The 229571-nt window shown below is 45.7% G+C and overlaps 2 protein-coding genes and 1 long non-coding RNA gene across 8 annotated transcripts; 2 read left to right on the top strand and 1 right to left on the bottom strand.

Moving 5' to 3' along the window:
- The first annotated feature begins 4270 nt into the window (after positions 1 to 4270).
- LOC143659818 (uncharacterized) lies at positions 4271 to 113620 on the top strand. Of its 5 annotated transcripts, XR_013163760.1 has the most exons (6): positions 4271 to 4349; positions 5012 to 5231; positions 5638 to 5706; positions 81268 to 81342; positions 85303 to 85399; positions 85653 to 89102. It is a non-coding gene; the product is annotated as an uncharacterized LOC143659818 (long non-coding RNA). The 5 variants fall into 5 exon arrangements; XR_013163762.1 differs by lacking the exons at positions 4271 to 4349; positions 85653 to 89102 and adding an exon at positions 113277 to 113620 and having other exon boundaries at positions 4955 to 5231; XR_013163761.1 differs by lacking the exons at positions 4271 to 4349; positions 85653 to 89102 and adding an exon at positions 104255 to 104972 and having other exon boundaries at positions 4955 to 5231.
- On the bottom strand, positions 56304 to 229015 carry PLCG2 (phospholipase C gamma 2). 2 transcript variants are annotated; one of them, XM_077133130.1, is made up of 34 exons: positions 228976 to 229015; positions 222355 to 222579; positions 159360 to 159503; positions 156280 to 156373; positions 155476 to 155523; positions 148115 to 148199; positions 146926 to 147009; positions 132122 to 132165; positions 130471 to 130543; positions 125476 to 125577; positions 123530 to 123648; positions 122201 to 122286; positions 120837 to 120957; positions 117230 to 117398; positions 113897 to 114001; positions 112720 to 112809; positions 111927 to 112102; positions 110379 to 110579; positions 109092 to 109211; positions 105398 to 105578; positions 104306 to 104377; positions 100534 to 100643; positions 97149 to 97245; positions 95819 to 95885; positions 93287 to 93444; positions 88822 to 88924; positions 87185 to 87394; positions 85609 to 85754; positions 84590 to 84704; positions 82455 to 82622; positions 76375 to 76463; positions 61948 to 62132; positions 61100 to 61150; positions 56304 to 61000 (listed from the first exon to the last, which is right to left on the bottom strand). In XM_077133130.1, exons 2-33 carry the CDS (start codon positions 222536 to 222538, stop codon positions 61108 to 61110), a joined length of 3789 nt encoding a protein of 1262 aa, XP_076989245.1. In that variant the 5' UTR covers positions 222539 to 222579; positions 228976 to 229015; the 3' UTR covers positions 56304 to 61000; positions 61100 to 61107. The 2 variants fall into 2 exon arrangements, with proteins under 2 accessions (XP_076989245.1, XP_076989244.1); XM_077133129.1 differs by lacking the exon at positions 228976 to 229015 and having other exon boundaries at positions 93287 to 93468; positions 222355 to 222876.
- LOC143660004 (suppressor of cytokine signaling 6-like) lies at positions 137108 to 138843 on the top strand. Its single transcript, XM_077133363.1, has one exon. It carries the CDS (start codon positions 137239 to 137241, stop codon positions 138841 to 138843), a length of 1605 nt encoding a protein of 534 aa, XP_076989478.1. The 5' UTR covers positions 137108 to 137238.
- Positions 229016 to 229571: the final 556 nt, after the last annotated feature.

Below are 229571 nucleotides of genomic sequence, written 5' to 3'. Positions count from 1 at the left end.
TCCCTGAGACCCGTCTAGACCTGAGTTTCCTCTTTGGGAAATGGGAATAACTGTTTTTACCCTTTTTAGTCAACCTATCCACCTCACAGCGTTTGTTGTGAGCATAAAATAAGATGTGGTAAAAGTACTTGCAATGCAAAAAAATGCAACACAAATATGAGGTGGTGGTGGCAATTGTTTCTAGGAAAATATTTCTGGAGTCTTTTATGTCACAAGGAAGCTTTTGCTTTAGTCTGGGGTTGACTTGTATGAGCCCCTACAGCACATCTAACAGTCGGGGTGCTAGAGGGCACAGGGGCCTTCTACTGATTTGCGGTCCAGTGACGGCATGGCATGTCCACATGAGAAGGTCACTGATGCCCTCCATGAGTACAGTCAGTCACGTATCCACAGTAAGAGATAGCAAGGCTTTTTACGTATAGTTTTAGTGAAGTCCTCAAAAGAATAATATATACTACTCAGTGTTCTTAAAGGAGTATACCAAGCATAGTTTGGTTCGCTTATTTTTTTCATAATCAAGATATGAAAATGAAATTCAGGATCAATATGTAGACTTTATTGTCATCCTGGTCTAAGACATATTTGTCAGTTCCACAATGTCTGACACAGTTGTCCACTCCCTCCCTGAAACAGTTTATTTACCTGTCACGAACTCTAGATTCTTCTGGTCTTTGTCCTTATATTAGTTACCTATTGCTAAGTAACACATTACCCCAAAAACACCTCAGCTTAAAACAGCAAGCAATACTTCACAGTTTCAGTGGATCAGGCTGCATGGGGGCAGCCTGGCTGAATGATTCTTGTATAGGTCTCTTGTGAGGGTCAACTCCTGGTGTCAGCCAGGGCTGCAGTCATCTGAAAGCTTGACCGAAGCTTCCAGGATGTTTCCCCCACGTGGCTGTTGGCAGAAGACCTCAGTTCCTCACCACGTGGTTTTCTTGATAGGGATGCTTGAGTGTCCTTAGGATATGGCAACTGGCTTCTTCCAGAGCAAGGGATCCAAGAGAGCAAGATGGCAGCAGCAATGTCTGTTATGACTTGGTCTCAGAAGTCACACAGCCCCAAGCCTCAGTGTCATACGTTATGCAGGCCAGCCCGACTCAGTGCAGAAATAAGGCATGTGTGCCAGAAGTGGGGATTGCTGGGCTCCAGTGACTGAGCATCTTAGCCAGCCCTCTGGGCTCTTGACTCCACCCTCTGAGCCATCCTTTTCTATGAAAGTTAGCCCAGGTTTGCAGCTACATGGTTTTCTCAGCCTGTTTCCTACCAGTACAATTTTGGGAGTCCAAAGTTCTCTTTGCATTTTGTGCTGGATCCCTTTCAGTCCAAGCTGACAGAGTTACTGCAAATATAATCGTTTTTAAAACTTTGTGTCTCCCATGAATCTTGTTGCAGCTCACACCATTATACAAAAGCCACACTCACACATCTCTTTGAGAGAGCCCCTTGCTACCTTGGGCATCTACTGAGATTGCTGAGGGACAAGACCCTGAAGGTTCTTGGAAGCCTTATCTGGACAGTTCTCTGAGGCACTGCCTTAGGTCTTTCTGAGGTCATAGGAGATGTCAGAGCTCTAGTGTTGTTTATACACCATCATTTTCCCAATGCCTTATTGGTGGCACAGATTAGCTTTATTCAGCATGGGAGGAGACAACACAAGCATGTGAGTACCAGGAGGTGACTGTTGGGGGCCCTGCCAGAAGCTGGCTACCACACTCCCTACTCCCATGGCTCATCAATTTTCTTCTATCTTTGCCCCACCACAGTTTTATTTATTTATTTATTTATTTATTTATTTATTTATTTATTTATATTTTTTGTATGGGCAGGCTCCGGGAATCGAACGCAGGTCTTCGGCATGGCAGGCGAGAATTCTGCCACAGAGCCACCACTGCACTGCCCTTATTTTTTTATTTTAATTTTATTATTATTATTATTATTATTATTATTTGGCATGAGCAGGCTCTGGAAATTGAACCCAGGCTCTGGCACGGCAGGCGAGAATTCTGCCACTGAGCCAACGTTGCACCACCCCTGCCGCTGCAGTTTTAAATGGTAGGTTTCCTCAGTGTTCAGTACTAGGCCCTCTTCTCTCCTAATACCATACTTTCTTGCTAAGTTATTCAACTATTCTCATGGCTTCAATGTCTACCTATATTCCAAATATATCCTGCTAAATTTACAGTTCCAGCCCAGACTATTTTTCTGGGCTCCAGATTCACTTATCCAACTACCTCTGCATATCTACCAGTATGCCTCACAGGTACCTCCCAATCACAGGTACTGCCCCAACAGACTTCACAGTCCCCTCTAAACTCTTAGAGTCCCTTCCTTTAGTGTCTCCACTGACTACTGAATTGTTCTCGCCAAAACTCTGCCGTTATCTTTGATCCCTGCCTCCCCTTAACTTCACACACCTGACCCACCTTTAAGCCCATGGAATTTATCTTCTGACCAGGCTTCAGATCTGTGCAGTGTATTTCCTCTGTCCAGGTCTCCATTCTCTCTCCCCTAGAGTCCAAGACTAGCTGATTTGCTCTTCCTCCTGTGTCCACTCCTCCCTGCCTTCAGTCTGTTCTCCATATGCTAAGTGATCTGATCCTATACAAATGTGAATCTGGTTGTGCCACTTTCCTGCTCAAAACTCACCTTACGTTTAAGGTGAGAATCCATAATATGACCCAAAAGACCTTGCCAAATCTGGCCCCAGCCTGCTGCTCCACTCTCATCTCACATCGTTCTGCTTTCTCTGCCCAGACTACCCTGACTGTGCGTGTGTCCCCCGGTTCCAAGATTCTCATGCCCACCCCCACCCCTTTTTGGGTACCTATATAATGCCTATTTCATGTCTCAGCTTAAGTCTTCTTCCAGAAGTCTTCCCTGAGCTCTCTGATTTGGGTGGCAAATAATTGGTACCAGTAATTAATTCTTTAATTCTTCCACCTTACAGTAGAATAGTGGATGTCATGAAAAACAAGTGGAAAAAAGCCTGACTATTGATCAACAATAGTTAACAAGAAAGCACACCTTATATCTGGGAGGCAGGGGGCGGGGTTCATACAGGTCACGCTAAACACTAGCATTTGAATCTGCAGTGGCTTCTGCATAAATAAGTTCAGGATTGGTGGTAGAGATTTCAAGGTCCTCATCACTGGAAATGTTCAAAGGGAAGAGAAATCTTAGGTAAACACATCCCCCCACCCCAATTCTACTCAGCAAAATAAAATGGCCTGACCTAGAAGTTTCTCTGGAATCCCTTTCTACCCTGTCTGGGCATGGTCCACAACGTGCCCAGACAGTGTGAAACATTAGGCTGCCCCTTTGGTTAAGACAGCCACACCTTGCAGATGGCTGCACTGCCCCATGGCAGGTGTTCTCAGCAGCCAACACTGCATTATGGAAAGAATGAAGGCCTCAGAATCAGGCAAGCTGGGGTCAAATTTCAGCTGGACATAAGACCATTGAGTGAGCCCTTTGTCTTTTGAGCCTCCATTGTATCATCTGTGAATTGAGACAAATGGAGCACATGATGTTTATGACTGGTGTAGTTCTGAGAGTTTATGATTTTCCGACAGCTTGTCAGGGAGAGGTCTTTGATGCACATATAGGAAAAGTGGCCTAGGTAAGAAGGAAAGTTGGGGTGAGGGGAGCAGTGAAAATTCTCTGTGGGCACAGGCATTGGTATGTCCCAAATGCTTCCTCTCTCACTGTCTCAAGTCCTAAGTCTTCCACCACATGCTCTGAGGTTAAGGCATGGCCTCCAGAGGCAAGGATGGTTCTAGAAGAACTTCCAAATCTCACTGTGTCCCAGTGTTCTGGGTTTCCATAATTCTATCTCCCTGAGGATGAGACCACAAGGGCTATTTTTTCTAGCAACCCAGGGGATAAGAAAAAATAATAGTAAGTACAATAAAAGCAATTTTTATACAGAAATGTATTTTGAAGATACAGTATAAAGGCCCTTTAGCAGGAGCCACAATTTCTTAAATAATCATTGAATCACCCAAACAGATCTAAGGCAATAAAATGATGCTCAAACGTGTGCATATGGAGGCCTCGCTAGAAGCCTGGGTATAAACCAATCACCCAGCGCTGCTACTTTAACCATTGTTTCCAAAGAGTACACTGGAGCTTATCTGTAAGTCTGCCAGAGAATCATAAAGAAGGAAGGACAGTGTATGCTGTGTGAGCAACAAAGAGCCTTGTTGTGGGACCCAAAGGTAATGTCAAAACTGTCCATTTCTGGCAGGTCTGTTGTCACATTTGTGGGATTTCCCTAGTGCTGCTTTTCCTGGGCTGGGCAGCAGAATGATGGCAGAGGATGCCAGGTAATGTTCAAACAGGACCAGGTAATGAAGGGGCAAATGACTAATTCTGGCTGCAAACTGCCTGACACCTCAGGATTTATCAAGCCTATTGAGTAGGACTGGAGATTCTTTTGACTTAGAAAAGGTTTTCTTTTCTTAAATCATCTAACTCGGTGATTTTGTGAAGGTTTTTATTGCTTTGCTCTAGATTTCATTGTTTTATTAACCATCTCTGGGGGATCTACTATCTCACTTTCCTTTCTGAACTCCCAGCAGTTCCTGAAGCCTTACAGACAGGGTGGAAGCAGCAAAATTTACGTCCTAGCCCCCAACCCAGGTGTGCTCCATGTGCCTAAATGGCACCCCGATGACTGACCTTGGCTGAAAACACCAGCACTTCGAATCTTAATTATTAAAATTCTCACTGTTGGGTGGTGCGAGGGTGGCTCAGTGGCAGAATTCTCACCTGCCATGCCAGAGACCTGGGTTCGATCCCCAGTTCCTGCCCAGATGGGAAAAAAAAATTCTCACTGTTAGTATCCCTTTCTTTGGAGAATGACACCTGATTTTTTTTTTTAATGGGGCTGACGTCATAAACAAGGTCCAGCCAATCAGAGTACTGGCATCTTTCTGGCCACAGTCATTGGGCCAAGGTGGGCCAATCAGTGTCCTTTTCTCAACTTTTCCCTGGGGTCTGTGGGCAGAAACTGCTGGGGACTGCTTCTTCGAGAGGACCGGCGTTTGCTCGCTGGCACGCTGAAGGAGAGAGAGAGACCAAGCTCTGAAAGTGTTTGGGCTCCTGGATCCAGCTGTGAGTTAAGTAAAGCAGAGACGAGAAATGGAAGGGGAGAAGGTCCTTGATGACACGGGAGCTCTGGGACCCAGCCATGCCAAAGCTGACTTCACCCTAGATCATTCTGATCTGTGAGTCTGGGTACATTTTCTTCTCTGATCAACCTCCTTTGAGTTGGGTTTTCCCTCCATGAACTCGAAAAGGCCCTGGCTTACAGGTCACACCTGCACACAGGTGGACATAGCCCATGGTTTCCAAAGGCAATCAGTTTATACTCACTTGTGTGCCTCCCTCTTAGAAAGAGGGTCCTCTTTTGGCCCCTGAATAACTAAATATTTGCTGGAGTCTTTCTTCCAGAATAGATTGATTTCCTTTTCTAGAATTGTGAAGTGGTAGAATATAAGGGTTGGAATCGTTTTAAGCAATTTAGTTCAAACTCTCTTGTTTTGTAAGAAACTTGGATTTATTCCCCATAATATAGACTCCCACCTATATTACACAGGGACCATGTCTGTTTTTCTACTTCTCTATCCACAGAACCCAGAACAGTTCCTCCATTTGCCCAATAAATGCATGTTGACTGACTGAACCCATTTACTCAACCAGGTGAGTAATCTCTTATCTGAGATTACTGCTGTGATTTTCAGCCATCCCCTCCTTTAAACCTGTGATTGCCAGTGCTGTCTGACTTCAGTCTCCTCCCCTGCCGTTCAGATTCAGATGTGTGTGAACTGGGAATCTGCTCTCCAGGTGTTTCTTATCTTCCAACACGTATGCAGGTGAAAACGCTGCTAGAAAGATTTCCCACTAGGTCGGAGGCTCCTGATTTCTCCAAGGCCTCTTCCCTTTAGAGTGCTCTTTGTAGCAAGCGCTCCGCACATCTTGCCAAATGGATGAGGAGGAAGACAAGACTTAGGCTAGGACCTTAGATGTAGGTAAGCTGCCGTATCCTCTGTTTTGCAGGGCTCACTCATTCCTTCTTGACTGGTAAGCACTGCCCTATCACAGGTGGATTTTTCCAGCCCATTCAGAAGCCCCTTCCTTCAGCTAGACAGCTTCTTTTATGACCCATCTGGTTGGGTTAGGTTACCTTATCCTTGGGCACAAACAGCCACTTGCTGTTGAAAATCTAATCAGAAATCATAATATGACCTATTTAAATGGAGCCAACCAGTTATGACATCTCTAAGCTGTGCGGATGCCTAAGATATCAATCGCCCTTCTGTAGTTTAGAAGCTGCGTACTCCAGGAAAGAAACCTCAGCTGCTGAACTCAGGTAATTATGACAGATGCCAAATCTAGCTCACAAAGAAATTATGTAGAACAATATGATCTGGGCAAGTGTCTGTAAGCTAGCACTGGATTTATTGTATCTGCAGTAATTTATGATGTTTATTTGTAACAGCTGATTGAAACATGCAAGTAATTTTTTAAATTCCTCATTACTAGTGGGTAGGATCTTAATCTTGGCAAGTAGCTAGATCCTTTTCCTCCAGTCTTGCAGTAGAGCCTTATTACTGATCTGAAGCAAAATAGTTTCTTATCAATATATATATATTTTAAATATTGTTATGAGGAATGAGTCTTCTTTTAGCCAATATGGATCTGAAATGTTGCCCAGCTTTGAAGAGGAATTACTTGCCATGTCACCCAAACAATCAGTCTGTCCCCCGCTACCCCCTCCCCTGAGTTACAGTCTGTTTCTGAGTACGTTCAACATGGGAATAACAGTGGATAGTAACCTGCCACCCTACTTAACTAAATTCCTCAAAGATGATCATTTTTAATAGTTAGTATTATTGTACTTGGTGAGAGTTTGCCGTGTGAAAGGCTCTCTACGTGTCTTAAGCTCATTTAATCCTCTCGTGACTTTAGGAAGTTGATGCATTTATTATGTACAGTTTCCATGTGCAGAAACGGAGGCTTAGAATGCTGAAAGCTCTTGTCCAAGGTTATTCAAAGTCACTTAGCTAGGAAGTGGCAAAGCTTAGATTTGAGCCACGTTTATTTGAATCCAGAGACCAAAATCTTGACTCCCATGTTTGAGATGACTTTATTGATTTAGCATGGCCCTATTCAACACCAGATGTGCATTTGCACTGGGTAAAAATTATTTTAAGTGTAGCAAACGTGCTTAGCTGTAAATTGCGCCTTCTGCTGCACTAACTCACAACAAGTTATCATCAACAGTTTGCTTGCATTCTTTTACTATGTGAATGAGGTGGGGGCATGGGGTGTTACCCTCCCGGAACCCTATTTATTCTGTGAGGAGCATGGCATAGTTGAGCCCTAATAGCTCAGAGGACATCTCCAGGAATAGCTGATTTATTTTTGCACCTAGCTATGTACTGACACTTGCCATACTGCACATGTCCCATTCTCATCTCCCCGAGTTACATTATAAATCAGTATCATGAGAGCAGAGCCCAAGTAGTATTTACTGCTGACTGCTTTCTACCTTCCCTGCAGTATCTTACATCACTCATGGACCACAGACCTCATACAGCTCTGCCAAAGGAGTGAAAATGCAAAGTCCAATTTGTAGAGATGCCCTACCGATTTCACACAGAACTTTTCAAAGCATGGCAGAGTGGAAGTTTCTCTACACACCAGAAGATGTTACATCTGGCCCAGTGGGAAAGAATTCTTTGGTGGTAGGAGATCATGCTACTCCATGGTTCTTCAATGCTCAAGGGACTCACTTGTTTTCTTGCACTTTCTTAGGCCCGTCCTATTTGAGTGTAGACTGAACAAGTTACTAATTCCATTCCTCATCTTTAAAATGGAGATTGCGAATTCCCTATTCATCTCACAGCAGGGGGACTTGTGTGGATGCAATGGCAGGGAAGCCCTTTGTAAACTGCGAAACGATGCATATAGATCTTTTATTTTTTCACCTTTTTATTGTGTAGTGAAATAAATATACAAAGCAAAGAAATAAAAAAGCAGTAGTTTTCAAAGCACTCTTCAAAAAGTGGTTACAGGATAGATCCCAGAATTTGTCATGAACTACCATACTATCTTCTCATATTTTTCCTTCTAGCTGCTCCAGAATATAGGAGGTTGGGGAGTTAAATACTTTTTTACCATCACGATTGACTTTTTTCCCTTCTTTGTTTTGTGAACAATAATATGTATACAAAAAAAGCTACAAAATTCAAAGCATGGCAATGCAATTAGTTGTAGAACATATTTCAGACTTTGACATGGGTTACAATTTTTCAATTTTAGGTTTTTACTTCTAGCTGCTCTAAAAATATTGGAGACTAAAAGATATCAATCAAACTAAAAGACATTCAGCATTCATATTCATTTGTTAAGTCCTATCTTCTATGTATAATTCCACCATAATCTTTGATCTTTCCATACCTCTCTTTGGGGTTGTTTGGGCTATGGCAATTCTGAATTTTTGCTATTGGAAGGGTCTGTCACTAAAATGGGGTAGGGAGATGGAACTATCTGATGTTCTGGGGAGGCTTGGGTAGGTTTTAGGACTTGCCTGGACCAGTGATCCATCTGGAGGTTGTAGGTTTCTGGAAAGTTACTCGAGTGCCTGGAACCCTTGCAGACTCTTATATATTGCCCTAGGTGTTCTTTAGAATTGGCTGGAATGGTCCTGGTTGGGGCTTGGCAGATTATGACAGGTAGCAAGGTCTACCTGAAGCTTGCGTAAGCGCACCCTCCAGAGTAGCCTCTGGACTCTATTTGGACTCTCTGCCACTGATACTTTATTAATTGCTATTCTTAAAACCCCCTTTGGTCAGGATGGAATTGTTGATCCCATGGTGCCAGGTCTGGATTCATCCCTGGGAGTCCTCTCTTACGTTGCCAGGGAGACTTTCACCCCTGGATGTCATGTCCCCCATAGTGGGGAGGGCAATGGTTTCATTTGCAGAGTTGGGCTTAGGGAGACAGAGGCCACATCTGAGCAACAACAGAGGTCCTCCATAAGTAACTCTTAGGCATGCCTATAGGTAGTCTAAGCTTCTCCACTCCCTACATAAGCTTCACAAGAGTGAGCCTCATGATCGATCACATGGCCTATTGATTTGGGTATCCCTAAGATTTGACACAGTATCAGGGGATTCCCTGATGGTAAGATTTAATATTCCATAGTCTTTCTCCCCTCCTTCAGGGAACTTTGCCAATACCTTTTGATTATCTGCTTGATATACTTTAGGATGTATTCAGGTATTACAATAATCTTTACAGGATTAAAGGGCTTCGTTCTCATCCAGACCAAAGAAGCCTTTCTTCCATTGGTCTCAAAGAGTATATGTGGTTCTAAAATATAGACGCTGTGTTTTACCCCTGTGTTCTGAATTAATTTAACCCCAACCTGTTCAGCTTCATTCTTATCTCTAAATATCAGGTTATATATAAAAAACAGCCTCTCAAAATCCAGAAATAATAATCACCACTCTGGACTTAATGTGTCTGTTCTAAAAGCTTACAATCTAGGCCCCTGTTTTCTTATAAGCATTTTCTAAAGATGACCACACCATTGTTGTTTTTCTGTTCCCTGGACTTAAATGTTCTTTATACAAGAATCGTATCTTTGAAGTGATTCTTATGAGAATTCATTCATATTTTGTCTTTATGCTGGTCATAAAAGTGGAATCACACAGTATCTGTCCTGGGTCTGGCTAATTTCATCAGCATTATGTCCTCAAGGTTCATACATCTTGTCATGTGCCTCAGGACATCATTTTGTCTCTGCTGCAAAATATTCCATCGCATGTACAAACTACATTTTGTTGATTCACTCCTCTGTTGATGGGCATTTAGTTTGTTTCCATCTTTTGGTGATTGTAAATAATGCTGCTATGAACATCGGTGTGCAAATGTCTGTTTGTGTCGATGCTCTCAGCTCTTCTGGGTATAAACCAAGTAGTGCTATTGCTGGGTCGTAGGACAACTCGATATTTAGTTTCCTAAGGAACCACTAAGCAGTCTTCCATAGTGGCTGCACCATTATACATTCCCACCACCATAAGGGTCCCAGTTGCTCCACATCCTCTCCAACATTTATAGTTTCCTGTTTGTTTAATAGCAGCCATTCTTATAGATGTGAGGTGGTATCTCGTTGTAGTCTTGAGCTGCATTTTCCTTATAGCCAGTGGAAATGAGCATCTCTTCATGTGCTTTTGAGCCATCTGTATTTGCTCTTCAGAAAAAATGCCTATTCATATCTTTAGCCCATTTTATAACTGGATTGTTTGTTCTTTTGTTGTTTGTTGTATGATTTCTTTGTATATACAGGAAATCAAACCTTTGTCTGATATGTGATTTCCAAATATTTTCTGCCATTGAGTTGGCTGCCTCTTCACCTTTTTGATAAAGTCTTTTGAGGTGCAGAAGCATTTGATTTTGAGGAGTTCCCATTTATCTATTTTTTTCTTTTGTTGCTTGTGCTTTAGGTGTAAAGTTTAGGAAGCTACCTCCTATTACTAGGTTTGAAAATGTTTCCCTATATTTTCTTCTAGAAGCTTTATTGTGGGCTAGTTCTTATATTTAATTTTTTTATCCACTTTGAGTTAATTTTTGTTTAGGGTGAAAGATGGGGGTCCTCTTTCTTTCTCTTGGCTATTGATATCCAGTTCTTCCATGCCCTATTATTGAAAAGACTATTTTGTCCCAGTTCAGAGGATTTGGGGGACTTGTCAAAAATCAGTTGACCATAGATTTGGTGGTCTATTTCTGCACTCTCAATTCGATTCCATTCGTCAGTGCTGCTGTCTTTGTGACAATACCATGCTGTTTTGACCACGTAGCTTTATAATTGGTTTTAAAGTCAGGGAGTTTTAATCTTCCTACTTCATTCTTCTTTTTTAGGATGCTTTTAGATATTTGGGTTCTCTTTCTTTTCCACATGAGTTTGGTAGTTAGCTTTTCCAAATCTTCAAAGTAGGTTGTTGGATTTTGATTGGTACTGTGTTGAATCTGTAGATCAATTTGGGGAAAACTGACATCTTAACTATATTTAGCCTTCCTATTCATGAGCAGGGAATGTCTTTCCACCTGTTTAGGTCTCCTTTGATTTCTTTCACAGTGTAGTTTTCTGTGAACAAGTCCTTTATGTCCCTAGTTAACTTCATGACTAACTATTTGGTTCTTTTAGTTGCTATTTTGAATGGAAGTTTTTCCTTAACTGACTCCTCAGCTAGGTCATTGCTTGTGTATAGAAATATTACTGATTTTTGCACATTAATTTTATATCCCACCACCTTGCTGAATGTATTGATTAGCTCAAGTAACTTTGCTGTAGGTTTCTCAGGATCTTTCAAATACAGTATCATATCATCTGCAAATAATGAGAGTTTTCCTTCTTCCTTTCCAATTTGGATGCCTTTTATTTTTTTGTCCTGCCCGATTGCTCTAGCTAGAACTTCTAGCACAATGTTGAATAATAGTGGTGATAGTGGGCATCCTTGTCTTGTACCTGATCTTAGGGGGAAGGCTTTCAATCTCTGCCATTGAGTATGATGCTGGCTATCAGTTTTTTGTATATTCCCTTTATCATATTGAGGTAGTTACCTTGGATTCCTATCTTTTGGAGTGCTTTTTAATCAGAAAAGGATGCTGAATTTTTTCAAATGCTTTTTCAGCATCAATGGAGATAATCATGTGATTTTTCCCTTTTGATTTGTTAATGTGCTGTATTACATTAGTTGATTTTCTTGTGTTGAACCATCCTTGCATTCCTGGTATAAACCCCAATTGGTCATGGTGTATAATTCTTTTAATGTGCTGTTGAATTCAATTTGCTAATATTTTATTGAGAATTTTTGCATATGTGTTCATTAGGGAGATTGGCCTGTAGTTTTCCTTTCTTATAGCATCTTTACCCAGTTTTGGTATTAAAATGATATTAGCTTCATAATGAGTTAGGTAGAGCTCCTTTTTCCTCAATTTTTGGGAAAAGTTTGAGCAGGATTGGTGTTAGTTCTTTCCAGAATGTTTGCTAAAATTCCCCTGGGAAGTCATCTGGCCCTGGGCTTTTCTTTGTAGGAAGATTTTTGATGACTAATTGAACCTCTTTACTTGGGATTGGTTTGTTGAAATCTTCTATCTCTTCCTGAGTCAGTGTACCTTGTCTGTGTGTCTCCAGGAATTTGTCCATTTCATCTAAGTTGTCTAGTTTGTTGGCATATAGTTGTTCATAGTATCTGCTTATGATTTCTTTTATTTCTTCAGGTTCTGTGGTAACACACCCTTTCTCATTTCTGATTTTGTTTATTTGCATCCTCTCTTTTTCTTTGTCAGTCTTGCTAGTGGCCCATCAAGTTTATTGATTTTTCTCAAAGAACCAAATTTTGGTTTTAGTGATTCTTTCTATTCTTCTTTTATTCCCACATTCATTTATCTCTGCTTTAGTCTTTGTTATTTCTCTTCTCCTATTTGCTCTGGTGTTAGTTTGTTGTTCTTTCTCCAGTTCCTCCTTGTGTGCTAAGTCCTCAATTTTTTGCTCTTTCTTGTTTTTTAATATAGGCACTTAAGGCAATATATTTCCCTTTCAGCACAGCCTTTGCCACATCCCATAAGTTCTGATAAGTTGTATTCTCATTTTCATTGATCTTAGGATAGCCACTGATTTCTCTAGCAATTTCTTCTTTGACCCACTGGTTGTTTAAGAGTGTGTTATTTAATCACCATATATTTGTGAATGTTCTTGCTCTTTTGGTGGTTATTTACGGAGATCCATCTTCATCCCATTGTGATCAGAGAAAGTGCTTTGAATAATTTACATATTTTTAAGTTTATAAAGACCTGTTTTGTGCCACAGCATATGACTATCCTGGAGAACGTTCCATGAGCACTAGAGAAGAATATATAACCTTGTGCTTTGGGGTGCAATGACTTATATATGTCTGTTACATCTAATTCATTTATCAAATTATTTAACTTTTCTATTTCCTTGTTGATCTTCTGCCTGGTTGCTCTATGCATAGAGGAGAGTGGTGTATTGAAGTCTCCTACTATTATTGTTGGAACCTCTATTGCTCCCTTCAGTTTTCCCAATGTCTGTCTCATGTGCTTTGGAGCTCTTTGATTGGGAGCATAAACATTTATGAGTGTTATATCTTCTTGGTGAATTGACCCTGTAATTTATATATAGTGTCCTTCTTTGTCTCTTATGATGTCTTTACATTTAAAGTCTATTTTATCCAATATTAGTATAGCTGTTCCTACTTTCTTTTGGTTACAATTTGCATGGTAAATATTTTTCCATCCTTTCAATTTTAATCTATTTGTATCCATGTGTCTAAGATAAATCTCTTGCAAGCAGCACATAGCTGGATTGTGTTTTTAATCCATTCTGCCAATCCGTATCTTTTAATTGGTAAGTTTACTCCATTAACAGTCAAGGTTATTACTGAAAAGGCACTTCTTGATTCCACCATCTTATCTTTTTTATTTTATTTGTCAGATATGTATATTCTTTTCCCTATTTCTCTTTGCATTATTTAAATTACCCTTAGTGGCATTCCTCAATTCTGTGCCTTCCTTCAGACGTCCCTCTCCTGTCTTTTTTTTCTTTTTTATTTTCAGCTGACAGAACTCCCTTTAGTATTTTTTGTAGGGTTGGTCTGTTATTGACAAATTCTTTCAGGACTTCTTTGACTGTGAAAACTTTAATCTGTCCCTCAATTTTGAAGGACAATTTGGTTACAGAATTCTTGGCTGGAAGTCTTTCTCTTTTAGGATCTTGAATATATCATACCACTGCCTTCTTGCCTCCAGGGTGCTAATTGAGTAGTCTGAGCTCAGTTTTATTTGATTTCCCCTGTATGTAGTGGTTTTTTTTTTCCTTGCCACTTTCAGGATTTTCTGCTTCTCTTTAACATTTGACAGACTGATTAGTATGTGCCTTGGGGAAGGCCTATTTGGATTTATTCTGTTTGGAGTTCTTTGGGCTTCTGTGACTTGTATATTTATGTCCTTTATGAGGGTTGGGAAGTTTTCCCCATTATACCCTCAATTACTTCCTAGCCCTTTACTCCTGTCTTCTCCTTCTAGGAAACCAGTGATTCTTATATTTATGTGCTTTGTTTTCCCTGAGTTACCACTCAGTTTTTTACATCTTTTTTTACCATTTGGTGTTTTGAGTCTTCAAAGTCAATTATCCTGTGCTCTGTATCACTTATTCTTTCTTCTGTCTCTTCAAATCTGATGTTGTGTGCCTCTAGTATGTTTTTTATTTGGTCAACAGAGTCTTTAATCTCTGTGATTTCTGCTATTTTTCTATTTATTCTTTCAAATTCCTCCTTATGCTCTTCTACTGTCTTCTTGATCTCCTTTATGTCATTTGCTATCCCACTTATTTTACTAAGTAGAGTTGTAGGAACATCTTTGATTAGTTGTTCCAATGTCTGTGTCTCCTCTGGTGTTTTAATTTGGTCATTAGGCAGGGCTGTATCTGTCTGCATTGTGATATGCTTAGTGATCTTCTGCTGTCTTTGTGGCATGTAAATATCTTGATTGATTTACTTTGGCAGTTGATTTCTTTCAGTCGTCTAAGGCCTTGTGTTTGCGGAATGTTTGTACAGCTGGGAGTAGGGCACGGGGTGGAGCCCTCAGTGAGGTGATTTCTTTCAGGGCAAGTAGGGGTGCAGGTTGGGGATGTTAGGCTGATGCTTGTGAATGTCGGTACCCAGAGGCCAGGGAAGATGTAGCTGTGTGGGTGCACCAGTCTGGGGGGTGTAACCCTCGTATGTGCTGGTCTAAGTCATGGGGCCCTTTGTGCGCATGTGTAGAGCAGTGGCCGCAGATTGGCATTATGCTTTCATGGATTGGGGCAGTTTCTTTCTCAGAGCTGGAAAGTGAGGCTGAGGGCTGTGCACATGCCCAGTTCTAGGACTGCTGTAAAGTGCAGGTCCCAGAGCTGAATGACGTGATTGGGGGCCCGTGCGCATGTGTGGGCCTGGGAGTTCTGTAAATGGATGCACTGAGCTCAGGGAGGGCACGGTGAGGCTGTGCGACACTATGGGTAGGGGGGCAGGGGTAGCCTAGGTATGGAGGTTAGTGCCCGCAACCTTTATGTGCTGGCAGCAGCCTGCAGGGAATGGGGAGGGGGAGGCAGTGCTCAGGAGGGGTGCAGGAGAGGTGGGTTGGGCTGCACTTGGGGTGGGGGTAGGGGGCAGGTATATGCACTGGGGGCTGGTGTGGTGGGGGCGCCTGGAGTGCAGGGAATGGGAACAGGTGATGGAGTTCGGGTGTGTGGGATATGGGGTGAGTCGCCAGTCACAGGGCTGGTGAGGGTAGTATGCCCAAGGAACGCAGCCTGGCTTATATCCTAGTCCCGTGTTCCCACCTGTGCACTCCCGCGGGCTCCACACCAGTCTCCAGCTTTCGGCCTCTCAGTTCCTCAGCCTCTGCAACCAGGGCTGCCACATGTGGTGCAGAAGGCTCTCCCAGGTCAGCCACCCTCCCGAATCGCCACCTCGGTCGCCCTCCTGTCCCTTCTCTACCTTTTCCATGGAGCAGGGCTAATCTCAAGCTACTCTAGTTGGCCTTCTTCCCAGAAGTCCCATATAGATCCTTAATAGCAGTTCCACTGGCAAGGCAGAGGGGTTTGGAGAGGAATCTGGGGGACGGCTACAGGAATCGATGTGAGACTTGTTAATTGACTTTGAGACATTCAAGTGTAATGTTTAATAAGCAGTTATTGACCTAGGCCTGGAGTTTGAATGAGGAGATAAACTAGACACAGATTATGATCCGCTGCTGTAGCACAAGTGCTAGTTTGTTTGCTGTGATTTTAAAGACTTCAATTCTATGATGTTTCAAGCTCTTAACTAAAAACTGGAGGGTTGTGGGGCTCTTTTTTATTTGGTTTTTACATTGTAGTGTAGAGTACACCATGCTGGGGGAAATTAGTAATGTATGACTCTCTGCTCTAAATTGCATTGTATTTAGGCACCCACCATGACATATCTTGGTTTTACATCACACTGGGCTGAAAAGTCGGTACGAAATGATGTATTTGTCAAGCTCTTAAACCTATACCCTCAAAACATTTCTTTCAAGTTTTTTTTAATATAGATTCAAAAATATCTATATAAATAATGCATGAGTACATTTCCTTGTAAAAAGTTGAAACACTGAAAATAAAGCCCCATACCCCCTTTGCCAACATCCTCCAAATGCTGTATATATATATTTGTATCTATAGAAAATAACGTTGTAGGGTACAATCTTTCTCTATGATAGTGTCTCCTACCCTACTTTCCCTTCTACTACTTGTTTCTCACTCAATAATATGTCTTGATAATCTAGCTATATTGATATATATTCCTCATTTGCTGACATGGAGGGCATGCTGGAATATAAATATGTAACCATATGTCCCAGTTTCACCTGAAAAGTTCTAATTTACGTCTGAAGTCCACTCCTAACTTTTTAGTGCTCCCTTTCACTCTCATATAACTCCCATTTTGGATGCTGAATTTTATGGTCACCTTGTTTGTACGATATTACAATTATATAAAGAAGTAAATTTTTTCCTGCATTTGAAGTTACTGTGAAATAGTTTCAGGAGGGAAAATATCATTTGTACATGTACATATGGTATACTGTATGCTAAAATCTATTGGAAATCAAATTCTGGCTATGCAGCAATATTCTACTAACAGTGAAATTTAAGTATAAAATAACCAAGCTAAAGAGAATTTTATATATGTGTGTTCGACAGTAATACTTTAACGTAACAGGCAACAAAATGCATTTACTGGTAGAAGAAGTAAATAATCTGTCATGTGGTAGTATAAAAGCAAAGACTGGCCCTATATTTCATTGAATGCAGATAACTAAAAATGAAAACCACAAAATAAAATATATTTGAAGGAATTCCTCTACAGTACATGCAAATCAAGCTAATGTCAGTAAAAGCTGTAGAGCCACATAGCAAACTATAGCAGATTTGAATAAATTCCTCTGCAAGTAGTCATTCTGCATGTAGGAAATATCTCAGTAAATATTGGTACAAATTTCGCAGCACAAATGACACACTTGAAAGAATTCCAATTATTAAGTTGTGAAGGTGGTAAAATAAACTTTTTTCACAGCATACTATAGAATTCAACAAGCAACAGGGAAAACATTGCAATGAATTCAAATGAAACTTGATATTCCCATAAATATAGCAGTCTAAGTCCAAAAGTGTTTGTAAAATGCATCATAAATGTTTTACTCTTCATCTTCTGAAAACCCTAAAAAGCCATCTGTATTGCCTGAGTAAGGTAATTCTTGTTCTAATTGGCCATCGTTGCATTACTAGTAGAGTGGAAAACAGCTTCAGTACACATTGTCCTTTCCATTGTGACTATTGCTCTAGAAATTCCAGTGCCTTATGCTTGGGAAGCAAATAACAGATCCTGCCCAAACCAACCCCTTTAGAAGCAGAGGTGTTCAGAGCAGATGGCACACCTGTCCCCACCCCACCCCAGGATGCTCAAGAAGCCTGCAGCTTCCCAGGTGGGGAAGAGCTCTTTGTTCTATGTGCCACATGAGAACTTTCCTAACTCACAGCACGCCCTTGCCTCTGGTTGTGCTGCCTCTACCTCCACCATCCTTCTGCCAGTGTCCCAAAGTCATATGTCGTCTCATCCAGCGCCAGGGGATAGTCTGTGAGCTGGACTCCCAGACTGCCTTTCTGGTCCCCACTCTAGACCCACAGGCAGGGCCAAGACCTAGCTCCAAGGCAGGAGGGTACGCAGGTGAGCTTGGTGACCCCTGCCCAGATCCTGCCCTAATAATACAGGACCATTGGATGTGTGATATTTCTTGATACAATGATGCTATGGATGTGTCATAAATAAAACCACCTAAGAAAGTAGGTATGCCTAATTTTTAACAGCTGCATAGTATTCCATAGTGAAAATATACCACAGTTAATTTTGCCACTTCCCTACTGATATTTATTGTCTGTTTCTAGTTTGTTACTTTATCAAACAGCACAGCCACAAATGCTCTTATGTAAGGCTTCTTTGCATGCTGATGAATCTTTCAGGTAGATACTCAGGAGTAGAATGGAATTTTTAGTAGATACTACTATATCATTTATACATGCATTCCCCTGCATAATAACATATATAATATATATATGAGTAACATATATAAACAGTTCTTTAAGGAAACATGGAGTTGGTTTTTCTCACATAAAATAATGATAGTTAATTAAAATGAACATCTCTTCATGCGCCATTTAGCCATCAGTATTTACTTTTCAGAAAAATGTCTATTGATATCTTTAACCCATTTTATAATTGGGTTGATTCTTTTGCTGTTGAGTTGTACAATTTTTTTATGTATGCAGGATATCAAACTTTTATCTGATATGTGATTTCCAAATATTTTCTCCCATTGAGTTGGCTGCCTCTTTACCTTTTTGACAAAGTCCTCTGAGGAATTCTCATTTATCTATTTTTTCTTTCATTGCTTGTGCTTTGGTCGTAACGTTTAGGAAGCTACCTCCTATTACTAGGTCTTCAAAATGTTTCCCTCTATTTTCTTCTAGCAGTCTTATGGTACTGACTCGTATATGTAGGTGCTTGATCCACTTTGAGTTAATTTTTATATGGGGTATAAGGTAAGGGTCTTCTCTCATTCTTTTTGCTATCGATATTCAGTTGTCCCATGCCCATTTATTGAAAAGACTATTTCTGTCCCAGTTAAGTAGATTTGGGGGACTTGTTGAAGATCAATTGACCATAGATTTAGTGGTCTATCTCTGCACTCTCAGTTTTATTCCAAAGGTCAATGCTTCTATCTTTGTGCCAGTACCATATTGTTTTGACCACTGTGGCTTTGTAATAAGCTTTAAAATCAGGAAGTGTTAGTTCTACCACTGCATTCTTCATTTTTAAGATATTTTAACTATTTGAGGTCTCTATTTGAGGCCTCTTCCAAATAAATTTTCTCAAAGGAAATTGTTGGAATTTTGATTGGTATCACATTGAGTCTATAGATCAATTGGGTAGAATTGACATCTTAACTGCATTTAATTACATGTCTTTCTGCCTATTTAGATTTTCTTTTATTTCTTTTAGTAATGTATTGTAGTTTTCTGTGTACAGGTCCTTTATATCCCTGGTTGTTTATTCCAAGATATTTGATTCTTTTAGTTCCTAGTTTGAAGAAAATTTTTTCCTTAATTGTCTTCTCAGTTAGGTCATTGCCTGTGTATAGAAACGTCACTGATTTTTGCACATTAACCTTTATCCCACTACTTTTCTGAATTTGTTTATTAGCTTTGTCATAGGTTTCTTGGGATTTTCCAAATATAGGATCTTGCCATCTGCAAATCATGAAAGTTTTACTTCTTCCTTTCTGATTTGGATGCCTTTTAGTTCTTTTTCCTGCTTGATTGCTCTAGCGAGAATTTTAGTACGTTTAATAATAGGGGTGACAGAGCATCCTTTTCTCATTCCTGATCTTAGGGAGAAGGCTTTCAGTCTCCCACTATTGAGTACAATGCTGGCTATGGGTTGTTCATACACACCCTTTGTCATATTGAGGAAGTTTCCATTGATTCCTACCTTTTGAAGTGTTTTTGTCAGAAAAGGATTTGAATTTTATCAAATGCTTTTTCAGCGTCAATCAAAATGATCATGTGGTTTTTGTCCCTTTGATTTGTAATGTTCTGTGTTATACTGATTGACTTTCTTTGTTGAACCACCCTTGCATTCCTGGTATGAACCCCAATTGGTTATGATGAAAAATTCTTTTAATGTGTCATGGATTTGATATGCTAGGATCTTGTTGAGAATTTTTCTATTCATTAGAGACATTGGCCTGTAGTTTTCCTTTCTCATAGTATCTCTACCCAGTTTTGGTATTAGAGTGATATTAGCTTTATAAACTGAGTTAGGTAGAGTTCCTTTTTCCTCAGATTTTTGGAAGAATTTTAGCAGGATTCGTGCTAGTTCTTCTTGAAATGTTTAATAAAACTCCCTTGTGAAGCGCTGGGCTTTTCTTTTCAGAAATATTTTTGATGATAGAACAAACTATTAGTTGAGTTTTTCAATTTCTTCTCAAGTCAGTGTAGGTTGTTTGTGTGTTTCTAGGAATTTGTTCATTTCATCTAAGTTGTCTAATTGGTATTTAGCTGTTCATGGTATCCTCTTATGATCTTTTCTTTTTCTTCCAGTGCCATAACAACAACCCCCCTCTTATTTCTGATTTTGTTTATTCCATCCTCTCTCCTTTGTCAGCCTAGCTAAGGATCCATCAATTTTTATTTATTTTCTCAAAGTACCACCTTTTGGTTTTATCAATTCTATTTGTTATTGGTGGTGGTATTGTTCTCCAGTTCATTTATTTCTGCTTTAATCTTGTTACTTTTCTTCTTGTGTCTGCTTTGGGGTTAGTTTGCTGTTCTTTCTCAAGTTCCTCCAGGTGAGCAGTTAACGCCTTGATTTTTGTCCTTTTTTTTAACACAGGCATTTAGAGCAATAAATTTCCCTCTCAGCACTGCCTTTGCCATGTCCCATAAGTTCTGATATGTTCTATACTCATTTTAATTTGTCTCCAGATACTTAACTGATTTATTTAGCAAGTTCTGGTTCTTTGGTGGTTATTGATTTCCAGCTTCATTCCATTGAGATCAGAGAAAGTGCTTTGAATAATTTAAATCTTTTTAAATTTATAAAGACCTGTTTTGTGCCCCCAGTGTATGATCTACCCTGGAGAATGTTCCATGAGCACAAGAGAAGAATGTATTTCCTGGTGTTTTGGAGTGTAACAATCTATATATATCTGTTAGGTCTAATTCATTTATCAAATTGTTCTCTTTCCTTGTTTTTCCTCTAATTGTTCTCTCTATAGAGAAGAGTGGTATATTGAACTTACCCACTATTATTGTTGAAATGTCTATTGCTCCCTTCAGTTTTGCCAGTGTTTGCCTCATGAACTTTGGAGCTCCTTGATTGGGAGCATAAACATTTATGATTGTTATTTCTTTTTGGTGAATTGTCCCTTTTATGTAGTGCCCTTCCCTATCTCTTATAATGTCTTTACATTTAAAGTCTATTAGGGTAGTCTGATATTAGTGTAGCTACTCTTGCTTTCTTTTGGTTATAACTTGCATGTAACATCTTTTTCCACACTTTCACTTTCAATCTGTTTGTATCATGAGATCTAAGATGAATCTCTTGTAAGTAGCATATGGATGGCTCATATTTCTTAATCCATTCTGCCAATCTTTATCTTTTAATTGGTGAATTTAGCCCTTTACTTTAAATATCTTTTAATTAGTGAGTTTAGTTTGTTAAATTCAAAGTTACTACTGTAAAGGCATTTCCTGAGTCTACCATCTTATCCTTTGGTTTTTATTTGTCAGATCTATATAATCTTTTCCCTCTTTCTCTTTTTATCCTTTAAGTTACCCTTAATGGTACTCTTAAATTCTGTGTCCTCCTCCAGACCTCCCTCTCCTGTCTTTTTTTTTTCCAGCTGACAAAACTCCCTTTAATATTTCTTGTAGGGCTGGTCTCTTATTGACAAATTCTCTCAACCTTTGTCTGTCTGTGAAAATTTTAATCTCTCCCTCACTTATGAAGGACACCTTGGCTGAATAAAGAATTCTTGGCTGGGAGTCTTTCTCTTTCAAGATCTTAAATATAGCAAACCACTGCCTTCTTGCCTCGGTGATGCCTGTTGAGTAGTCCAAACTCAGTCGTAGGTGTTTTCCCTTGTATGTGGTGAGTCACTTTTCTCTTGCTACTTTCAGGACTTACTGCTTCTATTCATCATTTGACAGGTTGATGAGTATGTATCTTCGAGTAGGCCTATTGGGATTTATTCTTTTTGGGGTTTTTTGGTCTTCTTTAATTTGCATGTTTGTCTTTTGTAAGGGTTGGAAAGTTTGCCCCATTATCTCCTCATCTAATCTTCCTAGCCCTTAATTCTTTTTTTTTCCTCCTGGGATACCGATAATGCTTGTATTTGTGCACTTCATGTTGTCCATCATTTCCTTGAGACCCAATTCAAATTTTTCTATCTTTTTTGCCATTGGTTCTTTTATGCATTCAAATCCAATTGCCCTTCCTTCTAGTACACTTATTCTTTCTTCTGCCTCTTCAATTCTGTTGTGTGTGTCTAGTATATTTTTCATTTGGCTTCAGTATATTTCATCTCTGAAATCTACTCTTTTTTTACTACTCTTTCAAATTCTTCTTTTTACTCTTCTAGTGTCTTCTTAGTATCCTTTATGTCATTAGTCAACCCATTGAATTTATTTAGGTGAGTTGTATGAACATCTTTGACTAGTCCAAAGTCTGTGTCTCCTCCAGTGTTTTAATTTGGTCATTTGGCTGGCCTGTTTCTGCCGGCATCTTCCTATGCTTTGTGATATTCTGTTGGTTTAGGGCATTTGATTATCTTGATCAGGTTATTTTGAAAATTGATTTTCTTCAGTCTAAGGTTTTATATTTGCTTGGGCTTGGTTTGAAGGTCTCCTTTTGCACTTGGTTTGTCATAATTCCCCACCAAACCAAGGCCCAGATTTCATGCAGGGGATGCAACTCTACTTGAGAATCTGTCTGAAGCTAGACAGAGGCAGTTTGACAGACAGCACTTTCTGTTTCTTCCCAGAAGATGGCACTCTTGGGCCTCCTCTTCTCAACTGCTGTAGCCCAATGAGCCGGATGAAAACCCGGTACAATTCCAGCCAGGTCTGCAGATCCCAGTGCTCAGTGAAAGCCACTGCCCTCAAGGCTGGGGCATGGGCATTGTGTACCTCTGTGGAGATTCCCCTCGTGGGCCTGTTGGGAATGTTGGCCCCCAAGTTCCCACTTGGAATGACCTTGGGCTGCTCCCACTGCTTTCTTGCTCCATAGTTTTTGATGAGAAATTGATACTTAATCTTCTTGGGACTCCCTTTTAGATAGCATGTGGATTTACTCTTGCAGCTCTCAGAACTTTCCCTGTGTTTCTGGGTACAGTTCTTTTCAGATTTATCCTTTTGGAGTTTGTTGGGCTTCTTGAATGTATGTATTTATGTGTTTCATTCAACTTGGGAAGTTTTCTGCCATTATTTCTTTGAATATTCCTTCTGCCCCTTTCTCCTCCTTGGGAATTCTATAATAGCACTATTGATGCTGTCCCACAGGTCTCTTAGGCTCTGATGACTTTTTATTTTAATGCAGTTTTTTTAGATATAGTCACACAACATACAATCCATCCAAAGTATACAATCAGTGGGCCACAGTATAATCACTTAGTTGTACATTCATCACCAAAATCAGTTTTAGAACATTATTATTACCCCCCCAAAAAAAGGAAACCCAAAACATCCCATATCCCCTATCCATCCCCCCCCATTATTGACCCCAAGTATCAGTGTGATACATTTGTTGTTGATGAAAGACTATTAAAATATTACTGTTCATATAGTCCATAGTTTGCAATAGTTGCATTTTTCCCAAATATCCCTCTATTATTAACTCCTTGTAATAGTGACATACATTTGTTCTAGTGCATGAAAGAACTATTTTATATTGTACCGTTAATCAGTTATTGCCTGCCACAAGATTCACTGTTATAAAGAACCATGTTTTAACTACTAGCTTTCCTTCTAATCACATACGTGAGTTTAAACTTCCCCTTCCAACCATATTCACACTCAATTCAGCACTGTTAACTATACTCACAATCATGTGTTACTATCACCTCTATCCATTTCCAGACATTTAAATTCAACCTAATTTAAAATGCTGCACATATTACACTACAGTTCCCCATTTTCTAGCCTAATTCTATTTCCTGGTAGCCTATATTCTTGATTTTGTGTCTATGAATTTATACATTATACTTAGTTCATGTTGGTGAGATCATACAATATTTTTCCTTTTGTGTCTGACTTATTTCACTCGAAATCATGCCCTCAAGGTTTATCTTCCATGTTGCTGTATGCTTCAGGACTTCATTCCTTCTTCCTGCCAAATAATATTTCATCATATGTATATAACACATTTTATCTCTCCGTTCATCAGTTAATAGACATGTGGGTTGTTTACATTTTTAATCATGAATAATGCCACTGCAAACATTGATGTGCAAATGTCTGGTCATGTCCCTGCTTTCAGTTCTTCTGGTTATATATCGAGTAGCAGGATTGCTGGATTGTAAAGTAGGTACTCTATACTTAGGTTTCTGAGGAATTGCCAAACTATCTTCTCTAGCGGCTGTGCCATTTTACATTGCCACCTGCAATGAATAAGTGTTCCTGTTTTTTCTTTGGAAAAATATCTATTAATGTCATTTGCCCATTTTTAAATTGGGTTGTCTTTATTGTTGAGTTATAGGATTTCTTTATATATTCTGGATATTAAACCCTTATCAAATATGTGGTTTCCAGATATTTTCTCCCATTGAGTCAGATGCCTTTCCACCCTATGACATAGTCCTTTGACATGCAAAAGTGTTTAATTTTGAGGAGAGACCATTCATGTATTTTTTTTTCTTTCATTGCTTATGCTTTGACTGTAAGGTCTAGGAAATTACTGCCTATCATTAGATCTTAAAGATGCTTCCCTACATTTTTTTCTAGGAATTTTGTGGTACTGACTCTTAAATAGGTCTTTGATCCATTTTGTGCTGTATTTTTGTATAGAGTGTGAGACAGCCATCCTTTTTCATTCTTTTGGATATGGCTATCCAGTTCTCCCAGCACCATTTATTGAAGATACTGTTCTGTTCCAGTTGAATGGATTGGGAGCCTTGAGGAAAATTAACTCACCATAGAGCTGAGGGTCCATTTCTGAATTCTCAGATTCCATCGATCAATATGTCTACCTTTACACCATGCTGTATTATAAAGCTATAGCTTTATAATATGCTTTGAAGTCAGGAAACATGACTGTTGCTTTATAATATGCTTTACAGTCAGGAAGCTTGAGTCCTCCCACTTCATTTCAAGATGTATTTGGCTATTGGAGGCTTCTTATCCTTCTAAATAAATTTGATAAACTAGCTTTACCACTTCTGTGAGGTAGGCTGTTGGAATTTAGATTGGTATTGAATGAATCTGTAGACCAATTCAGGTAAGACTGACATCTTTATGACATTTAGCCTTCTAATCCATGAACACTGAATGTCCTTCCATTTGTTTAGGTCTTGTGTCTCTTTTAGCCATGTTTTATAATTTTCTGTGTACAGGTCCTTTACATCCTTGTTTAAGTTTATTCCTAGATCTTTGATTCATTTAGTTGTTATTATTATCATTTATTATTATAAATGGATTTTTTTCTTGATTACCTCCTCAGATATCCCATTATTAGTGCATAGAAACACTACTGATTTTTGCGTGTTAATCTTGTATCCTACCACTTTGCTGAACTCATTTGTTAGCTCTAGTACCTTTGTCGTATTTTGGGGGGTACTTTCTAAATATAGGATCATGTCATCTGAAAATAGTGAAAGTTTTACTACTTCATTTCCAATTTGAATGCCTTTTATTTCTTTTTCTTGCCTACTTGCTCTAGGTAGAACTCCTAGCACAGTTTTGAATTGTATCCTTGTCTTGTTCCCAATATTAGAGGGAAAGTTTCCAGTCTCTCACCATTGAATACAATGTTACCTGTGGATTTTCATGTTTGCCCTTTATTACATTGAGGGAGTTTCCTTCTATTTCTACCTTTTGAAGTGTTTTTATCAGGAAAGGATGCTGGATTTTGTCAAATGCCTTTTCTGCATCAATTCAGATGACCATGTGCTTTTTTTCCCCCCATTTACTTTGTTAATGTGGTGAATTACACTAATTCATTTTTGTGTGTGTTGAACTGTTCTTGCATACATGGAATAAAACCCACTTGATCATGGTGTGTAATTCATTTAATGTACTGTTGCATTCGATATGCGAATATTTTGGAATTTTTACATTTATATTCACTAGGGAGATTGATATCTAGTTTTATTTTCTTGTATTATCTTTATGAAGCTTTGGATATTAGGGTGATGTTGGCTTTACCAACATAAGAATGAGATAGTATCTCCTCTTCAACTTTTTTTTTTTTTATTTTTTTTATTTTTTTATTTTTTTATTTTTTTAAATTTTTTTATTAATCAAAAAAAAGAAATTAACACAACATTTAGAAATCATTCCATTCTACAAATGCACTCAGTAATTCTTAGTATCATCACATAGATGTATGATCATCATTTCTTAGTACATTTGCATCGATTTAGGAAAAGAACTGGCAAAACAGCAGAAAAAGATATAGAATGTTAATATAGAGAAGAGAATTAAAATAATAATACTAATAATATATATATATATAAAGGAAAAAGAAAAAAACAAAAACAAAAGATACAAACACACAAACAAACAGACAAAAAACCATATTTCAGGTGCAGCTTCATTCAGTGTTCCAACCTAGTTACATTACACTTAGGTATTATTGTGCTGTCCATTTTTGAGTTTTTGTATCTAGTCCTGTTGTACAGTCTGTATCCCTTCAGCTCCAATTACCCATTATCTTACCCTGTTTCTAACTCCTGCTGGTCTCTGTTACCAATGATATATTCCAAGCTGATTCTCGAATGTCGGTTCACATCAGTGGGACCTTACAGTATTTGTCCTTTAGTTTTGGGCTAGACTCACTCAGCAAAATGTTCTCTAGGTCCATCCATGTTATTACATGCTTCATAAGTTTAGTCTGTCTTAAAGCTGCATAATATTCCATCGTAGGTATACGCCACAGTTTGTTTAGCCACTCGTCTGTTGATGAACATTTTGGCTGTTTCCATCTCTTTGCAATTGTAGATAATGCTGCTATAAACACTGGTGTGCAAATGTCCATCTGTGTCTTTGCCCTTAAGTCCCTTGAGTAGATACCTAGCAGTGGTATTGCTGGGTCGTAATCCATTCTGCCATTCTATGTCTTTTGATTGGGAAATTCAGTCCATTAACTTTTAGTATTATTACTGTTTGGATAATATTTTCCTCTACCATTTTGGCTTTTGTATTATATATATCATATCTGATTTTCCTTCTTTCTACACTTTACTCCATACCACTCTCTTCTGTCTTTTCGTATCTGACTCTAGTGCTCCCTTTAGTATTTCTTTCAGAGCTGGTCTCTTGGTCACAAATTCTCTCAGTGACTTTTTGTCTATAAATGTTTTAATTTCTCCTTCATTTTTGAAGGACAATTTTGCTGGATATAGGAGTCTTGGTTGGCAGTTTTTCTCTTTTAGTAATTTAAATATATCATCCCACTGTCTTCTAGCTTCCATGGTTTCTGCTGAGAAATCTACACATAGTCTTATTGGGTTTCCCTTGTATGTGACAGATTGTTTTTCTCTTGCTGCTTTCAAGATCCTCTCTTTCTCTTTGACCTCTGACATTCTAACTAGTAAGTGTCTTGGAGAACACCTATTTGGGTCTATTCTCTTTGGGGTGCGCTGCACTTCTTGGATCTGCAAATTTAGGTCTTTCATAAGAGTTGGGAAATTTTCAGTGATAATTTCTTCCATTAGTTTTTCTCCTCCTCTTCCCTTCTCTTCTCCTTCTGGGACACCCACAACACGTATATTTGTGCGCTTCATATTGTCATTCAGTTCCCTGATCCCCTGCTCAAGTTTTTCCATTCTTTTCCCTATAGTTTCTGTTTCTTTTTGGAATTCAGATATTCCATCCTCCAGTTCACTAATTGTAGCTTCTGTCTCTTTAGATCTACCATTGTAGGTATCCATTGTTTTTTCCATTTTTTCTTCTTTGTCCTTCACTCCCATAAGTTCTGTGATTTGTTTTTTCAGATTTTCTATTTCTTCTTTTTGTTCAGCCCATGTCTTCTTCATGTCCTCCCTCAATTTATTGATTTGGTTTTTGAAGAGTTTTTCCATTTCTGTTCGTATATTCAGCATTAGTTGTCTCAGCTCCTGTATCTCATTTGAACTATTGGTTTGTTCCTTTGACTGGGCCATATCTTCAATTTTCCGAGCGTCATCCATTATTTTCTGCTGGTGTCTGGGCATTTGATCAGATTTCCCTGGGTGTGGGACCCAGCTGGTTGAAAGGTTTTTCTGTGAAATCTCTGGGCTCTGTTTTTCTTTTCCTGCCCAGTAGGTGGCGCTCGTGGCGCTCGTCTGTCTGCACGGCAGTCGCCCGGGAAACCGCGCGTGGAGGCTGGGGTCGCTGGCCGCCGCGGCTTGGGAGAGTGCCGGTCCTAATTGCCCAGCTGGCCCGAAACGCCAAGCGTGACGGGAGGGCCCCGCTATCCAACGTTCCCAGTCAGACCGGGGAGCCACGTGCGTGGAGGGGACCCCAGTCGCCAGCCGCCCCGGCCGGGAAAACGCGCGCCCCTCGGGTATCTCACCGCAGCAGATTGTCCCTGCCCGTTCAGCCATTCCAGAATGGGGTACGCTGTCTTTTTGGTCTCTGTCGTGACTCCGGGAGCTGTTTCGTATGGTTTCTGTTTCTTTAGTTGCTTTTCTGGAGGAGGAACTAAGACCCGCGCGTCTTACTAAGCCGCCATCTTCTCCGGAAGTCTCTTCAACTTTTTTTATTGTGAAAAATAGCATATATGCCAAAAAAAGAAAACAGCATATGTCAAAGCATACTGCAACAATTCATTATAGAACAGATTTCAGAGTTTATGGATTTTACAGTTCCACGATTTTAGATTTTTCTTTCTCACTGCTCCAAGATCAGAGACTAAAAGAAATATCAATATAATGAATCAGCAGTCATACTCCTTTGTTAAATCCTATCTTCTCTGTCATAACTCCTTCTCCTTTGATCTTTCTTCTAATCTTTAGGGGTATTGGGGCTATGCCCATTCTAACTTTTTCATGATGCAAAGGGCTGTCAATAATATGGGATGGGGGCTGGAACAAGTTGATGTCCTAGAGAGACTGGCCCCTCTAGGTTTCAGAACTTCTCTGGCCTAGGAACCCATCTGGATGCAGTAGGTTTCTGGAAAGTAATCACAGTGCGCGGAACCTTTGTAGACTCTCAGTTAAAGCCCTAGTTGTTCTTGAGGGTTGGCAGGAATGGTTTGGTTGGGGGTTGGCAAACCATGGTAAGCAGCAATTCTAGCTGAAGTGTGCATGAGAGTAGCCTCCAGAGTAGCCTCTTGACTCTATTTGGACTCTCTTAGCCACTGATACCTTATTTGTTAGCAATTCTTTCCCCCATTTTGGTCATTCTTCAATTTTTTTGGAAGAGTGTGAGCAGGACTGATATATTCTTGGAATGATTGGTAAAATTCACCTGTGAAGCCATCTGTTCCTGAGCTTTTGACAGCTCTCTTTACTTCTGATTACTTTGTTGAGGTCTTCTGTTTCCTCACAAGGCAGTGTAGGTTGTTTCTAGGAAGTTGTCCATTTATTTCATCTAAGTTGTCTAGTTTGTTGGCATACAGTTGTTCGAAGTATCCTCTTAGAATCTTTTTTAAATTTCTACCGAGTCCATGGTAATGATCTCCCTCACTTCTGATTTTATTTGCATCTTCTCTGTCAGTCTAGATAAGGGTCTGTTAAATTTATCTTCTCAAAGAACCAACTTTTGCTTTTATTGGTTCTCTCTGGTTTTTTTGTTGTTGTTCTCAGTTTTATTTGTTTCTGCTCTAATATTTATTTCTTTGCCTCTGCTTGCTTTGGGATTAGTTTGCTGTTCTTTCTTAAGTTCCTCCAGGTGTTCAGTTAGGTCTTTGATTTTAGCTCTTTCTTCCTTTTTAATTTGGCATTTAGGGCTATAAATTTTCCTCTCAGTACTGCCTTTGCTGCATTGTATATCTTTTGTTATATTGTGTTCTCATTTTTCACTCATCTCAAGATATTTACTGATTTCTCTTGCAATTTCTTCTTTGACCTCAAATTTGTGAATTTTCCAGATCTCTGGCTATTATTGATTTACAGCCTTATCCAATTATGATCAGAGAAAGTGCTTTGTATAATTTCAATTTTTAAAAAAATTAATAAGACCTGTTTTGTGTCCCAGCATGTAGTCTATCCTAAAGAATGTTCTATGAGTGCTTGAGAAGAATGTATTTCCTGCTGTTTGTGGGTGCAATGTTCTATATATGTCTGTTAGGTCTAGCTCATTTACCATTTCATTTAGGTGCTGTTTCCTTATTTATCCTGTTTAGATGCTCTATTGACAAGAGTAGTTTGAAATCTTCCACTGTTATTGTAGATACATCTATTACTCCCTTCAGTTCTGCTAGTATTTGCCTCTGTACTTTGGGGCACCTTGATTAGGTGCAGATATTTATGATGGTTATTTCTTCTTGGGGAATTACCCCTTTTCTTAATATATAGTGTCCTTCTTTGTCTCATGTATTTTTGTATTTAAAGTCCATTTTGTCTGATATTAGTATAGCTACCCATACTTTTTTTTTGCTGTTTGTGTGGAATATCCTTTTCCATCCTTTCACTTTCAACCTATTAGTATTTTGGGGTCTAAAATGAGTCTCTTGCAAACAGCATATAGATGGCTAATAATTTTTTAATCCATTGTGTCAATCTGTCTTTTGATTGGAGAATTTAATCCATTAACATTAAATGTTATTACTGTAAAAAAAAACAGTACTTAATTCAATCATTTTATCCTTTGGCTTTTATTTGTCAAATCTATTTTTTTCTATTTTTATCCTTTTAGTTAACCTTACTGATAATCCTCATTTCTATATTGTCCTCCAATCTTCTGTCTCCTGTCTTTTTTAGTCATCAGAACTCCCTTTAGTATTTCTTGCAGGACAGTTCTCTTTTTAATGAACTCTCTCAGTTTCTGCTTATCTCTGAATATTTTAAACACTCCCTCACTTTTGAAGGATAGATTTGCTGGATAAAGAATTCTTGTCTGGCAATTGTTCTCTTTCAGTATCTTAAATACACTGTACCATGCCTTCTTGCTGCCATGGTATCTGATGAGAAATCAGCACTTGGTCTTATTTGGCTTTCCTTGTTTGTGATGAATCACTTTGTCTTGCTACTTTCAGAATTCTTTCTTTCTCTTTAGTATTTGACAGTCAGATTAGTATGTGTCTCAGAATAGGCCTGTTTAGATTGATTGTTTGCAGTCCATTTGGGCTTCTTAGATTTGCGTATTTATGTCTTTGTGAAGGTTGGGAAATTTTCAGTCATCATTTCCTCAAATATTCTTTCCTGGCTGTTTTTCCATCTCTTCTCCTTCTGGGACACCCATGAAATGTATGTTTCTACACTTCATTTGACACTGCTCAAACTTTTCCATTTTTTTTCTCCATTTTTTCTTTTGTCAGTTTGAATTTAGATACTCTGTCTTCTAGCTTACTGATCCTTTCTTCTGCCTCTTCATATCTGTTGTTGTCTCTGGTGTAGTCTTAATTCCATCTATAGTGTGTTTCATTACTATGTTATTCTTCAATGTATTCTTTCAAATTCTTTGTGCTCACCCAGTGTCTCCTTAATATCCTTTATCTCTTTTAGTGATCTCATTGAATTTGTTTAGGAGATCTGCTGAAAATCTTTGATTAGTGTTCCAAATTCTATCTCCTCTTTTTAATTTGTTCCTTTGACTGGGCCGTATCTTCCTGCATTTTAGTATGCCTGGTGATTTTTTTGCTGATGTCTGGTCATCTGATTATCTTGAGGGATTTATTCTGATGGTTGGTTTCCCAGTCTTGTCTATGATTTTGTTGTTGAGTGGTTTGTATTAAGACTCTTCTTTGACAGTTGGATCATATTTCCCAACCAAAGCAGGCTCAAGTAACCATGCAGAGGGAGTAGATCTGATCTAATGAGACCTGGGATAGACTGGAAAGTATCCAAAAAGCTTTTTTTAAGTTTTTTTTTAATTGTATCGTATAATATATATACAAAGCAAAGAAACAAAAAATCAGTACTCTTCAACAAGTGGTTACAGGGTAGATCCCAGAGTCTGTCACGGGCTACCATATGATCCTCTCATATTTTTCCTTCTAGCTGCTCCAGAATATAGGAGGCTAGAGGGCTTAAATACTTTTTATCATCAGAATCAAATTTTCCTTCTTTTTTGTGAAAAATAACATATATACAAAAAAGCTATAAATTTCAAAGCACAACACCACAATTAGTTGTAGAACATAGTTCAGACTTTGACAAGGGTTACAATTTCACAATTTTAGGTTTTTACTTCTAAAAGTTTGCTGCTCTAAAATACTGGAGACTAAAAGATATATCAATTTAATGATTCAGCATTCATATTACTTTTTAAGTCCTATCTTCTATGTATAATTCCATCACCTTTGATCTTTCCATACCTCTCTTTCGGGTTGTTTGGGCTATGGCAATTCTAAAATTTTGCTATTGGAAGAGTCTGTCACTAATATGATGTCCTGGAGAGGCTGGGCTAGGTTTCAGGACTTATCTGGACCAGGAACCCATCTGGAGGTTGTAGGTTTCTGGAAAGTTACTCGAGTGCCTGGAACCCTTGTGGACTCTTATATATTGCCCTAGGTGTTCTTTAGGATTAGCTGGAATGGTCCTGGTTGGGGGTTGGCAGGTTATGATAGGTAGCAAGGTCTACCTGAAGCTTGCATAAGAGCAACCTCCAGAGTAGCCTCTGGACTCTATTTGAACTCTCTCTGCCACTGATACTTTATTAATTGCAATTCTTTTCCCCCTCTTTGGTCAGGACAGAATTGTTGATCCCATGGTGCCAGGCCTGGATTCATCATGGGGAGTCATCTCCCACATCGCCAGGGAGACTTTCACCCATGGATGTCATGTCCCACGTAGTGGGGAGGGCAATGGTTTCACTTGCAGAGTTGGGCACTGAGGCCACAGCTGAGCAACAACAGGGGTCCTCCAGAAGTAATTCTTAGGCATGCCTATAGATGGTCTAAGCATCTCTGCTACCTACCTAAGCTTCACAAGAGTAAGCCTCATGATCAAGGGCATGGCCTATTGATTTGGATGTCCATAAAGTTTGACAAAGTATTAGGGAATTCCCTGATCATAAGGTTTAACAGTTCCATATTCTTTCTCCCCTCCTCAGGGAACTTTGCCAGTATTTTTTGATTATCTACTTGCTATACTCTAGGATGTTTCCAGGCATTACAATAATCTATACAGAATTAAAGAACCTCTTTCTTATTCTGTACTTCCTGTGTTTCAGTTGTTCAAATGAACTATACAGATAGGTTGAATTAGATTATGCACTACAGAAAATTTCAGTTCCAAATCAAATAAACCTTTCTTTCATTAATCTCAAGGAGTTTGTGTGGTTCTAAAATATAGGCACTGTCTTCTTTACCCCTATGTTCTGAATTAATTTAACCCCAAACTGCCCAGCTTCTTTCTTATCTCTAAATATCAGGTTACATTATAAAACAGCCTCTCAAAATCCAGAAATAATATTCACCACTCTGGACTTAAGGTGTCTGCCTTAAAAGCTTACAATCTAAGCCCCTGTTTTCTTATAAGAATTTTCTAAAGGTGACCATACCATTGTTGTTCTTTTTGTTTCTGACTTATTTTGTCTCACCAGATGTCCCACATGTTCACTCACATCATTGAATGCCTCATGACATTGTTCCTTTTGTAGCAGCACAACCTTCGTTCCTAAGTATACACTCTGTCATGGTCAGGTTTGTGTGTCAACTCGGCCAAGTGGTGGTACCTGTTTGTCTGGTTGGGCAAATGCTGGCCTGTCTTTTGCTGTGAGGACATTTCATAGAAATAAATCATGATCATGTTGGCTACATCCACACCTGATTCCATTATAATCAGCCAAGGGGTGTGTCTTCTTTAATGAGTGATGCTCAATCTAATCACTGGAAGCCTTTTAAAGAGGATTCAGAAGAGACAGGTTCTCTTCCTGCTTCAGCTGGCGAGCCTCTCCTGTGGACTTTGTCCAGACCCTCCATCGGAATCATCAGCTTCACAGCCTGCCCTATAGATTTTGGACTCTTGATGTTCCCATGGTTACATGAGACACTTTTATAAAATTTATATTTATGAATATTGCCTGTTGATGCTGTTTCTCTAGGGAACCCTAACTAACACACCATCATTCACCAATCAGCTTCGCCATCAGTGCATCCTTCAGCACCTGCATTCATCGGGCATCGTGTAGAAGGTCTGAAGTCCACAGTCCATCAACATTCTCAATTTTAGATACTTTCATTATTCCCAAAAGAAAGAAAACCAATCAACATACCCTCACCAAATAAGAAATCTAAACCTCCTCTTAACTCTTGTCCCTCACCCCATTATTTGCCTCTGCTGTTGCTGTGGTAGTGCTGATGGTTTCCTTTTGATGATGGCTCATAGCATGCACTAGCAGTTTTCCCCCTTAACCCTGGACTTAAACACTCTCATACAAGAATCATATCTCTGAAGTAATTATTGTGAGAACTCATTCATATTTCTAGCATGAGTCAGTGGGACATGTAGGTCTATACAATCCCTTTTAATCTTGTTCATCTTCAATACGGTAACAGTACTTCTAGACCCGCTAGAGAATCACCTTCACTACTATCTATTCCCTTACATTGGAATGCAACCTCTTACCTAACGGTTCACCCATCTCTAGCTTCTATGTATTTCTAAGCCCCTATATTCTGTATTATAAGCCTCTGATTGTACCTTTCTTCTGGTCATAAAAGTGGAGTCATACAGTATCTATCCTTTTGTGTCTGGCTTACTTCACTCAGCATTATGTCCTCAAGGCTTATCCATCTTGTCATGTGATTCAAGACATCATTTTGTCTTTCTGCTGCACAATATTCCATTGTATGTATATACCACGTTTTGTTGATCCACTCATCCATTGACGGGCATTTGGTTTGTTTCCATCTTTTGGCGATTGTGAATAATGCTGCTATGAACATCAGTGTGCAAATGTCTGTTTGTGTCGATACTCTCAGCTCTTTGGGGTATAAACCAAGTAGTGCTATTGCTGGGTCATAGGACAACTCGATAGTTAGTTTCTTAAGGAACCGCCAAACATTCTTCCATAGTGGCTGCACCATTATACATTCCCACCAGCAGTGCATAAGTATCCCAGTTTCTCCACATCCTCTTCAACATTTATAGTTTCCGGTTTGTTTGCTAGCAGCCATTCTTATACGTGTGAGGCGGTATCTCATTGTAATCTTTATCTGTATTTCCCTTATAGCCAGTGGAAATGAACTTCATGTGCTTGTGAGCCATCTGTATTTGCTCTTCAGAAAAATGTCTATTTATATCTTTAGCCCATTTTATAACTGGATTGTTCTTTTGTTGTTGCATTGTATGATTTCTTTGTATATACAGGAAATCAAACCTTTCTCTGATATGTGATTTCCAGATATTTTCTCCCATTGAGTTGGCTGCCTCTTCACCTTTTTCTTTTTTTAATTTTTTTATTAATTAATGGAAAAAAAGAAATTAACCCAACATTTAGAAATCATACCATTCTACATATGCAATCAGTAATTCTTTTTTTTTAATTTTTTTTATTAATTAAAAAAAATAACTAACACAACAATAGAAATCAATCCATTCTACATATGCAATCAGTAATTCTTAATATCATCATATAGGTGTATGGTCATCATTTCTCAGTACATATGCATCGATTTAGAGAAAGAAATAGCACTACAACAGAAAAAGAAATAAAGTGATAACACAGAGAGAAAACACAAATAAAAATAAAAAGTACAAAAATATATGAGAAAAAAAAAAAAACAAACAAAAAAAAACTATAGATCAGATGCAGCTTCATTCAGCGTTCCAAGATAATTACATTACAATTAGGCAGTATTGTGTTGACCATTTTTTTTTTTTTTAGACATCATACCATTCTACATATGCAATCAGTAATTCTTAACATCATCACATAGATGCATGATCATCGTTTCTTAGTACATTTGCATCGGTTTAGAAGAACTAGCAGTATAACAGAAAAAGATATAGAATGTTAATATAGAGAAAAAAAATAAAAGTAATAATAAGAACAAAACAAACAAAACAAAACAAAACAAAAACCTATAGCTCGGATGCAGCTTCGTTCAGTATTTTAACATGATTACTTTACAATTAGGTATTATTGTACTGTCCATTTTTGAGTTTTTGTATCTAGTCCTATTGCACCGTCTGTATTCCATCAGCTCCGATTACCCATTATCTTACCCTGTTTCTAACTCCTGCTGAACTCTGTTACCAATGACATATTCCAAGTTTATTCTCGAGTGTCGATTCACATCATTGGGACCATACAGTATTTGTCTTTTAGCTTTTGGCTAGACTCACTCAGCATAATGTTTTCTAGGTCCATCCATGTTATTACATGCTTCATAAGTTTATCCTGTCTTAACGCTGCATAATATTCCATCGTATGTATATACCACAGTTTGTTTAGCCACTCGTCTGTTGATGGACATTTTGGCTGTTTCCATCTCTTTGCAATTGTAAATAACGCTGCTATAAACATTGGTGTGCAAATGTCTGTTTGAGTTTTTGCCCTTAATTCCTTTGAGTAGATTCCCAGCAATGGTATTGCTGGATCGTATGGCAATTCTATATTCAGCTTTTTGAGGAACCGCCAAACTGCCTTCCACAGTGGTTGCACCATTTGACATTCCCACCAACAGTGGATAAGTGTGCCTCTTTCTCCGCATCCTCTCCAGCACTTGTCATTTTCTGTTTTGTTGATAATGGCCATTCTGGTGGGTGTGAGATGATATCTCATTGTGGTTTTGATTTGCATTTCTCTAATGGCCAGGGACATTGAGCATCTCTTCATGTGTCTTTTGGCCATTTGTATTTCCTCCTCTGAGAGGTGTCTATTCAAGTCTTTTTCCCATTTTGTAATTGGGTTGGCTATCTTTTTGTTGTTGAGTTGAACAATCTCATTATAAATTCTGGATACTAGACCTTTATCTGATATGTCGTTTCCAAATATTGATTCCCATTGTGTAGGCTGTCTTTCTACTTTCTTGATGAAGTTCTTTGATGCACAAAAGTGTTTAATTTTGAGGAGTTCCCATTTATTTATTTCCTTCTTCAGTGCTCTTGCTTTAGGTGTAAGGTCCATAAACCGCCTCCAATTGTAAGATTCATAAGATATCTCCCTATATTTTCCTCTAACTGTTCTATGGTCTTAGACCTAATGTTTAGATCTTTGATCCATTTTGAGTTAACTTTTGTATAGGGTGTGAGATATGGGTCTTCTTTCATTCTTTTGCATATGGATATCCAGTTCTCTAGGCACCATTTATTGAAGAGACTGTTCTGTCCCAGGTGAGTTGGCTTGACTCCCTTATCAAAGATCAAATGACCATAGATGAGAGGGTCTATATCTGAGTACTCTATTCGATTCCATTGGTCGATATATCTATCTTTATGCCAATACCATGCTGTTTTGACCACTGTGGCTTCATAATATGCCTTAAAGTCTGGCAGCGCAAGACCTCCAGCTTCGTTTTTTTTCCTCAAGATGTTTTTAGCAATTCGGGGCACCCTGCCCTTCCAGATAAATTTGCTTATTGGTTTTTCTATTTCTGAAAAATAAGTTGTTGGGATTTTGATTGGTATTGCATTGAATCTGTAAATCAATTTAGGTAGATTTGACATCTTAACTATATTTAGTCTTCCAATCCATGAACACGGTATGACCTTCCACCTGTTTAGGTCTTCTTTGATTTCTTTTAGCAGTTTTTTGTAGTTTTCTTTGTATAGGTCTTTTGTCTCTTTAGTTAAATTTATTCCTAGGTATTTTATTTTTTTAGTTGCAATTGTAAATGGGATTCGTTTCTTGATTTCCCCCTCCGCTTGTTCATTGCTAGTGTATAGAAATGCTACAGATTTTTGAATGTTGATCTTGTAACCTGCTACTTTGCTGTACTCATTTATTAGCTCTAGTAGTTTTGTTGTGGATTTTTCCGGGTTTTCGACGTATATTATCATATCGTCTGCAAACAGTGATAGTTTTACTTCTTCCTTTCCAATTTTGATGCCTTGTATTTCTTTTTCTTGTCTAATTGCTCTGGCTAGAACCTCCAACACAATGTTGAATAATAGTGGTGATAGTGGACATCCTTGTCTTGTTCCTGATCTTAGGGGGAACGTTTTCAATTTTTCCCCATTAAGGATGATATTAGCTGTGGGTTTTTCATATATTCCCTCTATCATTTTAAGGAAGTTCCCTTGTATTCCTATCCTTTGAAGTGTTTTCAACAGGAAAGGATGTTGAATCTTGTCAAATGCCTTCTCTGCATCAATTGAGATGATCATGTGATTTTTCTGCTTTAATTTGTTGATATGGTGTATTACATTAATTGATTTTCTTATGTTGAACCATCCTTGCATACCTGGGATGAATCCTACTTGGTCATGATGAATAATTCTTTTAATGTGTTGTTGGATACGATTTGCTAGAATTTTATTGAGGATTTTTGCATCAATATTCATTAGAGAGATCGGCCTGTAGTTTTCTTTTCTTGTAATATCTTTGCCTGGTTTTGGTATGAGGGTAATGTTGGCTTCATAGAATGAGTTAGGTAGTTTTCCCTCCACTTCGATTTTTTTGAAGAGTTTGAGAAGAGTTGGTACTAATTCTTTCTGGAATGTTTGATAGAATTCACATGTGAAGCCGTCTGGTCCTGGACTTTTCTTTTTAGGAAGCTTTTGAATGACTGCTTCGATTTCTTTACTTGTGATTGGTTTGTTGAGATCATCTATCTCTTCTTGAGTCAAAGTTGGTTGTTCATGTCTTTCCCAGGAACCCGTCCATTTCCTCTAAATTGTTGTATTTATTAGCGTAAAGTTGTTCGTAGTATCCTGTTATTACCTCCTTTATTTCTGTGAGGTCAGTAGTTATGTCTCCTCTTCCATTTCTGATCTTATTTATTTGCATCCTCTCTCTTCTTCTTTTTGTCAATCTTGCTAAGGGCCCATCAATCTTATTGATTTTCTCATAGAACCAACTTCTGGCCTTATTGATTTTCTCTATTGTTTTCATGTTTTCAATTTCATTTATTTGTGCTCTAATCTTTGTTATTTCTTTCCTTTTGCTTGCTTTGGGGTTAGCTTGCTGTTCTTTCTCCAGTTCTTCCAAATGGATAGTTAATTCCTGAATTTTTGCCTTTTCTTCTTTTCTGATATAGGCATTTAGAGCAATAAATTTCCCTCTTAGCACTGCCTTTGCTGCGTCCCATAAGTTTTGATATGTTGTGTTTTCATTTTCATTCGCCTCTAGGTATTTGCTAATTTCTCTAGCAATTTCTTCTTTGACCCACTCGTTGTTTAGGAGTGTGTTGTTGAGCCTCCACGTATTTGTGAATTTTCTGGCACTCTGCCTATTATTGATTTCCAACATCATTCCTTTATGGTACGAGAAAGTGTTGTGTAAGATTTCAATCTTTTTAAATTTGTTAAGACTTGCTTTGTGACCCAGCATATGGTCTATTTTTGAGAATGATCCATGAGCACTTGAGAAAAAGGTGTATCCTGCTGTTGTGGGATGTAATGTCCTATAAATGTCTATTAAGTCTAGTTCATTTATAGTAATATTCAGATTCTCTATTTCTTTGTTGATCTTCTGTCTAGATGTTCTGTCCCTTGATGAGAGTGGTGAGTTGAAGTCTCCAACTATTATAGTATATGAGTCTATTTCCCTTTTCAGTGTTTGCAGTGTATTCCTCACGTATTTTGGGGCATTCTGGTTCGGTGCGTAAATATTTATGATTGTTATGTCTTCTTGTTTAATTGTTCCTTTTATTAGTATATAGTGTCCTTCTTTGTCTCTTTTAACTGCTTTACATTTGAAGTCTAATTTGTTGGATATTAGTATAGCCACTCCTGCTCTTTTCTGGTTGTTATTTGCATGAAATATCTTTTCCCAACCTTTCACTTTCAACCTATGTTTATCTTTGGGTCTAAGATGTGTTTCCTGTAGACAGCATATAGAAGGATCCTGTTTTTTAATCCATTCTGCCAATCTATGTCTTTTGATTGGGGAATTCAGTCCATTGACATTTAGTGTTATTACTGTTTGGATAATATTTTCCTCTAACATTTTGCCTTTTGTATTATATATATCATATCTGATTTTCCTTCTTTCTACACTCTTTTCCATATCTCTCTCTTCTGTCGTTTTGTATCTGACTCTAGTGCTCCCTTTAGTATTTCTTGCAGAGCTGGTCTCTTGGTCACGAATTCTTTCAGTGACTTTTTGTCTGAGAATGTTTTAATTTCTCCCTCATTTTTGAAGGATAATTTTGCTGGATATAGGAGTCTTGGTTGGCAGTTTTTCTCTTTTAGTATTTTAAATATATCATCCCACTGTCTTCTAGCTTCCATGGTTTCTGCTGAGAAATCTACACATAGTCTTATTGGGTTTCCCTTGTATGTGATGGATTGTTTTTCTCTTGCTGCTTTCAAGATCCTCTCTTTCTCATTGACCTCTGACATTCTAACTAGTAAGTGTCTTGGAGAACGCCTATTTGGGTCTAATCTCTTTGGGGTGCGCTGCACTTCTTGGATCTGTAATTTTAGGTCTTTCATAAGAGTTGGGAAAGTTTCAGTGATAATTTCTTCCATTAGTTTTTCTCCTCCTTTTCCCTTCTCTTCTCCTTCTGGGACACCCACAACACGTATATTTGTGCGGTTCATATTGTCCTTGAGTTCCCTGATACCCTGTTCAAATTTCTCCATTCTTTTCCCTATAGTTTCTGTTTCTTTTTGGAATTCAGATGTTCCATCCTCCAAATCACTAATTCTATCTTCTGTCTCTTTAAATCTATCATTGTAACTATCCATTATTTTTTCTATGTTTGCTACTTTATCCTTCACTTCCATAAGTTCTGCGATTTGTTTTTTCAGTTTTTCTATTTCTTCTTTATGTTCAGCCCATGTCCTCTTCATGTCCTCCCTCAATTTATCGATTTCATTTTTGAAGAGGTTTTCCATTTCTGTTCGTATATTCAGGATTAGTTGTCTCAGCTCTTGTGTCTCATTTGAGCTATTGGTTTGTTCCTTTGACTGGGCCATATTCTCAATCTTTTGAGCGTGGACAGTTATCTTCTGCTGCTGGCGTCTGGGCATTTATTCAGATTTCTCTGGGTGTTGAACCCAGCAAGGTTTTAAGATTTTTCTGTGAAATCTCTGGGATCTGTTTTTCTTATCTTGCCCAGTACGTGGCGCACGTGGCACACGTTTGTCTCAAGTGTTTGGAATGGGTCTCCCCCAGTCACCGATCTCCGTGGCCTGGGGATTTCGGATCCAAATCTCTCCGTTGGTTCAGGGGCCGTGCGTGGTGGGGGCGTCAGCTGCCGTGGCTTGAGGGGACCCTGTGGCTGGTTGCGGGCCGCAGCGGGCCTGGGGGATTCCCCACCAGACCAGGAAGCCTCCCGTGGCGGGGGGGCTTCCGCGGCTTGGATAGCCCTCCTATCTGAGACTCGTATCCGCGGACTCGAAGCAGAGACTCAAAGCCGCCCGCAAAAGAGGGGTGCCACCTGCCTCGGCTTGGGAAACTTGCTTCTCCAATACTCTCAGCCGGCCCGGAAAGGGGGGAGGGAGTAGCTCGGACCACCGCAGCTGCCGCTGATCGGGAAATCGCACGCCGCTCGGGGGTCTCACTGCAGCCGAGTCTCGCAGTCAGTCTAGCCAGCCCAGACTTTGGATAGCCCTCTGATCCGGGACTCGTAGCTGCGGACTTAAAGCCGAGACTCGAAGCCGCCCGCAAAAGAAGGGCGCCGCCTGCCTCGGCTTGGGGAACTTACTTCTCCGATACTCTCAGCCGGCCCGGGAAGGAGGGAGGGATTAGCTCGGACCGCCGCAGCTGCGGCCGCTCGGGGGTCTCGCCGCAGCCAAGTTTCGCAATCAGACTTGCCAGCCCAGACTTTGGATAGCCCTCTGATCCGAGACTTGTAGTCGCGGACTCGAAGCCGAGACTCGAAGCCGCCTGCAAAAGTGTGGCGCCGGCCGCCTTGGCTGGGAAGCTTGTCTCTCCGAGTCTCTCAGCCAGCCCGGGAAGGAGGGAGGGATTAGCTCGGACTGCCGCAGTTGCGGCCGCTCGGGGGTCTCGCCGCACCCAAGTCTCGCAATCAGACTTGCCAGCCCAGACTTTGGATAGCCCTATGATCCGAGACTTGTAGTCGCGGACTCGAAGCCGCCCGCAAAAGTGTGGCGCCGGCCGCCTTGGCTGGGAAGCTTGTCTCCTGCAATCAGTAATTCTTAACATCATCACATAGATGCATGATCATCGTTTCTTAGTACATTTGCATCGGTTTAGAAGAAGTAGCAACACAACAGAAAAAGATATAGAATGTTAATATAGAGAAAAAAATAAAAGTAATAATAATAGTAAAAAAAAAAAAACCTATAGCTCAGATGCAGCTTCATTCAGTGTTTTAACATGATTACTTTACAATTAGGGATTATTGTGCTGTCCATTTTTGAGTTTTTGTATCTAGTCCTGTTGCACAGTCTGTATCCCTTCAGCTCCAATTACCCATTATCTTACCCTGTTTCTAACTCCTGCTGGACTCTGTTACCAATGACATATTCCAAGTTTATTCTCGAATGTCGGTTCACATCAGTGGGACCATACAGTATTTGTCCTTTAGTTTTTGGCTAGACTCACTCAGCATAATGTTCTCTAGGTCCATCCATGTTATTATATGCTTCATAACTTTATCCTGTCTTAAAGCTGCATAATATTCCATTGTATGTATATACCACAGTTTGTTTAGCCATTCTTCTATTGATGGACATTTTGGCTGTTTCCATCTCTTTGCAATTGTAAATAACGCTGCTATAAACATTGGTGTGCAAATGTCCGTTTGTGTCTTTGCCCTTAAGTCCTTTGAGTAGATACCCAGCAATGGTATTGCTGGGTCGTATGGCAATTCTATATTCAGCTTTTTGAGGAACCGCCAAACTGCCTTCCACCGTGGTTGTACCACTTGACATTCTAACCAACAGTGGATAAGTGTGCCTCTTTCTCCGCATCCTCTCCAGCACTTGTCATTTTCTGTTTTGTTGATAATGGCCATTCTGGTGGGTGTGAGATGCTATCTCATTGTGGTTTTGATTTGCATTTCTCTAATGGCCAGGGACATTGAGCATCTCTTCATGTGCCTTTTGGCCATTTGTATTTCCTCTTCTGATAGGTGTCTGTTCAAGTCTTTTTCCCATTTTGTAATTGGGTTGGCTGTCTTTTGGTTGTTGAGTTGAACAATCTCTTTATAAATTCTGAATGCTAGACCTTTGTCTGATATGTCATTTCCAAATATTGTCTCCCATTGTGTAGGCTGTCTTTCTACTTTCTTGATGAAGTTCTTTGATGCACAAAAGTGTTTAATTTTGAGGAGCTCCCATTTATTTATTTCCTTCTTCAGTGCTCTTGCTTTAGGTTTAAGGTCCATAAAACTGCCTCCAATTGTAAGTTTCATAAGATATCTCCCAATATTTTCCTCTAACTGTTTCATGGTCTTAGACCTAATGTTTAGATCTTTGATCCATTTTGAGTTAACTTTTGTATAGGGTGTGAGATATGGGTCTTCTTTCATTCTTTTGCATATGGATATCCAGTTCTCTAGGCACCATTTATTGAAGAGATTGTTCTGTCCCAGGTGAGTTGGCTTGACTGCCTTATCAAAGATCACATGTCCATAGATGAGAGGGTCTATATCTGAGCACTCTATTCAATTCCATTGGTCGATATATCTATCTTTATGCCAATACCATGCTGTTTTGACCACTGTGGCTTCATAATATGTCTTAGAGTCAGGCAGCGGGAGACCTCCAGCTTCGTTTTTTTTCCTCAAGAAGTTTTTAGCAATTCGGGGCACCCTGCCCTTCCAGCTAAATTTGCTTATTGGTTTTTCTGTTTCTGAAAAATAAGTTGTTGGGATTTTGATTGGTATTGCATTGAATCTGTAAATCAATTTAGGTAGGATTGACATCTTAACTATATTTAGTCTTCCAATCCATGAACACGGTATGCCCTTCCATCTATTTAGGTCTTCTGTGATTTCTTTTAACAGTTTTTTGTAGTTTTCTTTATATAGCTTTTTTGTCTCTTTAGTTAAATTTATTCCTAGGTATTTTATTCTTTTACTTGCAATTGTAAATGGGATTCGTTTCTTGATTTCGCCCTCAGCTTGTTCATTACTAGTGTATAGAAATGCGACACATTTTTGAATGTTGATCTTGTAACCTGCTACTTTGCTGTACTCATTTATTAGCTCTAGTAGTTTTGCTGTGGATTTTTCCGGTTTTCGACGTATAGTATCATATCGTCTGCAAACAGTGATAGTTTTACTTCTTCCTTTCCAATTTTGATGCCTTGTATTTCTTTTTCTTGTCTAATTGCTCTGGCTAGAACCTCCAACACAATGTTGAATAATAGTGGTGATAGTGGACATCCTTGTCTTGTTCCTGATCTTAAGGGGAAAGTTTTCAATTTTTCCCCATTGAGGATGATATTAGCTGTGGGTTTTTCATATATTCCCTCTATCATTTTAAGGAAGTTCCCTTGTATTCCTGTCTTTTTAAGTGTTTTCAACAGGAAAGGATGTTGAATCTTGTCAAATGCCTTCTCTGCATCAATTGAGATGATCATGTGATTTTTCTGCTTTGATTTGTTGATGTGGTGTATTACATTAATTGATTTTCTTATGTTGAACCATCCTTGCATACCTGGGATGAATCCTACTTGGTCATGATGTATAATTCTTTTAATGTGTTGTTGGATACGATTTGCTAGAATTTTATTGAGGATTTTTGCATCTATATTCATTAGAGAGATAGGTCTGTAGTTTTCTTTTTTTGTAATATCTTTGCCTGGTTTTGGTGTGAGGGTGATGTTGGCTTCATAGAATGAATTAGGTAGTTTTCCCTCCACTTCGATTTTTTTGAAGAGTTTGAGGAGAGTTGGTACTAATTCTTTCTGGAATGTTTGATAGAATTCACATGTGAAGCCGTCTGGTCCTGGACTTTTCTTTTTAGGAAGCTTTTGAATAACTGATTCAATTTCTTTACTTGTGATTGGTTTGTTGAGGTCATCTATTTCTTCTTGAGTCAAAGTTGGTTGTTCATGTCTTTCCAGGAACCCATCCATTTCATCTAAATTGTTGTATTTGTTAGCGTAAAGTTGTTCATAGTATCCTGTCATTACCTCCTTTATTTCTGTGAGGTCAGTAGTTATGTCTCCTCTTCCATTTCTGATCTTATTTATTTGCATCCTCTCTCTTCTTCTTTTTGTCAATCTTGCTAAGGGCCCATCAATCTTATTGATTTTCTCATAGAACCAACTTCTGGTCTTATTGATTTTCTCTATTGTTTTCATGTTTTCAATTTCATTTATTTCTGCTCTAATCTTTGTTATTTCTTTCCTTTTGCTTGCTTTGGGATTAGTTTGCTGTTCTTTCTCCAGTTCTTCCAAGTGGACAGTTAATTCCTGCATTTTTGCCTTTTCTTCTTTTCTGATAAAGGCATTTAGGGCAATAAATTTCCCTCTTAGCACTGCCTTTGCTGCGTCCCATAAGTTTTGATATGTTGTGTTTTCATTTTCATTCGCCTCTAGGTATTTACTAATTTCTCTTGCAATTTCTTCTTTGACCCACTTGTTGTTTAAGAGTGTGTTCTTGAGCCTCCACATATTTGTGAATTTTCTGGCACTCTGCCCATTACTGATTTCCAACTTCATTCCTTTATGATCCGAGAAAGTGTTGTGTATGATTTCAATCTTTTTAAATTTGTTAAGACTTGCTTTGTGACCCAGCATATGGTCTATCTTTGAGAATGATCCATGAGCACTTGAGAAAAAGGTGTATCCTGCTGTTGTGGGCTGTAATGTCCTATAAATGTCTGTTAAGTCTAGCTCATTTATAGTAATATTCAGTTTCTCTATTTCTTTATTGATCCTCTGTCTAGATGTTCTGTCCATTGATGAGAGTGGTGAATTGAAGTCTCCAACTATTCTGGTATATGTGTCTATTTCCCTTTTCAGTGTTTGCAGTGTATTCCTCACGTATTTTGGGGCATTCTGGTTCGGTGCGTAAATATTTATGATTGTTATGTCTTCTTGTTTAATTGTTCCTTTCATTAGTATATAGTGTCCTTCTTTGTCTCTTTTAACTGTTTTACATTTGAAGTCTAATTTGTTGGATATTAGTATAGCCACTCCTGCTCTTTTCTGGTTGTTATTTGCATGAAATATCTTTTCCCAACCTTTCACTTTCAACCTATGTTTATCTTTGGGTCTAAGATGTGTTTCCTGTAGACAGCATATAGAAGGATCCTGTTTTTTAATCTATTCTGCCAGTCTATTTCTCTTGATTGGAGAATTCAGTCCATTAACATTTAGTGTTATTAGTATTTGGGTAATACTTTCCTCTACCGTTTTGCCTTTTGTATTATATATATCATATATAATTTTCCTTCTTTCTACACTCTTCTCCACACTTCTCTCTTCTGTCTTTTCGTATCTGACTCTAGTGCTCTCTTTATTATTTCTTGAGAGCTGGTCTCTTGGTCACAAATTCTCTCAGTGGCTTTTTGTCTGAGAATCTTTTAATTTCTCCATCATTTTTGAAGGACATTTTGCTGGATATAGGAGTCTTGGTTGGCAGTTTTTCTCTTTTAGTAACTTAAATATATCATCCCACTGTCTTCTAGCTTCCATGGTTTCTGCTGAGAAATCTACACATAGTCTTATTGGGTTTCCCTTGTATGTGATGGATTGTTTTTCTCTTGCTGCTTTCAAGATCCTCTCTCTTTGACCTCTGACATTCTAACTAGTAAGTGTCTTGGAGAATGCCTATTTGGGTCTATTCTCTTTGGGGTGCGCTGCACTTCTTGGATCTGTAATTTTAGGTCTTTCATAAGAGTTGGGAAATTTTCAGTGATAATTTCTTCCATTAGTTTTTCTCCTCCTTTTCCCTTCTCTTCTCCTTCTGGGACACCCACAACACGTATATTTGTGCGGTTCATATTATCCTTGAGTTCCCTGATACCCCGTTCAAATTTTTCCATTCTTTCCCCAGTAGTTTCTGTTTCTTTTTGGAATTCAGATGTGCCATCCTCCAAATCACTAATTCTATCTTCTGTCTCTTTAAATCTATCATTGTAGGTATCCATTGTTTTTTCCCATCTTTTCTACTTTATCCTTCACTTCCATAAGTTCTGTGATTTGTTTTTTCAGTTTTTCTATTTCTTCTTTTTGTTCAGCCCATGTCTTCTTCATGTCCTCCCTCAATTTATCGATTTCGTTTTTGAAGAGGTTTTCCATTTCTGTTCGTATATTCAGCATTAGTTGTCTCAGCTCCTGTATCTCATTTGAACTATTGGTTTGTTCCTTTGACTGGGCCATACTTTCAATTTTCTGAGCGTGATCTGTTATCTTCTGCTGGCGTCTGGGCATTTAGTCAGATTTCCCTGGGTGTTGGACCCAACAGGTTGAAAGATTTTTATGTGAAATCTCTGGGTTCTGTTTTTCTTATCCTGCCCAGTAGGTGGTGCTCGTGGCACACGTTTGTCTGCGGGTCCGACCAGTAAAAGGTGCTGTGGGTCCTTTAACTTTGGAAAACTCTCGCCGTGGGGGAGGTTCGCCAGCCGAAGCGGCTTGGAAGAGTGCCAGCCGGCCCGGGGTTCCGAACACGGGGAGGGTCGCCGGCCGCCGGAGCCCGGGAGAGCGCCCGTCCGAATTTCCTAGTCGGCCCAGGGCGCCAAGTGTGGCGGGAGGGCACCAGTTGCCACGGCCCGGGAGAGTGCACCATTCCCAGCCGGACCGGGGAGTCACGTGTTTGGAAGGGACCCCCCCCCCCGGTCACCGTTCTCCGTGGCCTGGGGATCTCCGATCCAATTCTCTCAGTTAGTCCGGGGGGCTGCGCATGGTGGGGGCGCCAGCCGCCACGGCCTGAGGGGACCACCTGCCCAATTCTGCCAGCTGGCCCGGGAAGGAGGAGGGGAGGGACTCCGGCCGCTTGCCGCCCCGCCCGGGGAAGCCCACGCCCCTCGGCGATCTCACCGGAGCGAGTTCTCCCAGCCAGTCAGCCGTTCCAGGATGGGGTACGCTGTCATCCTGATCTCTGTCGTGGCTCCGGGAGCTGCTCTGCACCGTTTCTACTCCCCTAGTAGCTGTTCTTAGTTCAAGAAGGCTGATGAAGTTCAGGGTTTCTCTCTCAAGTTGAAGGGCACATGGTGAACACAGTCAGAGTTTCTCTCTCATCTGGAAAGGCACATGGTGAACACGGTGAGGGTTCCTCTCTCATCCCTGAGCTGTCATGTGACCTTGGGAAAGTTACTTCACTTCTGCGCCTCGATTGTTCTGTAACATGGGGATCATTGTTCAGAGGCAGGTGCGGGCAGGGAGCTCTGGACGTGATTGGTTTTTCATAACCAGGTCTTCACCTTTTTGACAAAGTTTTTTGAGGTGCAGAAGCATTTGATTTTGAGGAGTTCCCATTTATCTATTTTTTCTTTTGTTGTTTGTGCTTTGGGTGTAAAGTTTAGGAAGCTACCTCCTATTACTAGGTCTTGAAGATGTTCCCCTATATTTTCTTCTAGAAGCTTTATGGTGCTAGTTCTTATCTTTAGGTGTTTGATCCACTTTGAGTTATTTTTTGGGTAGGGTGTAAGATAGGGGTCCTCTTTCATTCTCTTGACTATTGATATCCAGGTCTTCCATGCCCAATTATTGAAAAGACTATTTTGTCCCAGTTCAGAGGATTTTGGGGACTTGTCAGAAATCAGTTGACCATAGATTTGGTGGTCTATTTCTGCACTCTTGATTCAATTCCATTGGTCAGTGCGTCTGTCTTTGTGCCAGAACCATGCTGTTTTGACCACTGTGGCTTTATAATTGGTTTTAAAGTCAGGGAGTGCTAATCCTCCCACTTCGTTCTTCTTTTTTAGAATGCTTTTAGGTATGTGGGGTCTCTTTCTCTTCCAGATAAATTTGGTAGTTAGCTTTCCAAATCTTCAAAGTAGGTTGTTGGATTTTGATTGGTACTATGTTGAATCTGTAGATCAACTGGGGAGAATTGGCATCTTAACTATATTTAGCCTTCCTATCCATGAGCAGGGAATGTCTTTCCACCTATTTAGACTTCCTTTGATTTCTTTTAGCAATGTTATGTAGTTTTCTATGTATAAGTCCTTTACGTCCCTAGTTCAGTTCATTCTTAAGTATTTGATTCTTTTAGTTGCTATTTTGAAGGGAATTTTTTCCTTAACTGACTCCTCAGCTAGCTCATGGCTTCTGTATAGAAATGTTACTGATTTTTGCACATTAATTTTATATCCCATTACCTTGCTGAATTTATTTATTAGCTCAAATAACTTTGCTGTAAATTTCTCAGGATCTTCCAAGTATAAGAACATATCATCTGCAAATAAGGAGAGTTTTCCTTCTACCTTTCCAATTTGGGTGCCTTTTATTTCTTTGTCCTGCCTGATTGCTCTAGCTAGAACTTCTAGCACAATGTTGAATAATAGTGGTGACAGTGGGCATCCTTGTCTCATACCTGATCTTTGGGGGAAGGCTTTCAGTCTCTGTCCATTGAGTACAATGCTGGCTATCAGTTTTTCATATATTCCTTTATCATATTGTGGTAGTTACCTTTGATTCCAATTTTGGGGGAGTATTTTTTTTTTTAACAAAAAAGGATGCTGAGTTTTGTTGAATGCTTTTTCAGCATCAATTGAGATGATCATGTCATTTTTCCCTTTTGATTTGTTAATGTGCTGTATTACATTAATTGATTTTCTTGTGTTGCACTGTCCTTGCATTCCTGGTATAAAGTCCACTTGGTCAGGGTGTATAATTCTTTTAAAGTGCTGTTGGATTAAATTTGCTAATATTTCATTGAGAATTTTTGCATCTGTGTTCATTAGGGAAATTGGCCTGTAGTTTTCCTTTCTTATAGCATCTTTACCCGGTTTGGGTATTAAAATGATATTAGCTTCATAATGAGTTAGGTCGAGTTCCTTTTTCCTCAATTTTTTGGAAAAGTTTGAGCAGGAGTGGTGTTAGTTCTTTCTAGAATGTTTGCTAAAATTCCCCTGGGAAGTCATCTGGCCCTGGGCTTTTCTTTGTAGGAAGATTTTTGATGACTAATTGAATCTCTTTACTTGTGATTGGTTTGTTGGGATCTTCTATTTCTTCCTGAGCCAGTGTACCTAGTCTGTGTGTCTCCAGGAATTTGTCCATTTCATCTAAGTTGTCTAGTTTGTTGGTATACAGTTTTTCATGGTATCCTCTTATGATTTCTTTTATTTCTTCAGGGTCTGTGGTAATGCACCCCTTCTCATTTCTGACTATTTGTATCCTCTCTCTTTTGTTCTTTTTCAATCTTGCTAGTGACCCATCATTTTCTCAAAGAACCAACTTTTGGTTTTATTGATTCTTTCTATTGTTCTTTTGTTCTACCATTCCTTTATCTCTGCTTTAGTCTTTGTTATTTCCTTCTATTTGCTTTGTGGTTAGTTTGCTGTTTTTTCTGAAGTTCCTCCAGGTTTACTGTTAAGTCCTCGATTTTTACTTTCTTGTTTCTTGAATTTCTCTAGCAATTTCTTCTTTGACCCACTGGTTGTTTAAGAGTGTGTTATTTAACCTGTATATATTTGTGAATGTTCCCTCTCTTTGGTGGTTATTGAGATCCATCTTCATCCCATTGTGATCTGAATAAGTACTTTGAATAATTTCCATATTTCTACATTTATAAAGACCTGTTTTGTGCTTCAGCATATGACTATCCTGCCTGGAGAATGTTCCATGAGCACTAGAGAAAAATGTATAACCTTGTTCTTTGGGGTGCAATGACCTATATATGTCTATTAGGTCTAATTCATTTATCAAGTTATTTAACTTCTCTATTTCCTTGTTGATCTTCTGTCTGGTTGCTCTGTCTATAGAGGAGAGTTGTGTATTACTACTATTATTGTTGAAACATCTATTGCTCCCTTCAGTTTTGCCAATGTCTGTCTCGTGTACTTTGGATCTCCTTAATTGGGAGCAGAAATATTTATGATTGTTATATCTTGATGGTAAATTGACCCTTTTATTAGTATATAGTGTCCCTCTTTGTCTATTATGATGTCTTTACATTTAAAGTCTATCTTGTCTGATTTTTAGCTACTCCTGCTTTCTTCTGGTTGCAACTTACATGGAAAATCTTTTTCCATCCTTTCACTTTCAATCTCTTTGTATCCTTTTGTCTAAGATGAGTCTCTTGTAAGCAGCACATAGCTGGATTATGTTTCTTAATCCATTCTGCCAATCTGTATCTTTTAATTGGTAAATTTACTCCATTAACATTCAAAGTTATCACTGAAAAGGCACTTCTTGATTCCACCATCTTATCTTTTTTATCTTATTCGTCAGATCTATATATTCTTTTCCCTCTTTCTCTTTGTATTCTTTAAATTATCCCTACTGGTTCTCTTCAATTCTGTGCCCTCCTCCGGACCTCCCTCTCCTTTTTTTTTTTTTTTTTTTTTCAGCTGGCAGAACTCCTTTTAGTATTTCTTGTAGGGCCAGTTTCTTGTTGACAAATTCTTCCAGGACTTCTTTGACTATGAAAACTTTAATCTCTCCCTCAATTTTGAAGGACAATTTGGCTGGGTACAGATTTCTTGGCTGGAAGTCTTTCTCTTTCAGGATCTTGAATATATGCCTTCTCACCTTCAGGGTGCTAGTTGAGTAGTCTGAACTCAGTCTTATTTGATTCCCCTTGTATATAGTAGATTGTTTTTCCTCTTGCTGCTTTCAGGATTTTCTGCTTCTCTTCAACATCTGACAGAAGGATTAGTATGTGCTTTGGAGAAGGCCTATTTGCATTTATTCTGTTTAGAGTGCTTTGGGCCTCTTTGACTTGAATATTTATGTCTTTTATGAGGGTTGAGTAGTTTTCCCCATTATATCCTCAACTACTCTTCCTAGCCCTTTACTCCTCTCTTCTCCTTCCGAGACACCAATGACTCTTATATTTGTGTGCTTTGTTTAGTCTGTCATTTCCCTGAGTCCCCATTCAATTTTTTCCATCTTTTTTGCCATTTGCTGTTTTGAGTCTTTGAAGTCAACTATCCTGTCCTCTATTTCATGTATTCTTTCTTCCATCTCTTCAAGTCTGGTGTTGTGTGCCCCTAGTATGGTTTTTATTTGGTCAACAGAGTCTTTAGTCTCTGTGATTTCTGCTACTTTTGTATTTATTCTTTCAAATTCCTCTTTGTGCTCTTCTACTGTCTTCTTGATCTCCTTTATGTCATTTGTTATCCCACTTATTTTATTAGGTAGAGTTGTATGAACATCTTTTTTTTTTTTTTGTATGAACTTCTTTGATTAGTTCCAATGTCTGTGTCTCCTCTGGTGTTTTAATTTGGTCATTAGGCAGGGCTATATCTGTCTGCATTGTGATATGCTTAATGATCTTCTGCTGTCTTCGTGGCATGTAAATATCTTGATTGATTTACTTTGGGAGTTGATTTCTTTCAGTAGTCTAAGGCTTGTGTTTGTGGGATGGTTGTACAGCAGGGAGCAGGGCATGGGGTGGAGCACTCAGTACAGTGATTACTTTCAGGGTAGGTATGGGCGCAGATTGGGGATGTTACACTGATGCTTGTGAACGTGAGTGCCCAGCGGCCAGGGAGGATGTAGCTGTGTGGGTGCACCAGTCTGGGGGGTGTAACCCTGGCATGTGCTAGTCTAAGGCATGGGCCCCTTTGTGCACATGTGTAGAGCTGTGACAGCAGGTTGGCATTATGCCTTCATGGACTGGGGGTAGATGTGACCCGGCTGTGCAGGTCGGCACCTCCTGAGAGCTGGGAAGTGTGGCTGAGGGCCATCAGCATGCATGGTTCTAGGACTGCTGTAAAGTGCGGTTCCCAGAGCTAAATGACGTGACTGGGGGTCCACGTGCATGCATGGACCTGGGAATGCTATAAACGGACAGGCTGAGCTGGGGGGGTAGGCTGTGCAACACTGTGGGGGGGGGCGGGGATAGCCTAGGTATGGAGGTTAGTGGCCACAGTCTTTATGTGCTGGCAACAGCCTTCAGGGAACAGGGAGGGGAGGCAGTGCTTGGCAAGGGTGCGAGAGAGGTGGGTTGGGCTGCACTTGGGGTGGGGGTAGGGGCAGGTACATGGATTGGGGGCTGGTGGTGTGGGGGGCACCTGGAAAGTATGGGGAATGGGAGCGGGTGATGGAGTTCAGGTGCATGGGGTGTGGGGTGAGTCACCGGGCTGCACCGGTGAGGGTAGCATGCCCAAGGAACAAGGCCTGGCTTACTTCCTAGTCTCCTGTTCCCATCTGTGCACTTCTGCGGGCTCCACGCCTCCGCACCAGTCTCCAGCTTTCTGCCTCTCAGTTCCTCGGCCTCTGCAACCAGGGCTGCCGCATGTGGTGCAGAAGGCTCTCCCAGGTCAGCCACCCTCCCAAATCACTGCCTCAGTCACCCTCTTGTCCCTTCTCTAACTTTCCCATGGAGTGAGGGTAATCTCGAGTTACTCTAATGGCCATCTTCCCGGAAGTCCAGTTTATTGCTTTTTGCCAAACTATTTCTGAAGTTGTTGAAACAGTGGCACCTGACAGCATCTGATCAGGAGGGGCTGAAACTGCAGGGATCCAGTGTTTCTACTTCATCAGCCAATATCTGGCTCAGTGTGGGCTGTGTCTCCCTCTGTACTTGGGGCAGAGGATTTCTGCAGCCATCCCAGCCCCCAGACATTCCCCACGCAGTGGGCATCAGGAGCCATGGATGAAATTACAGTCTCTGTCCATGGTTTCTCAGTATCTTTATCCTGCATTTCCCTGGATCCCCCAGTCCCTGGGTCCCCAATCAGTTGATTTGGACAATTTCTGCTTGTCTACTTTGCAAGAGAGAAGTAAGTTCTGCCATTCCCTCCCTAATCTTCCTCTTGGAGGCTCCTCCTTGAGGCACTTTTGTATTTAGTACTTAACAGCTTGTGTTCTGTCCTGGGTCTCTGTCGACTTGGGTCCCTGTATCTGGATATGGTTGGGATTCTAACTCACTCTGAATGCCTTTATAGGCTGTGTTCCCGGTGGGAGGGGAAGGATCTGGGCTGCTGCCTCTGAGCACTTCTCAAGCCGCATGGGACTGAGGGAGGGGGAGGGAAGAGGATGGCCAGTCTGGGATGGAACTTTCCTACCTGATATTTTTCTTTCTTTGCTTCATCATTTGCGGAGTCCAGTCTCTACCTTCCTCTAGAGTCTAAGCAAGTCTCTGATCACTTTTTTCAATCTTTTTTTCTTTCAGCTCCTCAACCTGAATGTCTATTAAAATCTTTTTCACATTTTTAAATTCAACTGTTAGCCTTTTATTGTTGAGTTGTAAGACTTCTTTATATATTCTGGTTACTACATCCTTATTAGACAGATGACTTGAACTCTTTTCTACCATTCTATAGGCTTTTTTCACTTTCTTGATAATGTTCTTAAACAAGTTTTAAATATTAACTGAATGCAAATTATTTATTATAAATAAAATTCATTTTTTTTCAGGGTTTTTGCCTTTCATTTGGTGAGAGTTTTGTTCTTCCCTCCCTTTTTGACCATCCCTTCCCCTCCCACCCAACCCCCACATTGACCCTTATTCTACTTGCGTGATAACTTTTTTACTTTGGGTATTAGGATTTTGTCAGGCTCTTAGATGAGTTGTATGGGTTCTATTTTTTTCTCTGTTATCCAATAATTTTTATTCTATGAAAATATATTCTCTTTACTTGCATGTTTGGTACAGGTTGCAAAAAACATCTGGTGTTGACACCATCTGGCATTAATGCTATCTAGGGGGCAGAGCTTTGGCTACTGTTTGTGTTTCTCTGATGGTAATTGTTAGCCAGCCAGATAATGATTCTTAGATGTACTTTGGTCACTCGTAACAGAATACTGACCATTTAGTGTAGCTGTCCAAATGTCTTAATATAAATTTGGGGATTAATTTTTAATCTTGTCTATGTCTGTAGTTATGACCACTAATCTTTTTCCCTCCTGGTGTTCATTTGTGCTTTCCTTCTTTTTTTTCTTAATTTATCCATTTTATTCATTTTTGAAAGAACCGTCTATTTCCTTTATTAACTTCTATTAACTGTCTATTAACTCTGCTTCATGTGTTTCTCTTGTATTTTTTTTGTACTTTTGAGTTTTTCTCCCCCTAGCTTCTAAGTAAAACCATAGTTCTTATATTTTTGCTTTTCTTGTTTTACAGTAAGCACATTTTAAACACTAACTTTTTTCCAGAACAGAAAAAGCTTTGTCCATTCCTTTCAATGGGAAAACATCTTAGAAGTAGAATTTTCAAGTATAAGGCTTTTCAAGTATACTTAAAATTTTCAAGTATAGGATTTGGGGGCCTCATTTTTAACTTCTATCTTTATAAGTTTTTGCATTTAGGCTTGCATTAGAAGAATTAAGTGTCTTTCTCTATGACTTGTCATACAGGCAGTATTTGTAAATGTGCTGTGCTTGAGCAAAATGTCTGTTCTCTGAGTATAAAGCTCAGTGTGTCTTTCTGTTAGTCTATGTGTGTATTTGATAAGCTTCTTACTTGTGCTTTTCAGGTTCTCTGGATCTTTGTTTTGTGTCTTCTTAATCTGGAGTTTTCAGCAAGAACACTGTTAGGTTAGTCTGTTGTGAGAAGCATAAAAGTCGGTCTGTTGCAGTTTGTTGGTGTGGCATTATTATATCTATCTTGAATTATAATTTGATCTTAATGCTTTGCCACCTTTATTTTGTTAGAATTTTCCTGAATTATCTTTTTATGTAACCTTTTCCTTTTCAAAAATATAGGAAAATGAAAAGAATGCTTGGAATGCTACCATTTTCTACTATTTGTTTTGCTCACAGTCTCTTTCTCTCTCATTTACTTTCCACTATTACTTATTTTTCTGTCTAAGTGTATCAGGTATGAACCAGAAAGCTTGAATATGCCTGTATGCTCTTGTGATAGTGCAAGTGTGCTTTACTATCTGTGCCAAGCACACCTGTACTTCCAATCTTTTAAAAAGAAATAAAACACATGAGAGGTAAAACTACCCCCATCGCCGCTTAATCCCTGCCGTGACTTTGAGACTTTCCTTTTAGTGCATTTGTATTTATTTATCCATCTATCTTGTAGGTGGGTCTGCCATAAACAATGTAGAGTATTGTTTGGTGGGTTTTAAAAATGTGTGTAAATGGTATTGCTGGATATGTATTGATCTGTGTTTTGCTGTTTTTATATATATTGATTTTTTTGTTGTTGTTTACATTGAGGTGAACAAATTAACTTTAAAGTGAACAAAAGAACAATTGTGGCATTTAATACATTCACAATGTTGTGCAGCCAACTCTAATTCCAAAACACTGTCATCACCCCTAAAATAAACCCTGCCCCCATGAAGCAGTTTTTCCCCATTGTCCTCTCCACCCAGCCACTGCCAGTTGTTTTCTGTCTCTATAGATTTAACTATTCTGGATATTTCACACAGATAGAATCAAACAACATGTGACCTTTTGTGTGTCCTCCTTCACTTAGCATATTTGTAAGGTTCATCGAACCGACATTGTAACATGTATCAGTACTTCATTCCTTTTTATGGTTGAACAGTGTTTCTGTGTGTGTGTGTGTGTGTGTGTGTGTCTGTGTCCCATCATCTGCTTATCCATTCATCTGTTGATGGAAAGCAGAGTTGTTTCCACTTTTGCCTCTTTTGAATACTGCTATGAACATATGTGTACATGTATTTGTTTGAGTACCTTTTTTCAATTATTTTGGATATTATACCAAATGGCATTGCTGGGTGACATATCAATTCTATGATTAGCTTTTTGAGAAACTACCAAATTATTTCCACAACAGCAGAACATTTTATATTCCCACCAGCAATGTACAAGGACTCCAGTTTCTCCACATAATCCCCAACATGTTACTTTCCAGGATTTTTGATGATATTCATCCTAGTGAGTGTCGTATCTCATTGTGGTTTTGATTTGCTTTTCCCTACTGACTAATGATGTTGAATAACTTTTCATGTCTTGTTGGCCATTTGTATATCCTTTTAACTTTCTGTTGCAGTAATTACATTTATAATATTGTGATACTATCCCCAATACCCATTACACTAAATTTTTTAACACCTCAAACAAACTCTGCACCCATTTTAAGCAATAACTACCTCATTTTTCTTTTTATTCCTTGAAATTGCATTTCACTTCCCTCTCAATTTTAACCTAAAAATGTCTGCTTGTACATTAATTCATCTGTCATACAATTATATAAGATTATATCGTATCCTTTAAACATAAAAAATCTTTCTGGATTGAGCTTTAGTACACACTCAACATTTGTACTACAAATACAGAACAAATTGCAATAAATTACTAAACATAAGAGTTCATTGGAAATATATCAGCTATGAAATGAAGAAGGTTTTTCTTCCCAATTGGTTCATGTATGTATAGGTTAACATTATCATTGTTAAACTTAAGCCAAGATAGAGCATTACTTCCCTCTGTCCTTTTCTACTTTAGGTATGGAAGTACTGATAATCCCCATTCACAAAAATATGGAGATGGGAGTGAAAGGGATTTTGTGATAGCAGTATCTCTGAATTCTTCAAATGCCTTCTTAGTTATATGCTAAGAAAGTAGAACCATCTGGATCTGCCTTTGATATTGTTGAAAGCAAAGAAATGGATACCCCAGCCTTGCATATTATAAAGAATCTCTCACCTTCTGAGCACCCATATTTTTGAATTGGTGCCCCCAGATTTTACATGTTGGGTTTTAGTCTACAGTAAGATTGAGGATGTTTTCTTTTGTATTTTCTCAGAAGACAATTCTTGAGAGAATACTACGGGAAGGTACGATCCAAAACTTGATGTCTTAAAATTCTAGCCTGCATACTCCTTGGAGAGTCAGGCACACCCCCTAGGGTGAGGCTGCCCTTGAAGGCTTAAGTTTAGGTTCTTTAACCAGGCCATAAAGTATATACATTATAAGGTTATGCTGCCAGGCTTACTTCTTAATATGAGCAGCAGGTCTGCCAACATGTTTCCCCATATCCGAGACCCTTGCAGGAGTTCTTGGCAAAAGGATTTGATATCAAATTTTGGAAATGTGGTTGTGCATGCCCCTCCTCACTCCCATTCCACGGTAGGAAAATTATTCAACTTTGTGAATTTCCCAAACTCAAACTACCTAACCATACCCTTCCCCTTTCATTTTTCCATGTGATAACTGATATTCAAAATAATGTACCTAGGAAAATAGAGAATAGAAGTAATTCAACACATACATGGTTGTGGTTGGAAGCTTCCACAATGCTCCCATCACTATATTCCTTTACTTGAATCAATCATGGTTTAACCTTTATATACTGAGCATACCTAAACCAGATTGTTTGTACTTAGATTATGTCGCTTGTGGAGCAGACTCTGGGAAAAGCAATGATGCATCTGTATACCTCACTGTCCCTCTGTGTGTCTTTCCTGGAGGTAATCAGATAAGTTCCCAACATCCCCAAGCATCAGATTAATGTGTTATCCTATTAAAGGTGAAATGGAGGAACCAAAGCAAATACTCTCTAAGTGTGAAGGTCAAGCCATGGTAGCACCTAGGAGAAGAGACAGTTTTAGATAGAGGGTTCTTCCCAGCACCATTTGTATTATAACCTAGATTTTTACACAGGGGTGGCTGAAGAAAGGATCTGCTTTTGTCTGCTATCCCGCTGTTTCTCAACTTCTTTGATAAAATAGCAAGAAATCTATTTTAAGCAAAAAGGGGATCCAGGCCTTAGTATCTGGCTTTACAACAGAGTCTAAGGGGGAGCTGTAGCTCATACTCACCCGTAAACTGAACATGAGGATAATGACGGCAACCCCTGAGCTCTACTGTGCAGGCTGATGGTAGAGCCGCAAGGGGGGCAGGTTCTGTGTGCAAGAATCACACAGATGTCTACTTGGCCAGATGGCAGTGGGGCACGGGTGACAGGGTCTGAAAACTCCTTCCCTGCAACCTTCAGCTCAGTACGTTTTGCCTCCACCCTTTCCTGAAAGTTGCTTTGAGCATCTGCTACCATTGGGCACATTCTTCCCATTGGCTGCTCACTGACAATTTAAAAATAACTCCCGATCTTGGGAGTAACCAAATTAAAGTCACAAAATAATAGTCCCACCTTGGACTGACTGCTTGGACCTAGACTCTCAGCTTTAGAGAAGGTGAAATGTGTTTCTTTTAGGAGCTCATGGACGTGTATATTCCATGAGAGTTTGGTTTTTAATACTCTACCCCCAGACCTGGCATGAAACTATCATGTACTCCAAAAAAGCCATGTTTTAATCCTCAGCCAGTCCTGTGGGACCAGCCGTATAGTTTAGGGTGGGAAACTTTGGATTGTTTCCATGGAGATGTGACACACCCAACTGTGGGTGTGGACTTTTGATTAGCTTGAGATGTGATTCTCCCCATTTCAAGATGGGTCTTGATTAGTTTACTGGAGTCCTTTAAAAGGGGAAGCATTGTGGAGAAACCTCAGATGCAGACGCTTGGAGAAGAGTTGCTTCAGAGCTGACAGAGACAAGGATACGTGGAGACACTTGGAGTGCTGACGACAGAGTAGATGCCCAGACATGGGCAGAGCCCAGCAGATGCTGTCTTTGTCTTCCCATGAGATTTAAGCAAGCCAGAACCTGGAAAGAGCCCAGGGAAGCCAAGAGATGAAACCCAGCCCTGGAGAAGCCAAGTGAGGAACCCTCACAGAAACAGAGGCTGAAAGCAACGGAGCGAGCCCAGGAGCAAGGGACCAGCAGATGCCAGCCATGTGCCTTCCCAGCTGACAGAGCTGTTCCGAAGGCAACAGCCTTTCTTGAGTGAAACTGATGCCTTAATTTGGACATTTTTATGACCTTAGAACTGTAAACTTGCAACTTAATAAATTCCTGTTTTAAAAGCTGTTCTAGTTCTAGTATATTGTTTTCCAGCAACTTTACAAACCAAAACAGTTCTTGACATAGGAGGAATCTAAAAAATTTTTGTGGAATGAAGAAATGGGATCTTCTGATCAGCCAGAGCCCATTTTGTTGTTGTTGTTGTTGTTTAATCTTTTAGCTTAGCTTGTTGCTGCAGAAAGCTGGACAACCCGGAGAACTTCCCCAAAGCCTGATTTTCCTCTACCCCCTTAAAGCAGCAAAGTACTGATGGTCTGTGCAGGGGGCAGACAAAGCGCCTTCACCATGGTCTCGCAGTCAGCTCAGTGTGACAAGAGGCACGGGGGTGACAAGAGGGGCTGGAGCCTCTGAGCAGCAGGCAGAGTGGGGGGTAATAAGTTGGTTGAGCCTTCGGCTGGTCTCTGGTCTCTCTGAACGGCATTTAAAAACAGAGAGGCCCAAAGATTTCCACTCTCCACCCCCAATAATCCCAGTGAAGAAGGAAGTCTCTATCATTCATTGATCTTGTGCAGAGGGTATTTAGGCATCTTTGTAAGGAACAGAGATTCCATCAGCCAACCATCTCGGTCCATGCAGGTGGCCAGTCTAGCCGTCCAGCCTGCCAGTGGCAGTTCAGTGCATGGAGCTGAGCTGTTGACCAGGGGCACTAGTGAGTATGGGGAGCAGTGTTGGGCAGGGGCGGGACCCCCCATACCCTGGGCCCTCGTGGAATCCTGAACTGTGGAGTCATCAGCCTTTTTGTACAAATCCTTCTCAGAATCTATTGCATTAGTTCCTTACATTTCAGGTTCCTCTTCTGTGGAAGTCAATCAGAGGCAGAATCTTGCTTGCCAGAAAAGTAATCCTGTCCAGCAGAGAGGAAACTTATCGTGACTTCCACTGCTTTTATTTAATGAGGTTTGGAACATGAGAGGCCAAAGATGAGATGCACGTTTTCAGGACACTCTACAGAGAGTGTAAGTTAAGAAAGTTGTCCAAGGTGAAAAGGAGAGCAGGAAATCACCCCAACTCATGGCAGTGGGGTCTTCTTGGGAAATGTCATGGTGCTGACAGGCTTGTAAAAGAAGACATCACAGGTTAGCATCTTCCCATGGGCTGAACCATGCATATTCTCTTACACACAAACACGCACAGGCCACCCTTAGTTACCTACCCCCGCATCTATGAGTAAAACTTGCTGTTGCTGACTCGCTTCTCCCTTAACCTGAAATAAAACAGATTTCACAATCACCAATCGGGTGTGAGAAACAGGCTCTGTGCTGAGCTCTGTAATGTTCCTTGATGCCTATAGTTGCAAGGCTTTCCTAGCTGCGGGGTCCTAGCAGGCTGTGTCTCCTCTCTGAATCCCAATTTCCTCACTGATATTATGGGTTAATATCTACCCTATAGGTCAAAGTAAAGAACCAGTGCAAATAACATGGGTAAGGAGCTCAACACGGTGTTTCTCATTGGTTGGGGCGATGACATTCTTATGGAGCTAATTCTCATTGCAAGACCCAAGGAGTCTCCTCACATGCCTGTAGCACAACCAGAAGCACCCCTGATGGGGGTGATTCTGCACTGGACAAGCACATTCTCAGGAACTCAGCTGCGACTTGTTAAAAGGCAATGGTCGGGTGAGCCATGATGGCTCAGCAGGCAGAGTTCTTGCCTGCCATGCCAGCAACCAGGGTTCATTTCCCAGTGCCTGCCCATGCAAAAAAAAAAAAGGCAATAGTCATCATTTATTTTCTTATTATTGAAGTATCCTTCTAGAGATTGCAGTTGTGCTTGGAGAAGCTGCAGCTGCTTAAACTATTGCCATAAGTATATTTATAGAGAAAAGGAAAACTAGAGTCAAGGGTACCAGTCAAAAGATTTCCAAAGAAAGCAACTGTGGGGGCTTTCCCAGAGGCTGGCCCCGGAGGCCAAGGTCATTGTGCCTGATGTGCTTTCAAGGAGTGAGATCTGCCACCACCTCGCCCCCCCCAGGCGCCTGCGGGCGGAGCGGGGCTGGCCCACCTCCGGTTGCACTTCTCCTGGCACAGCTGCAGCTGGTTCTCGTTGACGTTGAACTCCTTCACAAGAGCGTCGCGGTTGGCACTGCGCAGGTTCTGGTGTGTGTCGTAGAGGAAGAGCTGGTTGTTCAGTTCTTCTTGTCGTCTCCGCAGCTGGCGGCAAGAGGAGTAAAGTTCCTCTTCGCTCTCCTGGGGAGGAGAGGAGAGAACAGTGTGGTGACTGCGTCCGCCAAACCAGATGTGGCCGAGACCTCTCAGCCATGTGCTTGAAGAGCAGACCCTCACCCCAGGGTGACCATCGACTGTGACTGGGGGAGGTTGGTGGAGGGGGCAGGGAGGGAAGGAGTCAAGGAATAAAAACACAATAGATTTTGCACAGGGAATGGAGATAAAGTGGACAGTCCTTGGTGGCTGACTGAATGCATGGAGGGAAGCACTGGGAAGAGTCAATAATGATTTTAATTAATTAATTTATGCCCTTCCTCAAGGAAATCAGCTTTCCTCCCTATAAAAAACAAAGCAAAAGGAAACCCCCATTCAAGTCTTAACACTGTAGCATTCCCTTTTTACTTCTCCTGCTGATTTTATATATGTAGTTTAGTGGTGAATTCATCTTCAGGTTCCAGTTCAAAATCTACCTTTTCCATTAATGCTTCAATAATTACAGGGCTTTTCCTCCTTTTCTGAACCCCAAAGTATTTACGGGCTATATTATTTAGTCTTTAATAGTCTGTATATATGAGATGCACATTCAGGAAGATACATAAAATAAATTTACAATTTAATGAATAACTTATAAAGCAAACAGCTATGGAATTGCCACCCAAGTCAAAAAATAGAGCTTTGCCAGTGCACCCCCTTCCCAAGCAAGCCCCCTTTCTTCCCACTTAGAAGTCTGTGACAGTCACTTCCTGCATTCTTCTAAGTCTGAGTTTTCATGCAAAAATTTAAATTGTTTTTCTTTCCCAAGCCTCTAGTTATTTCTGTTTTCTAATACATCTTACTTATTTCCTTGCTCACCATTGCTTCTGGCACTGCATGCCTTCTTGTTTACATAAATACTTTTGCAGTTCTCTTAGCAAAGGTCTATGAGTACTAAATTATCTGTCTTTGTATGTTAGAAAAATAACTTCCTTTTGCCCTCATTCTTGAATTATGGTTTATTAGGTATAGAATTTCTAGACTTAGAGCTGTTTGTATTAAGCATTTTGAAGATATTGTCTCTTGGTCTTGAAGCGGCTACTTCTGTAGATGTTATACGGTCTGCTCTGTGGTCTGTCAGTTCTTTGGAAGGAATCTGTCTTTTCTCTTTTCTTTATTTTTTTCTTTATCCTAAGATTCTGCCTATTCAACCTGATATATCTACGTATGGATTTATACATCTTTTTTTTTTTTTTACATGGACAGGCACCAGGTCCTCTGGCATGGCAGGCAAGCGTCCTTGCCTGCTGAGCCACCGTGGCCCGCCCGGATTTATACATCTTTATACAGCTATGCTTATCCTCTGAGGACTCCTGTCTCTTCACTGCTCATTTAAAATGTTTTATGTTGAAATGTTTATCATGTCATACACATTCGCCAGCACACTTCAACTTTACTAATTCTTTCTTGGTATCCATTCTAGAATTGCCTACTAAGCTTTAAAAATTATTTTCTAAAAAATTTTCAAATTTTACTTCCAGGATTTCTAATTGGTCCTTTTGGTCTTCATTAATAGCAAGTGTGCTGGTTTGAAAGGATGTATGTCCCCTAGAAAAGCCATGTTTTACTCTAAATCCCATTTCATAAAGGCAGAACAATCCTTATTCAATACTGTATGTTTGAAACTGTAATCAGGTCATCTCCCTGGAGATGTGATTTAATCAAGAGTGGTTGTTAAGCTGGATTAGGTGACTACGTGTCTCCACCCAATTGGGTGGGTCTTGATAAGTTTCTGGAGTCCTACAAAAGAGGAAACATTCTGGAGAATGAGAGATTCAGAGAGAGCAGAGAATGCTACAGCACCATGAAGCAGAGAGTCCATCAGCCAGCGCTTTGGAGATGAAGAAGGAAAACATCTCCCAGGGAGCTTCATGAAACAGGAAGCCAGGAGAAGAAGCTAGCAGATGATGCCATGTTCGCCATGTGCCCTTCCAGATGAGAGAGGAACCCTGACCGTGTTCGCCATGTGCCCTTCCAGATGAGAGAGGAACCCTGACCGTGTTCACCATGTGCCTTTCCAGATGAAAGAGAAACTGTGTTCGCCATGTGCCTTTCCACTTGAGAGAGAAACCCTGAATTTCACTGGCCTTCTTGAACCAAGGTATCTTTCCCTGGGTGCCTCAGATTGGACATTTCTATAGACTTGTTTTAATTGGTACATTTTCTCGGCCTTAGAACTGTAAACTACCAACTTACTAAATTCCCCCTTTTAAAAGCTATTCTGTTTCTGGTTATTGCCTTCCAGCAGCTAGCAAACTAGAACAGCAAGGTAAATTCTTTTTTCAAATACATGTTATTTTTTCAATTCTCTATTACAATTTTCAGATTCATTGGAGTGAATTCTCTTACATTTGTTAGCTATCGTAACATTATTTTCCTCCTGTGCTTTAAGTTTTTAATTTGCAGGCTTATCTTGAATGGGCAGCGTTCCCCTCCCTGTAGCTCTGTGTTTGGTTTTCAGAATGTCTAACAGGGGGCAGCTCTCAAGGGAAGGGCCAGCAAAGTGCCACACAGACAGCTCAGGGCTCTGTGCTTGTTCTGGCCGCAGTGCTGGGGCAGCTTTGTCCTGAAGCAAGGAGGTGCCCACTGGCCTGGGTTCCTGGGAACCTACCACATCTGTCCCCTCCCGTCCACCCCCACCCCCCTTCAGAAAGGTGACAGCCGCCCTGGCCCCAAATCTGCACCCACCCTTCAGTCCCCAGCAGTAGCAACCAAAAATGAAACGAAATACACAAATTAAGCATTCAAACATAAGGAGTTATATAAAGAACAGCAGTACCCTAGGGAAAGCAGATTGATTCAGTTCAGATAAATGTAGAAATGAAGAAAGTAGAAAACAGCCAAAAAATAAAATACAAAATAAATGTAATAAGAGCTGGGTTTTATGGGAAAAACTCAAACATATGCACAGGAACAATTAAGTACATAATCCCTATCTACCTTAATCAAGAAAAGCATGGAGGCACAAATAGCCTTGCAAATAAGACATGATAGAAGAAGAAATTAAAAGGACTATTGCTTTGCTAAACCCTGCAAAATAAATAAAAGCCAAGGTGATACTGAAAAAACGAATACATGTACGTACATTATATAGGGATATTGTATCATATATATCTCAAATCCATCTCTCTCAAATCTGTCTCCTATATCTCATTCGCATACATATATCTTTCTCACATGCTATATATATAATATATACACACACACTTATATCACCCACACACATATTTCTTATAGGAAATGACCCCAAAGAGAGAAAAAAATTGGAGACTAATTTTATCCTTGAAGAAAATGGGAAACTTTTTACAATAATGCCCCAAAAGTTTCACAAATGCTGTCTAACATCAGTTAGATACAGGAAGCAGGTAACACCAATTCTGTGCAATAGCCCTAAAAAGGAAGGCAGGCTTCCAAATAACTTTAATGCAGCCAAGCCTAACAAACCCTGACCAAAACCTCCCCCAACTACAGACCAAACTCCTAACGAACACCAGTGGAAAAATCCTGAATTAAATATTAATGCAGATTATAGAAGCATATTAAAGAACACTATTCTATCTTTCTCTCAGAAATTTTTTCTGTTCTCTAAAGATGACAGTTTCTTTTAAACCTCCTTATTCATAGCTGATGATTTTGCTTCCTGTTTCAAGTGGAAACAGAAGCAGTTAGATGAGACATATTTATTAATAAGATAAAGTTCATCTTTCCACCACCAACTCTGCCAGTCTGAGCACCTGTACCACATCTCACACCATCTTTCCAGCCTGCCCACCATCTCCCTCCTGCTCATGTTTTAATCTTGTACATGTTCCTTTTCTCCCCCGCATTATCCCTCTCTCCCCTCTACTGGGTCCTCCCCAGCAGCAGCCTGCAGCCCGTCTTATAACACCTCTCCCTTCACCCCACAGCCCCTTCTGGCTACTGAACCATTTCCTTTCTCGATTTCATAGCAAATGCCCTTGAACAGATCATTTGCTTCCCAGCACTGCATCATCTACTCCTAACACCATTTTAGAACTTATTTATTGAGAAACCATTCGCATGCCATACAATTCATTCAGTCAATGTTTTTTAGTATATTTGCAGAATTGTGCCATGATTGCTGTTAGGCAAGACTCCTCCCCCCATGATGTGACTGGCCATTAACGGATATTCCCACACAGCAGTTCCATAACTGATCCCACACTGGCCCTCCAGCAGCTGTATTCACCCTCTGGCAGTTACAGCCCTGCATGACTGCAGGGGCGTTTAACTTTTCACCCAGCCCAGACCCTCACGTGTAAAGATCCTTTAATTGCTCTCTTTGGCAGATGAAGTCTGACTTCAGACTCCCACCATGCTGGTATCTGAATAAATTCCTTCACCTGTGATCAGTCTGCTTCCACCTTCTTCAAATCTAACAATTGCCACCGTCCATTTTGGAACACTTTCATCACTTCAAAAAGAAACCCTGTGCTGGGTGGTGCAACAGTGGTTCAGTGGCAGAATTCTTGTGTGCCGTGCTGGAAACCCAGGATCAATTCCCAGAGCCTGACCATGTTTTTCCAAAAAGAAAGAAACCCTGTGCCCTCTAGCTGTCTACCACTGCTTCCTCCCCCTCTTTCCCCATTTATTTCCCCACCTCTCTTCCCAGCAACCATTAACCTACTTTCTGTGTCTTTGGTTTGCCTATTCTGAACATGTCATATGAATAGCATTCCATATGTGGTCTTTTGTGTCTGCCTTCTTTCACTTAGCATCATATTTTCAAGGTTCATCCATGTTGCCGCATCTGTCAGTACCTCACTCCTTTCAATGACTCAAAAAGAGTCTGTTGTATGCATATACCATGTTGGGTTTTTCCACTCTCCACTTGATGGATATTTGGGTTGGTTCCACTTTTGGGTTATTATGAGTAATGCTATTATAAATGTTTATATATTTGTATTTATGTGGACATATTTTTTCATGTCTTACCTTTCAGTTTTTATTAATTATATATGCATAGAGTTTAAAGACTCAATAAATATATAAGAGATTATTACAGAACAATCCCCTCATTCACCATCCCCCACCCATTTTCCTGCTGCCTCAAGTCAATAGCTGTTTTAGTAATTAATCACATAACTCTAGATAACTGCTTACACTGCAAGTTCTTGATTTTTCAGTCTTAGGTTTTATCTTCAGGAAATAGTACCTTGGATATTTCTCACACATACTTTATCTTCCCTACAAAGACTTATCAATTTGCTTTTATATTATGATTATATACCTATTCCCCATTTCAACCCTTATACCTTCTTTAATCCCTTGCTTAGAAGATTTTTTTTAAGATACTTGGAATGGTGGGATAAATTTTTAGTTATGAGCTTTTCGTGGTCTGTAACAAAATCTTCACGAAGTTTTCCACCTCTCGTTTTTTGTTTATTTTTCCCTACAGATGCTTTTTACTGAATTTAGTTTTAAACTTGTCAGAGAAGTTGCAGTGATAGGACAGAGTCCCATATAGTCTTCACCACCAGATTCCCCCATGTTAATATCTTGCCCGACCATCGCACCATTATCAAAATGAAGATTAATACTGGTGCAGGTGTGTTAACTACTTGGATTCCACCAGTTTTTCCACTAATGTCCTTTTTACTGTTCCGAGATCCAATCCAAGATTTAGCTGTCAGTCTCCTAAGATTCCTCTGGCCTATGACATTTCCCCAGTCTTCCCTAGACCCTCGCAAAGAACATAAGGGTTCACTGTTATGCACCGTGTCCCTCAAATCAAGTTTGGTATTGTCTCGTGACTCCTCTGAGGGTATGTGCTTGGGCAAGAATGCCCAAGAGGCTACCTGATCTCACCGTGCCTTATCACTGCTGATGCAGTCTTGACTGGGTTAGGATGGCATCTGCCTGGCTTATGCACAGTGAAGTTACTGTGTTGCTCTCTGAAATTAATACATTTCTTAGAGGAAGATACTTTGATACTATCTAAGTGTCCTAATTTTAGCATTCATTGATAAATCTTGCCTTCAGCGATTATTATTGTGTTTTTCAATGTTGGTTTTCTAATTCCCTCATTCCTTCTACATATATTAATTGGAATTCTCCTGTAAGGAAGAGCTGTCTCTTTTCCTTGTTTGCTTCATTCATAGACACCTGGATACTTATTTTATTCCCTGGGTTTTAATTCAGCATTGTCAGCATTTGCTTTGTTGCTCAGGTTTTCCCAGTTATGGCCCTGGGAATTCTTTCAGGCTGATGCCTGGGTTCGTGGGATGTGCCCCACCCTGTTCTCAGCCCTTCTACCTGGATAAGATGTTTCATCATCTTTCACATTTTTTCTAGAAGGCTTTGCCTTGAAAAATATTAACAGGTTCTCTCCAAGCACTGGGGTGAAGACTCCAGCATCTCCAAGCATTGGGGTGACAGCCGTGCTCATGGCTACACCCTCTTCAAACATCAAGGCAGCTGGACTCCAGATCTCATCCTTCTCAAGCATTGGGGTGGCAACCAGACCAGACTCTGTCACTGTTCAGGACAAGGCTCACCCTCCTCAGAACAGTGGGGTGGCAGCCAGGCTCTCCCCAGTCACCGGGGAACGTGCTCCACCCTCTCTGAAGACTGGGGTGCTAACACTTTTCCTGAACAATGGGGTGGAAGGCCCATCCTCTACAAGCTGCAAAGCAGACTCACCCTTTCCACATACATGGGTGGGTCTACTCTCCTGGCATGAGGTGTCTTTGCTCCAGGCCTCAGCTTCCATGGTTCTGCCTTTTAAGTCATTTTTCCCTCAGTCTGTCCCTTTTAGCTGGGCTGGCAGTGGTTCCCATTCATGCAGATCTTGCAAAAAAAAAAAAAAAGTGTTGGTTTTGCATGCAGTACACAAGGGTCCAAAACCTCAGCCAGTAGGACCATCCACAGAGTCTTTCTGGATAGCTGCATTTCCAGTCCTAACTTTCACTGAAATGGCTGGCTGGGTTCATGCAAAATTAAATGCTCACATGGGGCACTATTCTATGGGGGTTCAATTTCTGGAATCTCAGAATTTTCCAAACCATCTATTTCTAGTTTCTTTGTACTTAAGAGTTCAGTTCTCAGCTTATCCCTTCCCTCTCACATTTTACAATAAGCTGCAAGGAGGAACCAGGCTGTACTTTCCACACTTAGTTTAGAAGTCTCCTCATTTAAATATCCAAGCTTGTCACTTTCAATTCTTCCTTTCATCTGACATCAGGACTCAATTTTGCCAAGTTCTCCGCCACTTTAACACGAGGATTGCCTTTCCTCCAGTTTGCAATGACACATTCCTATTTCTAACTAAAGACTCATTGGAAGGCGTCATATTTCTATCAAAAATCTCTTCAAAGTGATCTAGGTCTTTTCTCAAACACCTCACACAATTCTTCCAGAATCTTCCATTTATCCATTTATAAAACCATTCTAGCATTTTTGGTATTTGCAATTTCAGCACCATACTCTTCTGGTGCCAAAATCCGTTTTACTTTGCTAAAGCTGCCAAAATATATCAGAAATGGGCTGGCTTTTAACAATTGGGACTTATTAGTTTCCAAGTTTATAGTTCTGAGGCTGTGAAAATGTCCTAGTCACAGTATCAATAGGTGAGCTGGAGATCCTGGATGCCTCTGCCACATGCCAGGGCACACAGCGGCATCTGCTGACTCTGCTCGCCATGCTGTCGGTGGTCTTCTCTCTCAAGTTTTGTGTCTTTTTCTCTGTCTTCTGCGTCCTTCTCTCTCAGACTCCATGGGCTTTTTTTCTCTGTTTCTCTGAATTTCTTCCTCTTATAAAAGACTCCAGTAAGAGAAGACCAACCTGGGGTGTGCTTCTGCTGAAACAGCCTAGTCAACACCCACAACAGGCCTGCATCCACACAAATGGATTAGCTTTAAGAGCATGATCTTTTCAGGGGGCCATAAAACCTCCAGACCATCCAGCCTCCTTTTCCATGTTTACGATTGTATAGTTTTGCTCTTAGTTCGTTCCTTTACTAAGTATGCAAAAAATTCATTTAATTGGTATTTCAGTTAACCAGCATTTGTTTTATTTTTTCCTATTTTTGTTTGTTTTATGTTTTGTTTGATTGACTTTTATCTCTATTTTGTTCCTCACTTGTTAGTTTATTTTATTGGTCTTTAAACATTTTCTTAAGATGAATATGTAGTGCGTGTTTTCAGTATTTGTTGTGAAACTATTTAAAGACAAATGATTTCTTCTTCTAACTACAGTAATGACCTAAAGGTTTTACTATTCTTTAGGAATTTACTTGTTTTATTTTCAAATTTTATCAGGTCATATAGTCAAATAGTGACTTATATGCACTAGTTATTTTTTAAAATGGATTAAGATTTTCTTTGTAGTCAAGTATTTAATAAACTTCTTAAAAATTCTGAGGAACAGGCAGAAGAAAACAGGATATAATCTATTTGTAGGACAAAAAGTTGTGTATCTCTTAAATTCACTTTGTCATTCATATTATTTTGATCTTCTGTCCTTGTTGGGTTTTTTGTATACTTGATCTTCCAAATTCTGAAAGATTTTTTTTTTATCAAGTTGCCTCTGCATTGACAGCTTTTGTCTTATATATTTGGGTACTATATGTTTCATTTTTTAAATACCTATGATTCATATCCCTCCTGAAAACCAAACATTTTATCATTACACGTTGTTGTTCTTAATTCCTTTCAGTACTGAGGATCTTAAATTCCACTTTTGTTCACTTCTCCCCTTTCTGATTTTCCCCAGTAACTCTTCCACTCCTGTTAATTATCTTTCTTCAGTGTTAAGTAAAATAAAATGGCCACTTGCATTGGGTGGGTTGCCAAGAGGGACTCCTTCCCGGAAATGGAAAACAAAAACAGTTGACCTGCAGGGGCTCCACGAAAATGGAAAAGGACATACCTTTCAGAACAGCAGATAAATACCTGGTCCAGGAAAGCTAGCTTTATCCCAAGGTACAAGCATACCCTGCTAATCAATGTATCTCTGCACTCCACTTTGTGTAAGACACCCCAATGGAAAAAGGAAACTTGTCAGCCAGTCCAGTCAGGACATTTGCTAGCCTGCTTCCACATTTGCCCCTGTAAGCCCCAACCTCCTCAGAGACGCTCCCTTCTACTTTCTGATGGTATGCTGTCTGGTCTGTGAGATCCTCAAGTACCTGGAGTCTTTCTTTTAGCAGTAGTCTGCTTTCTGGTTTATTTCTTATAAACATTGTACCATTGGATTCCTTATCTTCTTTTCTTAAAAAAGAATGCAAACCAATCACCAAATAATATACTATTCATTCCAGTGTGATTACCAGACACTGTATTTTAATTTCCGCTTCTATCCTTTTCCTTATATTTTCTCTCTTGGTCAAGTTTCCGTTTATCTCTCCCTTTGCTTCCTTATTTCTGCACTGCTTTTCAATCCTTATAGTGGTTATCCTCAGCTTTTTAACAATCCTAATTAAAATTACATTTTCTTTTTCCATCAAAATATCAGAATTAACTCTCCCCTTGCAGGATGCCTTGTTTGTCTACTGATCCCCCAGCCATCGAAGTTGCAACTTTCAGGACACTTTTTACTCCCTTTCAACTCCTGAGTTTTTGCTGACATTTTGTTAGCACCAGAAGACTGTAATGAAACATTTTCAGTGTATTTCTTCTGTTTCAAGAACTCTTATTTAACAGAATCACAGTCTCATCACCCCATAAGAAGTAACAGCACTGCCTATTGAACCAAGCACTGGGTTCTACCCCTTCAGTGGTAAAGTCAAATTATGGGGCCTTGGGTGCTAGGCATAGGACCTTCTGTTCTTTGTAAACAGTACTGAACAAACTGGAAAATCTTCATCCAGTTATGAAGACACAGGGAGGTCTTTTTTCTGTGCCTCCAGGTCCACAGGTGTCAAGAAATCTTCCATCTCAACAACCAAGACCAGCTTGGCTGGAGTGTGGTTTGCCCTCCCAATCCCCAGGATTCTAGAACGGGTGTTGTAGCCCATCTACAAAGGGATCTGCCCATCTGCTGTGGCTGAGCCCTTGCCCAGAACCACAGCCTCCTGGTCCTTCCTTCTAGGCCTTTCCATTCTTATACCTTAGCACCCACCCAGCACAAAGCATCCATCTCAGGATCGGTTCTCAAGAGATCCTGAGCAACCAGTTTTCTTAAATGCACCAACCAGTTTTCTCAAATGCACCACCTCCAGCTGGCCCACGTGGTGACAAGGATGATATTACAGCTGCCAGATTTTCCTCAATCCCCCTTGCTCATCTTTCACGCACAAAATTCTTAAAAATCTCATCAGTGTGGATCATCTGAGTGGAGGCCCCTTGCAATTAATGGCAAGACTGGATATAATACATCAATTTAAAAGAAACTATTTACTTGCAGAGAACAATTTTGATATGTATAAAAAAAATGGTCTTCTTTTTCTTTGATCTATTATTCCATTACTAAATATCTAGCCTCGGGAAGTAGCATTTAATCAAATGACATTACTTACAAGAAGACCTGCATTATTTATAAAGCAAAATACTGCGAACATAACTGTCCCTCTGTGGGAAACGGCTGAGTGAATTAAGGTACCTCTGCCATGATGGAATAGTCTGCTTTAACAATCACATTACATGTGGACAAATGCTTCAAGTCATGTATGAAATAGGAAAAGAGCACACATTCATGTGTATTATAGGAATATAACAGCAGAACTATCATATGCAAATATATATATACATGAGGCAAAGAAAATAGACCAGAATACTAATGTGGTTTCACTGCATGACTTATGGGGACTCCTCATAACAAAATGTAATAGGTGATAAAATGGCATTAAAAAATACTCTTTACAAACCATTATACAGCTAAGAAAACAAAGGCTTAAAGTACTTACTGACAGTTTTCGGGGGCTTTAAACACTAGCTCAGCAATTGTTTTTTGAGTCAACTCCATCTCAGTCATGGACTGGATCAATCACTTGCTCAGACAACCCTTCCTTGAGGCTGCTCATCCGTGTCATTCCTTGGTACCCCAGAGGATACAGTGAAAAATAAGCCCAGTCTGACCCTCAGCATCAAGGAAGGAAGCTCAGGTCTCCCCAACATAACCCAGCCCAGCTCCCAGAGAGAAGCTTCACCTCCAGTGTGCGGTGGGCACGCTGAGGAGCACCTGTGTTGCTCAGAACCAGATGACACATGAGGAATTTAAAATCTCAAGAACCAGCAACTGCAAGGAAATTCACCCACACTCAACTTTTCCTTTAAAACTCTTTCAGAAAACAGATTTGTGTGAGTTGACTTGCCATTTGGAACTCCATGCAACCACCCCTGCCCCCAACCCACGTACATGCACACACTCTCTCTTCTCTCTGGCTCCAGTGGCATCACCAGTAGCAGCCAAAGCATTAGACTTCCCTCGTCAAGCAAGTCAAATCTGGATGAATGTAATTTTCTTTTAAATCAACTAATCTTCTCTGCTGCCAGTGATACCTAATCATTTAAATTATTTATAATGTTTCTGGGTTGTTTACAACAGTTTTGCCGAGCAGTGTCTAGATAAATGCTGTCCTACCAGCATCTGAAACCACTTTTATCACTTCGCTTTTCTGTGAAATGTCTGCAGATGGGCTTTATGTATACAGAGAGGAAGTGCTGTTTCCCTTTCCCCAGGCAACAGATGGATGAATCCCAGATTCTCTGTTCAGCTAGAGAAGAGGTGAACTTGATTGAGCAAAGGGGTCTTCAAGCTTACATATTCAGGGCTTTTGCTGAAAGCTCAGGTTCTAGAATTTTATCAGCTATCCTGCTGAATTAATCCTACTAATTCCATTTCTGGGAATGGATCCTAAGTAAGCAGTTCTGAATTAGAGGAGGAAAAGGGTAACCATGAAGATGCTGATGACTGCTTCTTTGGAAGCAGATTCCATCTAACTGCTCAACATTAGGAATGGTTAATCTGTTGATCCATGTGATGTGAGTCTCCACGGTCATTTAAATGTCAACAAAGATTATGCAATAGTCTGAAAAGTGCTTCTAAACTCACTTGAAAGCAGTGCTTTTCAACTGAGAACAATCTGGCCACCCAGGGGACACTGGGCCATGTTTGGAGAGTTTTGGTTGTCATGACGAGAGGATGCTACTAATGTCTAGTGAGTAGAGACCAGAGATGCTGCTAAACATCCTTCAGTGCACAGGACAGCCCCACAGAAAGAATTATCCAGTCCAATATGTCAATAGTGCCAAAGTTGGGGGAAGAAGGGAACCAGCTTTAAAGAAAAATTATACATGTAATTTTGCATTGTAACAATTATAACTCTATCAAGAGTAAATATGCGTAGGAAACAATAGATCAAAATGCTAATTTTATTTACTCCCTTTCTCCCAAATTATAAAACCATACTTTGAGCAGAATCTGGCTATGGTTTTTTAACTGCTAACCATTTATACAAAATAATATATGCTGGCTTCAGTCTTTTAATGGACTTATTAAAGGCCTCAGACCATATTATTAATGACAAATTGACAAATGCATAATTCACCCTAAACAAGAAGAAATTTAAAACTTGGACATTCTCAACAAGGATTTGTTGGCTGACTTAGTCACCTGGTAAAGGGAGGAATTTATGTAAACTTCCATGAAAGAGCATTTCTAACACAAGGAAAATTATGAAAGATGATTTCTTTTTTAATCTATAATTAAAGTTCAAGTGAAAAACATAATTTTCCTATGAACATTACATTTCTTTTTATGGAGTCAAAAGCACTAGCATTTAAATGGAAAACTTTCCATTATCCATCCTTGTAAGCCAGAATTTAGTCACCATGAGCTTATTTTACATTAACAAAGCAATGCCTTTGGCCTGCATCGAGGCCATATTTGTCCTTGGTCCCCAGCCCCTGTGCCTTTTCAGTCTCTGCATACTTTTTACCGCATTTCTTTTTTTTTCTTTCTTATTTTTGCATCCCCTTCCATTCTGATGGTCCTAAAATGCTTTGAGGTGGAACACTACCAAGTTTGCTAAAACTGAACACAGAGGAAATGGCTATGCAGAAAAACCTAACATGCCTTCCTCTGAGTCAAGTTTATGAATTTTTAGTGCAGGACCACTGCCATGGCTGTTAAAAAGCTGGCCCCACCCCTGCCATCTCCATCCCCATTTGAAGGTTCTTGGCCGTTTTCTCCAAGTTGCCACATAAGCAGCTTCCAAATCACTGTTTAGTTCTTATGGCCAGAGCAACAGCACTGCAGGCCCCGGAACAGCCAGAAGAAGAAAAGGTGTGTATCCACGGGTGCCAACCAAGGCCAGCTCTGCCCCCTGGGGTCCAAGTCACAGTGTTTCTAGACTAGGAGAAGCTGGGTTGCTGTAGAACTCATCCCACCCAAGCTGAGCTCGGTGGTTTTGTAGTGGGAAGAGGGAATGGAAAACTACTGGAAAAGTTTACTTTGGCCATACATGAGACATTGCAGAAAGTTCACCAAGGGACTTGCTTCTATGGGAGAAGCCTTTGTGAAGATTCTCAAGCTCCAGATTCACAATAAATACTCAAGACATTCTTCTACCATCACACACAAGACCCTGACCACCTTTCAGCTTGGTGCTGCCTTCTTAATCCTTTGCCCTGAGAAATCTTGTCTCATCCTTTAATAGTCCAGTGAGCCCAAGATTCCCCCCAAGTCTACCTAAACTGGTTAGCCGGAGAAGAGACTAGGTGTCTTCTGGGCCTTGAAAACCAAAAGGACCAAGAAGGAAGTTTCCTCCAGGCACAGAGAACCACAAAAGGAAGGCTACCTACTATGGGAAGCAGGGATCACTGAACTCCCTTCCCAGGGACAGGCCGAGAGAAACCCTCTCTGGGTGCTGTCAGGCCCTCTGCCGGAATTACCACAGACCACTGGGCAGGAAGAAGCACCCAAGAAGGATGAGTTTTATTCAGGAAAGCATCAGTAGGCTGACTCTTGCTGAAATGAAACTAGGAGGAACTTCCTAGGAGCTTCACCCTTTCCATCTCTATTGCCTACTTGCAGAATTATAAAGCATTTTTCCAAGAAAGAAGAATGCTGGGGGGCAAAAACTAGGCCCTCTGGGAAAATCTGTAGTTGAAAGGTATCTTCTTTTAGATTGTCTCCTTGGTTTGAATAATTCTCACATGGATCAAGTCTATCAGCCTACTTATAGGCCATCTCCCGCCAGCACCACCACCAGCAGCAGCAGCAGCAGACAGAGCTCAGGGAACTCCAAATGGCATTTCACCACACTTACCAGGACTGGCCGCATCTCACAGAAAACCAGGAGGGAAGCCAGCTCGATGTCTTCACTGTACCCATTCTTGAGAGGAACACATCTAAATCCTGTAGCAAGAGTAGAAAAAGACAGAGGCAATATGTAAGGTCAGACCTCAGCATCCTTGGCCTACCTAGGGATCATATGTCTGGTTCAAGAAGCAGAGGTCAATGCCTTGTGCCCTGGCTGAGCTTATAGAAGACAGTTCCCATCCCAGTGGCTCAGGAGAGGGGCTAGAGAATGTGGCCTTGAACTAACAGATCCATACTGGGGGAGGGCAAAGTGAAAATATCTGACATCTAGAAACAATAGTAATTCATTCAAAAGAGAAGAAATGAAGATCCACAGAACATTCCACACTGAACTTAGAGGGATGGCAGATGTGGTTCAATTCCTTAAATACTCCAGAGGTCAAAAGACTTAAAGGAGTACAGAATCTTCACATCTATTTCCTCCACTTGGGCCAGCTGAGTGTGTTTTATCTTTAAAGATTTCCAATGGGAGGAGATCCTACTGTCCCCTGGCAGTTCATAGTGTTACTGACCATCCACCATGGAAAGCCATCACCAGTGACAGCCAGGACCTGTGTTGGGAGGTCAGCATAAATGTTTCTTTTTATTGAGGGGGTGAAGTAGTACCGAATCTTTTTCCCACATTTCATAATGTTTAAGGCAGCACATCTCAAAGGTTGGTTCATTTGCTTGTTTTAATTAAATAGCATAAAATACGAATTAAAAATGGAGGTCTCCCCAATGCCACCTGAATCGCGTCTCTATTCCAGTAGGACACAGGAGCTCTCCAGAGACAGTCTGTGCATATGCTTGAATTTCTTTCAAATCACAAATGATGATAAACCATCGAAGCAATCCTGAACCTTAACAGTTTCCTTTTAACACAGTATCCTGGAAATTCACTATATGGCCCTAGGTTGTCTTAAAAGCTTTTTATTTATACCATATCTGCTGATCATCTACCATGAACAGTGCCCAAACTCCCACAGTTTCCTGTTGCCCCCTGACATTCGATTATTATTCTTAGTTCTCCTGGAGAACTTTCTACACTATTAGTAGATTTACTGCCTTGAAATATCTTCTGAAATTCTTGCTCTCCACTGCTTATGATGAGGAAATTGGCATGCTTAGGTAACCCTGCACCTTTTCTCCCTTTTCTTCTCCTAATCTGGGTAAGCTGTATTATTTCTGCATCGACATGGTGTGTAGTAATTGCATTTTTTTGTAACCATAATTCTCCCATGAAATGAGGCTTAGTTCTATATTTTCCTCACACTTTCTTATGAAAAGTTTCAAGCATACCGCAAAGCTAAAAGTTTATCACAGTAAGTATTTGTACACCCATCACCTACATTCTACCATTAACCTTTTGCTATACTTGTTTGATCAGCTGTCCGTTGCTCTATCAATATATCTTTTTCATATATATTTCAAAGTGAGATGAGGACATCAGTATACTTGCCCTTGAATATTTATGTCAGCATGTATCTCATTAACTAGAGCTCAATATTTGTTCCTCTTTTGATAGAAAATTTGCATAAAAATGCACAAATTCACATTTTCTAATGACCCATTGCTTACCATCCTGTTACTGAACTTCTCCATCCATGTCTTGGTTGGCCACACTTGTTCTCTTTTGTTTTCTTCAAAATCCCTGAATTGTGTATGTTGGAAAACATCTGTCCTTTGATTTTATACTTGAATAACAGTTTGGGTATAAAACTCTAAGGTCACACTCTTTTCCATGGAAGATTTTGGGGATATTGCTCCCACTGAATGCTGATGAAGAAGTCTTCTGGTCTGTTTCCTTCTTTTAGGTGATGGGATATTTTGTTCGTTGCCTGGATACCCATGGAATTTCTTACACGGTGCCTTTTCAACTTTAATGTACATGTGAATCATCTGGACCTTGTTAAACTGCTGATTCTGACTTGAAGCTCTGGGAGGGATCTGAGATTCTCTATCTCTAGCAAGCTGGCCTGTGGCCCACACTTTGAGTTGGTGCTGATGGACTGTCAGTATACTGGGATGCTCGGTGCTCGGTGGTGTCTGCAGAGGCTGTCAGGGAGACTGCACTCCAGGCATGTGGTTCCAAGCACGGTGGTACTGATAACTGCATGAGCCTCCTAATGTGGAGAACTAAGCTCTGTACTCTACAATGTCTCTAGCTCCACGTACCTGCTTTTACTGACCACCCAAGCCTCATTTTCTTTTTTTTTTTGAACAGGACAGCCAGTCCTTCAGGTGTACTAGGATGAGAGGCTGTTTTAGTTTCCTCATTGCTAAAGCATGTACCAAGCATTGGGTAGGCTTAACCCATGGGAATGTGTTGACTTGTGATTTTGAAGCTAGAAGTCCAAATCAGGGCATCCTCAGGGCAATGCTTTCCTCTTGAAGCCTGACTGGCATTCTGGGGCTGGCTGCTGGGGACCCTTGGTCCTGGGCTCCTGTGCCACACGGCAATGCATTTGGCGGCCGCTCCTGGCCTCTTCAGCCTTTTTTCTGAGTTCCACTGACTGTCAGCTTCTGGCTGCCCCCTCTGCGGCTTTCTCTGCCTGAATTGCATTCTGCTTATAAAGGACTCTAGTAACAGGATTAAGACCCATCCTACTGCTGGGCCACAGCTTAACTGAAGTAACCTCCTCAAAGGATCCTCCTTACCATGGGTTCACAGCCACGGGCACAGATTAAGTTTAAAAACATGTCTTCCTGGAAGACATAAAGCTCTAAACCATCACAGGGTAGCGAAAGGTGTTTCCCAATTTCCCTAAAAACAAAACTTGATCTTTTATTTATTCTTGTCATTTTTTGGTTGTTTCAAAAGGGAAAAGGAAATAGAAACTTTTTAAAGTTGGAGCAGCATTTTGACTTAGAGCATCTGGCGGGATGCGGCGGCCCCACTGGAGGTGGCCTACAGCATGGGGGCGGGGTGGGGGACGTGGGGTTTGAGGTCGGACACTCCAGGGTGTGAACCAAGCTCTGGTCTCACCAGGGTGTGACCACCTGAGCCAAGTAACTAGCACCTCTATGCCTGAAAGTGCTGCTATTTTAAAGTGAAGATGATAAAATCTCTTCCACAGGATTGTGGTGGAGATTAAGAGGAAGTGTGGAAGGCACCTAACAGCAAAGGCTGTTGCCCTCCTTCCCTGAGCTCCAGCTGGCTTGAAAGCTTACATGCAACCCTAATGACAATGGGCCAAGTTTCTTTTGGCATTCAGAGGGCCCGGGTACCTTCTGCACAAAAGAATTGTTCATTTTATTCCATTTCTCCCATGAATGTGTATGTGCCAGGCCTTGCTAAGAACAGGAAAAGGAGGCAGATAAGGCCCCACTGAGAGTATCTCACGGTCTAGGGGTGGGGGGGCAGGGAGGGAAAGAGGTCCCATTTTTAGCCATCCTTGAGGTATTGCTGTAAGTTTCCTAATGTTCCAAGTAAATCATGGGATTTTCTCAGTGAATCAGTATCATTTGATGATGGGGAATGGGGGTTCCCCAACACTGATCCTTCTCCAAGGCCCTGGGAGGGGCAGCAGCCCAGCGCCCTCGTCTGTGCAGGGGGTATCCCCGGGGGGGTGGGGTGGGCAGCTGACACAGTCACCCCACAGAGGAACCACTCTGTGGGGGCACAGGTGCTTAACCAAAAAACTACATTCTTGCATTAGAAAAAGTGGTGTCTTAAATAAGCCCTATTTATTTGGTGAATTTAAAAGAAGCAAATTATGAATTTAAGAGCTCCAGCTCATTTCCTGGCTAAAAGTAATTTATACTGGGGCGAACAGGTACACCAAGAGGGGACACCAGAGACCAATCCGCTGTGACTTGTAAACGGACACCCTTTACTAACACAATAAATTATGAAAAGGGATATTTCTGAGATGCTAACAAATCAGATGGTTTAAACATTTTCCCAAATTCTCATTTAATCCACTCTTAGGAATTCATTTCCTCGACAGTAAGTGGGTGGCCCCCGTCTAGCTGGGGTTTCTCAGCGGGTGGACCAGGAGCTGCCTGAGAAGCTGGGCAGCCATGCAGATTCCTGGGCCCGTCCTGGACTGGGTGAATCTGAGTACCCCATGGCAGGCCCAGGAACCTGCATTTTCTAACACAAGCCCCAGGAGTTGGGTGTGGGAGCTTACCAAACACCTCTACAACTTCAAACAGCTTCTGGCACCAACTGTATTGGTATCAAAACCTTCAATCAGCAACTGCAAATAGCTGCCAAATCACTCGGTCCACTTAAATTCAGACTTGACCCAGGGTTAGGCCAGGCTCCACAGAGTAGGGGCGATCCTCTACAAAATTGTCCTTCAGGCATCCGTCTCAAGTTCTGGGGTCCAGGCCAACCCATACCTCTGACCAACTGGCTACAGTTTCGGAGTTCCCACCCCACTTCGGGTTCAGTAATTCCCTAGAACGGCTCACAGAACACTCTGATAGCATAATACTTGATGATTATACTTATGTTATAGGAAAAGGATAAGACGCCAAGAGAAAAGAAGTGTAGGGTGAGGAACGGGAGGGTCTCGAACCCAAGCTTCTGTGGCCACTCCACGGGGAGCAGGACCACGCCCCCTTCTAGCACAGAGACTTTCTGGATCACAGAAGCCCCTCCAGAGCACCAAGCCCCTGAGTCCATGGAAGGTCTCACTCCGCAGGTGGGCCTGGTGGAACCCAGACCCAGGAGACTGGGCTCAGGCTGCAGGCCCCTCCCTCCCGGAGGCTGGGGAGGCGAGCAGGCAGTAAATGACTGGGAGCCCCAACCCTAGAACCACCTGGTCACTCTTTCTGAAGGACCCCCCTCCCCTCCCTGTCCCCCCCTCCTTGTCCTGGGCACACCATGAAGAAGGCACTCCCTCCCCAGGAGTTCCAGAGGTTCAGAGGTTGCTGCCCCGGGAACCGAGGACCAAGACCAGCCCAGATTCCCTCATACTGCACAGTAAGTGCCCCGTGGTGGGAAGGTCAGATTTACGGTTCTGAGAAAGCTAGAAACTCTGGAAATGAGTATCTAACTCATTCCAGGTTTAGAAGAACAATGAAAACAGCACCCAGTTCATTTCCCCTCTAGATCCAAGGTTTCCAAACAATGTCAAGAGAACAGACTGTATTTGTAAATAAATAACTAAAATAGTTCATTTGTCTTAAAGCTAAATAAAATATGAGCTGAGAAAAACAAGGAAACGGTGACCTCGTGAGGAATCCAGAAGGATCTAGGACGTTAGGTCTCATGCACTGGAAATGCTAAGGAAGGGGGAAGAAGGGAATTCAATATCTAGCAAGGACCCATCTGTCAAACATTACACATAAAATCCAGCAGATTGTATTATACTAAAATCCAGGGGGAGAGTAAACTGTAGAAATCATATATAACATAGGGATAACCATGTTTGCAAAGCAGCAACCTTGATAAATGGTCCTAGAAGTAGCACTGTGCTAGGGGTCCCGAATTCCCCTAGCGAGAGCAGGAGCAGGGAGAGGCTCCCAGGTTCACCTGGGATTTATCGGGTCAGGGTGGGTATCCTCGTTCTTAAGAGCTGGTCCCAAACCACGCAGGCATTGTGCTTTGTTTAGCATGGAAGAAACTACAACATTTCAAAGAGATAAACCTGACCATCCCCAGTTTCGGTAACTTGCCCAAGGCCTTTCCTTACTGCTGTATAATGTATCACCCAGGGAGGTACAAGGTACAAAACCAGACTCAGCCCTCAGCCCTGGCTAAGGAGAGGTGAGCAGCAAATCACAATCCAGACGGGATGCAAAGCGCCGTGTTGCAGTTCCAGGCTGACAACCAGACTACGGATTCACCATGGCATGACGCCATCCTGACTTTGCAGCGCACAGCCGCCACCTCACCATCTCCCTCCCATCCTGTGCTAAATGACAGGCTGGCAGTTTCTCAGCTCACAGCACCCTCCAAGCAACCCAATCGGTTTTGACTTAATGAAACTCAGGGAAAAAAAAAAAAGTTTCTCTGTTCTTTTTAAAACCAGCAGCACACACCAAAGCATGATGCTAACCCAAACTGAGCACTGAAATGAGACAGCCTCTTACCTGACTTGATTCCTTTAATGGGATAAGTGGCATGAGCCAGAAAGTTGGGATCACTGAACATATCTTCTTCGTAAACCACAAAGCGCAGAAATGCGAGGTTTGGGTCGTAAATCTCAAATGTCACCTTCTCTTGGGTTGCAGCCCAGACAGGGCTTAAGCCATTGTCATCTGGGAAGAGATCAGAGCTCATTAGAGGCCCCGTGTCACCTGCCCGTCCTGGTACAACTCTTTCTGCATACTGTCAGCAACCTTGTTAATAAACATGTATCTATGCCAAGAAAATCTGAATAATTACTGTTCCCCCCGCCAGGAAGCAATGCCAGTAAAGTTGCGTGGCAGGTCTAGCCCTCCTGACAAGGGTGAGGAGAGCACCTGCCCTTCGTACACCTCCCCTCTCAACTCCCTGGGAAGGGAGGGGAAGTGGGTGGCAGAGCAGGAACAGATGAATTTTGGACAAGCTAAAAGGAGAAGAGGTTCTCAAGAATGAGAGCCTGGGAGGTACATCCCTTAGTATGAGACAAGAGGAGTAGGTGGAGGCTTTTTGAAGAGACAGAAACAGCAGCATCTTCTGGAATTGTCAGGGAAGAACCCGAGGGAGACGTAAGCTGCCACACTCCCTAAATGCCAAAGCAGACAAGGAGACCTGATGCATCAGAGCAGGAGAGCTCCCTGCTCCCAGGGCAGCATGCAGCAGCAGCAACAGAATCATGCCAATTCCCATCCTCCTGGGGTGACAGTGGGTTCTGCCACATCTGGGGGCCCCAGGACCCAGCAAAAACGCCAGTCCCCTCCCCAGGGTGAGCAGTTCATGGGAGTCACCCTGGGGCCCCCCTGACTTCCTGAGCAGCCTGTGTGATTTGCTGCAGGAGCTGCTCAGCACCCGGACATGGATAAGCGTTGCAGAATGAACCACTCTGCAAGACGTGCAGGGCCACTGCCATAATGGAGAGCAGGCTTTGGGCACCCCTGGAGGGAGTGCCCCTTGGAAAGGCCAAGGCTGACTGCTGGGGCACATTCAGTGCCCACAAGTACCGCTGGCTTTCTTGTCAGCCAAGACCCTTTCAGTCCCACGATCCCACCCTCCTCCTGGGACTCAATGTGGCAAATGTCTCAGTCTCTGTCCCCAAATAGCACTACCCTATAGGACATCACTGACCAAAGACCACCAAGTTTCCATGTTATGCCAAAGCAACAGTGAAATCACAGTTTCTTAGGACCACTTGGCCAGCCTCTGAATTATCCAGAATGGCTGACTTCCCCTGTTACCTTCTGCTAACTATTCCATTCCCCAAGAAGGCACAGGGGAAAGGAACTGAACCCACATCAAGCTATTTTGTTTCAGTTTAGATGTCCTGACAACGCTTTGGGACTAAACTATAGACTAAGAGATCATATGAATTAGTAGTGGCTTCCTTCTTAGCTTGATAATCTGTACATGACATAAGTGAATTACAACTATACTAAGAGCCCAGCAAATCTAAATAATTTTCTTTTCCAGTAAGCAACTACTACAGCTGCTGCAGCAGCCTTGACTCTCAGTGAGTAAGGAGAGAAGACCACTTGCCCCTTGACACCACCCCTACCTCCACTCTCCTGCAGAGACCCAGCTTGCTAATTTAATTGGTCAATGCTGGTGGCAGTCATCCGGCTACCTTCTACTAAGGTGCTGAGCCTCGAAAGGCCTACAGTTCAGGTCTCCTCCTGGCTTCACCTAGAACAGTAGGCATTTCTCTCATCCTTCCTGCCCTCTGTGGGGTAAGATCTCCCAGGCCAGGCTGAATGTCTTGGTCTGGCCCCCCCACTTCCCCCTTGCTTCTTTGCCTTTGACTCAGCAGATAAACCAGGCTGGGGTCATTGCACAGAGCTGACCAACCCTACGTCATAGCGACTTGGGGAGGCAGACTCACCTAGGATGCCCCACCTGGGCTGTGTGCAGAGACACTGCATTGGGCACTAACCCCACCCTGTAACAAAGTGGTCCTGTGTTCCCCTGAAGGAAAGCATAGCAGGCAGAGAGAGAAATGAAAGGACCCAGACAGCTACGCTGCATTACAAAATCCCCAATGAAAAGCATCCCCAACACACGATATGACTGCTTTAGGATTGAAAAGAAGAAAGAATCACGGGCAACTTACTCACAACTGTCGTCTTAAACTTGTTGTTGTCACACTCAGCACCACATATTTCCACCTCTACAAATGGACAAGCAATGCTCCGGCCAAGCTTGGGGAGATGGCGAGCGCCAAGAACCTAGGAGAACAAAGGTCAGTATCCGAGTCCCCCGGAAACATCCTACAGAGAGCTGAATATGCCAGGTATCTGGTGGTCTAGCATGGAAATTAGCTTGCGTTTCGGAGTCAGTCTGTACGGGCCTTAATTACCAAGAGGATTAATTCACTGGAGAAATCACAGCTCCTGAAGCAAATACTCTCCTGCTTTCCCTTCCATGGAGGTGGAGAGTCAAGTTGGATTACCCAGGAGACTGCCTGGGTTGAGAAGCTATTAAGCTGGGATCTGAGCTCCTCAGACCATCTCACCCAACAGGTGATCCCTGCTGAGCACAGGAATGAGGACGCTTAGCCCAGGTGGGTAAATACACCGTGGGGGGAGCCAATGTGGGGGCCTCTGGTAACTGGTCTTCATTTAAAGACTTTGGTTATGTATGTTTCCTTCTCTTCCTCCCACAGTTTTCAAGAGAGCTTGAAAAAGCAAAAACACTTACAATGTTGGATGAACTAAAAAAAGCTTTGACCCCTGAAACCCGCCAATAAGGGGCAAACTCTGTCCTTCAGGAAAGGACCAAATGGCCAACTCCCCTGCTTTACTTTTTCTGCCTTTTCCTGGCCAGAGGCTGACCCTGCTGGGACCCCACAGAGACCCTGCTGAATCCTAAAGGGGCTCGGAGCCAGTGGGAAGTGGATTCAGACCGCACCCCGTAAAACAAGGTAAAGACCTACGTGGGTATGGGGACACCTCTCTCCCTTCTCTCTTCCCCCAGAATGATCCTATACTGCCTGAAACAGGGATCCTTAAACACTCCCTGGTGTCGGTGGTTTAACTAAGAGGGTGGCATCACTAGCCCACAGGGGACCCCTTGAGAAAATTGGCGAGGGCGAGCCCCAGTGCTGGGGAGGGGGTTGGGGTGGGGCTTCACCTTGACCGTCAGGGTCATCCGGATCTTTCTCTGCGACTCGGGAGGTGTCGGGTCATACTTCTCCGACCTCATGCTCTCCGGCTGCAGCACGAAGCCCGTCCGCCCATTGAGGGAAAACAAGGCATGATTCATCTGCATGTACTTATCTAGGAAGGAAGGTGAACTGCTGGAGTTAGGCACAAGCGCGCTGGCTTCCCGGGCCAGGACTTGCTAGGTGAGAAATGATCTATATTTTCTTCCGAAAATAATTTGAGGCTATTGTTAAAATAGATATCTGACTGGAAGAAAATACGGGATTAAAAAAAAAAAAATCTCAGGCTGGGGAAAATCTTTCCCAAATGCAGAACCATAAAAGAAAAGAGTATTCAAAAACTGCTAGAAGCTAAACATCTCTACCTAGAAGAAAAATCCCATTCAAGTTTAAGACACACTGTAGAAAGAAAAGTCATTTCTACTCAAATGATCAGTAACCATTTAAACATAAATTTTTGAACTTATTGAGAACTTAGATAAGTTTATGTTACAAATATCTACACCCCATTAGTTCACAAAAGAAAATACAGATGTTGCACTGCTCAATGTTACTCCTAAGAAGAAACATATCAATCAGACATTCAAAAGTTCAATAAATGCCTGCCATGCCTGAAACCCGGGTTCAATTCCCAGAGCCTGCCCATGTCAAAAAAAAAAAAACCTCAATAAAACGAACTTGGTAAAGGTACACCGAAACTGGTATATTTCACCTATGGTGTTTCACCCATTTACAGTCGAACACCTCATCTCCAGTTTGGCAAAGCATCTCAACTCAGACACAGCTGGGTGCTGGTGCTCAGGGTCTTTCTCCAGAGCAAAGCAGATCGAAATGTTTAAATGCATGTGCTGTTTGACCCACCCTGCAGTTCTGACAATCTCACCCCACAAACATGCTCCTATGCCTGTGAACAATGCTCAGGTAAGGTCACAGAAGACAGTGCTGTCTGCAGTGATAAACGTTGGGGAATAACTGATGTGGGTGTCGACAGCAGACTTGTGAGATAAATTATGGTCCCATTCACGGGAATATTCTGTAGCTAAGTAAAGAAGGTAAAAGGAGTTACAGATGGTAGATCCCTAAGAGAAGAACAAATGTGCAAAGCACCAGCCTCTATGCTGCTGTTCGTATGAAAAGCTCTGCATGCTTGTTTTCCCCTGCATATGGATACCTCTGGAAGACGGCCCGAACATGACGCCCTCAAAGAAGAGGGAAGGGCCAAGAGGAGGGAGCCTGAAGACTGACACTGATCAAGTCCAGCTCACCCTGATGCTCAGCAACAACTCCTGGACTTTCTAATTCTGTGAGCTGAAGCCCTTCCTTTTCTTCCTAAGCCAGACGGACTGAGCTTCAGTACCCTTCCTCATTCCATTCAACTGATGGGTCTCTTTTTGGCTGGACACTGGACATTTGGTTGATATTTGCACCTAAGACAAATTCCTTGTTCTGGGACACCAGCATCAGCCTAGTGGCTCCAGCTAGTCCTGCCTGGAATGACCCCAAGGCCTCTTCTGGACATACTGGCCATACTCAGTCCTCCTTTACCTGCAGTCTGGAAATTGAGCGCCACCATTTGTGAGCCACACAGCCAGAGACGGAAGGGATCGTAGTTTGATGAGTCAACCCTTTGTCCCTTTGGGTAGATACGGGTTAGGCCCTTTTGGTTGTACTTCAGGAGATCAATGGGCTTCTGTCTGACGATACTGTCAGCCTTGGTCTCTACAAAGGAGCGGATTTCTCGGAAGTCGGGGTTTTCTGTGTACACAGGGAAGGAAGTCACCATTTATTTTGTGTTGCATCCATGCATTTTCTCAATGCTCAGCTAGTAAAATAAAACGAGTTATTTCCAAACTCTATGACAAGACATTCAAGTGGTTATGATGATATCGCCCTGTGACGATTATGGATTTTTGCCCTCCCAGATTTCCCAGATATTAGAATGGGTCCCAGCTTTCCTACAGCTTTTAGACCACAATTATTGCAATATAATTTTTGTTTGAAAGTCTTGATCATGAAAACACAAAAACACAAAAGGGTAGTTTGGAGAAGAAGGAAGGTATGAGTGGTCTTAGAAATAGAAGATGCAGCCCGGAGATCAGGCATCGTCATCCTGGATGTTACAGACCCAAGATGAGTGACCGAAGCATCTAGTAAGGGTCCAAATCAACTGCCACTGCCCAGAGGAAGGATGTGACGGGAAAGGGGGCAACTAGTGGGTAAGGGAGAAGGAATAGGAGGGGCAGTCCAGGGTCATGCGAGCAGTGCTTTGGTGGGACAAAGCCAGGCATGAGCTTGGCTGAGCTCAGTCTGGACTTCGGCTTTCTCCTCTGGCTGGTGGAGGTGCCTGGGGACAAGCCTGCCACTGACAGTTAACTCTGGGGTTCACCACTACCTCTCCGGTCCTCTGTCCTGGAATTACCAATTACTGAGATCAAAGATGCAAAGCGATTCAAAAGGGGAAATAAAATATGAGCAGTGTCATTCATTATGAGATCATGAGAGAACTTGCCACTTGGAATTCAGAAGATTGCTTCTGAATTCCTCTGTGGGAAGCTGAATAAAGACCCTCCACCCCTACCCCATGGATATCCAGGCCCAATCCCTGGAATCTGTGACTGTTTCCTTACAGCAAAGGGGTCTGTGATAATGTGACTAGATTAATGCCCTTGGGAGGGGGAGAATATTCTAGATTATCTGAGTGGGCCATAAATGTAATCACAAGTACCCCTATGAGCGTGAGGCAGAGGGGGATCTGACACAGGCAGAAGGGGAGGCCCTGGGACCCGAGAGGCAGAGGTTGCAGTGCAGTAACCACAGCCAAGGAACACGAGAAGCCACCAAAAGTCGGAAGAGGCAACGAATGAAACCTCTCCGAGAGGCTCCAAAAGGAATGCGGCCCTTGCACCTTGATTTCAATCCAGGCAAAATAATTTTGCACTTCTGGCCACCAAAACCGTGAGATAACAAGGGTGTGTTGTTTTAACCCACAAAGTTTGTGTTAATTTGTTACAACAGTAATATGAAACTAATATACACCGTACAAGACTTCCTGCTGAAGACACCAAAAGGGAAGGATGAGGACAAACTCCAGGAGAGGCTCCTGCTTAGAGCAGCTAAGAATGAGCAAGAAAACACATGCACTTTCACACCAGAGGAAGAGAGAGTCATGGGGAAGACATTACCTAAGTTATCCTTGGTTTTGCTTGTGGGTTTGCAGTAAACAACCAGGTCAGAGAGTTCAATGGCAATTGATTGGTTCTTCTCCCAGTACTTCATGTTGTTCTCCTGTTTTGAATCAATCATCTTTTGTTTCCACCCCCAAGCCGGCACCTGTGAAACCCAGCCCCCTACCTCTTCTGGTCTGCACACATTTTCCTCCACCATCCACTGCTGCCTCCTGCCACTTAAGCATCCCCCCCTCACTTTCTCTCCTCTCTCTCTTTTTCCTCTATTCCTTCTACCTCTCCCAGCCTCTTTCCTTCCTACAGGCTCAGATCTTTAATCCTTTACTTAAGCCAACCCCTGCCCCTCCCCTCTTGTTCCCTCCTGCTGCTGCCCAAAAACAATCCAAGTTGTTCGCACCCAGTTTTGTGCCTGGCTCAGCCCCTGGCCACAGCTCTCAAAAATAGATGGCAGTGAGGCCCAAGTCCTCCCCTTCGTCACCATTCCTCTCTCTGCCACTTGCCCTGTCCCCTCCCATGAAAACACAGTAATAATTTGACAATTCCAGTTCCCAAAGCCCATGGCATCATGTCCACGGCATCCAGGTCATCACCCTGTCCTCTACACCCCTCTGTCCTGAAATGTACTCAACGTCCTCCTGGCCTCTGCCTTTGCCTGTCCCTGCTATGTCCAAAGGGTTTCCCAGGGACCGGATCCACGCGCTCCGGCCATAGGAGGCTTTTCTACTCCAAGGACCCGCTGTCCATTCTAGCTCCTCCTGTGTAAGATGAGCTCCTCACTTCACCCCAAAGCAGGAAATTCCCTCAGGCCTCCCACATCCGACCGTTATGTTCCCCTTCACCAAGAGGGACCCTGGGAGACTTCCATACATGATAACAGTCATCATTCGGGGGTTGCGTCTTCGTAGGTGCTATACACTAAGGGCTTTATGGATACTATCTCAGGAGTCCACACATCCCCTGCATGGAAGAGTTTATCTCCATTTTATAAAGAAATTGCAGCATGCAGAGAGGTTAAGCAGTTTCCCCCAGGCTGCAGAGCAGTGACAGAGCCACGTGCTTCAGCAGGCAGCGTGACCCAAAGCCCTGGCCCCCACCCCACCCCATGCTTCAACGCTCCGTTGCCCTTCCACCCTATCACCCACCAGTGGTGATTTCTCTAGAATGCCTCCTGTGTCCAGCCCCGCAGTTCACGCCATGGGTCACTCTGGACCACGGCCCTAACCTCCAGACTCCTCACCCTGCTGGCAGCGTCTCCTCCTCTAGACCTGCCCAAACCATTCCTTCTCTGTGATCACTGCAGCCAACACCACAGAAAAGACATTGCCTTCCTCAAACCTTCTAGAATGCTCGCCATCTCACCCCTTTCCACCTTGCTCAGGCTTGCACCAGGCCTCGCCCGACTGTCTTTACGTCAGTGCCATTCAATATTAGTTCCCAGGTCTCATTTCCCACTGAGACACATCTCTCACAAGTGGGTCTCTGCAGGTGTCAAGTGCTCAGGTGACAAGTGGTGGTTAGTGAGAGAAGTGACACAGCACAGTGGTTAAAAAAGGAGGAAGTAGAGCAGAGACCTGGGTTCAAATCCTGGCCCTGCTCTTTCTCAGTTGTGTCATTTGGCCAAATCCTATAACCTCTCTGTGCCTTAGTTTCCTGAATTGAAAAAGGAAGCTAATGTGAGTGCCCACCTTGTGGGGGTATAGTGAGAACTAAATGAGGAGTGCTTAGCACCCTACCTGGTATGTGGCAAACACTCAACAGATGTGACTACTCAGACTGCCCTGGGAGATGCCTTCCCTCTGCAAAGGCTGGGAAAGCCCACTCCTGGGAAACAAGCAGGTGTGGCCACCTTATTTCTTCCATAAGATTGCCTTCACCCAAGAGTGCCAGCATATTCCCAGGCCAGGCAAATGCATCTTGGCAATGACCAGCAAAACCAGCCCTGTGGGTGAGTTCCAGCAGGGGTGCATCACCAAGACAGCTGTAAATGTGGCCAGGAGCCTCCAAAATTTATCCTCAGCCCATCTACCCACCCCCACGTTTCACCACTACTACACTTCCTGGTCAGCAGCTAGGCTAGAAGGGATTGTTGGGATAGAATGGGGCTGGAGCAAGGCAATGATAATGTCATCTAAATCGTCAAGAGTAAAATACTTGTTTCCCTAAAGCCAGATTTCTTTTCAATTGTTGGGATTTTCTCCTGCTCCCTTGTATCAACTTGGCTTTGACTCTTGGCACAGTTTTCATCATAGACTTGTTTTGGGAGAGGAAGCCCCAGCAACAATACAGCTCACCTCTCAGGACAACAGAACTGATTAAAATATGAGTGGGGAGGAGTAGGGTATGCCGCATTGGGTTCTAATTATGGAACTTTGGCCTCACTCACAAACACAGAGCTACAGCAAGTGAGTGGAGCTTCACTTTTCCTCCCTTATCACTGCAAAGGGCAACAGCAGTTCAAGAGGAAATGTGAGTAGCTTCTTCAAAATTGATAAGAATCACCGTCCAGGCTGACAAGAGCTGGCCCATCAGGCCATTTGAAAGCAAAGCCCCAACATACCTTGGGCTTCAGATGAATCATAGTCTACTGTTTGCCACCAACAAAAGAAAGAAAAAGACTAGATAAAAATAAAGATGAGCAGGCTCTTGGGGCAGGCCCAATTGTAAGGCCTTGAGGAGGGACTCTGGGCAGCGAGCTTAGAGCTCATCTCAGGTTGGCTTCCCAGAGGTAGGACGGGGTCTTCTCCCTTGTTCCCCCACCAGCTCCTGGAACAGGGTGGTTGTTCCCAGAGTGAAATGGTGACTCTTGGTTTTTAACCCTCAGATGCTTTAAAAATTATTTCTTGTGAAATCTGAGCAAATATAAAATACAAAGGGGGATGTAGATTAAAGGCAGAGAACAGTAGCCTTGAAGACCTAGGCTTAGTTTCAGAAAAATATTATACAGTAGAGACAGGGAGAGGGTGGGAAGTTGAGCATGAATGAGAGAGAAAGTAAGGGGCTAAAAGAACCTTTAAGTGAACTCACATTTTTCTCCATTAAGGGAAGTGAAGACAGCCAGGGTGTACCAGGCAGTATAAAGGGGCTAAGGATTGGCTCACTTCTGTTTGTCTCACTTTCAGCTAGAGAAGCCTGGAAGCACTAAATGATAGGGAAGAGATGATGGAGGGACAGGGAAGCACACTGGGACAGGGAAGAGATGATGGAGGGACAGGGAAGCACACTGGGACAGGGAAGAGATGATGGAGGGACAGGGAAGCACACTGGGACAGGGAAGAGATGATGGAGGGACAGGGAAGCACACTGGGACAGGGAAGAGATGATGGCCCCTGCCGGGGAGGGCACCCAGCTGACCATCCCACCACTGAGAGTCTTCTAAAGAAAAGGACATCACTCCAGGGGAGCTGAAAGGAAGGCAAGTCAAGGGGCCTCTGCTGATCAGATACAGGCCAAGGTTGAGGCCCCAGACTAAAGGGAAGACAGGCTTGACCACTCTAAGGACCCTGGAAGAGAAAAACTCAATGACTACAGCCAGAAGACCAAGGAACCCAGGAGATTCTGGGAAAATTGTGAATTCCACACTTTGAGTTAAGATCTACCTTAGAGGCTAGTGGGAACAGTGGAAACCCAAAACTTTCAGTTCTGAGACCACAAGTAAGGGCAGCTGGCACCTTACTCCATTATCCTACACATGGCAACACTCCCCCATGTCACCTTTATGTGAAGTGATGATTAAATACCACTGTGGACTGATAAATACCATTGTAGACTGAGCCCTTGCAGTGTATCATGCACCGAGCCTAGCATTTTCCATGCACCATCTCGTTCCATCTTCACTTGATCTTTCGAGCTAGGTATTTGGCTCCTCTTGTTGCAGACGAAAGAAACTAAGGCTCAGAGAACTTTGGTTCCTTGCCCTGATAGGATTCAACCCCCCTTGTCTGATGCAGAACTTCAAACCTTCTCAAAACACTTGTAGCCAAACACTACCATTCCAGTTAGAGTAACTGTACAGGGTTCATTCTGGTCCAGAGTAGAAGTTCCTATACAAGAATACTTACTTCTGGAGGGAAAGAACTGGGCCTTATTTACTCTATTCAGACCCCATCCAATGTTTCTGTGGATAGGATGCAGGATGTGTTGTAAGATGTTCAGAAACAAGACATCCAAAACAAGAGTGGCGATGCTTGCTTGTTAAGAAGGGCCAGCCTGGCCCTAAACGACAAATGTCACTGCTGAGCCTTCTGACCATTCACACTAGACTCAGCTTCCCCAGCGGACCTCCAGTGTCCCTTCCCTCTCCCTGAGTGATGCCCCTGCTCTCTGAACCCACCTCATCTCCCCACATTCCATGTGGCCCCTGAGGCTGCTCTTCCTGCTGCCTGGACCTGCCCAGCGCTCAGCAGAGGGTGTGAGGACTGAGCACACCGGGCCCACCTGAGCAGCAGGTGAGCAAGGTGCCCACCTTGGCGCTGATCTTCCAGGTGATCTCCCGGATGCTCTGAAACCACTCAAACAGCTCCTCCACCCTGTCGGTGGCGAACTCCACCGGAGGGTCGCCCTGCTTCTTGGGCTCCAGGACGAAGACGAAAGCCTTCTGGTTTTTCCCTTGTGGGGCTTTCACTGTGGGAGGGACAAACAAAAGGCCTGGTTGGCCTAGTAGAAGACCATGAGACCAGGCTTCCTGCTGCCTGACTCCTTTCTGTCCAGAGCCCATGGGGTCAGCTTAGGACCAACTGGGCATCTGCTTCATATCAGCAAGTGTCTGGACGCTTGGCACGTGGTGGATGAAGACCAAGGCGAGTGGAGCAGTGCCCCATCCCCAAGACAGCTCCTGTTCTCACCTCCAGAACCTGCATGTGACCTTATTTGGAAATAGGGTCTTGGCAGATGGAATTCTGCAGCAGATCTTGGGACGAGATCACCCTGGATTCCGGCTGGACCCTAAATCCAATTGGCTGGTTTCCTTATGAGAATCACGTGTCCTTATGAGACACGGAGGAAGCGGCCATATGAAGACAGAGGCTGAGCTTAGAGTGAAGCAGATACAACCAAAGACCACCAAGGATGGCCGGCAGCCCCCAGGAGAGAGGAGAGAGGCACCGGGCGGTCTCTCCCTCAGAGCTTCCAGAAGGACCAGCCCTGCCCACACCCTGAGTTTGGACTTCGAGCCTCCAGAACTGCAAGAGGGAAAAAATTCTGTTGTCTTAAGCGATTAAGTTCTCGGTGGTTTGTTGTAGCAGCCCCAGAAAACCAATACCGGGTGCAAAAGTCTTTTATCTATTCAAGAATGAAGGCCACGAGGCAGGGGTGGGGAACTGCCTGCTGGGCAATGTTAGCACCTAGAATTTCCCAGCTCTTACATGCCAGGCAATGTTCTAAGCAGCTTATAGGTACTGTATCTTGTTTAATCCTTAAAACAGCCTCATGGGATGTTGCTCTTAATATTCTCATTTTACAGGCAAGACCACTGAAGCTTAATAAGGCAAAAGAACATGTGGGGGCCACACAGCCAGCAGTGGCAAAACTGAGGCTCAGATCAAACCCAGCCTCAAATCCCTACTCACAAGCCCAGAGCCATGTGCCTCTGCTCTGCAAAGGAGCCAGAAATGATGCACAGAGCATCTTCATGGAGGCAAGAGTCCCAAATCCCCCAAGCCCCATCACCCACCAACTCCCCGCAGGACTCAGGCAGGCCCTGTGGTCACTTAGGGGCTTGGCTTTCTCATCTGTTCACTGCAGCAAAGAATCCCTCTCCCACTAACCCGACTGAATTGTCATAAGGAACAAAAAGGGCAATAAATGAAGAAAGCAAAGCACTGGTAATAGAAGCAAGAAGTTCCGGGACTGCTGTTATCTGAGGCCCAGACACATGCATGGGCCCCCCCAGGGAAGGTCCTGGAGGAAACAGACTCAGGACAAGGTAAGGGAGGCTGCCATGGATGATGGGGGCCGCTTGGAGAAAAAGCTGCTTTGGTCCATTTAAAACGGGTGCTCCAAGTCCAGGACTCCCAGCGCAAAGTCCCTCCCCACCCCACATATCTACCTGTGCTTGAGCCATGTCCTCAAGTCTGCATTGCCACAGCTCCAGCCTGGAGGCTGAGCTTCTGAGGAGGGACGCAGTGCGGCCGTGGTCTCAGCCGGCTCAGCAATCGGGACTCCCTCCTGCTACCTCCTCAGCCCTCTGAGAAAAGCACGGGAAGCACAGGCCAGTCCCAGCAGTGAGGACGAGGCTGGTGGTAACAGCTGAAACTCTTCCCTCTCTCCTGCCAGCGTCTGTTCTGGCACTTTACAGACATTAATGCCAGGCGGAACGTGGCGATCGATGACCACCTCAGCCCAAGTGCTCGTCCCTCGGCCAGGGGACCAAGCAGGTGTCACAGTCCACCTGGACAGGACTGCTGATAGGACCTGCTGCCTCCCTGCTCGGGCAGCTCCGTGGCATGAGTTGGGGGGTGTGGGTGGGAATCCAGGCTAAGACTGTGTGTGCCCACCCCAAAGAACTGAGTGCAGGGCTCAGACGCATGCTCATATGCCAGTGTTCACACCAGCCAAAAGGAGGAAACAGAGGAAAGTGGAAACAGAACGTGGTTTGTCCATACAATGCAGTATTATCCGGCTGTAAAAAGGAATTAACCTCTGGTTCCTGCTTCCATGTGCGAAACCCTGAAGACATCAAGTCGAGTGAAATAAGCCAACTGCCAAGGGACAAATATATTATTTTGCTTATATGCTGTACCTTGAATAAGCAAATTCATGGAGAGAGAAAGATGACAAGTTACCAGCGGCTGGGGGGAGATGGGCTTGTGGAGGTACTGCTTAAGGAGCAATGAGAGAATTTTGGTAATGGCTGGTGGCAATGGTGTCACAGCAGGGTGAACGTGATGACTCCCGCTGACTTGCACACTTGAAAGTAGTTCAATGGGAAATTGAGTTGTGTGTGTCTTACCACAATAAAAAGTTAAAAAAAAAAAAAAAGGGGGCTGTGCGCACATACCAACGTTATAGGTATTGAGGTCCAATATTCCTCTGCAAAGAGACCCTAAGGGGTTGTCTTCAATAATCTGTAAAGAAACAAGACATAACTCACATTGGTTTTACCGGGAATAATAAAAAGACAACTGGTTTCCAAAGCATGCCGCCGAGCGGAGACACTGCCTGTGGAACTGTTTAAAATGCATTTTCATTACGGGATCCACCCATGGGGAGAGAGCTAAATAATGAAGCATAGAGCTGCCGGAGACCAAGCAGTGAGCAGGTGCCGGCAGGTTCTGCATTCCATTTGCCATTTTTCTGCATAAAAACGTGTCCTTCAAAACCTTCCCTCCTCTCCGGTTTCAGCAAACACACTGGACCCGTCATCGGACACGATGGTGACTGAGTGGGACTCTGACCCTACCAAAAGCCCGGCTCGAAAGCCTTCGGTGGCCCCAGTGTCACACGGAGGACAGGGTTGTGCTCTGTAATCTGGCCTTCAATGCTTTCCTGCCCAAATGGCCTGCCCAGCTGCACCATCGCTGGGTCCAGTGGGGATGGAGAGCCCCGGTCTCAGTAGAGCTGGCAGGACTGTGCATCTGCCTGTCCCCTGTGCTCCCCCTCCCCTCTGCTAGGAGGAAGCGGGGGGTCTGTCTCTGCCAAGCATTTGAACACATCCACATTCCCCCCACCCCATACCTTTGCTTAGGCCATACCTTGCACTGGGGATTCCCTCCTGCCAGTCTTCTAAGTTGATATTTAAAAGCTCAAAAGCCCCCTCCTCCTTGATGCCTTCCCGGATGCCGCTTCTCTCTTGGAAGACGCCCAGAACTCTAAAAGGACCTCACAGTCCTCCTAGCAAAGATTTCACCCTAGGGCAGTGCTGTCACACAGAGGGCAGCCACTCTTCAAAGGCAGGTGGACAGAAATCAGGTTTCCAAAGTCACCAGGAAGGCCGGTTCCCCTTCCACTGCAGCTCGCCTGCTTATGCACACCAAGCACACTCCAAACGTCTGGATGTCCAAACTAAACGTGTTTCATTTGCAAGCTGCTTCAAGCAGAGGACAAATTCCCCGTTTGGCTATTTTCCCTCCAGAGGGAATTCTCCTGCATATTCAAAGTTGTTCAGCCCAGCACAGCCTGATTAAAACATGATGGGCTTGTCGCAGTGACTTTCACCCACAGCATCTCGGGGGACAATCCCAATCTCCATGTCACATGTTTTCCATGTTTGGCATGCTGGCAGGACCACCCAGCAGCCCAAGGCAAACTTCATCCACTGAGATGGCCCAGCAAACTCCCCCAAAATAACAGGATTGGCAGGGTTCCCTGTTCAGATGGCCCAAACTCACCTGCTTCTCCAGCTCCTCAACATCAACTGTTGAAATGTCCTCAACATAATTTGACGGGAAGTACTGCTGAATTCGGGCCCCATAGTCTCCTTTCCACCTAGACAGAAAGAGGCGGTTTTGTAACCCATTACATCTCCAGCTATGCTGGGGGATGGCGGCAGGTGGCTGGGTGGCTGAGCATGTGGCCACCTGGGACACAGGAGCATTTGAAAGGGATCTGCTCTTTTACCAACGATGAGGGATTTGGGGTCCTTGCCTTCCCCTTAATGTGATCCTAGTATTGGGTCTGAAACCCCAAAAGTCAAAAGCTTCCGGTGGAAGTCAGAGGCCAAGAAAGGCAAAAGCTCAACCAACCCCGAGACCCACCCCCATCCTGACCTCAGGAAGGAGACAAGGGCATCTGAAAAAGATCCTGGAGCCAGGCAGCTTGGACTCCAACTCCAACTCCATCACCACCTCCATGGACCCGCGCCTCGGCTTCTCCATCTATAAAGTTCCTCAGGGGAACTGATAGGGACTTAGGAGTGGGCACTGCTGAGCGCTTTCGACATGCCTCGTGCTCAGGAACTGCTCAACAGCCAAAAGCTGTTCCCCAACTGTGTAGCAGCACCAAGCAAACAGCACCCACTAGACTGCACCCCTCAAAGGTGCTACCCCAGCAGAGGCCAGCGCTGGGGTGTGGTGGCATGCAGGGCTCCTCCCTCCAGCCTAGCCCCCTGGTGGACCTTGTTCCACCTGTAACCATGGGGGTCTTTCCCAAATACACCTGTGGCCAGGTCACACTGATGTATCCCCAGGACCTTCCGAATCAAGCCTGGTCCCTTCAGCCTGCTGACCAGAACCAAGCATTGTCCTGCCCCAGGACCTCTCCGTCCTCACCTCCTGCCTCTCTGTAACTCAGAGCTGACATTAGCTCAGGTGACCTGTAGACCCTTTCCTACACTTACACACCTTGGCCCATGCCCTTCGGGTCCAGCGTGCTTCTACAAACCGCTTAAGAGGCAGCTCAGGCATTTCCTCTTCCAGGGAGGGTTCCCTGACTGCCACCTCGACCAAGGGCTCTTCCCTGGTGCTCCCGGGGCCTCTTGGCCCTGTGGCCATCTCAATAGCCTGCGCTTAGATTCAGCTTATAATTATACAGCTGCCTCCCTACCACATAAGTCCTTTCTCAATCTTAAGCACATCTGTATTCCAGGGTGGTGGGAAGCACACAACAAATATTTGTTGCTCAAAATAAACAGAAAAGGGACTGATAGTCTTTGGACTGGTACTACAGAACTGCCATATGTTAACCCTTCATCTTCCATTCTTCTAGACCCATCTCAGGTGAAGGCCTGAGACTCAGGATCCCCATAGGCTCTGCCCACCTGGGACTGAGCAGCCTGCACCTGTTGTCCAGGTGCCACAGTTAAAATTCCCTTCATTTTCCAAAGTGCCCCAGATTGGATGGCAAATGACTCCATCCCCAATTATACTGGAATCAGTTTGGGAGGATGCAAAAGAAGGTATTCTGTTGCAGACACCCACAGAGGTGATTTAGCCACAGCTCTTGGCCAAAGGAACTCAAGCCAGTCTCTGGATCCATGGCCTGATGGGAGCCCCAGAAACAAGGAGAACTCGGTAACAGAGATATGGAAAGACATGAGGTTGTTTCACACACAGTGTGATCCTACAATTTGGAATAATCACTTCCATGTGTCCTGACTAAAACAACACAATGGAGGCCACAAGCTGGGGCTCAGGGGTCAGGCACCCTGGGTGCCAGTCCCAGGCTGCTGTGCAACCTTGGAAGAGCTGCTGCACTTCTCGGTGCCTCAGGAGCCTTGTCTGTAAACTGCAGGCAACCTCACAGGGCCATCATGAGGATTGAATGGGCTATTTTAAATCGAGGGCTTAAAACAGCACCTGACACGTGCTTAATACACATGCACAGCGGTTCATATTCCTAAGTCAAATTTGGCTATTTATGGGAGGAAGAGAGGCTGATCTTGTGCCAAAACTCGGCTGGTATTCATGCTTTTAATCAAGTTCTTACTGCTCTAAGGTAGACCTCATATCCTAAAAGACCAGCCCTGGGACCTATCGATGGGCAGTGAATTTTTCTTCCCCAGGTGAGAGATGGACAGGGTTAAATTAATCAAACCCTAGCACACCTAGGTAACTTTGGCTTTAAAATGTTCCCTCATTGATCCAGGATGGGCCATTTCATAGAGCATAGGACTAAGCAATAGCATAAGAATTTGCATTTGAAATAATGCACTGGCTTGTATAACAGGAAGAACCTGAGATATTTAGCAACTGTGCGACTTTGGAAAGCCTCGTTCCCCAAAACGAGGGGAGAGAACCACAGTCACACCTTTGTGGGTAGGATTTGATGAGATGATATATGAAAGCAATTAGCAGTGCTTGGTAAACAGTCAGACCTCAGTAAAAGCTAGCTGCTGCTATAATAGTATACGATAATACATGACATAATAATATTATAATAATTCAACATAGTACAGTAATGTAATATGATCACCATTTGTGCCAGTTTGAAGCTATTATGTACCCCAGAAAAGCCAGGCTTTAGGCTTTTTAGCCCCCTTGTGGGGGCAGACATTTCTTTTAATTCTGACTCAATACTGAAGGGCAGAAACTTTCAATTAGATTATCTCCACAGAGATGTGACTCACCCAATTGTGGGTGGGACCTTTTGATTAGATGGAGATGCAACTCTGCCCATTCAAGGTGGGTCTTGATTAGTTTGCTGGAGTCCTTTAAAAGGGGAAACATTTTGAGGAAACCTCACAGCAGATGGAGACACTTGAAGAACAGTTGCTTCAGAGCTGACAGAGCCAAAATGAGACCCAGATGTGTGGAGATGCAGAGCCCAGCAGATGCCGCCATGTGCCTTCCCATGAGATGCTAAGCAAGCCAGAACCCAGAGTTGTGTCCTGGAGGAGCTAAGTGAAGGCCCACAGATGCCAAGTGAGGGACCCCCACAGAGTCTGAAATCAACAGAACCCAGGAGCAAGGGACCAGCAGAAGCCAGCCACACGCCTTCCCAGCTGACAGAGGTGTTCCAGACAGCATCAGCCTCTCTCGACTGAAGGTAACCTCTTGCTGGTAATTACTTTGGACATTTTCTCAGCCTTAGAACTGTAAACTTGTAACATAGTAAATCCCCACTTTAAAAGCCGTTCCATTTCTGGTATATTGTATTCCAGCAGCTTAATAAACTAATACATGTTGTTCATCCACTCTTCAGAGTAAAACCTTGCCAGGGATTGTTCAAGAGCAGCAGAGCCAGCAGGCAATGGCAAGTAAAGGGAGAGCAAAGCCAAGCCAGCATCTGGGCCTCCCGGCCAAGAAGCTACAAGACAAGCCGAGTTCTTAGCCTTACCAGCCCCCCGGCTCCTTGGAGACGTTGTGGATGAGGGCACCACGGCAGAAGCTCAGCTCGTCGCTTTGCTTGGCTTTGTAGTCATACAGCGCTTTCACGGTTCTCTGAGGCTTTCAGGGAAAACAAGAAGGAAACGGTCAGGCCAGACGACAGGGGCAGGGAGCCATGTGCCATCACAGGCACCAGCGGGTTCCTCCGTCAGGGGTGGGCAGCTGCAGCCCGAGGTTACAGCGCCACCTGCCGGTGAGGGGCTGCCACTGTGACAGGGCTTGGTCTGAGACAAGGGCACCTGGGGGTGACCCAATATTGCCTGATTTCCTCAACAAAGGGTATGCCTTTTGGATTACATCATGACCACCACCTCCCACGTCCTTTCCACCTGTGCTCAATGACCTCCCAGAAGCCAGTATCACACCATGTTGCCGGGAACCTCGCCAATATTCTCTCTAGGCCAGTGGTCCCCTAACTGGGCTTTTGCAGGACATTTTTCAACAGAAACAAGTAAGACAGAATGTACTCAGTGTCAAGTGTTCAACAGATGTGTCTTAATACCTGCCACCTGGCAAGCGTAAATCTGGGAGGGAACAGACCCCCCCTCCACCCTACCCCCATCCTTTCAGAGCAAGCAAACGGGAATGGGGGAGCCCTTGAGATGGTCAAACCTGCTTAGATAACAGCTCCTTTCCTCCCTGAGAAAACAGGGATATTTTATAAGCAATCCAGTAAAACTGCTCCCACAGCCTGCACTGTAGACTCAAGCACAGGTTCAAACCATTGCTGACCCTTACAAGATATACAAAGTGGAGGCTCACTGAGCCTCAGTTTCCCCATCTGTTAAAGAAGAATTAAAATGTTACAACTGCACAGATCGTTGAGTCTATCAAATGAGATAGAGCATGTGATGATAAAAATGGTGACAACTGTCATTTCTTACGTGCTCGCTAGAGTAAAGTACGGTTCTCAGCATTTTACCTGTCATCTTTCATTTCATCCTCACAACAGCCCCAATAAGTGGGTATTATCACCCTCCCCATTTTAGAGATGAGCAAACTGAGGCACAGAGTTCAGGACATTGCCCAAAGTCAAGCAGCTGGTAGGTGGCTGAGCCCAGAACCGAATCAGTAAATGTAAGCTGTAGTGGCAGTTCATGACATCCCATAAAAAGCAAGCATGGGTTCTAGAAACTCCACCCGAGGCTGACCAGAGCTCCTGCCCTCCTCTCCCCCACCTGTATGTAAATGGAGCCGGCTCCTCCTGTGCACCCCACTTCAAGGTTGACAGGAGGATCTGGGGGCTCCGGGGCCTAGGGGGAAGAAGGGGGGCCACACAGCTGCTTCCCCAGGGGGCAAATCTCCAGCCAGACAAACAAATCTCAGGTTCCCCCAAATGGCAGGAAAATGAGTCATACATCAGAGTGACGGGGAAGGTGTGTAAGATAGCAAAGTGGCTGAGCGCACACACCTCAGGGCCAGGTGCCTGGGTCATGGTCCAGCTCCAGGCCTGACCAGCTGTGTGACCTCGGCAGGTTATTCCTCTATTCAACTCTTCGTACCTCAGTTTCCTCATCTGTAAAATGGGGACAAAAACAGGACCTACCTCCCAGGGCCACTGCAAGAATTAATGAGCTAACCACTGTCAGGTGCTCAGAACAAAGCCTGATAAGCATTACCTATAATTATCAATCTAGTCATTCCAGTTGAAAGAACTAATCCAAAAGAAATAATGCAAAAGATGCCCAAAGCCTCACACACAAAGAAGCTCATTTTAGTATTAACCAGAAGAGCAAAAACTGCAAGCAACCTAGATGGCCACTAATGGGGAAAAATCTAAGTAAACTAGGATGCAGTCACCGAGAATATTCTGCATCATTAAAAACCATTTTCCTTTTTTTAAAAAGTTAGAATTCCAAGCTATATATTCTCATAAATTACTGGGCTCACCATATGCAACAAAAATGGTCATTAAGAATATCAGGAATGGAGAAATCCACATGTGACCGAGCAGCACAGGAACAAAGCAGGTAGCAGCCACAGGGACAGTAAGATACATCTCCAGGGACCAAAGAGCAGGAGGGAAGTCACACCCAAACAGACAGATGGCTACTGCGGCAGGATGGTGAGATGAGGCTGATTATTTTTCTCATTTTTCAAAATCTTCTTGTTGCATCTTTTTTCAATCATAATAACAGTAATAATTTCGTCTCAAAGCTCTCATCATAGACTGACAACTTGAGATCAAACTCAGCATTCAGTCGTATTTTACTTGTCTCATTTAGTTATAGGATGATTTTCCCAAAACCTTGCCAAGATCTAAAAACTGGGATATTTCACAGAGAATATACAGAGTTCTGGCTCGCTTGAAAAACTTGAAGACCCAGCCTGCTCTCTCAAAAGGCAGCCACTGACAGCTTCTGAGAAGTGGCTGCCCTTTCGGCTGCCCTCAGCTTGCCACATCTTCCACCCGCCCCCGTCACCTCCTAGACATGAGGCCAAGTGCCAGGTGTCACTTATCACCAGGCCTGCACTACTCCGATGACACTGTGGAGTGAAGAGAGATTCTCAAATCTTTTTTATGCCTGACCAGCAACCTTCATTCATTTATCTGTCTGGTTTTTAAGAACACTTGAATTTGCAGCCTCTGTTTTTTTTTTAATTCTGCTGATTTTTTTTTTTCCGCATGGGCAGGCACCAGGAATCGAACCCAGGTCTCTGGCATGGCAGGGGAGAATTCTGCCACGAAGCCACCAACACACTGTTCACAAAATAATTAGCATGTATTCCTTTTTTTTTTAAACACGGGCAGGCACTGGGAATCAAACCCGGGTCTCGGGCATGGCAGGCGAGAACTCTGCCTGCTGAGCCACCACGGCCCGCCCTCGCAGCCTCCGTTTTAAGAAATTATTTTTGAAAGAGAGAAACTCAAGTCCTTCAAAATAAACTCTAAGTGAACCATCCCATCAAGGGGTTAGAGATGCTCAGGAAGTTGCTCAGGAAGCCAGTTAAATTTGCAAAACATACCTGGGGAGAAAGGCAATTATTCTCGTTTCCAAAGCACCCTTCACTTCTAATAAAAGTTTTCGCTACTCACTAAGTCTCCTAATGTGTTTCACACACAGCTCAATTTTGCCCACAGCTTTTCGAGACTTCATTTCATTCCTTGCCAAAAGGGTTTTGCATTGGCTGGAGATGATAAGTGAGAAAAGAAATTCGTCTCTGGATTTCTACCAAGCTCACGAGCAGGGCCCCACCATAAGCAGGATTTGCACGCTCATCACGTGCCAGAAGGTCCCCCAAAGAGAAGACGCGCCATCGTTCTTCCTCTACAGGCTCAAAGTAAATTTCAGATGAAACCAGAGCAAGGAGGAGCTAGAGGCTAAAACTAAATTCCATCTCCACCTGCCTGAAATTACCCAGCAGAGGCAGTGGGAACACGAGATAGCGTTTGCACTGAGAGGAGGTCAGAGAACCAAATGGAACATACAGACACCCCCGGCTCAGCACGTGAGAGACCTCTGAAAGACTGGTAATTAGAAGGCATTTGGCCCAGAGGTGGTTTTCATCACACCACAGAATTTCAGCAAAACAGGGTCGCATTTGGATGTAATTCCATTAGCCTATTCCCTGAAACAAGATGTCATCTTGTCAATCATTTCCTCTCCAAACAAACAAAACACTTTTGGTCTAGTTTTCTAACACATCCCCTCGCCCTGTTCTAACTGCAGGTCAGCTCTAGTGGCGAGAAAATGGGGTGCACTGGAGGGTCAGTGCCGTACCATGGAAGGATTGATTTCACTCGGATCCACGTACATCCGGCTGACGTCATAGAGGGAGTTTATGTCTCTCTCCTGAAAGAAGAACAAAGAAAAATAAATAGATCACTCCATGCTCCTGCATAGCACCTTTACCCATAACGAAGGTTTGCGGTCTCAGCACCCAGTCTTTGGTAGAAGGGTTGAGACCTCACAGCATTTAGTCACAGGAAGTGGGTAGGGATGAAAAGTTACAAAATGTTTCCCCCAAATTTGGAAACTTTACCCAAAATGATAGAAGCCCCTCTCCTGGCCTACTGTGTGCCAGGAACTGCCCTCCTTTGTGAAAATACTCAATCCTAAGAGCCAGTGCAGTGCTGGAGCTAGCTCACTGCTCACAAGAGCCTGTTGAGGCCATCTCTCTGGCCCCACAATCCATGATGCCATGTTGGTCATTTGCGATTGGCCCTATGGAAGTTATTACACCAAGGGTACCAGCAGGAGCTGCAGACAGGGCTGCTTTCCCCAAGAGAGCTGGTTCACCATTTACCAACACACCACTGGCACGCTCTGCCCCTTTTCCCTTGGCTCTGGCCACGCTGGACAACTTTCTCCTGGCCCTGCCTCACTCAGCTCCAGCCACACTGGCTTCTCTAGGTCTCCAGGCTCTACCCTGGGACCTTTGCATGTGCTGGTCTCTCTCCCTTCAGGTATCTGCACGGCTCAGCCCTTCACCGCCATCAGGGTCAACTCAAAGGTCTCCTTCTCGGAGAGGACTTTCCAGATCACCCTTCATAAACTGCAGCCCCTTCCTCATCACTCTGTATCCATTATCCACCTTCCAAGGTTTTTCTCCAAAGCACTTATCACATCTGGCCCTGCTATGCATGTGTTTTTAATAATCTTATTTATCGTGTTTCCCCGGGCTAGACAGCAAGCAGCACGAGGGCACGGGCTTTGTCATGTTCAGTTTTGTACTCACAGGACCTAGTGCCGTGCCAAGAAGTAAGCACGGGCTCAATGAAGGATGGTGGACTGAATGCCAGATGAATGCAAACCTCCGGGAAGGCTTTTCCTTGGTTACCGCAGACCACATCACATGAGTCTACCACCTACCACACTGTAGCGCTCCAGGAGCTCGGGTGTCACAGGGTAGCGCAGCCTCATCTTCCGGTAGAGCGCGTGCTTCTCGTAGTAGCTGACCAGCTCCACCAGGCTCTCGAAGTAGGCAGAGGTCCCCAGCACAAAGTGCCGGCCGTCCCGGTTGATACGGCAGTGCTTTACCTTACCCCTGGCCCTGGAGAAGAAAGATGATGTGGGTTAGACACCCCAACATCCTGGCAGCCCAGCTGCTGCTCGGCCAACCCACAGGGCGGAGTAGCCCAGGTATCCGCCTTAGGGGAGCAGCTGCATCAGTTGGCAGCAGACCTCCTGTGGAGTACAAGACAGCATTAGGAACAACGCGCATCTTTACCCACATACAGAGACAAGTCGTCAAGGAATGCTGCAGAGAGGTTCAACAGCTCCTCCTGTCCTTCCCGTCCTCCCCACCTATGTCAACTTGATGTGGCTGAACATTCTAGGTGTCCAGATCAGGGGCCGGCAAACAATGGCCCACAGGCAAAATCCAACCCACCAGCTGCTTTTGTATATTCAGTTTTATTGACGCCCAGCCACGCGGCTGTAGAATACTACAACAGCAGCTGCATCACTATGTCAGAGACCACACGGCCCTCCAAGTTCACCAGCCTGTGCTCTACAACTCTAGAATTTGAATTCCAAATCCTTAAATCTTGTCTTCAGCGGCCCAACTGGTGCAATAATGGAATTTTTTTTTTTTTGTAAAAAGGAAGCAAACTCTTTATTTCTTCATCATTTGAAACAAAAGGCAAAAGAAAAAATCCAAACAGAACAAGCTCTTCAGCCTTACTCGCTTTTAATCAGCAAGAATAGAAACATTTGGGAAATTAAGCTTTGCCCCTAATTTGTAGCCAAAGGGTCTTTAAAAATGTCTAAACCTGCAGTTCCTATGGGTATACTCCTCATCTTTTAAATTTTTTGCACTGTAAAGTTTCACTTATTGTTTTAAAAAGCACATCCTGTTAAACCTTCCTTCCAGAAGTCCTGTAAAAAAATGCTAGATGACTTCTGCTTCAGCAGTTTACTTACAGTGATATTTTATTAAATTAAGGGTTTTTTTTTATAAAAGAGACAAAAAATACTGCTGAGTGGGAAAACAATTTGCAGAATGTAACTACAGTATGGCCCCATTTGTATTTTTTTTAATGGAAGAAAATATCCACACGCAAAATGGAACTATCTATTTCCCGTGGGTCCAGATATATACATGCGTAAATACATTTAAGAAGGGGGTAGCAGTGACCAGATGGAGACTTCAATTAGAAAACTGCTTTCAACCAGGACAAGGACTGAGATGAGAAGGGCCAAAAAAGATTTTAGCCTCATCTAAAATGTCTTAACTTTATAGGGAGGATGTATTTATGTAATCATGGAATTAAAAATTAATTTTAAAACTAACTCCTGCAGAGAGTTCTCTAGGGCAGGAGGTAAGAGCATGGAATGGGTTCTGACTCCTTCCTTACAGAACTGTGGGCAAGCAAGTTGACCTCTCTGACCCTCAGTTTCCTCATCCATAGCCTTGGGTATCTGCACCTGTTGTCTTAGAGGATTAAGATAGGTAGCTGTTAGGCATTCCAGATTAAGCACTTAGTACTGTGTCTGGTATGCAGTGGGTGCTCAATAATGAATGGCTTAGGCAGTACAAGCAAGGTCATACCAAAACCAGCTTCCCAGAGATAAAGAGGAATGAAAAGGGAAGATGGAGAGGAGCCAAAATAGAAGTTTCTCTTTCCTGCCTCCTGGACTGTGTTGCTACCAGCCAGTGGATATCAGGGATTGAGGTCTTAGCTTCATCAAGAAGCCCCCCACCCTGCTGCCACCCCCCCATTGATCCCACCCCAACAACTTCATCTCTCTGCATGGATCTGAAAGCAGAACATTCTTTGCTCCTGTGGAAATCTACCCAGAAGTTCAGTCTAAGTTCCCAGAGCCTAGAACTGGGAGGAGGGAAGAGAGGAAAGGAGGAAGGGAGGGGAGAGAAGAGAAGTTCCTCCAAGCCTGGACCCATGTTCCCTTCCGTTGGAGGGCTCTGCCCCACCCCATCACTCTGGAGAACCCCTAATCACTCTGTATGACCCCATCTGACCACTCTCTCGTACACCCCTTACCCAAAGAGCAATGTGCCAACATGCCCAACCCTCCTGGCAGAGGCAGCACTTCTCAGCAAATGGCACCGTTACCCCACACCCCAACAGGGGAGAGTGGTGGCTATTTTTGGTTGTCACAATAATGGGGCACCCCAGCCTGCAGTGGGCAGAGGCACAGGACACTCTCTAACCCTCCCTCCTCTCAGAGAAACACTGGGCTGGATGAAGCTTCCCTGGCAGTGGAGACTGTCCTCATCATTGATTGGCTCATGCGTTTACTAGCCACCTACTGTTTTCCAGACAATGCTAAGTAAGAACAGATCAAAAGCAAGAAACACCTGTGAGTAATGTGACACCATCTCCCAAACCCGTTAGACTGTTGGCTTCAGGAGGGCAAGGACCAGGGTTACTTTTCATTGCTGCTGTTTGTGGAGCCCAGCATAGGGCCTGGCACATAGTAACTGCTCAATGATCATCTATCAATTCCTAAAAAAAAATAAACACTCTAGTTCTCAAGATGCTCCCTACCTCATTGAGTGGACAGAAACGCACACAGAATGGCAGACATACAGAAGTCAAGCATCTCCAGGGGTACTGCCCTCCCTCAGGCTTCATCCCTGTGGTTCTGGTGACCCCAACCCCATCGCCAGCTCCCAGGTGACCATTGAGAATCATGGCACCTTGGTCAAGGATGGACCAGAGAGAGTACATCTCAGGACTTGTGCTTTCTGCTGGCAACCGCCCTGGTACCCCACCTTCAAGCCTCCTGAGAATGAAGCCAACGGAGTAGCGCCAAGATGGAGACAGAGGTGGTAGCACGCCAAGTATGTCCAGGGGAGACCCTGGGTCCAGGAGTGCTGGAAGCCGGTTTTGCCTCTTGAACATCACCTTTGTTTGTTTCAGCCAGTTGGGTCAGGTTTTCGTTACCTGCACCCAACAGCACCCTAACAGACTGACAGACGGCCCCTCTGGAGGACGCAACCCCAGCCCAAGGCCTGGTACACAGCAGTCGTTCAATTACTGCTCAGTGCCTGGGACACACCAGGTCCCATCAAGCCTGAGCAGGCACCACCAAGACATTTTGGGAAAAGGGCGAAGGGCAGACGTGCCAATGTGAACGAAGCCCAGGGTCCCCTTGCCAGCAGCATGAAGCCCCAAAAGGCCAGGCTGAGTGGAGACTTCTTTCTGGCAGGAGCTGGCATACAGTTGGCACTCAATATAGAGAATGACAGTCATCACCAACAGCAGTAACACCTACACCAAGGAGGCAGCCCAGGGATAGGCAGCAGGGCCGGGAAGGGGCATTACTGGTTAAACATGTCGCCCAAAAGATATGTTCCAGTCATCACGCCCAGGCCCAGGAACGTGATCTTATTTGGAAAAAGGGTCTTTGAAGACGTGATACTTAAAATGAGGCGAACTGGATGTTGGTGGGTCCTGGCCCACTATGGCTGGTTTCTTTCTAAGAAGAGGAGGATGTGGACGCAAACACACAAACATGGAGGGAAGGCCCCGTGCAGAGGAGGCAGAGGCACTGGGGGCCCCCACCCGGCCCCATCCCTTCCTGTCCCCGCGCAGCTCACCTGAAGGTGATGGCGTAGGAGTCGCTGCCTTCCCGCCTCCGCACCAGGAAGGCCCCGTCGCGGGGGACGCGCATGAGCATGTCCTCGGCCTCGCCACGGCTCAGCCGGTCGTAGTACCACCTGCGCGGGGAGGGCGCGGCCAGGTGAGGGGCCCCGGGCCGGAGGCGCCGCTGTCACCACCTTGGGGGCGCCCGCCGCCACCCACTCCCCGGGAAAAGGGCGTTTTTAAAAAGAACCCCAAGACACAGCTTGGGAGGAACATTTATGTGGGGGGCTGCATGGGGTACAAGGGAATAGAAGGACTGTGGTTACGACCCCCCGGCCCGGGGCAGGAGTCAGGGGGCGGGGGGCGGCCCGCACAGAGCAAGGCCGCTGCATCTCAGGCTCTGGAAGTCCAAGGCGGAGATTGGGCCCTCGAGTTTTAGAGGGTTTCTGTGTTTCGGTTGGGGCTGCTTCTTAAGATGTGAAACAGCACATTTTCAAAGGCAACCCACACAGAAATAGCAACGTGGAAAAAGTAAAGTTGCTGTAAGTTAATACTGGTTCCTCGGAAATGTGAATTTTAGCAGTCTTCTGCCTAAAAAAATCTTTTTTTAAACTTCCAGTCCTTCCTAAGGCATAATTGATACCTTAATGGCTGGGTGAAAAATTCAAGGGGAAACCTTTACAGTTACTTCTTCCTTGTTTGAAAACAAATGGGAAGGGGCTTTGACATGCGGGAAGACACAATCGGGTCAACATTAATCGCTGGAAAGCACAGCCCAAGCCCTTGAGGCCATGGAAGAAGGGGAGCAAGAGAAAAAGCAAGGAAGGGAGGAAAGAGGGAAAAGAAAGAGGGAGGGGGAAAAGAAGGGAAACAAGACAAAGGGGGGTAGGAAGGGAGTGAAGGGAAGGAACAAAGGGGAGAGGAGGGAGGAAAAAGAAGGGAAGGGAGAAAGAAAAGAGAAGAAAGAGGAATGGGGGAGAGAGGGAAAAGAAGAGGGAGAAGGGAAGGGAGGGAAGGAGGGGGGGAGGGGAGGAAAGAACGGAAGAGGAGCGGGGAAGAGAGGAAAGAAGGGAAGGGGAGAGGGCAAGGAGAGAAAATGCAGAAGTGATGGTGGGTCTTTGGCAACTGTGGCTGCCTGTGGGAGTTTTAAAAGACCGAGTGGCCCGGGTGAGAAGTGGCCGGGAACCGGAGCCCCTGCCCGCCCAGGAGCATGGCTCTTCCGCCTCGGGACGAAGACGCAGCCCGGGCGCCCCCATGCCTCCCGCAGGGCCTGAGGAGCCGCGGGAAACCCGCGGACGTACGGCTGGGACTCGTGCGGGTTGGGGTTGGGGACTGGGTCGGTGAGCCGGAGCTCGAACTCGGCGCAGCGCAGGTGGCTCTCGCGGTAGTGCTGGATGAGAGCGTAGATGCTGCTGAACAAGAGGTTGTCAGTCAGGTAGTACTTGAGGGTCCCGCCCTCCGTGGTGGAGCAGATGTGGCAGTGCTGGACGCGGCCCGACCGCCTGCGGGGAGAGGGGCAGTCAGTGCGGGGTGCCCCCATGTCGAGGCCTTCCCTCCTGCACCGAGAACCGGCCCGCAGCTGCAGCCCAAGCTGCTCCTTTGGCCTGATTCCACATCTTCCCTCCCTCCCCCACCCGCTGCCTTCTTGGACCTGCGGAATTCCTGCTCTGGAGCCAGACCGCCTGGGTTCAAATCCCCACCCTGCCACTTAGGAGCCAAATGACCCTGAGCAAGTTACCTGACCTCACCGAGCTTCCATTTTTTATCCTTGTGATACAATGTGGACAATAACACAAGAATAGTAATAGTATCTACCTCATAGAGTCCTCCTGAGGATTAAAGGAGGGTGCACACAAAATGAGCCTCCTGTGCTGCCTGGCAGGTGGTAAAGTTTACATAGGTGTTAGAGATGACTCGTTTTATGTTGTTGCTATTAATGCTTATCCTTTGGGTCTCATCTTAAACATCACCTCTTTCAGGAAGCCCTCCCTGACCATTCCTCCCCCACCCTCCACACACACATTGCTTTAAGTCCCTCTGTTAACAATTTTCGTAACACCTTGCATTTTTTTTCTTTGCACTTACCACAACTATGATTATACATCATTTGCATGATTAGTAATTTATTGTCCATATCCCCCACCAGAATGTATTCTCAATAAGGTCAGGGATGCCATCTGTTTGTTCACTGCTAAATTATTGTGCCTAGCACATGTCTACCACTGAGGATGGATGGATGGATGGAAGGATGGATGGATGGATGGATGGATGGATGGATGGATGGATGGATGGACGGATGGACAGACGGACGGATGGACAGATGGACAGATGTGTGAGTGGGTAGGTGGGGAGGGGAGTAGATGGGTAGGTGGAGGGATGGATGGATGGGGGATGAATGAATGAGTAAGTGCATTACATCCATACGACACCTCCATAAGGCCACCTTTAGACTCCCCACTCTACGGATGAGAAGAGGGAGACTCCAGTTGGTGAACTGGACTGCCCCGGGTCACACCGTCCACTCTAAGGGCCAGGACTCGAGAGAGATGAGCGAGGCTGCACTATGCACATATAGGGGGAGGATCCTGCCTTTCTTTTTTTAATACTGGTATTTTTGATCATGGATCTTTTTTACATTTTGATTTTTATAAATAGTGCATTGAAGTACCATTTATCTCAATGACTGAGTTTATTCAAATTCTGCAGAGGTGAGTGCATTCCCCACCTCCCCCTAGCCCTGGCCCTGCACAACTCACTAAATGCACTCTGGGATTCTAAGCCCCATACTGACGCCCTCCCGACCAGCCATGCGGGAACGCTGGGGTGCCCCAGGCAGAGGGGCTAGTTACCAGAAGGATAGGGTGTAGTCACTGGGGTACGTCTCACTCTCCCGCACCAGGAAGGTTCCGTCCTTGCCCCCCGTCTCGGCACAGTATTCCTGCAGCAGCTTCTCGGCACTAGTTCTCTTCTCTAGCTTTTTATGGAACCACTTCTCCCCAAAATGCAGCTCTGTGGGGGGTATATCCTGGGCAAAAAAAGAGAGGAGAGGTTTCTGCAGGCAACCCAGACACCTGGATGGGACCCCCGGTGCCACCAGACTGTCCCTCTGGCCCATGCTGACCAAGGGGTTGCGACTCCCTGCATGATGGAGAGCAGTCACCAGGGAGAGGCTGGCCTCAGGGAGCCCAAAAGGTCTGGGAAGGCAGCTTCCACTTGCCTCTGCCATCCGCCACCCACCCCTGACTATTTTTGGTGGCTATCTGGAGTCCTGAGAGAGAACATAGGTAGAGCCCTTTCTGATATTCTACTAGGAAACCTGAGGCCATAATATTAAGGGTCTGCACTCAAGAAATAGTACTAGTGATAGAAAACAGCCAAGGGGAGAGGGAAGGAAAGGCTGGGACCAGACAGGGTGATGGAGCCAGAGAGAGCACTCAAATGGGCTAGTGAGGCCCTCTGGAGGGCAGGAAGGAGCCTTGAACCATACAGGCTAATAAGCATGTGGGCCCGCCCGCCCTGCCTGGGTACCCAAAGAGGAACTCGCTCCAGCCTGGCCAAAAATGCAGAGAAGCGACACAGGAGGTCTCCTAGGACCCACAGGGCCAGCCCCGGCTCAGGAGAAGAGCCCTGGGCCCCACCCACCTGGGGTGAATCCTCTTCTGCAGTCTGTTCGATGTCGTCGCTGAAGGACAGCTTGGCGTCAGCGATGGCGCAGTAGTGCCGAGTCCATTTCTAAGAAGCCAGACCAGCGTCAGCCTCCTCCCCCAGACTTCAGGCCATACTGGGACGCAGGGCTGCCCTGTGGCCTGGCCGAGAGTCACCCGGCCTTCCCTGGGGAGTCACGTGTCCCAAGGATTTTTTTTTTTTTTTGGACATCTGTGGTAATTTCCCCAAACCTGTTAACTCTTGAGACATCTATTTGGTTTTGGTTTATTTTGACATTTTAGGGATGTTTTAGTCAACATGTCTAAGGGTAGATATGCCTTAAGAGTCCATTTCTATTACATATTTATTTAATTTACAGCCTTTTAAGAACTATGGGATTGTTCTGTCTGTCCTCACGACCGTCTTCTATTTCATCTACTGTTCATATTTTTAGGGCTTTTCAGCCAACTTATCTAGAAGCTCTCTCTATGACCTTTAACTCTGAATTAATTTTTTAATTTAAATTTCAACCATCTTTTATGTTTATTTCCAAGATAGAAGAACAGATGCGTGAAAGTATCCTCAAATGGGTCGGGACATGAGGGGAAGGAGTGTGAGAAGGAGCATCAGGGGGATGGAAGGATTAGCTCTCAAAACACCTTACTCTCATCCAAAAATAAGACTTCAGGTACAACTGTGCCAGATCAGAGAAGACGAAAGAGTCTGGCTAACTAAACACATTACAGGGACCTGGACTGAATCCTGGACCAGAAAAAGGACATTAGTGGACAAACAGGTGAACCTGGAACAAGGCTGACAATTGTCCTGTGACTATGTCGGATGTTACTATCCGGGAAAGCTGGGTGGGGCTTATAAGGGAACTGTCTGCACTTTTTTTTGCAACACTTTTATAAATACAAAATTATTTCAAAATAAACATTAAAATTTATATATATATATATATATTATATATATATATATATATATATATATATATATATATATATATATATAAAGCTTCATTATGAAGATAAATCTACTTGGCAAAAAATTCACTGGGGTCAAAAGGGAGTAAGACAGGACTATCCCCCAGAGTTCTCGAGCAGGCCATGGAAGGGGCTGGGAGGTGAGTGCCAGGGTGGCCTCCCGGGGTACAGAGAATCCCAGGCCCCACCTGATCAATGGAGTCCCACATGTACAGCTCGCCCTGTTGCTTCTGCTCCTCTTTCTTGTCTTCCATGTTGATGTCCACATCACCTCGGGGGCCCAGCTTCTTGTGCTGAAGGAAAAAGACACCGAGTCTTCCTCATGGCCCACACCTGGGATCTGTGAGCCTACAGGCCCCACCCCAGGGCCTTTGCACCTCCCGTTCTCGGCACCTGGCTTGTCTCTCACTACATGCAGGTCTGTGCCCAGGGTCACCTCCTATAAGAAGCCTTCTTGGAATACGTGATCTGAAAATAGCCTGCCTTCCCCTTCCTATGCTTGTCACTCGCTAGCCCTGCTTAATGTTTCTCACCTTTTAGCCCTACATGATGTATATATCTATTTGCTTATTTGTCTTCTGTCTGTGTTTCCTACTAGAATATAAGCCCCATGAAAGCAGGGGCTTTGTTTTACTTCCTGATGAGTCTCTTGTGCCCCAGAACAGTGTTCCTCATAGAGGAAGTACTCGATAAATGTATGGTGCATACACAGCCCCATCTGGGAGCCCAGTACTGAGAGGGAAAGGTGGGACCCCAGCCAGCCCAGGGCAGCAGAGGCACACCGGGAACTCAGAGCAAAGGGTCGAGTGCAGAGAGCACTGCTGCCGTGGGACGCAGTGTGCCCCTGGGCAAGGCTTCACAGTCCGCACCTGCAGGAGGAAGGCAGGTGCTCAGGACAGCGGTCCCGCAGGCAGGACCCCCTGCCCGGGGGACAGCAGTTATGAGCCACAGGTAGCAGCGACATGGGGGAGAGAGCTCAGGATTTGGAGTCAGATCCGACTTTGACTTTGGTCCTCTCACTTAACTAGCTGTGTGACCCTGGCCTGGTGATGTGGTCTCCCGGAGTCTTGTATCCCTCCCCCCACCCCCATAAAATGCAGATTATGACTGGCCTGCAGGATCACACATGCCAGTGGAGGTGAAGAAGACTTGTAAACAGGGAAGACATAAGCACCCCCTTTTCAACGGCAGTTGGGTACAGGCAGGGAAGGTGGGCTTTGGAGGCAAACCTGGCCTTGAATTAGTTCCTTGGCAGGAACAACCGATGGGACCCTGGCTGGGTCAGTTCACCTCTACATCCCAGCATCCATATAGGTAAGGAACATGCGGGGTTCCTTACCATATAGGTAAGGAACATGGGGTCAGGATTCCCCATTCTGTAGGTCTGCAGTGAGACTGAATAACAAAATATTTCCAAGCCCAGCCTGCAGTGATTATGTAATACATGCATTTCCACCCCCTTCCCCTGAAATAGAAAGGGGCGCACTTCAGGGTGTCACAGAAGAAGCAGCGGACACCCACAAAGGGCCTTCACTACTTCACACCCTAAAGCAAGAGCCAGAACCCCCCTGGGAATACCCAGAGATCCGTCCAAAGTGGGAAACTGAGGGAAGCGATAGATGTGCCCGTAAACGAAAGACAAATGCGACAAGAACCCCTAAAGACTTGGCGAGCACACGCCCGAGGAGCCACGGCCCCCGCTCGCCTTGCCCAGTTGGGAAGCCTCTTCTGGGGACTCCATAAGACCTGCCCCAGGAGCTGACCGGACACACACACTCCCAAGGCGCTGACTCGCTCACCCCTGCGGGCCTCGACAGCCCCTCGTCCAGCCGGCCTCAGCCAAGGCCCCCAGCCCGCCGTTGGTGTCTCCCCGTAGACGGGCCTTCACCCCCCTTCCCCCCGGGGCGTAGGGACTGCGTCCAGTGCATCCTGGACGCCCAGCGGGAGCTCTGAGGGGGCGTGCCCCGGGTTCCACACCACCCTGTCTCTGCACAAGGTGTTCCCGCAGCCTGGAAGCTCACTCCCCCTTGCTCTGCCAGGAAACGCTGCTCATCCCTCCCCGCGAGCCTGCAGGGGCCCACCCCACCCCCTATGCTGCCCTTCCATTAATGGCTGCCCAGAGCCGTCATGTCCCAGCATTCCCTGCGGGGGATGTGGTCATGTGACTACATTCCCCGCCCCAGAGCAGAGAGGGCGTGATCGGCGCACGTGGCATCCCACTTGCCTGCCAGCCAGCCCCTGTATGCCTGGCACAGCCTTCGTCCCCCTGGCTATGAGCAGGACCTCAGGTGTTCCTGCCACCAGCTTCTGCCTCACAAATAAGGACGAACCCTAAGAAAGCAGCCCTCGCCTTGTCTGTGCCATTGCCCCTTTGCAGTCTGGGGAAGCCCACAGTGCCCTTTTCAGAATAGTGTTTGTAATGCATAAAATTACAAAGGAAACCAAGGATATTGAAATACAATGATTAAAATATTAACTAAAAAACAAATTTGCAATGCGCTAAGAAATGTGCTTCATTAACATATTCAATAACGAGATCTGGAGGCAGATCTAATAAGCACCATAATTTCAAAGTAGTGATGAGTATAAACATTATTTTGCGATATCTGCAACAACTATAAAAAGCAAGATGGAAATATCTGTGATTTCTGCTGGAAACAAAGCCCCAACAGGCTTGTCAACAACATTCAGACTGGAGTTCTGAATATTAAATTTAACTGACAGGCTAATAAAAACAAAGATGCAATGCTTTCTCCCATCAAAGTCAAAGACCCCCACTGGATTCTATCCATAGGTTTTGGGGGTAGTTTGTGCAATCCCAGTTGAAAACCCCTGCTCTGGGAGATTATAGAACACGATGAGAAGATCCTGGGTCCCTGGAAAACCTTGTGGACTGAGCTCAAAGCTTCTAGAGCATTCTCCCTCATATGAAGAAGAATTAAACTCTCATATGCTTCAAGCCACCTTATCTGTTCTCTCTATTCTAATAACACAAATACCCGAATACTACCACCTCCATCTGGCATCCCAGGCTCTCCTCATGCACTGCTCCCCAGAGGACTTGGTCCACATTTTCCCATCACCTCACTGCCACCCATGACCCTTCATTTGGCAACTGTCCACCTTCGGTCTGTCTTCCATGTAAGAGGGGAGCTTCTGAGGGCAAGGATGGTGTCTGGGTTCCGGGAACCTCCAAGACCTTCCACAGAGCAGGGGTGTGGCAAGGTTCACTCACAGAATGAACAAATGCTAGTAAGCAAGTACTTACATAACACCTACAATAGGCCAGGAGTGGTTCTTGGCACCTTGCCCACACCCATTCATGTCATGCTCACAGCAAGCTAAGGCAGGTTCTGCTCTTAATCCCGGGACCAGCAAGGACAAAGAAGCACCCAGAGCTCAAAGGACCTTGCCCAAGGTCACAGAGTTAGTAAGCAGAGCCAGGGCTGGAATCTCAGCTGTGGGATGAGCCACCAGGCTGTGATCAATGGGTGTCAGTGGCATGCCCACAGCGGACCCACCTTGATGATGATCTTCTCCCGCAGCTGGCTGGGCGAGGGCAGCTGGTCAGCACTGGCCTCAGTGGGCTTCATGAGCAGCTGGTCACCAAACACCTCCTTGAACACCTTGGCCATGTAGCGCTGCTGCTCCACGCTGCAGTGCTCCTCGATGGACAGGATCACAGGGAAGCTGCGGGCGGCAGGGGGGTGGGGGTCTGCTGGGCCCCGGGAAGTGGGGGCTGGGCCCTGCTCAGGCCACATGTCCATGTCCACCTGCCCGGAAGGGGCAGACCGTGTCCAGGGGAGGTACGGACCCTCAAGGCCCAGGACTCAAAAGTAGCATCTATTTGGGGTTTCTCAAACTCAAGAGCAGTGATTTTTTTTCCCAATATCTTTCTTTCCATCTACTCACTTCTTTAGACTTAAAATAAGAAGTCCTTAATTTTTTATTTCAAATCCACAGAAAAGGTGAAAAAGACAGTACAAGGAGCACTCATTTAGGCTTCACCTAAAATTGTCAAAGTTCAGCTTTTTCTACATGTTTCTATTTGAGTGTTTTAATATATTTCTTTATTTTATATATTGATGCAATATTGGTTTTAGATATTTGGATATTATTTTTATATATTTACAAATTATTTGTATGTGTGTACATATATATTTATGCATCATTTGTATGTATATATTTATATATATGTGTGTGCCTGTATTTATATATCACTTGTATGTATATATGTATATTTACATATCATGTTTATATATATTTACATACCATTTGTTGTGTATATATAAATTCATGTATCATTTATATGCATGTATATATATTTATATAGTTTGTATATGCATGCATATATTTACATATATCATTTGTACATGTGTGTATACATACATGTTTATGTATCACTTGTGTGTATGTAGATACACTTTGTCCTAAACCATCTGAAAGATGTAGACATCCTAATTCTTCACCCCACCATGCTTTACATGCATCTGCTAAGAACATTCTCCTGCACGCCAGCAGTGGTTAGGCTCAGGTGTCAACCTGGCCAGGTGATGGTGCCCAGCTGTTCTGGTGTGTGGATTAAAACATCAGCATGTGAAACTCATCTATGGCTCATGACATCTGCAATCAGCTAAGGGGTGTGCCTTCCACCGCGAGTGATGTTTAATTTATTAGCTGCAGGCTTAAAAGAGAGAAGAATTTAGAAGAGAGCCCAACACCTCAGCAGCCCGGCACACCTCAGCTCAGAGCCAGCTCAGACCCAGATGCTTGGAGATGCAGAAAAGAAGTGCCTGAAGAAAGACGCTTGAACCCAGAAGCCAGGAGAGAAGCCCAGGAGATGTGGCCCTCTGCCTTCCCAAATTAGTACATTTGTAACTAAATAAATCCCCTTTATAACAGCCACTTCATTTCTGGTGTACTGCATTCCGGCAGTTTTAGCAAACTAAAACCATGGCCAACCTCCCACCACCGCTACCATCACCCCTCAGAAAATTACCATTAACTCAATATAATCCTATATAGAGTCCATGCTCACGTTTCCCCACTAGCCAAAGAAATGTAACTTGGAGCTGTTTTTTAAGATCTAGAATCCATTTCAGGTTTGTGCAGTGCATTCGTTATGAAACATAATTATTTTAAGGCAGCCCACATCACTACTGTAAATGGGAACCCACATCACTTGATGGAAATGAAAATAAATGTGAAAATAAATGCATGATGTTTAAAATAAAGTCATCTGGGGCGGGCCACGGTGGCTCAGCAGGTAAGAGTGCTTGCCTGCCATGCCCGAGGACCCAGGTTTGATTCCCGGTGCCTGCCCATGTATAAAAAAAATAAATAAATAAATAAAAAAGAAAAAATAAAGTCATCTGCCCCCGAATCACCTCAAGCCCATCGTGGCCTGCAAGTCCCAGGACAGGTCACCACCAGGGTCACAAACCCTTACTGAAAACGTCTTGAAAAGCTTAAAAACAAAGTGGTTTTTTATCATTTTGATGTCAAAATTCAATTGGCAGCAACATCCGTTCTGAACTGATGCTATCTACAGTCTCGTTTAAAAATCCTCTTACTATGAATAGTCATACATTTTGCCTCAAAAATAGTAATGGGTTTGATGACAGGATTCAAGCCTCATAAGCATCAGATACGAGATTCTGGGCCTATTTTAACCAGAAACAAATTCTTCTGGCTGTGACGAAGACCATGTTCAAATCACAACCACGACTGCCTACAGTCCTGGAAATCGAAGCAAATTCTCAAAATGGCCCGAGAGCAGTTCCACCATCTCAGCTCACACGGATATTTCATTCTTCAGTCTAAAAGGGCTAGGGCTCCCTGGGGGAATCTTAAATGCAGACACTGTGTGCAGTGACTTAACAGGTTTCTGCCAAGTGGGAAAACACATGCGTGATTTCCTTTTCTCAGGGTCGCACCCCCAGCCAAAGGTCTGAAGTAACTGGAATAAAATTAACCGACCATATTTCCTGAATGCTGAGCACGGGCCAGGCAGGCCGCTGCGCACTCGGCGGGCATCATTTCATTTAATCATCACAACTATTCTTCACCCCCAATTTTAAAATGTGGAAACCAAAGCACAGAATGGCGAGTGGTTTGCCCAAGGTGGTCACTGCTGGTTGGGCTTTGACCCAAACACAGTGATTCCGGAATCCCCCACACCACCTGGAAGAGAAGCAGCGCCGTCATTCCCGCTCGCCACAGGACACCTCTGTGAGATGCCAGGAGCCTAGACCATGGTCAGCATGAAGGTCCACAGGCCAAATCCCTCCTGCCAACTATTTCTATAAATCAAATTGTTCTGGAATGCAGCCATGCCCATCCTTTGCACATGACCTGTGGCTGCTCCTGCCCTATCACGGCAGAGTTGCAACAGAAGTTATACAGCTCCGGGGCTGAAAATATTCCTATCCAGTCCTTTATAGAGTAGTTTGCAAACCCCTGGCCTAACCTGAGATCCACTGGTGCAATAGAAAAGGTCTAGACATGGAGTCAGAAGTCCTAGGAACCAGACTAATTGTTGGCACTTGCACAGTTAACCTCTCTGTGCCTCAGTTTACTCATCTGTTCAATGGGGAACACAAGGGGCCAAGAAGACCACACGAACAAAGAAGCCAGCACAGAGCCTGGTCCCAGGGGCGTTCGAGAATACATATCCCCGCCCTCCCCGTTACTGTATGCCCTAGAGAGGCAGGTCTACAGGCGGGGGCCAACAGAAAAGAGGGTGTGGGGATAGGAAGGGAACTTTCATGGTTTTCACTCTTGATGGGTTTTGAAAGTGGGGCCAGGTTGAGAATGGGGAAGGTAGGCTGGGAAGATGTCACCAAGCAGCAAAAGGGTCCCCCGGCCAGAGCCTCCTTCAGGCTAGTGCAGCAGGCATGATGTGCCCCCTGGGCCTTCGGGGACCCCATTCCCACCCCCACCACCCCCCTACTCACTGCTGGTGACTTTGGTCAGGATGGAACCCAGACTTCGTGTGTGTGTGTGTGTGTGTGTGTGTGTGTGTGTGTGTGTGAGTGTGTGCGCGCGCGCATCTAACCCAGGAGGCACCTACCAAACCCCACCTGCCCTCCCCTCAGAGGCGCACCGCCTGGAAACCAGCCCACCCACCTGGAAGCGACAAAGGCGTGGTCTTTGATGGCCTGCACGACATCATCGAACTTGATCTTGGTGGTCCGTGTCCAGCCGTGGTAGATGATGGGCTTCCCGTCGGGTCCGTCCCAGCAGTCCACTGAGGGGAGCAACGCGGCACGCTGAGCCCCTCCAGCCTGCTGTCCCTCCCCACCAGCCGCTAGAGGGGACGCCATCGTCCTGCGTGGCCGACCACAGGCGGCGGCGGCTGGGACACCCGCAACCAGCTCAGGCCCCAGGACACGGGGCCTGAGACTCAGTAACGGCACTGCGGGGCCTCAGACACGGGGCCACGCCCTGACCTGTGCCCCGGTGTCCAACTGGGGAGTTTTAGGATAATTCATGGTAGGCCCTTCTGTCGGGCAGCAGATTTGTCCAGGAGGAGCAGGCTAAGTGTTTCTTTTACATTTGATGTGTTTTATTTTCTGACTTCACCTGTTTAAACCTTGCCTTGCTTTCCTGCTACTGGAAATAATACAAGCAATGAGAAGTGTTTTTAATAAAAGGTTCATGGTCAAATATTCAAAGGGAAATAGTTTGTAGAAAGTCCCTTACGTTCTCCACCACCGGAGGTAATGACAGCTGCCAGTTTTAAACTTTTATTTTTTCACATTTGCTTGTTCCTCAGGGTGAAAAAGAATTAAAGAATATTCTGGAGGAATAATCATTAATAGAGTATGATACTGTGATGAATATTTTCAATAAAACTGGAGCCCAATAAAACTTTTCTCAACTATACACCTCTGAGCTGTTGGGGTTAGAGGCACGTCCAGGTAGCAGAATTAAAGGGGATAAAAGAAGGAAGGAAGGAAGCAAGGCCTCCACCGTCTGCAGACACCCCCAGACCATCCTTTCCTTGGCTGCTCCTGAGCCCCCCAACACAGGTGATACAGTACACCTGTGCACACCCAAGGGTCACCTGCTAGAACAGGGGGTGTTCATTTGCCTTCTTCTAAAAGCAGCCCAGAAGGAAGCAGAGGGAGGACAGAAAGCTCACAAAGCAACCTTAGCTGCTGGCTAGCCACAGAGACAAGACAAGCTCCGAATGCCCCAAATCATCACCCGCCAGGGAAAGGGTTTGTACCATGGGCTGTGGTGCAACCTGAAGTCTCAACACCACTCCTTGCCTCGGGGACGGTTCTCCTCTGGGAAAAGGTCTTTGGCTCTCGGCCACGTCCCTCACTGTAGAGGCGACGGGCACCCAGGTTCTCCCTCTGCCTGTCCCACCATCCCCGCCCCTCGGGCCTTTAAGATGAAAAACCTTCGCGCCTCCACCCGGTCAGCCTCACTCCCCTGCGGTGTCACCTCCGTCCCGCACGCAGGCCCAGGAAGAAGCTACTCACGCTCAATGCAGCGGCAGCCCATCCGCAGGCAGCGGATGTACGCCTCTGGGGACGACTCGCTCCGCAGCTGGTCCCCCGTGAGGTACCTGAGGGAGAGGAGCTGGGTGGTCAGACAGACCTCAGGACTTCCCTGGGAAACACTGCCGTCTCAGTCCCAAGAGTCCTGAGCAACTCTGGCCTGGAAAGACCCAGGACCGGGTGTGGGCAAGAAGCACACATTAACGCGGCCACGGGCCACCACTGCGGACGTGAAGGTGAACAAGCGCAGGGGCTTGAGGTTGGGTCCCAGGAGAGGTGGGCCCAAGGCTGGTGGGAGCGGGACAAGCGGCAGACGCACGCTCCTTCTCACCCTATCCCATTTTATGAGCGTTTATGTTCCATAACTGGCATCTGGGTCTGGTAGAACCCACCACTCTAAGACACAGACTCTCAGAACAGTGGGAATTGATGGGGTCGAGTAAGGACCATGAAATCAATTTGTCCCCACAGTGACTTTGCCTTCTGAATGGCCTGGGGATGCACTCCAGGGCCTTCTCTCAGAACCCCCCACCTGGAAGATGCTTGGGAAAATACCAGCCCAGTGCTCATGGATGCTGTGATCCGAGGACGTCACACCCCTACCTCGCTAGGCACAAATATTGGAGCTTGAGCGCAACATCCATTCCTCCCTTCCAACCTCCTATTTTGCAGTGAGGGTAAACACCCAAAGAAGTAAATTTGAGCATCTGACTCTCCAGCTTAGAGGCCATCCGTGGCTCCCCACTGCCCTCGCAATACCAGATCTGCTGAAACTGACCCTGCCAGCCCCCTCTCCTGTCACTCGCCCACTTGGATTCTAGACTTAAGCCTTAACAGACATTGTGCAATTCCTCCTGCCCCCGGGCCTTTGCACATGCCATTTCTCTGCCTGAAACACTTCTCCCTGCCTCGCCTTCCCATTCCTCTCACCAACCCCTGTTCCTCCTTAAGACTGAATCAAGACCGTCTCTCTAGGCACGCTGAGGACAAGGGCTTCTCTGCCTTGATAACTAGTACCCAGCATCCTGGCACAGGGTAGAGGTCAATAAATATTAGTTCAATGACCACTCAGATTGCCTTGATGTCACTATGAGTTGTCCCAATGATGAAACCAGGTTTGCTGACTTGCTTTTTATGACCACACTGCAAGGACTACAGGGAAACGAGTTGCATTCCCCCCAGCCCAGAAGCTCTGACTATTTCAGTGTGAGAAGCCCGGCCCACACCCTCTGCCAGCCTCAGGCCCCCTGGAACACCCACCACCCTGCCCTCTGCCCGGCCGGACCCACCCCAGGCTCATCAGACGCTTACGTGTTGTGTGACGAGGAGATCCAGTAATGAGACAAGGGGTTATTCATGTCCTGCATGTCGACCACATCGTACTTCTCATCCCAAATGCTGTTTTCCCGTGAAAACAGGTACGTGAGGAACTGAAAAGCATCACAAACACAAAGACCAAATTACCCCACTGCTGAGAGCAGCTGGGTCCAGTTCCTTCTGGAGCGACGGCAGTTCCAACACAGGGAATCAGATGATGCCCAGACCTCAAAGCAGAAGGGAGACCACCAGACCCATCCGAGCCCAGAGACGCTGTTGTGAGTCAAACTGACGTGCCCAGGTCCCAGCCCTGGGTGAGTGCAGCCCTACCTGAAAACGGGGTCTCTGAAGAGGCAATCACCTAGGAGGAGGCCAGACTGGACTAAGGGTGGGCCCTGATCCAAGGCGACCGATGTCCTTATTTGTAAAGGACATATGGACACAGACAGACAGAGAGGAGAAGGCCCAGTGCAGACAGAGGAGGCAGAGAGTGGACGATGTATCTGCAAGCCAAGGGGTACCAAGGAGGGTCAGAGCCAGCAGCAGCTGAGCCGGCCGGGGGCCAGCAAGGCGCCTCCCGCACAGGCTCCAGGGGTGCGTGGCCACCCCGACACCTCGCGTTCAGACCTGCAGCCTCCAGAACCACGAGACACAAGCCATGGTCCTTCGATACAGCAGCCCTAGGGAACTAAGGAACATATGCCCCGCTGACCTGTGCAGTATTTTCCTTTTGATGTGTTACCAATATTATAACATCTAGAAGACAGGAAATGTCATTAACTATCCTAATTCCTGGCTCCTTGCTCCATAAAAAAAAAAGAGCAGAAAATTGAATATTTACTGACCTACACTCCGCTGTCTGGGGTTATTCTTAGGGCAGATGCCTCCCTCTCCCTCCTCCTGCCCCACCTCCCCCGCTGTCCCATGTGGGCCCATCTCCCCAGCTCACATGCACCCAGTCCACTTGTGAATTTTGTTGTTAGGCTCATTAAGGCTTGGCCGCTCCTGGGTAGCAGTCTCCCTCTAGTGGCCAAAACAGTGAATTCACGCTGACAACATCAGCAACAGAAGGATGGGGAAAAGGAAAAGCCACCACTGGAATAAAAAGCCAGCTGCTGGCTAACAGCCGGTCCTGGACGTCTAATAGAAAAAAGCCCTCCAATAGTACAGAACCATACAAAAACCTCAGAGGAAGCAGAAATGAATCAGAAAGTCAGGACAAGAGCTGGTGAGGCTGGAGTAAACTGGCCCAGGTCATGCATTGTTGATGAGTGTCTAATGGTGCAGCCACTGTGGAAAACAATTTGGCAGTTACTCAAATAGTTCACATAGAACTACATTATGACCAGGCAATCCCATTCCCAGGCACATACCCAAAAAGAATTGCAAACAGGAACGCAAACAGGTATTTGCACACCAATGCTCATAGAGGCATTATTCACAATTTCCAAAAGGTGGGAATGGTCCAAGTGCCCATCAACAGAGAAACAGATAAAGAAAGCGTGGTATAGCTACACGATGGAATATTACTTAGCCATAAAAAAGGAATGGAGTGTTGATACTTGAGGAAACATGGGTAAACCTTGAAATCATTACGCTGACGTGAAATAAGACAGACATAAAGAACAAATACTATATATAATTTCACCTATATGAACTATCTAGAATACGCAAATCCATAGAGACAGAAGGTCAATGAGAGGTTACCAGGAGCAGGGGGAGAGAGAAGGGGAGAGGAGAGTTATTGCTTAAGGGGTACAGAGTCTCTGGGGTAATGAAAGGTTTTGGTAACTGATGGTGGTGATGGTAGCACAACACTGCAGAAGTAATTAATGCCACTTAAAAATGGTTAGAATGGGAAATTTTATGTTATGCACATGCCACCACAATAATTTTTTTTTAAAAAAGTAATGACAGCATGACAAGCTCAGTTCACTCACCTCATCAACGAACAAGAAGGGCTCAGCCGTCTCCCTCATCGTGTCATCAATAAACTTTGTCATCCGCTCCCGGACTTTATTCAGATCCTGAGCCCAAAGCTCCTTAAAGTTACAAAGAGAAGCAACAAATCACCCCAGAGAAGACTGACAAAACAGCCTTTCAGGGTCCAGTTGAAATCAAAGATGGAACTTCAGCCAAGTGTGAATTCACACGTGATCAAACACCATATATCGAAACCCCACTCTGAGAAAGGCCCTTTGCCAGAGGTCAGCAAATGTTTCTGTAAAGGATCAGAGAGGAAACATTTTAGGCCTCCACTCTGCTGCTGTCAGACAAAAGCAGCCCAAATGACGCACACACAAATGGATGTGGATGTATTCCAATAAAGCGTTACTTATAAAAACAGGCGGTAGGCCGGACTTGCCAGCTCATGCCCTATGCTGGTTCTTTGCACTCACTGACACGAGGCAGCTGCAGTGTGTGATAGTTTTGTCACACAGCTGGGGTTACTTACCTGGCTCAGCCTCTCACTCCACCTGGGTGACCCTGGGCAAGTTACATGACCTCTCTGTGCCTCCTCCTCACCCATTAAAGGGGGATAACTTCTGCTGCACAGGCATTCTGTGAGCAGCTACAGAAAATGAGGTCATGTGCTCAACACAGCACCTGCATTATAGAACGTGCCAGACTCTCAGAGGTGTGTGCAAACTCTTGCCATCTTTACAATCATTTCACTAGTCTATGTAGCTCTGCAGGTCGTTGTTTTGGAGACAAAAGAACAGAGGCTCAGGAAAGTTCATGTGATGTGCCCAAGGTCACATAGCTCATCAGTGGCAGAGCTGAGGTTCCAACTAATCTAACTTTGGGAAACGGACAGAAAATCTGCCAGTATGCACTTTTCTCAAGCAATCAACCAAGCAATGCTGCTCAGATATGGAAAATTTCTGAAAAACACATGACAAGTTCAAAAATGGCTTTTACCCAGTCTTAGAAATTCAGAAGCTCTTTAGAAAAAAAATGCATTAAATGAAGTAACATTAACATTTTCCTCTTCCAACCCTGAAATCCCAAATGCTCACAGAGGCCAAAGGGATGATTGAAATTTAACTAACGCGTCTTGAATTTTGATGATTCTAAAATCCCCACCTTTATGATTAAAATAAACCAATGTGCTCCCCTAGGTGTATATCATTGGATGGGATGGGTCAGATGAGGGCATTTCAGAGAAAGAAAAGCAGAAGAGCAGATGCAAATGAGGTATGAAGAAATGGCCTCACTGGCACAAAACACAATGAGGCTTGCTGATGACTCTTTGCAAATCTATCCGGATATAGGAAGCAAAAGATGAGGTCATTTGAATGCAGAGGCGTTAAACAATTTGAATCCTGGAACATGAGACTAGAATTGTAGGACACTTAAGGAACATATTGGGACTGGCCTGGGATGTACCAAAGAGGCTGCAAATCTTCTGTCCTTCCCCTGCAAAGCTTCTGCATTTACTAAAAGAGATTGGGAGCTTAGCTAACACAAACTGGAATTGTACTGCCTCTGAATAAAAAAAATATCTGCTGCCTAAAGAAGTTTGAATGCACCTATTAGGTAGGGTGTCTTGAACTAGGCACCTATGATAAGGAAAACATCGATGAGAGTAATTCTGAAAACAAAAATCCTTGCTCACACTCGCAACCTTGGGCACTTCCTGGACACCAGGCCCTGTGCTGGACCCTCTTCATCTAATGTCTCTTTGTGAACTCACCTCAACTTCATGTGGTGCATATGATTCCCCACATTTTATAGAAGGGGAAACTGAGACTTCAAGTCGTTAAGCAACTTAATCCAATGACAGAGCCTGAGATGTGCTCCCAGGTGCACATAGTGCTGGAACCTTGCTCTCCACCCTCTTTCTGCTGTGCCGTCCCATCCTGTCCACCCCAGGGCTGCATGGGGACGTTGAAACCTCATGGAAATTTAGATTACTTCCAACTTTCATCTATAGTTTTTAAAAGAATGCTGCCATTACTTCTTTACAAGACGTCCCTGGGAGGGCAGTATACAAACATTTTTTTAAGGTTTTTATTTTAATTACATAGCGCCAATGTGCCTTCTAGAAAAGTAGCATTAGTTGGCGACACCAAATGCTGCTGGTAGTTATTCCACATTTAAACAACCATCAGCCCAAACAGACATTCCTGATGGCTCTGCTTCGCCCCAGCATCCCGCAGAGAGTGTAGCACGTGCGATATTTAAGGTCAGAGAAATTGACAGCCTACATTTCCTGTCCTCAACATCCAATCTGGTCTGTCATCTCTGTTGTGCACGCTCATATAGATGTTCACGGGCTGGCAGTGTCCTAATTCCAGTGGCAGATGTTGGGAGAATGCCTGCATTTTGCCCCTGGTCCCAAATCCCGGCACCCCAAACCCACCTGCATCCCCCACCCCACCCTGGGCAGTCCCTGCTAAGGGGCCAGTTTGGGGCAGGCTGCGACTCTCCCCTGTTTTACAATTAACTGCCACCAGGTGGCACTGAAGAGGGACGCCCAAGTCGACTACCAGACTTCGGTGAATTCTAAAATTCTAGGAGGTAAGGCTACAGGCCCCCAGGAATTCAGTCAACTTCACTTGACTGGTCCCCTACGAAACAGGATACTTCAGCACAAGAAAGAGCTTGGCAATAGAGGGGGAAAGTGCACTTGTCTTTCTGCTGCTCTCCCACCAGCCCTGTGCATAGAATTGTGCCCAGGAGAGTCAACTCCTCTCCTTCACTTCACCTCCCTTGCGTGGGCCTGGTGGTGTAAATACGCCTCCTCGCCATGGCTGAGGCCCGGCCCCGAGTGGGCAAGGCACGATGCCCCAACAGCCTCATTTCTGGCATTAATCGCTCACCATGAAGCTACATCCTGGGCCTGTGCCCACCCCATGGGGACGGCCAGCATCCTGGGCACTGCTTCTCCCCAGTCAGTGAAAACCAAACACAGGTGGGTGCTGCCCAAGATGAAACAAGGGGCGGCAGTACTGTGGCTAGGTTTTATAGAAAGATAGGCTTCACTGTGAGAGGGACACAGTGCAGCGTGCACAAATGAAATGATAAGATGTCCACGGTGGACTTTAACATTTTCCAGCAAAGAAATAAAGGGGAGGGGAGAGCGGGACAGGGGAGGGGGATGTGAGTATGGAGATGGAAGGGAAATGAAATGACAGGGGCAAATGTTCATCATATTTTAATCCGAGGGATGGGTCATATTGGTTCTTTGTTCTAATCTCTACTTTTGCACATGTTTGAGTTTTTTTTGCATAACAAAGTTGTTTTAAAAAGATGAGGCTTTTTAACATAATACAATTATGTTAAAACACTGAATGAAGCTGCATGTGAGAATGATAGAGGGAGGAGGGCTGGGGACATAAATGAAATCAGAAAGAAAGATAGATGTTAAAGATTGAGATGGTATAATCTAAGAATGCATAGAGTGTATAATAATAGTGACTAAATGTACAATGTACAAATTTTTTAAATGTTTTTGCATGAGGAAGAACAAAGGAATGCCATTATTGCAGGGTGCTGAAAATAGATGGCAATTAATATTTTAAAATGTCACCTTATGTGTGAGACTAAAGCAAAAAATGTTTATTTGTTACAAAATTTAGATTTTGACTAGAGCATTTCCTAATATAACTTATGTAGATAGTTTGATTGAACGCCATAAGTACTTGGAATCTCAGGTAGGACATGAGATTTTGCTGGTTTGTCCAGAGTGATGCCCCGATGAATCCCAGAGTGATTTGATCAGTGAGTGGAAAAGTATTTGCAAAGCCCCCTTCGGGGAATGGTGAGAACGGGGAGAAATTCAACTTCCCCAAGTTGAATTCTTGATTTAAAAAAAAAAAAAAGATGAGGCTCCAGTATATATAAAACTTTAAATATATATGTATATATTTACATAACACATGCATATATACACATCTTCATAATCTTCTCTGATCCTCAAAGTTCCGAGGGTTGGGGCCCTCGTGCCCATTTATAGAGGATGACGCTGGGGCACAGAAGGGTTAATCCTGCCCAAGGTCACCTGGCGGAGAGCGACTTAAGCCCAGGCTCCCCCCACCTCTCAGAGCTTCTCAGCCTCAGCATCACACACTTTGGGGTCGGGCAACTCTCTGGGGCGGGGGCTGTCTTGTGTATCACCTCTACCCACAGGTTAACCCCACCTCCAGCTAGGACAACAAAAAGCCCCCGGACAATGCCAGAGGCCCTCTGGGGGGTCCACGGTGCCTCCAGTGGAACCACTGTTCCAGTACACAATGCATTCAGTCCTGCTGCCCAGCTCAGAGCCAGGCACAACCCTGCTGAGGAGGCCTCCCTCCATGTCACAGGACAGCTGGACTGTGTTATCTCCCAGGGGAATTGGCAGGCAAGGCCCATCCAGCCCAGCCCCTACAGCCATCAGGGAGAGTGTCTGTGGGGTATGGCACCTGAGGCAAGCCTGGACAGCCAGCAGAGTCCACCCAGGTGAGGGAGCCCGCCAGGTGAGGGAGCCCGCCAGGTGAGGGAGCCCAGTCAGGTGAGGGAGCCAGGCCATGTAAAGGGGGCCAGGCCAGGTAAAGGGAGCCTAACAGGTGAGGGAGCCCAGGTGAGGGAGCCCAGGCAGGTGAGGGAACCTGCCAGGTGAGGGAGCCAGGCCAGGTGAGGGAACCCAGCCAGGTGTGGGCACACCCAACCTACAGGCCCTCACCCCTCCAGTTCCACCTTGGAATGTTTTCATTCTGCCTTCTCCTCAATTTGTGCCTTGAACAGGAGCCAATATGAGGCTGTTCTCCTTCCAGAGTTCAGGGCACTAAAGCAGCATCAACAAGGATCTGAAATATCTGGCACCAGAGAGATGCCAGGTGAGTCCTGACAACAGGCCACCAGGTGAGCACGGGTGGTGAGAGCTGAAGAACCTTCCCGGGTAGCTGCCCGCCATCCCCCAGCCCTGACAGACCTCGCTGTGCTCTCACCTGCTGTTCGTGTAGGAGAAACCTCTGAAAGTCATGCAAGTGGACAGCGGAGGCGTCCGGCCGGTCGGTGTTCCTGCCGGGGGCAAGGTGGGGCATTTAGAGAGAGAAGGTCAACAGCGGGAGGCAATGCTCCCACCATGGCCAGGCATGCTCCCTGCTGTGGCCAGGCAGTGCTCCCCCCACAGCCAGAAAGTGCTCCCTGCTGTGCCCAGGCAGTGCTCCCCGCCGCCCCCAGCCGTCCAGGTGCTGGTGGTCCAACAGGCAGATGCAAAGGCATGAGGGACATCCCGACTTGGAAGGATCCTGAGCGACCACTGATGCAAACTGTTAGCAGGCCCAGTTCTGCTGCCAGCTGAGACCCGGGAGCAGCTGAGGGTGGAAGGAGGGAGGGTGGAAGGTGCTGAGTAAGCCAGGCATCGTGGTCTAGCTCAAGAAGGCTGAGGAGGGCACAAGGCGGCCCTGACCCAGGCCTGGGGCTTCCTGGAGGAAGCAGCCTCAAATGGAGACCCGAGGAGGAGGAGGAGAAGGAGGAGTGCTTAGCGAGGGTGGGGGAGGCATATATAAGAAAAGGCCAAAGGAAAAGGGAGGAAGGAGGTGGTATGCAAGAGGGACAGGAAAGAGGAGGGAGGGAGAGAAGGGAGGAAGAGAGAAAAGGAAAACCCAGAGGCAAGAGGTGGAGAGCTTGGCAGGGCTGAGGGAGCCCCCGGGGCGGGCAGGGCTGGAGGGGCCGCACTGTGGAAAGGCTGGGGCTGGAGAAGGGGGGCCGAGCACCTGAGCAGTGGCATACTGCGAGTGGTGGCACAGAGGGAACGGGAGCAGGGTGGGGTCCGATGAAGGCCCGCGGACTCGGGGGTGTTGGGGAGAACCCAGCTGGGGTCTGCAGGTGCTGGCCACAGCGGGGTGGGGGTAGGGGCAGAGGTCCTGGGCTGGGAGGATGTGCAGCTGGAGGAGAGAGACCCCTGCCCTCAGGATCAGGGAAGACTCCAGCCTGGCCAGCCACCTGCTGACACACAGCTTTGTGGAAACCCTGGTTTCTATGTAGAATGGAGCTTCCCAGGGAAATCCATCCTGGCTCAGAACAGCAGGGAAGGCCAGAAATCCCCAAATCCCAATCTAGGGTCTACTCATGGAGGCTCAGTGACAAACATTCCTGAGTCAGATATGACTGGGAAACACAGAAGACTTCATAAATCCCCCCTTGGGGAATCACAAAATACAGTAAAGGCCCTGATAAGTCCTGCAGTGCTTTCTTTTTAATAACATGGTGTCAATCACCAAGTGAATAAAGCAGTTATGGGTATCAATTCATTTTAACTCAGCTAAACCTGCTTCACTAGGAATTTCCCTAACTTACATGACCATTAGCATTATTTTAACTCTTGTACAAATCCCACTGTTCCATGGAGCACACCTTGCTTCTCTACAGGCTCCTCTACAGAACCCTCCAGGCCAATTCTCCCAAAACACTGCAAATCCTCTTTATCCTTGCCACAAGCTCAGGACAGTGAAGCTCCGACAGGGACCCACTGTTCGCATCAGCTCAGCACCTGGACACAGAGGTGGCCCTTCCCCAGGGTCACCAGCAGGCTGGGGGGAACTTAAAGGCCCCCAAATCCTCCCTACGCTACACCCCATACTACAGGTGCCTCACCCCAGGATAAACACGGAGGAATCTTTCTTGAATTCGTCAAGAATCTGAAAGAGAAAACACAAAGAACATCAGACAAATCAAGTCACTTGGTACACACAAATAAGCAGCTGTTTGGTTTTTTGGACTAAAAGAAGATCACTGTAATTTGCATTAGTTGTAAATATTTGTATATAAAAAAACCTATGGAGCAAAAAGTAGAAGTCTTCCTCATCCCCTTTCATATCACTCTTAATCATTTTGTAGTTTTCCTTTCAGACTTTCTAATGGATGTTCATTTTATTACACCACACTATGTTGCTATGTTATTCTATATGATACTGCATGATATCTTTTCGTATTATATTGCTATGTATCTCAAGTTTTTGTCAGTAGTTTCAAACTTCACAGTTATTCGGGATTCTCAGATAGCCTCACCTCACTATTTTTTTTTGTATGCTGTATAGTAGGAGTCACATTTCCATGTCTATTTTGAAAAATCATATTGTATTCCATTAATATGTGTATCACTCACATTTTTGCTACTGTATCCAGGACTACAATCAAATCCCTTGTACATATATCTTTGCCTACTTATGCCAGTATTTCTGTAGGTGGATCCCTAGGAGGGAAAACACCTGGACGTGGGTAGCAACACACTGTTAAGTTGGATACTGCCAAATTGTGCGCAAAACAGCTGTTCCGACCAACCGGCATCCCTGGTAGCCAACCACTGACAGATAAAAGGGCTCCAACGCCTGGGAAGCTCATGTAGGACCCTGCTCCCAGCTCTAATCACAGTTTCCATGTGCTAAGCAGTTTACACACGCACACACACACACCCCTATTCCTTGTCCATTTCTGATCAGGTAGCATTATGTTGACGGATTCCAATAAGCCCATAACTTAAATAATTCATATTTGAATAAATCAGCAAAAAAAAGAAAACATAGCCACTGGCATGCCATAAGTGCTAATGATACAAAACAACTACTTCTCTAAACTGCCTGGATCCTCTTGTCAAACAACTTGGAATCCAGGACAAGAAGTGGAAAACCATTTCCAATAAGTGGAAAGCATTCTAGAAAGGATATTCCACAAACCCTTAGAAAGCATCAGAAGATATGCATACGTTTGTGTGTGTGCATATTTTATTTTTCTAGAGAGGTGATCGATAGGTTTCTTTAATCGGCATCCCAAAGAAGACCAGTCACCCAAAAAAAAGGTTAAAAGTCATTCATTTGAAATAGTAATTTATGTGTAATTTACAGCATAGTTATTTATTTAAAAAGAAAGGGATAAAAGGGATTTTAGGCAGCCTACACTATCATTTAGACTTACCTGGAGTCTAGATCCCTGGGTAAATCTGGTGCTTAAAGTACACGAGGCTAAATCCATTTCAGACCAGAACGTCCAGACGGGTTTGGTTATATGGCAGGAAAGGGCATCTCATGACTCATGCTCAATGACCCACCCCACATGGTTCCTAAAGCCAGCACATTTCTTCAAAGTGACCCAAATGAAACACAGGAAAGCTCCACCCCATTTGTGCACTCAGGAGCTGGGACAGAGGAGGAGGTGCCCCCCTCCACCGACAAAGCCAGAAAAGGGGGTGAGAACGCCCCCCTCCCCTGCCCTCTGCCCTGTAGCCCCCTGCCAGGTACCTGACTGGCTTAGCTGACTGGAAGCCAGCTGGAGGGGCAGCCCGGAGATGTGTTTGGAGGAATCAGCCCCTGAGATCCACAGCAGGCAGGGGACCAAGGGCAAAGAGGCAAATGTTCAGCCCAGAAGGCATCACTCGGGGCATACGCCAGGACCAAACCCAGAGCTCCCCAAATTTAGAGGCTGAACTGTTGCAACTGTCTGAGAACACTAAGAGGATGCAACGTTACTCTCCACCAGCCTAGTTTCTGACTCAAAAACATCCTTCCAGATGCCAAGAAACCTCATGGCCACAACAGTACACAGTGCTTTGAAGCACGAAAACACTGGCTGAATGGAAACACAGCAGGAGGAGACGACAGGGAGAGAGACAAGAGACGGTGGCTGCAGAGGCAGAGATGGTGTTAAAAAAATTGCGGCACCACCAAACGCTACAGACTTCAGAGAAAGCATGATCCTTCTAACACCATGACTTTGAACTTCCACCCTCCAAAAAGGGGAGACAACACAGTCTTGTAGTTTAAGCCAACTAGCCCAGAGTCCTTTGCTATAATAGCAGCCTGGCACACCGAGACCAGGTGCATGGGCTGGCTGGCATGCCGGCATGCATGGCCCCCACTGTGTCCACCCAGGATGCTCAGGAACCAAGGCGGTGGTGAGAGAGGGGGGCCTTAGGGGTTGGGGCAGCAACCCTTTAATACCTGGTACCAGTGCATGCCAGCTAAGGATTGGCCCTGGCTGGGGCTCAGCAGCCTTTAGAAGTCAAGTAGTAGAAGAGGATCCAGCAAAAGATTATCTGAGAGGGGGGACAGTGGGGTAGAAGGAGAATAACCCAAGCATAGTGTCCAGAAGCCACAGATAAAGTAACTGGAAGGGGTACTTGTATGTGTCCACCTAGCCAGGCCACGGCACCAGTTGTGTGGTCAAACACTGGCCTGGGCACTGCTGTGGAGCTGCTTACAGATGGGGGCAGCATCTGCAATAAGCTGACCTTAAGGAAAGTAGACCCCTCCCCCACTCCACAATGTGCACGGGCTGCATCGAGTCCATAGGAGGCCTCAAGAGCAGAGGCCTCCCAAAGGAGAAGCAATTCTGCCTGGAAACTGCAATGTCAATCAGTTCCTGCCGAGTTTCCAGCCTGCCTCCTGCCCTGTGGATTTCAGACTCCCGCTGCAACATCGAATCCTCTCTAGGTTTCCACCTGTCACCTACCCTATGGATTTTGGATTTGCCAGCCTCGCCAGGTACACAAGCCATGATGATGTGCTGGGAGTGGCAGGGATGAAAACGTGAAGAGAATCAGCTCGACAAAGAGTGAGGGAAGTAGAGATGGCAGGTGCAGACAGCTCTTGAGGAGTGTGTTCCCTAAGGGGACAGAGAGGCAGTCAAGGAGAACATCCTGAAGTCGGAAGAAGTGACAGCACGTTTGTAAGCTGGCGCCAGGCTTTCAGTCACTGCTCACACCGATCCTACTCCAGAGGCAGTAAAACAAGCCTCATTTCAAAAACAAGGAAACAGGCTCCAGGAGCTCCAGAATTTTTCCAAGATAACATACCTGCGAAGTCAAAGGGGTCAGAACTCCAACCCAGCTCCTCCTTTATGAATACCCAGTGCCCACAGTATACTGAGAGTGAAATAAGCAAATGCACATAAATTAACAATACCCCAGCAATCAGAGAAGAATGTTCCAGATGCTATGGGCATACAGTATGGGCAGCACTTAATTTATCTGAAGGTTCCCATGTGGGGTTAAGTGTTGAAATTCTACCTGGCAAGAGGACCTGCTTTGTCCGGTGTGACTCTAGGAAACGTCATTAACCACTGCCACCTGCCACGGCCAGATGTGAGGTCTGTTTTGTTAACCACCAAGCCCTCTCCAGTCACTCAAACCCCTGCCAAACGAATGAATAAAATCATGGGCGCCAAAGGCAGCAGGGGAAAGCCGACTGTGAGTTGGGCCTCTGGAGAAGAGGAGGTCACCAGCTGGGCAAGGGAAGGGGATGTGCTGGAGGGAGGGCAGGCGAAGCAAAGTCCAAGGGCATCAAGTCCACACATCAGGCCGGGGACCTGAGCTGCCCACGTGGCTGGAAGCCAACACACTCTTTGGGAACTGGCTGGTGCTTAGCAGCACGTGGGAATCACGTGGCTCCAGGTGGCCGATGGGAAAACTCACAATGACAAAGCTAACTAGACACTGGTCGCAAACGTCTGCAGCGGGACCTCCCGTTGCCTCTGCCTGATTTGAAGAACCTGCAACATTAGATGGGATCTGCTGTTAAAACACCTTTATCAAAAGTTCACATGTTGGGCGGGCCATGGTGGCTCAGCAGGCAAGAACGATTGCCTGCCATGCCAGAGGACCCGGGTTCGATTCCCAGTGCCTGCCCACGTACAAAAAAAAAAAAAAAAGCCTACATGCCTGCATGTAGGGTTCGCACACATGTACAATCCGGAAGAATGAACATAAACTTCAGTATCATTGAAAGTATCATCACAGGCAGGACCACAGGCATTTGAATTTTCTCTTCCTGTGCATTGTCTAATTTTATAAAATGAATACATATTACGGTGCTTATAATAAAAGCACTTCAAAATTTAGAAATGAGTTTGCTTTTGAGTGGGGCCAGGCCTTCTGCTTTCAAACAGTAAGATGAAGAAGGGGGCAGTTAAGAAGTTAGGTACTGAACTAAAATATTTAGGGGTGACATGATCCAACATCTGAGATTTGCTTCAAAATCCTACAAGAAGAGGGAAGCGGGAGAGGGCACAGGTGAGGTAAAACAGTCCTAGGAGCTAACTGGATGAAACTGGTCAGGGGGTGCTTGTGGGGGGGGGAGGGGTCATTATACTTCTCTCTTTGTGTTCGAAATGTCCCTTAAAAAAGAAGGTTAAAATGTTAAAAAGGGCTCCGCCACCGCCGAGGCGCCACAGCGCATCCTCCTGGCGGCGGCGGAGGCGGAGGAGGAGGAGGAGGAGGAGGAGGAGGAAGGAGGTGGGAAGAGGAGGTGCCCGGGAGCAGGAGGTGCCCGGGAGGAGGAGGAGGAGGTGCCCGGGAGGAGGAGGTAGGAGGCGGGAGGAGGAGGTGCCCGGGAGGAGGAGGTGCCCGGGAGGAGGAGGAGGAGGTGCCCGGGAGGAGGAGGTAGGAGGCGGGAGGAGGAGGTGCCCGGGAGGAGGAGGAGGTGCCCGGGAGGAGGAGGTGCCCGGGAGGAGGAGGTAGGAGGAGGGAGGAGGAGGTGCCCGGGAGAAGGAGGAAGGAGGCGGGAGGAGGAGGTGCCCGGGAGGAGGAGGAGGTGCCCGGGAGGAGGGCCGAGCGCAGGGCGCTGGGCGAGGAAGCGGAGCTGTGGCCGCTGCTGGAAAATGGCTCCAGAGGTTAAATGAAGCTGGAAAAATACATAGATGCAGCATTGCAGCCTCTCCAGATGTTTGGGGATAATATTCTACAGAGGAATTGATCCCCCTGGATTAGGTAACCAGTCACAATGAAGAAAATTAGTCTTAAAACCTTCCGTAAATCTTTTAACTTGAATAAAAGTAAAGAAGAAACTGATTTCATGGTAGTTCAACAACCATCGCTAGCTGGTGATTTTGGAAAAGATGATTCCTTATTTGGTAGCTGCTATGGTAAAGATATGGCCAGCTGTGATAGCAATAGTGAGGATGAGCGAGGAGGGAAAAACAGATCAAAGAGTGAGAGCCTCATGGGCACGTTAAAGAGGCGGCTTTCGATGAAGCAGAAGCAGAAAGGCAAGGGCGGCGCGCGGGCCGGCCCCTCTGCCGACCAGGACACCGTCTCCTCCTCCTCGGCGCCCCTCGTCTTTAAAGACGTGCGCGTGCAGAGACCCATCCGGTCAACTTCCCTCCGCAGTCACCACTACAGCCCTACCCCGTGGCCTCTCCGGCCCACACACTCGGAGGAGAAATGCATCAAACCGGAGGTGAGGGTCAAGGCCGTGGTTCATTCTTCCAATCCGAGTCGAGCCCTGAATGGTGTGCGGAAGGATTTCCACGATCTGCAGGCTGAAGCCGTGTGCCAGGAGCAGAGTACGTCCTTAAAGAGCTCGGAGTCTCAGAACGGAGACTTGCGTCTCCACCTTGATGAACATGTGCCTGTAGTTATTGGACTTATGCCTCAGGACTACATTCAGTATACTGTGCCTTTAGATGAGGGAATGTATCCTTTGGAAGGGTCACGTAGTTGCTGTCTGGACAGTTCTTCTCCCATGGAAGTTTCTGCAGGTCCTCCCCAAGTGGGAGGGAACTCTTTCCCTGATGATGAGGGTCAGGTTGACCAGGACTTAGTCGCTGCCCCAGATATCTTTGTGGACCAGCCCGTGAATGGCTTGTTGATTGGCACCACAGGCGTCCTGTTGCCAAGCCCGAGAGTGAGTCACGACGACATCCCTCCACTCTCACCATTGCTACCTCCAATGCAGAATAATCAAATCCAAAGGAACTTCAGTGGACTCACTGGCACAGATGCCCATGTGTCTGAAAGTATGCGGTGTCATTTGAATTTTGATCCTAACTCTGTTCCTGGGGTTGCGAGGGTTTATGACTCTGTGCAAAGTAGCGGTCCTATGGTCGTGACAAGCCTTACAGAGGAGCTGAAAAAACTTGCAAACCAAGGGTGGTACTGGGGGCCGATAACACGCTGGGAGGCAGAAGGGAAACTAGCAAATGTGCCAGATGGTTCTTTTCTTGTTCGAGATAGTTCTGATGACCGTTACCTTTTGAGTTTGAGCTTTCGCTCGCATGGCAAAACACTTCACACTAGAATAGAACACTCAAACGGTAGGTTTAGCTTTTATGAACAACCAGATGTGGAAGGACATACTTCTATAGTTGATCTAGTTGAACATTCAATCAGGGACTCTGAAAATGGAGCTTTTTGTTATTCACGGTCTCGGTTGCCTGGATCTGCCACTTACCCTGTCAGACTGACAAGTCCAGTATCCCGGTTCATGCAGGTGCGCTCTTTGCAGTACCTGTGTCATTTTGTTATACGTCAATATACCAGAATAGACCTAATTCAAAAACTGCCTTTGCCAAACAAGATGAAGGATTATTTACTATTTATTCAGTAGGAGAAGCACTACTGAAAGATTATGAGAACCCTGCATCTTGCACTTTGGGAACAAGTGAAAAAGAGATTGAAATACCGTTTACAAACTTTCATTGCTATCAGAATCTTTTGCTGCCATAACTATTTCAGTTTTATGTGTAAAAGATTAGTCATTTTGTTTCGGGGCGGGGAAGTGTCAGCAAGGTGTCATGGGTTTATTTTGGTTCCTTTAAAAAGGGAAGTCTTTGAGGTTTCAGAAGTGTGAATTATCTTTCATCAATGTGCAAAATAATCACAATGTGAATGATCAGATTCTCCCTTTACCCCCCTCCAAGTCCTTTGCTGCTATCCACTGTGACTTTTATGCATTAAAAGCACATTTCATGTGTATTCAACCCTAAGTTGAATGAAACGTAATAGAATGAAAACTATGTCTCTCTTTAAATGGCCCATTTTAAAAAGAAAGTGTTGAAGAAATACACCCGTGTGATAAAACACAGGACTTTTGTATACACTGAAAGTGATTTTTTTTACTCTCATTCTTTAGGAAGATGTATTTAGAATTACAAATTGACATAATTTGGGGTAATGAAACACAGATCTGCAACATACTTTTACAACGCTTTTTTTTTTTTGGAATTCATTTTGTATCTTGGGGTTTGTCTATTTTTTTTTTTTAATGGCCTTACATTAAAAAATCTTAAAGAAATGTATACCACCAATTTAGAAATTGTTGCCTTTTCCGTCATTAAACTTTGGTACAAATTGGCATAACATAATGACCTATGGAACTAGAACTGCTATTAAAGAAATATTAGATGATCATAGTTTTCTGTGATACCAATTTTTTGTTATCAATACTTTTACTTTCCGTAAAATGTTTTCTCTGTGATTTATTTAGCTTAGTCAACATTTTCTTGGGTAAAACTTGATTGTGCAACTAATTTTCATAAATGAACTGGATTCTCTTGCAACATTAAAGTTAAGTTTCCCTGGTACTCATATAATACATGTTTTTAATGTTTCCTGGCATCTAAAGTTTTGAATTGATTTGGATAGAAAACATTGTTTTGAAATTAGATTTTTATTTTTCTTTTTAATATAACTATTAAAATGTGCTGATTGGACCCCTCCTATTCCCCCACATACCCCCCAAAAAATGATTCTAGTTGACAAAGTGTGGGTATTGTGGAGCATTATGGAGGAAGAATATTAAAACCATATCAGATATGTGGAAGTCTCATTGCCTACCAGAAATACTTGCAATTTAAAAATAGTGGGTTTTTTGGTTTGTTTCTTTTTAATTTAGCTAAGTTTCAACTAATTTGGGACCACTGTTAATCATTCTCTCTCTTTGCATCAGTCCTCAGGCTGATGGGGGGGGAATGGTGGTGGAGTTCTTGCCAATATTTTTCAGTTATTTTGAAATGCAGAGTGTTTGTTCATTGTACAATACTATCATGTAATATTTTGGATTGCCCTGTACAGAAAATGATTCCAGTTACACAGCTTTAAAGGAAAATGTTTCCATCTCAGATGAGACATTTCTTCCTTCTTTATTCATCACTTCTCCTGTCTCTGACTCCATTTAAACTCAAGAGTAAACATCTTAGGTAAAAGCTAATGGCTTTGTCATTCAAACATATCTATATCCCTATTCATTTCTCTATTTGCTTCTTAGGGTCAGAATCGAGATATTACCAAGAAAAATAAATGCCATAATTATCATGGTGTCCTGGTATTTTCACTTAAAGGGGAAAAGGTACTTAATTTTAGTGGAATGTTGATTGTACCTTGTTAGGAAGTCTCTTCTTTCATTTTCTGATGTTTTCACCTAATAAGATGAAATATGGAGAATACTGTAATAAGTATTCACTATAAGCTATTTGGATAAAGAACTATTACAGAGTTGTAAACTTGTTATCAAATTAACGCAAGACATTTAAACTATTTTTTTGCAAAATTATTTATTTTTAAACAATTTAAAATATATCTGGGGTGAGTTAAAAGTTCCTGTGCATCTATATTAGATGCAAGTATTGTCAGAGAGTCACTGTGTATTAATAATAAATGTTGAGATGGCTTCTCTGTCTCTAGAAGCATTTACATGTACTCTTTGTGAAATCGTGGTGCACAGAGGTCTTTGGACTACCCTGAACCCCGCCTCATCATGTGGACATAACCTGTCCTTCCTCTCCCCCCACCCCGTTTTCCTCATGATGCCATGTGTTTAAGAACTAGCCAGTTAGCATCAAGAAAAGATTATTCTGATTTTCAACTACATGTATTTAAAATTGTACTTTGTGTTTATTTGGCGGGCAAGACTTCATATGGTTCTAATTCAGAAAGCCAGTTTTTAATGTGCTTTTGGATATCCATAATATAAAATACCCTAGAATAGTATGCCCTGCTACCATCTAATGTGGAATCACTAGGTTCTGATAGTGTATTGCTGAAAATCAAAGTATCTGCCAAGAAATTAAGTTTATAAACAGAAAAGAAGGTATTACAATATTTTCTATTTTTGTATGAAGAGATACCCATTTGGCTTAAGTAGCATGACATAATATGAAAGATTGGTTTTATACAGTAGTAAAACAGTCTGGTTAAAAATGGAAAGGAAAAGAGATAGTCATCCTGTAATTTGGACTAGATATAATTTCATTACATTTTTGGATCCTATTGAAAGATGGCTTAGATGACATATGTGGATGAAACCTCTAAGTGACTTTTCAGTATGTTTCTAACAATCTGTGCTTAAAGCAAGAAAAAGAAAAAAACAGGAAAGCTGTACCCATTTGCCATAACAAATGGATCAGAGCTTTTAGTGTTTTTTTTTTTTAAATCAAATGCTTCATCACAAACATCTTGGAAACCAGAAACTATTTTCAGACTTGCAAGGACACTATTATGCATTTTTAAAAATGGTAAGAAAGCGATAGAAAGTACTTGAAAAATCTTTTTCTAAGGAAAACTGTTTTTTTTCTACTTGGTGCAATAATCTGAGAATTTAGACATGGAGGATCAAAAATACTTATCACAGGAAATGATGACAAAACTAAAAATAATTTTTAAGGAAACCAGCTACACAGGGCAGCCACTTTGCTCTTGAAGAAATTCAGTGCCAAAAGGCTAAATCATTGGCATATGGGAAATAACATATAAAAATATGCTTTGTCATTTCTGGGCCAGTATTATTGAAACAGGATAAAAGTTATTAAAAATCTTAAATAGGTTATATGCAATGCCTCTGCTAGTGCTGCAAGTCTAAATGTTTCTTAAAACTTTCAGAAATGCCAATTTTAATTGTAACAAGCCACACTACAGATGATGAGATGAGAGATGTTGCTTTATGAATGATTCATAATACTATATTTTCAGTTAAATCTTAATTTGCATTTAATCAAATGTGAATTCTTAATTTGAAAGTGAAATCACACTACCAGCAATAGACAGTTTGGTTAAATACTTTATAAGGGAGCAATCACCAGTTCCATAAAAACTTTAAAATTCTAAAGTATTGGTATGCTAGTAACCACAAATATGATTTCTTTTAATACTTTAATCCTGTAAGGAAGATTTTTTAATAAGCATTCTTTCTATTAATCATAACATGGCAAAATGTGTAGTTGCTGTTTCTGAAACGTGTTCCAAAGTCTATATCCAGAGATACGAAAAATTCTTACAGAATTTTGTAATAAGTATACATGTTGGATTAAAGAAATTTTATAGTCATGTTGGAGTGCCACGAAATTAATACTTGCAATCCAGATTGCTGTAGTTTACACTTTTTCTCTATGTTTCAAATCAGGTGTATACCATTTGTATGAGAACACCACAAAGTGAATTATCCAAAGTCCATTGATTTTAATATGTTTTTTGGTTTGTAAACAAATTATAGTAATTTCTTGCACATTTTTGGAAATTAATTGTATAAGAATTTATGTATCTGCTTCTAGATACAGTGTGTAAATAAAAATTTCATTCACAAAAAAAAAAAAATGTTAAAAAGAAGAAGCAATGTCGGTGGCTAGGCGTTAAAGTTGGCCAAAGGAGAAAAATCCTAGCTGTGCAGCTTACTAGCTGCCTGACCTCCAATGAGCCTCAGTTTTCTCTTCCATAAAATGGGGATAATACCAATACCTCCCTCATAGTGCTGTGGGAGAATTAAAGGTAAGTAAAGCCCTTCACACAATGCCAAGCATTCAGTCCACACTGAGGAACTGTCACCTATTCATGACAGTTATCCCAGCCTAGTTAGAGGTACAACCTCTTTTCCTGCTGGACCACACATGCAATTATATTTGTCACCTTTCTGTTGCTGCCAAACTCTTAGAAATGTTGAGGCTTCGGGGCAGCTCTGTGAACAGATGGTTAGATACAAAGAGGAACTGGCAAACTTAAGTTGAAACCATCTGGTTACTGGTGAGCACAAACCACTCAGTGGACTAAGGTTGAGGGGCCTTCAGACACCATAACGAGCTGACTCCCCAACTGAGCATCCCAAGAGCACGTGGCTAATGCTCTTCTCTGCCCTGTGCTTCCAGCAAGAAGCTCAGGAAGTAAATGGATCTGTTAAGATGTTAGAGGAGGGGCACTTACCTACATAAAGCTGTGAGATTTCTCAAGCTGGCCAGAAACTATTCATAGGGGTTGGGGACTTACTATTCAAATTCCGAGTCACCAAATTAAACCTCAGGGCATCCAAACCGGAGCATCATATCCTAGAATGGTAGCAACAGGGGTTGCAAACTCAGGGTCTTTGGTTCCAGGTACACAAGAGAAATTAGGAGAAAAAACTGAAACCAACCAGAGAATATCTGTTTCCGTTCTACTCTAATGTCTCCGCGGGGGACAGAGGGCCCATTTATTGCCAAATCTCAGGGGTTTTTTCCCAGAAAAATTAAAAATCTGTATTTTAATACAAAATGTCCTGAATTTTAAATGTGGGCAATCTGTTTTTTAAATATTTAAACCATTAGAAGAGGCCAACCACAACTGGCTGCAGGGTAAGTGTGATTATCTGGCCACCAGAGGGCAACCTTTGATGCAGATAAGTTTGTTGAGTGGTTTCCCATACTAAATTCCCATTTGGCAAACTGGGGTGCCCCAGAGGGTTCAGGGAATCTACTGAAATGCTGACTCAGATTTCTTTCTCTCCCTCTTTCCCTCACACGCACACTTAAGCCTTGAAAAGAACCAAATAAGGGGTCACGGTGGCTCAGCAGGCAGAGTTCTCACCTGCCATGCCAGAGACCTGGGTTTGATTCCTGGTGCCTGTCCATGCAAAAAAAAAGAACAAATAGGAAACCACCCAAGTGACTACCAACAGATGAATGAAGAAACAAAATGTGATTTAGCCATACAATGTAATATCATTCAGCCATAAAAAAAGAATGATGGGGTGCAAGGGTGCTTCAGTGGTAGAATTATCGCCTGCCATGCAGGAGACCCGGGTTCAATTTCGGTCCAGCACTTTCCCCAAAAACAAACAAGCAAAACAAACACACAAAAACAAACAAAAATTCAACAACTGGTACTGCAACAACGGGATATTCACATGGAAAAATAATGAACTATGACTCCGTCATACAGCATACAAAGAAAAAAGAAAAAGGAATGAAATTCTGATAGATGCTACAATGTGGACAAACCGTGAAAACGTCATTCTGAATAAAAGAAGCCAGACACAAAAGGCCACATTTTGCCATGAGTCCACATATCTGAAATACCTAGAACTGGTAAATCCACAGAGACAGAAAGTAGATTATAGGTTACCAGGGATGGGGAGTACGGAAAAATGGGGAAATATTGATTAATAGGTCACGGGGTTTCTGCTTGGGGTAATGACAACCTTTGGAAATAGTATTCATGGTTGCACAGTACTGTGAATATAATTAATGTCACGGAACTGTACACTTAAAAGTGGTTACAATGGCAAATTTTAGATTGCATATATTTTGCCATCATTTTTTTAATTAAAAAAAGAACTGTAATATAAAGCATATATTGAAATACATCTATGCAGAACTTTATCACAGTGGAGATGATCTGTGTATTTTATGATGATCTGCTCACAGATAAAATAGCTTTCGTGCAAACCTTATCCTCAGGCTTGCCTGCCACCCGCCTAATGAGAGCATCCTGACATTTTAAGACAAACTATTATTAAAAAAAACTGTTATTTGCAATTACTTGAGTGAACCAAGCTCTTGTCGACACATAAGGCAAAAATTGTCATTATTCTGAGTTTCGTATGTACTCCGTCAGCAAAACATTTTCATTGTTCTCAAGGTCGGATGATAAACAAAAGTTACAAGTTGTAATCTAAGCACTTTCATCAACAGAATTGGCAGCAGAATTTGTTCTGTAAGATTTGATATGGAAAAAGGGGGGTTATATCATTTAAAATGTTTTATACCCATTTATCTGATGCAATACCCTCATTTTATAGATGAGGCTCAGTAAAGGGGGAAGATGTTTACCCCAATATCACTTGGTCAGTTAGAGGCCAATTCAGGACTACAATCCAGGTCTCCCGCTCTCCAGGCTCTCACCTTTCTATTCTATTTGGCACACCAACAACCAACGATCAATTACATGGAAAAGTGAACAAACTGCAAGTGAATCTTGAATCTGTAAAATGTGTGCTGTTCCCCAATACAGACAGATGGGAACTGTGTCTCCCACATCCCTACCTCAGATACATCCAAAACCCCATGGGCGAGAGTCACCCTTTCGGTGCCCTCACCCAGCTGCCAGCTGCAGTACACTGCAGAACAAGGCAATTCCAGCGACTTCCACGTTCACTGCCTGAAGACGCCTGCAAGTCCAGGACCCAGTCTCCCCCGAAGTCCTCCCCAAGCCCCAGGGGGTGGCACTCATCTCCTCCACGCTGGACGCACTCAGGGGCTGGCCCTAGACCACCCAGTGGCGAGAGAAGCCAGGCCCACTGGCCTGCAGCCCCAGGCGCTCTCTGCTCCATCGAGCTCTGCTGCGTCCCCTCCTTTGCAGGCTGTAAAGCACTTTTGCATTGGTGGCACCCGGAGTGGTACCTGCTATAGGCTGGAGGGCAGCGCACCACCCCAGGCCTGGCTTTTTAGACTTTGTACATTAATGGCATTAATGGAGAAAATAACGTGCTCCTTGGAACAAGTCAAATAAACTGAGGCACACAAGGGAAAAGTTCAGTCCCTCTCCTCCCCACCTCTATGAGCCCCCAGAAGGCACACACACAAACCAACATTAAACGCGAGGTGTGCATCCTCCCACGTGTTCTCCTAGCCCATGGAAACTACGCACACACACACAGGAGGATGGCTTTAGTCTAACAAAAAAATCAGACCAATGTCTCACGTGAACCTGCCGCTTGCTTTCCTTACAAAATAGCATGAACATCCCTAGTCATCCATGGAAGGAAAACAACTCGTCCTTAACCAGTGGCACAATGATGAGCCATCTGGAGGAACCACGATTTACCCAGCTCTCCCCCTACTGGGAGGCACTCAGCTGATTCCAGGTACTTGGCCAGTGCACGTAATGCTGCAGTAAACTATCAGGTAATAGGTTCTTAGGTCCAGGTGCTTTTATTTCTGAAAAAAATGGAGTCCCCAAAGCACTATTGCCACATCAAAGTATATGTGCATTTTAATTTAATTTTAAATGGCAGACTGGTCTAATCGAAATATTCTCATTAGAGAAAATATAAATATGGTATAAGAGGAAGGAACACATACACAAACTCTAAATGCAGAGAGCGCTACTATTAGTAATTTGCTAAACTTCCTTCAAGAATGAGATAATAGGATAGAGTCAGTTGCATGTTTTAATTTTATTTTTTATAGACTGATTAAATTTCAAATGAATTTATGGCCACTTACCTTCCCACCAGAAAGGTATGCGAATGCTATTTCCCCATAGTTTCATCTGTTTAAAAAACTGTGAACCAACCTAATAGGTGAAATTGGCACATGATGTCATTTCTACTATATAGTTCCTTGACTAGAAAGGAGATGGAAAGCTTCTCATGGGTTTCTTAGGAACATGCCAGCTTTTGAATTGCAGGGGAAAAGTCATTTGATCATTTATTCAGGAGTCATCTTACCGATTTTTGTTGTTCAAACATAAGTTTTTTATAGAAGAGATGGAACTGCTCAAAGCTGAGTTCATCTTTGTGTGCGCCTATTTCCTGTTAAAAAAAAAAGTGACCACATGACTTTTTATGTCCACCACAACAATGCCTCCTCCCTGTTCACAGAGACATGGGTGGCTTTTCTACAACACTAACTAAAATCAAACCCACATTCCCCTGAACTAAAACCATCCATGAGTTTCCTAATTTACCTCCTGGGGTGAACATACTCCCCAGCAGCCCCTGCCCTTACCCCAAGGAAGACCCTTCCTGAGCCGCAAGAGGGAAAAGCCCAGCCAGGCTTCCAAGAGCCACGATGAACAATTCCTCCTTGTTTGGGCAGGAGAGCTTTCCTTTGGGACTTCCAAATCCAGACATATTTATAGGGTTTGTAAATACGGATCATTTTTTAAGGCATAAATAGCCTTTTTAAACTAAGCTCCAATCTGGGTTTTACCCCCAAAGTGCTGTATGGCTTTGGGAAATTTATTTGACCTCTCAGACCCTCAGTTTCTTCATCTGTAAAATGGGAAAACCACCATGACCTTCCTAAGAACTCTCTGAAAGCAAACAAAATAGTATCTATAAAAACGCCTAGCTCGGTAAGCACCTGATAAAGAAGAAAAATCAGATTACGTTGTGACCAGAGGTAAAATGCTTGCCACATCTCTCGTCTTTTTAAATACCCACCCTTCTGCTCTGCTTTTCCATTTTTAGGACACTGCAGAATGTTGGGGGAAGGTCAAAAGATGGCTTGAAAATCAAGCAATAAAATGGGTTAACCATTCCAGAACTCAATAGTGCAAAAACGGAGGAATGTTTTCAGCTGAGAAATCCTATGAATGTGGGATTTCTTCATGTTACTAGGAGGAAAGTAAGCTGCAGGATGTTGAGGGAAACGCGGAAGGGTGGACTGGTGGAACCAGAGCTGAGTTTAGAGGTTCCAAGTCAAGCAGCTCATTAAGGGTCTTTGGTCATTACATGCTCCACCAGGACAGTGACCAGGGTCCCAGGATATTTACGTGACCTTCCCGTGTGACCACAACAGGACCACCTTGGGTGCCATTCGGGGGGACCCAGAGGCACTTGGTGCTTCCTATGAGAGGCCCAACATATGTAGCCTGGAGTTCCTAAAATCCCCGGGCTGTGCGACGAAACTTACCACAAACTTATCTTTGAGGAACTTGGCACTGCTCACTTTGAAGTTGACCAGGGGCAAAATGGTCTTCAGTTCTCGGAGGCTGAGGCTGCAAGAAAGGGAAACCCCAGCTCCATCAGACTGGAGGGCTGTGACAGCAGGAGGGTTAGGTATCCTGCCAGCTCCCACATGGGCGCCGCCGGAGGAAACGTGGCCAGCAATGGAGTGGGGGTGTGGAGGGAGGTGCCTCAGGGAGCCATGGCTCGTCTCCACACTTCGGGGACAGCCGTGGAGCAGGTCACGTAGAGTCATGGTGTGGGCAGAACGTGACGTCAGATAATCAGGTGGCCCTCGCTGATAAGAAACCCCAGAGGGGCTTGGGGCACGGCAGGGTCACGGAGGGCCAGGGCAGGGGATGGCAGGGGGGTGGGGGGGCTTACATGAGCTCCTACTATGTGCCAGCTGCCTGGTGTCACCCAGGCAGCAATGCCACTTGGTCTCTCGCCACCATCGACCCCCCACAAAGGGCCTATTATTGACCCCCCAGACCCAGAGCAGGCACGGTGGGTGCACAGCCACGCTGCCCAAGGTCAGAGCTGGACAGAAGTACAGCTGGGGTCTGAATTAAATTCCAAAACATACAGACATCTGACCCCACCTTGGAAGGCCCTGGGAGCATATTCCCTGGGGACGGACACCAAAAGGCACAAACGATGCACTTTGAGGGGAGGTACCGGGGGAAGAGGGAGCGTGCCCTCTAACAAAAGGGCTATTCAGAGTGGTAACAAAAATAACAATAAAAATAGTAACAGCTGAAACTTAAATAGGGCTACCAGACAGTGTTCTAGGGGCTTTACGTACACAGGTGCTTAAACGACCTCACAGGGCGGTGCCTCCACCTCCTCCATGTCTGAGGTAACCAAGCACATGCAGAAAGGTCCGCTGTGTATTGGAGCGTGGGCCAGGGAGGTGGGGCTGGGATGGTGGGTCAAGGGCAGGAGGTTCAGACCCTTCTGGTTGAGAGGGGAGGGCCTGGCCCCCCAGGGCAGCAGGCGTGGTTACAGAAAACCATCCTGAGTCTTCCTGCAGGCATCAGCCCAAGGGAGCTATGCACAGCCAAGAGGGGCCATGGAGTAGGGGCAGCAAACAGCCCAGTGCCCCCCAGGCTGGAGGCTGGGCCCCTGCAGCTTCATTCAGAAGGAAGCAGCAGGTCCTGTCCAGCAGAGACCCCCGGCCATCCCATGTCCCCACCTCCAACCTTCTTACCTTCAGTTCTAATGACTTCTCTAACACTCAAGACATCTCCTGTGAGATGCATCTCTACCCCCACCTCCACCCCACTTCTACCAGGGCCACCCCCAAAAGCCTTTCACAGGGAGGTGCCGAGAGCACAAAGCCTCCGCTAGGGCTGGCTGGGCAGAGATGCTGGGGGAGCCACAGTCTAGGGGAGCAGTCCCTAGGAAAACAGCAGACGCTTTCTGACCCAGTTCCTGGATGAGGGCAGAAGGGCAAGTGGGCTGCAGGAAGAGGCAGGCAGGGTGTGGAACAAGCTCGAGGCCCAGTGGGATTCTTCCTGGGATCAAAGTTCCTCTTAAGAGCAGAAACCTTCTCACGTCTAGGCACAGAGATACTGAGGGAGCTGGGGAGCCTCTGCAGCTGCTCAGGGGGTAAACCCAGGGCATAGAGGGGTGGGAATCTAAGCACCTGGGACATCTAAGCCCACCTGCTCCCAAGAACTCCTCATACAGTGGGATAACTGAGCCTCCAGGTGAAGCTGGGGCCAAAGAGCTTTTCTGGGCTCCTAATACCAGGCTCTCCCCACTCCGCTCCCCTAGTGTAGGCATGTCACGCTTCACTGCCAGTGTCCCCGGACTGGGACACAGATCCCACAGCTGCTGGAGTGTAGGAAGCTGTTGGCCTTTCCATGCCTCAGTGTGGGGAATGCCTTGTCCAAGGCCACATCCACCCCTCCCCCAGAGGCGTCCTGCATCCAAGGACTGGTCCCTAGAGGGGAACAAAGGCCCAGGCGCCCAGCCTCAGTTCAGGACAGCTCTGCAGGGGGGTGTCCCAGCTCCAAGGCTCCCCAAGGGGACAGGTGAAGCTTTGGGTCATGACTGCATCGAGCCCCACTTCTCCCTCTGCAGGCCTCTGCTTGCTTCTCTCTCCCACGAGCCCTAACCCCCACGCACTCCTCAACACCCCACCTGCACCCAGATCTACACCTGAGAGCCTACTTTTCCGACACGCGACCTGTGCCCACGCACTGGGAACCTGCAGGGGAAGGATGGAAAAGCCTATTCCCTCTACATGCCACAGCTGGCCCTTCCGTCTTCCATGGCAGACATCACTAAACGATCATGATACCCTTTCTTTCTCTGCTTGGCCACCATCCCAGAATCCTTCAACTCTGCAACCTGGGCAGCCGCTACCAAATGACAGACACGGCATGCCCCAGGAAACTTCCTTGCCACCCAGGTGCTGGACAGACACCTCCACCCTCCTGGCTTTTCATAAGCATACGGATAATGCTAAGAACATGCTGCGTGCTCGCTGTAACGCAGGCACTGTCTGAACACCTCTGACACGTTAACTCGCTGAGTCTTCACACTGACCTTCCCCTCAGCCCTATGAGGTGGGACTGTCAGTGCTGCTCTTTCACAGATGAGGGGCTAGTGGCTGCCACATCGGACAGTGCAGGTCTGGAATCGTGGTTCCCCAACTGTATTCCCTGGACCAGGAGCATTACCTGGGAACTTGCCAGAAATGCAAATTCCCAGGCCCCACCTCCGATCTAATGAATCGGAAACTTGCAGGTTGGCCCCACAACCTGCGTTTCTAACAAGCCCTCGGGGCATTCCGATGCACACTCAATTCTGAGACTCCTTCGATGCTGGCCTCCTAGCAGAATCCTCTGGAACTCTTTTAAAGGCCAGTGCCCAGGAAGACAGGTCGGGATCGCAGTTGATGGGACTCTGGCAGCTGGGTTTCGGTAACTCCCCAGGTGAGCCCCGTGTGCTGGAGCCTGAATGCCCACCCACATGGAAGCCACGTGCCTTTCTGTTAAAGGACAGCGGCCAGACCCACGTGCCTGCCTCCCATTCTCAGCTCCTTCCTGCCTCCCTCCACCACACTCAGTCTTCCCTCTGGGCCTGCCAAGGCTGAAGGAGAAAGACAAGTGGCTGATGCAAATTAACTTTTATATGCCAAGGGAGCAAGAGCAAAAGAGAGAAAGAAACTGCCACTAGCCCACGGGGCCCCTGTCCCCTCTGCGGGAGTCGGTCCTTTGAGCCTCACCCTGAGAAAGGCAACTCCAGTGACCCTCAAGGAAGGCTCAGGGCTTTCCTCACAGGTTATTTTGGTCACAGGAAATCTTCGCATTATGTACTGACCTCAGGAACTCATTCCCAGCTGTGATGGATGGAATTATGTCCCCCAAAATAGACATGTTCAAGTCCTAAGCCCCAGATCTGTGAGCCCCCATGACTCTCCACATCTTTGGAGATGGAGAGCGGCAGGTCTACCCAATACATCTGGGGTCCTTATAGGAACAGGGAATGTGGACATAGGATGTAGGATGCAGAGAAAGAGAGGGGACCAGGTGAGAGAGGCAGAGACTGTGTTCTGCCACAAACCTAGGAACAGGGGTGGCCAGCAAGCCAGTACCAGAACCCTAGAGACCCCGAGGCAGCACAGGCCTGCCGACACCTAAGTGTGGGCTCCAAGCTTCCAGAACTAATTGTCTGCATCTGCATCAACTAGTCCATGTGACAGCAGTCCTGGCAAACTAAGCTACCAGGTGAGAGACAACTAAACTCTAAAGGCCCCCAAGGAGAGACTCTATAAATCTGGCCAAGATTGATATTAAAACATCCACGCCCTTTGACCCAGTTCTGGGACTGTGGCATAGGAATGCTGCCAAAGCAAGAGAGTTCCATGTGTCTGAAGTCACGTCTCAGGGTGAAGAGGGAGGACCTCTGGTCAATCAATAAACACAAACACCGACAGTAAGACTGAACAAGCCAGATTCTTCCTCTCCAGGAGCCCTTGGTCCCCATGAGCAACCACCAGGGAAAGGCGTAAAGAAAGCACAGCCCATTGCTCAAGGGGATGCTGGAGAGTCGTGGGCACCAGGCCCATGAAATCCTGTCGTGACACTGAAAAGCTTCTCATAGGATGCAAGTCACAGACTCACTTGAACAAAATTTAGTGAATACCCAAATTTAGGGAAAAAGCTGGGAACTAACAAGATGGCAAATGGCAACTTTAAAGCCAAATACCAAATTTCCATTGGTTCAACTATAATACGGCATTATTGTGATGTTTCTGAATAGTTGCAATGAGATGTAAAAGTTCTAGGATTTAATGGTAGGGGAAAAGAACTTAATGGCTGCTCCCCTCCCATCTACTCACCCATCCTTGAGTGTGGGTTGGACTTAGTGACTTACTTCCAAAAAACAGATCAAAGGAAAAAGGAGGGGGGTGGTTTACGTTATAGCGGAGAAACCTGACAAGACCCCACCTCAGCTAGGTGGTCAAGGTCAACTTCAACAGTGTACATTCATGCACCTTGGGAGGAAGGTATGAGAAGGACACTTCACCTCTGGGAAGCTTCCCAAATCTCATCACCTCAGTCTACCCATAACTCCAGCCTCAACACGAAAAATTACCAGACACAAACTGAAGACATTCTACAGAGTAATTGAGAAGCACTCCTTAGGAGTACTGAGGTCACAAAAAATAAGAAAAGATTGAGAAGTTGTCATAGACCAAAGAGGATTGGGAGACGTGACAACTAAATGAAAGGTGATGTCCCAGGTGGGCTGCTGGAACAGTAAAAGAGCTTCGGTGGGAAAACTGGTGAAATCCAAATTAAGTCCGGAGTTTAATTCGTAATAACATAGCCATGTTGGCTTGTCAGCTTTGGCAAATGTCCCCAGCAATGGAGGACGTAAACCTTGGGAACCGGAGTGAAGGACGTATGGCAGCCCTTTGTGTTATCTTTACAGCTTTTCTGTAATTCTTCAGGTATTCCAAAATTTTTTTTTAATTATTTCAGAAGCAACAGGATACAAGTTCACATGGTTAGGTTTTAATAAACAAAATGAAAAACAAATAGGCAAATAAAAGAGGAGAATGAAACTCTAACACACAACGCAGCTGGGGTCTGCAGAGCTTGCTTTGGGATTTATATGAACGATACTTTTTTTTTTAATCTAGTTTTCAGTATTTCCGAAGTTTTTGATACTGAACATGAGTTACTTTCATAATTTTTTAAAGCCTATATGCATGTTTTTCTTAAAGGTAGCAATAAGTGGAAATACAAAAATGAAAAACAAAAGGTTGTCTATGCCTCGCACATGGTCAATGAATGCTTAGAAGTTTCCTAAGGACTAAAATCAAAAGGTGGGCAGTCAGGGTGGGTAAAGGATTTCATTATTTTCCCAGTTTTCCACAGCACAATTTTTTAAAAAAGTGGGGAGTGCCGGGTGGGCCACGGTGGCTCAGTGGCAGAGTTCTTGCCTGCCATGCCAGAGACCCAGGTTCGATTCCCTGTGCCTGCCCATGCCGAAAAAAAAAGTGGGGAGTGGGGAGGGTTAGCCCCATCACAGAGTGAAAGGTGAGCCTACAAATGCGGGCTCAGCTCTGACAAGTTAGGTAAGGCCGCTGGCCTCAGTATTCTCATATAAAATGGTCCCAAGGTGGCACACAGGCACAGCAGTCTGCAGAACATTCACAGGACTTGGAAGGGAAGTACCGAGCACACTGCAAGGGAAGATCTCAGCAAATGTCAGCTACTACCCTTTGCCTCTAGAGATAGTGCAAGGTGAAACAGAGAGCTTGGGTCAAGGACACCACCTGTGAGGGGGCCAGCTGACAGCCAGCCTCCGTTGCCTGGAGTCCTTCCTTGGCTTTTGTTGATCTTTTGTTTTCCTTCAGGAAACACGATTCATCATAAGCGAAAGGAAAGGGAGGGAAAATTGGCAGACCAGAAGTCAGCTGCCCATTCCCTGGCACCGTGGTAAAAGTTCCTTTTGAAAAACGCTTCTGGGCCTCACAACCAGGGGAAAGCTGGGACTTTTCCATGTGTTGACAGAGCGGCGGGGCTTTGGAAGGGGAGGCGAGGAAGAGGGAGGGGAAAGCTTGCAACAAGGAATTAAGTCCAGAAACAGTACTACCTCTCTTCTTAAGGTGCTGAACCAGCCATGGGAAGATAACTCTCTATGAAGGACTTGTGAGAGTTCAGGCTGGGCAAGAGAGCAGGAGGGACTTTCCATTGCTGGACAGCATAAGATGGAGAGGCAGATTTGGGAAGTAAACCACCCACCATGTAGCACTGTCATGTGGAGGATGAGCCCAGCATGGCTCCATCGGTCAGCCATGGGCCATCTCAACTGTGAATCACCCATAAGCCACAGAGAAAGGAAACACTAAGGGGAAGCACCACCTCTGAGGCTGAAAGGGGTCCATGTATACAAAATCCTCCAACACAGGGGACCTCATTTGATCCACCTCCCAAGGGGTGGCTCCAGACAGAGGACGTTGGATGAGAGGAAGAGCAGGGAGGGAAAGGCAGATGGAAGGGAAAACAGACAATGAGCTATGGCCGACTTAACATTACACTGTAAACCACTTCATGGTTACTATTTCCAAATCATCCTCTAGGCATAGGTGGAAGGCACCATGGAGGTGCACCCCAACCCCTGGAAGATGTTTGTGAGGTGATGGGAGATGCTGGCCACACACAAAGGAAACCCAGAAATGGAAAGACTTCCAGGAAAAAAAGAGGAGCGTTGGTAGCGTTCAGTTGTCGCCCTTATGATATTGACATATCTTAAGCAAGAATGGATGAAAAGCTATTCAACCCCACTCATAAAGAAAGAAATGCAAATTTAAGCCACATTACTCTGTTATATTTCACCCCTCAGATCAACAAAAGTCAAAGTCTGGGAACATAGGATGTAGGGAAAGATGATCACACGTTATTACCTCACCTTTCCCATTTCGGCACAGTCCATATAACTATCTCTACACAACTGGGTTTACTTCTTTAGGGTCAATCTCTCTCCTCTACCAAAGTGAGCTCCAAGAGCTGGACACGACGGCAATTCCAGGCCACAGAAGGGACGAGAGCATTTGTGAGGGCCTGAATAAAAAGGCCGAATGTTCTGTGGCAGAAACATCATCTCTGCAGAAAGACTAGAATTTTCCACTAGAACAGAGGCTCCAGAGACCCTGTTGCTGCTTCCCTAATAGCACGTTGCAGGTCACATCTGACCTCAGGTGGACCTTACCCAGCTCCAAGCCCCTTGGAATGTAAAGAAAGAGGTGAAAATTGGAGTCCAAAATCACCAGAAGAAAACTGCAAAACTGTGATCGAGTCTTACCTGTTTCTTCTGGTTTGATCCACAGAATAAATCTGCTTCCTCAGCCAACTGGAAGTTGAGACAGAAAAAAAAAAGAAGAGAAAAGGAAGAAAGAATGTCAGAAAACAGCATCACACTTAGTCATTTCTATGGGATATTGAAAAGGAAGACCTTCCCAACTTTCTAACAAGGACAGCTTGGAAGGCAGTTTTTTGCTTGAAGTTAGCAGTGCCCCAGCTGAGCTGAGAGGGCCTCTTTCAACTCAAAGAGGTCAGCAAATCTTTAGGGTAACAATTCTGTCTGATCATAGTCATTAATCTCAAAAAATCTGGAAAGAAGAATGGCATAATTGGGGCTGCTGAGTATTCCTGGGGGGGGGGGAATAATTCACACATGAATACCATCAAGAAATCTTTGACATGGTGAGGAGACGAGAGCGGCTTTTATCAATCCTTGATGGGTGACAGGTAGAACATTCCAGGCCACTTTTTCTAACTGTCCTTTGACCAGCTGGCTTATTAATTCCTCATGAATTCCTTTAAGAGACAAACTTCCCCATTCTCTTCTCAAACACAACCCCACTGGATTTCTCCATCTCAACTTCAATGCAAAGCTCACCCCAATAGGCCAAGGCACTGAGAGACTCTCATTTGAGAAACTGAAGAGTCCAAAGCCACTATTGAGAGCCCACCGTATACACAACACTCAACTAGCTCAAAAATGCAATGCCCTACTTTTCTTTCCTTAGTCCATGCTGGCTTTAAGGGAGCACAAATAGATAAATGAGTGAGTGACTACAGAGAAAAACAGCCCAAAGCCAAGTACCTTTCAATAATGGTGGGAGTAGACGCATTCATTGCTTCTTGATGTAAGATTTTCAGGCCAGAAAGCCACTTAACTGCATCCTCTTTAGAATCAGCTGGAGAAGGGAATGGATAGAAACGCTGGATGAACCCCTCCCTGGAAATACCTCTGCTTGGAGACCCTTGCCCCTTGCCTCCCCTAGCCCCACCCCCACCCCAGTCTGTGGGGATGGGGAGAAGCTGTGCTGGTTTCTCATTTCACAGGCCTCTCCTTCACACCCTCAGGGCTCTTAAGAACCACCTTTTTGTCTGAGACGAGGCTATACAGCCAGCATGAGCATCTATGGCAGAGGTGACAAGTGGGTTTATTTCCTGTGCCAACTGAATCGGCAAAGAGTGGCAGTATGGGTGGTATTGGTGGTTGATATTGATTATTACTATAGATAGCAAATAACATTTTTGAGCATTTATTATATATTCTAAGTGCTTCCCTATATCAATTTATCTCATCCTGACAACAAGTACAATTATACCATGAAGTACTATTATTATTTCCTCTTAACGTGGGGAAACTGAGTCTCAGGCAGGTTCAGTGACGGCTTCAAAATCACAGGACCATAAGTGGCAGGCACAGGGCCCTACCCACAGACGCTTCTCTTCTCTGCCACCCACACTTGCTCCAAACGATGAAAAACGGAGGAATTCAAAGCTGGGCATCTGACTCCAGAGCAAAGGGTCTCAACCCCAGCTGCTCAGGAGAATTGCCACAGGGGTGCTTTAAAAAGAAAATGCTACCTAGGTCCCCCCTGTGTAATTAAATCGGCATTTAAACCAGAACCCCTGGGGTCAGGCCCTGGCACCAACAGGTTTAGACTGCTCCAGGTGATGCCACTGTGATCCAATGATTGCTTTCTGCTGTCACCAAGGACCACTAATTAGGGTCTAAAAGCATCTCCCATACTTTCTCTTACAGCTCTGAAGGGCTGAAGTCTAACGTAGGCTGGCAGGGCTGTGTTCCTTCTGGAAGCTCCAGGTAAAAAATCCATTGCTGGGCCTCTTCCAGCTTCTCGAGGCCACAGGTCCTCCTGGGGGTATGGTCCCATGCCACTCTGACCTCTGCTTCCATCATGTGTCCTTCTCTGACTCTGACCCCTGTGTCTCCCTATCATAAGGACCCTTGTGATTGCCTTTAGTCTCAAAAGATGGACCCAGCAGAAGGTTGCCAGCTCAGGATTCTTAACTTCACCACATCTGTCAAGTCCCTATTGCTGCATATATATTCGCAGGTTCCAGGTTTTTGCCTGTGGACGTCGTTGCTTAGTTTAATACAACTGAGAACTAATTCTCAGTTAGCTTAGCTCTCCTTGTCTTCTTTAAGAGGCTCAGCTTCTAACCCCAGGCTGGTGCAGGAGATGCAGGACCTGGGATCATCTGCACCATGACGCCAGCAGCTGTCAGTATTTTCCATGCCCAGTTAAGGCAGGGGACCTGCTCTGCTGGAGAAAGGGGTGGGAAATGGGGCATTCTGATGCCCGTGAAGGAAGCAGCAAAAAGCAGTGGTTAAGACCCTGGCATCTGGCAAAAGGAAATCCCGTTGCTCAAATTTCACTGCACCCCTTCTGGGCCGTGTGGTGGCGCTCAGAAGTAATACAACCCTCTGCACCTCCAGTTCCGCATCAGGACAGGAGCTGGCAATGCAAACACCTCTTTGGGTTATTAGCCTCTGACCACTGAGTCCCTTGCTAGTCCACACACGATGGCCCTCCCAGGTTGCTGCTCTCCTGTTTCCTGTGTGGATGAGGGAAACAGATTTGTCCCAGAGCTAGTAAGTGGGGTCAGAGTTGAGGTTGTGCTCATCTCTCCATCTGGCCTTGGATTGCAGGGTTCTAGCTTCTAGAAGAGAGGCCTCAGAATGGGACAGACACCAAAGCAGGCATCCTGTGCTCCTAGCTTTGGGTTCTCCCAGTCTCCTAAACAAGAACAGCGCCAGGGCTGAGAAGGTCGTGGCTCAGGCCTCCCTCTCTCCTGCCCCATTTCTACCACTTTCTACACACCACGCAACAGACACACTCTCATTTCCCACACCCAGCTTGCTACTTCCCTCCTCTGTGCCCTGACGTGTGCCCTGTCCTCTGCCTGGACTGCTCTCCTTCCTGCCTCCCACCTCCTACTCATGCCCATTTAAAAGCCCCCTCCTCTGCAAAGCCTTCCCTCGAATCGGGCACTCGGAACTGCAACAGCACACTGTATCATGCTTGGACTACACCTCTTACCACAGGCTACTGTCACTTCCTGTCCGTGCATCCTCTGCCCCAGTGGACTGTGAGCTCCTTAAACGTAGCCTCTGAGTCATATTCACCTTACACTCCCACTGGCACCTCCCACAACCTAGCACAGAGCACATGCTCAAAGAGCCTGGGAGAAAGAGTGAAATTATCATACAAAAGTCAAGCAACCTCAAATTAAATGTATCAACATGGCTCAACTTGCATAGTACTCCCTACCTCTGGTCTATATTTAATAGTAACTATTTTATTTCTCAGTAGTCCTGATTATACAAAAATTTCCACATCATAAATTACAAGCTTGTGCCCCTCAGTCAAGTGCCTGAGTGTGTGTATGTGTATACCTGTGCGTGTGTCTGTATGTGCATGTGTATGCCTGTGCACACATGATGTGAGTGACAGAGACTTCAGGACAGCTCCTTCATATCAGTGTCAAGTTTGCTGCCCTGTCTGCTGGAGGAAGGCAGGTCACGTTTACTACCCACCAGAACCCGGCCTGTACAAACAATCCACTCTAACCAGCATGTGTTAAGCTGTTAACATGAGGCAGGCAGGCGCCCAGCACATTCCTCAAACATCCCAATGGGGGGGATGTTATAACTTCCCAGTTTACAGCTCAGGAAATTCAAAGAGGCTAAGGAGCTTGTGCAAAGGTACACAGCTGACAAGAAGGTAGCAGGGCGGGCATTTGTGCCAGGAGGCCCCAAGCGCATGTTAGCGGTCCGTGAGTGGGGTGTGAGCACCCTGATTCCAGAGAGGTTCCCAGGAAAGAAACAGAGACACAGAAGAGAGAAAAGCACAAGGGACAGGCACCTACCTGCTAAACTTAGTGTGCTGAGGACGAACTGGGTGCCATACAAAATCGTGAAACAGCAGTCTTCTCTGTGGCGGACCGTTTTTGCACGCTCAAAATCCTTGGAGCATTTCCCTGGGCGGATCTCCTTTATTTCCATGATGTCCACTAAAAGAAAAATAAAAGCAGCTGATGAGAAGCGAATACTCACTCTCCCCAAGGATGCAGCCACCTTCCTGTACTCCAGAAACAGCTCAGTGCCTTCATTTTCCAGAAGGGACCCCAAGGCTGCCTCTGCACCTGGCCCCCCATTGGGCCCAGTCCTTCTGGAAGTGGACAGGTCACAGAGCCTGCCAGGTGCCTGCCACCTCCCCACAAGCTACTGGGCTGAAGGTTCTTCCCAGCCCCCCTCCTGAGACTGGTACATTCTAAGAAAGGACAGTGGCCTGTTGTAATATAACTTAAGAGTTGGGGAAAGAGACATCTTCTACGGAAACAACAGACAGAACTGGTGCCAAGGTGATCCTCTGGACAGGGCGAAAGGTCCAGCTGTCATTTAAAAGGTGATAATCTTTTCCCTTGAATCTCAAAAGCTACAAGTGCTCTCTGGCTCAATTCAACGGGGGGAAAGAAAAAAGGAGGGCAATGAATAACTGCTTCAAAGAAAAAGTGGCAGGACCCAGGGTGAGAAGAGATCAGAGGGGACCTGGAGACTGTACTGACTACTGGAAAGGATGTTGTAGACCGTAACTTTGGAGGACCCAGTGAACAGGGCCTCCCAGTATTGATGCCTCTAAAAGTCACCTACCCTTGAACCCAGCTGTCTCCATAACCTGCTTTAATAGAATGTAGCATGGATGATGCTGTGCCAGTCTGGGCCCAGCCCTTAAAAAGGTCTAGCAGCTTCCTTTCTTGTGCTCTAAGGGAAGCCAGCCACCAGGAAAGAAACCAGGTTACACCTGGAGCCCACCATGGTGTGTGGAGCCCAACCCAGCCTCGTGGAGAGGCCAGGCAAAGAAGAAGAAAGGCACCCTGATCAGCAGCCCCGCTGAGCTTCCAGCCAATGGCCAGCAAGTGGGGTGCCATCTTGGAAGTGGACCCTCTAGTTTCAATGGGCCATTCTGGCTGATGCCATGTGACAAGCCGCCTCAAACCTCCCAGCCCTGCCCAAATTGCAGAATTACATGCAGATAAATAAAATGGTGGTGGTTTTAAGGCATGAAGTGTTAGGACAGGTGGTCATACAGCAATAGGTAACAGAAACAAGGAGGAAATCAAATCCATCCTTCCTATAATCTTGCTGTCACATGACCTCTTACTCCTAGTCACAATTTGCCAGGCCAGGAGCACTACCTTAGCCAAGGGTGAAGCCCACAGGATGTCCAGTAAACTGTAGCCTGGCAGAAAAAAAGCTGGGTGGACCAGTCCTTTCCTACCCTTTCTTCAGCCAAAAAATAAAAGTTCCAGGACTCACTCCATGTACTCTCTGGAGGTCCACCCCTCTCCACCTCCCATGACAACAAGCCACAGAAGAGGCCACGGGGCCTAGGAATGACTCCTGCCCTGCTAGGAATGACCAAGTAGAGATAAGCATACGGTCCAAGCTGGGCCCGCTGGTATTAGCCTGGGACTTGTCTGGCCAGGCTAGTGGTAAGACTTCTGCTGCTGCTGTGGCCAAGCTGGAGAAGCGTGAGGCTGGGGGTAGCAGGAACCACCCCACCTGCCACACACACACAGATCGAGCCCTGGGTTCAGTTGGGCTTGAAATCATTTCTGCTCTGGGATGGGCTACTCATGTGAGTCAATAAATTCTCTTTTTTAGCTTAGGTAAGTTTCAGAAGGGTTTCTCTCACTTGCAACAAAAAGAGTTCTGGCTTCTGCAATTAAGTACTTGCCTTGAACAAGGAAACAGGAAAGAAAGGCATTCCTGCAAATGAGGAGTTAGGGAGATCTCTGCTTTGCATCCAGAAGGGGAGGCACTGAGAAAGACCCTTTGACCTGGAATTAAAGAAGAGGACAGACTCAAGTCCAGAAAGATGAACACAGGAATTTCAGGGTCAGGATTAAAAGGCAAGAAAGGCTCATGGCTGGTCACAGGTAGCAAGGGGAGGCAGTGGAAAGAAAGCTGAGAGTTCAATTAGGAGGAAGAGGGAATGGCGTAACTATAAGCTTCCTGCTCTCTCACCATGCGTCTAGCTAGCCTGAATATACTTGGGGGGGAAAATAGTCAAGAAACAATGTGAAAAGACTTTAAATAAAAACAGTTTGTTCTGTATCTTGTTTGTGGTGGTGGTTATCTCATAAAATTCCATAGAACTACACACCCAAAGCAAAACAAAAAACCATGCCTGTAAAAAAAAAAAAGGCAAAACCCAATGAAGGCCTGTAGTTCAATTGCCTGGTTTTGCTAAGCAACCTGTGGTTATGAATGACATCCTCACTGCAGGGGGCTGGATGACTGGCTCACAGCAATGCTGAACTAGCTTTACATTTTTTATGTGAATATAAACATTTCAAAATAAGAAGCTTTAAAAGTCACTTGGCAAATACAGGCAAATTTATTTGGGGGGGAGGGGGCGGGAGAGGGTGTTATCTCCAAATCTTTCAGAAAAAAATTTTAAAAGCATGCGCGTTTCCCTATCTCCCTTTTTCATGAATTTCCATTTTAAACACTTTCAACAAGTACTCAATTCAGTGCTATTAATTATATCCACAATCCCACCATCCATTATCAAAACTTTGCCATTCCCCCACATAGAAACTCTGTTCCAGTCAAGCATTAACTCCCCATTCCCCCACCCTGACCTGATAACCTCTAAGTGACTTTCTGTCTCTATGGATTCACCTATTCTAGTTATTTCATATAAGTGGAATCATAAAATATTTGTCCTTTTTGCCTAGCTTATTTCACTCAACATGACATCTTCGAGGCTCATCCATGTTATTGCATGTATCAGAACTTCATTCTTTTTTATAGCTGAAGAATATTCCGTTGCATGGACATACCATATTTCACTTATCCATTCATCCACTGATGGACACTTGAGTTGCTTCTACCTGCTGGCCATTGTGAATAATGCCTCCCTCTATGACCACTACTGTGCAAATATCTATTCAAGACCCTGCTTTCAATGATTTTGGGTAAATACCTAGATATAGGATTGTGGAGTTGTATGGTAATTCTATGTGTATCTCTTTTCCACAGCATCTGCACCATTTCGCATTCCCACTAACAATGCACAAAGATGCCTAGCTCTCCACATCCATGCCAACACTTCATATTTCTCACTTTTTAAATAACAGCCTTCCTAGTGGTTATGAAATGGTATCTCACTGTGGTTTTGATTTGTATTTCCCTAATGGCTAATGATATTGAACATACTTCCACGTGCTTATTGGCCATTTGTACATCTTCTTTATAGAAATGTTCATTTACGTTGCCCATTTTTTAACTAAGATATCTGTCTCTTTGTTGTTGACGTGTAGGAAATCTTTATATAATCTGAATATTAAACCATTATCAGATATATGGTTTCTCTGGGAGTCTTTCTTACCTGCTCTCTTTACCTTCATTCCTCAAACTCTCTATTCCAAGAAAAAAGAAAAAGAAAAATTCTCTTGGACAGATCCTTTTTATGTGCTGAAGTCAAAACCTTTTGGGAGGAAATTAGCATTGCTGATTTAACCGCTTTACCAATTATGGGAAAACATTAATGGTATTACGATTTGGTCTAAAATATTAGTCACATACTCACCCTACTGGCTGTCAGGCAAGACTCTTGTAACTAAGTAAACGTTCTTTTCTTTTTCTATGTAGTCTAGCGATGATAAACAATTCTGTTTCCCCATAAAATCTCTCTAAAAGTGAATCTCTGAATTGGCTTACTATGGGTTTTTTTTTCTTTGCAGCAAAATTCTAATAAAAACTGACACATGCAGATAACCAAAGACAAATGTTCAAACAATATAACACCATCTTCAGGCAATCACCAAGTCTTATCAATTCTACTTTCTAAATTAGTCTTGAACCTGCCAACTGCTGTCCAGCTTCACAGCCAATACCATCAACCAAGCCACTATTATCTCTTGCCTGGTCTGCTGTCACTTCCTGTCCCTGGCATTTTTATGGTATCCAGATAAGCTCCTGCTACTCCTGGGCTTCGGGGCTTCCAGAGGGGTCTCACTGCTGACAGGCAGCAGAACCAAGGTCAGGGCTGCTCAGCCCACCCACCCTGCCTACCTCATACCCCACCCCCCAGTGCCAGCCCTCACTCCTGCCCCCACCAGGACACCAGCAGGGGCTGCCAGCTCTGCCACCAGCGCACTCAGCCTACTCAGCCCCACATCCTCCTGGATCAGCTCCACCCACCTCCCAGCCTCAGAAAACCTTCCTGTACCTGCAAGCACGCAGGTCACGCGGCTCTGACCCCTGCACTTGGCAGATGAAAGGTCTGATTGGGCAACTTCGCGAGTTCACAGCTCTCTTTCCTCTGGACCATGAACTTCCTCCTACTCTTTCTCACTGCTCTCTCCATGCCTGGTAGAGTGGCTGGTACACAGCGGGGTGCCCGTCAATAGGTATAGACAGAGGCCACAAGACACAGATCCACACAGACAAAACAGAGACACCCAGGCTGGACAGAGAGGGGCAAGCCACCCAGCCAAGGAGGATGCAAAAATACAAACGTGCAAACATACAAAGACAGAGAGGTCAGGGGGGGAAGAGAAAGAAACAGATGCTCCAAGGAGCCCAGCAGCCCCAAATATCCACCCACCTCCCTCTCTGTCAACGTGAACAAGCATCCTTGGGACGCCTGCAGGCTCTTCCCTCGTTCCTCTCCCCGGCAAGCCCGGGCTCACCCACCAGGCTTCCAAGCATTAAGCATAAGCCAGACACCTGGTCCCGTCCTTTAGGCCCTCAGTGGCACAGAGCCTCACCTTGAGGGCACAAATAAAGGCTGTAATAAGAAGATAAATCTCTAACAAGCACCTAACTATTTGCCCAAGCACAGTGTTCATTTTCCCACACTGTCCTAAGTCAGGTTTCCTGGGGGCAGAGCCTGGGGCCCGGATGCATGCTCAGGTGCAGGGGATGCCCGCAGGAGGGCAGGGGGCAGGGCCAGGCATGGGGAAAGCTAATGGGCTGCAACCCCATGGGGTTCAGGAAGGGGGTACCACTGGAGAGGTGTTTCCTCCTGAAGGCAGAGGGCAGGGACACCCCAGGCACTACCTCCCGGGTTCGCAAGGGCAAATGTCCAGAGAAGCGCGGCAGTGACCCTCCCAGCGGCCTCTACCCTGAACCAGCCACTCCCATCCCACCACGAGGCAGAGGCAATGACTGTCCCTATTTTACAGATGAGGAAACTGAGGCAGGGAGAAGTGAAAGGTCACCAGGCAGCAAGCAGGAGAGCTGGGATTTGAACCTTCCGATTCTGCCCAGAGTCAAGCCAGCGGGTGCGGGAAGCAGCCCCAGAACCCGCAGTGGTCCTGTCACCGGCCCACACGGGGACGTTTTATCATCTCCTCCATGCTGGCCCATCCGTCATTTTCATGTCTGCCCCGTAAAGCCCGCCGCTAGCACGAGTCACTGTTTGCAATTAATTATGTTTTTCTCTCTCCCTCTTTATGCCCCGGGGAAACAGGGGTCCCGTGTCTCCTTCACACCCACAGCCTCCCCGGCGGTCACCCTCAAGCCCCAGGCCACATGTGCAGAGCTGCTCCTGGGCACAGGCCCCCCAAGGTCACGGTGCCCACTCCAAGCCGCCTTCAACGGGCCGGGGTGAAGGCCACCGCGAGCGGGGTCAGGGTCGGCACCGGCAGCCCCTTCCACGCCGGCTCGTTGCGCCCGTAATTCCCATGCTGCCCCCACGGACACGCAGGGGACGGAACGTGTGAAGGCCTGAAGTCCGAGTGTCCTCTCCACTTCGGGCAGAACAGAGCTGGGAGCTAGACACGTCCCACTGACTGACGAGGACACCTGCTCCGTGGAGGTGGGACGCTATGCTGGCGCTTCTGTACGCCGGGGACCGAGGGGATCGTCCATTAGAAGTTGGCTCTGGAATCCCAGCTACCAGCCTCCCCCCCCCCTCTCTCTCTAACATTACAGCCTTGTTGAGACAGAGTTCAGAAACCACACAATTCGCCCACTTAAAGTACACAATTTTGAGTTGTAATATATTCCCACATACATGCAGCCGCCACTAAAATTATTGAATGTTTTCATCACCACACATGGAAACCCTGTACCGTTTCACCATCACGCCCCATTCCCCCCAACCTCCACAGGCCCTGGCAACTGCCGAGATATTCTCTGTCTCTACAGATTTGCCTATTCTGGCATTTCATATAAATGGACTCATACAGTATGTGGCCTTCTATGTCTCGCTCTTTTCAACTCAGCATAAGGCCTTCAAGGAGCATCCACGTTGTCACATGTATCGGCACTTTGTTCCTTTTTATGGCTGAATAATATTCCTTTGTCTGGAAAGACCACATTTAGTTTATCTGGTCATCCACTGACGGACATGTGGGTCTCTTCCACCTTTGCCGATGTGAGTGCTGATGTGAGCATCGAGGTACGAGTTTTTGTGTGAGCACCTCTCTTCAATTCTCTTGGGCGTTTATCTGATCTATACCTGGGAGTGGAGGCCAGTCCTCTCTTGGCCACACCCTCAGAGTTACAAGTGCAATGGTGGGGTCCAGGAGCTGCTGACCAGCAACCCCAGAGGTGGGGATGTCACCTGCTGTCCGTGATCCTGAGGCTTGGGCCTCCCGTGATGAGAAGGCCACAGTGGAGCCATCGCCAAGCCCTTCACAACAGTCACCACCACTCCGCAGGCCCTCTGGGCAAGCCGTGGGCAAGTTCCAGAGGCCACCAGAGGGCTGGCCTCTGGGCGAGCACCCCCACTGTGGACCAGGAGCCCCAAAAACTCAGGAAGGAAGTCTCTTTCCACCAGCCGTGGTTTTCTCTTTGGTAATCACCAAAGCCTGTAGGGCCCATTGGGCATTTTTGTGGAAGTGCCCAGCATGTGGCCTTGCATCACCTGGGGGCACTCTGCTGAAGGACAGCTCCACCACCAGTAGGGGCACAGGACAAGAGGGGCCAGTGGCACTGAGGTGCATGCGAACCACCCTTCTGATCTGAGGCCTGGAATAAAACAGGCTACAAACGCAAATGTTCAGGGGGTCACCCAAGTCACGGGAAGCTTGGTGATTAGGAAGGTACACTGGAGACAGACTACCTGGGCTCGAATCCCAGCTCTCCCAGTATAACATGACAGGTGGCTTTGGGCAGTTACTTCATCCCTCTGTACTTCCATTTCCCAATGGGACAAATGAGGACAATAATAGTATTATCTGTACAGGTGTGTCAATTAAATTAGAGCCTGGCAATTTTAACTAGCAAAAATGTAGTAACTTTTATATACTTGAGTGGTAGTTACGTTCAGGTGTCAATTTGGCCAGGTGAAGGTGTCTAGATCTATTGCTGTGGACATGAGCCAATGGCACATGAACCTCATCTGTTGTTCATTACATCTGCAGTCAGCTAAGAGGCATGTCTGCTGCAATGAATGATGTTTGATTTAACTGGTTGGTGCTTAAATGAGATAGTTCAAGGTAGCACAGCCCAAGCAGCTCAGCATACCTCATCTCAGCACTTGCAGCTCAGCCCAGGCCTTTGGAGATGCAGAAAGGAATCACCCCAGGGAAAGTTGTTGGAACCCAGAGGCCTGGAGAGAAGGCCAGTAAAGATCACCCCGTGCCTTCCTGCATAAGAAGGAACCTCAGTTGAAAGTTAGCTGCCTTTCCTCTGAAGAACTAAAGAAATAAATCCCCTTTTATTAAAAGCCAATCCATCTCTGGTATGTTGCATTCCGGCAGCTAGTAAACTAAAACAACTTGGTAGCTATTATTTTTTTAATTATTTATGTAATTGAATATTGCTGGATGTCACAGAAGGCAGAAGAAATGACACAGTCTCTTAACTTATCTGTTGTGAAAACTGAGGCAGATTCATGACAATATCTTCCTGGCCAAAAGGAGTAAATGTAACAAAATAAGGTATCGGCGGCGAAGAGGATCAGACAGAGTCGAGAGACTATTCTAGAGGCTACTCTTCTACAAGCTCCAGGTAGATACTGCTAATTGCCATGGTTGCCAAACCTGAACCCAAACCGTTCCTGTTAACCCTGAAGAACACCCAGGGCTCCATCAGAGATAAACGTTGCATGCAGTGTTTACTTTTCAGAAACCTAAAACCATCAAATGATTCCTAGGCTAGATAAGTCCTGTAACCAGGGGTGCCAGTCTCTCTAAGAACATCCACCACTCCCATCCCCCATCTCATATTGTAGACACACCTTTACACCATGAAAAACTCAGGATGGGCACAGGCCAAATATCCCTAAAGATTGGGAGAAGGATCAAAGGAGAAGGAGGAATTATATCTGAGAACATAGAATTTAACAAATGAATATGACTACAGAATCATTGTATTGATATTTCTTTTTCATCTCCAGTGTCTTGGAGCTGCTAGAAGGAAAAACCTGAAATTGTGGAACTTCAACTCATGTCAAACTTTGAAATCTATTCTATAACTACTTGTTGAAATGTAAGTTAGATATTTATTCCTTTTTTTGTATATATGTTATATTTCACAATAAAAAAAAGTTTAAAAAAATTTGAGGCAGGTCCATATGTAGTGAAATGAAAAAAACTCCCTGACAACTAAGGAAATAGGAAACTGGATGTACATGTCTGTGTGTGAACAGACATGCACATGTGTCTGTACATATCATATACAGGTGACCTTCGCTGTCCAAATCTTAACTGGATATTTTCTAGAACCACTTGCAAGAACTTTTTTTATTTAAAAAGCACCATCTAGATCAAAAAACAGTTACAGGAATTCATGCAAGCACCATGCAAGCACCAACTTAAATATTTAAGTTGTAATCGGTCTGTAATAGGGAAGGAGCACACCAGAATTCTCCTTGTTGAAACTTGCGATCATTCCTAGAGTTTTATCCACACTACTGAATGCTTTTTGAGTCTTAGCGTTTGCTTATGACAAGCAAACCGCCAACCAGGGCCCATTTTAGATGGCATCTTTTCTATCTTTAACAGATTAATTCTCATCTCTGAGATGAAAATGGTTCAAGGTAACTGGAGGACAGAAGAAAATCATAATTCAGTACCAATACCATATAGCAGTCTACAAACTCTTACCAAATGTGCCCAGTAATGAGCTCATTCAAGCATGAAATAGTCAGGTATCTGTTGCTATTACATTCATGTAGAAATGCATGATGGATTGTTTCCTCGGAGTCGAAGAGCGTCGAGCAAGACTAGGGAAATGGGATCGCACTTTGGGTCGGTGGCAATACATCACATTGTACCATATGACATAATGTAATGCAGTACTGTCCAGTCAAATCAGTCTCTAACCCATGTTCAAGAAGGTGAAGAGAGATGCTTATATTGGTACATGTGCACGTAGGTGTGTAAAACCATGGGAAAAGGGTACCAAAAGCCGCCCTCCAAATTGCTAACAATTACTAACTTGTGAGAAGGGGGCAGATAAATAAAAGCAAAGGAGGGCTTACTCAGATTTGGTTGGAGCTTTTATCAGGGGAAAGTAGTCACTAAAAGGACTGACTTTGTTTGTAAAGTAGCCTGTGACCGTCAGAACTCAGACTCGGTGCCCATGCTTCCTGTTTGATGAAAGGAGCTAACACAGGTGCAAAAATGAGACCACATCTCTGCACAAACTCCCTCCCTCCCAGCACCCCTCTGAGCCCTCCCCAGGTCCAGCCACCCCTCACGGCCAAGGCTCTTAGAGTCTGCAAGGAAGGCTGGCAGCAGCTTCCTCCTCCCTACAACCTCCCTGCCCATCACCCCCAGTTGCCCACATCCCACTGACCGCTCCCTCACCCCCAGATGTGCACGGCCGGCCGACTGCTCCATCACCCCCAGATGTACATGACCCACCGACAGCTCGATCACCCCCAGATGCACATGACCCACCGACAGCTCCGTCACCCCCAGATGCACATGACCCACCGACAGCTCCGTCACCCCCAGATGCACATGACCCACCGACAGCTCCGTCAACCCCAGATGCACATGACCCACCGACAGCTTCATCACCCCCAGATGCATATGACCCACCGACAGCTTCATCACCCCCAGATGCACATGACCCACCAACAGCTCCATCACCCCAGATGCACATGACCCACCGACAGCTCCATCACCGCCAGATGTACATGACCCATGACAGCTACATCACCCCCAGATGCACATGGCCCACCGACAGCTCCTTCACCCCCAGATGCACATGACCCACCGACAGCTCCATCACCCCCAGATGCACATGACCCACCGACAGCTCCATCACCGCCAGATGTACATGACCCATGACAGCTACATCACCCCCAGATGCACATGGCCCACCGACAGCTCCTTCACCCCCCGATGCATATGACCCACCGACAGCTCCATCACCCCCAGATGCACATGACCCACCGACAGCTCCATCACCCCCAGATGCACATGACCCACCGACAGCTCCATCACCCCCAGATGCACATGACCCACCGACAGCTCCATCACCCCCAGATGCACATGACCCACCGACAGCTCCATCACCCCCAGATGCACATGACCCACCGACAGCTCCATCACCCCCAGATGCACATGACCCACTGACAGCTCCATCACCCCCAGATGCACATGGCCCACCAACAGCTCTGGTCCTTCCTCCTACACGCTCTGTATTACACCACTGATCTCTTCACGGACATCCCCAGGACCCTGTTCTTCACACTCCTGCTCCCTTTCTCCTCTCATTCGTGATTTCAAGCCCTTCACAGGTCACCACACACACAACACACAGAAACCTCTTCTTCCACCTCCCCAGGAAGGTGGCCTCTTTCCCCAGCTCCCACACCATCCGGTCAACAAGCTTAACCCAAATACCTTCACAGAAGGTCAAGGAGGAAATTAAGGGGAAAAAAGGCAGATGGCAGGTGTGGACATCTTCCCCATATCCTCCGCATGCCTTTCCTTCTCCCAGCGGTCAGTCAACCAGGTAGCCACCAAGGGTGGGGCTGAGGGACAGGATGCCCCGAGGAAGCGGGTGGACACAGACCCTGCCCTGGGGGAGCTGGGAGCCTGGAAGGGAAGACAGGGCCTGCCCAAAGCAGCACAGGGATACAGGACAGTCCACCACGAGCCACAGACCCCAACAGACAGCAATGATGTCTACAGTGGGATGCCTCCCCAGAGAGGAGGAAGAGGGAGGGGGGAGGAAGGGGGAGAAGGGGAGAGGGAAAAGGGAGAGGGGAGGAGGGGCAGGAGGGGGAGGGGAGAGGAGGAGAGGCAGGGGAGAAGGGAGGGGGAGGGGGAGAGAGAAGAGAGGGAGGGAAAAAGGGGAAGGAGGGAGAGGAGGGGAAGGGGGGCACACTCTGCCGAAGGCTGCAGTTACCCTGGCCAAGGGGAGAAGGTCCTCGGTCCAAATCCCAGCCCTGCTTCCCCAGGGGACTCGGTCCCCCACTCAGTGCCCTACTCAGTGCCCTATCCTCACCTGCAGACAGCCCGGCCAAGCCTCCTTCGCTGAATCACCAGGCAAACCAAATGGAATGGTCTTGGGTACAAGGCCTCAGGAGGTCACAGGAGGTCAAGGCCAGGGCAGCCGAGAGGAGCAAGGCCTCCTGTACACCTCTTGGTGGCACCCTCCCCACGCAGGTGGTTTCACTTTCAGTAGGAAAACCCAGGGCTGCCATCCACCCCAGCAAGGGACCCGACTTTAAAAATCCAAGGCTGTTGGTTTCTTTCACCTGCAGCAGCATCTGATAGCGGGGAAACAAGCACAGCTGACCACGAATTATACACAGGGCTCCTGAGCTGCAACACAGGAGAAGAAAAAGAGCCCAACTTCAGAAGAATCTAGAGATGCCAGTTTAAAGTCTGATGCGCTCACTTCCTGGCTGACTTACTTCTTCTTGCTTAGCCTCCAGATTGTCATCTATAAATAGGGAAGTAATACCCATCGCGTAAGCAAATATACCTGGAAGAACTTGGAAAAATGTCAGCTGCTGTGAGAGTTTTAGATATTAAAAATCATTTTCAGGTCTGGAGATGGGGATGAGGTTGTCATCATCTTAGTTAAAAAATGATCAACGAGACAAGAGCTGAGACTCTGCCATTAGGTAGGGGAGAATATCCTGACATGGTGCTTCCATAGGAAGAGACCTCCCAAGAAACATTTAAACAGTCAGGGATTTGTTACTGGAATGCTTCATGTCCATGCAGAAATATTCAATGCATGGTTTTATAAGTGTTTATGAGTGTTAAGCAATACTAGGGAAATCAGCTGGGGCTTCTCTCCCCTCCCAGGACTCAGTCCTCCCCAGGGAAGGAAGGAGAGGCTCTCTGATGGATGAGTCTGGAAGGAGGGAGTGGACATTCTCAGCAGAGCGTCCTACCCTGCTCTGGTCTGATCTCCCATCCCCTCAGGGACCACAGGCCTGCCCGGCTCCCAGCCACTAAAGCATCAGCAGTGCCAGGATGGGGAGGGTCAGAGGTCAGGGTTCAATTCTAAGCCACACTCTCTGGGCCACACTCTCATCAAGCATTGCTACTGGTCAGTTCCTCGAACTCAAGAGAGAACAGAAGTTGCTTTATGGACTTGCCCATTAAAGCCTCCAGCACTGACCAGTGCACAGTCCTTAAGTGCTCACTGTTTTGGGTTCCCTTACACTTGGGGTCTTCTCCCTCCTGCTGGAAATTAAGTGAACACAGCCCCAGGCATGTGACACCGGAGATGATTTTAAAAGGAGCCACCCTTTGCTATAATTTAATTGCTATGAATTGATTTTAATAAGTACAAAAAAGAATAAGCACCCGGCACCTCAGAAGGTATCAAGATTCCTTTCTAAATAAACTTTAGAGAAGTGAGTCCATTTAAATATATATATTAAGTATTAAAACAGTGCAGATGGTGGGCAGATATAACAAAGATCGCTAAGGCAGTAACAGAGGGACTACCTTAGACCAGCGTATTCAAATAGCTATTTCCTTTGCTTTAAACCAGTAATACAAATCAAAATTACAAAATTGCAGACACAAAGAGATATGAGGATGCTCTTACATTCAGAAAAAGATGAAAAGAACAAGTGTTGGTGACGATGTGGAGAAATTGGAAACCTCATGTTTTGCTGATAGGATTGTGAAATGGTGCAGCCACTGTCGAAGACAATCAGCGGTTGTCAAAAAGGCCATCCCGCTCCTAGGTACAGCCTCCCCAAAGAACGAGAGCAGGGAATCAGTTACGTGTACACCGATGTTCATTCACAATGGCCAAAAGGTGAAACCACCCAAATGTCCATCGAAAGACGAATGCAATGTTGCATGAGGTCTGCACACACAACAGAATATCACTCAGCCTTATAAGGAATGAAGGTGTGGTACGCACTACAGGGATGAATTTTGAAAACATTATTTTGTGTGAAATAAACCAGACACAGAAGACAAATAGTGTATGCCTGTGCTTATGTGAAACAATCAGAATAGGCCTATTCATAGACAGATAGTAGATTGCAGGTTCCCAGGCGCTAGGGGAGGGGAAATAGGGAATAACTGTTTAATGGGCACAGAGTTTCTGTTTGGCATGATGAAAGCTTTCGGTAATCGCTGTTGCTAATAACGGCAAAACACTGTAAATGTAATGAAAGCTACTGAAGTGTCCACCTAAAAATGTTAAAATGTCAAATTTCATGCCATATGTAATCACAGTATATGTTTTTTTAAATTACAGAAAATGCCCACATTATATGAAGACTCTATAAATATCTTTAAACGAGAATAACCATTTTTTATTTTTCTTTTTTGGTTGTTTTAAGAACCATATATGTTGCTGACACTGTTTCTCAAATTTTAGTCATCTGATCATCAACTTTATGACGTGTGCCAGATTTCATATTAATATTATTTATCTTTTTTTTTAATCAACTCACCTTTTTCACTTGAACCAGTACATTTTTAAGAATGATTTTATAAATCTTTGGTAAAAAAATAAAAAATTAAAAAAAACAAAATAAGTGTACCATTCACCACATATAACAGGAATTGCAAAATAAAATCAACTGAAACAGAAAAATATTATTAAACACTCCCTAGAAATGTTTGCCTGCTAAAGGCAAAATCCTGGGCATGCCTCTCTGTGTTACAAAGGAAAAGATGCAACTGCTGGAGGGGAGAGTGATGGTGAATTGACCTGTGTCAATTTGGCTAGGTTATAGTGTCCAGCTGTTTGGTCAAATACTGGCCTAGTTGTTACTGTGAGGGGATTTTGTGGATTTAAATCATTAGTCACTTGATTGCATCTATGGCTGACTGTATCTACAATTAACAAAGGAAACTGTGATGAGAAGAGTCCCCTCACACAAACAGCTTAAAGGGACAACTGAGGATTCCAGCAGTCAGAAAGACGAATTTCTATCTCTACTTCAGCCAGCCTGCAGCTTCTCTCAGGGAATTCGTCATCTTCTTCATCGGAGTTCCCAACTGGTTTTTTTTTTTGGAAAATTCTAATAAATACAGGGAGCAAAGTCCAGTTAGCCATGCAAATCCCAAGGATGGAGACAGCAGCTGGAGCAGGGTTAGCTGGGGGAGATCAGTGGAGGAGGGTCCTGGAGCATAGGGAGGGGTCTAGAGCTGAATCTGGGGCAATCACAGGGGTTCCACACAAACGTGTAAAAACTTCAGATGGACACTCACCATCTGTATACTTTACCATATGGATGTTTATCATAGGTATGTTGGCCTTTGATTAAAAAAATATTTACTACCTTTCAAAAAAGATGTTAAAATTTTAGAAGTAGAAAAAATACATGATCATCTCAATTGATGCAGAAAAGGCATTTGACAAAATACAATATCCTCTCTTGCTGAAAACACTTCAAAGGATAGGAATAGAAGGGAATTCCTTCAATATGATAAAGACAATATATGAAAAACCCACAGCTAACATCATCCTCAATGGGGAAAAACTGAAAACTTTCCCCCTAAGATCAGGAACAAGACAAGGGTGTCCACTATCACCATTGTTATTCAACATTGTGTTGGAAGTTTTAGCCAGAGCAATTAGACAAGAAAAAGAAATACAAGGCATCAAAATTGGAAATGAAGAAGTAAAACTTTCAGTGTTTGCAGAGGATATGATACTATATGTCAAACACCCTGAAAAATCCACAGCAAACCTACTAGAGCTAATAAATGAGTACAGCAAAGTGGCAGGTTACAAGAGCAACACTCAAAAATCTGCAGTGTTTCTATACACTAGTAATGAACAATCTGAGGGGGAAATCAAGAAAAAAATTCCATTTACAATTGCAACCAAAAGAATAAAATATTTAGGAATAAACGTAACTGAGGATAAAACAAAGCCCTATACAAAGAAAACTACAAGAAATTGCTAAAAGAAATCACAGAAGACCTAAATAAATGGAAGGGAATACTGTGTTCATGGATTGGAAGTCTAAATATAGTTAAGATGTCAATTCTACCTAAATTGATAGATTTAATGCGATACCAATTAAAATCCCAAACACTTACTTTACAGAAATAGAAAAACCAATAACCAAATTTACTTGAAGGACAGGGTGCCCCAAATAGCTAAAAATATTCTGAGAAAGAAAAATGAAGTTGGAGGTCTCACACTACCTGACTTTAAGGCATATTATGAAGCTACGTGGTCAAAACAGATGGTACTGGCATAAAGATAGATACACCGACCAATGGAATTGAATAGAGTGTTCAGATATAGACCCTCTCATCTATGGACAACTGATCTTTGATAAGGCAGTCAAGCCAACTTACCTGGGGCAAACAGTCTCTTCAATAAATGGTGCCAGAGAACTGGATATCCATATGCAAAAGAATGAAAGAGGACCCATATCTTACACCCTATACAAAAATTAACTCAAAATGGATCAAAGACCTATAACATTGGCTCTAAGACCATAAAACTTTTGGAAGAAAATGTAGGGAAATATCTTCTAAATCTTATAATAGGAGGCGGTTTCCTAGAACTTACACCCAAAACACGAGCATTGAAAAAAGAAAGAAAGAAACGTGAACTCCTCAAAATTAAACACTTTTGTGCATAAAAAAGCTTTGTCAAGAAAGTAAAAACAAAGACTACACAATGGGAGACAATATTTGAAACAATATATCAGAGAAAGGTCTAGTATCCAGAATTTATAAAGAGATTGTTCAGCTTGACAACAAAAAGACAAACAACCCAATTAAAAAATGGGCAAAAGACTTGAACAGACACTTCTCAGAAGAGGAAATACAAATGGCCAAAAGGCACATGAAAAGATGCTCAACTTCCCTGGCTCTTAGGGAAATGCAAATTAAAACCACAATGAGATATCATCTCACACCCACCAGAATGGCCATTAACTATAAAACAGAAAACAACAGGTGCTGGAGAGCATGTGGAGAAAGAGGCACACTTATCCACTGTTGGTGGGAATGTCAAATGGTAAACAGCTGTGGAAGGCAGTTTGGTAGTTCCTCAGGAAGCTAAATATAAAATTGCCGTATGATCCAGCAATACTATTGCTAGGTAGCTACTCAGAGGACATGAGAGCAAGGACACAAACGGACATTCGCACACCAATGTTTATAACAGCATTATTTACAATTGCCAAGAGATGGAAACAGCCAAAATGTCTATCAACAGATGAATGGCTAAACAAGCTGTGGTATATGCATACAATGGAATATTATGCAGCTGTATGACAGAATAAAGTTATGAACTATGTAACAACATGGATGGAGCTTGAGGACATTATGGCCAGAAACAAAAGTACAAATACTGTACAGTCTCACTGAAATGAACTAACATTAGAATGAACTTGGAGAATTTCAGTTAAGAACAGAGACCATTAGGAGATAGAAATAGGGTAGATATTGGGTAATTAGAGCTATAGGGGTACAGATTGTACAAAAGGACTGACTGTAAAAATTCAGAAATGGATAGTACAGCACTACCTAACTGTAATACAATAATGTTAGCACACTGAATGAAGCTGAATGTGAGAACAATAGAGGGAGGAGGCCTGGGGCACAAATGAAATCAGAAGGAAAGACAGACGATAAAGACTGAGATGGTATAATCTAGGGATGCCTAGAGTGTACAATGATAGTCCCTAAATGTACAAATTTAAAGATGTTTTTGCATGAGGAAGAACAAAGGAATGTCAATATTGGAGGGTGTTGAAAATAGATGGTAATTCATATTTTAAAACTTTAATGTGTGAGACTACAGCAAAAAAACGCTTATTTGGTACAAAATTTGTATTTTGACTAGTGCATTTCCAAATATAACTTATGTGGACACTTTAATTGAGCACCGTAAGTACATGGAACCTTGAGTAGGGCATGAGATTTTGTAGGTTTGTCCAGTGTGATGCCCCAATAAATCCCAGGATTTGAACAGTAAATTAAAAAGTATTTGCAAAGTCCCCTTGGGGGAATGATGAGAAAGGGAAAAATTTCAACTTCCCCATGTGGAGAATTCTTGATATTCTCGCAAGTGGTGGGGACAACCAAAGCAATAAGCCGAGCCCTCAATCTTGGGGTTTGTTCATATGAAACTTAACCCCGCAAAGGACAGGCTAAGCCTACTTAAAATTAGGCCTAAGAGTCACCCCCCAGAAAACTTCTTTTCTTGCTCAGATGTGGCCTCTCTCTCTCAGCAACACGACAAGCAAACTCACTGCCCTCCCCCTCTCTACGTGGGACATGATTCTTAGGGCTGTAAACCTTCCTGGCAACGTGGGACAGAAATCTTAGAATGAGCTGAGACTCAGCATCAAGGGATTGAGAAAACTTGCTCGACCAACAGGGGGAAAAAAGAAATGAGACAAAATAAAGTGTCAGTGGCTGAGAGATTCCAAACAGTGCTGAGAGGTTATCCTGGAGGTTATTCTCACGCATTATATAGATACCATCTTTTTTTAGTTAAGGTATATTGGAGAGGCTGGAGGAAAGTCCCTGAAAATGTAGAGCTGTGTTTCAGTAGCCACGTTTCTTGAAGACGACTATATGATGATATAACTTTCACAATGTGACTGTGATTGTGACAACCTTGTATCTGATGCTTCCTTTATTTACAGTATGGTCAGATGAGTAAAACATATGGATTAAAAATAAATAAATAATAGGGGGAACAAATGTTAAAATAAATTTAGTAGATTGAAATGTTAGTGATCAAAGAAAGGGAGTGGTAAAGGGTATAGAAAAAAATAAGGGAAACAAAAGCTAAAATATATTGGGTAGATGGAAATACAAGCAGTCAATGAGAGGGAGGGGTAAGGGGTATGGTATGTATGAGTTTTTATCTTGTTTCTTTTTATTTCTTTTTCTGAATTGATGCAAATGTAAATGTTCTAAGAAATGATGAATATATAACTATATGACGATATGGTAAGCTTATTGCTTATATATCAAGAATAGAATGATCATATGGTAAAAATGTTCATGTTTGTTTATCATGTTTAAAAAAAAAAAAATTTCAGAAGTGGAGCCGGGGCGGACGGGAGGTGGGTCCTCAAAGTGATGGGACAACGCGACAGCTTGACTTTTACAGTCGAAACTGTGAACCTACACATAATGTGAGAGTCTAGAACCAAACACACACACACACACAAACGTGGTATGTGCAAAAATAAGTACAAGCAAAACTAGGGAAATTGGAACAAGATCAGTGGACTGTATCAATGTCAAATCCTGGTGGTGAAATCGCACTACGGCTTTATAAAATGTGTGAATTGTGAGGAACTGGGCAAACTCGACAAGGGTTCTCTCTGTATTATTTCTTACCATGGCAATAACAATTTCAAGTTAAAAAAATACGCGAAGGGGGAGGGGAAAGAAGAGAAGAGAAGAAAACCAAAAGGAAGGAAGACAAGACCTATTATACCAAACAGATGGTCTCCCGAAAAGGAACTGAGAAGGGAATCACTTTCCCACCATTGATTCCACGCTCCTTGGGCACTGCCTGCGAATTCTGCTTTGCCGTGGCTCAGTTGCATGGCCTCTTCCCTGGGACACTGGAGAAAACCATTTCTTAACCACCTCCCACGCTGCTACTTCCTAATTCTATGAACCAACGCTGCACTCTGCCTCTCCCGGGGTCCACACTATTTCTAGCCAGGCCACAAATAGATGCTCGTGTGGCCCTCTGATAAGGCGTCATTGGAACCCAGAGGAAGCGCAGGGGCCCCTTCATGGGGCCTGGCAAGGGGGGCCACTCATTTGAAAAGGGCAAAGGTCACAGCTCCCAGAGACTGATAGGAGCACAACTGCTACGAGTGTCCACGATGGGTGTAAGTGTGCTCAGTGAAAGAGTAAATAAACATTTACTCTCCTTTTAACCACGGACTTTATCCAATCGTACCCTTCCCTTTCTTTCCTCTAACCAGTGGCACTGCACATACAGTCTTCTCATCATTTGGATTTTATGGTTTGTCTACTTTTATTTTTTACAGAAAAAGAGAGATCTAGAGGCTAGACTAAACCTCTAAAACGTCTAGACTATTATCTTGCCTTTGACCAGTTGGGACAGAGAAAATTCTATGTTTGACTGATCATGAATCCTCCCATGGAAAACATTGGTCCTCATTTTCCCAACCAAAGAGCTTTTGGCTTTAGAGAAAAACAAAGAGGGGGAAAAAAAAGGATGAGAATCTGCATCTAGATAAACATTTAATATGTTATCAGGCAGCCTGCCAGGAATTCTGACACATGGACACTTATGTGAGGTTGAGCTGCTTGTCTCCATTCCACAGATGGGGAAACTGAGGCAGGGAGTCAACAACTTGAAGAAGATTGCATACTTTGAGCTGGGATTTGAACTCAGGTGGCCAGACTCCAAAGTTTCTTAATCCCTTAATGCTCTCTTAATCATTGCTTGGGGCCTCAAGTTCCCTCCCTGCAGCTGGTCCCTGACCAGAAAGCAAGAACCTCTGGGCCCCAGAAGTGCCAATAAGGCTGGTGCAGACAGGTGGGCCAACAGAGCCAGCAATTAAGCAGCACAGAGCCAGCTTTGGGTCTCACCTTTGCCAGTAACTTACTCTATGACCTTGCCAGAGTCATTTTCCTTCTCTGGGCCTCAGTTTCCCCATCTGAAATGTTAGGATTGGGCCAGCACTGGCTTTCTGTGAGTCCCTGAGGGCATAAAAACATTGGTGGACATTAATTTTGGCTGAAAGTTTGGGACCTTCCCTCTGGTCCCTGGAGAGAAAAGATAAATGGGTAATAACAGGTCGCTCTTATTATTTTCATTAGTCTTATTAACAGTTGTCATTTACTGAGTGTGCAATGTGTGTGAGGCACTTTATTAATTGCTTAGCCCTACGATATACATGTCATCATTACACCAGTCTTACAGATGCAAAAACTAAGGGTCAGGGCAGACAAGGAGCATGTCCAAGTTCACACAGGCAATCAAGGGCAGAATCAACACCCAACCCCAGTGGTCTCCACCCCCACCAGTGGCCACCATCTCCTTCTACTGAGAAAAGCAGCACCCAGGAAGCCAGGTGGCAAGCAAGGTGCCCCCACTGGCCCCATGGAGTCTAACCCCAGAGAGCAGATTATAGCAAAGACTTTGCCACTTGAGCCACACAATTAGTCTCTACAAGGGACAAAAGCCTCCCCCCAATCTACCCGAGAGAAATGAACAATTAGCAATGAAATGAAAAATCATCTTCAGCTCAGAGCCAATGGGCTGGAGGAAGTGACCAAGGACTGGTTACAGGAGAAGCTCCCAGACAAGTGGCTCCGAGATTCCTTTGGAAGGGGAGCTATGCCACGGTCCCCATGCCCTTGCCCAGCTCGGTCCTGCCAGAGCCATCATCTCGTGAACCTCTAAGAGCAGCTGCAGCTAAAGCAGTTCTGAGGACCTGTAGCAGGTCCAGCCCAGGCCGAGGACATCTCCCCAGCCTTCTGGGGTGGCCACTGTCATCGTCTCCATTTTGCAGAAAAGCACCCCAAGGCTCAGGCAGACCAGGTGAGCTGGGGTCTGAGCCCACCACACACGCTGCTTCCAGGGTTCCTAGCGATTCCACCAGTGCCCTGCAGGACTCCTGCCAAGATCAAGTTCGAGGCAGAAACACCCTATGTGGAAGGAGCACAGGCTGAACCCTCCTTCCTGAACATTCACGAGGTGGCAGAGCCAACCCCACCTTCTCCTTAGTCCTCCTGCCAACACTGGGAAGAAATTCCCAACGTGCAGGCCCTGCTCGGGAAGGGACGTCCTTCAGTCGCGGCCAGTGGGGAGGGGTCGGGGGAGCCTCTCGCATCGCCTGCCCGCCCGGGACAGAGGCCTGGAGCCAAGGCGAGCCCAGTCGCCTCCCCTACCACTCCCAGTGCCCAGGGGCCGCTCGCAGTCACCTCTCTGAAAACCTCAGGTGGCCTGGCTAGGCTCCGGCTAAAGGGGAAGGGACCTTTCTTTGAGGCCAGGTCTGTGCAGGTGGAGACAAATGCCCAAAACAATTAGGCTCCCGAAGCCTAAGGAAGCCACTAAGAGGGTGGTAGAAACGCCTTTTCGCCTTGTTCACTAACAATCCCCAGGAGATGTGGGACTTCCAGACGCCCCCACCCCCAACCCACCGCAGCCGGAGGCCCCTCCCTCTCCGCCGCAGGAACGGGGCGCGCAGGACAGCAGGCCTGACCTTCAGACCGACTCACAGAGAAGGGGCAGGGAGAGGGGCTCGGAGGGACGTGGAACCACCACAGGAGGAGGCCGTGGCCCTCCAGGAGCCTTCCCGGCGCACCCCCACCACACCTCTGTCTGCAGCCCACCCAGACCTGGCCTAGACAAGCCCTCCTTATCTCGCAGAAGGGCTTTCATTCTCGAATGCCCCCTCCCCTGCCAGGGTCTCCCTCCCACTTCTGGACTTCCCCTTCCCCGCTTCCCAGCACGTTTTACAGTAATGACTCGTTCCCCAAGGTCACGGCCAGGCCTGGTGCCCAGCTGGGCATCTGGGGGCCCTCAGGTGGTTACTGAGTGGACGCAGGGGCCTCCGGCACTGTAACCCGGGCTCCCTGCTGACTTGCAGCTCACTGGTCCCAAGGGGAGCAGGGAGAGGTCTCTGCCTCGCTCTTCAGCTTTGCATAGCAAAGCCTGGTCCCCACCACGCATTAGTCAGCTGAATATCAGACTTCCCACTGAAGTTTAATTAAAATGGCAAATTCTGCCCCAAAGAGAAAAGAAAAGCATGCACTAGGGAACACATCCCCACTTGCCCAAGGAGAGGCCTGAGGCCGAGGGGTGATAAAACTGCCCGGCACCAGTCAGGCCTGCCTGCCCAGGGGACAGAAGGCCTCAGGCTGCTTCACCTCTGCAAATGCATCTTCGCTGTGGTTAGCAGCCAGCCCCTTCATTTCCCCACCAGGCTCAGAGTTTTGCAAACCAAGGTTGGAGGGGGCAGGGGGTGAGGACACCGACGCGGCCTCCAGGCAGTTCCTGTTACAGGGCCTTAGCAGGTGAGTATCTTCCTTCCCTTGCAGAGAGTGGGACTGGCCCAGAGTAGCTGCAGCTCCGGCCCAGGCATGTGCACCCCAATTCCAGCCCAGGGGGTACACATGCTTGTCTGGCCACGCAGCTAAGGTTAAAGCCCATGCCTCCCACCTCCCCAGCATCCCACAGGACCCAGCGTGGGGTCCCAGCTAGAGCACAGAGCCAGGCAGATGTTCCACTTTCAGCTCTACCACGTCACAGCCACCCACTGCCCACACCTCCGGCCTGATGTGCCCACCTGTGAAATGGGGACAATCAATGGGGCTGAACAAGAGTTTGAGCAGATGACAGTTCACATTTCAGTGCTCAGAGGGGTGCCTGAGATAGAGCTGGTATTCAAATGTCTGTTGCCATGGTGATGGTAACGTCCACTCATCCACTCATTCATTCAACCGTAGGGCATTTGCGCCTGGCACTGCTCTAGGCACAGAGCACACAGCAGTGAACAAAACAGGGCAAGCCCCTGCCTTCGTGGAATTGCATTCTAAGCAGAGAGATAGGTAGCAAACAATAAACACATGTTGCGTCCGGCAGAGGTAAGTGCTGTAACAATTAAACCAAGGCAGGGCAAGGCATGGGGAGTGACGGCGGTCTGGAGGAGCTCCCGTAGGTGTGATCAGAGAGGGCTCCCCAGAAGAGGTGGCATCTGAGCTGAGGCCCTGGGGGAGGAAGGCTCAGAGCTGCACAGCTGCCTGGGGGAAGTTTGGTCTTCACTGAGAAAATTGCAAGTGCAAAGGCACCGCGGTGGCAACATGCATCCTGTGGTCTGGGAAAGGGAAGGAAATCACTTCCTGGGACATGCTGCCTGCACACCCTGAAGATGCTACGGCTCCCAGTACCTGCCTGCCTCACATCTCCTGCCGCCACACTCCAGTCGCCTCAGCCCTGCCCCTGGATACCTGGATACTCAGTCATTCTACCCACCTGGAAGGTGTGGCTGGACTCTCTGTTGTTTCACCTGCCTGGAATCTACACATGTCCACTCTGGTTCCCCTACCTGGACCCTACATCTGGACACCCAGTCAAACCCTCCCAGTTCACCTTCCTCATCCCTCTCCACCAACCCCACCGCCACCCAGTTCCTTTTGGAGCCCTCTGGGGTCTGCCGTGGTCCCTGGTGAGTGGTTCTGCCCTTATTTTATTCAGTTCTGTCTCCCCGTCCTTAAAGAAAGGAACTGTCCCACGGATTTTTGTAGCCACAGAACCCAGGAAAGTGCCAGGTAGGGACTCAGTCAAGAGGTGAAACAAGATCCCTGGAGAGCAATTTGGCAATCAGGTTACACTGAAAACGCGCCTTCCCTACCACCCAGCAACCCCAGCCACCGCCCGGCACAGGCCCACAAGCAGCTTGCGGCAGCAGCACTTGCGACTGCAGAAGAGCAAGGGAGCCGATGTAAATGTCCATGCTGGCAGGCTGACCACTGCCCTCAGCGGATGACTTGGCAGCAATTACAGAGAAAGCAGGACACCTGTCTGCACGGATCTAGATAAATCAAACAAGCTGTTCCATTTGCTAAAACGGCTGGAACATAATACACCAGAAATGGGTTGGCTTTTCCAATAGGGATTTATTAGGTTACGAAAGGACAGTTCTAAGGTCATGAACATTTTCACATGAAGGCATCAAGAGGCGGATCCATCCCTTCTCTGAGGAAAGGCCACTGGCATCCAGGGTTCCACAGAAAGGCACATGGCCAGCGACTGCTGGTCCCTTTCTCCTGGGTGCTGGTTTCAGTGGCTCCTTCTAAAATGTCTCTGGGCACTTTCTCTCTCATATCTTCACAGAGGACCCCAGTGACCGGATTAAGACCCACCCGAATGGGCTGGGTCACATCTCAATTGAACCAAAAGTTCCCACTCACAGCAGGTTCTGCCTTTTCGGAGGCAGATTCAAACCAGCACACAAAGGCAAGGTGATATCCTGGGTTCCATCTGTGACCAGGAAAAGGACAATGGTGGAAATCCAAAGAAAGTGTGGAGTTCAGTTAGCAGTATCACGCAATGCTGGGCTCTCGGGTTTGGCCATGCTCCCTGGCTACAGAAGCGCTGAGCAGGATGGGGTGAGGGCTGGACAGAACAATCTGCACTATTTCTGCAAATCTTCCACAAACCCAGAATCATTCCAAATAAAAAATTTATTTTTAAAAAAATGCTCAGCAGGGAAAAAAAAGGTTGCAAAAGATTCTAAGTTTACCTAACCGGTAACATTTGAAAAACACAAAACCATTATCACGGGTACCTGTAAATAAAAACGTAAAAGGGAAAGCTGCACCTTAACTTCAGGAAGTGGTTATCTCTGGGAGAAAAGACAGAGGGCCTTATAGCCAATCTATGATTTTTTTTAATTGAAAAGAACTCGGGAAAATATAATAAAAAAAATGCTAAGGGTTGAGAAAAGTTGAATGGTGGTACACAGCTATCTTTTATATTATTTTATCTATTTTATGTTTGAAATATTTTGTCATTTAAAAACTCAAATATGTATTAATCCAAATAAACAAAAAAACACAGAAGTAGAAAAAGACACAGTAGGGGGCAACCCCCGCAGAAAGGTGCAGCACGCTCCAAGTCATCATTAAAACCCAGATTTGATGGCCTGTCAATTGTTCCTGAGGCTACAAATGTTTGAGAGAGAGAGAGAGAGAGAGAGTGCCAGCAATCGAGGATGAATTCAATGATCCAGGATGCTCACAGGACCTTGGTGAGAGTACGAGCGAGCGGAGACAGCCTGGCGAGCGTTAACACGCCACATCTATGAGGATGTTAAATGTGCAGCACGCCTTCGACCGGGTTTTCCACTTCCAAGAATATCTGTCCTACAGAGATATCAGCACGAGAGCCCGGCGAGGCAGGGGCAGGGGTGAAGAGCCTGAGTAACGGGAAAGGACCTGCCGGTGCAGCATAGGGCACGGAATAAAGAAACGGCAGGCAAGCCTCCCCCGGAACCCAGGTGGGTGGGCAGTGAAAGGACCTGAACAGCCACGTGGGTTGAGCACAGCAGGGGACAAAGGCCAGGTGCAGGGCCGTGGGCAGCAGGAGGGCCGGTTTTTGTTTAAAAAAAAACACGCATTTGGGTGTGCATGTGTATACCTGTATGTATGCACACATGCACGCACGTGAATGTGGGGGGGGTGTGCGTGTGATGTGGTGGATTGAATGCTGCATCCCAGTTTGGACATGTTTTTGATCTTGGTCTGCATTCTGACGCCTCAATTTGGGACTTCCCCTAACCTCAAAACCGTGAGCCAATAAATTCCCACCACTTAAGCCAACTTGTTGCATAGTACTTGTTTGAACAGCAGGGAAACCAAAAGAGTGAATGCGTGTGTGTGTGGATGTGGATGTGTAGGTTCGTGCACACGTATGGATGCCCTGTGTGTGTATATGTAGACACACAGAAAAACAGTCCCTTGAAAAAATACATGCTGAACAGTTAACACTGGTTAGCTTCAGGATTTGAAGGTGGTAGAGAATGCATATTTCCCTTTCTTCTCATTTATATGATTTGAGTTTGTTATAATAAGCCTTATTTGTTTAAAAGTAGGCAAGAATGAGGTCTCCTACCTCAACATTCCCAGTGGCAAAAAAATATATAAAGAGATAGGTAGATAGGTAGGTTAAAAAAAAAAAGCAAACAAAACTTCCCACATCCCCCCAAAAACCCCTGGAAACATAGTGGATGTAAAGAAAGAAATGAACGAACTATGGTTTGTCCAAACCATGGGTTATTATGCAAACAGTAAAAAGAGTGAATGGGACTATCTGTACCAGCTGAATACCTGAGCTACTGTTAAAGGATAAAAGCAAAATCCTTTTATCCTTTGGATGGAAAACCTATAAAGAAAAGCAAGGAGCCAGCTTCCATCAACGGCAGGCCATGACTTAGCACAGGGCAAGGGGTAGGGGGTGTGCAGTGCGGTGGGAGGGTCACAGGTGCATGCACCAGGCAGTCCTGGGTGCTGGAGGGCTCTAGGTTAGGATTTAAGCCATGGTTTCAGGGTGACTCACCTTATAATTATTTGTTATACTGAATATTTCATGTCTGTTATTTCACAATTTAAAAATAGCTTTCAAACACAAAGAACAGTCAATTCAGGGTGGTGTCTACAATGAGGAGGAGCCCGCAACCCACTGACCTCATTTCCAAGCACTCCTCTCCCACTACACAGCCCTCCTTGCCCTTTTTTTTTTTTTAACACAACAAACTCTCTGGCCACAGGGCCTTGGCTGTCTGCAAAACCCACCCTCTCGCTGCACTCATGCTCCCCTCTGGACACACTGCCTCAGTGCATTTCCGGATGTACCCAGCCTTTGCAAAGTCTACTCATGATGGCTTTAGGGACAACCAACACACACAAACAAACAAGGAACCAAACCATGGGCCAGGGCAGGAAGCCTGAGGGGTGACGTGCAAGGTCACCACAGAAAGAGGTCTCTAGTGAGGAGAGCCAGGGCTCTGGCCTTTCTCAGTTCCTCTTTTGCTTCTTTGAAAACTGAAGTTTGGAAAAAAGAAGGAATGCAAATCGAGGCAAAGGTTAGTCACAGTTATTGAATTCCTTTTCGGCACCAGGCACCTTGCCGCAGCCTCTTTGGAAGACTGAGGCTGTTAAGGCTAGCTTCTCTATGAGGAAATGGAGTCTCAAGTGAGTTCTCTAACTTGCAGGTTTTATGAGTGCATCTTTTCAGGATCCTGTACCCATCCCAAGAATTTGCCAATCAAAACTGTGCCTGATACAAGATCAAAAATTATAACTGCTCCCAAAAGACCTTATACAATCGTTGGCTGGTCAACTGCCTACCACTGCAGACAGGTTTTGTTGGGTCAAGATTATGTTGTGGTTTTTTGTTTATTTGTTTCAGTAAGGCAGTACTTTTTCCATATGAGGTGGTTTCACAACAACAACCCATATTTCCAGGCCCAGATCTGACAACTTTGAGCCTGCAGTGGGGGTTCCAATCTGCCCAATTCTCCGGCAGGCCCAGGTGGGCTCCCCAGTAAACCACGGTTCACCCTGCCTGTGGTCTCCCCACTCAGCAGTCCGGAGCCTGCTGGCATTTGTCCCCTGCTCACCTCCCATTTCACTTATTTACATCACCTGCCTGGCCTCTTACAGGTATCTGAGATTCTGACCCCTCATCTGGAATCAATGAGGTACAATTCTAAGGGAATAAACACAGTCTTATTTTTTGGTCTGTAAATGCTACTGCACCTAGACAGAAGGATCCAGAGCCCCAAAATAAGACCTTACAGGGTGTGGTAGTTAGATTTAGTTGTCAACTTGGCCAGGTGAAAGCACCTAGTTCTGTTGCTGTGGACATGAGCCAATGGTAGGTGAATCTCATCTGTTGCTAATTACATCTGCAGTAGGCTAGGAGGTGTGTCTGCTGCAATGAGTGACGTTTAACTTAATTGGCTTGTGCTTAAATGAGAGAACGCAATGTAGCACAGTCTAAGCAGCTTGGCATTCCTCATCTCAGCACTTGCAGCTCAGCCCAGGCCCTTGGAGATGGAGAAAGAAATCACCCCGGGGAAAGTTGTTGGAACCCAGGGGCCTGGAGAGAAGACCAGCAGAGACCATCTTGTGCCTTCCACGTAAGAAAGAACCTCAGTGGAAAGTTAGCTGCCTTTCCTCTGAAGAACCAACAAAATAAATCCCCTTTTATTAAAAGCCAATCCATCTCTGGTATGTTGCATTCTGGCAGCTAGCAAACTAGAACACAGGGGTAGTAGACTTCAATTTGCTATGCACCTTTCCATGCATCCTATATAGGGGTTCCCGTGAAAAAGTCCAGTAGGTTTTTTTTTTTTTTTTTTTTTTTGCACAAGATTAACAGAGAAATGCAATCTTAGGACAGCACACAAGCAGGGGGATAGAGAGTTCACGGAACAGGAGAAAATTCATTAGGGGCAGGGCCCAGAGAAGTGCTGGACCACGTATTCTGACTTCAGTGGCCCCAGTGGCCATTCAGAGGAGGCAGGGGGCTCATCTGCAGACCTTCAGCTGAGAGAACCAAGGCTTTCAAATGGATACAGGATGAAGAATTTCCCAAAGACCCAAGGGCTGCTCAAAATGGTCTCAGGCTGCCTTGACAAACATACTGGAACAAACCCTGGCAGGGCCACGCCAGATCAGCTGAGGCTCAGTTTCCCCTCTGTAAAATGGGTAGACCCACCAAGACACAGAAGTAGAATTTCTAAAGACCCAACGGAAGTGCTTCTCAGAAGGGATGGTGAGTAAGTGGTAGAGGCTGTTACGGTTTTCAGTACTGGATATTGTACAACCACCACCGCCATGTACTGGGCATGCACCGATCTAAGTCCTTTTGATGTTTGAACACATTTAATGCTGTAACATCCCTATGAGATGAATACTTTTATCATTCCCAGCTTATGAATGAGGAACCAAAACAAACAAGATTAAGCAACCTGATGGCTGGTAGCCCATGCAAAGCTGGGATGCGAACCTGGGGAGTCCAGTATCCACCCTTCTGGCCCCCATGCTATCCAGCCTCCCGCCACCCTGAAATAGGGAAAGAGACTGTACAGGATACTTTTCTCAGGCCCCTCCACCTCTGAGCCTGAGTCTCTAGTGCTCATCCTGTAGCAGGATAGAAACGTATCTCCAGAGGGGGACAAGACCCACAGAACTCAGGATGGATTTGACCCAGGAGAGTAAGAAGAGAAAGGAGTTGCTCCTTGCCAAGTTCAAAGTTCCTCTTGATGTCTGCTGCTCAGGGAAACCTCCCCCCCATCTTCCAGTGTGGTTTCCACACCTTCCAGGAACCCACCCTGTGTGCCTGACTTAGCACTGTCATCTTCTTATGTCATCTTCTTCTCTATCTCCCTTAGACCATGATCTGTTTTGAGCACGGGATCTTGCTTTATTCAACTCGGTGACCTCTGACACATGGACGGTGCTCTGTGTTTACTAAGTAGATAAATGAAACGGATCTCAGACAGAGATGCATATTTTGGAGTGTAACCGTTTCCTAGGGCATCTGCAACAAGTTACCGCAAACACAGTGGCTTCAAAACAACACAAATTTATTATCTTATCGTCGTGCATGTCAGAATTGCAAAATGAGTCTAACAGGGCTAAAATCATGGTGTCAGCTGGGCCGTGTCCCCTCCGGAGCTCTAGGTGAAAATCCGTTTCCTTGTCTTATCGAACTTCTAGAAGCCGTGAGCTTGCGCGCCCCTTTTCTCCATTTTCACACCAGAATCTTCAAGACGGTCTCTCACTCTGACCTTCCACCTCCCTCTTCCACTTCCGAAGGGACTCTGTGATGACATTTGGGGCCCACCCAGATAACCTTCCCATCTCAAGTGCCTTCAGGCAATCCCATCTGCAAAGTCCCTTTAGCCGTGTGCAACGTACACACCAGCTGCGGGCATGAGGATTGTGGGCCTCTCTGGAAGACCAGTATTCTGCAGACCTGAGGCATTCACTGTCCTATAAAATGTGAACCCGTGGGAAAGAACAGAAAGGGCAGAGGTAACAGGTGGCAACTAGCATGACGACCCCAGTCCTGCCATGGGTTTGATTTCTTAGCCTCAGTGTTGTTCAATAATTATACCATTACCAAATGTGAATACTTTTAGACAAGGTATGTGCTCACTGGTTTACCCAATCCCCACTGCACCCACTTATCTTACAACCACGGAACAGGAGGAACCCAGCAAAAAAAGCCCAAGAAAGATCTAGAATCCCAAAGAAGCAATAAGAGCCAGACCCAGAGTCTCATATCAAGCCCACTACCTGCTTCCCCGGCAAAGCTGGAGGTGGCCTCTAACAATTTACCAGGGACCATTTGCTTCCAAATTACAATAAAACCAAGAGTTTCAAAAAATTAAACACAAGCCCACCCTTGGTGGGGAACGGCTCGCTTCAGAGAACAAACAGAGCCAAGCAGCCTCGGCTCACCCCCCTTGCTCTGAACCCCGGCCTGGGGGCAGGGGACAGGCAGCACCGTGTCAGTGACTGGCCAGACAGGAAATCTGGCCTCCACGAGCATGCAGCTCTTCTCTGTGTTTCTGCTGATAGAGGAAGCCTTTCTGCAAGCATCTGCCCTGGCCAGGGGCTCATCGGCTACCCTGACCACAGAAACTATGTCTCTGAGCCCCAGGGAAGTCAGACGCACCCCAAGTCCCGATGGCTGGGACCCTCCAACTCAGAAGGGCAAAAACATGAAAACTGACACAAGGCAGCTCTGTCTGCAAGGTGGCCCCACTACAAAGCTCTACTAATGCTGCACCCGTTTCCTCTTGTTGTTGTGACAGATGACCACAAACTTAGTGGCTTAAAACAACCCAAACGTATTATCTTTTAGTTCGAAGGTCAAAGTCAATCTCCCAGGACTAAAGCCAAGGGCTCGGCAGGGCTGGTTCCTCCTGGAAGCTCGAGAGAGGACTCCTTGCCTTGCTTTTTTCAGCTTCCAGAGGCCACCCACATTCCTTGGCTCATGGGCCCTTCCTTGCACTGCTCCTACCTCTGCTTCCATCCTCACCATGCCTCCTGCCTCCCCGTTGATTCCAGTCCTGTGATTCCAGGGCCTACCAGGTAACCCAGGACAATCTCCTCGTCTCAAGATCCTGAACATAATCCCATCCGCAAACTCGCTTCTGCCATGTAAGGAAAATGAGATTCTAGGATTAGGATCTGGAGACTTTGGGGGGCCGTTACTCAGCCCCCAGTCACACATACCCTTCAGCTCACTTTTAATGATGTGGAAGACGCATGTATTATTTCAAATACTGTTTTGGAAGTATCTTTCAAAGAAAGCAAAGCATACCACCTCCTCTCTTGCATACCACACTTAGGAAGTTGGTAAAAACAGAGGCATGAGTTCTGGGACAAGGAAAGAGGGCAAAATGGAAAATCAAAAATCAGCATTTGCAGCAACACTAGCTTATGTCAACTGCTGTGTAGGATGGTTGGCTTACCTACTTGGGAGGTTGGTCTCATTTTCACCATTTAACACAAGGGGGAAACTGAGGCTCAGACAGGTCAGGGAACTTGTCCAAGATCACACAGCAAATTATGGGTCTGGAAATTGAACCCAGGCCTGTCTGCTCTCACTTCTGTGCTGCTGAAACAAACTTCGACCTTTTTGGGATTTCTAAAAATATTTTTTAGTCCCAAGATGTTGTTCACAATAAAACCCTTTCTTTGGGGTAGGAAATTATGCAAAGCATCTGCCAAGTCCCCACTGCCACGGCGACTCTGCAGAGAAAGATCTATTTTGGGGCTCTGCGCTCGAGTGGTCTGCTCGCCCAGCCTGACGTGCACCGCCTGCGCTGAAGCATTTTTTCTAGCGAGGCCACTTCCTGAGGCGCGAATGAGGCAAGCGGTGGCTCAGCCCAGCAAGACTCAAGGCCCAGCTCAGAGCACAGTAAGAGGCGAGAAGTGGGGCCAGAGCTGAGCAGACCAGCACCCTGGGGGTACACCCCCAAACCAAATCTCAGAAGAGGCGGCGGCTGCCTCATGGCTCGTTCTTGAGACACGCCAACGTCTGAGCCCTCCAAAGGCCATCGGGGCTGCACAATAACAGCTTTACCTTCCTATGTCATTCATTCATGTGATTCAGAATAACCTCAAACTGGGGTGATGAGGGTAGCTCAGTGGTAGGATTCTCACCTGCCATGCAGAAGACCCGGGTTCAATCCCTGGCCTGTGCACTTCGCGAAAACAACAACAAAACAATGAAAACAGCAACAACAACAAAATTCAACAAATGGTGCTGCAGTAAAGGGATAGTCACATGGAAAAAAGAACGAAATGTGCCTCCCACCATACAGCATACAAAAAACAAAAAAGTCCCAAATCGGAGACCCCTCAAACGTCCCACAGCAGGACAGCGAGTAAACTGAGGGAGGAGTAGTCAGGCGATGGAACCCAAATCAGCAACAGAAAGGAACAAACTACCCATACCTGCCACAGCGTGGCCGAACCCCCAAATCAGCTGCCGGCCAAAGAGGCCAAGGCAAACAAGCGCACGCTGTCTGGTTCCACAGAGAGGAAATCCTAGAGCAGGTAACCCCGAGCCACAACAGGGGGTGGGGGGTGGTGACGGCAAAGGGGTCCCCAGAACATTCTGGGATGATGGAAGTGCGTCCTGATTAGAGTGGGGTTACACATGCGCGTGTATCAAAATACACAAAGTGCTATGCTTAAAGTGGGTGCATTTTACAGCATGTAAATTATAACTCAAAGTCTACTTGAAAAGTTGACTTTGAAAACACCAGACACATCTTCCTTCTCGCTGAAGACCATGACCTTTCAAGATGAAATGTAGCATCTTCACAGAAAACTGCTAATTCTGGTGGTCTCTGGATGGTGGGTAATGGAAGATATTTTTCTTTTATTTGCTTCCTTTTTCCCCCAACTATCCTGCAATGAGGATGTGTTTCTCTTGTAATGGAAAATAAAACCATAGTAAATGTAGTTTGAAAATCTAAAATGGGATCTAATTCCTGAGATGGCCTGGCTGACCACGTCCCCAAGGAAAGGAAAGAGAGCACTGGACCAGGAGTCAGGAGGCTGCCTCTGTTCCCCGGGACTGAGTCTTAACTTCTCAGAACTGGCTGCACAAAGGGACTCACGTGAGCCCTCGCCTGCCCCCTGGATGGGTGCTAGACTAAACATCAGAAAGGGCTACGGAAAAACCAGGAAAGGACAATTTCTGAAGGGGGTGCAAGAAGGTGGTATCACTTTGCAAATGGGAACCAGACACCCCAAGCGACTCTGCCCTGGCCCCTGGATAAGGAAAGGATGTGGACTGCCTTCTACCGAGCCCAGGCACCCTCAGAAGCAGCCCTGAGCCCAACGGGGTCTTTATCTTCCACACCCAAGCCTTAGGATCCCCCACCAGGCTCCAGAGTCAGTCAGACTGGGATTTGGATTTCAACTCTTTTGCTCCCTGGCTGTGTGGCCTTGGGAAAGTCACTGGGCCTCTCTGAGCCTTAGCTTCCTTACTGCCCATCTAGGGGCAGTTACCCCTGCCTGATGGGGCAGCCAAAGGATGAAATGAAATGAAAGTTTTGGGTACTCTCAGTTCTCACTAAAAGGCTATATTTGTTTTTATTTCATTCCAGGATCCCTACAGCAAAGGAAAAAGCAAACAAAAACTACAAGTCCCCAGTAAATCTTTGAAAAATCAGGAAACCTCCCTCATTCATGCTCTAATCTAAACACCAACTCCCATGATGCCCCATCTACATCCCAGTACATCCAGGGAGAGGGGCTAGGCGGCCCTCAGTTTCCATGGAAACACGTGGCAATGGGGTATCCTGATGGAAGCTCTTTCACCATCCCCCTCCACCTGCCAGCGCCCACCAGGTCTGCCACATCTGCCCAAGGGTGGGTCTGGCTGGTTGGCTGTGGCCTGACTGTGGTCCAGGCAACCAGGGCCTCAGAAACACAGATGTTTTCTGAAGCTCAGGACTCCAGAGCTTCACTTCATCACAATGGATGGAATGCCCAAGGCCCAGGCAGGGGAAGCACAGTGCTGAGCTGCTTGGAATATGTCACCTGCTCGGACAGTGCCAGCTGCTCAGACAATGCCTACAGTTCGGGTGGGTGCCAGTCTCTGCCACTGGAGCTGCCAGCAGGACAAACACAGCCCCCTCCAAAGGGCTGGCAGTCTAGGAGAGTGAATGCTCACACAAAGCTTATGATGGCAAGTCATCATTCAAATGTAAGGACAGTAAGTAATTTGGGGTGAATCTCCCAAAGCGAGAAACCGGGAACCGAGAAAGACCAATGGAGACATGTACCAGCCGAGCAGGTGAGGGGATGACTGACTCTGAGTTAGGAAGGAGACCAAGCTGCAGGGGGTGGAAGAGAGGAGAGCAACAGGAGCAGCTAACTGCTCTGCGCGCTTTCTCACTGAATCCTCCCAGGAGCCCTAGGACATAGGGGCTGAAATCCCCACTTCACAGACAGGGGGACTCCGGCCAGAAAGGGGCACCGACTGAGCCCGGGTCATGCAGATCACGCCCCGGGTCTCTGTATCTTGCCCCCTCCTCCCTCCCAGAATCTGACTCCTCCTTTGGGTTCCTGCGCATAACCCCAAGCTTTCACTTAACCCCCAAAGATTAACAGATAGCAGACTGTGTGCTGCATGAGAGCAGGGAGCTTGTCTCCTTTTTACACAACCTGGTCTGGGTCTGACGCACGTGGTAAGTATGTTAAGTAAAAGACTTGCAGCAAACCCTGGGATAGATTGCATACAGATATGGAGTCATCCCGAAGGCCTAGTGCAGTACGAGAACATCTACTTGGCAAACTGTGTTGACAGAAGCTGTCCTAACACCAAATACCACCGGTAAAGGATGTTCTAAACCTGGCTGGGTGTTGCCGAGAGGATGGGACAGTGAGGCTAAAGATGACAGTGATGGATGGAGAGGATGTCACGGTACCTAAAAGCAGGGCCGTCACACCCTGCAGCTGTCCTGTCCACATGAGGAGCCTGTTCCCCACCACCCTCGAATCTGGGCTGGCCCAGTGACCTGCTCTGACCAAGAGAACGAGACTAAAGCATCGCTGGGCAAGTCCCAGGACCCAGGCCTCAAAACACGTGGCAGTGTCTGCCTCCCCCTTGGAGGACATGTCCCTGGGACCACCACGTTTGGGGAGGCCAGGGGAGCAGAACTCCCCAGCCAACAGCCAGCAGCAGCAGACACAGGCACAAGGCCATGGTGGATCTTTCAGCCCGGCCAGAAACAACCACGAGCATGAGCCAGCAAATCCAGTAGAAAAAGTATCTCAGAATTGTGCAAAGTAATAAATCATTGTTGTTCTATGCCACCACATTTTGGGACAATTGTTGCACAACAAGATAACTAAAACTATTATTACCAACAACCATCATCCATCTGGCACTTGCAGTGCCAGGCACTGTTCCAATCACTAATCTTACCACATTTAATCCTTAAAGTGGATAATATAATTGAGGTGTTGTTACAGGTTGAATCGTGTCCCCCAAAAGACACATTCCAGTCCCGTGACCATGAATTTATTTGTAAATAGTTCTTCGAAGATGTTATTAGTTAAGATGAAGCTAAACTGCATTAGGATGGGCTCTAACCCAGCAGGAGTGAAGTCCTTTAAAGCAGGGGAAATCTGGTCAGAAGGAGAAAGAGAGGAAGAGACAGCCAAGTGACAGAGGCAAAGACTGAACGCACACTGCTGGTGAGCCACTGTGAGAACAGACCTCAGAGAAAGCATGGTCCTGCCGACTCCTTGGACTTCCAGCCTCCAAAACTGTGGGACAATAAATCCCTGTTGTTCAAGCCAACTAGTCCATGCTACTTGTTACAGCAGCTCCGGTAAACTAAGACGGGTGCTGAGAGGCAAAGTGACTTGTCCAAGGTCACCCACGGCATTTGAACTCAGGCTGCCTGGCTCAGTTCCCTGGTCTTAATTCTCTACAAGCACCAACAGCTTACATTTACCCAGCCTTGCCTGTGCCAGGCGCTGCACAAAGCAGTAAACTCGCCATGGTTCATCGCAGCCTAGGAAGTAGCTGTGGCTATTCTATTATCTAGACAAGGGAACAGAAGTTCAGAGAGGCTGAGTAACTTGCCCACAGTCACAGCACTAGGAGAATCAGTCAGGGTTTGAACCCAGGACAGTGTGTTTCCAGGGTACTGGCTTTTGGCCGTCACCCTGTATGTGCCTCTCGTCTCTCATGATGAAATGCCTTGAGCGTCCCAAACCAGTATGTTCCTTCTGCAGCTACAAGCCTGTTTGCCTTTTTATCACCAGTCAAGTAAGCTGAACAAGTATACTATGAACCACTCTCTACCATGGCCCTCCCTCAGGCTTAGAATACAAGCCACAAACCCTTTTCCTGGTCTCTGGGCATCAAAAGAGCAGAACCGCTGAAACGTAAATTAGGACAAGAAGCTCAGGGAAGCCGCGTGGGGACTGGCGCCAGGACAAGAGTGCCGTGTCAGGTGACGGCAGCGCCTTGCCCCCATCATGCGGGGTCCCGCTGTCCTGGCCTCCGGACGGCCTTGGCTAGGGCAGCAGATCCTCTAGGAGGCTGCCGTCCCCTTTCACCCCCTCCCACGCTGGGCCTAGGAGGGCAACAGAGGGAAAGGGGGGCCCAGCCCCAGCCCCTTGGCCTCCTCCCGCACAGCCCAGCACGGCCACAATCCAGCGGAAGGCACCTGCCCTTCGCAAACACCTCTAGAAGGCACCAAAACCAACAACGAGGGAAATACCCAGACACCCAGGCAGGCAGCTGCACCCCCCCACACACACACGCCCTTCCAGGTTCTCAGGTGGGAGCAATCAAAAAAACAAAAAAAAGGCTGTCCTCTGGCTATAATAATAATTATTATAATATCTAAAAGAGCTTTTCTGGTTCTTAGTTGGAACTAGGCCCTTTACATGCACTGATTTGTTCCATATTCATAACTGCTTAATGAGAGAGGGGCTAACACCATACCCACTTGGCACATGGAGAAACCGAGGCATACTGCACTCTCTGCCTGGAGCGGTCTCCCTTCAGGTGTTGCCTTCCATCTCCCTGGCTCAGAGAGGCCCTGCCTGACATCTATCGTGTGAGCCCGCCCTGCTCCTCGGCTGCCCAACCCGAGCTGTCCGTGTTTGTAATGACCTGACTCTGCCTGCGTTTCCCGCTTATTATTCATCTCATCCTACCAGCCTGACAGGTGTGTGAGAAGGACTTGTCGCTGTCACTTGCCTCAGTTTACCCAGCATCTAATGCACCTTCTGGACTCTAAACGGACAGCTGTGCTGCGGGCTCAGGAACAAAGGCAGCTCAGAGAAGATCGCAACACAAGCAAGAGAGAGGCAGAACAGGGATGCGTCCCCGGGCACCAAGTCTGGGCCCTTTCCCACCACAGCATCAACGCAGCCACCCAATGTCTAATTCCAGAGCCTCGCTGTCTGGGAGCGAGCTGCGTGGCTAATGAGGGACAAGAGCATCTGCTCAGATGACTTGCCAGGTGGCCCTTCCCACAGCCTCAAATTGGGTCATGCCTAAAGACCCAGTATCCCAAGGCCAAGTGTAAGTGTGCTAAGCAATAGCACAGGGGAGATCTTCAAAGGCTCCCCCAGCATCCCAGGCTCGAAGAGGCCCCTCGAAGGTCAGAATCACATCTGATCCATTAAGGAAGGACCCCCCCCAGCAAGGGCGGACCCCCTGAGCCACAGGAGATGAACTGGTATGCCCAATGGCTTTCAGATCAGCTGGGCTCTGAAAGGATCAGGAGACCCCAAATGACGGATGCGTCCATGGAAACCAGGCAGGGGGGAGGAAAACAGTCCCCAACCTTGGCAAAATACAAGTGACTCAGCAGGGAGTGGGGGGCTCTCAGCCCCTGAAGCTTCTTCCTGGGGGAAGGGGGTTCCCCTGGGACTACATCGCCTGCCCCCAGGAATCGGAGGGCTCAGCCAGGCATAAGGACCCAGCTGTCTCGTGTGGCCCCCACCCTGCCTAAGCCGAGACCCCTGGGTGAGGGCACAGGAAGCTGGGAGACCACCCCCCACCCTCACCTGGGCCCTCCCAGGAGGGCTGAGATCCTACAGCTGAAGGACCTCCCTTCCCTGTTTGGTGACTCAACACATCCCATAAAACCATCTCCATCCCCATAATCCCATAAAACAGTCATTCCAGGAGGTGGCATTCCAAGGGGGTTATTTTAAGTCTTCCAAAACTCCCAAACCGTCTACAAAGATCACACATTCTTTTAAGAATGAGGGGTGAAAAAAATCAACAAATGTTTGAAAATTAACCTCAGCAACTTGAAGGTTTCATCTTGGAAGGAGATTTGTCAACTACTGAAACAAGCAGTCCTGAAAACGGTGAAAGTAACAATTTATTATCTCCACAGGTGGCATGTATCAAGCACTTCCTCTATGTGCTCCTGGGGTGTATTCACTCATTTAATCCTTAAACAACCCCATGGCGTGGGTTCCATTATGATTACCACTGTATAAGCAAAGACACTGAGGTTCAGAGAGGTTAAGTCAAACCTCCATGGTCACACAGCAAGGGGTGGTGGGGCCAGGATGGGAGCCTGGGCCTGTGCTCTCTGTTCTCCCTTTGCTTCACCTCCCACTTTGGGAGGTGGACTTGATGTCTTTCAGTCCATCTGTGGTGGATTGAAATGGCCAAGAATTCTTTGTCACTCTCCCCCTCAAAAACTAGAATCTCTTTCCTTCCCCTTAAGCCTGGGTCAGCCTTGTGACTTCCTTTGACCAACAGGATGTGGCAGAAATGACACTGTGCTAGTCTCGGCCCAAACCTTAAGAGGCCTGGCAGCTGCTGCTGTCTCTCTCTTGGAAGCCAACCATCACGGAAGAATTCCAACTACTGGGAGACCATCATGCTAAAGGTGGGCCAAGTTAACCATGAGGGGAGAGAGAGAGTGAGAGCGAGGAAGTGTGATGGAGCCCCAAGGGGCCAGATCTGGAGGAGAGCCTCGGACCTCCCCACCAGGACAGCTGTCAGCCTAGTACAGCTGGGCATGTGATCTAGCCAATGCCATGCGGGACAGAAGAACCACCTGTCCAAGCCCTGCCCAAATTCCTGACCCACAAAATTGTGGTTTTAAGTCACAATGTTGTGAAGTCAAATAGCAATGAAGTGCCATCCCAAAACTGGCTTCTGGGCCCGGAGAGCACATCTCCTTTCAAGCAACTGATACCAGGAATGGTGTCCCCACTGTGCACCCTGGACCCCACATGCAGGACGGGACCAGTAAGTGACACCATTCCCCACCGATAAAATTGCCAACAAAGGCTCTCCAGGCTGAAGCACCTAGCTGCATGTGCCAGGCCCGAGTTTCCACACCAGCCCACGAGGCACACACCACCACTGGGCCCACTTCATAGAGGCAAACCACTGAGGTCCAAGTACAAAGGCACAGTGGCAAGACCAGGTATCAAGACCAGGCATGCCCAACTCCAAAACCGTGCTCTTCTCTGTGATGCCATCTGACTGCTCACAGCACACCAACCACCCCAGGGTCACTCTAGGACCCTCACTCTCACACCCATCCAGGGACACAGGTCAGACATGGCCTTGTGCCACAGAGCACTGCCACTGGGACCAGAAATGTCACTGCCAGGTCAATCTGGCTGCTGCTTCCTGGCTTCCCTGGGGTCAACTCCTATTAGAGAGGTGCAGAGCATGACTTCATTTTCATTATAAATGCATCTGTGTAAGTAACTGCCCTGCCCGTCACTAAACCATCAGCTTCATGAAATTAAAGACCATGACTATTTTAATCAAAACTTAATGCAACAGTCCACAGTGGCTCAGTAGGCAGAGCTCCCACCTGCCATGCCAAAGACCCAGGTTGGTTTCCCGGTACCTGCCCATGCAAAAAAAAAAAAAAAAAACTAATGCAGTTTCCTTATACTTAATAGATGATCAATAAATAGTGACTGGATGAATGAGTAATGGGAGGAATGAATGAAATTGTGACAAATGAAAGCCAGAGGAGGGAGGGCAGGACAAGATGGTGGCACAGGGGGATGTGGAATTTAGTTTGTCCTCCAGGGCAGCTAATAAATAGCCAAGAACTGTATGGAACAATGGTGGGGCACTTCAGTGACCGGACACACAGCGTGCACCAGTCTGGAATGGGTGGAACGGCTGAGATCCCACACAGAACTGTAAGTCTCCCAAGCCATGGAGGTCAGTGCTGCTCCCCCACAACCATGGCAGGCTGGTTCCTGAGGGAAAAAGAAACAGGAGCAACTAGGAGCAAGAAAGGTAGTTTAACCCAGCTCCAACTCAGAATTAACAAATTCAAACTACTGAAAACAGGCCCCGAACACAGTAAATCTGGAGTAAGAAATAAAGGAAACCAGGAGTTTTTATCCCAGCAGAGAGGGGGCTGCACTGATGGGGGAAAAAAAAAGAGGCTTTTTGAGTTGGACAAGCACAAATCACCAGAAAAGGGTTGCTTCTCAAGAAAAGGGGATACATAGAGTCTGAGGGCACAGAGCCATGTACCAACCCCAGCTCTTGATTGGCAAACCCAGGAAGCTGGGATCCAGCTTTAAAAAGGCTTTCTTTCCTTCTTTTGTTTTTACTTCTTAATAGCTAATTACATAGAATTGAGAGCATTCTTAGGTTTCAGCACTGTTACACACAAGGGCAGAATTAAGGCATGTCTGAGAGACAAAGTAACCAGTTAGATGAATGCAAATAAAACCCTAAAGGATGGATCCTCCCCAAGAAAAGGGGGCAGGGCCCAGCTCAAGTGTCAGCCCTCCTTCAGGGAATTCAAGCCCTGCAGGTTGGAAAACAGAAGCAATCTAAGCCTGCCTGCTACCTCAGCCTCTGTCTCAACCACACCACTGGTAAGGAGAGGCTGCTGAGAATCAAAGGCACTGCATCACTTTACACTGGCGGAAAGCTGCAGGCTGACAAGTGCCACATGCTGGGCAGGATCAGAGAAGCACAGAGTCTGGAGACTTCACAGGAAAGTCTGACAATCTGCTGAGTCTCACACTCAGGGAAACTTGATACTGATTACATCCTCCACCTGAGACATGAGCCTGTCCAGTCTGGGAAAATCTGACAGGGGTCAACCATATCTGAAAAGACTCTCCTCAAAATAAGGTTCCATATAGGCAGGGCAAGAACCAGAAAAACAAGAGCTGAAAAATTCTGATCACTTAAACAGAAGCTCTGCTAGAGGTCTAGAATAGATCAAAGAACACATAGAGAAGCCAACCAACAAGAAAACTCAAGGCAAAAGAGTGAAAATAACCTCCAGAATAAACTAACTAAGGAAATCAAATGCCTACACACCAGCAAAAATTAATGAGTCATACTAGGAAAATCAAAGATATGGCCCAGTCAGAGGAACAAACCAACGTTTCAAATGAGATACAGGAGTTGAAATAACTAATTAAGGATGTTCGAACAGACATGCAAAACCACATCAAAAATCAAGTCAATGACTTAACGGAAGATATGGCAAAAGAGATGAAGGATATAAAGATGCTGGGTGAACATAAAGAGCTTGAAAGTTTGAAAAAATAAATGGAAGAACTTAGGGGAATGAAAGGCAGAATAGAAGAGATGAAAAAAACAATGGAGACCCACCACAGCAGATTTGAAGAGGCAGAAGACAGGATTAGTGAACTAGTAGAAAGAACATCTGAAATCCTACACCGAAAAGAACAGATAGGGAAAAAGAATGGAAAAATATGAACAGAGTCTCAAGGAACTGAATGACAACATGAAAAGCATAAATACACATGTTATCGGTGTCCCAGAAGGAGAAGAGAAGGGAAAAGGGGCAGAAAGACAAGTGAGGAAATAATCACTGAAAATTTCCTATCTCTTATGAAAGACATAAAATTATAGATCCAAAATGAAAAGAAAAGAAAATTACAGATCAAGAAGCACAGCATATCTCAAACAGAATGGATCCAAATAGACATACTCCAAGACACTTACTAATCAGACAGTCAAATTTCAAAGACAAAGAGAGAGTTCTGAAAGCAGCAAGAAAAAAATCAATCCATCACATATAAGAGAAGCTCAATAAGACCATGTATGGATTTCTCAGCAGAAATCATGGAGGTAAGAAGAAGTGGGTATGATATATTTAAGATCCTGAAAGAAAAACTGTCAACCAAGAATTCTATACCCAGCAAAACTGTACTTCAAAAATGAGGGGGACGTTTAAAATATTTTCAGACAAAGAGTCACTGAGAGAGTTTGTGACTAAGAGACCAGCCCTATAAGAAAAATCAAAGGGAGCACTACAGGAAAATAGGAAAGGACAGGTCAGAGAGGTGCGGAGAAGAATGCAGAAACTGAGACTATCAGTAAGGGTAAAAAGAGAACAAAATAATACATGACATAAAATTCAAAAGACAAAATGGTAGAAGAAAGAAATACCTTTACAGTAATAACATTAAATGTTAATGGATTTAGACTCCCAAATCAAGACATAGACTGACAGAACAAATTAAAAAATAGGAGCTATCTATATGTTATCTACAAGAGACTCATTTTAGACCCAAGGACAAAAACAAACTGAAAATGAAAGGCTGGAAAAAGATATTTCATGCAAACACCCAGAAAAGAGCAGAGGTACCTACACTAATATCTGACAAATTAGACTTCAAATGTAAAACAATTTAAAGAGACAAAGAAGGATACTATTTATTAATAAAAAGAACAATCCGTCAAGAAGACATAACAATCATAAATACTTATGCACCGAGCCAGAGTGCTCCAAAATACATGAGGCAAACAGTGACAACACTGAAGGGAAAAGTAGATACCTCTACCATAATAGCTGAAGACTTCAATATACCACTCTCATCAGTGGACAGAGCATCTAGAAAGAGCATCTAGGAAACAGAGATTCTGAATAGTAATAAATGAGAGCCAGAGGAGGGTTGGCTGGTAGCCTCTACCTATGATCAGTCTTTGCATCCCAAGACAAGTTCTTTCAATGCTCATGCTTCCAACATACTACTTTCAAAACACAGGGCAGAGACATCACGAAGACAGAGTCCCAGGGCAGCTCAAGTTTCACCCAGGTGTTTCCTGATACTGTATCTAAGAGGGTCTCTGTCTTAGTCTGGGTCCCTGCTGAAACAACCCTGGGGCATAGATGCACATGCAAGTACTTTATTCAGGAAGGGATTCCAGGAAGCACTTTGGTAGGGAGGTGGGGTAATGAGATGGAAATGGGAAGGAGCCCATCAAGGGTAGGTTACTGGCCCCATTACCCCTGTAGGCAACTAGGGCTTAATTCCTAGGGAAACCAGGGAGAATGAGGGTGTCCTTGCCAAGAGGCAAGGGGGCTGGTGTGTTTACCCTCCAACTCCCCATTCATCACTGGCTGCTTCTAAGAGTGTTAAAACTCCAACACTGCTGGCCTGCCCTGCACCGGCACGAGCATCTGTCATTGTCATAGCAGGTGTCTGCAGCCTTTGGTGTGCAGAGGCCTATGCCCAAGGGCAAGGAGGGACATCAGTAACATCTACAACAGTCGCTGTCCCCTGCCACACAGTTGCTGTCCCCTGCCACACAAGCCAACCCAATCACCTGCAGGTCCAAACAAGGAGCACCCATCCCAGCACCAACTCCTTCCTGAGCGCCTCCAAACATGCTCACCCATGGAAGGAGAGGGACACCGTGAGAATTAAACGAGCACTTGTCTAAAATGCCTCAGCTGGCATCATCAAACAGCACAGACGCTAAGCTTCATGGGACAGTTTCAGTACACCATACGCCATACTCTTCCTGTGTCTCATCTGAGGCTCAAACCACGCTGCTCCGAGCCTCATTTGGCAGAGGGGGAAGCAGAGCTTGTCAAGGGCGCCCAGGAGGACGTGGCAGAACTGGGAGGCAAACCCTGTCCTGTTGGCTTGGGGCCACAGCCTCCCACAGGACAGCCTCCTGGAACTCTCCCTCCAGTCTCTCGAGGGCAGATCACTGGGACATTCCAGCCTCAAAGAATCAAGAGCTTTCTCTTGTCAAGGTGGAGGTGAGAGACTCGCCTCCCTGGCAGGCACAAGGGCCTTAGGGAATGAAGAATGGTGCCCTCACTTGGGAAAAGAGCCTGGTAGTTCCTCAAAAGGTTAAAGAGGAAATTACCTTGTGACTTGGCAGCTCCACTCCTAGGTGAACACGCATGAGCACTGAAAACATATGCTCACACAGAAACCCACATGTGAATGTTGCAAGCAGCATCATGCATGGGGGCCAAAAAGTGGAAACAACCCAAATGGCTGTGAACTGGTAAATGGAGACACAAATGGAGCATCTATTATATCTGCTAAAAAAGAATCATGTGCTGCTGCAAGCTATAACAGGATGGGCCCCTGAAAACACTGTGCTGCTAAAAGAAGCCAGACACAAAAGGGCGCCTATCGCACAACTCCGATTACATAAAATGTCCAGAACAGGCAAATCTATGAAGATGGGAAGTAGACGTGTGGTTGCAGGGCCTGGGGGGTAAGGGAGGGTGGAGTGACCACTAAAGGATACAGCATTACTTTCTGGCATGATGGAATGTTCTGGAATTAGAGAGTGGTGATGGTCACACAACCTTATGAATATACTAAGAACCACAGAATTACACACTATAAAAGGGTTACTCGTTTGGTATGTGAATTATATGTCAAAAACCTATATCCAGGGAGCCTTCGGCTGGGACAATTTCCCACTGGCCTGCCCCTACTGTCCCGTCATGCCTTGGACAAGGATCTGGCTTCCCTTCCGTGAAGACAAAGGAGTCCAAGAGAACTCTGCTTTAGAAGGACATAAAACTTTTGTGCATGTGTCTGCACAGCACTTTCCTGGAAGGAGACAAGAAATGGATATGAGAGGCTGTCTCCAAGGAGCAAAACTGTAGAACTGGGAGATGGAGGAACTAAAGGAAATGTACTCTTTGCTGCATCTGGAAAAATCCAAGACCTCTCATTTATCTTTAAAAGGGGTGGGGTGGGGGAATGCTGGACCTCAGGCCATGCATGGAGCCCTCCCCACTGAGGAGAACCTCAGAGGCAGAAGCAGCCTGGTGCAATTCTGAGAGGTGAGCTAGGTTGCACCTCTGAACAGGCTTCACCTGTGTAGAAAGGGCGGGGTTTTCAGACCCAAGAAAAGGGGTGCTTGCCAGCATGGCATCAAGGGGTGTCCCGAGAGTCTCAGTCTCAGCCCCCCACCCCCCAGAGGAGCTAGGGACAAGGTGTGGACACCAGAGAAGCCACCCAGGTCCTCTGTCCCCTCAAGGACCATCTAAGGCAGTGGCTGCAAGTTTGGGACATTCAGGTCACATGCTGGCCAGGCAAGCACTGGTTTCCTTGTTTTCCTATCAGGGTTTTGACTTGAGAGATTTCACAGAGGAATCCAGAATCCTGACTTCCCTACAGAAAACAGAAGAGTGGTTCTAATTGGCAGGAAGTGGGCAACGTGCCCGCCCCTCCAGGTGGGGCACGCATCCCCAGTTAACCAGAGCCCCACCCAGTAAGAGCCCCTCGTGGCATCACGCGCAGCCCATGCTGGCTCTGGGTGTGCAGGCCCTGCACCCGGGCACAGATACGCCTCTGGAACCCAAGGGACAGGGCTGTTGCCCCTGGATCCTGGCAGCACCTGCGATGGCTCACGGTACGGATCCTCCCCTCCAGGTTAAGGGCAGCAGGGCCAGGGCGGGACAAGCAAGGGGCTCTGTGTGCAGGAGAAAACGGGGGAGCAGCACCAGGGCAGTCTGGTGTGGCAGGAAACACCTTGGCTTCATCAGCCTGCACGCAAAGCCAACCTCAGCCACTGACCAGCTGTGGGACCTTGGGCAGGAGAATTCACCTCCCTGTGCCTCGATGTTCTCATCTGTAAAAAATGGGGATAACGATAGTTTCTGCCTTCTCAAGGAGCAGTGGGATTAGGCAAGTAATAATACGGAGCATACTACAGCTCTTAGGACTACAGCAGGCATATACTAAGTACCACATAAACAGTGCTGAGACCGGTAATGGTGGTGGGGTGGGGTGATGATGGCAGCGGGAAGTGAGGGAGTAGGGCGGGGTGGTGACGAGGGTGGGGAGGCGAGGGGTGGGAAACAGGGCTGGGGGAGGGGGGCTGGGGGTCTGGGGTAGGGGGAGATAAGAGTGGCGATGATGATGATGGCAGTGATGGGTGAGCTTCCTGTCTCCACAGCTCCACTAGCCAGAAACTGCCACCTTGTACTAAGCTGAAAATAGTGTTTCTGCCTGAAACTGACTCTTTCTTTGTAAACTGGACTTCAGGCTCTGAGGGCAGAACCCAGGTTCCCAGGGCACACCCTCCCCCAGCCCCTCCACCCCCTCCAACCCCCAGCCCCGGCATCTCCTCTCACTGCAGCCTACGCATGGGTACACCAGGACACCTGCTCAGTTTCTCAACCCCCCAGCCTTCCTCCTCCTCCTGACATGGGAGAGGGGAGAGGGCCGGATGAGACACAGGCCGCTGCTTTCAAGAAACTATCTCATTAACATGACATGATGGGCCTCTGCCTGAGGTCCCCACAGCCACCGGAGGAGGGAGATACCTGAGACCTGCAGAGAAACCAGCCCCCACAGCTGGTAAGAAATGCAAAATGGAAACCCCAGATGTGAACGTGAACCAGGGAGACTTGGTCAGAAGCAGAGCTGACCACACGGAAGGCCAGTTTCAACTCTGCAGCCAGGGGCACCACGTCAGTCCCCTACTGCTAACTGTCCTGTGCCTGGCTCCTATTGCTGCTGAGGAAAAGCCACAAGCTACCTGGCTCTGGCTCCCCCCAACCCCCAACTCTCCCCTCCTCTCACGTTGCCCCTCGTCACACAGCATGGCTCTTGGTCACTTTCCTATTCTCAGAACATGCCAGACCCCAAAAGCCGTACCAGTTGTTCCTTATACCTAGATCCCTCTCCCCCAAATATCTACAGAGCTCACTCCCTCACCTTTGCCAAGTCTGCTCAAATGTCACCTTTCCAGTGAGACTTCCCTGCCCCCAACTGCACCCCTGGCCCTCACTACCCTTGCCCCCCCACCAGCCTCTAGATCCTTTCATGTGCATGCAATTTACTCATTTGCAAATTACAAGACCTATTGACAATCTATGCCAAATGTCAACAGACCGTCCTACAGCCCTGTGATAATGCAGACTTCTGGATCTTGCCATGCACAGACTCCCAGACTCTTGCTGCCATGCACCAAGCTCACTGGTGACACCTGGGATGCAGGCAGCCCCCAGGAGAAGGTTCTGTTGTGACTACACAGTAATTTGCAGAAACGCAGCTATAAACAGATGTTCAGATACAGCAATCAGATCTCATACCTAAATCCAAGCAGACGCTGGGCAGACGGCAAAGCTAGCACACATGTACAAGTCTGCATTTCCAGTCTCTATGGGAAATCAAAGTCTGACCTGACCACACAAGAAGCAAAGCAGAATTGTCATCACAATCATCACAGCAGCTCTACACAGAACCACCTATGCTGCTTGGAGAAGAAAGGAGAGGATGGGGAGAACAAAGAAAGTGGGATAAACCTTACAAGGGGGGAAGGAGGGATACTCTATATCTGGGCTGTCCAATACGGTAGTCACTGGCCATGTGTGGCTCTTGAGCACTCAAAATGTGCTGGTCCAAATGGAGATATGCTGTAGGGATAAGAGACACACCAGATTTTGAAGACTCCATGACAAAAAAAAAAGTAAACTATCAATAATTACATTGTATACATCCTGATATAATATTTTGGTGTGTTGAATTACATAAAATACGTTATTAAAATTATGTTCACCTGTTTCTTTCATACATCTTTTTTTAATGTGGCAACTAGAAAATTTTAAATAATTACACACATGGCTTGCATCTGTGGCCCACATCACATGTCTACTGGATTAGCACTGGTCTAGACGCAGTCCAGATGGCTGCAGCAGGATGGAGAGGGGCATTGGAAGAACACTGCAAGTGGAATGAGGAAACACAGGCTTGCTTTCAAAGCAAGATGAGGAATCTGCCCTACAGATTTTGGTGACTGGGAACATGGGCTGACGCAATTTCTCTAAAAGGTTTGGTAACCTTGGACAAGTCACTCAAGCTCACTCTGCAGTAAAATGGGGAAAACTCACAGGCCTATCGTGATGGCTAGAGACTACACATGAATAACCATACACTCAATCACATGAATACACACAGCTGTGTAGTGCCCTGCACAGAGGTGGCATATAACAGGTGCTTAACAAATGCAATAATCACTTTGCCTTCAAGATGCTCCCAAAGTTTTGAGACCACTCTCTTGTCCAAGTACCAGCAGCACCTCCCAATGCCTTCTCCCCCAGCTCCTTAGGGGGCAGCCAACAGCCAAACAGGAGGGTGGAGAGGACAGAGTGGGTGGTTAGGAAGTGAGCAGACATTTCCATGGCTCCATGAAAAGATTCACTGATTACGGATCCCCTTGGCTGAGGCTTTAAACCTTGAGATGATGGAAAATCTGGGTCACACCTCACACCAGCATCCGAGCAAACTTGAAACATCTGTTAAGGAAACAAAAACAGGCTACCACCTTCAAAAGGGTTCCTTTGTCTCCCTAAAGCAAAAGTAATGGTCAACATTAGTGGTTCTACATAAGGGATCAGTGGCTAAGGGAGTTCAAATAGAGTCAAGAGACTATTCTGGATGCTACTCTTATGCAAGCCTCAGCTAGATATTGCTAATTGCCATGGTTTGCCAAACACCAACCAACAGCATTCCTGTTGACCCTAAATAATACCCAGGGCTCTATCTGAGATCCTACAGAAGTTGCATATACTACATTTACTTTTCAGAAACCTAAAACCTTCAGATGATTCCTAGGCCAGATAAGTCCTGAAACCCAGAGGTGCCAGTCTCTCCAGGAACATCAACCAGTTCCATCCCCTTATCCCATATTGTAGACACCCTTTTCAACATGAAAAAAAGTTAGAATGGGCATAGACAAAAAATCCCTAACTATTGGGAGAAGTATCAAAGGAGAAAGAGGAGTTGCAACAGAGAAGATAAGGATTTAACAAATGAGTATGACTACTAAATCATTAAATTGATATTTCTTTTTAGTCTCCAGTGTCTTGGAGCAGCTAGAAGGAAAAAACTGAAATTGTGGAACTGTAACCCATACCAAACTTTGAAATCTGTTTTACAACTACTTGTTAAAATGTACTTTAAGGGGTGGTACGGCTGTGGCTCAGTGGCAGAGTTCTTGCCTGCCATGCCAGAGACCAGGGTCTGATTCCTGGTGCGTCCCCATGCCAAAAAAAAAAGAATGTACTCTGAAATTTATTGCTTTATATATATACATATATATGTTATATTTCACAATAAAAAATGTTTTAAAAAAATTAGTCGTTCTGGATTTCAGCCAGGAATCACATCTCTGCTGATGTGTCAGTGCTCATGTGCTAAAGTTTTCTCACTCATCTACTGTAGAGTGGGTACCCAGTCTGCGCCAGAGGGCAATGCGAGGCTCTGGGTAAGTGAAAGTAAGAGGGAGCCATGCATGGAGAGTTAAGTATTTGGAGGGGAAACATCATGACAACTAAAAATCATACATGAGTTCTATTTAAAACAGAACACTGAAATGCAAATCAGAAACCAAATCAGGAAATGCAAATGGCAACCACCCTGAGGGACCACTTCACACCCAGCAGGGTGGCTAGAATCAAAAAGACCGAAATTGCAACTCCCCTACTTTCCTGGCTGGTGGGAATGTAAAACGATGCAGCTGCTTTGGGAAACATCTGGCAGTTCCTCAAAGGTTAAACACAGAATTACCGCCTGACCCAGCAATTCCCCTCCTAGTATACACCCAAAAGAAATGAAAACATATGTCCTTGCAAAAATTGTACAAGAATGTTTATAGTGGCACTATTCACAATAACAAAAAGGCAAAGCAACCCCCGTATCCATCACTGATGAACAGAGAAACAAAATGTGCCATATACACACAACGGAATATTATTCAGCCACAAAAATGAATGAAGTACTGATATATGCTACGACATGGGTGAACCCTGAAAACCTTACGCTAAGTGAAAGAAGTCATACACAAAAGGTCACATATTGTTGTTTCAATTACATAAAACATCCAGAATGGACAAATGCATGAGACAGAAAGCAGATTGGGAGTTGACAAGGGCTCAATATAAATGGGGGGGGGGGGGCTGCTGTGTGATGGCTAAAGGGTATGGAATTGGGGAGAGGGGGTGATGAAAATATTCTAAAACTGACTGTGCCGATGGTTGCACAGTTCTATGAAGACATCAAAACCACTGAGTTTTACACTTTAAATGGGTACATTGTGCGGTATGTGAATCACATCTCAATAAAGCTATTATTTTAAGAAATTTTAAAAAATAAAATCCTCAAAAAACAAAACAAAACAGAAGCCTGGTCAAGGTGCTAATTGTTCATCCAACAGCACACTTTCCTGAGCACTCAGTAGGGCATGCTGTGCCACAAGCTGGACAGACAAACACACCACCCGCCCAAGCAGCTAGAGGCTGGCTTTTTCACCCACAACTAACTCTGTTTGGCACCTATGCACACCCACAGGTTTTGTTTTTGTTCTGTTTTGCAGCTTCTCCACCAAATAGCATTTATTTCAGTTCATGTATCACAAATTTTTACAGTCATTACTTACCCCAGTTTTGAGAGTACAATGTACATTCAGTTATTACAGATAGATGTAAATTCCAAGTTTCCTTTTCTACACTATTTTCCTTTTTTTTTACAGCATTGAAGGCTGCTTTATTCACTTAAGATAACAACCTAAGCTTCTTCCACATCATCCAAACGTCTCTGCAACCAACTTAAAAACGGAAGGTCACACAAAGCCTTATCCTTGGAAAGGAAAATGGAAGAATTCATATTCCAAGTGCCAGAGATGGGTGACCTGTTCTATCAACAAATCCATGAGCTGAGCAGTCAGAAAAGCTGCAATTACACCCCAATTGTCAGCCTTGGAAAAGCACTTGACTTTCCTCGACACTGGATTTCTCTTCAAGAAGATTAGGAAAATACCAACTTCATGAGGTTGTGGTGGGAATAAAGCGAGGGCTCGGCCGAGGGCTCAGCACAGAGTCAGCACCCAAGGGTCTCCTCCGTGCCCACGTGGTCACGACGACGCCCAGCGAGAAGCACAAACCTTCAGCCAAGAGGAGCTGAGCATCCCTAAGGTTTCACTTCCTGGACCAAAAAAAACGCCAAAGCAGGAGGAGAAAGAGCAAAAGACCCTGGCTTTATCTACAGATTTAGTATTTGTAAAAGATGTCAAAGTAGGTGCCCAAATGCAGGCGAGGATTGGGGAGTGGACAGGCCGGTGCGGCTGTCCTGGGGGATAACCGAGCCCCGCGCCCCACACTTATGGCACACCCTTTCCTTCCGCCCTGGAATCCTTGCAGGAAGTTATCCCATGGAAATGATCACGGATATGACTACGATTCACCCAAAAAAATGTTCCCCGGACCAAGGTTTGCCATGCCAAAATATTAACTCCACAGTATACAAAGATAGGAGACAGGTTGAAAAAAAAAATACAGTGGAAAACAACAGCCGTTTAATTATACAGAAGATGTATGTTTCTTGGATGAGAAGAACCTCACAACTGGACAAAAGCCAATGCCCTTCACCAGGAGGACAGATGAAACAGCAGTTAAAATAAAGCTAACACTATCATGGCAGAGAAACCTTACAAACATGGCAGGCAAAAAGGGCAAGTCGCTGAGGGGACAAACAGTATGGTGCCTTTTATGTAAAGACTTGCAAAACATAGTTATGTATTGGTCAGATGTTAAAATTTTTGAAATAAATATTTTTTCCATTAACCATTAACCAATAACACCATTATTGAAGTGTGATACTGTTATTTCTAGGGAGGGAGAGGTACACATGAGGATTTAGCTATACTTATATTTTCGTTAGTAAAAGCAAATGGAAAAGATTCAAAGCAAACATTAAGATTTCCCCAAGCTGGCCAGGAGAGTGTATTAGCTCCCTCTGGCTGCTGTAACAAATGATCACAAAGTTAGTGACTTAAAAGAACACATTTATTATCTTACTATTACAGGGGTCAGAAGGCCAAAATGGGTCTTGCTGGGCTAATGTCCAGGTGTCAGCAGGGCTGGTTCCCTCTGGCGGTTCCAGGGGACAATCTGTTCCCTGCCTTTCCTGGCTTCCAGAAGCCGCCTGCACTCCTTGGCTCATGGTCCCTTCCTCCATCTTCAAAGCAGCAGCTCAGCATCTTCCGATCTCTCTGACTCTGATCCCGCTGCCCCCATCCTCTAAGGCCCCACAGGAGTCCACCGGGCCCACATGGATGATCCAAGACTCTCTCCCATCTCAAAAGAGCCATCACCTGGCCACACCGCAAAGCTTCTTTCACCATGTCAGGTAAGTCACAAGCTCCAAGGTTAGGACCTGAACATCTTCAGAGCCTGCAATCTGCCAAACAGAGGTTCTAGAAATAATAATAGTAGCAGCAATTGTTGTTGAGTGCTTGAGTACTCTGGCACATGTGTCAGCCTCTAAGCCAAGGACTGCTGCACAATTCACTCACGTGATCCTTACAAGAATCCACAGGTGAATGCCCCTGAGCTCCCCATGGCCTAGATGGGGAAACTGGAGCACTAAATAACTTGCCTTGGGTCACAGGTCTCGTAAGTAGACAGGTCAGGGTTGGAACCCAGGTAGCCAGACCCCAAAGGCCACACTCCTGAGCATGTGGGGGTCTGTCTTATCCTCTATACCAATCTCAAACTCAAAAAGGAGGAGGAGCTCTTTCCATAAGCAGCCCGAGGTGGTCTCTGAAAACAGTTCGCTATTCACTTGACCCAGAAAACCTCACAAAATCATGCAAACCAAAAGGTTCAAATCTTCGTGTTCACTTGAAGAACACCGGAGAAACTGTTAGGCCATCAAGGTATACATATCCGAAAAGCCACCTAGTATCTGAAAGATGTCACTTTACAGAAGCAGCATGTGCCATCCTGTCGCTACAATGGGGTATGGGAGGTGTGCCCAGGCCAAACAGCGGGGCTGGACACAGGGTCAGTGGCCCCAAGAGTGCTGAATTTTTGTTGCACATGCTTAAAAATGCAGATGGTAGGGCAGGCAATGGGGGCACAGTGGCAGAGGTCTTGCCTGCCATGCTGGAGACCCGGGTTCGATTCCTGGTACCTGCCCATGTGAAAAAAAAAAAACTGCAGAGAGTAATGCTGAGCCTAAGGGTTTCGATGCAGATTCCCTGGTCACTGAGCACATCAGGTGGACAAAGTCCCTAAGACACTCTGTGGGACATACGGAGTGCATGGTCAGAATAACCCACACGTGCGCTCCCCTGACCACACCGAGATGGTCCCTACTGAAAAAGGACAGACTGTTCCTAAACCAGAAGAGGAGGTTGCACAAGAAAAAGATATGCCAAAAGAAAATGAAGAAACAAAAACTTATGGCTCAGGAATAAATTCATCATAAAATAAACGCAAATTAAAATTTTTAAAAAAGAGGAGGAAAAGGAGGGAGAAGACAGGAAGGGAGAGGAGGGGGAGGGTTGTGCAGTACAAAATGAAAAAAAAACATATTACTATGGAAAAATGAAAGGATTTCACTTTGTGAAAATGTATCTATGTCTTACACAAAGAAAGCTCTAGAAGAGTGTACACCAAGTGTTTACCCAGCATCTTCCTGGGGGGAGGCTAAGGGTTATAGTCCTCACTCATCTAGAGCTGAAAACTTTCCTACTAGTGAGTGCATATTCTTTTTATAAGAAAAAAAAGAGGTTTTAATTAGGACAAATAAAACAAGGACCACCTTGGAGCTCTCTTGAACAGGAAATGGACCTATGGCTTGCCCTCAGCCATCCTGGGGAGCAGAGCCCCTTCTCTGGCCAGCTGGGGGCTGGTACCCCCAGGACAGGCTGGCTTGGGGTGGCTGGAGCATGTTCCCAAGAGCAGCAGGGCGTGGCTGCGGACATGGACACCTGGCCAGTGAAATCTGGCCCAAGGGAGAGCCAGGTAGAAAACAGGGGTGGGGGGAGCACCCAGCAGTCTCCCCTGAGTCCCAAGGCCAGCAGGGGTGTGCGGTGCCGCCTGCCCTCCTGAGCTCCGCTGGGCCTCCGTTCCCGCCCACGTGCTCTCCCGCCATTCTTTGCTTAACATCAGTGTTGTTGCTAGTTTCCATCCTGAAGAGAAAGTTCCCATTTTTTTCTTTCTCCCAACAGAATCCTTCTTCACACACACAGACACATCACCCTGCAAAACTAACTCCCACATGGAGCTGCCAGCACAACCCATGGGAGAAAAAGCAGCATCTCGCAGCCGCTGCCCGCCCGCCCCTTGCCTGCCCTTTCCAGCCCTCCCCAGTCCCCCAAAGCATCCCCAGCCTCCCCCCAGCCTCAGGGAAGGCGAGAAGCCCTGGGCGTGGCCGCCTGTGTGCACACAAGCTCAAATCCAAGGCCCCCAGCCCAAAGGGACGCCCACCCACATGGCAGGACAGCGGCAGAGACACGTCTGCCCATGACCGCAACCACCCGCCAGCTCCTCCCGCATGCCCAGGCGCAGCCCGACAAGCCATCACGGTGACACGAGCACTCGGCGCCCTCTTCAAGGACAGTCCCGAGTACGCGGCACATTTACCAACCTCCAGGGCTGGCTTTGCTGTAACCCCATTTCCCAGACAGGACAGCAGAGCGTGGATGCAGCAGAGGAGCCGAGCAGCCGGCCAAGGTCACGCAGCCTGGACGCGGCAGGGCCAAGGCCAGAACCGCAGAGGGCGGCCGGACAGCGAGTGTCACGGAGGCGCCCAGGCTACCCCAGCCTGCACCATCTCCACTGGACCTCCTGGCTCTGAGGGGACCAGGCCAGGGGCGGGGGGTGCTGGGGGTCCCCAGTGGGCTGGACAGGTGGGGGCCCTGAACCCCCAGAGCTCACATCTGGGTAGGGACAGTTGGGGACGTGGCCACGTGGTCAGACATCACCAGGAAGGGAGAAACAAGGCACCAAGTTGCTGGTGTTCAACCTCAAGACGTACAGCACTTAAGACTCTCCCAAAACAAAAGACCGCACAGCAGTTCACGAGCCTGATGGGTGAAAATCTATACTTATTATAAGACAGACCCGGGGAAAGGACGACTTTCTTTCCAAAAGGCTTCACCACCAGACACCTCGTAGTAGATCCTTCTCTCGAGAACAGGACAGCAGCTCTTCGGGACCCCTCGCTACACGGAGTGAGACACCTGAGCCCCAGCGCTGGCCCTACTTCCTGCAACGGCTGCTGCTCCCTCATCCACATTCCAGCAGCTTCTCTCCCTATCTCTTGCCACCGATGGCCAGGGGGAGTGGTGGGCCGGATGCCGAGTTCCCCAAAGCCAGAGGAAGGCTCTCGGAGCCCAAAAAAGACCACAGCCCATAGCCACGGGAACCCAGAGACCTGGAATAACCACGATGAAGTAGACATGCTTTGCTCCATTTCCAGGGCTCTAAGCTAGTTAACCCCAGGAACTCATCCGAACCACACAAGGACTCTAGAAGGGAGGTGATGTCCTTCACCCATTTTACAGATGAGGAAACTGAGGCACGGAGAGGTTACATCTCTTGCCAAGGTCCCATGCTAATAAGACACAGAGTCAAAATTCAAATCCAGGCAGCTGGCTCCGGCAACCACACGGTAACCGCTGTCCTATACCGTCACCCTCACGGCAGAGGGCAAGGCCAAGCTAAGGGAGGACGGGACCTGGAAATAAATATCTTTATGGCAAACTCTAGCTTGTCCAGAATACCAGGGACCAAACGGTACTGTTGATTGCTGTGCTCACCCTCACTGGCTCCTTTCACAGGAGCCAGCCTCGCCTACCAGCCCAGAAGGAGCCAGAAGTTTCTCTAGCAGGAGAGCACATCTGGCCCACCCTCCCTAAAGGGTGGCCAGAGCTGAGCTGAGCAGCCCAGATGCCGGAGTGGAAAGCAGCCGACCCGCTCACACCAGCCGAGGCGCTGCAAGGAGGAGGCTGCCACGTCGAGCTGAGTGAACACAGCCAGGTGCAAAGACTCTGTGAGATGCCAGAATAAGCAAGTTCATAGAACCAAAAGATCAGAAGTTACCAGGGGGGAGGGTGGGGAAGCATAGGGGGTGGGGAAGGGGGGTGGGGAGTTATTATTTCATGGGTGCTATTTCCATTTGGAGTGATGGCCAGTGCTGCGGAAAGCATTTTATATCTATTAATTCACTTAATCCTCACAGAGTCCCAGGACTCGGGTTCTTTTACTATTCTCATTTTACAGATGAGGACCTGGAGGCACAACAAGGTGAAATCAGGGGTCTAAAGTCACACCCCTAGAACAGGGCTGCGATTTGAACCCAGATGCGAAGGCTCCAGAGTCCATGCACCTTCGAACAGATACTGAAGCTGTACCCCTTGAATCAAGAAATAAATAAATATATTGACACTGGAGATGTACAGGGTGAATTTTATTCCCGATGGGATGCTTGATAGAGCCTGGGAATCACTTTTGCACACTGGAATGCCAGCAAGAGTTTGACATATACTATTTCTTTTAAGCAGCTTTATTAAGATTTATTCACATACCATACAACCCATCCAAAGTGAACAATCAATGGTTTACAGTATCATCACATAGTTGTGCATTCATCACATCAATTCTAGAACATTTTCACTACTCAAAAAAAAAAAAAAAAAATCGGGTGCACGGGAGGTTCAGTGCTTAGAATGTCCACCTTTCATGTGGGTGATCCGGGTTCGATTGCTGGACCATGCACCCAAAAAAAAAAATCCCATACCACGTATCCGCCTCCATTATTGACCCTTAGCATTAGTGTGGTATATTTGTTATTGCGGAGGAAAGAGTATTAAAATACTACTGTTAACTATAGCCCATAGCTTCCAACAGGAGTATTCTTCTGACATATACTTCCTAATTATTTTTAGATAACATAACTTTTAAAAACATTCATTTTTTCCTAAGAAGTCAGAACCAGCTGAAATACAGTAGAGCCCAGGGCACTGCCTGGCTCCGTCAGCGGTCGTCCATGCTGGGCTCACGGTCCCCTCCTGTGGGTCCGTTTCGTCCCCGCTGCCCAGCCCAGCAGCTCCCCCTCCTCCCGGCACCTGGCAGAGTGCGTCCTCTGCACCCACATGGGATCAGCGCCTTTCCCCATTGACATCACAAAGAAAATCTCAACAGAGCTGTCGTTCCTGGGTTCTAGGCACAGAGCTTCTCTATTCCGATACAGCACCAGATACCTCGAAGCTCATTAGGGAAAGAAACCAACACAGAGCAGGTGGGGCCTTCTAGGCTCTGGAGGCAGAAAGGATGAGTTCAAATTGCAGTTCTGGGGCGGGCCGCGGTGGCTCAGCGGGCAAAGTGCTTGCCTGCTATGCCGGAGGACCTCGGTTCGATTCCCGGCCCCAGCCCATGTAACAAAAACGGAGAAACAGAATACAATAAAACAAGAAAATGTTTAAAAATGTTTCCCTTTCTTCCTTCCTTCCTTCCTTCTCTCTGTCTTTCCTTTAAAAAAAAAAAAAAAAAAATTGCAGTTCTGCCCCTTTCTGGCTGCGCGGCCTCGGGCATGCCACTGGTGACCCCCAGACTCAGTCTTCTGAACAGTCCAGGGGGGATAATTCCCATCTCACGGGGTCACTGTGAGTATTTAGTGTCAGGCTTATTAGCGCAGGGACTGGTGCACAGTGACCACTCAGCAGAGGGGTTCTTATCCCCGTCCCAATCGGGGTCCCCGTCACCACCATCATCATCAGGCAAGCCAAGGACCTAACTCCAAGGTAACAGAACAGCTCCTATGTTTGAAAACTCCCCATTCATGGGCAGCTGTCACTTGCCAAAAATAACCAGGCAGAGAAAACATGCATGAGGAAAAGTAAAAACCTCAGGATAAAAGTCTATTCAGTTAAGGAGGACGCAGGCCAAGCCCTCCAGGGTGGCTCATCGCCCCAGCCAACCCTGCCCAGACCCCACAAACAGGTGACACCAGGTTGGCTCCGAAGACACAGTCCAGGCCTCCCAGGTGGATGAGAGGCAGGAGCACCCCGAATGTTCAACTCAGAGAGGCCCCGTGGCAAATTCCTTTCTACCCAGAGTCAGCTCAATGAGTGCCCACTGGAAGGAAACAAAAACCACACATTCAGCACTTTTTTAAGCTCTCACCCCGTACTCGAAGAGCCCAACTTGCCATGAAGGAAAGGCACACTGCTGCACTGCAGGTGCAGGCAGCCAGCGTTGGAAGGGCTCCCAGCCCACCTTGGCCAACACCCTCAGATGACAAAAGGAAGATGGAGAGCTGAGGGGTGAAGTGGTTCACTCAAGGTCCCTTGGACTTCTCTATCAACGCCAGGCTCTGGGGCTCCCCACCCCGTGGGTTTTCTTCTTTTTTTTTTGGTTTTCTTTTTTATCTTATGTTAGTAAGTTTCAATTATGAAATATTTCCCAGTTCTTATCCACCAGATAAGAACTATTATTATCCCACTTGATAGCTAGAGAAACTGAGGCACGGAATAGTTAATAATTTGCCTCCAGTCATGCTTCTAGTAGGTGGCAGAGTTAGGGTTTGAACCCAGATGTCTGCATCCAGAGTCCACAGCTTTTTGAGGCATGTTTCCAAGATGGCGGCTCTCAATTCTTCCTTCCCCTCTCCAAGGGGTGGAGTCTAATTTCCCTTCCCTCGAACCTGAGCTGGGCTTCATGAACTCAGCTGGTACAAGAGAAGTTCTGGGGCTTCCAGGGTAAAGTCATAAAAAGCCTTGGAGTTTCAGCCTCAGACTTTTGAAATACTCACCCTGGGGGAAGCCAGCAGCCAGGTATGTAAGAAGGCCAGGGACACTGAGACCGACATGCAGCAGGCACAGGGTCAAGAATCCAAGCCCACCCCAGCTCTCAGCCTTCCAGGAATGTGAGTGAAGATCCTAGAATCTTCCAGATCAGGCCATGTACCAGCAGAGTGCCACCAAGAAACTTAAGCTGATACCACAGAGAGTAGAAAATCATCCACCTGAGCCCTGCCTGAATCTCAGACCCACAGATCTGAGTGCCTCCCGATCCCACTTCTGCATGGCCAACCCCGCTGGCCATCTGGCAAATCCTTCCTTGGAAGCTCAATGCCGAGCCCACCCCTGTCCCTACCACCTCCTCCCACTCAGACAGACAGGTGCCTGCCCTCCCCACAGTGCCCAGCACACACGTGTGTGCATACACACACACACACACAACCCCCAAGGACATTAATCCTACAAACCTGCAGTGGCTGGTTTCTGAATCTGCCTCCTCCTCTCAAGGGTAGGGACTCCATCCGTTCCCCTCAGCAGAGTCAAACACCAACACCCGAAACGTCAGACAATATGGACTGAACGAATGAAATGGCTCCACCACAAGATGCCCAAACAAAGCACATTGCGCTCTAAGCACAGCAAGCACATGCCTTCAGACCAGGGTTTCCTGACCTTGGGCACAGTTACACTTTGTACCAGATAATTCTCTATGGCAGGGCTCACCTGCGGGGTGTAGCGTCTGCAGCAGCATCCGGGCCTCAGCACATTCCACCAAGAGCATGCCAGTCCCCAAGATGTGACAACCAAAAATGTCTCCAGACATTGCCAAATGCTCCCCAGGGAGCAAAATAGCCCTGGCTGAGGCTGCTGGCTGCATGAGACATAGGAGATGGGATCCCTGCGTTTCCAGACTCACGTAGGCCCGCTCACAGCTTGTGGTGACTGTCCAGAAGTCTATGCCACCAGCCACGTGCCTCGGACCCACACTCCCATCCATGCTCCTTCCGGCTCCCTGCCCACCCACAGCAGCCACCAAGCTCCTGCAGGAATGCTGGGGCTGCGATGCGACCCTCGAGATATCACTCAGCAGCCAGGAAACGGGCAGTAAATGGTCCCACCTGGCCAAAGGCCTGTGCTGCCGAAGCAGTCAAGGGAGCACCAGTTCCAAGTTCTTCACTCCAAAAGTGCCTCTTTCTTCTGCCCATCTACAAGCACCAACACAGCCACCCGCACAGGCCAGCCAGAGCGGACTCAAATATGCGGATCTGATCCTAGGCCCCTCGGTGCATCCCCGCTGCCCTCCAGATAAAGCACCACATGCAAGGTGACTTCGAGGCTCCTGCCAGCAACAACAGTGGCAAAAGTAACGGTACCAGCCACTCCCTTTGCTACGTGCTTGTCAGGCACTGGGTGCTGCTGAGCCCCTTCTGTGCATTTACTCATTTACTCATTCCCAAGCACAACTCCATGCAGCGAGCACCAGTGTGAGCCCCATTCAACAGGGAGGAAACAGGCAGAGAGCGGAGGTGATCTGCTCAAGACAGCAGAGCTCATCAGACAGGGCCAGAAGTCAAGCCCCACTGACGAAACAATGGAGGTGCCCTAAGGGTTTAGATCTAATTGAATTACTGGGGAGTCTCCAGTATCAGAACAGTGCCTAGCACAGGAGGAGGGGGCAGAAGGGAGGAGGGAGGGGGGAAGGAGAAGAGAGGAAGACAGGGAGGAGGAGGGAGGAAGGCCCTCTAGTACCAGACCTGGCCAGCCACCAGGATCACCACCTGGAGCACTTAGTAAAATACTGGGTCCCAGGCCACCTGGTGTCACTAAATCAAAAGGGGGCAGTCCTGTATATGTTTAAAAGCCTCCAAGGTGTTTCCCACAGGCCAAGGGGAAAAGGGCGCACAATCCGCTCGCATCATGGCCCACCTGTAGTTACCACTGCGCCTGTTCCAGCCCCTGCGCCCCCCACCCACCTCCCTCCACCCCCAGTCTGTCTCTGAGCAGCAGCACACAGGGAATGGGGAGCAGTGGTGACTGCTTCCACACAGGCATTTCCAAGCCAGGCCTCCGGCTGTGGGCTCCCAGGCCGGCAGACACTTTCCCCTGCTGCTTAATCTTAGTGGCCAGAGAAATCAAATTCAAACCTCTGCCGAGCCCCCAGAGCCCCCTGCGAAGGACTAATTCAAACGCAGCACACTGCAGTGTGGACAAGAGTGCTGGGGACCCCCGGGCCTTGGAGTCTGGAGTGTCCAGTGGGGTAACGTCTTTTGGGGGGTATCACTGGTCTGCCCTTCAAAGTTCAAATGCACCCTACCCTTTAACTCAGAAATAACACATCCAAAGTCACCCTTGGGAGATGCCTGTGACCCGTGTATAAAAGGACTATGCAATCACTGCACCACGGATCTGAACAGCGAAAGACTAGAAACAGCCCAAGATGTCCATTGCTATGGGTCACACTGTCATACTGTGACCACGGGCAGGAAAGCTTACTGACCCCAAACAAATAACACAGCTCCATAATACTGAAAAGGTGCTGCCTCCAAAAGGATTATTACTTGAAAAAAGGAAGCCTATGTGGTAGGTTCTCACTTGTGTAAAAAGAAAAAAAGAAAAAAGAAAAAAACATGGTACACACATTATACAAGAACAGAACATTTCTGGAAAATCAAAGAAATTAGCAGTGAGTTTGTCTCCAGAGCATGGGATGGGGCTGAGAAAGAGAGATGCTTATTTATGAGTTAATTAATTTTTTCCCCCAGTGTATATTTCAATTTGTCAATAAGAACCTAGGAAACCACCACAATGAGATAGCCCATCACAGCCACTAGGATGGCTATTATTTAAAACCCAGAAAAGAGCAAGTGTTGGTGAGGATACAGAGAAACGGGGAGCCTCGTCCATTGCTGCTGGGAATGCTGAACAGTGTCGCCACTGGGCAAAGAGTTTGGCAGTTGCTCAAAAAGTTAATGTACAATTATTATCTACCTATATGCCAGAGAACTTCAGGCATATACCTAAAAGAACTGGAAACAGGGACTCAGATACTTGCACACAAACGTTCACAGCAGCATTATTCACACCAAAAGGTGGACACAACTCCAGTGCCCATCAACAGGCGAGCGGAGAGAGAAAATGTGGTGCACCCACCCAGTGGACTCATTACTCAGCTGTGAAAAGGAGTGGTGTCCCGATGGGGCCTTGAAGCATTATGCAAAGTGAAATAAGTCAGACACAGACGGTCAACTATGGTTTGATTTCACCTATGTAAAATATCTGTAATAAGCAAATTCATGGAGACAGGAAGTAGATTTGAGGTCACCAGGGGCTGGAGGAAGGGGGGAAATAGGAAGTTATTGCTTACTAGGTACAGAGCTTCTGTTCAGGGTGATGAAAAACTTTTGGTAATGGATGGCGGTGTCGGTAGCAAAAGGCTGCAAATGCAATTAACGCCACGGAATGTTATTCTTAAAAACTGTTAGAATGGAAAAATTTCTGCTACATACATGCTACCACAATACATTTTTCAAACAATAACTAAATAATTTGTTTTAAAAGTATACAAAGTAAGACAAGCATCTGCAACTAATAATTGCTTAAGTCCCCTTACGCCTTTTGTTAAAAACAGTCTTGGAAACTTCAGGAACCAAGCAGGTCAACGGGGGTGGGAAGCGAAGGCACCCCAGCAGGGCTGAGACTTGATTTGAAAGCCCAAACCCATTCAACGACTTGCCCTGTCCATGGAGGTTAAAGCAAAGCCTCTCACTGCTGTGGTTTGCAGTGAGACGAAGCAAGTGTGCGGCTACCAAGCCACGAGCTTCCAGAAGCCAGCGGGGGACGCTCAGGCCAGCTCGCCCGAGGACGGCAGCCCCCCTGAGACCCCAAGAGCCCCCCAGCCCCTGATGCTGCAGACGGGAACTCAGCCCTGTCCCCCAGGAGAAGCGCCGGCACCTCATTTCCAGGTGCCCACTCTGGCCTCCGCTAGGTGATTCGACCAGGTCTTCCCAGGATGGCCTCCCCCCCCACACCCCCACCCCCATCCCATCTGCCCCAAAGCCGCTCCCTGTGGCCTCGGGTTTCGCAGCGCCCACGGCGGGCGGTACTCACGGCAGCCCTCGATCCTGTCGGCCGTCTTGCTCCAGGCCACCTGCCGGGTCTCCATGACCACCTGCACCGTCCTCCGCTCAGGCGTGTACTTGCGGAAGCTGAACACGGACATCACCGTCCCCAGCTCCAGGGCTCTCTTGATCTGGCTCTTCTCATATTCCGGAAGGTTGTCCACGGTCGCCATTGTCGGGCACTCCGGGGTGGGGTTGGGGGGGAACACTGAGGCTGCAAGAGGGAGAGAAGAGGGTGAACTGACTGTAGTTGGCTGGGGGGAAATGCAGTCAACAGGGCATGGGTTTCAGGAGCCAAAATCCTGTCTCATGCTCATCCAAGTGCACTTTGGGAGAAGGTTCCAGTGGCAGGGAACCGGCGGCCACTCGGAGAGCCCAACTGGGACACAAGGGTTGAAGTGGGAGTCAACGTGCTGAGAGGGATCCCTCCTGCACCAACCGCTACCTGGGATTTGAATACCCAAAGCACCCTACCTGGCCATAGCCAGCTCTCTTCCCCTCGCAGCTTTTCTCCTGGAGAATATTTGAATAGCCAAAGCAGCTTGGACCAGCCCCCACTCACCAACCTTCAACCCCCTCACCCCACAACAACCTGCCCCACCCTGCCCAGAGATTTCCGACCATCCCTCTCTCCCTGAGCAAAGCCGGGGACTGTACTGGGTTGAATAGTGTCCTCCAAAAACTCACATCCACCCGGAAGCTGTGAACATGACCTTGTTCGGGAACAGGGTCTCTGCAGATGGGATCAAGCTAGGAAGAGGTCCCATTGCCTCAGGGTGGGCCCTAAACCCAATATGGATGATGTCCTTCTAAGAGGGACTTTTTGGACACAGAGAATGACAAGCTGGGATGGAAGTGACGCAACTACCGGCCAAGAAGGCCAAGGATGGCTGCCACCCATGGAGGCTGGAAGGGGCCAGGGAGGGCCCTGCCAATGCTTGAGTTCAGTCTACCAGCCTCCAGAACTGTGCGAGAATAGTTTTCGGTCATTTTAAGCCATCCAATTTGTACACATTGTTATGGCAGCCCCAGGAAACTAAGACAGAAACAGGAAAAAAAAATCAGAAGCAATTCCTTTCCCTGCGTAGAAATGGAGAAAAGGGACAGAAATGCAAAAATGCCAGCTGTGTCGTGTTCAAATCCTGGTTTAGGTTCTTGCTGACCACGTGGCCTTGCAAAGGCTGCTTAACTCTCCAAACCTCCCTCTGGTCCTTTCTAGAACAGCGTGACACCAGCAACCGGAAGGCTGAAAAGCTACGCCACCAGCACAGCCTGGCATGGCACAATCCCTGTGCTCTCGACCACTGCTGAGTCTCGTGAACAGTCGTTGTTTATCGGACTCGGATCCAATATCGGACTCGTTGCTTACAGGTGCTCGGATCCAAAGTCTTGGAGTCATCATTCTTTCAACTCTCTCATTCCATATCCAATCTGTCAGCCAAACCAGAATCCTCCATGATGATGGGGGAAAAAAGAAGAAAAAAAAAAACAGAATCCTCTTCTCCAATCTGTCAGCCAAACAAGTATTCTCTTCTCACCCTTTCACTGGGCCTTCCTGGAGTCTTCCCCTGGATTATCCCCAATGCCTGCTCATGAATCTCCCTGCTTCTGCCCTAGCACCCAAAGTCAATTCTCAGACCAGGAGCCAGAAGGATCTTCTCGGCATGAGTTGAATCATGCTACTCTACTCAAAACTCTGCAGCAGCTCCCCATTTCATGGGGAGTCAAATCCAAACCCCTCACCCGGACCCTCCAAGGCTGTTCCCTGCCCCTCACTTCCCATCCCTCTTTGCCTTGCCTGCTCCAGTGATGTTGATCTGCTTTGTTGCCCCTGATCACCCCAAACTCAATGCTGCTACAGAACCTTTGCACAGGCCTAGAAAGCTCTCCTTCCAGAAATCCACTCAACTTGCTCCCTCACTTCTTTTTGGATCTCTGTTCAAATGCACCTCAGCAGCGAGACCTTTCCTGACCACCCCCTTACAAAGCAGCCACCCCTATCCAGCTGGCATCACTCAGTTTATTTCTTCATTTTCTATCTCCTCTACTAGACTGTGCACATTCTCGGCAGAAAAGACAGGGTCTCTGCTACCTGTTCGTCCACTGCTGAGGCCTTGGCACTTAAATTGGAGATTGGTAATATATATATATTCCTATTGAATGAATGAACCATTCAAAGCCTGGTAAAGTAGGTACTATTAATATGTCTATTTTAAAGACGAAGAAACTGAGGCTCAGAGAAGCTAGGTCACTTGCTTAGAGTCACACAGGTGGTAAGTACCAAAGTTGGGATTCAACACCAGCTTTATCAAAAATGGGAATGCAACTACCCCACACTTTGCTATCAGTGCCAAGGGAGGTGGGGCATAAGGAAGGAACAGCACAGGGCAGTTAACTGGAAAGATGGCACCAACCAACAAGAAGCTGAGAGCCTAGGCAGGCTGAATGAGGGGCATCCAAGAAGTGCAAAGAGAACCCTATCCACAGCAACAAAGAGCTCACCATAGAGGGCTTGCGTGCACCCGGGCTGCTGCCAGCACCGCGAGAGCACTTTCACACAACACCACAAAGTAGACACAGACTACGTCTATCTGCAGTTTCAAAAGAGTTCAGAGAGGTTGAGTAACTAGCTCAAGGTCACACAGCTTCTAAGCAGTGGAACTAGGATGCGAGCCTAGGCCATGGGATCCTGAGTTCTGACAATAAGTCACTTCCCTTTACCTCCTAGACACAACGCCTGCTCTTCAGGAGGAGATGACCACTGCCCCGCAGGCTGCAGCCCCTAGGAGAAGCACTCGAGCCCTTTGGGCATCAATTCTGTCCCCCTAAAATGGGAGGAAAACAGTATCTACCACTTAAAGTTCTCCTTTGGATTAAATGAGGCAGCACGTGTCACATCCTTGAAACAACTATACAAAGTCAGCCAGCGGTTAGATGTAGCTCTACCATGACCACCAAATGCTCTGTGTATCTTTTTCATCCCTCCCCTCCCCTCCCCTCCCCAGAGAAACCCATCCGGCCAGCGCACAGTTGTTACTCTAAGGCCACTGGGAGGCGAGAGGCCTCTCCAGAGATCAGGAAGTGAAAGGCAGGTGTTCAGCCAGAGCTGCCTGGGCTTCCACTCTGGCTCCGCCTCTGCACAGCATCCTGCCAAATGGCTCCAAATTCGGACCTCAGTTTTCTCATGTGTCAAATGGGAATCACTCCTAAAACCTACAATGTAGGTACAGCCCCAAGCATTCAGCAGGACCTCGGTCAAGATAACCAGCCAGTTGGCCAACTCCTTAGTCCTAGGGACTGGGGTGCAAAGGGAGTCCAGTCCTTGCCCTTTGCCCCCTCCTCCCACTACTCCATGCCCACAGCCAAAGCACTTCCGCAGAGCTGGCAGCTGGGGAGATAATCATGAATTATACCTATGTGGAAACAGAACAGTGTAAAAAGGGACATGCAGCAGCAGATACATGCATGGGGGCTGAGGGAGCAGTGAAAAGAGGTCCCAAGCCCAGTCTGGAGTGGGACAGGGGAAAGCTTCTGGGGAAAGCAGACAACTGAATCCAACCTTTAAAAAGGGTGGACCTGCATAAGCAAAGGCCCAGAGGTAGGAATGCTAGGGTGTGCTGAGAACTTCCTGAGAATGAAAGCCAGAAATGGCCTTCCTGCCTATCACCTCTCACCCAAGGAAAAGGGATAAACGAGGCACCCGTGGCCTTGCTCCTCCTTGTAATGCTGCTGTTTATTGGGCCCTTCCCAGGTGCCAAGCAGTTGCCGTACCTGCTCCCTTTCACTTGTCTCAATACAAAATACAATTCTTGAGAGGTGAAATTACCTGACCAAGGTAACGAAAATCAGGGGAGTACAGGATCAGAACCCCAGTCTGAATGCTGAACCCCCACTCTTTCAGCACCTGCCTTCTGGAATTCAGAATCCCTTGGCAGAACCTGCCCGGATAATAAATAAATTGGCAGACCCTGTTCAAGACAGAGGTTAAGTGACGTATCCAAGGTCACACAGCTGAACCTGCTTCCAGCGCCTCAGCTCTTCCTGAACTAACGTCATTACACTGACTACCTACCCCTGACTACCCCACCGGCCAGGACAAGGTACCAGCATCCTACCATTCTCTCTGGCTCTGGAAGGGCCTTAGACTTAACCTTCCCTGGGATTTCCCATCCTTCCAGCTCCGAAGCCCACCAAGTCTCTGACATTGCATCTCATCAGGAACCAGAAACAGACACTTGTGGCCATAAGATCCTCCAAGCCAGGACCCCAAACCCGGCCAGCTCCTGGCCCAGGGCTCCCGAGCAGGACACTTCAGTAGCTAAGGCAAGGACGGTCTCCAGGCCTCTGCCCCATGGGAGGGCACTGGCCAACACAGGCCATTTCCACTCTGCTTCTGCTTTTAAAAGAAATGAAATCCCTTTTTGTTCCTGTTTCTCATCCCCCATGGGTAACCTTGTAAAATGACTTACAGTATAACTACAAGCACAGTTGAGATTTAATATGAGGTTTTGCCATTCTGCTTTTCATGTCCTTCTCTTTGCAAAAAAGAGACCAGAACCAGGAAACTGGGGCGTTTTCTTCTTTTCGATGCTCTTTGTACATGTTTGGAGGAGGGAGAAGAATTTCATCCCAAATCCCAGAAGACAACTGTTAAAATTCATTACAGCCACATCCCTAAGAGGTAACTCCATTCCTACAGCTCTAGGGATGTTATTTCTGCTTCTTACATTCTCAGGTCCTGTGTGCAGCATCAGAGGATAAAGGTCTTCATGAGAGGAACGAGGCAGTGTCAGCCACTCTAGGCGGGAGTGTAAAATAGTTCAACTCTTTTTGAGGACAACCTGTGAGCTCAAAGAACATGTGAAAGCACATGCTTTGATCCAGTAACTCACCCTGTGCAAAAAGCAACATGCATAAGATAAACCTGGAAACATCATTTGTAACAGGAAAAGAGAAAGAAAGAAAAAAGGAAACAGCTTAACTGCCCATCAGTGGGGGGTCTCTTAAATAAATCATGGAATACACACATAAAAGAATGCTGGTAGCTACTGGGAAAAAATGAGGAAGATTGACAGACACTGAACTGAAAAGATATTCTTGCAAGACTAAATGAAAAAATAAGTTGCAAACCAATAATTCCATTTTTTTAATGGCTGTCTTTATAAAACTTTCTTTGGGAAAGTGGAAAACGGTAAAGGAAATTATCTGACTTTAATTTAGGTGATGTCATAATGGATAAGCTTTTCTCTTTTGTGTGTTTTGGCTGTTTTCTAAATTAAGAAGTGTTTTCAAAAGTTTTCTCACCAGCACTTTCCATTGCCTCCACTTCCAGAGTACAAACAGGCTATTCTTGGGGGTCGGGACTTGTGTTTTTGCCTCTTCAAGGGAAGCTCCACACCCTCAACATGGGGGGGGGGGGACAGTAGCATCATTAGGTAATTTTAGCATCAAAGAGACCCCCCAATGAGTACAGGCAGGGCACTCACTCACTCACACGTACACTCACTCTGTACTAGAAATAAGTGCTTGGCCCCAAATTCCGTGCGGCCCCCCTGCAGGGCTATAGTGAGGGACCCCACATGGACCCCTTTTCCACAGCTAAGCACCAATTCTCAATGCAGCCCCAGGCGGCAGCCTTGGATTGCCCCAGTATCTCCCAGGGGAGAAACCAAGGCTCAGAGAGGTTCATACACTTTGCTCAGGGACACAGATGTCACTAGAATTTAAATTAAGGCCTGACTGACAAAACCACCTGCTTCCCTCGTGCCTCAGGGCGCTCAAAAAGCCCACCCTGGACTCCGGCGTCACCTAGGCGCCCACCGCGCTGTCCAAACGGTACACGTCTCTCCCTCTAATTCTTCCCCTTTTGGGAATAAAGACCCCTCTGGGATTCTAAAACATAACCAGGAAAATGCACACACACGTACACACATAACTATGCATATAGTTATTGTGGGGAAGGGCCACGAATCCCCTGAAAACTCCCCAAGCGTCTCATGAGGGAGGGCTGGGCGTTTCGCAGGATCGCCCCCCTCACCCACCCCCACCTCCACCCCACCCCCTGGCCACCACCTGTGTGATACGGGGAAGTGCCGGGGGCCCGCCTGGCCCCTGCCAGATCCAGCGGGCCCCGGGCGCGGGGGCTGCCAGGAAAGAAGACGCCCCCACCCCACCCCACGCGGGACCACTCAGCCAGACGAGCCTTTCACGAGCGGGCTCGCGCGACCCCCCTAAACCACAAGTCGCGCCGCTTCCTCCCGCTCCCATTCAAAGCCGCGGCCGCCCGGGGCACGGGCCCGCGAGGTGACGCCGGCCCCGGGCGAGGAAGTGGCCGGCGACCGTCGCCTGGACCCCGGCCGATCCCGCCCCGGGCACAGCGGACGGGGACCCCGGACGGCCCGTCCCACCCCTGCCCGCGCCGTGCGCCCGGGCGCCGGTCCCCTCCGCGGACGCAGGTTCCCCCCTCCCACCCGGGCGCAAGTTCCTCCTCGGGCTCAGGTCCCCCCTTCCCCGGGCGCAGGTTCCCCCCTCCGGGCGCCGGGTCCTCCGCAGGCGCGGGGCCGCCCCCTCTGACCCCCCGCGTGCGCTCCCGCCCGGCCGGGCCACTCACTCGGCGGTGCCGCCGCCCGGACGCACCCGCCGCGGCTCCGGGGCTCCGGGGTACGCGCGCGCTCGCCCGCCGTCCGGGCTCGGGGCACTCCCTGGCGCGCACGCCCTCGGCCGCCGGCCCTCGCTACTTCTGCTTCGGCCGCGGCCCCGCGCCACGTGACTCCTCCGGGCCGCCCCGCGCGCCCGGCCCGGCCCCACCCCCGGCCGCCTCCCGGCACCCAGAGCACCCGGCCCTCGGCGGGGGGACGGGCCAAGCCTGGGTCCCGCCTCCTGAGGCCGGCCTTCCCCGCAGAGGAGGAAACTGAGGCAGCGGTGGGGGAAGTGACCTGCACAAGGCCGCTTGTTGAGGTGGAGAGAAAGGATTGTCCCGGTAGCGTAGCATTTATGGAGCGCCTACTGCACGCCGGTGTTCTGCATTGAATATACTTCTCACATTCACCCACAAGGAGGTGGCTGTTCCTGGTGTAATTTGCCATCTTCACTGAAGTTGCCCTTGAAACCTAGGGCAAACCACTCAAATACCCTCGGCCTGAGTTAAATACCCCATCTGTAAAACAGGATCAAAATAGTGGCACTCCTCGATGAAAATATTTTGGA

The sequence above is a fragment of the Tamandua tetradactyla genome, chromosome 16, assembly GCF_023851605.1.
Source record: "Tamandua tetradactyla isolate mTamTet1 chromosome 16, mTamTet1.pri, whole genome shotgun sequence".
Classification (NCBI taxonomy): domain Eukaryota; kingdom Metazoa; phylum Chordata; class Mammalia; order Pilosa; family Myrmecophagidae; genus Tamandua; species Tamandua tetradactyla.
The sequence above is the reverse complement of the archived record's forward strand: the minus strand, read 5'-3'. Positions and strand labels throughout refer to the sequence as shown.

Bases quoted from the DNA above. Each gene is read 5' to 3' on its own strand.
- LOC143660004 (XM_077133363.1), top strand. From the start codon at position 137,239: ATGAAGAAAATTAGTCTTAAAACCTTCCGTAAATCTTTTAACTTGAAT.
- PLCG2 (XM_077133129.1), bottom strand. From the start codon at position 222,538: ATGGCGACCGTGGACAACCTTCCGGAATATGAGAAGAGCCAGATCAAG. The intron at 130,544-132,121 runs GTGAGGCACCTG...TGCCCCCGGCAG, and splicing joins TCCTCCGTGTTTATCCTGGG to GAACACCGACCGGCCGGACG. The intron at 82,623-84,589 runs GTAAGTTGCCCG...ATCTCTTCCCAG, and splicing joins GTTTAAGACGACAGTTGTGA to ATGACAATGGCTTAAGCCCT.